The sequence below is a fragment of the Bradysia coprophila genome (assembly GCF_014529535.1).
Source record: "Bradysia coprophila strain Holo2 chromosome IV unlocalized genomic scaffold, BU_Bcop_v1 contig_106, whole genome shotgun sequence".
Taxonomy (NCBI): domain Eukaryota; kingdom Metazoa; phylum Arthropoda; class Insecta; order Diptera; family Sciaridae; genus Bradysia; species Bradysia coprophila.
The window spans coordinates 1,161,123-1,449,480 of NW_023503372.1; the positions used below are offsets into that span (position 1 = coordinate 1,161,123).

Sequence of the window (288,358 nt, forward strand, 5' to 3'; positions counted from 1 at the left end):
TTATTCTAGTCCGAATACAAACGAAAGATGTGGGAAATTCTCTTATGAATGCGGCAGTATTGACAGTTTCACTGAGTATATCGTTGAGTAAACATGCCACCAAAGACAAGCGGAAAAGCTGCAAAAGGCCGGCAAGGCACAAAAGAACATTTCGAAAGGCGACAAGAAGAAGAAACGCAAGCGTAAGGAATCTTATGCCATCTACATCTACAAAGTGTTGAAGCAAGTGCATCCAGACACTGGTATTTCGAGCAAAGCCATGAGTATCATGAACAGTTTCGTTAATGATATTTTCGAACGCATTGCTGCCGAAGCATCTCGTTTGGCTCACTACAACAAACGATCGACCATCACCAGTCGGGAAATTCAAACCGCTGTTCGTCTGTTGTTGCCTGGTGAATTGGCCAAGCACGCTGTCAGTGAAGGCACTAAAGCAGTCACCAAATATACCAGCTCCAAGTAAATTGATTTAAAAAAAAATGGTTTCACATTGAAATCTCCGACATCAAAACAAAACGGCTCTTTTCAGAGCCACCATTTCATTTACGAAAAACATTTGAAATCAATTCGAATTCAATAATAATACACACACAGAAAACCGAATAGAAATAGAACAACACCAGTCGCAATACTTTGTTTCTCCACCTTTTTTATCTAACTGTCAATGGGCTTTGGCATTGATTTTGATATTATTATGATTGTTGTAGCCGGTCGTTGAGTTTAGGCTATTGATTAGACAGTTTCTTTTATTCCGTAGTGATGGGACACAGACAAGTTTCGAATGCAATGTCGCTCATCCACACAATCCCCCGTTTATAGAAATAAATTTTAGATAAGATCACTCTCTCCGTTAGAGCTGCGATGCATGTTTATTTTTGAATTTATTTTCAGTCTCTCTCGTTCTGAACAGATCTTGAAATATATATAGGACAGTCAAGAAAAACGGGGCTTTTGCGAACGTCCCTTCTGGAACATGAAATTTCTATCGAATACTAACCGGAATTACGATCATTGATATATTGGGCATCCGTCAACAGGGTTAGTGAACAATGGTGTGTGCATGAGAAATTCAAAGCACTGTAACTCACATTCAATGTATGTTGTGTAGAAGCTATATGTGGCTTTGGCTGCATCACTTTCCGTTCGAATTTCATGGCGCACCATTATTGTTTGTGATCATTTTACTGATTACTCAATCAGGGTGAAAACATTTCCTAGACACACAGTTCTAAACAAAGGCGTTAACCGTCATAAAAATCGAACAAAACTTCTTGTAAGTGGTGGCTCGTGAATGTCTGGTGTGCTTGTGCTTTGTATGTCGGAATGAATATTTTCTATGGATCGAAAGTGGTGAAAAAGTTAAAATGACCATGGACGAGGATTAGAGAAATGTCCGGACGGCCACAGAGGGTCCAAATGAAAATAATTAATTAAATTGAAATTGAAAGAGTGTTGGGACAGCGCCATAAAATCTAGAGAATGTAGTACCCATTAAAACCATTAAATTTTTCCACACACAGCCAATTGCATGCGGATTTTGTTACTGCATTCGATGCATGTAACTCCAGGGCTGCCTAAAACTACTGTGGGCAATCGCTGGGTCTCGATAGGTCATTAATTTGACTTCTTTAAAAAATTAACATTCGAAGTTCCGATTGCACGTCTGCAATAACGCACTCAATTTCCATGCGACATTTACTAGCTTTCGACGATCGGAATGGCTTCACGATTAAGATTAGAATGTCGACTTTTCAAATCCATCACAAAATCCCGAAAGGCTTTCGGGTTTCCCTAAAATAATTAACAATTTCTGCAATGGTGTACGGTTGGACTACTTTGTACAAAGTTTTGTATCGTGTTATACGGACATGATGTTGTTTCCGTGAGGGACTAATGTTTTTGTCAGTACCACATTGGCAGTGCATTTTTCGAATGAATTATACGCAAATCGTGTACAAATTTACGCTTTCAAATCGAAATCAAACAAAACATTTATTAAAATGGCCGATACTGCTGTGACCGAAGCTGCTCCCCCAGCCACCTCATCTCCGGCTGCAAAGAAGAGCAAAGCTGCTTCTGCTGCATCGAAAAAACCACGAGTGAAACCAACTCATCCGCCAACAGCCGATATGGTTAATGCTGCTATCAAAAGCCTGAAGGAACGTGGTGGTTCATCGTTGCAGGCAATCAAGAAGTACATCACAGCCAATTACAAGATCGATGCCGAGAAACTATCGCCATTCATCAAGAAATACCTGAAGAGTGCCGTTACCGGTGGCAAATTGATTCAAACCAAAGGCAAGGGTGCATCTGGTTCATTCAAACTTTCTGCTACTGTTGCAAAAGCAAAGTCCGAATCGGCACCGAAGAAAGCCGCTGCCAAGCCCAAGAAAGCTAAAGCAGCAACCGGTGAAAAGAAACCGAAAGCCAAGAAAGCTGCATCTCCAGCTAAGAAGAAGCCTGCAGCCAAAAGTGCTGAAAAGAAGAAGAAAGCTGCAGCACCAGCTAAAGCAGCAAAGAAGGCTGGCTCCGTGAAGGCACCAAAAGCCCCAAAAGAAAAGTCAACGAAACCGAAAGCTGCCGCTAAAAGCCAAAAACACCAAAACCCAAGAAGGCAGCTCCAGCCAAGAAAGCAGCACCAAAGAAGGCAGCTGCACCAAAAAAGAAGTAAATTCACGGGAATTTTCGCCAATTATAAATTGCAATGATCCAATTGCATTGAAACACAGCCCTTATTAGGGCTACCAAATTTCTAACGAAAAACGTGCAATCCGTTTCGATTAATAATACACAATTTACCTCGTAACTATATATAACTTCCGCCGCACAGAATCTGTCATAAAATAACAATTTTTTTGTTGACTCGTTTGTTAACGAAAATTGAAAATGTTGAGAATCAGGAGGTTCTCATACAAATAACTCATTATGACGTAAGCTCGTCATGCAATTAATTTAGGACTAATCACTCCGCCTGCCTATCGACGAACATCACATAATTAAAATGTTGGGCTGATTTTCGAACACAAAGACCTATTATTTATTACGTAGCCTCGTCATGCAATTAATTTAGGACTATAATCACTGCATGTCTATCGAGCATCACATCGGCTAATTTCCTGATTTTCGAACACAAAGATTTTACTCCCTACGGTCATAGAATGAAATTTGAAATATCTGCACATAATTCCTATCCCTCCCTGACATAAAGAGGTTTGAATGGTTTTTGTATTATTGTTATACTGGAAATGAACGTATCGTTTTTCGTTACGAATTTGTTGGTCCTGAAAAGGACCGATTTTGATTGTAGGATGTCGTCGTGACTTTACATCTTAAGCACGTTCACCACGAATACGTCTGGCCAATTGGATATCCTTTGGCATGATGGTAACTCGCTTGGCATGGATTGCGCACAAATTGGTGTCTTCGAACAGACCGACCAAATAAGCTTCGCTTGCCTCCTGTAGAGCCATAACAGCCGAACTTTGGAAACGTAAATCGGTCTTGAAATCTTGAGCGATTTCACGAACGAGCCGTTGGAAAGGCAATTTACGAATCAACAATTCGGTGCTCTTTTGGTAGCGACGAATTTCTCGCAATGCAACGGTACCAGGACGATAACGATGTGGCTTCTTAACTCCACCAGTTGCTGGTGCACTTTTACGTGCAGCCTTGGTGGCCAATTGTTTACGTGGTGCTTTGCCACCGGTCGATTTACGTGCAGTTTGCTTTGTACGAGCCATTTTTTTTTTTAATTGTTGTTTACTTGTCAACGATCAGAAACAGAATGAAGGGAGCGCAACACATTCCCCTCTATTTATATCATTTCGTAGACTCGTTGTATGGCACAGAATGTTTGCATTTTCCCAACTTTGTCGACATGAATCGGAAAATTTTCTTTTTGATTTTCCTTAATTTGGTCGACAGCAAATAGAAAATCGAGAAAAATCGAAATTTGGGTGGAAATTGCACATTTTAGCCGAAAAACGGAAAATGCAAGTGGAGGGGAGAAGTGTATATAAAAGAGTGCGTACCGCTTGCAAAACATTCAGTATCGATTTGGTCGTTGTGTTGAACAGTTCGAATAAAAAATAAAATAGAAAAATGACTGGACGCGGTAAAGGTGGTAAAGGTTTGGGAAAAGGAGGCGCCAAGCGTCATCGCAAAGTTTTGCGTGATAACATCCAAGGTATTACGAAACCAGCCATTCGTCGATTGGCTCGTCGTGGTGGTGTCAAACGTATTTCTGGTTTGATCTACGAAGAAACCCGTGGTGTTCTGAAAGTTTTCTTGGAAAATGTTATCCGAGATGCAGTCACCTACACGGAACATGCTAAACGCAAGACCGTAACAGCCATGGATGTCGTTTATGCCTTGAAACGACAGGGACGTACATTGTACGGTTTCGGAGGTTAATTCTGCGTTAAAAGATCCCAAATGACGCTCTTAAAATGGCCCTTTTCAGGGCCGCCAAAATCATAAATAAAAACGATTCGATACTCACTTCCAAACATAATAATACAAAATTGTTTCGTGTAGTAAATGCACTGCTGACAGATGGATAAGATTGTGGGGAACATAATGTTGTAGCAAGAAATAGAATTTCGAATGACTCGCGAATGTTTTGTTTTCGATTGGGCTCTAATAATGGAACTAAAAGTAGGGAAATTAGTGTGTAAGAGAAATGCTCGTATTAACATCGAATAAACAACGATTGAAGAGACCCATTCAAAATTCAAAATTTGTACACAGAACAGCGCGTCTGACTTAATAAGGTGACAATAACAAATCTGAAATTTTCTAGGCCATGCGATTTGCGCCACATATTAACTTGAATGTCCTCATTATAGTATACCCTCCTCCTCCCTTTTCGCGTTATGCGGTCGTTGTCAGAAACTTATAGCTGAAAAGGAACACTGCAAACTGTTTTGTTTTCGTATTATTCTATCGAATGATTCAATTGTTTTTCGTCAATTTTTTGGTCGCCCTTAAAAGGGCGTTTTTTCGGGTATACTCGATGTTTCCAGTACACAGGGCATTTAAGCCTTCTTTTCGGTCTTTTTCGGCAACAAAACTGCCTGAATGTTGGGCAGAACACCACCTTGGGCAATGGTTACGCCCGACAACAACTTGTTCAATTCTTCGTCGTTGCGGATGGCCAACTGTAAATGACGTGGAATGATTCTGGTCTTTTTGTTGTCACGAGCTGCGTTACCAGCCAATTCCAATACTTCAGCAGCCAAATATTCCATCACAGCTGCCAAATAAACTGGAGCACCAGCACCGACACGTTCGGCATAGTTGCCTTTACGTAACAATCGATGAATACGACCGACTGGAAACTGTAATCCGGCACGGTTCGAACGAGACTTTGCCTTTCCCTTAACTTTTCCACCTTTACCACGGCCAGACATTTTTAGATTTCTTTTTATTTACTTGTTTACAGCACGAAACTGAACGACTGAATGATACTGAATGTACGCGTACGGCCGTTATATGCACGTTTATTCAACCATATGGATGAATGGGCGGAGCCATCTCGTTGAACAAAAGTGAATATAAAAGTGACGCACGAATGTGGCAGTATTGACAGTTTCACTGAGTATATCGTTGAGTAAACATGCCACCAAAGACAAGCGGAAAAGCTGCAAAGAAGGCCGGCAAGGCACAAAAGAACATTTCGAAAGGCGACAAGAAGAAGAAACGCAAGCGTAAGGAATCTTATGCCATCTACATCTACAAAGTGTTGAAGCAAGTGCATCCAGACACTGGTATTTCGAGCAAAGCCATGAGTATCATGAACAGTTTCGTTAATGATATTTTCGAACGCATTGCTGCCGAAGCATCTCGTTTGGCTCACTACAACAAACGATCGACCATCACCAGTCGGGAAATTCAAACCGCTGTTCGTCTGTTGTTGCCTGGTGAATTGGCCAAGCACGCTGTCAGTGAAGGCACAAAAGCCGTCACCAAATATACCAGCTCCAAGTAAATTGATTTAAAAAAAATGGTTTCACATTGAAATCTCCGACATCAAAACAAACGGCTCTTTTCAGAGCCACCATTTCATTTACGAAAAACATTTGAAATCAATTCGAATTCAATAATAATACACACACAGAAAACCGAATAGAAATAGAACAACACCAGTCGCAATACTTTGTTTCTCCACCTTTTTATCTAACTGTCATGGGGCCTTCGGCATTGATTTTGATATTATTATTATTGTTGTACGGTCGTTGAGTTTAGGCTATTGATTAGACAGTTTCTTTATTCCGTAGTGATGGGACACAGACAAAGCTCGAATGCAATGTCGCTCATCCACACAATCCCCCGTTTATAGAAATAAATTTTAGATAAGATCACTCTCTCCGTTAGAGCTGCGATGCATGTTTATTTTTGAATTTATTTTCAGTCTCTCTCGTTCTGAACAGATCTTGAAATATATATAGGACAGTCAAAACTAACCTGGAATTACGATCATTGATATATTGGGCATCCGTCAACAGGGTTAGTGAACAATGGTGTGTGCATGAGAAATTCAAAAGCACTGTAACTCACATTCAATGTATGTTGTGTGGAAGCTATATGTGGCTTTGGCTGCATCACTTTCCGTTCGAATTTCATGGCGCACCATTATTGTTTGTGGTCATTTTACTGATTACTCAATCAGGGTGAAAACATTTCCTAGACGAAGGCGTTAACCGTCATAAACATCGAACCAAACTTCTTGTAAGTGGTGGCTCGTGAATGTCTGGTGTGCTTGTGCTTTGTATGTCGGAATGAATATTTTCTATGGATCGAAAGTGGTGAAAAAGTTAAAATGACCATGGACGAGGATTAGAGAAATGTCCGGACGGCCACAGAGGGTCGAAATGAAAATAATTAATTAAATTGAAATTGGAAAGAGTGTTGGGACAGCGCCATAAAATCTAGAGAATGTAGTGCCCCTTAAAACCATTAAATTTTTCTACACACAGCCAATTGCATGCGGATTTTGTTACTGCATTCGATGCATGTAACTCCAGGGCTGCCTAAAACCACTGTGGGCAATCGCTGGGTCTCGATGGGTCATTAATTTGACTTCTTTAAAAAATTAACATTCGAAGTTCCGATTGCACGTCTGCAATAACGCACTCGATTTCCATGCGACATTGACTAGCTTTCGACGATCGGATGGCTTCACGATTAAGATTAGAATGTCGACTTTTCAAATCCATCACAAAATCCCGAAAGGCTTTCGGGTTTCCCTAAAATAATTAACAATTTCTGCAATCGTGTACGGTTGGACTACTTTGTACAAAGTTTTGTATCGTGTTATACGGACATGATGTTGTTTCCGTGAGGAACTAATGTTTTGTCAGTACCACATTGGCAGTGCATTTTTCGAATGAATTATACGCAAATCGTGTACAAATTTTACGCTTTCAAATCGAAATCAAACAAAACATTTATTAAAATGGCCGATACTGCTGTGACCGAAGCTGCTCCCCCAGCCACCTCATCTCCGGCTGCAAAGAAGAGCAAAGCTGCTTCTGCTGCATCGAAAAAACCACGAGTGAAACCAACTCATCCGCCAACAGCCGATATGGTTAATGCTGCTATCAAAAGCCTGAAGGAACGTGGTGGTTCATCGTTGCAGGCAATCAAGAAGTACATCACAGCCAATTACAAGATCGATGCCGAGAAACTATCGCCATTCATCAAGAAATACCTGAAGGGTGCCGTTACCGGTGGCAAATTGATTCAAACCAAAGGCAAGGGTGCATCTGGTTCATTCAAACTTTCTGCTACTGTTGCAAAAGCAAAGTCCGAATCGGCACCGAAGAAAGCCGCTGCCAAGCCCAAGAAAGCTAAAGCAGCAACCGGTGAAAAGAAACCGAAAGCCAAGAAAGCTGCATCTCCAGCTAAGAAGAAGCCTGCAGCCAAAAGTGCTGAAAAGAAGAAGAAAGCTGCAGCACCAGCTAAAGCAGCAAAGAAGGCTGGCTCCGTGAAGGCACCAAAAGCCCCAAAAGAAAAGTCAACGAAACCGAAAGCTGCCGCTAAAAAGCCAAAAACACCAAAACCCAAGAAGGCAGCTCCAGCCAAGAAAGCAGCACCAAAGAAGGCAGCTGCACCAAAAAAGAAGTAAATTCCTAAATTCACGGGAATTTTCGCCAATTATAAATTGCAATGATCCAATTGCATTGAAACACAGCCCTTATTAGGGCTACCAAATTTCTAACGAAAACGTGCAATCCGTTTCGATTAATAATACACAATTTACCTCGTAACTATTATATAACTACCGCCGCACAGAATCTGTCATAAAATAACAATTTTTTGTTGACTCGTTCGTTAACGAAATTGAAAATGTTGAGAATCAGGAGGTTCTCGTACAACTAACTCATTATGATGGGCTGATTTCCTGATTTTCGAACACAAAGACCTATTATTACGTAAGCTTGTCATGCAGTTAATTTAGGACTGTAATCACTGGATGTCTATCGAACATCACATCGGCTACTTTCCTGTTTTTCGAACACAAGGATTATGGTGATAGCATGAAATTTGAATCTTGATATACGCTGAAAATGAACGTAGTCCAGGAAAAGAATTAGACCCAAAACCCAAAATCAAGCGATCTGTTGTTAATATAACTCTTCATATGAATAAGATGTACTTTGTATTTTCGGGCAACTGTCCAATTTTCTGAAATGATTCCATTATTCTATTTCTCAATATTAAAAAAAACATTGAAATAAAAGCCTCGCAGCTCGTTGATTTCCCGCAGCTTCGTAATTTTTTTGATTTTGTATGAATGCACAGTGGGAGCAATATTTTTTTATCTAGCATCAACTATATATCGAAAAATATAATATATGCAAGAAAACTTTGTTCTACGAAGTATTATAGAAACAACAGATAAACATCCTGAGCTTATTGAAAATTCAAGATGGCCGCCATTTAGACCGGAAGTGACACCTAACTTCTAAACAAGAAGTCCAATCGATGCCGTTTCTTCTGCAAAGTTATAGCTGATGACTCCAGCAGAAATTTCCTCTAATTTAAAATTCAATATGGCCGCCATTTAGACCGGAAGTGACCCTTAACTTCTAAACAAGAAGTCCAATCGATGCCGTTTCTTCTACAAAGTTATAGCTGAGGACTTCAGCAAAAATTTCCGTAATTGAAAATTCAAGATGGCCGCCATTTAGACCGGAAGTGACCCTTAACTTCTAAACAAGAAGTTCAATCGGTGAGGTCTCTTCGGCAAAGTTATAACTGAGGACTCCAGCAGAAATTTACTCTAATTGAAAATTCAAAATGGCCGCCATTCAGACCGGAAGTGACCCCTAACTACTAAACGACAAGCCCAATCGATGTGATTTCTTTAGCAAAGTCGTAGCTGGTAACTTCAGTAAAATTTTGCTATAATTTAAAGTTCAATATGGCAGCCATTTACACCGGAAGTACCTCCTGACTTCTAAACGACAAGTCCAATCGATGTGATTTCTTCGGCAAAGTCATAGCTGGTAACTTCCAAAAAATTTTGCTATAATTTTAAATTAAATAGGGCCGCCATTTATACCGGAAGTAACTCTTAACTTATGTACAATTCCTTCGCCAAAGTAATACTAAAAGCTACAGTCGATAGTTGCTCATAACTTCACTCAGTTTCGCCTTTTCAACCGCAAAGTCATTTATAGAAATGTATTTCACTGAAAAAAAAAAAACAAACTGCTTATGTCGTTAGCTTTGTTACTAGTCATCAGTGCACCTCGACCTAGTAGTACAACTTTAAACTAAATCAAATCTAGCTGCACAGCAAACACACATCAGATAAACTTCATTTTTAATAAAACGTTACCGTCATCATAAAAGTTAAGTCTGCACTGAACAGTCAGAAATACTTTGTTTTAATCATTTGACGATAAAGTTAACTTGACTACCCACCCAAAATAAAATATTGAATTCAGTCAAACCCACCACCAAATAAAAAGTTAAAAAAACCATCACCAAAAAATAATATTAAAATCAGCTCATCGTCCTTCAGGGTGAAGTAGCAGATTTCACCTGACAGAAAAATATAAATAAAAAGTGAAGAAAAGAAACTACAAAAAAATAAAATTAAAATCAGTTCATCAGACCACAGGTGAAGTAGCAGATTTCACCTGAAAGAAGAATATAAATAAAAAGTGAAGAAAAGAAACTACAAAAAATTAAAATTAAAATCAGTTCATCAGCAAACAGGTACAGGTGAAGTAGCAGTTTTCACCTGAAAGAAAAAAAAAATTAATAAAAAATTCACGAAAAAGCAATTAAATAAAATCTTCGCTGTGTTCTTCTTCGATGCCAATGGTCTCCATGACCTCGTCGACCTCCATGTCCTCTTCGTATCCCATGCTCTCGTTGTTCTCCATGTTCTCGTAGAATGGGTCCTCCGGTAAATTCAGGTCGTTCAATTCTTGTGAAAATTCTTCCAAGAAATCTGTTTTCGAAGAATCCAAGTCGATTTCTTCGGGTTCTTGTATGGTAGGGGCCTCGTGCGACATAAGCAGACTTATGACTTCAGGTGGAAGGTTTTTTCGTGTTCTAAATTTTTGTCTGCTCTTCATTCCATGACTTGCCACGATTGGATCTGACCAGTCTAGGGCTCTGTTGTAGACGTCCATTAGATTATGACTTCGCGTGTCTTTCCTCGCGTGAAATTGACGATTATGGCGATAAAACTTGTTGCATGATTCTGCTGCATCTTCTGCGAGGACTCCCACTGGCAATTCGCTGGCAAGCAATATATCCCGGGAATGGATTAACACTTTGTGGATGGTGGGCGGCATCGGGAACCAACTATAGTGTTCCACGTAAAGTTCTGCTGTTTGCATACAGAACTCCTGAAACAGTTCTTCGTCAAGCGGAAGTTGACACGAAAGAGCGATGAGGATGACTCTCATCCTCTTTACGAAATTCTTCTCCTTCAACTGAAGAATATCCGCTAACTTGTCTGGATCAGAGAAAGCGACTCTGCAAACATTCCCGTTGTTTGAGTTTCCGGTGCCTTTTGTTGACGGAAAGGCCACTCTGATGTTCATTTTTTCCAAAAATGCAGTCTGCAGTTCACGTTTTCGTTGTAGCGCCTTTGCTTTTCGGTCGGTTCCACGTAGTTGCCACTCGCAGAAGTCTCTCCGATAGGACAGGTGCAGCAGGTGTTCAAAGGCACGTATCCACAAGTGCAACACGCTCATTCCATGCATTAACGAATCTGGTTCGGGTTTGAAGCGTCTTTCTATGTCTGTCAAATTATTGAACTGCTTCGACGTCGCTTTACAGATCCAGCATCTTAGTGTTGAGGCAGTGTTCGTAATGACAGACAAAACCTTGCCATCGATCATGGTCAGGTGCATTTCGTATACAACTGTTACTGTGACACCTGATAATGACGAACAAAAGTATTGATTACAATCATTTGCCAAATCACTGAACACACATGTTACAATTTACCTGAAATTGTGATTACGAACGGTTGGAGTAAGGCTATCTCTTGTTTAACGGACTCGATTACTTGTTTGGTGAACTTTTTAGTTTCCTTTGCAAAATTTAGGCGTATCGGTCTACAAAATCTGGCCGATTGTGGTGTTTGGTTTTTCCAAATTACTGTTTTTGAAACATCGACTGTTGAAATTTGAAGTGGTGCCATTGTTGTTGCGAACAGGTTTGCATCGCTAGGGCTGCCACTGTTCTCAGCGTTCTGAGTTTGATTGTATTTTTGGTTATAGCGGGAATGATCTGATGAGCCATCAGCTCCCCATTTCGCCTGCAGTTTCACGGTGATATTAGATCCTTGCCTTTTCAGCGAAGCTATCACCGGTTCTTGCAACGACAGTAAGCGACTTGCTGTATGATCCATCAATGCCTGCAAAGGTAAGGCAATGGAGACGTCATCGCTTACCTCCAGGCAGTGTGCAGGCGGACGACATTCATTTTTCGCCTCTCTGACGTTGTCGTATGAAGGAAAAATATCTGCGCCCTGTTCCTTCGCTAGCAATCTTGTGGCGATATACTGATGCTTCGAAAGCCCATTATCCAAAAGATGTGTCAGTGCTTTCAAAGGATTTAGCTTTTCAGGTTTGGCCAATTTATGTTTATCTTCGTTTAGAAGTCTGCAAATTTTCGTTGCCATTTCTCTGTTCTTAAACAGCAGTCTGAGCACACGCTCCAAGTCGTCTTCGTTCCTATTTTTGGCTGCTTTCGCTGATGCCAGCAGCAACGCTTCAATCTCATGTTGCCCCGCCAACTCTTCTGCTCGACGATTTTGTTGTCGCTCCCCCAGCTCGTCAAAATCTTTCTTTTCTTGATTTCGGGGTTTGCTTCCTTCAGTAACTGATGGTGAAAGCTATTAGAAGAGAACGATTCATTTATTACATTTATAATTGTTTGAAGGACTAGATTAGTGTAAAGTTGCTGCACAACGCATTATAGAAATGTAGAAGTTGCTTTTTAGACCCGTACAAAGTACTGAGATCTTATGCGTTTACGCATATGTTCGTAACACGTCGAGTTCGACTTTATGAGTAAGGAAAACCCTACTGCGGTTGTCAAGAGATGCCAAATCAATGAAAAAATGTCCGTCTGTCCGTCCTCTAACTTGTTTTCTCCGCTTGCGTTTGTCAAAAAAGAAGCTAGGTTCAAGGACAAGTGGTTTTGTGTCGATCCCTCCCGACTCGGGAGTCCCGAGCTGGGCGATGATTTTATGACATTTTTTTTGGTTGAAAGATGTTAATGACTGTAAAGCGGCAGTACTATTTACGACTCCTAACAAAATGGCTATACTGGATTTTAGTAAAAGTGAAATATCTAGGGAAAATGACACTTAGAGAGTTTCCGTTAACAGAGAATTAATAGGATATGTGTGTGGGGTGTTTCAGGAATCCCGTATATGGACATCTATATATAAAACTTTATTGAGCTACATTAAGGCATATATCTGTTTTGAAATAACAATATTATTTCCGTTTAGTTAAATATAGGTAAATACAGCGATATATATATATATAGATGCTTAAATAGGAATTTATTAAATTTGACTTCATGCGGGGCTGTCGATGTTGCTTCCTCCAGCAATTTCTTAGTACGTGATAACAAGGAAAGGAGTGGTTAATATAAGGCGTTTTAAAGGGCTATTATTACCTTTTCAGCACAAACAGAAGAGAATGAAGTGAGAGAGATGAATAGGCTTCTGAAACAAATTGGCGCTAGATTTTGTTTTCATTTCATATTGGTCAAATTCTAATTCATTTATAACAGAAACCAATTATTTATTGTTCGGATAGAATAGAGGTTAGATGTGTAGATGTCATTTGAGTATGTGCGTTCTTAAAACAAAACTTCTTAAAATAATTCTGAAAATTCTAAAAAAAAAAATAATTTGTGGTCTGATTTATGGTGTTTTTCATAGAAATACTTTGGAAAAAATGTACACACAGGATATAAATAAGAATTTTCATAATCCGAATTCCCAATACAAAATTTGTACAAAATGGACAAACTCGCATGAAATGACTACCTTAAGGATCGTATTGACCCAACTCTCATTTTCTTGAAAAAACACCTTCGGGTCCGAAAGCTTGGAATGTCGCCATTTCTTTAAAAAGGTGAGGTCCACTGAATTCACAAGTTTTTCAGTGGATGCGCGACCTCTTTCACTTAGAGGAGGTAGTCTTTCGGTCAGAAATCGCATGCTGTTTTCGATTCTGTTCTTGCGCATAGTGATCAAACTGTTGTTGTCATCAAAGAAGCATCGAATAACATCACAATACAGGAAATTGGTAATACTGCGTTCGGCCATTATTGAAAATTTTCTCACAGGAAAATTTAAAATGGAAATGGAAATTACACTGGATATTCGAATAAAAATTATTTTCTTCGTGCACTCGATTGCACAATTGTTTTTAGTATTGAAAAATACTTTTTTTTTAATTTGAATTTTATAGTTAGAAATTAATCACTTCTTATTTGATTTGGTTGGTTTGTTCGTTCGAACTTTTTCAGAAATTTTGAAAAGAGAACGATTTTTGTGTGTAGGCGACCGATGTCGAACAGCAAACTCAGGGCAGGGTTGAGAAAAACCCAATATCCAATTAAACTGGCAAATTAACTAATTTTATTTAAATTAATAAAAGCCTGTTGCATTTACCTATGGGTAGCTATAGCTATGTCTTATTGGGAGCATTTATCCATACACTATTTCGTTTCAAGACACTTAAAATCTTCAATAAAATCTTCTCGTAGAGCTCACTACTTCAACAACAACATATTGTATCATATTTCCCTGACCCTGCTTGTGAAAGTATATCGACCAATACGTACATAATAATCTCATAGAATTGCAAGAACTAGTTGAATTTAAACTGAAACTGTTGAATGTGAATAATAGAAAATTGTGATTTTTGATCAGAAATTGTTTTCCCTTCAAGCGTAGGCTTTTCCTAAAGTTCCAAATAATGCTACTCTTTCTGAATTTGAATTTTTTTTCCAATATGAATTCTTTCTATAGCCCATATTGATGGTGCACCAAGAAAATGGATCGTGTGGTAGTTTCATATAGGAAAGTGCGTTGGTTAGAAAGAGTTGAACATAACAACGCGTTTGGACATTATTCCATTTTTGTTGACGTTCGTTATCAGATTCTGTAGACGTTCTGGCCAAATTGGTACAGCTAGCTGTTTGTAGTTCGATTTTAAGGAAATGAAACAGTAGAAAAATGGTTGAACAGAGACTCTGCACACAGCTGTGAAATATGTCGTCTGATGAAATTGTCGATGAAAATTCAACTCAATTTGTCCAAAAAAAGAACCTCCATGTCAGTGCGGTAGGTAAGTTATCGTGGCCGAAACCGTTTTCAATTTGTTGTTCGACTATTTTATCCCATGTCATCATTTCAGCACCAGTCAGTAGTGCAACAACGCAAACAAATGTAAAAGTTCGAAACACTGACTGCACCTGCCAAATTATCTGGTCCGGTGTTTGCAGTGTATGACAGCTGATTATCAACTTTTTCCTATATTTTTTTTGAAACGTTTATGGGATGGAAATTCTTCTTTGAGTGAAATTCGACCGTAAATTTCGACGGTTACAGTAGACCAAACAAGCCGACACAAGTGGAAGTTTCTTGTTTATCAATTGAACCAATTCAATTCGGCCAAAGTTCCTACGAGGGATTCTTTTGAAAAACAGCCTACCGAAATCGGGCGTGTTTTCTAGTGGAACTTTTTATAGGTATCTAGAAAGGACTTCGACCCTAGAAGCCAAAACCACTCTCAAAAAAATTCTTCGAAGCTTTTATGGCTGGTGAAAGGTGAAAGGTGATCGAAAGCCGAAAATTTGAACTTTTCTTACCAACATTTCTTCGGGTACACGAGCCGTACATGGTCTTGTGGGATGTCATTAGAAAGGTAATCACATGTACTATTGAGCCGAATAGAGACTCATTGGTTTTAAAATTAATCCGCACTGAAATATGTGCAGTTGAAGTTTTCAACAGAAAACTTGCACTTTTCTTACCAATATTTCTCTAGTTACACGAGCCGTGTGGGGTATCATTTGAAAGGTAATTTTATGCGCTTTTGGGCCAAATAGGGTCTATGGGGTTTGGATATGCGACATATGCGATGAAATATGGGCACTTAAACATTTCAACTTCTCATATTTCATCGTAGATGCTTTCAAACCCCCATAAGATACACCACCATGTACGGTTCGTGTAACTGGAGAAATATTGGTTAGAACAGTGTAAGTCTTCGGTTGAAAACTTCAACTGCACATATTTCAGTGTCGATGAATTTTAAAACCAATGAGTCTCTATTCGGCTCAACAGTACATGTGATTACCTTTCTAATGACACCCACACGACCATGTATGGCTCGTGTACCCGGAGAAATTTTGGTAAGAAAAGTGCAAGTTTTCGGTTTTTGATCACCTTTTACCGGTCACAAAAGCTTCGAAGAATTTTTTTGAAAGTGGTTTTGTGTTCTAGGGTCGAAGTCCTTTCTAGGCACATAGAAAAAAGTCCACTGGAAAATGCGTCCGATTTCGGTAGGCTGTTTTTCAAAAGAATCACTCTACACAATTATGTAGTTAGATGTTTGCATTCAGTCAATGCCTAAATTTTCTGTGATATCTAGGTGAGCTTCAGGGTTATTAAAATACGAGTGGTCGGTGGATGTACACATTTACATGCGAGATAGGATTTGATATTCAAAGACCCTTCTTCTTGATATTAAAATGGTCAAGGAAATTACAGCAAATGTTGTGAATTTGGAATAGAATATGTCGTTGTACATGTCCAGGCTCGTTCATAAACTTTTGTTATCAGACATTTCAGGAACGCTCACCGACGAAAAATAAGTTTCAAACAAAAACCTATCGTCTACGACCACTAGTACTTCATTTATTTGTCGAAAAAAAATCATAAATTCATATATCTATGTACATGATGATGATTCCAGAGAAAACTGAAAACTGTCTTTGCATGAGCAGCACTCTCTTCCTTCAATTACGTGATACCGTTTTAAAATAAAGTTGAAACATATCTGAAACAACAAAGAATGATCATGTAATTCAGATATTGAAACCAAACCACTTAAGAGTGAGTGGAGGTGGAGGATTACAGCTGTTTAAAGTAAAAATGTCATGGTCCAATTAAAAATCTAAGGAAAGGAAGGTGAAGTAAAAGTTATACGTATTCGTCTCGAACGATTAATTAATTTTTTACGATTAAAACCCTAAGGCACTTAACAGCGCTCACCCCTTAGCAAATTTTTAGCCCACATTTGTGCGCAAAAATATTCGTTTTTTGATGATTTCTCCGAACCAAAATCTTTTTTGAAAAATTAAAACCATTAAAGCATTTGCAAAATGTGTAAAATACACATTTTGAAAAGGTTTCTCCAAGTGGGTAAGGTTATGACGAAACAAACCAAATTTTCCTTTAAAAGTAACATATTTTTGCATGCTTTAATGGTTTTACTTTTTCAAAAAAATATTTTGGTTCAGAGAAATCATCAAAAAACGAATATGTTTGTGCACAAATGTAGGCTAAAAATTTTCCAAGAGGTGAGCGCTCTTAACTACCAAACGATGTAAAAGAATTATCAAAATCGATTTCGGTTTACCCAAATTTAAGAGTTGACAGACACACGGACGCATTTTTTTTGCAGACTCGGCATCTCTGAGGAGCCTACAAAAGGTTTCCCTTTACTCGAAAATTTTGAATTTGACGTGAAAATATATCGTTTGGTTCGGTAACACTTACTTCGGAAGAGAAGATATGTAACTTTAATGCTGGTCGATTGTTGGATAAGTTTAAAATGTCGCTGAAAAATCGATCGTTGAAATGATGTAGTAGATCTGATGTATCATTTGTGCCAAAACAGACTACTTCGACAGTCGTCCACATTTTAAAGATACACCCAATTCTTCTCGAGTTGCACCAAGACAGAGGCCATTCCAACCTTAAATACTTGAGTCGCAATGCTGTACTTTCATATAAGGCCGTTGAGAGATCGTCCCAAGAAAAACGAACGTCCAACCATAATGATGTTAAATTGAACAATTTTAATTGGGAAAATGTTTTTGTGTCGAATTCGACGGATCCAATTATTCGTAATTTATCTAATTTCGTGTTTTTTGCTAAATAGTTTGCAAAGTCTTCCCATGTATCTGCATCCCAATTGTCATCAAGCATATAAATTGAAAATTCCTTCAGCTGATCCACTTTTAGATATTCTCGGACATCGTCCAGGACAGCAGTCTTTTGAGTAGTTAAGGAAAGACTATGTAGATTGTGAAGAACATGGAGAGATGATAGATCCAAAGCTAACTCAGCGTCATTTCCCATAACGAGTAAAAGATGTTCAATATTCGAATTTTTGTAAAAAAAATCGGTTGGCAATAGTTTATCAAAACTATCAAATGCAAATGAATTCAACCCAGTAATTCCATCCAGAATATCCTCCACACAATCTTCAAATCCTTGTCCCATAGAAAGACTATCGATATGTAGCTTTTTTATCCATGCATTTAATGTAATAGCGACATTCTTACTGATGATGATGGAACCGTCGATTTCCAGTGATTTGATGTTAAGACATTTTTTCACAAAAGTGGTATGAATAGCACTCTCATCAATTTTAGCTACTCGAATATGTGGGCCGATCTCAGACAAAACATTTTCGATTGGAACTGTGACTTTTTTCACACACTTCGCTAAGTCGAATTTTTGATTTTGTTTCTGCAGGTAATACTGAACACTTTTCATACGTTTACACGTGACCGCTAAGTTAATAGAATCAATCCAATTCAGATATTTGAATATGTGCAGTAACACATCATCACTTGCACTCAATAAATTCGCTTTATTTTTTTCAAAGTTCATTTTCGTTTATTTTTAGCCACCCTGGATAGGTAGTGTTGAAATTAGTGTTCAAAATTGATGTGGGATGAAACAATTTGCCTTTTTTTGATTTAGTGAGTGACAATTCCCACTTAGTCTCCTTCGGATAAGTTACATGTCTTGTATACCATGTCGAACATTACTCGTTACTCGCAATACAAAAATTGTTATTTATAACATGCAAAGAGTTTATACTTAGTACTTTAGGCGCTAGATGTGCAATTATGGCATGAGGCCGTACTGTCATCGTACACATCCTGATCACAATAAAGTACTTTGCACCAAATTTCATACAACACATCTGAAACACTTTATAAACTATAAATATACAATCCGACAAATGTTACACAAAATTTATACTAACTTCACATAAGCTATAAATTGAATGCATTGCAAACATGTATGTAAAAGTTGAATGTATGCGCAGGCCTCCCACGCAAAAATTGACTTCTAAATTTAGGAATTAGGAACTATACAAGTTGGCAATGCATTTAACTTATAGGGTATTTTTTTATTAAAAATAGCTGTGATAAAAAAATGCTGTTTCAGAACTGAAATTATGTTTGCTTACTTTAAGTTTACCGATACAAATTAAAAATAGAAACAACCCAAACCGGAATTGGTCCATAACTATTTAACGCTTTTTTCTAAATAAAGGTATAGAACTGAACTATCGATAAGTTTTCTAAGGAGCAAAATCTTAAAATAGTGGCTATTTAAATTACATGATAAATCGGCGTTATTTCTTCACTTAGACTTTCAAAATCCAAGATTTCCTTCACCCAAACCGGATGTAGCACATAGCTTGTAAACGACAGACCGAATCATTTCCGTTTCTTGGACAAAGTTACAATAGAGACCCCAGCTGAAGTTTTCGTCATTTGAAAATACAAAATAGTCTCTTGTTAAACCGGAAGTAGGCACTAACTTCTAACTTCAAGTTCAATTGGAGCTATTTCTTTAGCGAAGTTATAGCAGGGAGGCTTTACTATAACTTAGCAGAAGAAACGGCATCGTTTAGACTTCTTGTTTAGAAGTTAGGGGTCACTTCCGGTCTGAATGTCGGCCATCTTGAATTTTCAATTAGAGGAAATTTCTGTTGGAGTCATCAGCTATAACTTTGCAGAAGAAATGGCACCGATTGAACTTCTTGTTTAAAAGTTTCGGGTCACTTCCGGTCTGAATGGCGGCCATCTTGATTTTCTAATTAGACAAAAATTTTGCTGGGGTTTTTAGCTATAACTTTGCCTACGAAACGGCACTGATTCGACTTCTTATTTAAAAGTTAGGTGTCACTTCCGGTCTGAATGGCGGCCATTTTGAATTTTCAATTACGGAAATTTTTGCTGAAGTCCTCAACTATAACTTTGTAGAAGAAATGGCATCGATTGGACTTCTTGTTTAGAAGTTAAGGGTCACTTCCGGTCTAAATGGCGGCCATATTGAATTTTAAATTAGAGAAAATTTCTGCTGGAGTCATCAGCTATAACTTTGCAGAAGAAACGGCATAGATTGGGCTTGTCGTTTAGAAGTTAGGGGTCACTTCCGGTCTGAATGGCTGCCATTTTGAATTTTCAATTAGAGTAAATTTCTGCTGGAGTCCTCAGCTATAACTTTGCCGAAGAGACCTCACCGATTGAACTTCTTGTTTAGAAGTTAAGGGTCACTTCCGGTCTAAATGGCGGCCATCTTGAATTTTCAATTACGGAAATTTTTGCTGAAGTCCTCAGCTATAACTTTGTAGAAGAAACGGCATCGATTGGACTTCTTGTTTAGAAGTTAAGAGTCACTTCCGGTCTAAATGGCGGCCATATTGAATTTTAAATTAGAGGAAATTTCTGCTGGAGTCATCAGCTATAACTTTGCAGAAGAAACGACATCGATTTGACTTCTTGTTTAGAAGTTAGGTGTCACTTCCGGTCTAAATGGCGGCCATCTTGAATTTTCAATAAGCTCAGGATGTTTATCTGTTGTTTCTATAATACTTCGTAGAACAAAGTTTTCTTGCATATATTATATTTTTCGATATATAGTTGATGCTAGATAAAAAAATATTGCTCCCACTGTGGAATGGTTGAGTCATTTACAATAAATAGGTTAAAGATGGCTCGTTTGTGAAATGGTTTCAGAATTAACATGGTGTATTAAGGAAATCAAAAATAAATTTAAAAAAAGAAAACAAATTTTTTGTAAACAAAATGTGAACAAAATGAGATATGGGAAAAATCAATATTGATGTTCTTTGCATTCCTCACTGCGCAATTCCGTTTTTTGTTGTTAGTTGGCTCGTACGCCATCGACATAATTTCACACTATCAACAACAAAGAAGAATTCGAGGGCTCACTTTGTAAACATAAATACAAACATTTTGACCATAAAAAATAGTGAAACAACATGGATAACATCGTCGATAGTAAAGTTGAAAAAGTCGACTCGCCAGAAGAAGACAAATTGACGGAATTTTATAGAAAAGTGAGAAAATATGGTTGCTACGAGTGTGCGTTCGAGTATGAAAAAAAATCTGTCACAATTTTACGAATAAATATCAAAATAATGTTCTGAACATTCAATTGTAGCCCCGATCATTCATTGATACATGACTGTTTTGTCGTCGGTCTCGGATTGATGAGTTGGATAGCAGAACAAGATGCCCTACACTACCCATCAAGTTCACCAATGTATTCCGAGGAAAGTTTTGAAGGTCTTCATTTGTAAGGGATTTTTTGTTTGTCATTCGCTTTTATCAGATCAAAATTCAATTTGTTTTCCTGGTTGTATTATAGAAAGTCGATAGTTTTGGATACATTATACGAGAGACGTGTCAACAAACCGACTAAGATCCAGGTATTTATGGTTACTAGACTAAATCCCTTTCTCAACTAAAATGTCCACCACAAATCAATTGATAAAGGGTATAGCATTGCCAGCAATGCTTGCTGATCCACCACGGGATGTGCTCGTCCAAGGTCCATCGGGTGCAGGCAAAACAATTGCTCTGGTTATTGCAATGTTAAATCGCATCGATGAAAAGAAGAATGGGACGCAGATATTATGCTTGGTACCGACACTCCTCGCAGCGCAGAGATTATCGCGTACTATAGCACTGTACTTAAGCCATGCAAATTTCTACGCAATTCTCACTGGAGGTGAAATTGAGAGTAAGCTATCAATTGGCTTTTTCGGGCATCAAATGTAATATGTTTTTGTCTACTAACTTCTTAAGGTAACCACGGTAACCACGTTGAGAGCATAGCTGCCCATGTAGCGGTTGGTACGGTTGAGAGCATGCTCGACTGGTTAGATAAGTTGTCAATTGATTTGGCTAACATAAGTATGTTGATGATTGATGATGCTGATTATTTGATGAAATCAGAAGAATGTTGGGCAGATTGTAAAAAGCTTGCAAAGTAAGTTACAAGTTCCATACATCATACACATAGAGAACTATCCAGAAACAACGTCCAGTGAAAAAGAGAGATATATTTTGTATCCTGTTTTGATGTTTAGTCTCTCTCTCTTTCGGTGAACGTCGTTTAAGGATAGTCCGTAGTTTCTCAAGTTTATCTTCTACATAGATATCTGAAATTCAATTAAATTTTCAAACGGAAAATTCCATACAATCAGAGACAATGAAATTTCATCATGAATTTGGTTCAGCTGTTTTTCAGCTGATCCATTCAGAGGTCTGCAAGGTTAACTGTTTCACTGCTTTTTTCAGATTTGAAAATGGTTTTAAAATGTACTGCATGGATGCATAGTTCAATATATTACCGAATTTTGAAAATTAAAATTTAGTGATTGACATAACTAAAAATATTTTGCTTTAAGATAGTACTAACTACATTTTTAGTGTAATCGTCAACCACATTTTTATGGTAACCTTGGATACTACATCTTTTGTCGTGAAAGTTAAAACCAAAAAAAGATTGGTTTTATTCTTAACCAAATTTCATTCAATTTGACTCAAATTTTCAAAAAACAACGAAAAATTCCAGATTTTTCATTAAATTCATTATTATCAACATAAAAAATAGTTAAATTGTAGACCATTAAAAAATCGTAATAAGGAGAACCACGCTATTTACAGTTATTTTTAATACAAAAACAAACTTAGTTTTATTTATGACTACAAAAATATGGTATTAAAATTCACCAAAAAATATGCTAGTTTTCGTAAAAACTAATAATCTATGGTTCTGAGTTAAGTCAAATTAATATGGTTTTAGAGAAAACTACGAAAAATGCAGTGAAACAGTTAACCTTGCAGACCTCTGGATCCATACATACAATCAAACCTGTTTGTACTTGTTTGTACGGTTGAAGCAACACGCACGCGCGTTGTTGTGGTAAAATCGTATAAAGACGTACAAACAGTTTTGTTTGTGTGAGTCAGCTGAAAAACAGCTGAAGCAAATTCATGCTGAAATTTCACTGCCGTTAACTGTACTGAAAGACTTTTGACAGATTGGCTTGTGTTTTCTCGGTCAGTACTTTCAATGTTTTTCGCAGTAAATGATTATGGAGGGCTCTGTCTCGGAAATGTATTAATCCATTCGTCGTGTTTAACCATCATGTTCCACTTGTCTTTTTGCAAATGTATATAAAACAGAGATTAATTCTTCAGATTACTGCCGACAACATGCCAAATGGTGCTCTGTTCAACAACATTCGATCAATCGTCCATAGAACTGGCCAGCGATATGATGAAAGCCCCGGATATAATTCTATCGTCACCCACGTCTCAATGTTTGAAAACTGTCAAGCAGTACTACATCGAAAGTACAAGTAAAGAGGACAAATATCACGCAATTGGCAAACTATATGATTGCCTTTTACGTAAGCGAGATGACGGCAAGACTAATCGCAATAAAGTCATCATCTTCTGCAATGTAAGAGTTAAATGAAGAGTTCTTCTAGACAGATTCAATATATCAAAATATTATTCATGTTAGGAACGTGAAACAGCTGAGTGGTTATACAAAATGATGGAAACTGATGATCGATACTTCGTTACCGATCATAGATATAACGTTCAATATTTCAAAGTTTCTCTCGTAACGGAAGATTTGAAATATGAAACGGATTGTAATCATCTTTTGATTGGTATGGACGGAGGCAGCAAATACACAAAGTTACTGGGCCCATTCAATGAATTAAACGCATTTTGTTGTTCTAATAATACAAATGTGTTGATAACAACTGATATCTTATCGCGTGCTATTGAAACATATAATCATGATAGATGCACCGTAGTAAATTTCGAACTGGCGGTCAATCAATTCGGTGAAGCCGATTTCGAAACTTACGTTCATCGAATAGGTCGAACGGGCCGTTTTGGTTAGTATATATACATTCATTCTCGCATTGGACGAGTGGGTTTAATCTTGATTTTTCTCATTTAACTTGTCAATTTAGATAACGAAGGTAGAGCAATCAGCCTGGTTGACTCGGAGCAATCGAGGAGAGTTTGTACAGCGATCGAAGAATATTTTGGAAAAGAAATCCATCCCTTGGATGTAAACGATCCAAATGAAATTAATTTGAAGTTATGTTCGTAAAAACCTTTGAGGACTCATTTTGTAGTGATGAATGGAATTGAGTTCGTCATAAGCACATAGCATAATTTACAGTGCAGGTCGATTTGAACCGGAATATCGATTAGTCTAGAAACCTTTACAGGGTAAAGGTGACGCAGGTCATTGTGTTTTTAATTACAAAGTAAATGATATCGCTGAGGGTGACCTATTCTGCGCCTGAATATGTAACAACAAAAATTTCAGAATTTTGTTAAAAACCCAAAAGCGAAATTGCGTCACAAGTAGTAGATGGTTTGGCTCTCTTCAGGCAACACTCTTCAGTGCGTTGTTTCAGAACATGTTGTTCCCTATGTTAAAAATATTTTTAGCAGTAGTTTCCTCAACATCTGCCACTTGTGACGCAATTTTTTCTTTCGGGTGACATTTTTGTTGTTAATGCGTCACCCTTAACGTTATCAGTATTTTAAGACAGAAGGACTTGCGTCATCCTTACTTTTTGAGGGTTAGTTAAGTAAGTTAAGGCCCAAGAACTTGATTATGTTGACTTTATACAAAGCTATGTACTGATACTGACTTTATACAGACATACTTAGAGCAAAAGGAAAGTGACCATCGGCACGAACTCACCAGAATATTTGTAACAGAATTGGAATCAAAACTTTTCGAACATTAGTTATTTGCATCACTTGGATTGAAACCACGAAATTACAGTATACTGTGATTGAGTGGTTTCAATCCTGTGATGCACACAATTTTACACTCGTCACACAAACAATAAAACCAAATACAAAGCATTATTTCTATCGCATTTGCACACATCGTTCAATTCAAGGTTAAACTTAAATGTATAGAAGACGAATAAGAATAAAAACGAAACCGAAAATAATAAGCGAATATAAGCGATACAAAGCCGAACGAGTCGATCGTTCGATGTTCATTATAATACGGAGAGTAAGCTCCGCTTTTGTTTTCATTTAAAATCAAATTTCTCTCTTTAGCGAATAACATAAATAACCACAGGAAATGCCACTATTAAGTAAAACATTGCTCACATCTCTAGACCTGTTTACAAGGTCTGCTGAGAGAGTAGTAAAAAAGTGTGGTTTCCGATAACTTTTGGCGCATGGTGAGGCGAGTGTAAAATCATTTACATCACAAGAACAAAGTCCGAATAGTCATTTTTCCCTGTGATGTATTGAGTTTTGTATGCTTGCTAAGGAAACCGAAAATAAGAACTGTCAATTCGAGGGGCGATATTTTACCTTATATAAGTAACCTTATACGAAGTGTTCATAGTATAATTAATTCGTAGTAGTTGATAGAAAATTGTCACCGATGTAGTAAATAAAAGCTTTTTAAACAAAGCAACTTTATTTTTACTTCTTCTCCGTTGGATGTCTGAACGCGTGTGTCAATTTTTCCTGAACGGCAAACCGAATCTCAGAAGTCAGGACCAATTTAGTTTGACTCAGCTTGCTTCCTAGAAACATATTGGTGATAGAATTTCTTTCTTCCCAGAGTATTGGTTAGTGCTTGTTCAAGAGGATTTTTTTTGACTTGTCTTCAAGCTTTGAAAATAGATTTGACCAAGATCGACTCGTAACTTATTGTAGAAGTTACATTTGCAACTAAACTAGCTTGTTTTAGTTAGAAGAGACGATAGTCCCACAAAAGAATGGACTTTAAGCTGGAGCTCGCTACTTATCATTATTTAAAAAAAAATTGAGATTTCGCCAAATCAAAATTCTTGTCTTTATTCGTATGAGTATAAATGTGCTAATGACATTTCTCAAGGCTAGAGTTGCAACTGACCACATTCATTACCATTTCAGATAGCACTATATTTACCTTGGACACCACTGATTAGGTCATCGATATACCACACTTTTATTGCACTTAATCTTTTGCCATTTGATGCAAAACTTGCGTCATCGAAATCTGTCCCACCGTCTCCGCCATGTACTTTCGACTGAACACTTTGGTCACCTTCTGCACATTTGATCCCGAACGCATAAAGTACCGAAGATCCATTACCGTATATTGACTGTACGTACGAGCCCTTCGGACACTTATCATCAGCGCACGTACTGTCGTTTGCGCCACCAACTAGTCCAACCAATGTTTCGACGCCCTCCGGCGACGTGCAATAAAAGCCAAGCCGTTCCACTGCAAAGCTGCTTCGATACCGAATGCCAGTAATCTTGCCACCGTTCGGGCATTCCACTTCACTCAGAATGCCCCAATACAAACCATGTGTTGGGGCCCATTCACCTGAAGGTAGGTAGAAAGAAATGTTTGACATTCACAACTGAAAGTTATGCTATAAACATTAACATACCGGCATTACTGACTGGTTGACTGACTGCTGCGTCGGCAAAGAAAATGCAAAGGAAAATAATGGCGATCATGATATCTACGAGTTGCTTGTTAGATTTTCCCTAAAGAAACTGTGAGATCGATACTTCAAATTAATTCTGAAGAACAAGGTGAACTGATGGAAATAGTAACGGTAACCGAGTTTAAATAGTCACAAAGTTAATTTTATTTTCCAATTAACCAATTTAAATGCTGAAAATACTGTGGAAAAATTTTGGTTTTAGAAATTCTAATTTTAATATTCCAAAACACACCTGTTCATACAACCGATTTCAAGAGCACAATTTTTATTATCATCAATTACCTCACTTCAATAGTGAATCATCTCGTCGCCAAGCATAATTTCCATACCACATGAAGCCGACGTCATTAATTATATACCTCACTTTAACAGTGACTTTAACAGTACCTCGTCGTGAGGCGGAATATTGATGCAAAATTAAGTCGGCGTCAAATATTTAATTTTCCCTGACGCACAAAAACGATTTCAGTTTGTTCACATCTTAGATTAAATTTTTCGTACCCGTTGATCCAAACTCCAAACGTCTCAGTTTTCAGACAGTTTTATGTAGATTAACCCACTGAAATCTATAACTTCGAAGCAGTGACTATAGGTTCTGTGATGTAAGGAAGCTTTAGATGTACAGATGGAGGCAATTTCCTGCCCGAGAGATCTCGAAATTTGGAGAGGCAACTGTTACCTAAAAAGATTTTTCCACATTTCCTTCCTGGGCAATATTGAATCACTTGAACTCGAATTTATGCTTAGTTTCCTCTTACAAAAAAAGTAAGGTAAGTGAAGTGATGGAGAGTTGACCTAAATTGACAAAGCCAAACTTTGAACTTGAATTTCTCATCGATTTTGGAACTATGTTACATGGAACCACTTTTATTTTAAAGATTTATCTTTTGTTTACTTATTTTTTTTTTTTTTTATATTATATTAGAAGAATTGGTTGATCTCTTTATTTAAATATGCGAAAAAAAGGCTGCTCACTTAATTAACATAGATTTTATTAATTATTGAAGATTTCGTTTAACAAAGTTAATTAATTAATAAAAATGCAGAGTTAACCTACGTGAACCGTTAGTTGTCCGATTTCATATAAGTTCAATAAATCGTGAATTGTCCCATATACAAATGTCATAGGACAACTCGCGGTTTATTGTATGGCGAGTTGACCGATCATTTTTTCTTCATACAAATTTACTCGGACAACTTAAGATCACTTTTCCACTAGGTCAACTCTCCATCATTTACCTTATTCCGTGTGAGAGACAAAATTGATTTTTTTTAATTTTTTCTTTGTTTATTTGACAGCTTGCTCTCTCACGGCTCTCTCACGGAGTACTTTTTGTTGAGTGGAATGGACACTTTAATTATCTTAAAAGAAAATGGTTTCCTCTGACGCACATACACAAAAGTACACCATCCTGGAAGCTCTATCTCCAATACGAGGTCGAGAAACTCACTTTTTTTAAATACCATTTTTATCTAGGCTTTTTCTGTATAAATGTTTCTTAGTCCAAAATGTTTTTTGTAGTATCGGACTCGCACCATGCTAACGTGGCGGTGTGCTCTGTACTAAGTACTCTGTAAACACTGCAAAGTCATACACGGTAATTCTGATGCATGGAAAACTTTTTCGAATGTATATTGGCCAAAGCTTTTGATAGCTTTCGACAATGTATAGAGTTATTTGCTAAATAAATGAATGAACTTTCAACTGTAAGCTTTGTCCTTCATTTGTTGGTTTATTCACTAAAAAGATTTTGATGGAAAAAAAAGTTTTCATAAAACTGTTCTCAACCTGCTTGCAACAAACAGCTTTTTGTAATTTATATATAGGAAGCATTTGATAAAAAAAGTCGTTTGCGCGCACGATAATATTTCGGCCAAAATGTTCAAAGGGTTTTTTTTAATCACGAAATAACGTGCAAAAAACACTAATTGGATACTGGTCCATTGACCAGTAAGTTGGTCAAATTCGAACTTTAGTTTCCAAACATCATTTCCTCCATTTTCTTGTGAACCAACTTCTGTGTAGTGACATTTCATCGATATTTAATAGAGTGAAGTACAGAAAAAAATATGTAGCGCCTCTACCAGCCAACGGAGGTTTCCTATAGAAGTAGAAAATTGAATGATTATCAAGCAATACGTTTGTCGTTTTAAATTAAATTAAATCCGAAGAAGACTTGAATCTAAACCCGGATTTCTATCTGTGTGCGAGTCAAGGTTCCGAACGAAACCTTCAAAGTTTAAACAAAAAATTGATATTTTTCAAAAACAATGACATAACACTCAACTGACCCTAAGACCCACGATTTGATAAGTAAAAGAAATATCGCTATGATTGACCGAAATCTTCTTTAAACTTCTAATTTCAGAAAGAGTGAAAATTTGTTCGAATAGTTTGATTCAGTTGCTTTCCGAATACATTAGCTCTCGATACGCCATGAAACATTGCCTTGTTGTATTGTGTTGGATAGCCACAGTAAGATCTTTCGCCATACTTATTCAAATTAATATTTTAGTGTTTGCAATAAATCCATCAAAAAGGTATTGGCTGACGATACGTGGACCGTTAAACACTTTTCCGATCTAAAATTGGCTCGCAATAAATGCGCCACAACGCTAAACGTTCCCGATGATGCATTCTCTAATTATCAAAATCGAATTTTTTCCGATACCGATCCTTTGGCCAAGACGTACGTGAAGTGTGTCTTTGAAGAGCTGGGCGTTTTTGGTGACAATGGTTTTTATGTGGATCGTGTTGTGTCACAATTTGGTACCGAAGCGAGTGATGCGCCGAGATTAGAGAAATGTGCTGCGAAAACTGATACAGATACAACGGATGACATCTGGGCGTTCAGCGCATTTAGGTGTTTCACTAAAGTACATACGTCGGAGTTTTATACGCAATTGGATGTGAAGGACTAGGTTTATCTAGCGGTTAGTGAAAATACAATATATTTGAAGTAAAAACTCAACGGATTTAATTATTCGCCTCTGCTTGTGCTGTTTTGCATAGCTGCATGTAAGTGAAAGTCAAAGCGATTCTCAATGCCAAATTTTACAAATTTGTTTCTTTGTTGAACAAAAAAATCAAAATGTCATTTGCTACTCACGAGGGTGTAATTAAAGAAATTTGGTTTTTTTTTGATCAGTCAGCATCCATTTAAGTACACCTCATAATTACATAAATGTTAAGACAAATGAAATAAAAGATTTTACTGCAGAATGTCGAAAATACTTAGATCAAGTAGTAGATTCAATAACTGTTCTCAGTAAAAGATGAGCTTATCATCTGGTAAACACTAAACTTATTCTTCATCCAAATGCTTCCTTTTGTAATCAGTTAAGGCATTTCTCGGCCAAGGCTGAACTTACTAAAAACTATTACATACGGCTATTCATCTGTTATCGATAACAACGACAAAAATAATGACAAGCTCTGGGTAATATGGTCCTTTATATAGAAAAATACTTGCTAAAGAAATTGAAGTACAAGATTTGAAATCAACAGATTCAAAATACTTTCATCGATGTTATAGACCCGAAAATATGTGCTTGCCGTCTGTAACAGGTTAAGCCGGTCGTTGAAAGAATACATCATAGCAAGGCCTTTGATCAATCTAATCATAAAAGCGCTACAACGAAATTAATTTGAAAATTGAGAATTTTTTGTCTTATCAAAGTCTGCGCATAGAAGTTAATAATTGTACAACTGAGATATTATCTGTCTACATCCTAAATATTTCAACTTACTTCTTATAAATATAAACCTGCTGCAAGGAAACGTTTAATTCACAAACTATAAGAAGAACAACCTTCTGAGAATGTGCGTCATTTATATCAAAAACCCCATAACTGTGATCAAACATACGACTCAGTCATTTTATTTACAGAACTAAGCAAATACACTTTGCCATATAACATTCCTTCGTGAATATGTTGCGAGGAGACTGAACAAATAAATAAAAATCGTAAATATGAGAAATTCCCAATCACTGTACCTTCGTCTATCTCTAGATAATTTTGCGTTTATCATCGAATAGGATTTTATACCAGCACCAGCCATATAAGGTGTTGTTTTTCAACTGTTTTGTGCTGAAATCGCCGTTCCGATAAAACAAACAAGTCCATGACCTACATTAAAATGTTTTGTATGGAAAACGAGGTGCGATATAAGATTTAAAAAGGGTAGCGTAACCGTTTTTTCGTTGGTTTGTATACCGTCGGTTGCGTAATAAATATATTTATGGTAAGTGGCAGAGGTTTAATGAACACCATAAATAAGACAAAATTATAAATGAAGTTAGTTATATCTCTCGAATTCACTTTTATTACATTCATTAAGGGAAGAGTTCAAGGATAAAATAGGAATTTAGAATTTATTAAAACTTTTAGGCCGCAGAAATGTGAAACATTTTACAAATAATTATCGCAGTACAGGTGCAGAGTTGAAAATCACGTGTGAACAATTTCGTTGAACGTGTCTAGACGTGTGCGGTGATCGCTAAAGTGTAGATAGCCGACGATATTATTACATCCAAACGACTATAGATCACGTCCTTGTCTGGAACCCTTTGTTGTTCCGAAAGCAGAGTTTGGCAAACTCAGTTTGTAGCTCGAGCCGAAGGCGAGGAATGCAACCATATAGAAAACTCGTAACTTCAATTACTCACAGAGCAGTAGAACAATTTTCCTTAATAAGATCAAATTACGTGGCAAGAGTCAGTACTCCATTTTCTATGTATGCACTTAGGACAATTGTTCTGTACCCCGAGACTGTTTTTCATCGAAACTCAAACAAATAGCAAAGGGCTCTCAAGCAAAACGAATGATATTTTGTAGATCTGCCAATATTGCTTATACATCCGAATCTTTTGCCATAACACATGGTTAGGAGGGTACTTACAGGGACACGCCAGGGAACACCAAATTTTATAAAAATAAGTTTCGACGAATCGACTAACGTTTTTCATTTCTTGCTACGTTCCTCGAAAATTAGGCTGTCAATAAAAGGTGAATTATCCCCAAGGACAGCATTGTCAAGTTCTCTTTCCCGACTTGCACTAGATTTGAAAGATAAAGCACTACTGCCAGCATTAACATTACTCGGATGTCAGACGTCAAAAGGCCTCCGAATTTGTGTACACTTGCATGTGTTGTGAGTTTTGCCCATGAAGAAAACATAAATCTTGTTTTACCGAAAGAAATGCAAAACCTATTCTGCCATCACTCTCTTCCAATAATTTCAATTGCAATGCTAGGAGTAGTGCTATGGTATTGAAAAATCGCCATAAATTCGTATGGTTTGACAAAGTCATATTAAAACTGCAAAATGGCTCACTGTACGTTTCCACGTTTAAATGTGGCCGCGCACACATCTACAAGTGCACCACGGATTTTCTAAATTAAACCACAAAAACTTTTATTGCGAAATGCATGAATGCAACTCTAATTTAGTCGGATGATAACTGAATAGATAATAACTCGACACATTCCGGCTGAAAGGATTTTCTCTTATCAGAGTGGTACTTATTCATCGAATAAATCAAAATTTCTAAACTTATTCTGACATTTGCCAGTACGTTACCCTTAATGTTATGATAGAATGTACCATCTGGGAGCATTACATCTTTCATACTAAATGTTCATAGTCAGCTCCACAATAGCTGTAACGAGACCGACGACGAACATGGTGCAAATCTACTGTATTCACCTAATGCATATTATATGTTGTGCACGCTCGACGCGACGTCGTCGTGGTGTGATTTAATGTGCAAAGATGTTTTAAATGTAATTGGCATTTGCATGACATATATGGCTTGTGTAATTCATACATGGTTCTGGTTCATACAATGTGAGATCAGTAAATTAAATGTAAAGAATCCCTCTTCAACCGAGTATCATGCGATTCACGACAAAATATTGTTATACTCGCAGTGAAGGTCATATCGATCCTATCATCTAGTAGAGTCAAAATGTTCTTGCAAATGGTAGTGGCCTCTTTGGCAGCAAATTTGTGCCATTAGCAGCAAATTTATATTTTTCGAAGTACTTACCATGTTGACTCAACTTTTTATGTACACTGAGCCGTAAAAAATCGATATATGTGACGTGGACCGAAAACGACGAAATTTTCGAAAATCGATCTGGCGGCAGCTCAAAATTAAAGTTTGAAATTTTTTTTTCTTTCATAAAATGATCAGATGGACCAGCTGAGTGGATTTCCGGCTGAGCCTTAAAAGAACTAAGACATTTTGTAAAAACCGCTTCACCCTAATCGACAATTATGCTGCGTTTTCCATTGTAATTCGATATTCACCACAGGCTAAACAATGGAAAACGTAGCATAATTGTCCATCTCATCAAAGCAAAATTGTTCGTGTGCTTTCGGCCTTAAGTCTGAACTGCCGAAGCAAGTATCTTACATAGGAAACACAACTTACTGGGCGTACAGCACAAACGCAAAAAACATCTTGATTTCATTTAACTTGTTTCTTTCAGCATTAAAAGCTCTAAAATTGTCACGCTCCATTCAAATGTCTTATTTCATTGCCATTTATAATATTCAAATATAATTTCAGGCGAACCGAATAGGTTTCCAGCAAATACGAGCAAAAATATGTCTGTTCGAATAAAGTTGTTCAAGTGAACTGGAAATGCTCATATTAAGTGGTCCTACGTGTGTTATTGTATGTGTCGGAGATTTCTGCTCATGATTGCACAAAGGAAACTTATTTAATAATAATGGAATTATGACAACAGGCTTATCCATGTACTGGTTGTTTGTTAATTACTTTGTTGTGTCTTTGTTATCTTAATGATATTCATATATTGTTCGAAATAAAGTCCTTTACTTAAGACAGAGATGCTGATGCATGCCCCCCATATTATATACACAGCGACGAATTTACTTAGCTTTACATCTCATTGGGCAAAACGTGCCAAGGTTTTTCACTTGATATGAAAATGTTGTTGGAACATGTCATTATTGCCGCTAATCATCACGTATTATTTTCTCCGTTTTCCTTTTTGTTAAACATGAAAGACGTAATTATAAGGCAAAATCAAAGTGTATGTGTGTGTCGTCGTCGTTCTTTTAAGAGCACAGAGCCAGGAAACTTAAAGAATTATTTTGAGAAAGTAAGTCCAGAGCGTAATTGCAGTTATACCCAAACGATACAAATTTACACTATGCGTGAAAAAAAACGTGAAATACGAACAAAAGAACGTTGTTTCCAAGGCGGAAACAACCTAAAAGGGTTGCAATGAGATGCATGAAGAAAACACGAAATGCACTCAAAATAAGTTACAATAAGGTATGACTAGGATTGGATTCAAGTTGACCTGTTTAAATTCAGGTAAACGCGAACATGAACTAAAATTTTAGGCTCGACCCGAACTTGACCTGAAACTGAAATTTTCGATTTCGGGTTCAAACCGAATCTGAACTTCAACTTTCAAGTTTGACCCGAGCCTGAGGTTCAGGTCAGGATCGCGTCAAATTTGAAAATGAATGTTTAGTTTCAGGTCAGATTCAGGTTCGGATGCTGTTTGGGTTGAAACCGAAATCGAAAATATTCCAGGTTCATGTGAAGTTCGGGTTGAACCTGAAATCTTAGTTCAAACTCGGGCCGAAATCAGATTCAGGTTACAGCCAGACCGAGGAGGTGTGAGCGTTACAATAGAAGTACAGACAGAAAAAAAGATCTGTAAAAGAGTTCTAATAAATCTAGATGGTTTCCCCAATTGTTTCTAAGTAAGTTTTTACCCTTTGATGGCCCACGAATCGTGGGTTCCTTTTGGTCAATTCCTTCTATTTGTTCCATGTTTATTTCATCACAAAGACGTAGCGCTTCCCTTCACATAATGCCTGACAGCGAGTAAGTGCAACGATTTTCTTTACGTTTCTCCAGTTAAAAGCATAGAAAACGATGTAAAACGCATAAAACGTTAAGACGTTTGAGTTAAGTTTCAGATTTATTTCTTGGCTCAGATTTGTTGGATTACCCAATGTACGGATGCGTTATAAAGTCAAAAACACACGAGCGTTGCTGAGATTGACAATGATGCTAATTGTTTGTAATCTAAGACTAAATTAGTACTTAATTGGTCTTATAATACAAACCATTTTTTATATCATCAACTTGCTCGTGTTTTTCGTCATAATCAGCACACTAGCCGATTTAATTCTATGTTCCAGGCAGACCCTATTTTTTTGCGTTTGTAATCTTCGTATTCTATTCCAAAATGTAGTTAATAGGGTACTCGTTTCCATAATACAACTATTACCTACGAATTGTGTCCAGGTAGCTCAATCGGTAGAGCGATGGACTCAAGCCCTATATGTCACGGGTTCGACATAGTTCATAGGGTTTTTCCTAATCGTAAATGATTAGTCTCTGCTGTTAGTTATTACTATCCAGCTCTATCCAATGAAAGTCTAGAACAGGTATGGTCGATCAACGAATTCGTTTTAAACGCACTCACATTTTATGTCAAAATAATATGAAAATGAGTACGTTTAAGTACGAAAATCAAATTCTTATGACCTCCGGACGGACAATAGACCATACCTGTTTTAAACTTTCATTGGCTCTGTCGACCGTAATAGGTCTCTAAGAAAACACCAAAAAATGCTGAACACAGTTCTTTTATGTCATGCGTAAGTCACAATTGTGAAATGTCAACTACTAGCGACACCTTTGTTCTAAGATATGAATCATACGATTTATAATTCACAATTGTAAAATCTCTCGAAAATATGGGTAATGCACAACAGGCCCATTGGCGGCTTAGGTGCTTGGAAAGCATCAGCTTTCCTGCCCATCTTATGCTATCCTATCCTATTACCTACGAATTACAATCGAACAGACGCTTTCGCAGTATAACTTTTCCCCCGACTCCATCTCTTGAACACGTTTCGTTCCACTCAAATTCAATAATACGTTCATATCAGCAGAAGCATAATCAAACTTAAATTGCTTGATTGATGTCGTCGCCCATATTTTCATAAACTTAATATATTCAAAATACAGCACGATCTCCGATCACACCAACAAAATGCCATGCCATAAAATCCAACCACCCCATTTCCACATAAATATTATAATAACAATTCCTCCGTTGTCTTTCGTATCAATTCCATTTGATGAATCCTGCATGTGTTTAGCAAACTGAAATACAGATTCCAGATAGAAATTACGACGATTGCATGCAATATTCGCAAAATTGCAACATATTTATAGAACGTATGGGTGTACGAACTATGTGTGCATTATACACATAACTTTCACACAATACGTGCATGCCTGCACAAGCATTGTATATATTTGAAGGAAGAAAAACTTTAATAAATCTCAAAGGATTTTCCGAGTTGCTGTCCATTGTGTTGACATACACATAACGTATTCTGGAGCATATATTTTCTGTAATACAAATATTTTACTTATATAAATAGATTGTTGTGTGTATCATCATACTTGCATCGGGAAATCCAAATACATTTCTGTCTCTCACTACACTCCCACACAATTCAGTTTAACGTTCAGTCTAATAAGCCCGAGGCTGATTGGTTGTGATTGTTTCTTTTTGAATATTTTTTTGCCAACATAAAAATCAGTAAAAAAAAACTCTTTAATTTTTGAAGGTGACACAAGTCCTTGTGACTTAATTTACAAAATGTCTGATATCGCTAAGGGTGACTCATTCTGCTGCACAAATGACATATGAATAACTTTATTTCTATTTTCTAATCTTCCGGAAAATGGGTTGTTTCCTCAACATCTGCCACCAGATGTCTGTGACGCAATTTTTTTTGTGGGAATATTTCCTCTGATAAAATGATAGAGCTTAGACATTTAAGGGACAAGTATTTGCGTCACCTTCACCCCTTAAGTCTTGAAAGTTTACCAACAAACCTTTTCCAGAAAAGTTAAATCTCGATGTCTCGAATCTGCAATCAATTTTGTGTGGAGGAGCAAACTACCTTAAAAATCTTAAAAGTCGAGAAGAGAACCAAAAAAAAACTGAACATTCCCTAAAAATCCTGAAGACGGGAAGATTGAGGACCATGTGGTGTGATGGAATTGTAGGAACGTAGGCTCCTCACCTCATTAATATCAAAAATCCAGAGAGGAAAACTATTTTGTCCATTCTTCCTTATTTGACTTTAGGAATGCACGTTCTAACTGAAATACCAACATTTTCTTTTTGTCACTTATAACCCTGCTGTAGATGTAGCTCCTCAGGATGATGAGCTAGGAACCCACTACTTGACAAGTTTATTCTTCTGAATGAACTCTATAATCGCTCCTACCCGACCAAAGCTGTTGTATACATACCTGAGAAGTTATCCAGATGGGAAAAGTTTCAGCCTTCATTCCATGATAGTTGTGGATTTTCGAAACAAACTTGTTCCGGAGAAGTGATTTATTTTTCCGATTTTCATATAAATTTCAAAACTTTGAGGGGGTGAAGGTGGAAAGTCAAAAAGTGGTTGTAAATATGTTTCTTGTCCATAAACTTTTGTAGCAGTAGACCTGCTTCACACTCCTTTACTAACGTGCGAGCATGATCACTTCGGCCCTACATTTTTCTTTTTTAATTTTTTTTAGTAGTGGACTTGCGTCACGCTCGGTTACTGACATGCGAGCATGATAACACATAAATGAATGATTTCGTCTAATATTCGTCAATAACCTAAGACAATGTCAACGGTATAATTTTGTCATACTAAAAATAACTCGAACCATAATCACCATAACGAATATCTCGTGTATGAACCCATTAAAATCAATAACATGAAATCATGAAGTCATTTCATTCCATCGAAAAATGTGGTATATAAAATGAAACAAAACAAAAAGAGAATTATCCCCGTAGAACACGTCTATATAACTGAATGAAAATTCCCTACAGCACGCCTATGAATTTATCGAAAGTTTTAAATCCTGCGCACAAATTTCTAGCAATAGTTGTAACACGAAAATAAATCCCTTTTTCCTTTGTGGGGTATTTCATTTTTAGCTGACAACAAAACAGCGAAAAGTTCTAGTTCAGTCGACTCTTTACTGTCGATACGGTCGGTCAAGAAGTACTCATAAGTCTTCGGAAAGTTTCGAGCCAAACTTTAAATCAGTTTTGAAAGTACCAAGAACACACCACTCTCTCTGTATGTGATTTTTTTTGGTGTGTATCTAGATCCTTCTCATGGTTAAAATGGTTTTTTAATTGCATTTACTGTGGCGTATAATGATGACATTGAATCGAAATTGATTTTGAATATATTTTGATGATTATATCCGAAACGTGCTGCAGTGGCTAGAGTTTAAATTTCAGATAACGAGTTCTCTTTTATTGGATATATTATTCGAATATTACATACGTTCGTTCACGGGCTCATTCCCATTAAGGACATAAATATAACACAAAGTGAGTATACTATATACATGGTGGTTGAAACACACAATATATTCATCCATCTAGCTGCATTTTCCATTTATTTTGCTTGATAGTCATGGTTGTAATGTTTTAATAATTTGGTGCGCGCAAAGCAAAACCTAAAATTTAAATTTAAATGATTTATTTTCGGAAGAGATTTTTTTTTAGCCGGGATCTGTAACGTCCTTAATCCCGAAAATAATAGTCGTAGATATGAAGAACATTACGACAATTTTTAGCAATCATATTTTACTTTACTCACCCCCAGCTCGCTGCTATTCCATAGAATAAATCTAAAGAAAAATCGGATTCTGCCGTTACACACTTAATCTAAATTGATTAACCTTGTTTAAGGTTGTTGTTGCGAACGATGATATCGAAATAAAGTATTTAGATATAGATAGATATAAATATGTGTGTTTGGGCATGGATAATCGACGGTTGAGTCAATTTATGTTTTTGAATGGCATTTCTGACACTAATTTTTGGAAGGAAAAAAAACGCGGCGTAATTATTAAGACGCTTATATAATGTGTGAATGAGTATGGAAAATTTATTTTCATGCTTCGGGGCCGAAAATGAGGGCAATTTTTCGAATTTTCTCGGGTTTCCGGCCCTCTGCATGAAAACTCACATGTGCACCTGTTTGGGACGGTTGATTTAAGGCACTTTCGCTTGTAGACCTCACTTCGTTCGGCCTACAATCCGCGAAATTGCCTAAAATCAATCGTCCAAAACAGGTACACAAATGACTATTGGCTGAAAGACAGGGATTACATCGTAAATTGCTGACATTTTTTTAATGTTAAAAATTTCCTAATTTTCCATAGCCTTTTTCCATATAGTCAAATTGAAAGCCAGATAGGTGGACCATTACTGAATAGAGACCGATCATCAAAATCTATTGAATTAGAGTTTACAAATCAGTAGAGACCGAGTTCATTTTTTTCAGGGCCCCCACTACAGGCAAGTGGTTAGGTACAACATTTTAATTCCTTACAAGACTATTCAGAAAAGGCCTATTTTTGGATTTTTTTTTTTGGAAATTTTTTCCAAAATTTCCAAAAATTTCCAAAAACTGCGAACGTCCAAAAACCGAATTTTTCCATAATTTCGAACTGTTTTGGCAACTCCGGAGCCCAGCCTTATGTTTTAGCCGGCTCTCAATGATTTATGTTTGATTATTGACGCTCTCATCTTTCAAATTAATCATGCTCGTCTTCACTTGAAACCTGATAGTGTCAAGAAATAATCGAGAGTCAGTTAAAACGCAAGGCTGATTCAGCAGTTGCCAAAACCGTTTGAAATGGTGAAAAAATTTGGTTTTTGGTGGTTCGCAGTTTTGGCAATTCCAAAAAATTTCCAAAAATAGGCCCTGATTCAGGTCTTAGTTTATGTAATCTCTTACAGATGACAATCACATCACTTATATGACTATCGAGTCTACTACTTCTTTTGTTATAAATATAAATGCCTGTAGAAACTCTACACTTGTCGAAAAGACAGTTACCGAATATTTTATCACAAAACGGTTATCAATTACTCGGACAGCATCCAATGGATTCTGTGCCTGCCCCATGCGAAAGTATAATAGGCCAAAGGAATTCACGTAAAATTGACCGGAAATATTCTTCGTGTACGGATCATTTTTGCAGATGACAAGCTGCTATGTAATCGTCAACTTTCGCATGGGGCAGGAAATAAAAGCTTCAACTGTGTATTTTTCAATCATAAAGTCATGTTTTAGCCAGTTCTTACCATTTATGTAATCCGTCGCTGTCGATAATAGATGGTATAGTCGTTCGCAAAGAATCATATTGTTGAGTTATTACTTGTTTTTGTTCCATTCTCTTCTTGTTCCACGTATGCGTTGGTATTCTCGCTCATAATTAGATTTTTAGCGGGATCAGGATTGAAATATGCTTCCAGTTTAGAGCGCTGGAATCGAAGCAACAAAAGCTCTAGACTTTATTGGATGGAAAGATTTTAATTGTAATGGATAGGAGTTGGATCATGAACTTCTTGCGACGAAGTAGACTGCATCGATATGATGTTGATGCAAATCAGGCACTAGATGTAAATGAATTATCCTCCCTTGAGACCGTACAAAGTTTGAAAACAGACAAAGAAAGTTTTACTTTTTATCGACGAATTGAGAAAAATTTATTTTTGGTGTTTTGGAATCTACTACTTCTTAAGATCTATGCGATTCAGTTTACTTCATTCGTTTTACATACAAATTACTATAAAAGATCATATCAATCAATCGCTTACTTTTACCGTTGCTGTAGATAAGAATTGACTTTGCTACATAAGGAAACTGTGGAATTTCTTTTGAACATTTTATAAAAGTCAAACTAAGTTAGATTCCTCCCTCAACACCAAACCTACCAGCCGATAAATTATCGCATATAACTATGAGCCGTAAAACTGCACACTTAACTTTTCAGTGTTCCTTCTATTTTAAGTTTATCAAGACCATAACTATACATAACTTGTTAAAACAAATTGTACACTTTTCGAACATGTAACAACAACATATACACTGAACCATATATCGCATTATGTATAAAAAAACCGAAACTTTCAACTAAAGCATTATGAAAGTCATTTAAATTTCCACAACATAAATTCAAAATGTTACTGAAGCTTGTTTGGAAATTTTAATGTTTTAACTGAATGCTTGCTGTGCTTTAAAAACGAGCAACGATTGTAATGTGTAATGGGTTTATTTTGTTATACTTTCCACTTTTTTCTCTCCCATGTTGGTTTTTTTTTTAAATGAAAATCTCCTTACAATATGAACTTTTCTCTAATTATTTATTATTCATTCTGGTTGGTGCTTTTACATAAAGACATTTCATGCATTTAAGTTGATTAAATTAATTTTTTTCACTCGAATTTTCTCTGTTTTTTGTCATATTCTCCTGTATGTCTGTAGGCATGTATCTGCCGTACAAGTATACCACTTTCAGTCTTATGGAATTTTTTAATTAAATATTTTCGGAATATACAAAAATTTAGCAACAAACAAATTCCGAAGCATCTCAAAGAAGGGAAGGGAGCACGAAATTCAATTTCCATAGCTGCAAAGAAATACGAACATTCTCTGCTTAGCTTTGCTTAGCCTCTTTGAACTTGGTTATGGTTAAGAATTCAAATTTCATTGGACGGGATGGCTCAGTGGTTAAGTACTAGGCCTTCGCCAAAACGATCCTGATTTTATAAGCTTTATAATTTGGGTAGTTGCAGTGTGTTAGAAGGCTGCAATAAAATAACACACTCGATGACTCATATGAATTACAGCCTACATTTAGGCTAGATATCAGTTACGCGCCTAAATCTCTTCATTTGCATATTTCAAGGCTTGGCTCTAACTAAAGTCACGTAAAGGCGCTGAACTTGTTATCAGCCGTAAAAGGCTCTTAGAGTCTTCACAGCTCAGATCATCTATGTAGGATTCAATAATTCAATTTTTTGATGGAATTATTCACTGAGTAAATTTCACTGGAGTGCAGAATTTGCAACAGCTGGTCCTTAACCAGCTGTTCATGGTGCTCAAAAACATATTTCATATTTTCACAAAAACAGGCTCTAGTTGACTAGCATGTGTAACCATGTGAATTAAATCTAGTGCCATAGACACTTAGCTAGACACTCTAGAAGTATATGTTTATGCCAAAATTAATTTTATTGAAAGGTCGAAATAGCCGTACCTAATTGAGAATCAAAATAGAAAAACATTTTCCAACTCTCTGTGAAAAATTTAGCAAAGCTATGTCCCGAAAAAAGGGAAAAGCACGAAATTAAACGAAAAAAGAACGCGGCGCGAAAGAAATTGATCTTTTTGTAGAAAATTCGGATTGCGTGCTATGATATTAAGCAATTTACATTTTTCTTTTATTTTTATTGTCGCCAAGATATGGGGCCCAGAATTAGTATTATTTACTTTAACATTCTGTGTATGGAAGTTTTATTACTTTCGAAAAATGTTTTATGTCACTCGCAAGTCTTTGGCCTTTTAACAGAAGTCATGTTATTTGACTATTTTGAGGTATAACCGGCAGAGCAATATAATATCTAATTATAGCCATGCCACGTTTGTTTTTATTCGATTCATTTTATGTATGGCGGAAAGGCATATAATGATAATCATAGCTAAAGTGCCAAGAAAGTTGGATTGATTCACTGTATAAGTTATGCCTTATGTTATCGACAGGGATGATAAAATAAGCAAGAGTTCTACCTAATGTTTGTCTTATAGAAATGTGAGTGTTAAAACTGATGAAGTAAAAGATTTTGTATCGATCTGTTTCCAATTTTTCCAACGAAAGGTGAAAAAAATTGTCACAATATTGGACTTCCATTCAATTAATTCGAAAATTTATTATTATTTTTTTTACTTTGACTCTGAAAAATTAAAATTGGACAAATAGAAATGAAGCATAGAGCATAGATGAAGCATGTAATTATATGGGCTAAAGGCGTTATCTGTCAGTCTAGACATATCTATGTTATTAATTGTCAGAAGGAACATCTACAGATCCAATAAATTCATCAGAAAATATAAACTTAACCTTTTACAGACGGCATATCACAAGATTTACCATCAGATCAATTACTTCATTTGATCTACGTAGTTTTAAGATATAATTTTTGTCAAATCTTTTACTTCATTTTTTGAACTATTTCATTTGCTGTATAAGCGGACATAAATCAGACCTTGTCCTTTATTGCTCCAGTCGATATTGATAACAAATGATGTAACAGTATGCCTATACCTAACTCACTCTTTGTTTTATTTTAATAAGGAAGTTCGAAGTAAATTTGTTATTTCAGAGTCTTACTAATTTGTAAATTCTAATAAATCTGATACATCTTTTGTTCGAAGAAAGACATGTTGAATACAGATCTGAAGTCTAACTTTAGGCGAAGATATAATCAGCACCAGACGAAAAATCCTAAAGTATGTCGTCCACACTCACCAACAGGTGTGGTGTTTCATCTAAATACCACTCAATTGGAGCCCTACATCCAGTAGTGGATAATAAAAGGCTACAAATATATATAACGCATGTTGAAAATCTTTTACTTCATTGGACATCACACGTTTGCTTATGTTGACTATTCTGTTGAACCAACTCATTTCTTATTTCAGTGATCGGTGTCAATAACAGTCAACAGTAGTTTCTGAGTTTGTTGATTATTTAGCTCTACTTTTTCAGTTAAATGTAAATTAACATTTTATACCGTCCACTCCACCCTCCCAATTTACCCTAAAAAATTTCACAATCAATATCTCACTGCGGATATATATTAAAACGCCCACAGCATTTTCTCTTAAAAAAGCTTTAAAGCTCCCTTTGATGTTTCAATAACCCGATAAAAAATTTGAATTTTAGATGGAAATCTCTCAAAAACATTAGACAAAAATAGATATTAGATGGAACGATAAATTAAGTTTTCCACCCGATTTTCTCTGTTCTTTTCTGTGTGTGTTCGGTGTGGTCTGATACGTTTATCGTGTACATTGTACCTTTAACCCAAATTCACCTCAGAATATTGGAATACAGAAAACATCCGCATGTGGGAAAAGGTTATTTATTATTCTCTGCGAAAAGGATCAATACATCAAAATCTCTACGTGCCACAAAAAAAAAAAATTATGCAACGCAAAATCGTTCCTCAAAAATAATACAAATAAAAAAAAAGAAATGTCGAGTGCCGTCGGCATTGCTGTGCGAATATTAATGATAGAAAATAAATCTTTTATGTTTGTTGTCTGGATGCGAAAGTCTAGTTTTATCGTACATGTATCACAATATCATTGAGTACCGATTTGGCAAACGGGAAATGCGTGGTCGTTCGTAGTTTTTATGATAAATGTTTGCTACACGTTTATGTGCGATGTGCACGACTGTACGCTTTTCGATGGTGCCAGCACATCGTGTCGAATGTCTATCGGGAAACTATAAAACATTATACACCTGCTTGTCTTGATGGTAAAACATATAAAGTGGAACATATCAGTAAATCCGCATTAGGTTGGATTTCATCCCTTCACAAGGAAGTGAGAGAAACGATTCCAGTAAACTGTTGTGTTTACGAAAGGGTAACATAACTTAAGTGGCGTCTTTGTTACAAAGCGTATACTGTTCCAATTATAAAAAAAATATTCACCGACTGTCTGTCTGTACCGAAGAAAGCAAAATTTAATCTTCAATAAAATTTAAAGATCAAGACTGAAAGTATAATTTGAGATGGGAATGGCATTCAATACCATCCTCCCCGTCCGGACGCGTCCGCATAACAGTCGATGGATAATACTTTTAAACTCCTCCGAAAGCAATGCATAAAATACAACTTTCTTCAACGTAACCTCTCATGGATACCACGTACATGACTGGTTTAAGTACGAATCCTACGTGACAAAACTTTGTGACGGTGGTACGGTGAAATTTTTGCTGAATTTCAAAAGTTCAAAAAATTATCCACCTACACTCCACGTAAGCCAATGTAACATAGTCGACATGAGAACAACATGAAAATAATTGAAATATCAACCGAGAAAATTCGTGAAAATAGATAAAAGAAAGAAACGGTTCTGTTGTCGAGCAGTGGAAGTAAGGATACAATTTCATATTCAGTGGAAGTTTAAATAAAAATTCATTGCTTTTGTCTAGACATACGGTCTCCCTATAATTCTTATTTAATCTCAGCATTGCAGAAATGTAATGGATTTTTTTCGTTCGTTTTGTTCATGCTGCATATGGAGCCGTTCAGATATTTCTCGTCTCTCTATTGTTTTTGTTATACTCCGATAATCACAAGTGTCAAGATTTCCAAGCCATCATGAAATACATTTTTAGAAAATTTTCTCTGAATTTTCACGCATCGAGAACTTTTTGAGTGGGTTTGCTATTAAAACCAGACAAAGCTTGAATGCAAGTGAGTCACAAGTATCTATGCATGGGCTGAGAAAATGTGTTTTCGACCAATTTTAGAGTCAAAAGGACCGACTCGCCGGTAGCGCCTCCTCTGATACTCACAGTGGTCACAACTTATTGTGTGTTGTATAAATCTTCTTTCCAGTAGGCTTTTGAAGAGCTTTCGGCAGAAGCTTAAAACTCTTTGAAGCTAGAACAAATCACCTACGTTGCTTTGAGACTTGAGAGTATTCGATGCTTCTCTGAAAAGTCTACATTTGGGCACTATTAAATTTCTGTATTTTTATCGTTTTTGCTGATATTTTGTTACAAAAATCGTTTTTGAGAAATGTAAAACCACAATAACGATGACCAGTTGCAGTTTGATCAATTCTCAGAGAAGTCACCAATTTGCTTGTTCTCAAAACTGATCGTCGTTATTGTGGCTGTCCATTTTTCAATAACAATTTTTGTAAAAAGATATCAGCTAAAATGAAAAAGGTTCAAATGTAGGCAACGATTTCATCAAAGAATACTTAGCTGAATGGAAGTCTACATTTGGGCGTTTCGTATTTCATAGTCGAAGGTATATTTTTACAAAAATTATTTTTGTCAACAGTTTGCCAAAATTTGCATAAACTGCTGAGTTTTGTAACACATTTCTAGCGGTTATTGTCGTCTTACATTTTTCAACAAAGATTTGAGTACTTAAGAGGCATCGGTGCTTTGCTGAAAAGGATACATTAGGGTGATTTTTAAATAATAGATTTTAGTTTACTTTGATGGTATCTTTCCATTAGAATCCATTTTGAAAAATGTACGACTGCAATTCCGTCCACGAATGTGGTAGCTTTCAACAGAAAATACATTTGGTTGTAGAAGTTTTACCAGCTCTGAGAAACGTGAGCAGTTTATGAAAATTTCGTTAAACTGCTCACTTTTCTCAGAGCTGGTACAACGACTACAATCATATTATCAAATGTATTTTCTGTTGAAAGTTAACTTTCAACAAAAATTAGAATCGGTTGCATCAGTTTGAAATTTTCATAAATTGCTCAGTTTCCTCAGACTGCTAAAGCCGAATCTATTTTTTATTGAAAGCTAACACATTCGTGGTCACTATTTCGGTTGTACATTCTCCAGAAACGATTAGGGTGGAGGAATATCATCGAAAATAATCTAAAATGCAGCTTACGGCGAAGCATCTATGTCTCTTAATAGTGGAGCATATTATTGGTACTGCCGCATCTTTTACTAGAATACAATTCCATTGATATATGTTCTTGGCTCAGTGTAAATATTCATTATGATGAACTAAAATGCGTTACCAAGGTAAAATATACCATTTTTTGGTATATTATACAAAATCGGAGCATATAACTCAGATTACTTTTTTATCTGGTATGTCATTCGTACGGTAATCCTTCCATTGTTAAATTAAAACATTCCACAAATACAATTCACTCGAAAAAAAAATAGAACAGAAACATAGACACAAAGAACTTTGCTTATCTTTCAAATTAAATGCTTTATAAACCACCCCGTTTGCTTCGCTCTCGTTACATGAAAAATGTATAGGTAAAAAAACTACGCGGCTTTCATTTTATGTCACATTGCAAGCCCATTGGGATATACTTGTAAGTTTGACTTACCCACCTCAATCCAAACAAAAAGGAAAACAGGAAAAAAACAGAATGTAAAACGTATTATAATGCTTATGTAACATCCGTTGTAGTACACTGAAGCCAAGGGAAACGAATTCTTTTCTCTTTTTTTTTTAAATTATCTTTTACTATCTAACCGTAATTCATTTGGGAATTTCTTGTTCATGTTCTAACTCATTACAAATATTATGTGTAAATAAGGTATAAATTACAGCTACCAGTAAGCCGAAAACAAAATCTATTCCAAACTGAGCATTAGCCCATTCCTCCAAACATATATCCCTCTTGTAAATGCAGTTCAATACACGATACACAAGTGGGGCAACCCTCTAATTTAAAAAAAAAAGGAAAATGATGAAAACCGTATACAGAAAAAGCTTTATCAAAATAGAAAAGAGGAAAAAAAAAATTCGAAAAATAATATAAAACAAAATACGTTTAGCCAATTCAAATAAAAATCCTAAACTATACCGTAACGGATATTGCCAATAAATCTAAAGAGTCAGCAATATTCTATGGGTGTACCGAAAAAGCCTCTCTGTGAAAATACTTTTTTTTTGCCCGTCAGTATAAGCGTACCAAATTCTATAGGTATCGAAAATGCCTTCAATGACTAAGTAGACAATCATGTGTTCGGTTATACGTCGTTCAGTTTGGTGAATGAGGGTTGGGAATGAAGAAATGTGAATAAAGAAAAAATTGGTATTGAGGTCGCTTTGTATAATAGACTAGGTTTGGTAGGTGTATGCTATCATGCCAGTGAAAAAAAAAAATCAACAAAAAACGAACAATGGATATGCCAACATATGCCAACTAAAATGTGTTGTACTGTAGTGTTTCTATTGCTTTTATTAATGTCCTTTCATCGAATTAAATTTTTGCTGAAGTCATAAATATGACAAAAAAAACTTTATTTTATCTCACAAAAACTCCATTAAATGTTCAATTTTTAATGCCTTGCATTGGTTAGCGTACACAATTAATTTTAGCATTGTGGATAGTAGAGTATCTCTGAAACTTGAAGACACTCAAATCACACTCCATGACTCCACTTAGATGTATTTTCAAAGTACTATACTTCCTGCGAGTTTTGAACCATCTGTCGATATTTTCGGTTTCGTGGTTTGGAGTGCAAGACCGAAAACTCGGATTTAGCAAAAAGCATGTTCAAAACAAATGAAGTAAAAGATTTCTTAAATCAATCTAAGAAAATCTTAGATCAAATGAAGTAATAGATCTGATAGTAAAAACTGTTAATATGCTTGCCGTCTGTGACAGGTTATAACTAATGATGTAATAGATTTTGCATCAAAAATGTTACGATGCTAAAAGTAGAATAAGTAACAGAGACCGAACCCAAGATGGCTGTCGAACGGTTATCTGAAAACGAGACACAATGACGCATTACCTATTTTATATAATAAACGTTGTGTTGTATATGACTGCAGTCGAAGGCCTCATGCTCGAAATGAACTCACTTCGCCCTGGTCAGGGACTATTTTTGGGAAAACTAGTTCCCATATTTTCTTTGCATTATTTTTGCGAATTTTCCTAATTTTTCCCAACAAAAAATAAGGAAAACTATAAGAAAATTCTGGGAAATATAGACACAGTTTTCATAAAAATAGTCGCTGTTAAACTAGGGTTGAACTAGAGCGAAATACTGCAATATTCATATATTCACAAACACAAAGAGAACGAAGTGTTATTACAGAGTGGACAAAGAACTTTTATCTCATCGCTTATCTTTGCAGCTCTGAAAAGGAATTACTAGGCTGGCCACACATTGTTATACGATATTCAAAGCACACACAATGAAGAAAACGTTCCAAAATTATATGGTTACTTCCGGTCCCTTGCAGAACATTCAGCCGTCTTTTTATCAGCGTATGATTGAACGATTTGATTATAAATCAACGAAGTGAATTTCCTTTCTTTTCGTCGAATATTGTAAGCGACACAATCGAATCCAATTTAAGATAAGAAATCTTGGTTTAGGTTCGTTTGGATTGTTTTAAAAGAACTCTTTCATAAATGAGTGCGCTCATTAGAAGACATCGGAAATCCAAAGTAAAAGTTTATGCAAAAACAATAACATGAAATGAAAGCTTGATTTAAATTCCGTTGCTGCAAAGTTTAGACTTTCGACAAATTTTCATGTTCAGAAGATGAAATACCAGATTTTACTCATTATTCGAATTTAGTTTTGTTTTAATTGCGAATTGTTTAAAGTTTGTTTATGCAAAGCAGCAGAAGGGACCGCATGAATTGGTATAGGTATAGGTTGTGATATCTGTTTTTACCGATTCTTCTTTATGTTAAAACTGAAAAAACTTGAAGAAGCATCAATTACATTGTTAGTCACAATTAATTACAGTCAGAGGCAGATAATCCGACAAAATCCTCCAACGATAGTTAATGAAAAGCTGTAAGATACTCCCGTTCAACATACCGTAAATAATGGATTGTTATATCACTTTGGGTTGAAATGATGGAAATACAACGGTGATAATGGTTGTTTAATGTGGTTCCGTAGCTGCTGCATGCATATAATACTTCGGTTGCTACAGTAACAGTTACACATTAATAACTTTTTGAATATTGTTTCGGAAACTTTACCTTCGCAATTGAGTGTAGCCTTTTGTATTGCTTACTGAAGCCAGTAGTTATGACAAACTTTGTCGAATCCTTTGAACACAAATTTAATTTGCGGGAACTAGCTGGAAAACTTTTTCGCAATAATAAAATGATTCAAGGTACAGAGCGGACCTGCACGTAGATATTACTTTTTTACAGAAATGTGTTCAGCTATTGAGCAAAAAGTTCAAGGGAAATACTTAGAAATGAAACAAATTGTTTTTAATTTTAAATGTTCGTCTACTGTATGTGAAGGGAAGCTATGATATGCTTGGAATAGGTTGTGGTATAAGTTTAAGCTCAGCCTTTACATGTGTCTGCTTAAATATACAGAAATCGTTAATGGCTTGTTGACAGTTTGTAACATTTGGAAACTTACAGTTTTGAAAAACAACCTGCCAAAGGTCTATTTTTCCTGCAGTCGATAGATAGTGCATAGGAAAGTCTTGGTCTTAAGATGCCAAGACTTCAGATATATTTTCTATCGGCTTCAGTCCCTTCAGTAGGCAGGACTGCCATAGTCAAAACTATGTCTATTTTTGACATGTGTCACTGTCGCTGAAAGCAGCCGGTCAGGATAGGAATGGGTTCATTGGAAATCGAAAGTCAAGCAGCAATGGGTAATATTTAGTTTAGTCCAAGCTGTATGTTGTGTGTACGATGGCATCAACTTAATTTTCAATTCTTACCTGTCACATACGGCTATTCATCTGTTATCGATAACAATGACAAAAATAATGACAAGCTCTGGGTAATATGTTCGTTCATATAGTAAAATGTATGTTAAAAAATTGAAGTACTAGATTTGAAATCAACAGATTAAAAAATCTTTGATCGGTGGAAGTAATAAACTTGAAAATAATACTGGTCATATGCTTGCAGTCTGTAACAGGTTAATTCTACGCAGTTCATTATCAATTGTACGAAACAAGTATCTAAATAACCATTTTAAGGTGTGCCACTCTGAAGTAACAATGTTGAAAAGTCGACATGTCGGCACTAAACTGTGTTCATCAAATATGTTGCAGTGTTGCACCGATATATTCTCGTTCGCCGTAGTTTTGTGTGAAAACAAGATCTGATAGTTTTAGAATATGCTTTGGTTTCCACGGTTCGGAAAGTTTAGGATCAGCTAAGATTTCGAAATTTGTATTGCCTGTACGGTACAGGCTGTACCAGCCTAATTTTCAATTTGCTTTAATTCTTCCTCAAACTGGATGAAAAAGGATCTCATTTTTTTATTAAAACATTCGTTGGCTAATTACACTATTTGAATAGTAAATTAAATTGGATTGGATCCGAATAAATAAAAAAAAAATCAAAAAATATCTCATTACAGACATTGCAGACATTTGACTGACTGTTATCACATTTATCACCAAAGGCCTCACGAATTTTTAAAGCGTTTCCTCGCTGGATCGCAATCGAAATCCTTTGCAACATAAGATCGAAAGACCTTGGTTCTACTGAATTTTTCTTCATCAACTTGCACAGCTTTTTCAGAAAAAGTTGAGTTTCAAAGCCTATAGAAACGAGTGATTCGAAGGCTAACGGCGTGAAGTGGTATTGGCTTTTCAAGTCGATGTAATTGTTATGTTGTCAGGATTGTCAGGATGTCAAGTTTCGGCACATTTCAAGTGAATGCGTTATCACGTTCCGCTTGATCAACAGCAGCTCACGCCTCGATAGATGTCATGTGTACATGGCCTGGTGCAATAGTATCGACAACAGTGACATCACATATCTATGATTTTCCTTGACTCCACGGGTAGCTGGTGAGGCCGTCGGGTCTTTTGCTATCTCGTCAAGAAAGACCGTAGGGTTCCAACGAGCCTGGAAAACCGACTGCAGAGAAGGCCATTGAGAAAATTTGGTTTACTTCAGAATGTGTCGCGTATCTTCCCATCACATTTCTTCATGATAGTCCATGAATTCCTTTAGGGTTGACCATTTCACCGCAGATGCATGAGTGAGCCTCACACACTTTGCCTCAAACATTAGGAACGAAGGACGATCTGTCATCTGTTACCAATACTGTCGTCAAAAATAAGCGATGAGGTCTGACTGGTGTTCTTTTATATAGCAAAACGTACATTAAAACTTGTGAAGTAGAAGATTTCGCATCGAACACTATGCGATACTTTTAACAAAACGAAATTGCAGATTTAGTCACGATGACTTTTTTAAAAGTTTAATTGTAGCAAAGCACTTCTTCTAGCAAGAAAATAGAAAATCATCGGAGGTTGACGAAATCACAGTAGGCGATGCGTTTCTTTTGTTTAGATAGGTGATTCGTTTTCATTGAATAATACACGCAATCTTAAGTGATAGCCATCATCACAAAAGCCTCCAAATTTGATACTTGTGAATCTAGTGTTCAGCTCCTAGTGCTGTGATTATAGACAAATTTTATGATTCTAATCAGAAATGAACTTTATGAAACAGAAATGTAGAGAAAAAAAATCCATGGCGTGCCTGAACGGAAAGGATTAATTTAAAAGTCGACAATAAACTTTGTTCGTGTAATGTGGAATTATTTACGGTCTAGAAAATTATTTATTTTTCCTTTTCATATTTAACGTAGCACATAATTGTCATTTTAACCATCCACGCTCTCTACATTTTTTCATCACCATACAATATGGCAAATACAGTAAAATCAATATCAAAGAAAAATGTTTCTCCATAATATGCCGTATACTTGTGGACACCGCACCGTCTCTATATGTGCGTTCACAGGCTATACAATATTTGTAAAATATATACCTTAAAATATGCCACCCTCTTCGAATGAAAAAAAGAACCCGGGGAGGAAGGAAAAAAAATGTTTTTTTTTTCAAATTTAATCTAAGTTATGGTTTAAATATTTTATGCGTTAAAATGGAAAGTTCCGCGTGTGACGCGGTTCGAATTGTCCCATATTTAGGTATTTGTGGGGTTTCTTCCTCTTCCGCAAATATTCGAAAGGTTATACACTTATTGGTATAGCATTATACGTTCACGCAAAAGAATCGGGGTATTTATTTCCATAAAATTTATGAGAGAGAAAAAATGTTTCATATAGATAATGACTAATGATACACATTTATTCAGCGAGTATTACACTCGCTAAGAACTCTCACACACATCCAAGCCATACAACAACAACAAAATTACGATTGACAACTAGAATATGACAGATTGTGATGTTCATAGCGATGTTAAGTCGTATAAGCGCTAAATTGGAGTCGTATCAGCGCTACGTTGAAATCGTATAAGCGCTACATTGAAGTCGTATTAGCGCTGCATTGAAGTCGTATAAGCGCTACATTGAAGGCGTATTAGTGCTACATTGAAGGCGTATTAGTGCTACATTAGAGTCGTATAAGCGCTATACATTACAGTTTGGTGTATTTTTTTGAATTTGCAGCACTGTCATTTCACTACACAATCTTATTCTTCCGATAGCCGCATAAATATCTCCGAAATACACACATAAGTGTAAACAAGTGTGCAGTTAAATATGATGGAAGAACCCTAATACCTTCTGTGGTCAGATAGTGACAAAATCTAGCGCAGTTGTGTTGAAATGAATGACATTTCTATTAGATATGCATGTCTATTGCTGTTACAGTTGTCAATAGCAAATAAGTTTAAATATAGAGTTCAAATCTTGTACTTCAATTGTTTTTAACATGCATTTTACTATATATAAGACAATATTACACAAAGCTTGTTTTTGTCGTCGTTAACAGATGAATAGCCGTATGCGACAGGTTAAGGTGCTATACAGATTTGTTTATGAAGAATGATTAGTAATAATAGTTCTTCGTAAGGTGCTAAATCGATTTTTGTAGCACAGTAGCACATCCAAAACTTGGTGCTACAAAAATTGACTTTGTGCAACACCGCGCATAATATACTATTTTTTAGAAGAAATATGCAGGAAGGTATAGTCGATGTAATAATGAAGAAAAAAAAAGAAACGCATAATTCTCCCGGGAGTAATTTCTTTTCGGGGTGATGGTGAGGGAGGGAGAGATAAGTAAATAATAAATATATCCCGAAAATTTATCTATTTAACATCCATTCCAATACATGATTCATGTGCGACAGTCAAACATGCAATCCTCACATAAAAAAAAGGAACATGCCGATTATGTACACTGCATTATATGATATGTATACACCCCAATTATATCCAATTGCCCTTCCCTCGGCACACCATCGTCGCTATGTGTGTAGTATGCGGTGTTGGTGGTGAATTTTCACACAGGTCCGTTCGTTACATAGATATATAAATTCAAAGCACATCCTGCGCTTGATGATGACCACCCTGAACACCACAGAAAGCCCGTCGCATACACATATCTGTGTGTTGGATGTATTTATCGTGCGGAATATAATCGTAGCTATTACATGGAACATTCCAAAGTTAGCTGCATTACGCATTTCGTCATTTACGTGAAATAGTACTTCTCCTACCACATGCTAAGGCGCTTTTTAGCGAATGAGAGGTTACCAGCACAAGTTCTGGAATCGAATTCGCTAAAAAAATCCCTTTATCATAAGTTAGCAACAACGTTTTCTTTTTAGTGTGCCAGAAATGAGCGAAGAAGATAAACAAAAACTGTACTGTGTTGGCTAAGGAGTAGGAGGGTTAGCAAAGGGTTTACTTTCATTTCAACTTGTTTTGGAAGTGATTTACAGGGAAGTTGATTTTATGTGGTCGTCGAAGTAGCGGTTAGTTCTATTACAGATTTGTGACATCTTAGCATAGCTCAGTGGTATACCACAACCATGTTGCAAAAACTATTTTTTCTCCTAAAAGCTACCATGACACGCGGACTCCGAACCCTATATGAGGAGAGTTATGCACTAACCGTCACAAAAAGATATTTTCCAAAAAAAAAAAAAATTCGGCTCATGCATATCTCTCCCCATGAGGTCCTTATATTCAAGGATTCAAAGATATCTGACCTGAAATTTCGGGTCACACAGTCTTTTGACTGCGGTCGACCTCCGTTCACATTTGTTGAAAATATCTCAAAATGTTACAATTTAAATGGAATATCCCATATAACTCAATCTGGACATTGATGTATGTATATACAGCACACCTTAATACTCTCTATTTATTGCAGCAAAAATTTTATTTTACAAGAAGATAACGAAGTTTTAATTTCTTTTCTTTTTAAATTGTTATTTCTGTAAGAGTCTACGTTGTTAGCCAGGAATCAACTAAAACAACTCATATAATAATAGGGATAGGGAATGAGATAAAAACTTCTATTTAAAAAAATAATTGGAAATAAAAACTGTTGTGTTATTGCCTTGCTGTTGCTATTGTTTGACTTTGATGGACACAGAGTAAATTTCATATATTTCATATATCATTATATTGTTTGATTATAATATGAATAGTTAAATGTTAAATGTATAAACGTGTCACATTAGCGAATTATAGGAAAAATGAAATTTCGTTTCCAAACGTCGTTTATTTCCCAGCAATTTCTTTTGATGAACCTTAAAATTAAATATGCTTTCGCCGTGATGTAGTCTACGCGCTCATATGACTCAAAAATCCTTCATATTCAATTTCCGTTCAAGTTTCTTAGGGCCAACACACACTAGCATCTAGTGTCAGTTTCTACCGGTTTTTACCGATTTTAGCTTATTTAAACTATAGAAATATCGTATTCCCGATGACACTAGATACTAGTACGTGTAGGCCTTTGCCATCGATCGACAAAGTAATCCATCAACACTGGCCACTTAGTTCTATCACTATCGTAGCTAATATTGAAGCATTTTGTGACGTTTAAATGGAGCTAAATAAAAAAAATCATTTTTCTTATAATTCACTACTGTGACACGTCCACTTTCTGCATTTAACTTATATGTTGACCATGTTGATAAATTGCTTCTATCCAAACTTTTCGCATTCGGTTTAAAAATGGAAACGATGAAAAAAATCACGAAAACTTTCCTCATAAAAATTACCATTTACATTAAATAGAGGAGAAGCCATTGCGTTTTTTTTCCTTCGACATTGTAATAAAAAAAAGTTGGTTTTTTTCCTCCTCCTCCTTACACAAACTGCCATGAACTCCAATATAACAAGAGCCACTGAACCGTGAATTACTATATAATAGAATCAGTTAGCCATGTGTAAGGTGTGTTGTATGCAAGGAATATAAAATTGATTTTCTTTCTTTTCGGTCTACATTTTTTTCTTGTTCTTCGTACTCGGTTTTCTCTTCAGAAAGTTTCCATTGTGATAACAGAAAATATACCTCCTTATGTATATAAACAAACAAAAAAAATGTAACTTGATTGGGCGAAACAAGGAATTTTCGACAGCATTAATTTTATTGGCACAGAACTATATTATAGATCAAATATATATATAGATGTACAATGACAAGGCGACAATTGAATCATTAGGAGTCATCAACTCAGATTAACTTCAAAAAACTGAAAATGGGAAAATGAAATTTTCAACGAAAAATTACATGGTTGAGTAGTGAAATTGTATAGCGAAAAAGCTTTTTCAATGAACATTCGAAGTGGGGTCTGGGAGGCGACACAAGACCGGTTCGGTTTGAGTGTGCCGATTATAAAACTGGATGAAAATATTGTTGTTGTCGATGGGTTTTTTTCATATTCATTTAATTCGACCTCGACCGTATTATGCGATAACTTCATCGAACTAATTTTTCATTTCAGTAGAAACGATTAGTGGGATTAGTATAAGGGAGCTTTAATTATTTATTGAGTATCCATCAATAAGGAGCTTAGTGCAGAATTAAATGTTCATTATTCACAGACGTCAACCGGCAGTGTCGAATCTGCTACTTCGTTTGATCTAAGTTTTTTTATGGATGACTCAAAAATCTTTTACTTCATTAATTTTATGATCTATTTTGCTATGTAAGGCCAAATTAGACACGATTCTTCATTTATTGTTGTCATCGCTGTCGTCGATAATAGATGAATTTTATTAAATTTTATTAAATTTTATTTACAATAGTTATTTGAGGAATTTACTCAAGACATGTAAACTGAAAAGGAGCAGTGCTATGGTCATGCAACAATTTTTTACTCCTACTATGTTAATCTCGGAATATCCAGTCAAAATTCAGCTGACAGTATAGGTCAGGTAATTTTAGAAAACGAGTCTGATCTGAACTGAACCGTCGCCTGAACCTGATTTTTTTCGAACCTCACTTGTTTCGAGCTGTTGTCTAGCCCTTGGAATACCATTGGTACACTAAGATCCAACTTGCCAATAATTCTGGAAATATATTAGAATTTAGAGAATGAGAACAAACTGCTTCACCAAAAATAAACCCGGCATGTGTCACATAAATCTCAAATCCGTAATTTATTTTGTATATCAATGTGTGGGTGGTCATTAATATTGCAAATTCTGTCAAAAGGAAGCACTTGAAACGAACACATAATGTCTTTAAATCGATAACTCGATAAGCTTGTGACAAAACCGATAAAATTATTCGACGAGACGGGAGACGAGACAAGCTACTAAAAATTGCAACAGTTTTTCCGATAATGTTTCTCTGTTTTATTATTTTTGGTTTTTATCGTGAGCGTAGACTATGCTTGGTTACGCGTATCCAGACCTGCACTGCCTGGTAGAAGGACGTTTTGCTTGTAAACAGGACTTAATATTAATTGGAATTTTAATTGTGAGAAATTCACAATAATTCTGAAAAACGATTAGAATTTTTTCGGAATTTTGTCAGAATTATTCGGAATTTTTTTACAAATTTTCATAATCAAGATTCCCAATAATAAGCCTTATACAACACCAAAATATAAGTAAAGATCAAAATGTTAAAAAATGTTAAAATGTCTTCAAAATTCCATAAAATTCTTAAAAAATTAAAAATTTTAATTGAGGAATTTTTCAAAAATGGTTCTGATAACCAGCGATGCATTAATATTCGCACGGCCAGTCCATGCATGCCCTTGTAAAGACGAACGGTAGTCATAAAGAAAATTTACAATTTCCGGCAAGTTGCAAAGGGTTCTGTGAAACATAAGAAAATAACCGTTCTGCCCTGAAAAGTACTCAGAACTTATACACAATCAAGCAACCGTATCGCCACTGTTTTTATAGTAATTGCTTTTCTCATGAAATCAATTATTTATACGGCAATTAACATAAATTACGCCAAATTGACATTTTAAATAGCAATCAGTCGTCTACTGGCATTATATTCCGAAATACATCCCCAGTCCCCCTAATTGAGCAATCCCATTAAATATAATAAAACATCGTCGAACACCCCGAATATCAACAACAACAACAGAAAAAAGTGAGTGTAATGCAGACGCAGAACAGAAAAGAAAACGAGAAAATAACATTACATCTTCGGGAGAAAAAAAGGATTTCCTTTTCAACTTAATTTTCCGGTTTACTTGGTGCCGTTTTTCCAAAACAGAATACGTATCTACAAAGCGAAAAAAAAGTATGGCAATGATGATTAATTAGGCGTATAAACACCATCACATCATGTCGGTAGTATAATATTATAACAAAGAAAAGCACCGCAGTTTGTACGGTGTGTACGTAGTAATCTCTCATTAGACGGTTGAACTGTGTTTTCAAATAAGATGAATGAAGCAAATGTTACATCCAATCCGGATAATCCGAGACAATTTTCAAACTTTGGATAAAAGCTTCAGGAGCTTGCATACATACACTGTCACTTGCTGGAGAATGTCAGCAAGGAGAATGGCATAGTAGATAAAATAGTAAAATGCGAGGCGCATGCTTCGAAATGCTTTGAATTACATGAAAACATGGAAATAATATCTGCGGCTTCCATTTCCCTTGGTAATTATTGTTACGACTACGAGGAGAAAAGAGTCGAATCACGTGTTCAGGGTGAAGAATTTAGTAGTGTGTGTGTGCGAGTGTCTGTATGGGTGTGAGTGGATTATTTAACTTCATGTATTATTTAAAATGAAAGCATAGTGTTCGGTGGTTCGGTATGACGTAAATAGTGTGAAAATCTGATTCTCTCTCTTTTCCATTTTCCAAACTCAGGCACACTTCTTCTCAGTTTCATCATAGTCGCAAGCAATTTTTTTTCCTGTTGGTTCGAACCATTAGAAAAACAAAATGACAACAATCGAAAATACGTTCGTCCTTGTTCCGCCCGTAGCCAAGGAGCAGGTCAATTAAATATAAGAAAATATAGTCGTACCAACGTTTCAGTCAGAAAATAGCTCTCAAACATGTCATGTCAGTTTGCGCGTAACCCACGAACGGAAATATTTTACAGACTTCAGGAATTTGTTGAATTTTGTGTGACTATTAATCAGTGATTTTCCAGTGTGAATGAATGGACTTTTCAATTGGATTTTGGTTTCGGAAAATTTCATTCGAATTGAACATTAAACGATTTACATGAACTTGATTCCGTTGTGATAAAATTTGTATAGCGAAATTCCATCCAATATGAATTCGGGTGAGTGAATTGCATTTTTTTTGTACCTTTAATTTTACTCGTCGTTCGGATTTTCAAGTTCAATGCAGTTTCATTCCCTTTTCCGATAGACTCTGTGAACGATAAACGATAAAGGGACAAAAAATGTATATCTGCAACGAAAGCTCTTTTCCTGTATGTGATTGCGGTTGGTATTTATAGAGTCTTGTAATGTTATTCGGCATTTTTTGTTCTTCGTTGGCTGAGTAAATAAAATCAATAAAATTGACTGCTTCCGTAATTTTAAGAATATTTTTGGAAAGCCATAAATTATTCCGGTATACCTAAATGATCAGACACGATAGTCTGTTGGTGCACAGTATAATATACCGAAAATTGTGAAGATTAATGTTCATAGACTGAAATAGTTTCGATGCCATGTTTTAAGGTGCACCACTGAAATGTTTGGGAGCACTTGAATAATTGGGAAATTTTGGTTAGCACACGGTAGATGCCATCTACTTGATGGATATGATTGACATGTATGAAACATCAATTTTTGAATTGCATTGAGCAGTTGAACTGGCACGTAATCAGAAATTACGTGATGGTTAATTGACACTAGAGAAAGTTATCCGTTGCGTTACATGTCAGTGTATTTTTGGTGCATGAAGTAGGGGAGGGAAATAATTGCATTTTGTAGTTTCCTTTTTTAGTATTTCTGAAAGTAGTTTCCATTTTATATACCAGTTTCTCAAACACTCCACTACATTATTGGTAGATTCACCCTCTGAAACATTATTATGTTGAAAATAAAGGAAATTTAAACTTCGAGCGGATTGGAGCAGTTTAGATTCATGAAGAGATGGTTCCACATTTTCATATAGTATTTGCCCAAGATCCACTAGCCTGTTGGGGACCATGGGCTTTTTAAAAAGTCTTAATTGAACATCTTGTAAAATTTTTACTTGCTCGGCTGGAGCATGTTTTTTCTGTTGCAAGAATCGAAGGATTTGTTTCTAATTCTTTCTAATTTCATAAATCTCTTCTGGTGTTGACAGGGTATGTTATTGGGAATTTTATTTACTGAATTTGCTGAAAATCCCCACAAATTTAACCAAATTGACTGAAAATGTAACGAAAGAAAATATTTTTTGGTGAAATTCATTAAATTTCAAGCCATGGATGTTACAAAACAGTCGAGAGTTGCTTTTGCCATTTTTTTTTTCTTATTCTTCTTTTGAGACTTTGAACTTGTCTGCTTATTCATCATCACTACATGCAGACAGATTAGGATTAGGCTTATTAGGATTATAAAATCCACAATGCCGTTGAAATTTTTCGAATCAATTTTACTTTCAATTTCCAGATGATACCAAAAATTTGACAATTCCATTTAGCTTATTTAGCTTTTGAATTACATCCCCAAGTTCAATAATGAAATCTGGTACTTCTTTTGCCACTTCCTAACGTTTGATTTTTATCGAAAATGTACTATTTCATTAGTTTCAATGTAGTCCTTTATATATTAGACAACAGTAGAAGAAGTTAATTTTTAATTTTTGGTGTTTTTATCGATAACAGACGACTATTTTTTGATGAAAGAAGATTTTTTCATTACCAACTTCTTTGAACTTGTCTATGGTTGTAACAACATTGTTACAGCCTGACCTACAACGGTTTATTAATAAACCATTGTAGGTCAGGCTTAAAATGATGAGGCATTAGGTCATTAATAATCATTCCAGAGTAATCAATGCACTCAAAAGAAATTCATTAAACTCGATGAAAATTTAAAAAAATCCTTCAAATTTTAAGAAAATCTTTGATAACCTGGACTTATTTTGGAAAAACATTTTTCCACATTTTCTTGTATTTTCCAATGTTTTCTTTGATCTTTCAACATTTCCTAGATTTTCTTCTTAAAAAATTTATGAAAAATTGGAAAAATGCAGTAAAATTCGGGAAAATGTGGAAAGATTTTAAGAAAATTTAGTCAAATCTTGATATCCAAAATCAAAGAAAATCCTTGAGTAAAAATCACGTGCTTGAAAATCCTATTGCACTCAAAATACAGAATTAACTGCTACTCAAATGATTTATTGCATTAACAAAATATTTTACTTCATTTGTTCTGACACACATTTTTCCATATAAGACAGATAACAAAGGCTTATTATTTACTATTGTCGACGATGTTGTTAACAGATGAAATGGCCGTAAATGGAACACTGTTGGCTCATTCGAAATTTTTAAATAATTCATAATATTGCCAATAATCTAATTTCTGAGATAATTAACATATTACACCGGGTAGACGCAAACAAAAAACCCGCCCAACTGAGAAGGATATAATCTAAAAAAAAAACGATTCGAACCGCTTCCCTTTGCGGTTTCTTTCCACAGCAGAACAAATTTTATCACATAATCTCTTTCAATAAGGAAACCGGGATAAGAAAATGCATTGTGTTTGCCGTTTCGTTTTTTGTTTCACTGAAAAACGTTTGAATTGCTCAATTCAGCCAAAAGGGAAAAATTGAAATTTTTTTTAGCGCTCTGCATTTTGTGTGTGCTGTGATTTTCACACGTTTTTCCCATTAAAGCCATACAAAATATATTCAGATATGGCACAAAAAGCAACACATTCTAAAACAATGTAGAGCAAATAATTTCCTGTGTAAAAGCTTGCGAATGGTATGGGAATAGCGCCATCCATACATATATTGTATAGGGACTGTATGTTCAAAAACCATGTGTTGTTTCAACAAATTGATTTTTGTGTCAAGTTTTATATATACAAAGAACAGAAAAACAAAGTTTGGAACAAAGGTATCAAGTGTTTTGAATATGTATCGGTGGTACGAGCGAAAAAAAACCTCGTATACATGTCACGAACATGGGGTGAAACGGAATATAATACAATATTTAGTGGTGTGAAAATAATACTGTGTCTAATGGAGACTACGACTTTTAACTCAAATGACATGCATAAATTCTATTTTAATAACACGAAAGAAAAAAAAGATTTTGATAAATGAGTCACTTATTAAGTCGGTTCGTATTTTTATCTCTCTCTCTCACTGACCCGTCTCTAATGTGAAATTATGGCTCAATTTCGACAATAAATTTTCGGAATAATAGCAGCCGACAATTGTCCACCATTTACTGTAGGAATTTTCACACTTACCGCAAATAAACAGCTTGAAAAGTAATAATCACGAACGAAAAAAGCGCAACAATTACGGCAACTTAACCGAAAATACTCGCCCATAATTCGAAACGTTTATCATTTTTATATTTCCATTTCCCATGATGATCAAGTCAACAGCCAAATTCTTTCCGTATTATTACATAATCGTAATTCCTGCTCCGCCACCAAACACAACGGTTAATGTGATTTCTCTTTTCACATCTAACACATTAGATGAGGAGGCTCATCGTATGGTTCACGTACATATGGCTCCTTTTGTCAACTGTATATAGGCTTAACTTTGGCACCAAACAGCCAAACAGATGAAGGCAGATGAAAACGAAGAAAGAAAAAAAACGAAAAATACTCTCGTCTAAGCCCAGTATGACATAATATAGGTCACTAAATAAAATAGTGTACGTGACATAGCAATGTCATTACAGTACATGGTTGTTTGTGGGTTTTATATTTTTTTTTACATTTTCTGTATTTTATATGCGTTGAGACGGAAAATGTAGAAAAATAATAAATAAATATAAACGAAAACCCGGCATCTCGTACACACAATATGAGAAGATATTTGATAATATACGAAAAAAAATTGTATGGAAATTTTTATTGTGTTTTGGATGGGATGTTATTGAGCTTAAAATTTAAAGGAACGAGGAAAATGTAATATAAGAAAACCATAAGGTTATGATTGTTCGGAAATGAATATTATTACGATAATGGCCATTTCATTGCTCTCTCGGTATGAATAACGAAATTTTCGTTAAATTGTAATTGGGAGCACATTGCTTCAGAGCCTTCTGAGATGTATTTAAATGAACGTTAAATTAATGTCTGGAATGGAGAACTTAATTTCTTTTAAATTGTAGCTCATTTTCATCGTGTCCTACTTTTTATAATCTAAATTCAAGTTCTCTTTGCAACAACTTTACGTGTGTGTATCGAAATGATTCTACCATAGAAACGAAGTGATTTTGAAAAGCAAATAATCCTTTATAAGTCCTTTAATGTCCTTACATGTCCTTAGAAGTTCTCTTTACCTCTTATTTTTGACAAAACGGAAGATCTAACATGGTATTTAAATGTATGGACATTGAGTCTGCTACTTCAGTTGTTTTATGTTCTACACTTTTGCACAAAATCATTTGCTTCGTTAGGCCTAACATTGTGTTGCAATGGAAGCAGACTCTGGGCAGAGCATATCGCTTGGTCGATAACATCTGATTTGGGAGAGGTTGTGGTTTGTAAATAGGACCACACAAAATTTGTTTAGCAAATGGAAATATAGATTTTGTATTGTATTACATTCTTGTTGGAAGCGCGTGTCGGCGCGTGTATAACAAAAATTTAGAAAATGAAAATCTAGATTCCCATTTGTTCAACGAAATTCTTGTGTAAACAATTACAAACAACAACACCTCCCAAGTCAGAAAACATGTCGAATTTCACTTTTATCTTACTGTAAGAAAGGATTTTTATACAGAAAATCCTATCAAGATTTTCAATGATTTTCTGAACATTTTTTCCCTGAATTTTTAAGATCGATGGAAATCTCAAGATTTTCTTTTCAAGTCTTCTTTTATGTCCAAAGATTTTTCGTCGTTTTAGTGAATTTTCTTTAATTTTAAGAGGATTTTCTTTACTTTGTTGAATTTCAAGGATTTCCATCGATTTCCAAGGATTTTCTGAACATCGGAAATTGGCAGCTACCGAGCTTCAAGAACCGCTTTAGAATAATATGCGTTTTGAAGCTCTTAATACTGTTGAGCACTCGTAAATACTGTCTTTTGTATCTAAGCTTTTCTTGGTGCCATTCTTCATATCTCTGATTTTTCTCATTTGCCATTTCAAATTACACACAAAATGATAGACTGCAGCTTTGATTTTGTCCAGGGAGTGAAAAATTATTTTTCTGGATTACAACTAACCAAAATCAATGTCAGAAATCTGTTGTGGTCTCTACTCTACAATGAAATATTAAATTTGACCATTCATTTCATGGGGAGCATCGTCCCCACAAACTTCCCCATGTATGTTGTCTCTTTATTCGGCGCCACTGATGAGAGAATCCAGTGAAACGGAGAATAACAGCAAGAACAAACAGCTTATATGCGAAAGTGGTGGTATTTGAACACCTGGAGGAAATTGTATGAATAGCAGGTAACTAGACAGTCAAACAGTAGGTTAAATTTACCATTTAATCAAAAAGGAATAGTAGTTTTTACCATTGATTTACCACTGGAGGAGAGTTCTGGAATCGAATTCGCTAAAAAAAAACTGTTTTTTACATAAGTTAGGATTTCAGTGGGGACAGTGGTCGAATCAAGGGCAATCTGTAATTTTTCATTTCGTACTTCACTTAAATTCATGTTTCGAAGATCGTATATACGCTGGAAAGCAATTACTATTCGGTTTAAATGTGGCAAACAACGCAGGATTTCTAACTTAGGATTAACATTTTGTCTACACTGTACCGGAAATGAGCGACGAAGTTGCGACAATTCAGCTCTAGATAGATAAAAAAGATTTATCAATTGATGACATCGTCGGTAAATTATACGAAAACGGAAAACTTCGATAAATAGATCAAACCTTCGGCAAAGTGGATAAAATCAGAGGAAGGGAAAATGACAGTGTAATTCAATTAATGTAATTGCCATTTGACTTTAGAGTAATTGCCAATCGACATTGTTTTTCTCTTGCATAACGTTCAACTCGTAGCTTTTTCCCTTTGTCATTTAACAGAGATAGGATCTGGTATACGACAAAACCAATTTGATAAATGTGCAAATAAATGGAAAATTTAAAATAAATAAATCATTTCCAGTAGAACAAAGAAAAGCTTAATCAAATATTTAACTTTTCTTTCATACCAAATGAAGATTTTCAATGAGTTTTTCTGTTTTTCACATAAATATATATTTTCGGAATATGTTTTATCCTCACATGCCTTATGCTACAATTCAACCGAAATTGTTACGCCGTCATACACATGGATGATATAGAGGTACTATAATAAACATGGATTTTTGAATAATAAATGCTGGCAATCATTCTCAATCTTTGCATTCAAAGAATTTCTATTTGGCGATGATTTTTATATTCCACTTTTTTTTGTTCGCCAAACAATACACATTCATGTCGACCTAGAGGTGTGATTGAGGACTGACGAGTGTATGTATAACGTACCATTGTTTTCGTTCAATTTACTCGAGGCTGTTAATCAAGAATTCAGGTTAAAATTCTTTGGAATCCCATGAGAATTTACGATCATCTCCAGCTTTGGATTAATGTTCATGTTCGTGTTGTATGTTAAATATTCGATGTGAATGAAATTTCACAGAGGATTCTGAATTACTTTCAACATTTTATACGAGTGACGGATTCAGGCCGAGCGTTCTTAACACTGTTTTATCTCTCAGTAGCTTCAAACGTCTATTACAGGGGAGGGGACATTAAACATGAAATTGCTTCGGCTATTTCTCGGCTGGTCTACTCATAAAAACCAAAAACATTTGCCTTCGTACCGACAAGTACAAACACTTTTCTTTGTATTAGACAATACGAAAAGTAGCTGAAGCAAATGCATGTCTAAAATTCGTTGACATCCCCTGTATACACGCGTAAATTTCCGGATATCCGAACAATGATCGACTTCATTCTCATTGCCTATAGGCTCTAATGTCTAAAATTAAGGTAATCTAAGCGGGATAATCTTGACGTCCAATGGACCTTTATTGTAATCTCCGTCTAGATCTATACCTGTCATTCAAACAGAGAAATGATAATGGCAGCTCACACTCCGAGTCTACAATGGAATGACTGGTGGGCTGTATGATAGAGATTTCACTCGAAAATTGATGCAAACTGAACTGTTTTCCTCCCACACAACCGAGCTGTCAGTCACAAGCGTGTGGTTCTTCTTTACAGAGCCGGTGGGCAAGCTGCCATTATCGTTTCTCTGCAGACTTTATAGTTCTACATAGACATCGCAATGACGGCTCATGGAGGCCAAGGTGCGGGGTTGCATTTCTCTGCATTCAAGATGAGTTTTTATTCACAATGATGAGTTTACAATAGCTGATCGAGCGAGATGAACAATTGTTGTCTTCTTTGCTAACTGAGATCTACACCTCCAGCCTAAAGACTGACGCTTAACAGAAAATAGGCTTTATTATGACAATTGTACATAATTACGAAATCTGTTGCGAGAAAGTATTTGTTGCTAAATCTTGTACTTCATTAGTTTGAACAGACCTTTGCTTATAAAACGGAACACCTGCCAATGTTCATTGCTTATTTCCATCATCGTTGTAAATAACAGATGGCATAATGGCCCGCGGATGGTCGTTACAAGGCACACAAGATCACAACTGTTGGAAATGTATCGGATTTTTCTTTTGTAATTAAAACTTTAATCGAAAGCTAGTAGCAGGCGGAAAATCTCAAAAGCAAATTGAATATATGAGAGCGAAGCTGACACGCACAACGCTTAGATACTAAAAATCCGTATGTAGAATAGAACTACGCGAACAGAGTGACCATGACGAATGAAAACTGTAGGTATTTCTAGTAATATCAATCCTGTATGAATGGTCATAAATCATTACTTCTTACCGTTTACAACATTCCGGAACAACCAACGGAATAATTTCAAGAAAAAAACATTTTTTTTTTGTTATTATTTTCGTCGTGTACGTAGGCTATACTGCCCGACCCATATTCCTACGTTTAGATTCTGTAAGATTTTCTTTCTGCTGGTTTGTGTCAGTGTAAAAAGGGGCGGAAGGCCGAGAGAAAAAAAAAACTTTTGCGTCGATTTCCACGAAAATTTATTCAATTTGGTATGCTTTTCGCTTCAAAAACAGATTATTTTACTTAACCAAACGACCTAGTTCCCGAATTTTTAGCGATTTTAATTTTTTTTCTTCCATTTATATGGTTATGTCGAACACGGAAAGAAATGGCTCTTAACGAAAGAAAAAAGTTATTTTTCTTAAAAAAAAGAAATTTTAAGAGGGGATGTTCTTTGAGTGTTTGAAGCATTCTTATTGTACTCCACTTCTCGTAAAGTAGCGTTATAGTTCTATCGTGTCTATACAAAAAAAAAATTAAACTTTTTCTTTCTTTCGCTCAGCTTCAGAGTGCAATGTAAAACATCTAGCTGCTCTGAAAGTTTCAAAAAGATTTTCCTTTGCTAATGTTTAAGCACAAGTATACGTTTTGCACGGTCGATAAATATTTTTTTTTGTAACAGCAACACACACTCAAGAAGCATGTAAAATTGCACTCCATTCTTTCGGAAAAGATGTACATTTTTTGTTACATTTTCCCAACGAACACTTCTACGACAAGAATATTTGTGTATGGTTGGGATTAAGTTTATCAATGTTTGGTGGAAGAATTTTCGTGCTTTTGCATTTCGTTATGTAAAGAAGGAACATAAGCTGCACGATCAAAAAACAATTTTTATGCTTCCATTTCCGTGACTGAAATACGGTAAATAAGGTGTAGCAATTTTAAACTTGGATGTCGTATACCTCTTTGCTAATTAAATTAAAATTATGAAAGCCAAGCGTTCGTGTGCACGTTAGTCTCTTATAAGGTTACAGTTATTCCATTACACTAACTGAGACGAAAATTCATGGTTCTGGATTGATTCTCTTTAGCGATAGTAGAGCTCATTTCAACAGCTCTTACATCGTATAGAGCAACGAAAGTGTAAACCAGGTATGGTCTATTGTCCGCCCTGAGGACATAAAAATTTGATTTTCGTACTTAAACGCACTCATTTTCATATTATTTTGACATAAAATGTGAGTGTGTTTACGAAGAATTAGCCGATCGACCATACCTGTTCTAAACTTTCATTGATATAGAGAAATCAGATCTAATGAAGAACAAAAATTTAGAATTGGGTGATTTGCCACACCTTCAGTTTAACTTAATTTCTCTTGGGTGTGAACCAGATCCTATTTTAGGCAATTAAACTACAAACAATTCCAAAAATTCCTTAAAATACCTGAGTATTTCTGGTAAATCTGGTAAAATACAATCCAAACGTAATCAGTTGAACTCAAAAACATAGACACAGCTAAAATGGCAATAAAATCAAAGAAGGCACTTAAATCTATTATTAATATATAGGAACAGATAAAACGCAACAAGAAAATTTAAGAAATTCATTCTTCATGTTAAACTGGTGTAAACTAATGTGTGATAAACCAGGCGTCTCATTAGGAATCTTCTTTCGCTTTCGTCAACACTTTAGACGCATCTTCGCATCTGTTATCGACTACAACGTCAATGAATAATCGATGAGCTGCGACATTATTATTCTTATATAACAAAATGTTTGTTAAAACAAATGAAGTAACAGATTTTGTATCAAACGTTAGAGAGAACTTTAAACGAAAAAGGTAACAGAATTAAAGGCAATACACTCACACAATTCGTAGTGTCAATTGTCTCGAAAATTCCTATATTTTTCCAAATTTTCTCGAAAAGAAAATTAAGGAAAATTCGTAAAAATCTAGGAAAATTTTCCTATACTTTCCTATCGGAAAAATTTGAAAAAATGTTGGAGAATGAAGCAAATTTCATGAAAATATGATTAATTTTGTTTCAGTAAAAAGTCACTGCAAATTCTACAACACAACCTTCCCCGTCAACAAAATTGTGACTTTATTCCCACCTGAACTAACGAGTGAAGAAGCTATGTTTTCAGAGCTCAGAGTACAATATTTCGCTTCAATTACATACAATCAATTCAGTTAACATTTAAAACCGAAGAATTTTACAAACCGACAAAACAATTTTACTGCCAATCGCTGCCTTTTTTTAAATTATTTAAAATGTCTGGTCGCCTTCTACGGAATTGTCGATATCGTGTTGTTCAACCATGACACACATACTGAATGTATACCTCTGAACGAACACACATTTGAAATGTATAGTACATCAGGAATGCCAGTGTCATTGCACAGTGTTTGCTTTAAATAAGAAGTTAAATTAAAGTTGAATTTATTGATTGTGATACCGTTTATATCGACTGAAAACGTGCTCTCTTTCTCAACTAATGTAAGAGGAGAAAGCGAACATATTTTCTAACTTCAAAAAAATGTGCTACATCTATCTAGAGCTTCATTCACGGTTCATTTAGTTTATCGGTTAACGCTTTACACTTCAATGGGGGGCAGTATATTAACACCATAAGATTACCGTCTTATGTGCAGCAAACTTCCAACAAAATGCGAACAAATATAATCTGTATATCCGTTCTTCAGCCATTAATTCTGCATTTAAGATAACCCCAGCCCCATCCACCGACACACACACAAAGTATCCTAAAAAAAGAATTATCACTCCTCGCTGTCACAATTTATTTAATATAAAATGTGTACATAATGTGAAGTGTGCTATAATTATTTTATGTATCCATTCAGGTAATATAACTAACCTCTGCAATGAAATATCCATACAGTCATTCCCTATTTATCTTTCGCATATCGATTTTTCCATATATTTTCCATGGTATAAATATACCGGGACGAGAGTTTTACTTTTTTTTTCTTTTTCGCAACGTATACACCGACATATAGATATAACTGTAACGTGTGTATTGTTCGACGTCTTAACATTAAGCAAAAAAATGTTACCCTGGGTTAATATATCATGTACCATGGCCCGTGTGTACATATGTATATAGACACATAAAACACACACACATCATAATAATACAACATAAAGCTTTCGTATGCTACACTTGAGTGATAAATCAACATGAAAATTGAATGAAGAATTTTCTCACATGAATGATCTTTATTCGTTTTAAAGTTTTCTGTTAAATTAATGTTAAATGTGTAATGTGTAAACATATTTTCTACTTGTTGTAGAAAGCACCCAGAATTAATTTAGTGTGAAAAAGAAAGTTTTTAATTTATTCATGTATATAAAAGGTAGTCAGGATGACTTGCTCAGTGTTTTGGGGGGGTTGGGGAACAGGGTGATGGCATTTTTGTTTGTTTATTTTTCTTTTATGGAACCATTAAATTAAGGAAATGTGAGAACGGCTACCGAGGGATTTGTCGATACGAATCACATGGAATTTTGCTTTTATGAAAAATATTTTTATTTTGATGAGGGTAAATAAATATGGATTTAGGTTGCATAGTTGAATAACCGACAGAGTTCAGCAGGTGAGGCTTCTTCGCAAATGTACCCAAACTCGGGTTGCATTGATTGCTGAAAAAATTCCGATTTTAGTATGTCAGGATGGTCCTTGCTCAGTGCCATTCAAGTAGAACATAAATAACAACCAGAGCCTATTTTAGGGGAACTAAATTCCCGAAAATTATCTTTTATCACGTCGTATCTGTTTTTCTTAAATTAGAAGAGGCCGACGCGCCTTCGTTTTTTATGGGATTTTTATGTTTCTTGGCTAAATCTTCAGATGATATTTAAGAAAAACCAGAGTTCATGAATTTTTGGAATTTTCAGGAATTAAATTCCACCAAAATAGGATGGGCCCTGCCTGATAACAAACCATACATTTCACATAATATTATAAAACAAAACCAACTCAAAACGTGCCATACAATTGCGCTGCTCTCTTGACAATTGATTTCCTCGGTCTTAAATTAAACTTTTTGAAGGGAGCTGGTCAATTAGAATTTCATCTTGATCTTGAACCAACGAATTTTTGAGTCTTTCTAAATTAAGTTTTCGGTCGTCATTGAAGGCATTGAATCTGGTCAGGTTATATTTTAAAAAAAATCTGTTTATGACGCTGCGCTACATAATCATTATTAAATCTGTTACTTCATTTGCTTAAAGAATTGCCCAGTGTGTGATACAAAATCTTTTACTTCATTCATTTTAACATAATTCTTGATATATAACAGGAAACAATCCAGTCAACTTTATTAATTTTTTTAATATTATTTCGATATCAGATGACTAGCCGTTTAAGTAGCTATCTAATAAGTTGGTCACGATCATAATCAAACGACAAGATTTAATAAACAAGCTCAAATAACCGAATTTATTGAGAATTAATGTTGTACAGTCGGCTGTTTTATGTAGAATGAAAAAAATTAATCTCTACGCAGAGTAGTGAGTGCAAATGAGCGAATATGAACGTAATAGATCAGCTTCCAGTCGTTAAGTTTAGGATTTAAAGGCGGATAAATTCAATTATATTCGTAACACAATAGTTAGCAGTTAGCACTTCTTCCTTGAATAGACTACGCCAAAATAAATTTTTTTCTCAATTTTTTTACATAAAGCAGCTAAAAATTGAAAATAAAGATACCCGTGTCTCGTCTTTTGACGAAAAAACTTGAAACCGGAAAGATTTTTCACTTTATAAATTCCTGAAATATGTGATTTGCGCCATTTTCCACCCAAATTCCACATAAGGTCTTAAGTTTGCCACTTTGCAATTACAGTAGTATGAGTAGTATTGTTCACTCAGTTCATCCAGTTTTGACTGATTCACTGAATTTTGTTTTGATGAAATGTCAAATCGGGACAGTAAATTTTAAATCTCAAACAAGTTTGTGTCGAAAATTTGTAGTATTTCGCGTAAAACAAAGTGATTCAGTTTACATTTCGCACAGAAAATAGTTCCGAGTGTGCTCATGCTAGTGTCTTAAACAGAATTTAGGACAAATTCTCCGAAATAATTTTAAAGACAAATTAATTTGGTCAAACATTGTGGGTGTTGTGAAAATCTCATTTTAAAAGTAATTTGGTGTGAATTGTGCCATTCAGTGTTCAATTCCTTAATTTTATGTGCCTAGAAATTGCCTGCAATACGTTTCGTGCTAATTTAGTCGGTAAAATGTGAAGAAAACATACAAAAATATGTTGCCATTCAGGTAAACAAAATTCTTGACATATCTGTTGTGAAGATAGTCGTAAGTGACACCACAAAACTGATTTTTTTTTGTCCGTTAATTTAAAAAATAATTTTTTTGGCGGAAATGCTTTTATTTGAATGTGTGCATGATTCCGGTAAAATAAAATAGTGATAAAGTCACCACTATGGATGACCTTTAAAACGGCATCATTGGTTAAATATGATTGGCATAGTCTATTAAATATAATTTAGTTGGGTTCGAGTGTTCGGATTCAGAATATCTGCTTTCGTATCGAACCCAACTAAACGTCGAGAAATCATAATTCATTTGTCTTGAATTCCAATTCCTTTTCATTTCAATAGTGATTCGATTGAGTCTTTAGATAGCATTTATTAAACCGAGAGCCCCCATATGCAAATTACTAAAATTACTACCTCGGTTTGAAACATACGCCAAATTATTGTATTACATTACCAGATACAAAGAACATACGTTCTTCGACTTTTATTTTTAAGCGCTTGAAGAACTATAACCAAATTTTTTACTTGTCAGGCACACCTGACCTGCCAAAACGAAATCTGTATTTTGCACCTGCATAATGCAATAATTTGTCTTGTGTTTCAAACCTTATGACGGACTGATATGGCAGTTTCCACGCTCAGTGAGAATTCACAATTTGTACTAACACACAGGGACTGTCGTACTAGTGTTAAAAATATACATTTAGCGGTATTTTACAGAAATTTGTAGCGGATTTTTGGTTGCTACCGGTATTTGGCGTCATTAATCTTTTGTTTTCAATGTAAAATAGCGCGCAAAGCGCATATTTGTATACCAATTTAATGCACTTTAGTAGCGGTTTGTTCGAAAAATGTTTGCCTATCGGTATGATGTTTTGGATTTTTTTACTATGGAAACGTTCGGAACGGTGATATTTTTAATTATTTTATATTAATTTTTCAATCAAATTTAACTTAATCTGTGATTAAAATGAAGTTTTGCCCTTCTTCTTATTTTTAAATTAAGTAATGGTTCAAATTTAATTATGAAACTATAAGAAAACACCTTTGCCGTCGATGACTGCATACAATTTTTCTCACTTTAGAAACGTTCGGAACGACGATTGATTTTGTTGTACTTGGCAGATTTTGCATAAAAATTTAGATTTTTTTGTCTTAATATGAAGATTCATCCTCATTTATCATTAAGAAACAGTTTTCAAATCATTTCCAATGTTTGCAATATCTTTATTTTGTATTGAAAAAACACCATGCACGAAAATGTTACAAAAGAACATGCCATATACATATGGTCTCCTCCCCATTTTTTGTTGATCCGTGTAGAACAAATGGAAAAAATGGAAAATAGAAAAAATGTAGGTTCCACCGAGAATTGAACTCGGATCGCAGGATTCAAAGTCCTGAGTGCTAACCATTACACCATGGAACCATGTTACTGTAGCAATCTACTAAATAAATGATCAATTTACTACACCTTGAGAATTCCGTCACACTTAATCAAATAGCAACATTGTTAATGAGGTTGAAAGGTTGTTCAATTGAATTTGATTGGAACGGAATTGTTTACAATAACTGCTCTATCACATGTGTGGCTGAACTGTGTATTGAATATAAAACAATTAGATTGTATTATCGTCTTTGTACGCCTGTTCGGTTTCATTCATCATTATTAAGTGATCTGTGGATTCAAGTGTTCCACTTAGCTTGTGTTCTAAGTATTCAGTTTTTCGGCCATAATGTTCATAAAGTCGATTTTTATGCAAAAATTTAACAATGCCATAACATCGAAAACATTTAACGTAGAGCCAGCTTTAAAACGGTTTTAAATCTTTAAAGTATTTCCTGTCTGTAAAACATAACAAAGTTCTGCATTTTTGCTGAAAAATACCACATAACATACCGTTGTTGTTGCGTGTGTAACACACCGACAAACAAAATCCGACACAAAATGTTACGAACATAACAACCGAAATTCATGAATAAAACACATTTTTAAGCTCAATAAATTTTTATTCTTCGACAACATTGTCGGTGTTGAGTGTGGCTGCAAGTAGCTTTTCTTTTTATTCACTTCCTCGACTTTTATTGTTCCCGAGACATAACTAGAAGGGGAAATTCAGGTGTATCAAATTTATTAAGCACTGCAGTCTAATGAATATTTGAGAAATTTTCAAAACCACAAAACTTTTGAGTGCTTAGTGACTTTGTTCTGAACACTCGAGAAGCTGTGAATGTATTGCGATAAACATAATCATTAAAACTAATGGCTATTTTGTTCAAATTATTTTTGATGTACAATCTTTAACTTGTTCCGTTCTGCAAATTGTTTTGCCATATAATACGATATCAACCTTAGGTCATCGTTTATTGTTGACGATGCTGTCGATATAGGTCATAACATGTCCTATAGAATAGCACTCTACAAGAAGTAGACTGTTTAAAAATCTGAAGTTTTGAAGCTCTACATTAATTTATAACAAATAGAATATCTAGGGGGCCGTTCATTAATTACGTAAAGCAAAAATCAGGATTTTAATGACCCTTTCTGTCACGCTAAATGAATAGGCCGTTAAGCCATATAACCTCCTCACCTTTCTTGCGTTACGTAATCTACATATAAACGACACCTGAAAGTTTTTCGTTAAATTTCAGCACATTTTGACAGTTCTCCGTGATTTCCGGAGCATATTTTTCCCAAAATATTCGTTTTTTGATTATTTCTCTAAATCTTTTTTTTGTGAAAAAGTAAAACCGTTAAAGGACCCAAAAATGTCTTACTTTTAATGGAAAAATTGGTTTGTGGGTGATAGCCTATCCCACTTGTTGAAGAAACCTTTGCAGATTGTGTAAATTTATGTAATATGCACAGGTTTCTCCAAGTGGGTTAAGTTATGGCTCACAAACCAGTTTTTCCTTTAAAAGTAACAAATTGCGTGATTTACTTTTTCAAAAAAATATTTTGGGTCAGAGAAATCATCAAAAGACTAACATTTTTCCGCCTAAATGTAGGCTACAAATTTGCAAAGCGTCCATTGCTCATAAGACTCTTTCGTCAAAAATCGCACACAAACAACAGACATATTTCATTAAAATTCTTAAATGGTTATTGATTCAAAACGGATCATGTTGTTTGGACATTTTATTTCCAACCTCCTTATCATTTCGCCATTAACTTTCAATGCGACAGGCAACAGTTGCTAAAAACATAGAGCCATAAAATTTCGTTTTGTCTTTTTACATTCGTTAAATTCAATACAAACATGTTTCGTTTTACTATCCATAAATATAAAAATAATAAAATAAAATAAAAAAACACGAAACGTAACCCTCGGGGGAGATACAGCCTTTTTACGAAGTGTTTTTTGCTCGATTCCTGATAAAATATGTCTCTTTCATTTGAGAAACTTTTCTTTTTCTCTGAACTTCCCTTGCTCTTTCGACTGTAACGGTTTTCTATTTCTATTTTCATCTTCCGAGGATTTCATTTTCCAAATTCAAATAGGCTCATGGAAATGTAATATTGTTTGTTCCAATGGGAAATGCTACACGGATCGAGACGACTGAACATCAAAAGCAATTCCTATCTCTGGTTCCACTTGATGCAAGGAAATATGTTTATTTTTTCTTAAATTTTATGCGAGAATAACACTGACTTTTATTGCCGTTTCATGAATTCACAAAAACCAAATAAAATAAACAAATAGCCAAGAATATTGAAAATTTATTTTCCCAAAAATTTGCACATTTTAGCGATATACAAAGTGCACCATTTTCCAAATCCAAATGAAAATCAGTTTACGGGTGCTTCCCGTTTTATTGGTATAACTTAAGGCGATAAAAGGAATCGAAATCACATCTCAAAATGGAAATGTGTACGCCTGAATTGACCTGAAACTACCGCAAGCAGCAATACGTCTGGTTGTATTTTGTGTGTGTGTATACACATTTCGGTATTTACTCAAGATAAAATTAACTCCATAAATCTTAAAAAGGTCGTAAATTCCAATTTGCTTTTGGTCTTACGTGCAGTACTTCCCCGAATTTTCCTCATATTAAATATTTTCCTCGATTTTCCAGAGACAAACTCTATACAATGAAAACCAAACAGGATTTGTTTCACACATAAGTATAACATATTGGGCTCGGTTAGGGTGGTTCACATTTTTAGTGAACTAAATTTCGATGTGTGGTTACGTACTTGCTATTGTATTTGGATGGGTAAGGCATAGGGCTACAAAAAAAAAAAATTGTGAAAATTTTCAGGTTGAAAATCTTATCTGTAGCTGGTAATTTGGTCTCCAGGTGCTACAGGTGAGATTTTCAACTCTTTTTCCTCAGTGCTGAACCTGACTTGAACCTGAACCTGACTTGAACCTTAGCCTGACTTGAACCCGAACCTGACTTGAGCCTGAAACTTAGGCTAAGATCTTAACCTGTGGTTTAGATCAGGTTAAGGTCAACCCGAAGAGAGAGCAGACTTACGTCGAACAAGTTCTTCTTGCACCACCCTATCAAGAACCTCATATATGTGCTAGACATACATTCCCATAACAATACTGAATTGTATGCTATTCCACAGGATACCGCACGGTATTATATGATACGTTACAATATAATGAAAAAGATTACAAATTATGTAATTGGATCCAGTTGGGGGTGGGTTTAATAATAGGAAGAACGGTTTTGTGGAAAGTTTTAACCCAAAATCTCTTAATCTTTTGAAATTGTCAACACAAATTTGTCTGAAATTGACGTCAATGGTTAGAATGTAGCACTTTTCTTTTAATCAAAATCTTGTGTCATGTACTACACGGATGGTGTGTGCTTTCCTTGTGTAGTGTGTAATTATGTTACATTTTCAATCGTGTATAATTTGTTTGCAGCTAGCTTCTTTAACGAATGAATGAACACACAGAGCCAGGCAATTTAAACTTTGTGTGTAATTTAATTTGATTACATTGTCTATGAGATGATCATTGTACATAACCGTATAAATAACGTGCGGGGTGTGTATTTTATGTTTGGGTACTTCTTTCTTGCTGTCGTTTTTTTTATGGGGTTGATGGGGTTGATTGTAAAAATTTAAATATCTTAACATGCTACATGCGTCGAAAGCCGTACTTTTCATGTTTCAAGCACTACTTTCGACGCACTCAGCGTGGAAAATGCATTACATCACTCGGGATAAAAATGAAAAGTATCCTTTTAGTGTGTTTATTGACGCCTCAGATCAACAAAATTTACACGAAAACTCTCCCTTTTATCTATTCATCACTAGCACTAGTTATGTAAAATATAAATTTCGATTTCAATGAGCCTACATTCAGAGATTGCATCCGCTAAAACTGCAACAACAAAACAATTTCCGACTAAAAATTCGATTTTCAATCAATTTAAGAAGTCACCGCACTCGAAATAATAAAACTGGAGAACTTTTGGAGAAAATGTCTGACCACTTTATAAGCATAAGGGGCTCTTTGGATGCAAGGCAATTAGCCTTTTGCGTATCTGGATGTATCTGTTCCTTCTTATGTTCAATGTATCGCCTAGTGTAAATTTTTTTACTTCAGTTGTTTCAGCAAGAATTTGCCTATGTAATTCCAACTAATTTGAGACTTTTTGAAATATTTTCACCAAATGAAAACCGATTTCAGTAAACCACATATTAAGTTGGTGGCCGAAAATCTCGGAGGGCAAATTTTTTGAAAATTCTTGTTTATTTCACAAAACCTGAACCGATTTCACTAAACTTTTTTTTTGCTGAAAGCTATTGACAAGACGCGTAGTTTGATACCAATATGACGTCTCAGGGAGATATGACCATAAAGTGTTTGTTTGTATTCGACTTCCCAAAATAATCTCAATAAATCTCAAATGATTTTTGTAAACTTGTTTCCCTGTAGATCCGAACGATGCCAAAATTACATTTTTTCATATAAAAACTGAAGATCGGTGTCATTTGAAAGCTACAGCATATGGTTTCACCAGAAAAATAACTTTGGCTCGATCAGGTTAGTTGGGTGAGTGAAGTAGGTGAAATCAGTGGGGTGATAAGTGTCATCCTCGAATTTTGACTCGTCGAGGTTATCTCGAAAAATTTTGTAACCATTTTTTTAAACGGTTTTGAGCCAAAGCAAAATTTTCTGTGGGGCAACAACCACCAATTTGAAAAAAAATATTTCGGGCTATTAATGACCACCGAAAAATATCACTTTTATAGAAACATCTCGCACAAATTTTGGGCTACCAACCTTATATCGGGCTTAAGCTGCGCGTCTTGACCATAGCTTTCAGGGGAAAAAAAGTTTACAGATATCAGTTTACATTTGCTGATCGCAGGCTAAAAATTCCAATTCTTGTTGGCATGAAAGCACTGGGTCACCTGAGTATTAGAAAATTTATAGACTGATTTGTTACCGCAATACATAGCCAACACAACTAACCCTGGAGTTACCCATATAAAACTAATTTTCCGAGCTCAACATTTCTTTTTGCCACCGCTGTCTATGCCAGATGATTCAATTCATTCGCTCATATTTTTACTTCATTCGTTCCAGTGATTCGCTTATATTTCCCATCATATCCTCCAATGCCGAATACAGCCTGTCCCACTATTCGCTCTTGTTGTTTCGATACCTCGTTTGTTTTCACTCGTCAGAATAGGAATTTAGAAGGGCGTACGTACTGTGCTTTGTGTGAACAAGTACATTAGTAAAGTTCATTAATAACTGGCTCGTCTGTAAAGTCAGTATTAAAATTTTATCCATTCATTCTCACACGTATTGAGTATTCACACACGAATGAGAAGATTCGAACCTATATTCAATGTTTCCTGGTTATTCTCTCCTCGCAAAGAAGTTTCAATGTTTATTCATCTAAAAAAAACTCCTGTTTCCCAATGCCATTCCACTGATTAAAATCTGTCTGCGTTTCATTTTACAGAAGCATTTCCATTTTATGGAATAAAAAGGATTAAAACTTCACCAGAAAGTAAACCTGTAAAAGTGTCCAAAAGTTTCCATTCCTTTTATTACCATTATAAGTTTCGTATAATATTTACTTGGTCGATGACTAACTTGGTAGATCATTAAGCCAACATTATGAACATTAGTGTACAATCTTTAATCAAAACTTTCCCCGAAATATAAATTCAATGTTTTTCTATGTATATATGTATGGTATGGTGGCACATACCTAATGAAATTAAATGCTTATAATGGAAAACATTATTTTAATGTATTTACTGCGTACATACCTAATCTGTATCTCTATCTATGTTATATATGGGGAACACATCGGTTGGCATTTGAAAGTGAATTTATCTATCCATTTTACAAACAATATTAAGGAAGAGAAAGGTGAAATGTGTAACGATATTAAAAGGTTGTTGTTAAAATTTTAATGATTATTAATTTAAGCGGCAAAATGGTAGTTCCTTTTTCACATATTAGGACACTGAAGAGTGCTCGGGAGCATATAATTTGGAAATAATTGTAATTTGAATATTATACCCGGCATAACGAGTTGAATACTGGCAAAAACATAGAATTTCGAGTTCAGCTTACAAATTAATGTTTGGAATGCTTCAGCGAGGTAATGACTAGACCACAAATCAAACGTTATTTTGTATTATACTGGAGTATACTCTCTCTCTCTCTCTCTCTCTTATTACTCCAACTATCGTCTGACACATTTATATGGATAAACCAAATTAAACCAGCAAAATGACTAAAACTTTTCCGACATAAATTTTCTACAAAAGACATTTCACTTGCAGTACAGTTCCAATGTTCAAAGGATTTTGAGGAAAAAGCTCGATTCGTAAAATATTCAATTGGACATTTTGTGATGGGAATGACATCTCCATTTATCTTATAAAATGGCAACTGTATGTAGAACGTATATATATGCGGTCACCTGCATGAACATAACTCTATAATTTCTTATGCTTGTCGTATATATCGCAAGATTATTGTCACAATGCTACACGTAAATTTATGTACGTGACCTGTTATATGCGGTTATAATGTCTCTACATTTCAAAATTGTTTCTTTTACATGCTGAAGTATTGATTATGCTGAATGTAATGAACGAGGAATTTTATTCGGTTATGTTGAACCATAGTTGTTGGCTCAGACAAGAATAGAAATTGAAGAAATAGATGTGTGGTGATAGAGCAAGTAAAAGAAGCACATCCAAGAAAAAAACGGAAAATGAAGTGCAATCAATAAATCTTGTCCTTCTTTTGTTTAATCGTCTAGTTGCTTGATACAAGATCTATTACTTCATTCGCTGGAACATAAATTTTGCTATATAAATAGAACACTAACTAGATGACCCAGAATATCTGGTTTTTATCAGAAGATGCTCCCGTTCTGTCAATCTGTTGCAGACGGCAAGCACATAACCCGTGTTATTACCAGGTCTATTACTTCCATCGATCAAAGTATTTTTAATCTGTTGATTTTAAATCTTGTACTTCAATTTTTACTTTTTTTACATATGTTTTACAATATAAATGACCATATTACCCAGAGCTTGTCATTATTTTTGTCGTTGACATCGATAACAGATGAAAGCCGTATGTAACAGGTTATGAAGATGTTTTCAAATGTCAAAGGTCTATTAAGATGATAGTGCCCGCCTCTATAAAATATGCGATAACAAGATCCTTAACTCTATTGAAATGGGATGGCCACATAGAATTTTTCTAACGATTATAACGTCCTAAAAGTTCACTCAGGCATCAAGCACCGAATAACTTTTGTGACATAATCAAACTAAGCTCTTGACTCTTGGGGCTATTGTCGTCTTACATTTTTCAAATAGTATTTTTGTAAACGGACATCAGCGAAAATAACCAAAAGCAGGGTAATTTGAAAACGCCCCAATTTAGGCTCTTCAACAAAGCATCTTTTCCTCTTAAGCCGGTGGTGCGGACTGAACCTTTGAGTGAGGTCCTTAAACAAACAGACAAATCTTATATTCTCCAGCATTTCTACAGCAATGTGTTGTAATTAATCATACACTGCCCTTGCGTCGTTAGATAATGTTTTCTGCTATTCAGGGTATGCATTTGAAAAGTGTTCAACTTTAACTAACCATACGAAACGACTGCAACTCATATTTCTTTATTCACATCGTGCATCTAGATAGAAAGTTGATGCACATTTACCTCGAATGTAATGTTATGTAAATATCTCGGGGAGGTTTTTTGTTTGCAATCATTTGTTCCACTGTATCATATGGGAAAAAATGCGAAGTTTGCAAGGATCTTCCCTGAAGAAAATGAATCTGAATGAACAATATTTCATCCGAAAGTATGGAAATGTGACGGCGCTAATAAATAACATCAATTTTTATAAGAGTTTAATGTGTACACACTCAGAGTTTTAGTGTACACCACCGAACACATTTCACCTTCGCTAAAATTATGTGATGGCACAATGTGTAGACGAAGGAGATACTCTCTTTCTCTCTCTCTATCTCTCTGAAGTGCACAGCAATAAATTTGCTGTTGGCAAAAAAATAATAATTTAATGTTGTCTGCATGAACCTAATTTTATGCATTAAAAAATCCCAGCTAACATAAACTATAAGAGTGCACCGAACTTTTGCTGCTTTTTTTTCTCGCCCGATTCGTATAAGATATGGGAGTGCAATTTATTATTTGAATGAGACAAACTACAAGCAGGAGAAAATATTATTTTCGAAATGCCACCGGAATTTTTCCTTTATTACATCTCATTCATTCATTTACAATTCATATCACAAATCACATTTTCCAACGAATCATGTTCCATCAATAAATTATTTCTTTTCATCTCCGGTCTCTTTCTCTTACTTTTCCACATACAGAACGGCAAAATGCGCTTTCTTCAGCCGATTGGCATCTTGCATAACAATAACGACAATCCGAACAAAAGACATTCAACATATGCCACCACAAATGGTAACAGCCAGCAAATAGTGACGATCATTCAACCACACAACAATTTGTCGACGCAAAATGAAACAACCACTTCATACATTGATGATGACCATCCGAACGTAACGATACGGAATAATAGCGTCACATTTACGAAAAACCATTTCAATCAAAATAATCGACAAAAGTATAAAGTTCTGACCAACAACGGTCATTATGTTAATGAAGTGGACAATTTGATTCGAGAAACTACACAGACAAACAACGGATTCAATGGCAATGATGTGTCGCTGTTCGACGGTAATATTACGTACCAGAGTCAACGCGATAATATAAATGAGGTGAGTCAGATAAGAAAAATGATAATTTTCACGTTCGCACAATTAATCTTAGTGCTCCTCGTAGTCGTGAAACGGTTAACAACAATTATTGACGGTTTGACATACTTAGGAACAGAGCGTAATGTTAGCGAAAAATCTCACTTATTTTAGTGAAATTTTAGTGAAACTCAGCGAAATTTCGGTGAAACTCAGCGAAAATTCGGTGAAACTCAGCGAAATTTCAGTGACAGTTTTCTCTAACAACAGCCGCTGGTTAGGAATGGGAGTTTGTCTAAGAAATTCCTCCACCGAAAACGGGATATGGGATCAATGCCCATCCGAGAGACTTTTGATTCTTCTGTCCAAAGAAGACAACCAAATTATCTGATCTTCCAAACAACTCGATTTAATAACTCAATTTACACCTTCGCAATCGTAATCCTAAACACAGGTCACCCTCCTCGGAGGCGTTTTCTTCGACGACACAGACTTCAAAGCCAAAGTTTTGTACTTATCAGAAGCTTCAACCAGCTTCTTTGTAATTCCTGTTTCCTTAGCCGAGTGTCCAGCATCATCCACGAAAAAGAATTCAGCATCTGGTAGTTGTTTGTACAGGTCCCATGCCGTTTTTGCCGGACAGACAACATCGTAACGCCCATGCACAATCGTCACAGGTATCTTAGCGTTGCGAATGATGTAAGCGTTGTCAATTAACTGATTCGGTTCCATGAAACCTTTGTTGATGAAATAATGGCATTCGATTCGGGCAAAGGCCAGAGCTGATGTGTCATTTTCGGCAATCAACAAGTTAGCAGGATTGACCTTCAACGATGAAAATTGTTGACTGTTAAGCCCTGAAATTTGTGTACCTACCTTAAGTTGTATAGTTGCCATTTCCCAACTGCACCAAGCCTTAGCACATCGAAGCCTCTCTGCTTCATCACTACCAGTAAGCCGTTTGTAGTATGCAGAGACCAGGTCATCGTGTTCATTTTCGGGAATCGGTGCCACAAATTTTTCCCACAAGTCAGGGAATATGTAGGACGTTCCGCGTTGACAAAAGAATTGGATTTCCTCGTCGCGAATAGTAAATATTCCACGCAATATCATAGCGACAACGCGATCGATGTGTTTCTCAGCATAGGCTAATGACAGTGTTGAACCCCAACTGCCGCCAAACAATATCCATCGATCCGCTTCAAGATGGACTCTGAATAGAACGAAAAACTTACAGGAATCCTCTAGAAGAATGACTGAGAATGTTGAAATCTATACCTCAACTTCTCCATGTCAGCGACCAGAGACCACGTATCATTTTCCTCTAGACTAAATGCTGGTGTCGATTTTCCAGCACCTCGTTGATCAAAGAGTATAATGTGATATGCTGCCGGATCGAAATATCTTCGATCAAGCGGTGAAAATCCACCTCCAGGACCACTTCAACGAATAGTAATGTTAGAACCATATGAAAGAATCTACAACCTGTCTGTCTTACCCATGAACAAAGACGATTGGTAAACCACTCTTGTTTCCACACTGCTCAAAGTATATCTTGTGAACACTCGATACCTCCAAGTGTCCGACATTGAATGGTTGAATTGGCGGATACATTTTACACTCTTGCGGAAATTTCACACTCATACAGATGTGTCGAGTTGGTAATGCGAACTGTTTACTGTCCAGTATGTTTGATAAGACGATTAAATGCGTTCTACTTGTAGCTAATTTGCTTTTGGAATAAACCTGGCAACGTTGCTTTACTGAATTTAAAAAGATGATAAGCTGTTGGCCGATAAAAATGTTATAAAGCTACAATTATAAGTAATTTGAATTACTCATAGCCATCGATAAGCCCATACCATTCCCAACAATTGTGAGAGATGCTTTTGCTCTTTTCTAATTACAGCCATGTATACTAGGTGACGTAAATCCCACCTTCTATCATTCAAGCAGAAGAACATTCTAATTTTTACTTTTCTTGTCAGAAACCTTTCTCTAGATCCACTTTTGTGCAATAAAAGTCTGCCCCCTTTTCGATATCAATTTTTGTCATTTCAGGAACGTAGCCAGATAGTTTTTTCAGATGGCTCAGGGCCGGCCTAATAATTTTTGTATAAAGAAATTGAAGAAAAATGGTATTTTCACGATCCTCCCGTAGCTTCTGACCTGCCTCCTTTTCATTTTGCGGATTTGTTGGTCACTACTTTTGAACGGCTTGTTAAAAGAAAACAATCAAATTGTCTAATCTTCAAAAGACTCGCTTTAATGTCTCATTTAGAACGTTCTCACAATCATAAATAACTTTGGTAGGAAACGTCTACGGTGTCAAAGTCTTGTACTTATCACAAGCTTCCACCAACTTGTTAGCAGTTCCGGTCTCTTTGGAAGAGTGTCCAGCATCATCCATCAAAAAGAATTCCGCCTCTGGTAGTTGTTTGTACAGGTCCCATGCCGTTTTCACTTGACAAACAACATCATAACGCCCCTGCACAATCGTCACAGGTATTTTGGCGTTGCGAATGATGTAAGCATCATCAATCAACTGATTCGGCTTCAAGAAACCTTTGTTAATGAAATAATGGCATTCGATTCGAGCGAATGCCAGCGCCCAGGTATCATTTTGGATATTCAACAGATTTTCAGGATTGATCTGAAAACAAAATGACAGTAACCAAACTGAGTTACATGTCAGCCCGAAATTGGCTTACATACCTTTAGCTCTACCGTCGACATTTCCCAAGTAGCCCACGCTTTTGCACATCGTAGCCTTTCTGCCTCATCACTTCCAGTGAGTCGTTTGTAGTATGCATAGACGAGGTCATTGCGTTCGATTTTGGGAATCGGTGCCACAAATTTTTCAAACACGTCAGGGAATAGGTAAGACGCTCCGCTTTGATGGGAAAAGTGGACTTTCTCGTCGCTAACAGTAGATATTCCACACAATATCATAGCGCGAACTCGATCAATGTGTTTCTCAGCATAGGCTAATGACAGTGTTGTGCCCCAACTGCCGCCAAACAATATCCATCGGTCCACTTCAAGATGGACTCTGAATAGAAAGAAACATATTTTCAGGGATTCTCCTGAGTGAGTAAAATGGTTGCCGTCTGTATGATACCTCAACTTCTCCATGTCAGCGACCAAATACCACGTATCATTTTCCTCTAGACAAGATGCTGGTGTTGACTTTCCAGCACCTCGTTGATCAAAGAGTATGATGTGATATGCTTCCGGATCGAAATATTGCCGAGCAGAAGGTGTGGTACCACCTCCAGGGCCACTGTGACGGACGGTAATGTTAAAATCATCAAAGTGAATCGACATCCAGTCTCTCTTACCCATGAACAAAGACTATAGGTAAACCGTTCTTGTTTCCAGACTGCTCATAGTATAACGTGTGAATACTGGATACCTCCAAGTGACCGGTATTGAACGGTTCAATTGATGGATACATTTTGCCCTTTTCCACTAATGTGTATTGTTGGATATGTGTTATAAGACGGCCATCAATATATTCTTTGCGGCTAGATGTTTCAGCAGAAGTGTTACTGCTATGGGTAGACCGAGCTGACGATTGTAAGGCATGGGCATTTTGAAACAATGATAAGTAAATAGATAGAACAAACACGAACATAGTAGAAAACACGAATTTACAACACGGATTCCCTCAAGAAGTTGAATGTTTTGTACTTGAAAGCTTGGGAAAAAAAACAGAACTACCGTGGTTCAGCCACGTATCCAGTTTAATTCAAATTAAAATTATATTTTGTTCAACCGATAGATTATATTGCATTTGAACTTAATTGTTTTATCAGCAGCAACTAGCTCGCGTTTAGTGGGACATTAGTTTATACCAAAAATCGTTATGCGAAAACTCGTTGAATCGGAAAATTTGAATTTTTGTATGGGAATTCACGTTCGAAGTACGATATTTATATGTTCTTTTTAAACAGGTTTAATCAACGCACTTCAAGCAAAAGTGGTACTCTAAATAGGGCACTGAAACTTGACAGTGCTTCATACAAAATTTTACACTGTAAAAAGAGTGGTGATAAAATTGCATACAAAATAGTACTCTATTTGGCAGCTGTCGTAAATGGCACTTTTGCTTGAAGTGCGTTGGTTTAGTGCATAATGTGTAAGGCTACACATTTGGGGAGGTCACACATACACAGATACGCGGGTAGTTGAAGTTTCTGTGTATGAAAAGTCGTATGTTACCTGACCCACACTTTTAAAAGGCATGTAATTAAAGTGATAGCTATTTAATAAGAAATGATCACAAGAAAATAGGAAATGATCACTAGAAAAAGAGAAATGATCACAATTTTTTTATGATAGCAATAAAAATAGAATTTGATCACCAAAAAATAAGAATTTGATCACTAAATATATGCAATTTTACCACTAACATATGATCGTCTCGAAATAAGAAATGATCTACAATTATACGAATTTGATTACAAAAAATAAAGAAATGATCGTGCAAAATAAAAAATTTGATTGCAAGAAATAAGGATATGCTATCTATTATTCTGTTTGATTATTAGACGATGCAAGAGAAAAAAAAATTAACACCTAAGTTACCAACACCGTTCCGGCGCCCGGCTCGCATTGCGGCCCTCCGCTTCGCTACGGGGCAATGGGCCGGATCGCTCGGCGTGTTAAAACGCTTTTTATGTGCAATGAATTACACAGACTAATTATTAGACGATGCGAGAGAGAAAAAATTAACTCCTAAGTTACCAACACCGTTCCGGCGCCCGGCTCGCATTGCGGCCCTCCGCTTCGCTCCGGGGCAATGGGCCGGATCGCTCGGCGTGTTAAAACGCTTTTTATGTGTATTCGTTCGGACTTTTAGTGATCAAATTCTTTACTTTTAGTGATCAAATTCTTTATTTTTAGTGATCAAATTCTTTATTTTTAGTGATCACATTTGATTTAGCGGGTGGTAGGTACTACTTGTGATCACTTCTTATTTTAGGTTGATAGAATCTTATTTCGTAGTGTTATATTTGAAAAACTGGTTGTGATCACATTCTTATTTTCCTGCAATCATTTTAATTTTCAAGTGATCAATTCTTATTTTAGATTTATCGCTTTTATTTCTTCCCCTTTTAAAATGGCTATCTAAGTGATCTACGGTTTTCACTAAAAATCATTGGGTTTCTCGATACCGAAACGTCCTCTTATTCTTTGCGAATCTGCGATCACCACATTGAATTAAAACATAGCACGGCTTCTAGCATTCATTACAATAGAAAATATTTGGAGGCCTGAATCAGCCTGACTGATGGTATCAGAATCGGCGTTGCATTTCTTTCGTACAGACCAAAAGGTGTACTTTCGACCCAGTCTTTACATCTTTTTGCTCCGAGCAACATTATACTAGTATAGCTATGGCGCATCAAAAAATCACATTCCGAACAAAAGTTGACACAACTGGGAGAGAATGTGACGATTTTGGTCTGCCTGAATATAAAATCGATTCACGCAACGCACTTCCTTGACTCACGGCCTTTTAATAGAGCCCTCAAATTCACTAGACGGGAGTTTGTATTAACTTTGAGCATAGCCAACGGCTTTCCTATCAATATCCTCTCACTCTCTGTCCACTTTTCAGCAATAAAAGCCCGTTTTACTTCTTGCTTTACTTCTGTTTTATTGCCGTTTCAAAACAATAATAAATCCTTGTTGTGTAACTTCGATATTCGAAACAATTTTTGTTGATTTTTCAAATGAACATTTTATTAAACAATCAAATTGCCTGATCTTCAAAAGACTCGCTTTAATGTCTTAGTTAGAAGGTTCTCACAACCATAAATAACTTTGGTAAGAAACGTCTACGGTGCCAGAGTCTTGTACTTATCACAAGCTTCCACCAACTTGTTACCAACACCGGGCTCCTTAGAAGAGTGTCCAGCATCATCCACCAGAAAGAATTCAGCCTCTGGTAGTTGTTTGTACAGGTCCCATGCCGTTTTCGCTGGACAGACCATATCATACCGTCCCTGCACAATTGTCACAGGTATTTTAGCGTTCCGAATGATGCAAGCGTCGTCAATCAACTGATTCGGCTTCAAGAAACCTTTGTTGATGAAAAAGTGACATTCGATTCGAGCGAAAGCCAGCGCGGTATCATTTTCGACCCGCAACAAATCTTCAGGATTTACCTGAAAACAAGTAAATTAAATGTGTCATCGACAAGATAAAAACCAAACTCAGTTAACTTGATCGACTTATCAGCCCAACATTTGCTCACATACCTTAAGTTGTACAGTTGCTTTTTCCCAAGCTTGCCACGCTTTAGCACATCGAAGCCTTTCTTTTTTATCACTACCAGTAAGCCGTTTGTAGTATGCAGACACGAAGTCATCGCGTTCGTTTTCTGGAATCGGTGCCACAAATTTTTCCCACAAATCGGGGAATAAGTAAGACGTTCCGCTTTGATAGAAAAATTGGATTTCTTCGGCACGAGCAGTAAATATTCCACGCAATATCAGAGCTAGAACACGATCAATGTGCTTCTCAGCATAGGCTAATGATAGTGTTGAGCCCCAACTGCCGCCAAACAATATCCATCGGTCCACTCCTAGATATGCTCTAAATAGTAAGACAAAATCTCAGCATTGGGGTTGTCGGATTCGCTCAAATAAAGACAAATTTTTATTATTTGCCAATATAACATAAAATATTGAACAAATTCTCAGCGATCTTTTCGAGTGAGTAAAATAGTTGCCGTCTGTACGATACCTCAATTTCTCCATGTCAGCGACCAAATACCACGTATCATTTTCCTCTAGACAAGATGCTGGTGTTGATTTTCCAGCACCTCGTTGATCAAAGAGTATGATGTGATATGCTTCCGGATCAAAAAATTGCCGGGCAGAAGGTGTGGTACCAGCTCCAGGGCCACTGTGACGGACGGTAATGTTAAAATCATCAAAGTGAATCAACATCCAGTCCCTTTTACCCATGAACAAAGACGATAGGTAAACCGCTCTTGTTTCCACACTGCTCATAGTATATTGTGTGAATACTGGATACCTGCAAGTGCCCGACATTGAACGGTTCAATTGGTGGATACATTTTGCCCTTTTCCACTAATTTGTATTGTTGGATATGTGTTATAAGACGGCCATCAATATATTCTTTGCGGCTAGATGTTTCAGCAGAAGTGTTACTGCTATGGGTAGACCGAGCTGACGATTGTAAGGCATGGGCATTTTGAAACAATGATAAGTAAATATATAGAACAAACAAGACCATAGTAGAAAACACGAATTTACAACACGGACTCCCTCAAGAAGTTTACTGTTTTGTAATTGAAAGCTTGGAAATAAAAAAAGAGAGCCACCGCGGTTCATCCACGTATCCAGTTTAATTCAAATTGAAATTATAACTTGTTCAACCGATAGATATTTTGCATTTGAACTTAATTGTTTTATCAGCAGCAACTAGCTCGCGTTTAGTGGGACATTAGCTTATACCAAAAATCATTAATGCGAAAACTCGTTGAATCGGAAAATTTGAATTTTTGTATGGGAATTCACCTTCAAAGTACGATATTTATATGTTGTTTTTAAAGAAACAGGTTTAGTGCATAACGTGTAAGGCTACACATTTGGGGAGGTCACACATACACAGATACGCGGGTAGTTGAAGTTTCTGTGTATGAAAAGTCGTGTGTTACCTGACCCATACTTATTAAAATGGCTATCTAAGTGATCTACGGTTTATACTAAAAATCATTGGGTCTTTCGATACCGAAACTTCCTCTTTTTCTCTTTGCGAATCTGCGATCACCACATTGAATTAAAACATAGCACGGCTTCTAGCATTCATTACAATAGAAAATATTTGTAGGCCTGAATCAGCCTGACCAAAAGACCAAAAGGTGTACTTTCGACCCAGTCTTTACATCTTTTTGCTCCGAGCAACATTATGCTAGTATAGCTATGGCGCACCAAAAAATTACATGCCGAACAAAAGTTGACACAACTGGGTGAGAAAGTGACGATTTTGGTCCGCCTGACTATAAAATTGATTTAGAGCCTTTTGGAGACCTCAAATTCACCAGAGGTGTAATGACGGGGGTTAATATTAGCTTTGAGCATAGCCAAGGGCTCTTTTCCTATCAATATCCTCTTACACTCTGTCCACTTTTCAGCAAAAAAAGCCCGTTTTTTTCGATTTCTTATTAAGAGAAAACAATCAATTTGCTTTACTTCTGTTGCATTGCCGTTTCAACACAATAATAAATCCTTGTTGCGTAGCTTTGATATTCGAAACGGTTTTTGTTGATTTTTCAAATGAAGACTGGCTTTAATGTCTCAGTTAGAACGTTCTCACGATCATATATAACTTTAGCAAGGAAAGTTTACCGTGCCAAAGTCTTGTACTTATCACAAACTTCCACCAACTTGTTTCCAACTCCGGGCTCCTTAGAAGAGTGTCCAGCATCATCCACCAGAAAGAACTCAGCTTCTGGTAGTTGTTTGTAAAGGTCCCATGCCGTTTTCGCTGGACAGACCATATCATAACGTGACTGCACAATCGTCACAGGTATTTTAGCGTTCCGAATAATGCAAGCGTCGTCAATCAACTGATTCGGCTTAAAAAAACCTTTGTTAATGCAAAAATGGCATTCGATTCGAGCGAAAGCCAGCGTCTTGGTATCATTTTCAACCCGCGACAAATCTTTGGGATTAACCTGAAAGCAAGTAAATTAAATGTGTGATCGACCATCAGACTATAGTCAAACTTGATCGGCCTGTCAGCCCAACATTTGCTCACATACCTTAACTTGTACCGTTGCCTTTTCCCAAGCGTGCCACGCTTTAGCACATCGAAGCCGTTCTGCTTTATCACTACCAGTAAGCCGTTTGTAGTATGCAGACACGAAGTCATCGCGTTCGTTTTCTGGAATCGGTGCCTCAAATTTTTCCCACAAATCGGGGAATAAGAAGGACGTTCCGCTTTGATAGAAAAATTGGATTTCTTCGGCACGAGCAGTATATATTCCAAACAATATCATAGCGAGAACGCGATCAATGTGTTTCTCAGCATAGGCTAGTGACAGTGTTGAGCCCCAACTGCCACCGAACAATATCCATCGGTCCACTCCCAGATATGCTCTAAATAGTAAGACAAATTCTCAGCGATCTTTTCGTGTGAGTGAAGTAGTTGCAGTCTGTACCTCAACTTCTCCATGTCATCTACCAGAGACCACGTATCATTTTCCTCTAGACTAAATGCTGGTGTCGATTTTCCAGCACCTCGTTGATCAAAGAGTATGATGTGATATGCTTCCGGATCAAAATATTGTCTATTAGAAGGTGAGAGCCCACCTCCAGGACCACTTTAACGAATTACAATGTTAAAATCATCAAAGTGAATCAACAACCTGTCTCTCCTACCCATGAACAAAGACAATAGGTAAACCGTTCTTGTTTCCACACTGCTCATAGTATATCTTGTGAACACTGGATACCTCCAAGTGACCGGTATTGAAAGGTTCAATTGGTGGATACAGTTTGCCCTCTTTCAGTAATTTGTATTGTTGGATATGTGTTACAAGACGGCCATCAATATATTCTTTACGGCTAGATGATTCAACAGAACTGTTACTAGAGGCCGTCGAGAATCGTACGGCAAGAGCATTCAGAATAAATGATAAGAAAATATGTAGAAGAAACATGTAGTAGACGATATTTACGAATTTACGACACAGTCTTAGTTCTCTGAAGTAGTCTACCGTTCTGCAGTTGAAAGCTTGGAAATATAAAAATTAAAAGCAGAACCACCGTGGTTCAGCCACGTATCTATTTTAATTCAAATTGAAATGATAACTTGCTCAACCGGTTAAAAGTTGAACTTAATTTTTTTATCAAAAGCAGCTAGCTGCGCCAACAATCCACACGTTTATTTCGGAATAAGCTTATAGCGAACAGTATTATGCGAAAACTCGTCGAATCTAAAAATTTGAATTTTTGTAATGGAATTCACGTAATACTTACCTTGTTTTTAAAGAATAAGAAACAGATCTAATGAGTAACACGCAGGGCTGTAAACTTTGGGGAGCTCACGCAGATACAGATACGTGGGTCACTCACGACCTCATTCAAAAAACTTCACCTTCTTTAAAGGAGTCGTCTGTCACACACGTATCTAATAAAATAGCTTCCTCAGCTACGCCTCGATCGGCAAATTTCGCACCATTTCCATCATTTGTAATCATCATCACGTAACATACCATTGCCATGATTACAGTCATAGAATTACTTATCAATAATAGGCCAAATGATGGAAGTGGAACTTCTCATGTGAAGTTAACCGATTCAATGCAAAGCCGAATGCTATCGCTGACAATTGTTACAGATGTTTCTCCTTATATTACTGCTCTGAACTGAGGCCTTACTAATTAGAATCAATCAAAAATCTCCTCCTTTTCTCACTTTTCCTACCATTTGTCTTCCAGTTCATTTCGCGAATTGAGTTACTTGTTAAAAAAAAAAACAATCAAATTACATGATCTTCAAAAGGCTCGCTTTAATATTTCAGTGTAAGCGTCCTTACAACAACAGCTAACTTTTGTAGCAACAGTCTACTATGCCGAAGACTTAGGAGTCAAACTTTTGTACTTATCGCATGCTTCTACCAATTTCTTTGTTGTTCCGGCCTCCTTTGCCGAGTGTCCAGCATCATCCACGAAAAAGAATTCAGCCTCTGGTAGTTGTTTGTACAGGTCCCATGCCGTTTTCGCTGGACAAACCACATCATAACGTCCCTGCACTATCGTCACAGGTATTTTAGCGTCACGTATGATATGAGCGTCGTCAATCAACTGATTCGGTTTCATGAAACCTTTGTTGTTGAAAAAGTGGCATTCAATTCGAGCGAAAGCCAGAGCCCATGTATCATCTTCGGCGCGTAACAGATTTTCTGGATTCACCTGAAGGACAATAACCAAACTGAGTTAACTTGATCGACTTGTCAGCCCCAAAGCTCACAAACCTTCAGCTGTGACGTAGCCATTTCCCAAGTAGACCATGCTTTGGCACATCGTAGCCTCTCTGCTTCATCATTTCCAGTGAGTCGTTTGTAGTATGCAGACACGAAGTCATTGCGTTCGTTTTCGGGAATCGGTGCCACATATTTTTCCCACACGTCAGGGAATATGTAGGACGATCCGCTCTGATAGAAAAATTGAATTTCCTCGTCACGAAGAGTGAAAATGCCGCGCAATATCATAGCGACAACGCGATCGATGTGTTTCTCAGCATAGGCTAATGACAGTGTTGAACCCCAACTGCCGCCAAACAATATCCATCGATCCACTTCAAGATGGACTCTGAATAGAACGAAAAACTTACAGGAATCCTTTTGAAGAATGACTGAGAATGTTGAAATCTATACCTCAACTTCTCCATGTCAGCGACCAGAGACCACGTATCATTTTCCTCTAGACTAAATGCTGGTGTCGATTTTCCAGCACCTCGTTGATCAAAGAGTATAATGTGATATGCTTCCGGATCGAAATATTTTCGATCATAAGGTGAGATGCCACCCCCAGGGCCACTGTAACGAATAGTAGCGTTAAAACCATCAAAATGAATCGACAATCGGTCTGTTTTACCCATGAACAAAGACGATTGGTAAACCACTCTTGTTTCCACACTGCTCATAGTATATCTTGTGAACACTGGATACCTCCAAGTGACCGGTATTGAAAGGTTCAATTGGTGGATACATTTTGCACTTTTCCGGAAATTTCACACTCGAACAGATATGTCGAATCGGTAATGCGAATTGTCGAGTATGTTTTGTGTGACAGTTATCAATATGTGCTGTACGGCCAGCTGTTTGAATAGAAGTGATAATGGTATGTGTTAACCGAACCGACAAGCGTAGAGCAAGTGAATTTAGAAAAAATGATAAATTGTTCAACCGATAAAAATGTTGCATTTGAACGTATTTGTTTTATCAGTTTTGGCAGCTGCGACAACAATGTACTGAAATGGTTTCCATCACATGTTTCAATTGTTATGATTAAGATGAGTAATAGCCTGTTGATAAGTTTCTTTATCTTGTAGTGCGTTCGTCTGTATTAAAAACCAGAACTTACTCAACAATCGACTGTGCAATTACGAAAACTGCTAACAGAAAACAGATAATTATTGCACTATAAAGACCGGTAATATAGAATAACAGTTTGCACAGTTATATGTTTTGACATAAAAGTGACAGGACTTTGAACTGACAACTTAAGAAAAACGCAGAGCCGTATTATCGTTTTCAGCGGTTTGTTACAAGGTCATTTCGAAATGTCAAATTTCATCCACAGAAGGCAACTTAACCTCAACTTTCAGGTTGACAAAAATTTTAACGAAAAAATTTCAAAGAAATTGGTTGACGTTTAGGTTATGGTCATCTCTGTGGATGAAATCGCCGGCGTTCGTATTGTCAAAGTTCAAGTTTACAGTTTTTTGGAACAAACATACGGGCAATTAAAAAAAAGGAGAAACAACTACCTCTCTAGCCAAGGCAATAACTATTTTTAGGAATTAAGAAAAATTGTCAAAAATAGACCATGCCTCTAACATCTCTTCTAAGCCGATACTGAAAGATGATAAGCACTGTTAACCTATAGAAATGTTGCATTTGATTGTGTTGGATCACTCGAGATACTAGTATATGTACGAAATTCAACTACTCAGTAGTCTCTTTTTTCTTTTCCTATAAGTGGACAAACACTTCCGCGCAATGAAAGACTATTGAAATGTCCTACTGATGCTCTGATACTGCCGAAAATCCAGCACTGACAAATGGCTTTACTCTAAATACTATTAACAGATCGCAGTTTTCATATGATAGAGCACTTAGTGGCTTAGTACATTGCACTCACTCATACATAATACTAAAAATAGTAATTTACGCAACAAGTTTCGAAATGGCTCTGATTTTGCAATTAGATGTGAAGATAAACAAATTATGTGTCACAAAAACTCCTAATTTTAAAACGTGTTGCGGTTTACTATGCATTTTCCGTCCATAAAAAATCTCAAAGTAGATACCCGAATGTTTAGTAGAGTTGATAGTAAACCATTTGGTTTTGTCATAGCTTTAGTCAAGTCATTTAAATTAAGTGGTTAAAAATGAGTCATAACAATACCCTCTCTAGCAACCAAACTACTTTTATTAACACGTAGCGGATAATGCTCGAGCAGGCACTTTAGGCACGCCGGAAAGTGCTAATGGAGTTGAGGAATATCTCCAAATGAATTTCTAAAAATCAAAAGTCAAATTTTTGATTTTTAGAAATGAGGTATTCCTCGACTCCCTAAGCACTTTCCGGTGTGCCTAAAGTTGATGGTACTTATCAACGTAACCCCACTAAATGTTTCGTCCAGAAGTCCTTAACCTCAATTAATTGACGTTGACTGCGTTCAATTTACCGGTTTTTACATGAAAATCGTTCGTTCTATTCATTCGATATTTTTCGACATGTCTGACAGCTGGGATCGTGTCTGACGTTTACAAGGTCATGAAAATGATCTATTACAGCGTAGTCAGTCAAAATGTAGAATAGTGTTTCTAGAATACAAAGAAATAAGGTGTGAATTTAACGCAGAGAGCTGAGACTTTGTTTGCTAGAGAGTATTGGCCATAACCATTATACAGCGACCAAAAGCTTGCATGAAAAAGTTCACGTTTCGCAACGGAATTGCCTTTCTTTTGTCACAACCGTTTTTTCACTGTATTTATTTCGGGAAAATGATTATTTTGTCGCCAGTTTTCGTTTGCTGTGTATGGCTTGTTGGTTAATGGCTCTACGACAGTACGATGAAGTCATTTTGTGTTTTGTATCGCGTTCTCACAACATCGATACTCAACAATACTCAATTAAATAAACAGTTTAATGTTTATGAAATATGTTATCGCACTAATAGACAAACATCAGCCCAATTAAATAAAAATTTGTCCTCTCTTCCGATATCAATTTTTTCCTGCTTTCCATTTTGCGGATCATCACTTTGAATGGTTTGTTAAATGAAAACAGCCAAATTCTTTCATCCTCACAAGACATTCTTTAATATCACAGTCTAGGGAAAGTCTACGGAGTTAACGTTTTGTACTTATCACATGCTTCAAGCAACTTCATAAGAATTCCGGTCTCCTTAGGTGAATGACCAGCATCATCCACGAAAAAGAATTCAGCTTCCGGTAGTTGTTTGTAAAGGTCCCATGCCGTTTTTGCTGGACACACCATATCATAACGTCCCTGCACTATCGTCACAGGTATTTTAGCGTCACGAATGATGTAAGCTTCATCAATTAATTGATTCGGCTTCAAAAAACCTTTGTTGATGAAATAATGACATTCGATTCGAGCGAAAGCCAGAGCCCATGTATCATTTTCGGCTCGCAATATGTTTTCGGGATTAACCTAAACACAAAGAAATTAAATTGAGTCTACTCAATCAGCAACTAAATGAGCTTGCCTTTAGTTGTAAAGTTGCCATTTCCCAAGTGGACCACGCCTTCGCACATCGGAGCCTCTCTGTCTCATCACTTCCAATGAGCCTTTTGTAGTATGCAGAGACAAAATCATCGCGTTCGTTTTCTGGAATCGGGGCCACGTATTTTTCCCACACGTCAGGGAATATGTAGGACGTTCCGCTTTGAAATAAAAATGTAATTTCCTCGTCCCGGAGAGTGAAAATTCCTCTCAAAATCATTGCGAGAACATGATCAATGTGTTTCTCAGCATAGGCTAATGACAGTGTTGAACCCCAACTACCACCAAACAATATCCATCGGTCCACTCCTAGATGGACTCTAAATAGAAAGATAATTTTCAGCTATGAGTGACTGAGAATGTTGAAATCTATACCTTAACTTCTCCATGTCATCGACCAAAAACTCCGTATCATTTTCCTCTAGACAAAATGCTGGTGTCGATTTTCCAGCACCTCGTTGATCAAAGAGTATAATGTGATATGCTTCCGGATCAAAATATTGTCGATCTGTAGGCGCAAAACTACACCCCGGACCACTGTAACGAATGGTAATGTCAAAACCATCAAAGCAGAGACTACTTTTGAGAACAAATTTTCCATATTTCCTTGAATTTTCCCACGTTTTCCCTAATTTTTGAAAAAAACATTTTTGAGAAAATTGGTAAAAATATTGGAAAATACGAGAAAATTGCGGAAAATCTAGGAAAATTCTCGAAAATATTTTCACAAAAATATTCCCTGTGTGAATGGACAACCTGTCTCTCTTACCCATGAACAAAGACGATTGGTAAACCATTCTTGTTTCCACACTGCTCGTAATACATCGTGTGAATACTGGATACCTGCAAGTATCCCACGTTGAAAGGTTCAATTGGTGGATACATTTTCTGGAAATTCTACACTCGAACAGATATGTCGAATCGGTAATGCTCTACGGCTAGATGTTTCAATAGAAGTGGTAATTTTATGTGTTACCCGAACTTAAGAGAGTGATAATGTGTGTTGTACTGACGACTGTAGACAAATCAAAACTTACTCAACAGTCGACGTCCTTCCCAGTATGCCTATAATAACAATTGCACTATGAAAACCGGTATTATAGACTTGCAATGTGTAGTTTATAGACTAGGTGACATCATTTTTCATAAAAAATAATCTTTTATCTCAAAACAATTCTAACAACAAATCGAATTCGCCTGTGCAACTGCTGCTAATGAATGCGAAAATCAACGAAATTATACATTCGAAAAACCACAACATCATGGAGAGAAATATTAGAATTTTTACTGAACATGCTGTTAGTCCTGGACGTGTCTGTAAAACACACATTAATGAAACAATTTTCCTTGCACAGCAGCTTTTCTGACGTAAACTAAAGTTGATGTTGTAGTTAGAATCTCATTAGATAACTTTAAAATTCCTTTTCCTTCCTGGTGACGCTACTTAACGATATAAAGTAAATAATAGCTCATTAGGGTGTACCGTTTCTAAGACATATGTACACCGATGTACACAGACATACGAAAAAGATGGTACACCGGAATTCTTGAACTTTGTAATTGCCAGAATAGTTATTTATAGGGAAACTAGGAAATAAGAGCGAAGTTTTACGGCCAGAGCGAAATTGGAATTTCCCTTTTGCTTCCAGAGGTTTTTATATTGGCATTTGATTAACCCTGTTTCTCCACAAACCGAAAAAATCAATTTGTTACATCATTTTTCAAACCTAAAACAAGGATGACAGTTCGGTGGATAAAATGTTTATTTTCTCCACAGTCAAAACAAGAGGGGAGAAAAAAGTAATTTTCTACTCCGATCTGTCATCACACAAAGCGTCAGCAAAACATCACATTCTCATGGCCAGAAAATAAGATTAATTACGCCGCATATATGAAATATTGATTTGTTCACCGGTGTTTCGAAATTTCATTTCGAGGCTGTTGTCAAAAGATAAAATGAAATTTTCTACCTTTTTCAGAGGTTACACAACGTTTTTCACAAGAAAGGTTCGAGAAGTTTCAGCGGAGGTGTGAAAAGGACTTCTTGCCTGCGGTATTGTCTGTCATATAAATATTTCTCCTACTGTATATTGGTCGAAGTATCTAGCATAAATATAGCATAAATCCTGCTAAAAGTGGTACTTATCAACTATATTTTAATGGAAGAAGTACTAGATTTAGTCATAATCCCTGGATATTTCTTACTACGTTAATTGCCTATTAAACTATAATTCAATCAATTCCGTACGACAAATGCAGAGAAATTCGCTCACTCAAATTGCAAGCTCACCAAAACCACCACTTAATCTTCATCACTATTATGAAGAAAGCTTTAATTACTCATACCATTCCTGCTGACAATTATGAAAGACGTTTTTCCTTACAATTCTCGTTACTTAATTACAGCATTCACAAATAATAAATAACGCAAATCAAACGTACAACAGCCATCATCACAACGCCATTACCAACAATATCGTTCGTCGTGAAAATTTAACCAAACTGGATTTAGACACAAATATACAACATCACGTCATTACGAGAGTTGGAGATTGTGGTTCATCCATATGTTCCGAATCCAGCCCAGATGACAGTTTTATGGATGATGAAGGTATGTGTAGTGTAATACATAGATAGTGGAGTTGGTGGTTTCATTTTATTTTTCCGTTTCTTTTCGTGGCATGGGTTTTGGTTTAAGTTATTCGGATCAATATAACATATTTTTGCAAATGCCGGCACATATAAGTGTAAGCTGGATACTTAAGATTGTGCAGATAAGATATATATAAGAGCAAGACTTTTGATGGAAGTGGTTACGTATTACTCGTAATTGTTTTTATTTTTGTATTCGAACATTTGTGGTGGCATTTGTGGTGAATCAAAAATAAAATATTTTCACTGCATATGTCGACATCGACTCGGATAAATTATGAAATCGGAACCTAACGGAATTGAAATATTAATCCGATTTTTTCGTTGAACTGATAAATGTATTTGGTGAGTCTATGTATCGTCCAGGTTATAGTGTTACAGTTTCCAAAACTTTTCCTTCCTACCAGAATTACCACCCTTCGATTTAGAGATAGAATTGAAAGAACATCCATGAAGGATATCCGCAATTCAGTGTTGTCAAACAAGTCTTAATTCATTGATAACACAAATTGAGTTCGCGTTTTAGTCACCATAGCACTTGGTTCAGCCAGATTTTTCTAATGCAAAATCTGGCTCTTTTCTCATATGTATAAAATTGCGTCGCTTATACCAACCTTACAAACGTAATTTTGACTACTGCGTCGAGGAGGCCCGTTTTGAACATTCTGTCGTGCTTGGTTCAGTGCTATGCTATCACCAATAAAATGAGCGAATCTGTTACTTCTTTTGATCTATTTAACAAATTGATTGATTGATACAGTAGTAGATGATGAGATTCGCAGACTGCGAAAGGAACAATAAGACAACAATTTTGTGATAAAAGTAGGACAAGTGTAGAGTTTGTATATCCGAGCCGAAGGGGACTCTCAATGAAAAACAGTTACCGTAGAGGGAGTTGCTAAAAAACGTACGAGTAGTTTACGAGTATCACAAGGTTGTTTCCGGATTTATGAATTACGTTTGCGCATGCAACGAATTCTGGTTTTTTGTCAGTCCTGTGCAATAGATCAATTTTGCAGTGGGTAAACTGCTATGTAATGGTTTCCTTTCGCATGTGATGTGGTACTAGATGTGCATAAAAAAACGTATCGTATTTTGTCCAATAAAAATCCATGAAAAGTGAATTTCAGTATTAGTTGGATGTTAATTCCTCAAGCTTTCGTGTCCATAATCACGAATGTTATTCCCACATAAACTGTGAGAAAAATAGATATTGTGGGAGGGTAATTAATTTGGTTATTTCAATTTCAAGAGAAACGCAAACAATTCGCAGAAAATTTGAAAACGTAAAATTTTCCATCTTTATAGCCAAAAATATTTTCGTTCTGTTCACCAATTCCACAATCCACCATTCGAATTATACAACCGAATGCCATGTACTTCGTTCTATATTTTCGTGTACGATTTGCTTAATTCTCGTCTTTATTCCGTTCATTTCCCAATAGACATCCAAATGGAATTATAGTGGAGATACGAAAAAGCATATTTTAATTCGAGAATATTCATTCCATTTGCTGCGAAACAACAAAACATAAATTTGTATTTAGTGTATTCAAAATGGTCATATATTTCCCTCGGTGAATATCAAAAAGCAAAGCGATTTTATCACATAATTACACTACACTTCGCGTTCTTCACTGCGTTGTGATATGAAAGACATTCGAAATGTTCGTATAGCCGTTATTTTGTATTTTGTGGAGTTTGTACACTCTCTGCCGTTGTGAGAATATAATAAACGGAATAATTAAGTTCAATTCATTGACCCAAAATTTGTTGGTTCACTTTTAGGATAGATGTGAGAGGGGAAGCGAGTGTGAGAGAAATTAATTTCATTTCTACCAGAATCTGCGAAAGACGAGACCATTTCAATTAAACTTATTGTCGTAAAATGGCAGAGTATAAAAATGATAAATGACACCACTTCTCTCCTGACATGAGTATACACATCAGACAACAACAATATTCGGAACATCGAGATTGGACGTTAATTAAATTTCCTTTTTAAATTGAATAATGCAACCATGTCATAGTGACATATATACCATAAAATAATTCCTTCACAACCACTATACACCCTGTGCAAACTCATTTCGTTTTAATCAAAGTGCTTTTTAAAGTACAAAAATATATTACACATAATCATGACAGGGGTTTTCCTACTGTGGTATATATAAACGTATAACAACCGCCGAGTTATATATACAAAATGCTAGAGTAGCCGCTTCAATTTAGAAAATTGGTCATGGAAAATATGTAATTGCGGGAAAAATTTTACGTTTCTATGTTACTACAACTTCATAAAACGTAGTATATACACACAAAACAACAACGGGCATCATGTTTTAGCGTGCCAAAGAAATTAATTTCTGGCTATTTATTCAACGCATTATAATGTACAATTTAGTCTTAGGCTTGAGCTTGAGTAATTTTTCATACCGTTTCTTGCTTCTTTTATTTTTTTTTAATGTAAAAGTTATATGGCGATTGAGGTGGAATTCCATGTTACATGTATTTAGGTGAGCTTGGTACAAAAAGAATATTCCGATCAATACTAACGAACTTTGGAATCGAATACTGATGAAGATACTTCTGTGACAAACCTAAATATGTCACGGCTCACCTAAGACTAATGGGAATGATAACAGATGGCGCTGCGAAAGCAACGCCATCTGTCATCATTTCAATTCCCGTGAAGTATCGCCAAAGTCGAATCGCCAAAAAGAAAATATTGGCGTTTCTTCACATTTTGTCATTTCTTCACATTTTGGAGATTTTTCTTGGCGGTTCTTTACACTTTGGCGACTTATTTTGGCGATTCGCCTCTTTTTTAGAATTTTTTAAATCGTCAAAAAAAAATCGACAAAGTGTGAAGAAACGACAAAAAAAATCGCCAAAGTGAGAAGAAACGACAAAAAGAAAAAAGTCAAATAATTGGCGTTTCTTCACACTTTGGCGATTTTTCTTGGCGGTTCGTCACACTTTGGCGATTTTTTTTGGCGATTTAATTTTTTCTTGGCGATTTGACTTTGGCGATACTTCACGGGAATATCATTTCACTGATAAGACTGCATCATTTTCATGAACAAGAACATAGCACTACTCCTACTCTTAGCATCGACTCCCTTATGTCAAACGTCAAAGGCCGCCAATCTATTTTGTGTTTTTACAGTCTTGGTTATCCATTCTTGGTGGGACTAAAAACGTACATGACATGCATGTGTACTTGAATGAAAATTTGGAGGCCTTTAACGTCTGGCATACGAATGTTAATGCTAGGAGCAGTGCTATTGTATACGATTAGTTTCTGCTTAGTATACTTTACGCTGTCGAGGTGCTATGGCCAACAGAAACTTGTACGATTCTTTTCCTTACACAAAGTGTTTCTCAGAAAGCTTACGTAGGCCAATATGCATTATCCATTATTACTGAAACATTTGATTCCATTAGTTTCGTGAAGATGCTATGAGTTACCCTTTCACAGACTGTAAATGTATCACTAATGTTATAATCTTCTTTTTGATCTCAATATTTTCAAAAGTCTAAAACAAATATCTTTTTCTTCATTGATTCTACCGGTCTTGTTGCTATATAAAAACACTTTAGTAATAGTGCAATGCTCAACTTTTCCCTCAATGTAGTTAATAGCTGCAATTGTCGATAACAGATGCGAGTTCATTCAGATGTTCAAGTGACATAGTCACTGAACTTTCGTCCAAATTCATAAATCGAACCAGACACTTTCTCTGTTTTGACCAGAGTGTCGCTTACGACAAGACAATTTTCTGACTTCATTCACAAGCATCTAGTGTCGATTGGGACGCATATCTTATCTGAATTCCCTGCGGGAAAAGTGAAAGGATGGACATCTGACAACATTATAAATATATTTATGTTTATTATACTCCATTCAGGCATCACTATCTCCGGATTAGAATACATTTAAGCGAATGTCCCATTCTTGACAATGCCATTATCGAACCGAAAAAAAACCATTTCCACTACACATTTGGTACATTTCACACACATATGAATATCGTACACTTTTTCCATTCCGGTCGGTATCCATAGTGTTATCTTAAAGAACGACATGTATTGTGCAATGCTTTTAATGGGAGACAAGGATTATAAAGTACACCATATAGCAACACCACATAGGTTGGGTATATATAGGTATTCCGATACAGACAATCTAAAGAATAGAATTTTGGCAACGATATGTGACTGTTGGTGTTGCCCTTTTCACACAGAATGGTTGAAAAGTAACCATTATTCGGCTTTAGCCGTCAGATTTATTTAAATGTTTATAGCCTGACCCCTGTACACAGTTCGTTTTATGTTGTGTTGGACGCGAATATCGAAATCTGTTCAGTAAGTTGAGACTAAACTTTTCACATGCGGCAATTTCATCTCATTTCGACATTAGCAATTATGGAAATAATACCCTATGCTCCCCCGCTGAGTAGGACAAGATGATGAGATGATGATGAATAATAAAAAATTGTCAAAATATTCTTTGAAGTAATAGATTTCGCTTGGATCTGTCAAGATTAAATTGTATTGGTGATATGCTTGCCACCGGTGACTTATTAAACATTCAACTGAAAGTCTATAGTCTATGTACCACGACAAACGTATACGTTTTCTTTGATGCTGTGCTTTCAGTCAGTTAAATATTTCAATTATTCATGAAATTATTAAGAATCTGGCACACATACGAAGGTGCTTTAAATTGAGTGTATGGGGGTTTCGGATTGAATTAATTTTCTTGGAATGGTTCAAAGAATTCCTATGAGTCTGAGTATTTTCCATGTTGTTCCAGAAATTTTCTAAAAATTTACTATCGAATTACAAACGAATTACCACTCTCCGCTCTCGTTCGTTATTAATGCATCATTCAGTTTTCGTACATGGATCAGTTACAGTTTTCTTGCAGAGAACTTCTAATGTTGTTATGTTCCAGCATAGTTAATGCACCACAACAAGCCGGATGGGGTGTTCGGTTAATAAAATTTAAATGTGAGCTTAAGAGTTCTTTGCGTTTATGTGGTTAGCTCGGTTGCAATATTCAATATTAAAAATTCACTCCATTCGCCCGCAATTGAATAATAATTGTCTGTGTAGGATGGTAGAACATTTTGAACGGCGGTAAATATGAAATTTAAATTTTAAATTGAATTGTTCCATAGTCAGAGCGGTTTTACAATGCGAAAAGAGCTTATGGTAGCAGAGAGTTTCAAAGAATAAATTTGCAATAAATTCATTTTTCTATTTTTTCCCATTCTGCAGATGTGCGCTCGGTATCATCATCCTATTGTCCGTCGCTTGCATCGCCTGAACCGGAAGTGAAATATCCCCGTGGTATCATCAATCCGAATTATCCGGGCTTTCAACATCTTGCGCACACACTGGCGGAACATTTTGTCGATCATCAATTTGAACAATCGGACAGTGATGTATCGGAATTCGAAGTTGAACTGAAAACTTCAACCGATTCGGACAATGGCAACAACAACAACAATGATTCGGAATTAGATAAAATCGAAGAAATACTCAAAGGGGTGTTCAAATCGAAAGAATCGCCATCGGTTGAATCCAATGGAAGATTTGATAGTGGCGTGTTCTGTCATAATGATCTGCGTGAAATGAATGACCAGTGTGATGTGATTAACTTTACCAATGACATCCCATCGATGAAGGAAGACGTGCAAGTGAGAACATCCGGCGATCCGAAGCGAATGTATAGAACGCCGGACATACTGATCAAAAGTAATTCGTGTGAAGAGCATATCGATTTTACGACGGAAATAAATGAGAGGCCGGACATTTTAAAGAATGTGTTTGCTAGTGATGCTAGTGATGGTGATCAAATGGTAGCGAATGAAAAATGTGATGAAATCCATGACCAGATTGATAAATGTGAGCAAGGTCAATGGAGTATAACTCCGATCGATATAGTGGGCAATTTCGAACAGGAAGTGGAACGAGAATTCGGATTGATTGTGTCGGGGTACAAGAGTTCGTCGTCGGATGATGAAATGTGTGTTTCTGTGAAAAGTCAAGTGGATGAAATCAGTCGAGACAAAGCCAGCAGCATGCACGAGAAGGTAAGTGACCATCTGACCATTCTCTTTTGGTGAATTCACATTATTAGGTGCGTGCAGACTGTTTATTGAATCATTTGCATTTGAATCATCTGATAATCGTACGGAAAATCTTTACTCCCTTTGAAGTTGACAGCGCCCGGGTATACGGAGGCGAAGAGGGCAATTAGTACCCATGTGAAAGTTTTTGGGTGATAACGCTTCCTATGAAATGAGACAACAATTGAAACAATTTCGTTCGTTGAGGAGTAGCTACGAAAACAGATTTCTAACATGGACTTGAGTTATTTCCGAGAGTCAGAACTAATCATCTGTTATCGGCATCAATGACAAAAGTGAGGAATGATCCCTTGTTAAAAGAGTCCTATATAGCAGGATGAAAGTATAAACGAATGAGATTATAGATTTGGTGTCTAACACTGGGCAATGCTAAACAAAAGGTGTAATAGATTTCGTGATTTATATCGCGAGAAGCTTGCGGTCTCCAAAAGATTAATGATCATCATAGGTTTTCCATAAAGCATGCCTACAACAATTGCATGTAGAGCTTTTTCATCAGGTCGCTACGTCGTACTATAAACCATCATACACACACGGAATTCTGAAAACCGACATATTTTCTGTTTTTGTGTTTTATGCGAGTTCTTGATTTCTCCCTTTAATTATACATGCAAAAATCACAAAACACTGAAAAAACACAAAACTGAAAATGTGTCAGTTTTCAGAATTCCGCGAGTGTAGTTATATCGAAAGTCTTTTTCGAAAGTCAAGCCATGAACTTGATCTATGTTCACCCCGAACACCATTAACCTGTTACCGGCCCATAAAACTCATCAAAACAATCTTCGTTCGCATTGATTCCGATTATTTCCAAAACATTTCAGCTAAATTGCAAATCAAATGCCTTTTTCATGCTGTTTTCATGCGAACTAAATTACAATTTTCTCAATGTACGAAATACGAATTGTCGGGGTCAGTTAATTTATCTCCATTAAAGAGCAATTTCATTATCCTTTTGTGATGGTTACATAAACCAATTAATGTCAAAGCTTTAGCTCCAGCTTTATTATATTTAATTAATGATAACATTTTCCATATGACGGCACCGAATTTCCCGTTTCTATAATATGCTCACATAAATTTCAAATGATTGGATATAATAATTGGTAACATCCATATTGTGTTAGTCTGGTCGCAACTTCCAGGTTTTTGCGACCCCTCTGAAAATTATTACGATTGTTTGATTTTGTAGAGCATAAGGAGAAGAAGAAAGCATTTTCAATACAGATATTTATAGTTTTTGGTCATCTTCTGCTTCAATATAACAATGACATTCTATGCATAATCTTGTACTTCATCATTTTTAGCAAGTAATTTGCTATTTAACCTGTGACAGACGGCAAGCTTATGACCAGTTTTATTATCAGGTCAACTCAGTGCGTTGATCGGGTCTATTATTTCCATCGATCAAAGTATTTTTAATTGTTTGATTTCAAATCTTGTACTTCAATTCTTTTAGCATCTATTTTATTATATAACTGGGTAATATACCTGGAGCTTGTCATTATTTTTGGCATCGTTATCGGTAACAGATGAAAAGCTGTATGTGACAGATTTTTGTATAATTCTACCATATTTCTAGTACATTTTGTCAAAAAATTACTGATGTCAATAATCTCCGTTTATTGTGAACCAACTTCACTGCTATCACATTTTGTTGATATTACTACCAGTTACCGTAACCACGTTTCGTGTGAGTTAATTATCCAAAACTTGCACGCATGACAAGCAGACAAGCTTAACCATCTGAAAAATCACCAGCATTATTATTGAATCTATTACTTCTTTTGATCAAAGTTTTTCCAAGGCTGTATACTTTGGGGAGGTCACGCAGATACAGATACGCGGGTGACACACCACACTTGATGATAAAATGGCCGATTTCATACAAAAATTCACCTACTGTGATGATTCTCATCGCCGTGATGATGTGGTGAATTTTTTTTGTCCCCATAGTTTACAGCCTTGAGTTTTTCGGCAGACCGGAACCATATCTATTATTTCAATTGTTTTTAAATACATTGAACTATAAATCATAGCTGCAATACTACAGCTCATCGCTTATTTTCGTCGTCTCTATGTTGATACCATATGACATTTGAATTTGACATTTGAAGAAATGATTTTCTGTCGTAGGACCCTCATACGGTACGAAAACTTCTATTTTTACCGAGCGAGACCTGACTACATATTGTTGAAATGTATAACGAAATGAAGGAACAATATCAGATGAAAGCTGATTCTGAAAATTGCATTCAATTCGTCGGTTAAAACATTATTGGGATTTAAATGGATCAACCGTTTGATATAATGCAGTAGCAGATTTTCCATTTTATAAATTAGTTTCCACAGAACATCGACTGACCTCTTTAACATTTTGTCTAGTGTTTTTCAAGTGTCTCGATATTGATTTACTATCCGGATCGAATTGGAATTACTCCCTTAATATATGCGGTACAAACAGATTGGTACGTTCTTCACCAGACGACCCGACCGACGCCCACTTCAATAAATTAATAGTTAACAGACAGATATAAGTAATATCCGCGCACCAGAGAATATTTTTCCATTCTGACATAAACCTACACTCGACAACTAAAATCTTACGTTCTCATGCGTAATGAACTAATCGGAAAAATGTTGTACTACTTTCCGAATGCTGAATAAGACAGAGCCGATTTTGTTTGAATGGAATATATGTTACGCGGAGAATATTCTATTTTCGATGATATGCATCATACGCGAGAGCAATAAACGTTTTATTCGATGTATGGTTCGTTTAGTTTTGATTATATTACTGAATGTTTCCATGGACATTTTCGTTGATGGATACGACATCCATGGAGTATTTTTTCGCCGGGACATATCGTTTGGGAGAATTAATACTAAATGATAGTCACAATGGAGGGCCCACTGCGGCTGCATCATCTGTTATCGATAACGACGACTAAAATAAGGAGTGATCTCTGACTGATGAGGTCTTATATAGAAAAATGTATGTCGAAACAAATGAAGTAAAAGATTTTGCATTAGTCTACTCAAAATAGTTTGATCAAAGAAAGTAGCAGATTCAAAAATCATTTTAAAGAAGATGTTGCCTTCTAGTAAAGAGTATCAATGAAATGGCGAAATATATTTTTCCTAACTAATGTTGAAATATCGCAACTTCGTCGCTTATTTCCCACGTAGTTTAGGAAAAACGTTGTTCGATTTTTTAGCGAATTCGATTCCGGCTCGAGCTGGCAACCTCTCATTTGCTAAAAAACATGCGTTAGGACAATGACTATAATGAATGTCATGCGGAGCGTAAATTTTCAATTATGTCTCGAGTGGACGAGTTTCACATCGTGCCGTGTGCTGAAGATTTTATTGTTGAAAAGAGGGTCGGAAGAACCACAGAACCAATTCTTTCACTCTGTTTTTTCCCTTCAAATTTTTTCTCCTCATCTAACCTCATTCCCATGCATACTAACTAAGCTTCTAATCCATAACTGAAACGAATACCCAAAGTAAAAATTTTTTTAATTTTATTTTATCTAAACAAACAGATGACTGATGCCGTTCTCTCGAATGCCAAAGAAACAATTAATACAACCATCGGCGAGTGCGCACACGACCAATTAAAATTAAATTCAGAAAATTGTAGTGCAAAAGATGTTGCTGACGCACATCCACATGAGAAAATATCGTGCGCTGAACGGCAACGCATTGTGATCAAATCGTCAACACATTCCATTCCAACCGCAATTGTTAAGCCCAAATATCAACGGACATCGTACGACGATCGACAATTGCCAGCGGTGGTTAGCATTGACCGTGAAAAGCCGTGGTACGACAATTGCAATGTGAACAATAATGTGACTTTGACACCGAACCGGAAAATCCAACAATTGCCGCATTTCGAACGTAAGCATAAAAAGCATCGAACCGGTCATCGAACGAACGGTGGTTTGGTTAGTGATAAGGAGAAATTCAATTCGATAATGTTATGCGAAAAGGACATGGATAGTGCCAGTGTGGCCGTGGTGCCGCCACGTAAAAAGGACAAAATTGAACAAGTTGATGTGTATGGAAACGGTGATAAGGGGATCAAATGTTCGACAATGCAAAAGAACCATTCTAATATGAGCAATAACAATAATAGCATCAATTGTTCGAATAATAACAATAATAATGTTGTGTATCGGAAGGGTAACACGGATGGTGTGGTCAAGGATAATAGTGCTAAAGAATCCCTAGGTGAGTGTGGTTTTTATTACATTCGATATTTTTATGCGATTTCATTTCTGACGATATTTCAACTTTTTATTTAAAAATCTTTTTTCTTGGGTCGTTGATGGTTCTGTATTCGTTTGGGTTGAGCAAGGGAACACTTTGCTTTATTTTTTATTCCTTTTGAAAAATGAAACCCTAATGCCGAAACTTTTTTTTTTGTTGTTAATATTTCGTTTATTTTTCCTCCAATATCTATGAACCCGTGCAGCAAGCTTTGATGTATACAATATTGAAACAGCGCTACCAGTTATTGATTTGGAAGCTATTGAAAATCATTTGAAAGCAGCTAAAGAAGAGGAGCGAAGGGTGAGTGGTTTTTTTCTTTTTAATATTTGGTTATTTCAACGAGTTTGTTCGCCCAATATTTTTATATTCGTTCACACACTCCGTTCGGTTGTATCGTTTTTTATCTAAAGGAGACACATTATATTTGCATCAACGGTGCGGTGGTTATATAAATATTGATCTATATCAATAGCGATTTATTACATGAAAGAGATATTACATTTACCGTAGCACTGCTCCTAGCATTAACACTAGTACGCGTGTACACTTTCATGTGTTGTAAGTTTTAGCTCACACATGAAGAAAACATGATAGTCCAGGAGATTGTGTGTTTTCATTCAGTTTAAGAGCGCTCACCCCCTGGTAATTTTCTAGCCTACATTTGTGCGCAAAGATTTTGTTTTTTTTTTGATGATTTCTCTGAACCAATTTTTTTTTTTGAAAAAGTAAAACCAATAAAGCATGCAAAAATGTAGTACTTTTAAGGGAAAAATTGGTTTGTGCTTAACCCATTTGTAGAAACCTTTACAAAACACATAAATTTACACATTTGCAAAGGTTTCTCAAAGTGGAATAAGTTATCATCCACAAACCATTTTTTCTCTTAAAAGTAACACATTTTTGCATGCTTTAAAGGTTTTACTTTTTCAAAAAAAGATTTTGCTTCAGAGAAATCATCAAAAAACGAATATTTTTGCGCACAAATGTAGGCTAGAAAATTGTCAAGGGGTGAGCACTCTTAAGATTGTTCAAACCCGTCCGGAAAAGTAATTTGGAAGTATCTTGGAAGTCTGCCTCGATGCCGACATTTTTTTGGTGGGGTTGAACTGGGGTCGTGGTTAGTGTTTTACGAAAAAGTCTCCCGGAAAATTTATCAACTTCTATCTCATTTTTGCCGGCCATTTCCAGATCACTCTTCATAGATGAGTCGTTATTAGAAACCTACACTAACGGACTAGGTTAAGTACTAGCTTTCCACCAAAGCGATCCGAGTTCAATTTCCGTGTCAGACAAATTCACATGGAATTTTTATAGCGATTATATCGCATTGGTAAAGTCCTTAGGTTCACTCGAGCTTCATAATTTGGATAGTTGCGGTGTGTTTGGTGGCTGCAACAATGTACACACTGAATGACTCGTATGACGTAACCCAATTATGAATTTGTGTTCGTTATGTCTAGCCTACCTTTATGCGAAATAGCACCTAACTTTCTTCAGAGAGTATTCGAGGTGTGGTTCGAAAGTCACGGTAAACCAGACTACACTTGTTATTGGTCGTAAAAGGCTGTTAGTAAGCGCTAAACCAATCAAATTAAAGTAATTCATACCCCGAAAGAACATGCAATTACCTTTCTAATGACACCCCACACGACCATTATACGTTTCGTGTACCTCTAGAAACTTGCACTTCTGTAAGAAAAGTGTAAGCTTTCAGTCATTTTTCGGTTGTAAACTACAACTGCCATATCTCAGTTTGGATGAATTTTAAATCTAATAAGATTTGCCCCGAAAGTACATTATCTTTGCAATGACACCCCACACGGCCCTTTACGGCTCGTGTAACTGGAGAAATTTTTGTTTGCTTTAAATACTTCTTTTCTCTTCAATACAGTTTCTGTGACTCTTCAATTCCTTAAAATTAGATCTTAACCTGATATGACACTCCTGCGTCATCATGGACTTCTGTCTACCCTGGAATATTGAACTGTAAGAAATTTAACTCGTATTATCTATACTCTTCTACGGTCCGTGAAAAGCCTTTTCATGTATGCAGTTACAGTAAAAACGGTGAAGAACTAGTGCCAGCATCGCTTCAATAATTTGAAATTTAGTACACTACGGTTTGACCATGAACGAGGTAGGTCGCTATTGGCTCGCTAATTTATTTTCCATTAGCGAAATTGGATAGCGACTCCAATATCTTTTGATTTTAGCGTTGTATGGTAATGTTTGAAAGTTTGTGTAACCATATACGAAACATTACTTCGATGATATCAGGTTCACTCTCATCATATAGTACCGCACTACGTGTCTTCTTATTTATATTTCAATCGGTCACACTCGAGAATGACGTAATACCCGAATTGTGTACAGAAAATTTGAGATTGAAAACATTTTCTGTCAGGACAGAGTAACTTAACAGAGTAATACCAGCTGCAGATTTATGATGGTACTCACACATAGTACAACGTTTCCGTAAAAATTTCAATTTTTTAAATTGACTGGTTCAGACGCGTTCTGGCATATAAATATTGATGATGTGTTTACTTGAAAAGTACAGAGGTATAAGCCGTCAGGACTGGTGCTATTGACATTGTTATTGATATATCGGAAGGAAATATTACCAATTTTTTAACCTATCCGATTAATGTTTTATAACAATCATATCTTCACATATCGAATCTATTACTTCATTTTCAAGGTGTTGATTATAAAAACTCGTACTTCATTTGTTTCAACATACATTTTACTGTAATTATAAGACGATATTAGCTCATCGCTTATTTTTTGTCGTCGCTGTCGATAACAGATGACAGACATTATTGAATCTGGACGGTCGGATTTACCGTACGGATTAAACGCATGTAGCGTAGCATGCAATAAAACCCATAACATATCATCTCGGGATAACAATGAAAAGTCTCGTTTTATTGTGTTTAATGACCTCGGCATCGCCTCGGATCAACAAAATTCACATGAAAACTCTTCGTTTCACATCTTTATCGCCAGCTTTGTAAGACTATTTCATTGAATGATAGAACATCAAAAATTCAATAGAAAAGCACTGTAATGTCACCAAGCCAACTTCAACGTTTGAAATATCCCTTTTTTAAGTCAAACCCAGGTGGTCTGTCGTTTCAAATACCATAGAGCTATACTGGAGAAGAGCCATCCGAAAAGTTTTTACTGGAAGTGGTAAATAGTGTAGAGAAGATGATATGCTGACGATGGTAAAGTCGACATCCAAAAATTGAATGGGCAACCAGACATGTTTAAAAAGGACCGCGTCACCATTCCATCTATCCATTGTAAGTCAGCGTTAAATTCGGTTTTTTCGATATTTTTATCGAGAGTTTTACATGTTCATCATATCTTCAAGCAGAGAATGACTTCAATTATAAAACAAACGAAGAAAAAATGAGAAAAAAAACCTCGAAAAGGAACAAAAAATGTGAAAAGTTTTTCTAAAAAATGGTAAATTTTCATAATGAATTTTACTTGAAAAGCAAAAAAGTTTTTTTTATTATAAATATGACCGCCACTTATCACACAAGGTAACCCAAATAACAATTGTTTTCATTTTCATGAAAAGAATTCTTTGGAATGGTTTCAAAAGTATGTTTACCTTTAACAAGAGCGAGCTTTTTGAACAATTTCTTTTTCGTAGTCAGACATTATCAAGCATTGTGTGCTTCGTGTTTATATCGAATGTTTCAATGTAAATTAAAATTGTAAACAACCAATTTGATACCGGTTTTCTTCGCTGTTATCTGTACACGTTTATTACTGATTTGATAACGCAGTGTGTATCATTATGTTTGTGGCACATTAATTAAATACAACCAGAAATGTATGCGAGTTGTTGACCGATAAATACCCGCAAAGATTTTTTTCGTTTGAATAGAACATTGTGTGGAAATGAAAAATATTAACATACCGCTATTCATCTGTTATCGATAACGACGATCAAAATAATGATAAACTCTGGGTAGTATGGTCCTTTTAATAGTAAAATGAGCGTTAAAAAAATTGAAGTACAAGATTTGAAATCAACCGATTAAAAATACTTTGATCGATGGAAGTAATAGACTTGATAATAATACTGGTCTGTTAAAGGTTAAGCGAATTTCTTTGCAATCTTTCGCTGTTGTTTATCGTATATTGCCATATGAAACCTACAATCAAAACATATCACAGTGCAAAACCAAAAGCATTCAGACTGATATTTTGCGTCCACATTTCAACCAACTAACAAGTCATCCCAGTTTATTGACGGCTTCTTCATTTTTTAAACTACATCGTCAACAACACTAGCAGTCACTCTTAAGTACGGTTTCCACTCAACAAAAAGTCCTCCGTGAGAGAGCGAGCTGACAAAGAAACAAAACAAAAATTTAAAAAATCCAATTTTGTCTCCACATTGAGTCCTTTTTGCAAGTGGAAATCAAGCATTATAAGGCTTGATTTCCACTTACAAAAAACTACTTCGTGTTGCCTCCGTTTAGCTAGACCACGCCTCTTTTCTATTGTCTAAAGTGTAAACGGATAGAAAACGGAATGCTTGTTTCGCAAGTGGAAATCAAGAATAATTGTAAAATGATTTCGAGCATATCAACGTCGACGCATTAATCGTTCATATGGTGAATAGAGTTTGCGAAATTTTCCCCTTAATTACGCTACTGCACACATTTATCTATAATTCCAATGCGGCTTATTTTAACTTATACGCTCGGGAACCTTACCCGCGGCTTAGTCTCGCTAATCACCTTACAACTGTGATAAGAATTTTTGTTTCTTTTTGTTTGGTTTTCCCCCCTGTGCCAGTGCCAATTCAATATCATGTTCGTTCGCATTAAAATATTTATACGAGTTCTTATAAAGCGCTTATTCCGTTGATGGTTATAAATAAATTCGGTGGAACATCCCATTTATCCATTCAATAATATTTGCCATAAAGTCTTCAGACACATTTTAAATTTGAATTAAGTACTTTGCTGTACGTCATTTCGTTACAACAACAAAAAAATGATGGTTGAAACCATAATCGGTGAGGATGATCCATTTTATGAGAAATTACGACAAACAACAACAACAGCTACGGCAACAAATTTGCAACCGACTGAATTACAGGTTCGTTTTGTGTCCTTGATTGAAGTTTTAATTAAACATTTTCATGAATGCGAATCAAGTGCGAAATTTGGTGGGCGTAATATTTGCATCAGTAATTTTAATCGGACGGGATATTTGTCTGTTACCGATGACGACAACAAATGCAAACGATCTGACAAATGTTTATGTAGCAAACGTTGTGTTAAAACTAATGAAGTAGAAGATTTTACATCAATTTCTTGAAACTTGTTAGATCAAAATAGGTAAGATCCGATAGAAATTCTCCTGCTATAGCTCTGCAGTCTGATGCGAGTTTAAAAAAAAAACAGCCGAATAGTTCAGCCTTTCATAGATGACAAGCATGTCAGCAGTTTTACTATCGGATCTATTACTTCATTTGATATTTTCAAGCGATTGATGTAAAACCTTATACTTAGAAATTTATTTGGAGGTATTCCTCGACTCCATTAGCACTTTCCGGTGTGCCTAAAGTTGACAAGTCACAATAACCGGCAACGTGATAAAAGCGGGGCAGTAAGAGTTAGTAACAGGTTAGCAATAAATAACCCTCTTTCAATTCGATCGGAATAATTACAAAGTCATCTACAGAAATTTTCAGAACATTGAATATAAATCAAACATTGATTAGCGACTTTTATCATCATGAGGGGGATTATTTACTAATTTTGCATTACCATAGTCACCATTTCATTTCGCAATATGACATGAAACTTCGTTAAACTATGACGTAAAATTGAATTTATTGGAAAACTTTTATTTGGGGGAAGTTGCAAAAGATGATTTGTATTGTATCTAATGTCACCTAATTTTCTACATCAATAAATTCAAGTTTTCTGGATTGTTTTACAGACAACAGTAGCTTGTGTTCGTTTTCGTTTTTAATGTAATTAAGAGGATCAGACAAAAAGGGCATAGAAAATCTTCCTCATACCAAAGCAACAATAGATTCCAATTTAAAATATTTCTGGGAAGACTGGTCAGGTCATTAAAAAATGTGTGTCTCAGACATCATTCAATTGATGATAAAAGCTTTGTGATTGACTTACAGTGTTACAGTTTTCTCTGAATTCCCATAATTTAACTTATCTGTAAAACTGTTCAGCAAGACGCAACAATGTCATCTGTTTATCAACTACAATGACAAGAATAAGCGCTTTTAGGTCTGGATATCGATGTCCTATGCAGCAGAATGTACGTTAAAACAAATGAAGTAGCAGATCGTGTATCGATATGTTCAGAATATTTAGATGAAGAGAAGTAATGACCCCAATAATTTTATATTTTCACCGCCTCCGAAAGGTTGGCCTCACACTTACAAAAAAGTCTTGATCCTCATGGTCCTTTTTAGCCTTGCGCATGTATTGTGAATAATGTGTCCAAGGAGTGAAGGTTACGAAGAAATCGAATTGGGTGCCTAATAGGCCTGTTCAAATTTGAAAAATTATTTTAGATTCTATCGGCATGCTATCAGAGAGTTAAAATGGTTCAAAAAAAGAGACCCGTATTTTTTTATATAATTTTTTGAAGCGTTTTTGTTCTGGGGAGGTTCGTTCGAAGGAAAATTCTGAGTTTGGCTAGTTTTTAGACAGTTTTCGGCACTAAACTCAACCAAAACCTCAAACATAAACGCGCTAACTCAATTGTTGTCAAAGGAAATGCAAAATAGGAGTCTCGTTTTGAATATGAGCAAATTTAGTCAAGTGGTTGGAGAGAACGAGCCCGAGAAGCGCTTGCAATCGATGCCAACGTGAAAGGGTAATCTAGTTTTTAAGGGTTAAGCACATCATTAACATCAGTGACCTGGGCGTCAAAAGATGCGTCTTTAAACACACTTTCAGGGGAGTAAAATCGTGGAAGCGGTCCTGAGCACGCTCAAAAAGAACACTTTTCGGTCACTTACCCAGCATTCAACACGGGAAAAATAAGTGTGTACATATAAGCTCCGAATCACATGAGTTAGTTGATGAAAATTAACCATCGCTGTGCATGCGAGCTCGCCAAATAAGACCCACTCTTTTGACTATCACAACCGAACCACGAGACCGATTTTTAAAAACTTTTTCCCCTGAAAGTGTGTTTAAAGACGCATCTTTTGACGCCCAAGTCACTGATGTTAATGATGTGCTTAACCCTTAAAAACTAGATTACCCTTTCACGTTGGCTAAAATTGCAAACGCTTCTCAGGCTCGTTCTCTCAAACCACTTGACTAAATTCGCTCATATTCAAAACGAGACTCTAATTTTGCATATCCTTTGACAACAATTGAGTTAGCGCACTATGTTTGAGGTTTTGGTTGAGTTTAGTGACGAAAACTGTCTAAAAATCAACCAAACTTGGGATTTTCCTTCGAACGGACCTCCCCAGAACAAAAACGCTTCAAAAAATTATATTAAAAATACGGGTCTCTTTTTTTGAACCATTTTAACTCTCTGATAGCATGCCGATAGAATCTAAAATAATTTTTCAAATTTGAACAGGCCTAGTGCCTAAGGATGATGGCTCAGTCACAAAGTGATTAGATTTAAAACCAGGTAGCAATGTTTGCATCACATATCGAACCTGGAACCTCTTGGGTATAGATCCATTGCCCCACCGATTAGGGTGTAGCGTTTTGACGAAAGTATTTTGTTTTTTAAGGCCTGCAGGTAGCTTCGATGCAGAATGGTCCCCTGAACACGATAATAACAAAAAAAAAATGAAGTTCGAAGCTCCCATACGCACTTCTGAAAACCGACTTTTCGGTCCAGTTCTTCCGGCTGTGTTAAAAAAATTTGTTAAATGTATAGGATAATTACTCGTATAGACCGTGGCTTCAATTTGGCATACTTAAAAATTTTAAAAATTTTGACTCACCGATGAAAAATTACAAAAAGTGCTCCCGACCATGACTTTTTGAGAATTTAAAGCTTTCTGAAATCTGTGCAGATTCGTTGACCTTCTTTTGTGTAAAAAATCGTACGAGAAAAACCACATTTCTTTAATTTTTCACAGAATTTATGCAGCCTACCCCAGGGCCTATTTTTTAGAAAACGATTTCTAAAATTTTCTAAAAATTCTAGAATTTTCTAAAATTTTCTAAAATTTTCTAAAATTTTCTAAAAATTCTAGAAATTTCTAGAATTTTCTAAAGATTTCTAAAAATTCTATAAATTTCTAAATTTTTCTAAAATTTTCATTGACAGCAAATTAGTACTAACTCATGTTGCAAACACTTCTTTCGAAGCCCTCAGCATGTAAAATCCATTACATAACTCGGTATAAAAATGAAAAGTCTCGTTTTCGTGTGTTTATTGACCTCGGCTTCGCCTCGGATGAAAAAAATTCACACGAAAACTCTACTTTTTATCCCTAGTTATGTAATATATATTACTGCCATTTGAGGGGAACATCGAGGCTTACTGAGATTTCCCCTTAAATGTCAGTAAGATGTTTTATCGTGTAAGCGAAAACGAGACAAAAAAAATAGGGGAATGACATGTTTGACACATCACAGAAGAATAATTTTCGTTTACACATCCTAGTTGAATAATTTTGAGGGAAAACAAAGCGCGTACACGATAATAGTACATTACTATACCAGTGAAGTAATTTGATATCTCGTATCCAGATGAGTAAAAGTATCCGAGTGCTTCAGCCCGAGGTACGTTTACTCATCGTGATACGAGATATCAAATTATTTCACGTGTAAAGTATGACGTTTTACTTTACGAGCGAGGAAAAGGGTCTTCACTAGTGAGGGAATGGCCATATTACCTCACTAGTAAAGTAAAATACTATTATATGCTTTTGTTTTCTCTAGGGTCGAAAGTAAGTGGCTTATTAAAACAAGAAATTTGGTAAGTGCCTTCAAAAGCATGTAAAATCCATTACATAACCCGGGATAAAAGTTATCCCTTGTTTTGTAAATAACTATTTTTTGTTTTCACGTTAAAAATTTAATTATACAGTCAGAAACAGTCTGTATACGGCTTTATCACTATCACGCGTGTGCGTAGCTTCAATCGTGTAAACAAGTATTAACAGTTTCGATTGTATGTGTAAATCAGCTGAAAAAAAGCTGAAGCAAATTCATGCTGAAATTTCTCTGTCTTTGACTGTATTATTAATAATTTTCTTTTTCGCTGTTTGGCATCGGAAAAACTTCATTGTACCACTCCTGCTTTTCGACTTGGCTGCCTGAATGGGGACATCTCTCCTTTTCCCAATTCAAATTCTCAACATCGAGTAATGACCGTTATTCACTCACTACGATTTTTTCTTCCACTGATTTTATTAAGGTAAATATTGGAGATTTGACCTAATTTAACAAATCTCCACTTTGAACTTCAATTTCTCTGCGATTTTGGAACTATCTTATTATCAAGAAACCACTTTTATTTTAAAGATTTATCTTTTGTTTACTTAATTAACGATTTCGTCTAACAAAGTTAATTAGTTATTAAAAATACAGAGGTGTCCCATGTGAATCGTAAGTGGTCCAAATTTCATGTAAATTCAATGAATCGAGATTTATCCCATGTTTAAAAATATCATAGGACTATCATGGTTTATGGTATCGTGAGTTGACTGTTGATTTTTTCTTCATACATACGGTCAACTCAATATTCATTTTTGGGTAGGTATTCTCCATTATTTATATTTCATGTTGTTGTTGCACACTGCACAGAAGGATAAGAAACATTTTCAGTAAAATTTATTTCATTTAGTAAAATGTTTTTCAACGATTTCCGTCACTCAATTTCAATTTAAGTTTAGTGCTGTCGGGTGAAGCAACTGAAAATAGGCAGACCTATACTGTCCTGTGACCACCATCACACTCGTAATTCGAAACAGCAACTTCGCTTCAAGTCAAATCACTAAACGTGAGCCTTGTTGGGTAAGGGAAAAGCATACAAGCTCTGTCAGATTCGAAGTTTTTGCCTGCTCCAATTTTAGTTATTTTAGTTTGTAGGCATTTCACTAGCTAGAAGCGACATGAAAGTAAAATTAAAGACCGTGGCCGTCGTACCATTGCGTAGCATCCTTTCTATCTATTCTGTTCAAGAATATAAAAGTGATTCTTAAGAATATTTCTTATCAATATTTAAGAACAAGTCGGCCAAATTACAATAAAAATAAAATGCAAAATATAACCCACGTTATCAACCATTTGTTTTCAGACGTTTTCTCGAAATTTTCTTTAATTTTCTACATCTTTTCTAAAATTTCTAGAATTATCTACATTTTTCTAAAAATTCTAGAATTTTCTAAAATTTTCTAGAACTTTCTAAAATTTTCTAAAATTTTCTAGAATTTTCTAAAAATTCTAAAATTTTCTACAATTTTCTAAAAATTCTAGAAATTCTTTAAAATATTCTAAAAAATAGGCCCTGCCTACCCGCAGGCGTTAAAAAACAAAATAATTTCCTACTACACTACTACACCCTACTACTGATTGAGCTATGTTGACCCTTCAGTGCATGGGGTCGAATATGAACGTGACCGCAAAAGTAAAAAAATAAATAATTGATTGAGGTGGCTGAGACTGAAAATTGATTTTAATTTGGAAAATTATTTTCTACATTTCCTATAAAAGCTATTGTGTTGCATACATACCCCCATATGTCCTCCACATCATTACGTAACGTAATGCCAGATCAATCGGACATACAGTATGTCCTCCATATCGGAAGTAACATAACAAATGATTGTGGTAAATTTTCTTCAGTCATAACGTCACCAACATACCACTCACAGAGGATAAAAGAGGTAAAAAAAAGACATTTCTGACCATTCAACAGAAAAATTGTCTGCTTCAAGGGTTAGTATCCGGTATAACCAATATGTTCCCAACGTTGCTTTTTCTGCTATAGAAAGAGTTAAATGTACCGAATTCAATTCTTTTTCATTTGCACATTATAGATAGATGTATGTGCACACACAAGCTAATAACAATGAAACGACACAAATGCCACGGTTGGGTAATCATCCATTGAATGTTTTTTCTACGATTTTTTTTTCTCGCTATATTTAATCATTCATCAATTAGTTGGATACGAGACTTTTTAACGTTGATTTTGCAAACATTAAATTGGAAATTTCGAGCGAATTTTAGCATTCAATTCTGTGTACATAAATCGGATAATCGATTGTTTTAGTGACTGTCGAAATACCACCACCCCACCCGGTATTTACAATCGAAATAGTCAGTTTTATGAATGATTATCGGGAATAAACTATCGGCTATCAGAGTTCATAATTTGTCCATTTTAGGCGTTGCAATAATTAATTCTGAAATTTATTGTTAAAGTGGACGAAAATTTGATGATATCAACCTGTTCTAATGAACCGAATGAACCGTTTAATGTGTTTAATGTTACCGTTTTGAGTATAATTCAATTAAAACTCTTCATAAAATCTAATTGCCGTTTTACGAGCACTTCATCGAAGCACTGATTTTGCAGCAATATTTTCACAAAATAAAAAATCTATCGGACAGCTCTAATGGAAATTGCTTGATCGTTGCGCGACTTTCAATGAGAAATCATGGCTTTAATAAAAATTATTTTGTACTTTTTTGCAACAATTTTAGTCGAATTCATTCGATCGTGTAGTTAAGAAGCCGTGGAATTGGATTTGGAATTGTTATTTTCGAATTAGTGTGCTACACAGTTGACTGTATCGATCAAAACGTATCTATAAATTCTCTCGAAATATCTTTAAATCGGTTCCGGGATCTAGAACATTAACAAAATTGATACCCACAATGACCATCACCATGGACTCGATGAACTCGCTGTCAAATTTGTCGGGATTTCCGAAAAGACATTACAAAAAAGACTCAAGATTCGTGAACGATTTGTATACGCTGACTTATGACGACCATGAAAGTTTGGATACGGTTCAATTGTTCAGTGTTTTTAATTGTGAAAATGTGAGTACCAATTGCTCTAATTACTTTGGTTTGTTGGTTTTTTTACACTGACTGTGATTTAGTGAAAGTTTAGCCAAAATGTCCATGAGAGGCAGTGTCATGATTTTGCTGATCGACCTGGAATTCTGCTATATTTATTCCTTCTGATCAATACTGAATAGGTACTACCTCAGAAAACTTACTGTTATTTCCACTTGTAACAGTAGTTTACGTTCTTTGATTGGAAATTTAATGTTTTTACTATATGGGAGGTTTGTTGTAGCCCGAGCCGAAGGTAAGGGTTATGAGCCACTAGTCTTAGTCAAATCCAAGGTCAATAAACAAAACCCAACTTTCGGGAGAAATTCCTGTGATGCCAATGCATATGTTCACAACATGTGTATCGATATATAAATAATACAAAATTCAACACAAACTCACCTCAAACTAGGGTTCCGTGTATTCTTGTGGGTTGGCATCACATTCAGTGTTTAAATACTTTTAAAAAATAGTCTATTAGCGGACGCCTGAGTTTCTATGGTGAGCGAATAAAACTTGCGCGAATAAGACTTGCTGGAGACGAAAGAGCGTGAAAAACTATGGAACAAATCCGTTATTGGCGGAGAAAAAATTTTGATAGCGGAGATCGCCGTAGAATATGGGTTTGAAAATGCAGACCTCCGCCAATTGCAATAGTTTTGTATGACCAGTTACATTAGATCTCATTTTTAACACTTTGTGGCAATAGAGTCTAATGCCTGAAACTACGATTTTTTCTTGAAACTAGAGTATTCAGTCTGAAAAATTGTAACGCAACAGACCGTTATTGGCAGTATCTGCCCTTATTACAAAGTCTTGTACTTAATTGGTTTTGCCATACGTGTTTGTCATATAAGAACATAATAGCCTCAAAGACCAGTTGGATATTTTTATCGTCTTTGTCGCAGGGCGAGAATTTTAATCTAGAAAAATTCAGAATATTTTCGGGGTTTTCAGAATTTTTCAGAGTAAAATTTCTAAAAAATGGACCCCACGTTGTCAAATGACATAGAAGTAAAATTAGCAAAAATGTCCAGATAACCGGATTCCGGAATTGACTTTATTTTGTAAGCAAGACTAAAACACTACCAAATGTACACTATAATTTGGCTGTTAAGCCACGATAGGAACCATAGGAAGGTGTGGTCAATTTGACGAGTGACCTTTAATTCATATTCATACGTAGCCTTAGATTTTGGGAATGCTTTTACAAATAACAAATGTTTACAAAGTGGCTTTGAAAACCGTATTTGCGGCGAATTCACTCTCACTTGAAATTCATTGTGTTTATTCTGTAAAGTCAACTGCTCCTAACTAAGTCCCTAATTCGACCTCGGAAAATGAACTGCCAGGGTATTTTCTATGATTTGGTTAAACCCTCCGATAAAAACGAACATATCGATAAATTAAGTTGTATGCTTCTCGAGCACGACATGTATATATATATAGGTGATAGTTTATGTAAAGAATCACAGAAACAGCAATGAGAATACAATGCTCAAACGTTGTGTATCGAAACGTTATCTTATATCCGCGTCGCTGCGAAAGCATGTTACATTTATGCAAATTTCTTATTTCTATGTCTTTTTCCACTCTCTTTCTCAAAATTGCGCACATGGACACAGCCACACGGTTATTGGTTACTGTGAGAAGCAGATGGCTAGACGGTACACTCAAATAAAATTCAAATTGAAAATACTTACGTATTCGATGAGTACTCAACCACTTTATGGATTCCAATACACATAAAAGACATTTCGTTGCACACACTTTTCTTATTGTATTTTAAGACCTTAAGTCAGGGACTATTTTCGAAGGATAAATGGAATTGAATTCGATAGGTTTTTGGGGTTGTTTGACGGGGAACAGTTTTGTTTCTTGTATGATGATGACGAATTTGTATGTGTCAAGCAGAATTGAATTCAGTTGTCTTGAGCCCTATCGTCATTGCACAAATTAATAGTATTTTACACAACTAGGAAAGTGGAGTTTTCGAGTGAATTTGGTTGATCCGAGTCGAAGTCGAGTTATATAATGGATTTTACATGCTGAGAGCGTCGAAAGAAGTTCTTGAAACATGAAAAGTACGGTTTTTGACACATGTAGCCTCACATATAGCATGTTCTTTTTCATACGACGGGACCGAAAATTGCATGAAAAGTTGTATGTGTCATTCACTTGTAGCTTTCACTTCGCTCGGGTCACTCCTCGCGAAATTACCTAAAAACAATCGTCCAAAAAGGTTCGTAAATACCTAGTGGAAACTTATATATGAACATAAACAGATCACGACATTGACTCCATGTTCATATCAAAATCGAATGTCAGGCTCATTAAAGCAAAGTCTATTTGACTCAATTAAAACAAACTTTTCAAGAATTTACAAAGACATTCGATAATAATAAAATCAAAGTTCCTATACCCGTAGCACGTCGGTTACACAGTGCAAAATTCAAATAATTTCAACCTCGGGTCAACATTGTTAGTATGTGTGAACCGAGCACGTACTTAACGACAACCAGCCCCCATACCACAATGTAGCACACATACAACCAAAACTATAATTCAAATCGAAAATCACAACAGATTGAAATGGACACTATATGCATGCCGAGTTTAAATATTTGAAATCACTTTCGTCGACGTACTTTAGCCTGTAGGAATATAAAGCAGCATTTTTTATTGCATATTCAATTTTTGAATATTGTTTACATCTCATTTATAAACTGTTTACACAATATTGATAAGAGGAAGCGACTCTTTGTGTGCAGCTCGTTGCTCAGTCGAATAATCGAAAATATTTTAATGTTTTGATTCGTTTCGTTTCGATCGAAGATGTTGGAAAATTTCTTTGTCAATTTAAAATCGAAGATCAATTTAACGAAACGGAATGGCAATGGTGGTGATAGTGAAAAAGAAAACAGTGCACCGGCTACGGCCCGGCAGATGTTAGACGATTTGTTACCGAATCGCAAAATTCGTTACACTTCAGTCAATCAGAACGATGAATTTAGAGAATCGAGAATGTTGCCAAGGGTTACACACGGTGACGACAATGCCTGGGGACCGGTCGACTTAGCGCCAAAAGAGAAATTCGTTGAAGATATGGACAATGTTATCGATAAGTTTATTCGCGTTATTCGGGCTGATAGTAATGAGACCGCTGGAGCACTGCGTAATTCAAATGTAATATCTCATGCGCGGTTATACAATCTATACTCCATTCATAAAACATACATAGTCCAGTGTGTGCGTTTTTGCTCTAACTTTCCATTTTTCATTTCTTTCAGAAACGAAATGACCGAGAAGAAATTCGACGACGTCTTGCTATGGGATCGGATTACGATTATTTTGGTCGAACACATTCGGACAGACCTACGCGGAAGCCAAGTCTACATTCTAGATTACAAGGAGGTGAGTGAAAATCCATTTGTCGTTTTGTGGAACCTTAATTGCAGTAATTCTGTGCGAAAGGAGTTCGTTGATTTGTATCGAGGATTGAAGGCCACTCAAAAGTTACATAATTAATGACCACTTATGCCATCAGTCTTCGATACAATTTGAGACTTAGTTACTCAGTTCTCATTTAATAAGGCTAGGGACAGGTCAGGGTCAAGTCAGGTCAGGTCAGGTCATTCCAGTAATTTCTAAACCTGATCTGAATTTGACGTCACACTATTTACAGTTGACCTGACCTTACTTAACTCGATTTATCGTTGACCTTACCTTACCTGACTCAATTTATGGTTGACCTTACCTGATTTGATGTATCGTTGACGTAACTTGATCCGACCTAATTCACCTCTGACCCGACCAAACCTAACCTGACGACCCTGATTGTTTAAATTAGCTTTACGTTAGCCAATAAAGCAATGAAGCTCAGTCAGTCGGATCAGGTTTCTTCAGGTCAGATCAAAAACAAGTTCAGGTCAATGCAGGTCAGTTCATTTTATTGCGTTTCGAATCAGGTCGACAAGAATTTCAGATCAGCTATCAGATTCACATGACCTGTTCCGGGCTTTACCATTCAGCTTGAACCAGCACACTTACTCATCCTTACCATTTAATTGACGCATTGCAGGAATGAATCTTCAAATATGTTTTATGAACGAGACAGCGTCGGATAATGAGAGTCCCAGTTCTGACAGTGAATCCTGTCCGAAACTGTCGAAATCATTCACATTCTCCAATAATTCCACCACTGGAAATACGTATTCTAGATACAACAGTACCGATTCCCATCCATACAACACAAGACCGTTGTCGGTGCGCAAAAGTAGTTCCACAGAAAAAGGTATGAACGGACGAATATTGATTTCCTAAACGTTTTATGGTGAAGACGAAGATCCTTAACGCTGATATTTCCGTCAATCGTTTATTTTAGCGTCTCGTCCATCAAGTCTACCGATTGGACCGAAAATCGGTGACGACAGCTCCAAAGATGTGGATTTTTTCACCAAACAAGCTCGTTTACAAATCGAAGCTCGTATGGCATTGGCACAAGCAAAAGATATGGCACACATGCAAATGGAGGTAATTTTCGATATAATATGTTCATTTCACTGCTATCGCGGACATAATCGAAATTGGATTTTTTTCCTGCACCCCCGTCCATGCATCCTCACAGATTGATCGTCAGAAACAAAAGCAATCTCCCATAACCGAGATAATTCGCAATTCGTTGGAAAAGGTTGGCATCACATTTCCGGAAGAGAAACGACGTGTGTCCCGGCTAATGTTGACCGACATGAATATAGCTCAACTGCAAGTAATCGTAAACGAATTTCACACCCAAATCGAGAGGTTGAACGAAAATCTGGTACAATTTCTGATGGAACGGGACGATTTGCATATGAGCCAGGATTCGATGTTGGTGGATATCGAAGATTTGACGCGTTACTTGTAAGATATGACTGGATATAATCAGAGGGACTTGTTTGTAACCATTTTTTTCTCTTTCTCTCTCTCTTTCGGTCTTCAGATTAGCCAAAGAGCAAACAACTGACAAACAGAATAACCAACCTGCCATATTAACCACACCTACTCAAGAGATCGTCACTAAGGATCACATAGTTAAAACAACCAATCGACCACAGACGCAAAGTAAACTTTTAAGGATAACTAATCTAGTCAAAAAGTAAAAATTTTCGATTTTCGACGTTTCGTTTTTCAATTTTTTTTTATTTTTATTTAAAAACCAATTTTATTGTCAGCAAAGAGAGGCTTTTCATTGAGATATAATTGAAGTTGAATCTAATTGTATAAAGTAAACCTTACCATGTAGACTAAAAAAAAGACGTTTTTCTTTCCGGTTTTTTCTTTCTCGATAGAATCCTGTTGATGTATGTCATCTTACTTATTAGCATAAAAGAAAATTCCCCTAGCAGAAGGCTATTCCATTTTTAGATTTCAATTTTGCATATTTTGTGTAGCGATTGACTTGGTATATTAAGTGGAAAAGGCGAATTTTTAAAAATTTTTGTTCGATCAAATCAAAGGACTTAAAGAATAGACGAAACGCGTTAAATGAAAACAATAAACGAATTCAGCACGGAAACGATTTTCATTTGACTTATTCTGATTTTTTTTTTGGGACGGCACAAAGTGGTCCTAAAGACCTAGTCATACGTTTGAATAACATCATGATCGAATATGGCTTATTAAAAATTATACCCCTAGGGATGAAACAGTTATTTGTTAGCCAAGGGAATAAAGTAGATTTAATTTCGACGATGATGTTTGTGGCCAGAGCGTAGCGAGAGCAACAAGTCACCCAAGAAAATGACATTTTTTTACTTTTTTCGCGAGGTTGACACAACATTTTTGTGCACTGAACAACACCCTCGAAATGCAATTTTCAACTTTTTTTTCCCTCGTTGAACAAATAACTACTGGTGTACACATATAGCAACAGTTGGTTTTCTTTCAGCTGGGGTCTGCTTCATTGTTAGTATGATCCGCATATATCGTTTGTCGTACATACAAGCATATCGAGGACAACGTTACTAAAGGGCGTAACTGCCATATCGTTGGAACTAGTCAACCCTGAAAGCTGGAATCATTTATAGTTTTTTAGCCTCATATAATGTCGACCCGACTCGTAATTCGAAAAATATGGTCGAAGAATCCATTGTAACCGACGTGCAAGGACGCCTTTTATTTGGAAATTCAACTAATTAATTATATCAATTCTGAAAATTGTGGGAATTTTAAGAATTTGGACGAAATATTATTCAAAATTCTCCAAATTCTAAAAATTTCTGAAAAATTCCCTGAAATTCTTAGATTTATTTAGAAACCTAAAGATCGTTCCACTTACCAAGTCACTGCACTACACAAATGAATCAATCATCAGATCAATCAATACAAAAACCATACATAATCAATTCAATCAGTAATATTAATCATATCAACTTGAAATAACAAAACAGACAAATTGTGTAATAAATTCATTCTTAAACTATATTCCGATAACTCAGCGCTCCATGTCTGCGCCTCCTAAAGTTTAACATTGACCAAATCTGAGACCATGAAGCGTAAACGATAAAAGATTAGGTTGGGATTCAATGTGCTCTCATTTTAAACGTTGTGTAGAGAGTATTCCAGATTGCTTGAAGGAGTAAAAAAGATTGTTACATTCGCCTCATCGGAATCTAAGGAATTCCTAAAATACATTATAGGAAACATTTGAAAGTGATCGTGCGTTAGATTGGTTTCGGTTCCCTGAGAATGAAAAACAACTCCGGTACACCTAATCACCCATTCACGCGACAAAAAATATAAAAAAATGGGGTCGAGTTATGGATTTTTGTTCAGTAGGGCACATAAACATTGAACATAACCGAAAAACCTTGAAAATCGCAGAATCTTAAAAATTGTGAAAAAATTCCTGAAATTCCTTTGAAATTGACGAAGAAAATTTTTTAAATCCTAGAAAATCCTTCGAAGATTTTCTTTCATAAAATCCCTTTGCAATCAAAATATAGGATTATCTGCCCCTCGTGCAGTTGGGTACCGTTACTTCACAAAAATATCGCCATTGGTGTCCATCACCTAACGTTCTAGTTAATTGCCTAAAGGATGCAGAAGAGTAACAACTCATAGAATGAATTCCTTCACTTCCTTAGATCCTGAAGAAATTGGTGATGGATGAGATGACTGGTCTACGTCACACGTTCCCAAAAATCTATGATATCTCAATACTAACCACCATCACCCTTTTCGTTTTTTGTATAAATGACAGAGAATTTAGGGAGTTTTCCAATTATTGGCAGATTTTTTTTAAAATGCACCCTGACAGGACATTTTTCCCGATCTAACATTATGACCCTAAAGAATCGTTTTCGCAAAAAAAAAATCGCTGCAATGCGATGTAAATTTCACATCGCTGATTTCGATGTTAAACTTTAGAAAAAGAACCTCGTTGGACATATGACACAATTAGCATCAGATACAACAAAAAAAGTTATCTAAAAACAAAAGACAAGAAAAATAACAGAAATCTATATGTAGCAAAAATCATACGGGAACACATCAATGTTGAATGGTGAATATAAAATGTGATTGATAACAATATTCATATTCACAGAAGAACCTAATTAAATACCAAAACAAAGAACAAAATGTTAACATTATTAATTATAGTAAAAAAATGGGAGAAAATTACAAAAAATTAAACTCAAATTTGAACTTATGAATAAAAAAACGTAAAACAAAACCAAGTTAGAGGCAAAGATATTACTACATGAAAAGTAACGTAAATTATAAACCAAGAAATATTTAAATGATAATTATTAAAACACAGAAAAAAGGAAAAATGCTTTGCGGAAGACTTCGTCTTTCATTAAAAATAGACAAAAATGAAAGTTTTCCTACTTACGTAGTAGATTGAACCAGAATTATATATAGAATGTCCGAGAGAAAATTTATGTAAAAAGAATTATGAAATATTATATGAAATTGTGATTATTTTTTATTAAAAAAAGAAAAATGGAAACCATAAAAATTTACATAAATTGCAGTGAACATTAAAAATTGTAGTTAAAGAACAAGAAAAATGTTATAAAAATGATGCTTGTGCAATTTTATTAATCATCGTATTCATATTTATAATTAAAATTAAAATTATTCAACCAAATAAAATAAAAAAAATTAGTTAATTTATTTATTTAAATAAAAAAGAAAATGCACTAATTGAACACGGTGACTTTGGTTTTATTCAGCGAATCACAACTAGGGATTCTTTAAAAATACCGTTGCCGAAATCGGACATATTTCCTAGAGATTTTTTGGGGAAGAATTTGAACCGGTAATTCTAAAATAAGACGTGTCCCCAAAAAATTAAGAATTGATCACTATTAGAAATAAGCAAAGTGATCGGTAAGTAGGGCTTATTATTAGAAATTTCAATTCTTAAATTCTGATTTTTTTTAAAATAAAAATTCCTAAAAATTCTCAAAAATCTGAATTTTATGAACTTTAGTGAATTTTAAAAAAAATATTCCTAAAATTCCTCAAAATTCTTGAAAGCTGTTAAGCAAAAGTGGTTTTCATACGTATGACCCGAAAAGTGCGATTTCGTCGCACTTTTTCTCCAATATGAAAAATACTATTCGTACCACGGACTAAAAGTCTTTTCTAGCTTGTGAGAAGTTTCCAGACCTCGCCTTCGGCTCTGTCTGGAAACTTCTCACACGCTAAAAAAGACATTTAGTACGAAAAGGAAAATAAAATGATCGAGTCTGGTTTTTGACAATTGAATTTCAATTGTGCTTTCATTTTATTTGAGATTTTGTATAGTTTTAAAAGTCATTGATGTTCCCAGTCAACAAAGTGTATCCAGGTTATGATATTTTAGCACAAAAATTTTAAAATCACTCAGCGAATACGAATTTCACGCCAAAATATCATAGACTGTAAAGAACTTAATTGATTGATAACATCGATGACTTTAAAAAAATTAAAAATTTTAAAATTAATTCGAATAATAAACCCTACCTATCTTACTTTCAAAAATAACCTCTGTCGGTAAGTCACTTAGTGATCCCTTTTTTTATTTATCGCTATCAAATCAACTCTTTATTTTTTACAAACAATTCTTATTTTCCTTGCACAAATTTAACAGAGGGATTCTTTTCAAAAACAGCCTACCGAAATCGGACGCATTTTCTATTGGAATTTTTTATACATACCTAGAAAGGACTTCGACCCTAGAAGCCAAAACCACTTTCAAAAAAATTCTTCGAAGCTTGTGTGGCTGGTGAAAGGTGAGTAAAAACCGAAAACTTGCACTTTTCTTACAAAAATTTCTCCAGTTACATGAGCCGTACAGGGTCGTGTGGGTTGTCATTAGAAAGGCAATCACATGTACTATTGAGCCAAATAGGGACTTGATGGTTTTAAAATTCATCCACACTGCAATATGTGCAGTCGAAATTTTCAACCGAAGACTCGCACTGTTCTTACAGAAATTTCTCGAGGTACACAAAACGTACGTGGACGTGTGGGTTATCATTTGAAAGGTAATTGTATGTGCTTTAAGGCCAAATAGGGACTTATGGGGTTTAGATGCATATTCGATGAAATATGGGCACTTAAACATTTAACCTTCTATTTCATCGCATGTGCATCCAAACCACATAAAACCCTATTTGGCCCAAAAGCACATACAATTACCTTTCAAATGATACCCCACACGACCATGTACGTTTTGTGTACCGCGAGTAATTTCTGTAAGAGCAGTGTAAGTCTTCGGATGAAAACTTTATCTGCACATATTTCAGTGTGGATGAATGTTAAACCCAATAAAAACCTATTCGGCTCAATAGTACATGTGATTACCTTTCTAATGAGACCCCACACGACCCTGTACGGCTCGTGTAACTGGTGAAATTTTTGTAAGAAAATTGCAATTTTTCGGTTTTTGCTCACCTTCCACCAGCCACACAAGCTTCGAAGAATTTTTTTGAAAGTGATTCTGGCTTCTAGGGTCGAAGTCCTTTCTAGGTATATATAAAAATTCCATTAAAAAATGCGTCCGATTTCAGTACTGTTTTTCCCTTAGAGTAATTATACCCGTCATACTTAACACACTGACACCAGGGGTACAAGGAAAGAAAACGCAAATAAAATCAGCAGGGTTTCACACATCACCATGCACGTAGGAAAACGTACAAAAAATAATAAAAGAAAATCGAAAACCGTCATCAAAAAAGCACTCATCGCTGAGACTACCCTAATTTTCTCGTGAAGAGACAATATTTGAACAACGTTCGAACTGAGACACTGTTTCGTCGTAAGAGGGTCCTATTAGCTGTAACTCATCAGTCTAAGGCAAGCAGCTTTCTAGGAACACCTTTTACGTGCCAAAGATACAGTTAAAAGCATACAGATTGAATAAACGGTTAGTATACTCTGAGAATTGTTGGATTTCATCCGAAATGTCACTATGAGAACAGCGTTCCGATCTGAATACTATGATCGGATAAACCCTTGGCTGTGTTCCCCAACAGTCAGCTTTGGCCAACAGCACAGACAAAAAAATCAAATCAAAAAGCTTTTCATACCTTCGCGTCAACGTCCGCCTTTCCAACACCTACAGCATCACCAACTCTTCCGTCTCTCATCTTTACAAAAATTATATCCTCACGAGAACAAGAAACTTTTCTTTCTTGTCGACACAAACAAACGAACCAAAAAAACGAACGAATGAAAAAACAATTGAACGGAAAAACAAACAAGCACCTTGGCCTACTAAAAAAACGGGAACTCGACAACAGTGATTTGACCTATTTGAAGACAGTGATTCGACCTATTAAAAGACAGGGTTCGGAAACAGTGATTCGACCTTTTGCAAGACAGGGTCCGGAAAACAAGCGATTTAACCTATTATAAGACAGGGACTTTATCTATTACAAGACATGGTTCGGAAAACAGCCACTTTATCTATTACAAGACAGGGACTTTATCTATTACAAGACAGGGTACGGAAACAGTTGATTTTATCTATTACAAGACAGGGCACGGAAACAGTTGATTTAACCATTACAAGACAGGGTACGGAAACAGTTGATTTTATCTATTACAAGACAGGGCACGGAAACAGTCGATTTTATCTATTACAAGACAGGGCACGGAGAGTAATTATACCTAGAGAGGAAATTACGAACAGAATTACGTAAAATTTGTGGTCCCGACATGAAATACGTAATATTTGATAGTGTGGGTTTTTCCCTACTAAATTGGTGGGCAAATTAGCGCAAAAAAATTAAATGTGCCTGCGAGAAGGATTCTTTTTAAAATGTGAACCTTTTACATACCACTGATATGAACTGATATCAACAAACACATTGTGTTTAACAGGTTTAACACAACGAAAATAATAGAAATTGACCCGTGTTGTTTTATGCAGCAAATTATAGTTGGGCAATCGGTCTCTTAAAGGAAAACTACAAATCAACAAACAAATGTAACTCGCGCAATTTTTTATTAAGCGCATAAAATCACCGGAAAAATGAACAGGCATTGCCCTTGACTCCTTTACTTTGGCATCCCGTAATGAATCACATTTGCATCATATTTAATTATTATTATTGCGAATGATTTCAAACAAAATTTCAAAATAGAGGTACGCGATTTAGAAAATACAAAACTGACAACTATCAAAATTGTCAACGCCTACATGTGTTAGTAAAAGCTCTACGTAAAATTTTACGAAATGTGAATCTTATACAAACTGATGTCGGGACCACATTTTATCGTACGAAATACATCTCTAGGTATAATTACTCTAAGGTTTTTCCAAAGAATCCCTCACAACCAAAAGCATGTACATCGTATTGGATATTGGGTGTCATTAGAAAGATAATTACACGTACTGGCAAATAAATCCATCCTGAGTAAGAAATTAGTAGTGCAAAAAATAGGTACAAATGTGACTATTTCAGCAACATTTTGCAATACCCATGCTCAAAGACATTTTATAAATGGTAGAAACTTGGTTATTACAAAATGGTGTCCATTTGTGGAACAGATAGAAGGTTTCATCAAGAAACTGCTGGTCGCTAATGGCACTAAATATGCGTGGGTAGTGTCACGAATGTTCCCAATGTACGTTTGAAGTGCAAATTTGAGACTCAGTACATCTCTAGTAAGAATTTAAACAGAGCTAGAGAGTCACCCTGAATTAATCAAAAAACATTTTTTATGCAACTACTGCAAGCTTACGTTTTCGAAATCAGCACCATTTTTTCAACTTCTCATGTCGTACTCAGGATCAATGTTAGACCAAATTAGATCCTATTTGCCCCGCACGTATCTGCAATGGAGATACCCTGGAGAAATTTCCAAAACATATAAACAAAATATTTCTATAATATGCGTCCGATTTCGGCCTTTTTCAAAATTATCCCCAAATATCTCTTTATCTAAAATCTATAACTTCTTTTGCTAGGAGAACTATCTACAGTGATTGATACAAATCGTTTACTTCATTCGTTTCAGCACACGTCAGTATATATTTGCGAATACAAGCTTGTCGCTCATTGCTTACTTTTGTCATTGTTGACAATGGCAGATGAATCCTGCGTATCCGCAAAATACTTCCATCCCATTTTGATTAGATTGTTTGTACCATACTACGAAAATGTGGCACCCTAGCATTTATTTAACATGGCGTTTGGTTTTATGGGTCGCACGAAATCGTTTTGAAGAATAGGTAGACTAATTTCATCACTCATCAGTGATTATTTTGATCAACATTAGTAACTAAAAAAACGGAAACTCTCACAGTCTCACAGGCTGTAAAATGTTTTGCCCTTAGATCTATTACTTCACAAATGTTTTACATCATTCCATTGAACATTGTTTTTCTATCATTTAATGTTTCTATTCCCTTTTATTCCTCCTGCTTAAAGTGTGCCCAAGCCTATGAAAAAAACAATTTACTTCATTTGTTGTCACAAACATTTTACTATAAAGAAAAACATTTTGTTTGTGTTTATCGTTGTCGCAAAGAAGATGACTAGATAGCTCTACTGCGTACCATTGAATTAAGGTATTCTCACGGTCGAATGGCTCCTAATAAGAACTGACCACACAATTGTTAATTACTCACCTTACTCTACTATTTTTCGAGGTAAATAAACATTCCCGCCTCTGACGAAACGGTCACGTTCTTCGTGATCATGCTCTACATTGACGAAAAATCGTGTGAAATCCATAAATTCAAAACGATATTTCACTTCGATTATATAGTATAAATATGACCTGTAAATCCGCAATTAGTGCAGTAAGTTAGTCAAAGTGAAGTAAAACGCAAACAAAGTTTCTCATTCCCGGAATGCAATCCAAAGTTTTTATTTTTTTCATATTGGTGTGTCTAATGCTAGTATGTTTTGATGTCTGTGTCGGGCTCAGTGAGTTTGCAAAACAAAATGCTAGCAATTTCTGTAACAATTATAATATCCGATAATTTCTAGGATGTGAATCGGTCCCAGGATTTAAATGTCGCGACAACACTTGTGTGGTCATTCATAAGTCAGCTACCTGCGACGGTGGATTGAATTGTTGCCAGCTCGGTCATGACTATTAATGTAATTTCTGGCTATGTAATGTGCAGAGATGTGATTAAATTTAACATTCGGTAATAAAAACGATTGCATTCAGTCACTACACACCTAGCCTCTAGAACTAATCGTTAACATAGAGTCAACAACATTCAAGTGTGTTACATAAGCTTTTCGAGAATTTTGAAAAAATCAGGAATTTGAAGAATTTGGAGAATTTCACGAATTTTCAAGAAATTCAGGAATTGGAAAAATTTCTGGAAATTTCAAGAATCTCGGCAATTTTTAGAAATCCGAGAACTTTCGAGAAATACAAGAACTTTGAGAATTTTCAAGGAATTCAGGATTTCGACAAATAACAAGAATTTTCAGAATTTCGATAATTTTAGTTAAATTCTTCCCAATTTCCGAAATTCTAAATTCCAATAATTTTCATGAATTTCGACTAGTTACGACCCCTAAAGTCGTTCGCATCAAATTTCGCTGAAACTGTTGACTGAATAATGAACACCATGAATGTGGTTATGGATCCGATCATCTACAAAATAAAGGAAATTTCCTGTACTTGACGCTGACAAGGTATCTTCCCACTAAACTTACATCTTTCAAAGGAACAAAGTCCATCAAAAAGAATCCCTTCGCTTCGAGTATAATCGGCAGATGCTGCGTCTGGAGAATGAAATAGTGGGTCTGTGGTGTTGTTTCGGAACCAATTTTATTATCTTCAGTTTGCTAAAATTTACTTAACCTTACCAGCGTGGAAAGTGTGGAAGAATTTCCATTTTCCTTAATTTTGTGGACTTTGATTGTTACTTGGTGAGCCTACAAAACGACACACAATGTGAACTGTTCTCAATTTCACTTTACTGTTAGACTTTACCTTCTCCATACAATCTGTTGTCGTGTAAAAAACCAACCCAACGATTAGCATAGAAGGTAACATTGAAATCAGACATTCTGCAATGACATTCGCGGTTAGTTGGCTCAATGTTACATTAAACACTTGCACAATTACCGATGAAAAAGACGCCTAGACCATTCTCAACTAATTGGAACATCCAGAAAAAGTCTACGAAAATCTGGATGTAACTGTGCACCAAATTGATAATCAGAGACCATCCCAATGCGCTATTCACTATGATCGACATATCGTACAGTTGAGCATGAAGAGAGCTTGCTATTTTGAGTTTCTCAACGAGATCTAGTTCTATCTCAAGCTTTTCAATGTCACAAAATTTGTGGTCTGTCAGGGATGTTGAAAGTTTGATCATCCGATCCAATTCACATACCAAATTGTGGGCCTGCTGATGTATTAAGTCGACGTACATGATGTAATGCAGATACCTGTTGAACGCATAAAACGCTAGCATGGTGTACAAAGTACAAAAGAGACAGGATCGCCGAAGCGCCAAATATATTTGGACCAAGATGAACACAGCGGTGCTGGCATAAGTTTTCACCAAATTCTCTTTGTGTATCCGATTTTGCGTAGGCGCCGTCCATGGAGGTAAAGTTCTCCGAAAACTCTCTTGTACGTTCCACGACGTTTGCCAAAATAATGTTTGGTCGTCGACAGTCAAAATCGATTCGATTAAAATAGTCAAACACGTTACGGCTAAATAGCCATATTTGAACATGTCGACAACTCTTCCCAGTAGTATTGGTCGGTCAAATACGTCATCATAATCGTAGAAGACTAATATCGGCTGTGCCGTAACGGATATTAGATTGTAAAGAGTCACAGTCCAGATTACAATTCTGTTGACTGTAGAATGAACCGTTCGAACTATCTGGTATGGATAGAAACCGCAAAGTTGAAAGAATATTAAGTTGAATCGAAGAAGCTTGTAAAAATTCATTGAAATAAATTAGAATGAATCAATCCAATCAGTGGTCTTGGAAATTATGTGTCCAGCACGTTGAATAGTTCTGCATGGAACGGTAATATACATTGAAATTCAGGGCTTGAAATATGAAGTCAACATTAATAAAACTGCAATTCGTGCCACTTAACAAAAGCTAATTCCGTTTTACCTTGTCAGTTAAATCGAGTTTGTTAATGAGCTAATTAAATCATACAAAAAAACAAAACCTGGGAAGGCAAACACCTGGTGTTTGTAAGCTAGACTCGCACGAAATCGGATATAACGTTCTACATTCTGTTTGTCCACCCAATATCGAGGAACCTTTTATAGGCGTCTAATTTGGGGTTGATTGTACATTGTACAAAGGATCTTTTAATAATGAAAAAACTTAGAATTTAGGAATTTATCTTTTTATCGATTGATTTTTCAACACTCCTCCTCAAACGTAAAATATCTTTACTCCTCCTCCTCAAACTGAGAATCTTCTTCGTGACTCCACGAAAATAGCCATTTTTCTAACTAGTTAGTAAATAGGGTTGTTTTGTGCACATAAAAAATCCAATCTTCGAACTTGACCATATGATTAAGCTACTGGTCGGAAGTCGGATCCATCAGAAAACACTTTAAGGCATGTAAAACTATGCTTGAACTTACCTTCAAAACTCTCTTTTCTGATGTAAGACCGAATGAAATCGTTTTTAGGGCCAAACAAAACTTTTTTGTTTTGACACAAAATCTTTTATTGCCTATCCACCCGGAATATTGTTGTTACATGTACATTTGCCACCCGCGGAAAGCTATCGTTACATGTGGGAACTTTTTTATTACATCACTAGTGAAGGAAAATTCATTACATAACAGGAGATATTCATTACTTATCAGCAAAAATGTATCACATTAAATATCCTTTAGGTATTTATATCACTGATGTCCAAACAGTTACTCGCGATGTTATTTTAGTTTTGATACCACCAACTTTGTGACATTTTTTCAACTTCAACGAACACCAATGAGCAATGACAAAACAATTTTAATTTTTACATTTTTCACTTAATTTCAAAAACACTCAACACTTTTGTCCATATCATGTATTCACTTCACTTCACAGCAAAATTTATTGTAATACCACCAAAATCGACAAATATTACGCAAAATATGAATCTAGCACTTCACAAAAACAAAACAGTCGAAGTAGTTTGTCAACATGTTACCGAAACAGTAGTGTTGCCAGAGATGCTTTCGGGATTAACGTTAAGTGTGAGCCGATTTCATAGGAGGCTCGATTCGTTTATAAACGGTTCAATGCAACAACAGATTGTTTTGTTGTGTCTGTATTTTTTATGTTTATTATTAGTCTGGCAGTGAATGAAATAGCGCGACATAAATGTTGTGAAATTGCACATTAATTTAGAATAATCTTTTGGAATTCAAGAATCTGCTAGTGTGTTCTTGAACACTTTTGGTTTTGAACTGTCAGGTCCTTGGGTGGGAAAATGTACAGGTAACAACAATATTCCGGTTGAATAGGCAATAAAACAACATACATTACACTCGAAATCAATTTTGTGAACTCGCGAACTCACTCATGTGGCTTTAAGCAACTCGCTTTGGAAACTGTTATTTTGACAAGTGTAGAAATTGCATATCCGAGCCGAAGTGCTACTACACAAGTACTCAAACCTCGTTGCTTAAAAACACACTTGTGAGTTCGGCTCGTAGCACAAATTGATCCCTCATGAAATGAACTACCTCCGCAGCATCCAATGTAATCTACTATTTCCTTCCACACATTTTCAAAGAGTACTTAAAAGTGACGAAAAAATCGGTTAAGAATTACTCCTGCTATCGCGGCAATAAGTGTTAGGGTAACGCTCTTCAAGCATGAGTGGTACTTTAAATAGAGTGCTGTATCGGGACAGTGTATCAAACAAATCTTGGCACTGTGAAATATCTGGAGAATTTTTCATACAAAATAGTACTCTATTTGGCAGATGTCACTTGAAGCACTTTTGCTTAAAGTGCGTTGGTTACGGACGTATCCTTTTTATAACGTTTTTTTTGCCAATATAGAACATTTGCAAAATATCAAAGAGACCTTAGCGTTACGGACGTTTCAGGTTATTTTCTGCCATAAGACCCTAACTTTCAGTGAAGGTAATAACTAGAAATGTTATTGTTTACAAACAGGTAAAAACAAGAGGAGACCGTAATAGAATCAATTAAAATTTACTCGAATAACTAAAAAATCATGAAAAATTTTGCATACATAAAGCGAAGAGGAAGAAGAAGAAGACAACTAACATTATCTAATCTGGCATCTGGTATGTTACCGAATTATTTTATTCACCGGGCGATAATTATTGATTACATAAACATTTCAATTGCGTTTCAAATAAGATAAACCGTGTGATTCATTCACTTTGTGTTTTCCTGGAAATTGAAAAATCCCAAGTGGATTTTTTTGTTTAAATATAAATCGTGAGTGAACATGATAAACAAGAGATATTGTAGCAAAGCTTTCCACATAAATACCACATCTATGCGACCTCCCGAGTGCAATTCTTTTATAATAAAAATTAAAAAGTTCTGTTAGGTAGTTTATCGGTACCATCGGTACCTGTTATGAATTGAATTGGTTGCAATAATTGTTGTTTTAAAGTTATTTTCTACAAAAATGTCTAATTGATAGAGTTTCCCGTGCTACCCCTAAAGGCAGTGCCTATATTCGCGAAAATATTTTCACGAATTTTCTCAAATTTTCACGATTTTCTCAAATTTTCACAAAAAAACTTTTTGTGAAAATTCACGAAAATTTGAGAAATCTGTGAAAATTTAAGAAAATTCGTGAATATATTTTTGCGAATATAGGCACTGCCTAAAGCTCTGATAACAAAAATTTTCAGACTGCAAACATCTTTATTTACCAATATGTTTGTGGATTTCCGAATGAAAATTATAGAAAATTTTTTGTTTATTTTACACAGACAATATGAATATGAAGTTAAACTAGGGTTGCATTGCAATTCGCTTATCTATTTAAATGATATCCTCTGATGCGTAACCATTTCGACATTTCCACTCGGGTGAAAAAGACGTGCGCACTTTTGCATTGCTTTTCTCAATTGAATTTCATTGAATCCTCCAAACGAAATTCTGGACTGGTATTCGCCGTTTGATTTTCTTCAATATTACATCGAGCCAATATTAAAAATGGCATTGGATTGTCCAGACATTGAACAATTAATTAACGAAATACGAGCTGAACGACATTGGAGAGAGGACGGTGCCGGTAACATTGAGCAATTTTTAGATCATATCGCAAAACAGTTATCCAGCTGGGCGCAACGGATGATAAAACTATGTAAAGAGAAGAAGTACGATGATCACGAAAAAGTAATCAAAGAAATTGTGGAATTAAGGATTCATATTGACAATATTTTCCCGAAGGTTGGTACATCGTTGAATTGACTGGAATATTTATTTCGATAAATGAAAATGTGTTGAACCATTTCAGAGTGTTGATACATTCGTCATCGATGTGTTTGACGCGGAACCTTATAGAGTAATAACGGAACATTACTTTTCACCACAACCATTTTATCCCAACGACAATTTTACGTCGTTACGGAAGCATGTAAAATTTACGATTTTCGTGGGAAATCAAGTGATTCGGCGCTTCTTTCTTGAAAGTTCACAAAATGAGCGCTTGCATTATGTGTTGGGAAGTTCATCGGCTGATTACAGCTTTCACCGACAGCACATTCCTTACTTGGCTATTCGACCCACTTATATCCAGCTGAAAAATGATGTTATCGCGGATCTTACAGAATTTAGTTTCTGCCTGGTTTCATCCTATGCACATCGTGAAATTGTTCCCGTCGATAGGTACACATAAATGTAACAAATTCGAATTTGATAAAGCAAGATTTGTGAAAGAATGTGCCGGACGACAACTCCTTCATTAATTCCTAATAAAATTGGTAGATTTTAGATGTGTGAACGTAATAGTACATAAACAGCGCAGTATGAGAGCAGTAACGGTAAGTACCAGTGAATTTGACTAACATCGGTTTCCAGATAAGGATTGCTTCTTTCAGTTAAAGTTTCATTCTAGTAACTAGGGTAGCTATGTACTAACCGTCACAAAAAACATTTCCCAAATAAAATTTGTTTTGGTTCATCTCCTCAGTTGGTCTTCGTTTTCCTAATGAAAATTTCTTTTTAATATACGAAATATAAAGTCAAAACAACGCAAATTTTTCATGTTTAGAAATAAAAAAAAAAGTGTTATTCGGCGCCACCATTTAGAGACACGGCTATCCATCCGTTGGTGTTAACGAGCGACGACAAAATTATACGACGGGCTCTGAGTAATTTAGTCTTATAGCAAAATACATGTTTAACGCTTAGTTTCCTCTTACCAAGAAGTACTCCGTGTGAGAGACAAAATTGATTTTTTTTTTGCTTATTTGACAGCTCGCTCTCTCACGGAGTACTTTTTGTTGAGTGGAATAGACACTTAAGTATAGTTTCCACTCAACAAAAAGTACTGTGTGAGAGAACCGTAAGAGAGCGAGCTGTCAAATAAACAAAGAAAAAAATGAAAAAAAAAAGAATTTTGTCTCTCACGCAGAGGAATTTTTTGGTAAGTGGAAATCATGCATTAAGGAAGTGCAGTAGCTTCTTCAAATAGTTTTTATTAGCTTACTGGAGCCACATAGTAATAATACGAATTATGTGAAGAAATAAATGAAATAAATATAAAGAAATGACGTAAAAGATTTTAAATTATTAGATTTGAGCACAGCTCTGCTATGATTTGGGTCAATAATACAGCTGAAAATTAAAAATAAAAATAAATTGACAATGCACAAACAATGGCAGCGTTGACAAGACCATAGAATTAATTTGGTTTCATTCAACGATAAATCTTAAACGATTCGAAAGTATGTTAACGGTTTTGTGCATTAATTGATTATAAATTTGGAGATGTCGTTTGCATCGTATTTATTCACCAACAGCTTTTCGATTGCGTAAAACTGTTTGGTCAGACCGACGAATCGTGAAGGAAAAAATAAAGACAGGGAAGAGGAAGAAATGCGAATGCGGAACTGGGACTCATAATGAAGAAATTTTGTGGTATGTCCTCGGGTATGTCTAGGACTTAGCTTAATTCGCCCATTTCTCTTCTATTTTCTCAGTTGTTTTCCTGTTTGGTACGAATGAGTTCCTGATACCCAGAGAATATCATTTTTATCGGATTGAACTTTTTGGGTCAATAGTCTTCGTATCTTTCACCATATGCAACGGCTTTTATTCTGAGTATCATTTCGAAATAAATGTCTTCTGAGTCCAATATCCATCCTCTAATGGCTGCAGCAATGGTGAATAAAAACTTCTCTCCCTCTCTCTCTATGTCATCTTCGTCACTCTTGGCTTCGATCATGGTCGCCCCTTGAGTACCTGGTTTCCTAGCTTTCCTAGCTTCATCGTATGGCTTATTTTTAAGACCAGATCAGACTCGATCTCAACTCTTGGTCCCAAGCTTCAAGTACTGTTATGACATTGTCATATCTTGCAGCGACCCAAGAAGAATTGAACTGAATATTAAGTCTTCGGTGATGTCTTCTACCAGCGCCACCATTTTCTGGAACAATTCCTCAGTACCACCTTCTTCGAGTCTTTGATTCCCGACTTGCCGCAATTGGATTGGATCATCCTCTACATTTAATGCGATTGTGCAATGTGCACTTTTGTCGTTCTATCGCCATTTAGGGGCGATTGGATTCAGTACGACTATGGTTCGATCAACCACATTCCAGACTATTTTTTCGATGAAAATCATTTTCAACTTATATCTCCAGTTGAAGTAGTTGTCGCCGTTCAACTTCTTAATTGCATATTTTGATGTGGCAATCATGATTTTCTTCAATTCTTCTTGAAACATTGTTAAAAGCGGAAAATTCCATTTATAGTTTTTCTTTAATCGACGAATTGTACTTTTGTGTGATGGCTCTCCTATTGGAGAGGAGATATCGCTTTAGTGGAATTCAGGATCCTGGGATATTAATGGAACGACCCAGGTTTGAAGACAGGTAATTGCATGTACTTTCGGGGCAAATATGGTCTCAAGGGTGGAAGCATCTACGATGAATTATGAGTAGTTGAACTGTTTAAGTACTCATATGTTATCGTAGTTGCTACCAAACATCCGTAGGACTCTTCCTGCCTTGAAACAACATAAAATTGTTTTTCGTGTACCTCGAGAATTTCTGTAAGAAAATTGTAAGTTCTCAGTCTTTTTGGGTTAAAAACTTCAACTGCACATATCTCAGTATAAAGGAACTTTAAAACCAATAATAAGACCTTATTTTCTTCCGAAGTATATACAGCAATTACCTTTCTAATGACACGCCACACGACTCGTGTAACTGGAGAAATTTCTGGGATCATTTAAAAAAATTCCTCTGGAAAATGCTTCCGATTTCGGTCGGCTGTTTTCAGGGCCTATTATTTGGGAATTAATTCCCAAAGTTCACAAAATTCACAAATATTCCCAAATATTCCCAAAAATTCACAAATATTCCCAAATATTGAACTGAATCGAGGAAGTCGTCTGTAGAGACGCAGACGTCTTTTCACTCAGGAACTACCCTTTAAATATTTGAACGATCAGTGGATATTATCATTATAAAATGTTTAATACACAGAATGACCTGTTTTAAGCTGATGGAGGAACCCCAAAAAATTTAAGTGCAATGAAAATAACACTTCGCTCATAAGAAATATGCATTGACATTGCCTAATCACGTCAAGCACATTACGTCCGAGGTTCCAAATTGCTTTGACTTCAAAAACCTTGTCATCTAAGTCCCTAAATTGATTTCTGACAAATAAATCTAGTTTTAGTCGGACCTGATTCTAGAAAAGAGATGATCCAGTAGAGTTGAGTCCGTAGAACGGCAGTTATTTTCTATCATATTCTCTTCTTCAAGTCTGCCGATATAAATACGCTTTGCTACTTCGCGAATAGATGTCGTTCATGGCTTATTATTTGGTTATCGATTTTGGAAATATTTGAGAATTTTGGAAATATTTGGGAATATTTGAAGATATTTGGGAATATTTGGGAATTTTGGCAATATTTGGGAAGTAGAGGGTTGGAGAAGTGTAGACGATAGAAAATACCTGCTGTAATGTCGCTGGATATTCCTAAGTCAATAGTTAACAGCTAAGAGGGATTCTTTTGAATTTCGACTGACCGAAATCAGCCCCATTTTTTTCGGAACTTTCTTATATGTAGTGGTAGTATATAAGAAAGTCCCGGAAAAAATAGCGCTGATTTCGGTCAGTCGAAATTCAAAAGAATATTCTCTAAAATAAACTGCTGATGGATGACATTAAATGTCAGTGGCATTTAGACACGATTCATAAAGCCTGGTTGATAACAATACAAAAAAAGAAACCTAACATTTTGGCAGAATATATTCAAAAGGATCAATTTTTTGGAATTAATTCCTAAATATTCCCAAAAATTCCCGATATTCCCTAAATTCCCAAATATTCCCAAAATCAATTCCCAAATAATAGGCCCTGTCTGTTTTTCAAAAGTATCCCTCTTGATGGATTGATGAATTGATGGAGAATGGTCGGTTGATCAATTATGATGAGCTGACGGATAGACCGATTTGTTTTATCGATTCGGTGTCTCTAGGCATATATGCAAACACTTTGCCCTTGCGAATTTCAAGAAAGTTATAAACAGTCATTTAACCTATGAGCCTCCAATGCTCCGTATGGACTCAAAATTGTTTTGTGGAGATTCTTGAAATACCTTCGTCCTTCGCTTTTCCTTTTAACCCATTGTACCGTTGACGAAATCTGTAATAAAGTGGAAGCCATCGAATATGCTCGAATATATCAATCACTGTCAATCAATATATCAAGCACTGTGCCTAAAATCTATAAATCACAGCCTTAACACTCATGACGCAATTTCTTTTGGTCTTATAATTCGTCTTATTCAGGTCGGAATCTAGTATAAGGCTCGGAAGAAAGATTTCATGAATTGAAATTTCAGGTAATTTTGAACCTGACAGGTAGACCTAATTGGACCTAGTTACAATATTTCCAGTTTCCGGTCATTTCAGGTGTCAGGTCAAAAGCTATTAACTCAGGTTCAGGTTGGATAAGGTTTCAGGTAAAAATCAGGTTGACCTGCGGCTTACCAAAACTTTCGATGGACTGGAACTGGACGGTATTTTATTTAGCTAAATCTGACGAAAACGACCATTTTATTTACATGGTAACGGTAGCGCCCATTTTTATTGTCGCTCGACGAAACATCACAAATTATTATAAAAAAATTGCACGACACACCTCTCAAATCAATGCCATCATATCGTTAATGTTCAACTTGTAGCCGCTCAAAATATTCTTAGCGACACTCTTCTTGCGATCTTGCAGTTTCTGAATCCGTTCCTCGATAGTTCCTTCGCAAATAAACCTAAGAAACGACGGGGAAAATAAAAATTAAAATTTTCTCCTTCAATTCAGCACGTAAGTCTTAACATGACATATACCTGTAGATTGTGACCGGTCTTGTTTGTCCAATTCGATAAACGCGATCTTCTGCCTGACTCTCTAGTTGCGGATTCCAATGCGGATCGATGAAAAAGAGATTGTTCGCTCCGCATAAATTCAGACCGACTCCACCAGCAGTCAGCGAAAGCAGCAGGACCTGTTCGTCTGCATCCTCGTTGAAGGATTGGACAATGGTCTGCCGGTGAGAAACCTTTGTCGATCCCGTTAGCACCAAAAATTTGATGTCATGTCCGTTCAGGTGCTCTTGAAACAATTGTAGAACACTTGTAAATTGTGAAACCACAACCGCCTTTTCCCCACGATCAATGACCTTCGTCTGCATAATATGTAAAATGGACTCGAACTGCGAAAAGGAAGCCAGAAAATTTGTTGTTAGGTGATCGGAAAGAGAAGCGAGAAGCTTACCTTAGAGCTCGGTCGTTGTGCATCAAACACCGGATTTGTTCGAAGCAATTTCTGATCGACATTTGTTCTGTTGATTGTCATTTCGTTCATTTCATCCAATAGACCTTCCTGGCCCGAAATATCGCGTATGTCCTCCGCCATCAGCATCTAAATAGACGGTATTGCACATTACTTTAAGGTACACTTCGCTGCTAACGCAACTCTTACCGCATCAATCAGATTCGGATGGATGCATATCTGTCGCAGTCGCAAAATGACCAACAGAATATGGGATGTGGCTATGGATCCGGAGATCGTGAAGAAATCGAGTGCCTTTTGCAGATCTTTGGAGGGAGTATTTTGCGACGACCGACCACTGTCATCCGCATTCTGTTGTTGCCGAAATTGCTCGGATAATATTTTGGAGAATGAGGACACCGTTTCATACACCTTCAGTTCGTCAGCGGTCAATCGCACCGGAACGATTTCTAACGTTTTCTCGGGTAACGAGCTAATTTCCCCGATTTTGCCCAGCTCGGCTTTGGTTCGTCGAAGCAACAAGAATTTGAGAATGTAGCTGATCTTCTGTTCGGCCTTGTTTTTCGTCCAATTTTTCCACGTTGTGAAATCGTTCAGCGGATTGCAATCCAGGAATTTTATCAGCGCAAAAACGTCTGCATGCTTGTTTTGAATCGGTGTTCCGGTCAGGGCCCATTTTCGTTTCGCTTGTAATCGACAGCACGTTAACGATTGCTTGCTGGTGTAGTTGCGGATTGTGTGCGCTTCGTCCAGCACGATGCGATCCCATTTGATGCGATTGAGGACGTAATTCTAGGCGAAATTCGAAAGAAATAAAAATGTGAGGCGATGCTCGCCAGTGATGTTGGTAAACTGAGCGCACTTACTTTTTCCACTTCAGTTCGAACAATGCCGTAGGTCGTGATCACAACGTCATGCGAACAGAGGTCATTCACATTGTCAGACCGTTTATCACCGTGATGAACGCACACACTCAACGAAAAATTGGTGAATTTGTTGATCTCGTCTTCCCATTGTCGAATGACACTAGCAGGACATACAACTAGTGTTCCACCTCTGGATGCTAGAAGAAAAAGCCAAAAGTCAAATAAACCATTAGCCCGAACGTCACACACACTCTCACCTGCTTTGTCCTCTTTGTCATTCTCTGCCAAACGTTTCGTTTCGAAATGCCGTGCGATCAACGAAATTGTGGTCAGTGTCTTCCCTAACCCCATATCGTCGCCCAAAATGCCACCTTTCGGATACTGATCTTCTCGCCAAATCATCCAAGCCAATGCATGTCGTTGATGGGGCATCAGTTGACCCTTGATGAGACGAGGCTGATCGGCGAAGTCCTTTGCTTTTGGCATCGATTTTTCGGAATTTTTAATCTCTTGGAAAAGGTTCGCAATGGTATCGTTGTCATCGTAGGACAGTTCAGCCAGAGTTGATGACTTATTTTGACTTTCGTTGATCGACAAATTTTGGAAGTCAATTGTAATTTGACGAGTCTCTTTGACTCTCAATTTCTTCAAAATGGTCTGCTGTTCAGCCAGATCCGAGCTGAGATTGACCACAAACTGTTTCAGCTTTTGTCCTTTATCTGGCAACTGTGAACTGAGCTTCAGCAATTTTTCGTACTGATTGATGCGATTGGTGATGTCTTTAATTTTTGCAACGTGCACATTGTACACACCCTGAGTAACTTCCACGTAGGTAGATTCATCAACGCTGCTCGAAGAACTGCTATCTAAAGCGGCACTGGTTTCAACAGTTTTATTGCGTGTTGCATCGACTTCGTTCTGTGAGGTTGCTTCATCGTCAGAGCTCAAAACAATTGCATCCGCTTCTGACTCTGATTCGGAACTATCGCTGGAATCTTTCGGTTGCGATCTATAACATCGCTCAGCAATCGACACATTTTCTTTGTTGAACTGTGTCTTATGATTCGACGGCGTTGAAGATTCATTTCGTAATCCCTGGTCGCCGATGATCGATTCTTCAATTTCGAATGAACTGAATTCGTCCGAACCGTTGACTATGATCGAGTTTTCTGAAAAATGAATCGGATTTAACGAGCTGTCGAGCAAATTGTGTTACTGCCTTACCAATAAATGAATCCATGTGGTGAATTATGGTAGGCTCACGACACAAATATCCCACTGAAGCCTTAGGTGTGACTTCGAGAAATTTGAACACCCAGAAACCGTTGATCTATTTGAAAGTAAACAGAACGAGATATGAAAACCAGTTCATTCGTTGGTGTGTGTCACAAGAGTGTATTCGATGTTTTTCGTATGATTTCAATTTAATTTATTGACAAATTGAACCGATTGAACACTTTTAACGCTCGACTTACTTTATGTTATTGAAACAAATATGAAAATCGTCTCTGTACTCCTTTTTCGATCAAACTGACATCACGTTCATTTTTAAACTGGAAAAACAAAGCTGAAATTCATCTTCAAAAAGAAATGTCAAAAAGCGTTTAGAATCCATCTCCCTACCTTTGTTACCGAAGCCGCAACAAAATCAATGACATTTGGAATTGCAGAGCCAAACCAAGGTTCTGAAAGAACAGGTTAAGACACATCTGAGTTGATCACGAAGGCGGTGACACAAATTTTGACAAATAGATGCTATTTATTGAACATACTCATTACAGATTGTTTGAAATGTCAACCTGATAAAAACTATTTTTTTTTCTTCAAGTTGACATTTCAAACAATCTGTAATGAGTATGTTCAATAAATAGCATCTATTTGTCAAAATTTGTGTGTCAGCCGCCCTAGTGGGTGTCTTAACCTGTTCTTTCAGAACCTTGAGCCAAACCACATCGAAATTTTCTGTCGTGAAGTGATAGTTTTGACATTGACACTTTTGACGTTGGAATTTTTGACATCTGAAAAATTTCGTCATAACCTCAACTGAAAATGTGAACTGTACACAAAACTTGTCTCTACACAATAAATTTCGATTAACTTGAGAGTGTTACAGTAGCCTTACTGTAATACACTACACGCTTTCAATTGAGGTTATGAGTGGAACTTTTCATATGTCAAAAATGCCAACGTCAAAAATGTCAATGTCAAAACTGTCACTTCACTATAGAAATTTCGATGTGTTTTGGCTCTAACACGTATAGGGCGTTCCATTTCGGATATAGTTCACTTTTATGCCGTGGGACATCATACAAAAAATGAGTTACGTGTTCACTTTCGGTATTTTTTATATGAATATGCCGTGGGACAAACTTGAACCATCTCCGAAATGGAACACTTTATAGCAATACTTTATGATGCATGGTTCCATGGACCTGTGTAGGAAAGTGTACACTGATAGAAAAATTAACGTGCCGGACGTAGAGTATACGTTGAAAATTGGGATGGGAAAACATGGGAGAATCGTGGTAGAAAAAAAGGTTCATCTATATTTTACCGAATGACAGAATCTAGGAGCCACATCAGTGTTCGAACGAATCAATTCGATTTGTCGGCAGTCTCGAAGCTTGACAGTTAAAAAGAACAGTGTCATCACATAGTAACCGGCAAAGTGTTATCTGTGAATGCCTGAGTTTTGTTCAAATTGAACTTAATCCTGTTTCGTCTACCCCATTCCATGTTATGGAATCCGTAATAACTCCGATATCCAGGTTCGTAATAATATGCTTCAGGGGCTCTTCACTCTTGCTTTATCAGATCTCTTGGTGAACTCGTACGAGTGATAGCAAAAAATAACTGGGGTCTGGTCCACATATAATTATTTACGTATCTGTGGTGAACGGTAGATTTTAGGCAATTACGCGAGTTGCAGCCCGAACGATTTGAGAGAGGACGACAAGCGAAAGTGCCGAAACCATCCACAACATATGCGTATACAACTTTTCATGCTGAGGACATACATTTTTCTCGTAATTTCGCCTTGGGCGTAAATTTCAGAATTTTTCTAATAATTTATGTAATCAACTCGTGAAATTGTCTAAAATATACCGTCCACAACAGATACGTAAATAACAATTCCATGCTTGATGACTTTTGTTATCTTAGTCATTAAAATTCACTGAAATTCTTGGATTTATAAACTTTAAAGAATTTTCAGAATTTCTAGTAATTTTCTATTAGATTGTGGAAATTGTTATCGACACTACCGCAAAAATCAGCGATGGCTCTGCCTTCGAGTCGGTCTTTTGAGATACGAAATTTAAAAATAAAATCATTTGTTAGGAAATTAAATTTTCGATCACATTGTCCATGAAAATATTGTTCGGTGAAGTGACAGAATTGTCGACAGCGTCAATCATTGGGAGTCCTGTGAAATAGTGCTCAAATCCACAATCTATTTTAAGGAATTAATTCTTTAAATTCCTGAAAATTCGGAAATTTTTTAAAATTCCTATCAATTTCTAAAAATTTATAAATCAAAGGCGTTCGCATCAAATTTCGCTGAAACTGTTGACTGAATAATGAACACCATGAATGTGGTTATGGATCCGATCATCTTCAAAAAGAAGGGAATGTCCTGTACTTAACTCTGACAATGTATCTTCCCACAAAACTTACATCTTTTAAAGGAACAAAGTCCATCGAAAAGAATCCCTTCGCTTCGAGTATAATTGGCAGATGCTGCGTCTGAAGAATGAAGTAGTGGGTCTGTGGTGTTGTAGCGGAACCAATTTTATTATTTTAAGCTGCTAAAATTTACCTAACCTTACCAGAGTGGAAAGTGTTGAAGAATTTCCATTTTCCTTGATTTTGTGGACTTTGATTGTTATTTGGTGAGCCTACAAAACGACACACAATATGAACTGTTCTCAATTTTACTTCAGACTACCTTCTCCATACAATCTGTTGTAGTGTAAAAAACCAACACAACGATAAGCATAGAAGGTAACATTGAAATCAGACATTCTGCAATGACAATCGCGGTTAGTTGATTCAATGTTGCATTAAAGACTTGCACAATTCTTCTTCTTCTTCTCCGGCGCTACAGCCACTTGTGGGCCTTGGCCTGGTCGAGAATCCGGTTCCAGCGAACCCTGTCCCCTGCTACACTTCGCCAACTTCTTATTCCCAGCGTCCGTAGATCTGATTCGACGCCATCTATCCATCTCATCTTTGGACGACCTTTTCCTCGTCGCCCTTCTGGATCGTTTCGGAATAACATCGAGGGGGCTCTGTTCATATCCATGCGTGCTAGATGCCCCGCCCACCTCAACCGTTGGACTTTTACCACTGCCACAATATCCGGCTCACCGAAATCACGTTTCAGTTCAAAGTTGTACCGTCGCCGCCACCTTTCACCTTCGCGCATTGCTCCAAAAATGGTACGGAGGACTTTACGCTCGAACGTTAGAAGCAACTGTTCATCGCTTTTCTTCACCGTCCAAGACTCGCATCCGTAGGTTAGAACCGGGCGAATAAGCGTTTTGTAAACTTGGCACTTCGTTTTCTTTGATAGCAACTTTGATCGTAAATGTTTCATTAGCCCGTAATAGCACCTGCTTGCCGCCATGATTCGCCTTTGTATCTCCGGCGTGTTGTCGCCATCAGATCGAATCAGCGCACCAAGATAGACGAATTCGTCGACTACCTCGAGGTTCAACTCATCAATGCTCATCACGTCTCCTTGTTGAATGGCTACCGAATCGGGCTCGGCCTTCATGTACTTTGTTTTTGATTCGTTTATCATCAAACCCATTCTCTCCGCTTGGATTTTCAGATTTGTGAAAGTGTCCACTGCACAATTACCGACGAAAAAGACGCCTAGACCATTCTCAACTAATTGGAACATCCAGAAAAAGTCTACGAAAATCTGGATGTAACTGTGCACCAAATTGACAATCAGAGACCATCCCAATGCGCTATTCACTATGACCGACATATCGTACAGTTGAGCCTGTAGAGAGCTTGCTATTTTGAGTCTCTCAACGAGGATCCAATTCACATACCAAATTGTGGGCCTGCTGATGGATTAAGTCGACGTACATGATGTAATGAAGGTACCTGTTGAACGCATAAAACGCTAGCATGGTATACAAACTACAAAAGAGACAAGATCGCCGAAGTGCCAAATATATTTGTACCAAGATGAACACAGCGGTGCTGACATAAGTTTTCACCAAATTCTTTTTGTGTATCCGATTTTGTGTAGGCGCCGTCCATGGAGGCAAAGTTCTGCGAAAACTCTCTTGTACGTTCCACGACGTTTGCCAAAATAATGTTTGATCGCCAACAGTCAAAATCGATTCGATTAAAATGGTCAAACACGTTACGGCTAAATAGCCATATTTGAACATGTCGACAACTCTTCCCAGTAGTATTGGTCGGTCAAATACGTCATCATAATCGTAGAAGACTAATATCGGCTGTGCCGTAACGGATATTAGATTGTAAAGAGTCACAGCCCAGATTACAATTCTGTTGACTGTAGAATGAACCGTTCGAACTATCTGGTATGGATAGAAACCGCAAAGTTGAAAGAATATTAAGTTGAGTCGAAGGAGCTTGTAAAAATTCATTGAAATAAATTAGAATGAATCAATCCAATCAGTGGTCTTGGAAATTATGTGTCCAGCACGTTGAATAGTTCTGCATGGAACGGTAATATTCCTTGAAATTCAAGGCTTGAAATATGAAGTCAACATTAATAAAACTGCAATTCGTGCCACTTAACAAAAGCTAATTCCTTTTTATCTTGTATGTCAGTTAAATCGAGTTTGTAAATGAGCTAATCAAAGCACACAAAAAACAAAGCCCAGAAAAGGCAAATACCTGGTGTTTTAAAGGTAGACGAAATCAGATATGACGTCATAGTGTCATCCATTCTGTTCGTCTACTCAATATCAGTCAAAAACACTCAAAAGAGTAAAAGTGACGCAAGTCCCTGTGCATACTTCCAAAACAACTGATATCGCTGGAGGTGACGCATTCTCCGCTTGTACGCAAAAACTGTAACAGCAAAAATTTGACCAAAGAAATTCTAGAAACAAAATTTTACCAAAAAAAATTTTGAGTCACAAAGTGGCAGCTAATTTGAAGCTAATTGAAGCTAAATTGAAGCTAATTTGGACTCATTTGGATTTGAATTGTAGAACTTCAATATTTGCTGTATATATAGTTCTGCAGTCTACGACAAAAAAAATTTTTTTAAATTTTTTCTAGTAATAGGACTTGCGTCACGGGCGCTATGCTAACGCGCGCCCATGATCGAGAAACCTGTTAGAGTCGTCTAGTTTGGGGTTGATTGTACAAAGGATCGTTTAATAATGAAGAAATTTAGAATTTCAGTCAGTCGGATTACGCGTCTGTCTCTGGCTGTGGATATTGTCGATGAGTAGAAGGAGGATGTGTTCATAGTCAGTTGATACACAGCTTTCAACTGCTAAACATCTCTCCTAGCTATCAATGAACTATCAAGTCGATAATTAACTATCAAGTTTCTTCAGTTGACTATCAACTTTATACTTTGACTTTAATACTTGCATCAATGCATGGGCAGACTTTCCCCATATCTTCATTCGATCGTTCGAGTGAACACGGGTACTTTTAATCGCTCTTAATAAATTAACAGTAGCTAAAAATAATATTCAGCGAAATAATTTCACCAGGCCCCACCTCTTGGGTGGGTCAGATTCCTTGACTGACTAAATTTGTCAATGATTCCAGTTTTAGTTTTCTAACTATTTTTACCTCTTGAATAAATGAAACTTGTGTGAATTACGGCCCTCGCTTCGCTCTGGCAAAGTTCATAAGCCTTTTAAGCAAAGGAAAAATTCTTTTAAGAATACAATTTCACGCAAAAATTGTCTTAGATCCCAGATTACAAGTATAGTCCAATAAAAAAATCCAATCTTCCAACTTAACCACGAGAATTACTCGAGTGATCGTGTTATCAAGGACATGGTGAGAGGAACAACTTTATTTTGCGAAGTTTCTCAAAATCTTTTTCGTGGATCTGTTCGAGAAAAGTGATAAAAACGACGTCTTTCCCAATGAAAGTAAATAGATAGGTATGGCCAAACGTTCAAATTTGTTCTAGCCGGAGCACATACGGATTTGCATGGCGCCACCTCAAACGAACTCATTTCTAGTGGAAAATGTATGGACTGGCCATACCTACTTATCTACTTTCATTGGTATTTCCATACATTTTCATAGTAATCTTGAAAGTGAACGAAAAAATCGGTTAAGTATTACTCCAATTACTTCACTGAGTGGTACTCTAATGAGTCTTGTAACGGGACAATGTATCAAACAAATTTTGGCACTATAAAAAATCTGGAGAATTTTTCAGACAAAATAGTACTCTATTGGGCAGCTGTCACTCGAAGCACTTCTGCTTGAAGTGCGTTGGTTACGAATGTTTCCTCAATTTAACGTTTTTTGCCAATGTAGTAAATTTTCAAAATATCAAAGGGAACTAAGAGTTCCGGGCGTATCAGGTTATTTTCTGTCATAAGACCCTGACTTTTTCAGGCAAGTGAGTAACGAGCAAATGTTATTGTTTACAAAGAGGTAAAAACAAGAGGAGACAGTAGCAAAATCAGATGAAATTTCCTCGATTTCTATGCAAAAAACGCAAAAGAAGAATCACTTTACAGTAGAGAGAGAGATAAGTGTAAGAAACAAACGTCGGTCTTTTCAGGTCAAATTCAGGAAATTTTTTTCAGATATGTATTAATTGTATGCAAACATAAAGCAGGGAAGAAGAAGAAGCTGCATAATATTATCTAATCTGGCATCTGGTATGTTTCCAAATTATTTTATTCACCGGGCGATAATTACTGATTACATAAACATTTCAATTGCGTTTCAAATAAGATAAACCGTGTGATTTATTTAATTTGTTTTTTCCTGGAAACTGAAAAATCCCAAGTGGATTTTTTTTGTTAAAATATAAATCGTGAGTGAATATGATAAACAAGAGATGTTGGCAAAGCTCTCCATCTGAAAACTTCATCTATGCACCTCCCGAGTGCAATTCTTTTATACACGCATTAAACCTAAAGCTTGTGCAGAATCAGCAACAGCTGAACATCTCCAGTTGGTCGACAAAGACAATACCTTTTAATCGAAAATAGTTCAAAGGCAAGCTACATACAGTACATACGTACGTTAAGGTCATCTATGTGCACACATAACACGTATGACTATAGTACACTCGTTGTTTAGAATGTGTTTTGATTGTATATTATACAAGTAGAGTGTGTTTGCTGATCAGCTGGTGAAGTTCAGCTGTTGCTGATTCTGCACAAGCTTTAGGTTTAATGCGTGTAATGAAAATTTAAAAGTTTTATTAGTTTATCGATATCTGTTATGAATCGAATTGGTCATTTAACAACTTCCACTCGGGTGAAAAAGACGTGCGCACTTTTGCATTTCTTCTCTCAATGTAGTTTCATTGAATCATCCTCCCGAAATTCTGATATTCGCAGTTTGATTTTCTTCGATATTACATTATTACATCAAACCAATATTAAAAATGGCATTGGATGGTCCAGATATTGAACAATTAATTAACGAAATACGAGCCGAACGACGTTGGAGAGATGATGGTGCTGGTAACAATAAGGAATTTTGGGATCATATCGAAAAAGAGTTATCCAGCTGGACGCAACGGATGATTAAACTATGTAATGAGAAGAAATACGATGATCACGAGAAAGTAATCAAAGAAATTGTGGAATTAAGAAATCATATCGACAATATTTTCCCGAAGGTTGGTACATCGTTGAATTGACTGGAAGATTTATTTCGATAAATGAAAATGTGTTACACCATTTCAGAGTGTTGATACATTCGTCATCGATGCGTTTGACGTGGGACCTCATAGAGTAATTGCTGAACATTACTATTCACCACAACCATTTTATCCCAATGACAATTTTACGTCATTACGGAAGCATGTCAAATTTACGATTTTCGTGGGAAATCAAGTGATTCGGCGCTTCTTTCTTGAAAGTTCACATTATGAGCGCTTGAATTATGTGTTGGGAAGTTCATCGGTTGATTACAGACAACACCGACAGCACAGTCATTACATGGATATTCGACCCACTTATATCGAGATGAAAAATGATGTGATTAAGGATCTTACAGAAGGTAGTAGCTGCATAATTTCATCCTATGCACGTCGTGAAATTGTTCCCGTCGATAGGTACAATTAAATGTGCCAAAGTTGAAATGGGTAAAGCAAAATGTGTGAGAAAAAATGTGCAGGACAATAACTCCTTCATGATAAAATTATAAATACATTTTAGATGTGTGTACGTAATACGTGTATCAACAGCGCAGCACGAGAGCAGTAATGATAAGGACCAGGAAATTTGACTCATATCTATTTCCAGATAAGGATTGCTTCTTTCAGTTAAAGTTTCATTTTCCGATTAGATCTGGCCCGTGCATAGAAATAATGTTTTCTTCCCGGTAACCAAGTCAAAACTTCCCGGTATCCGAAAATTTTGACTAAAATTTCCCGGTGAGTCGCAATTAACTTCCCGGTGGCGCGAATATTATTTACCAAGCCCTTTCCAGTCGTTTTGTGCAGATTTTAGTCTAAGATTAGTTTTTACAGTGCTAAAACCTTTTCGTGACGTTCTTCTGTATGAATTTTCACTCATCAATTTGTAGGAGAGAATGTTTGTAAAGACGCTAAGTGCACCAGCCCATCCTTTCATAAAACTTATAAACTCATTGGAAAATTATCTTCTGTCCTAATCTGCCAGATATGTGGGCATTAAAATCTTTCGGAAATTCTGCATTAATCTTTTTAAATGTAAAAAATATTATCGCGAGCGAAGCGAGCGTAATTTTTTGAAGATTGACCTTTCGACGGTGCAAAAATAGTATCATTCTTTGAAACTGTACAAACTCAAAATTCTAAATGAAACTTCAATTTAAGCAGGCGAAATTTTTAAATTCTTAAGTTTGTGCTGCCTTTTAGGAACTGTTTCACCAGAAGTAGTAACTCATCAAAAGTTTAGTTCGTTGAAGGTGCAAAAGGAACGATTACTAGATTTTTCAAAGATGTTTGTAAGAAATTCAAAATTCAAAAAATTCCACGTGGCAGTTGTAAGATATATATTATATAATAATCATATTTACGACCCCATGAAGTAATTGAACCAAGTGAAATAACCTTCAATAACCACTTATGTATAGTATACTCTGTCAGCTGTGGCAACCATAATTGTATGGCAATTATTAATTTTAAAATAAATATGTATATTCATCTGGAAGCATGAGTCACAATAATAATAATAACATCATAACTTCCCAATAAGTACATACAAGTAACCTCTTCCCACCGATAGAGACTTTCTGATGGCAGAGACTTCCCAATGGTGGGGACCTGCCGATGGAAGAGACTTCCTGATGAAGTTTTACATGAAGAACTCACCGGGAAGTTTTCATCACTTTATCAGCGGGAAACTTTCTATCAGCATCTTCCCGCTGATAGTGACGATAACTTCTTGATTAGCTCTTACCGCGATAAAAACTTCCCGATGAGTACTTCCTGATGATAAAGACTTCCCGCTGAACACTGACAAGAAAAAAATTCATCGCTGATAGAATTCCCGCTAATAGAAACTTCTCGATAAGTTCTTCCCGCTGATAAAACGTCCTGGTGAGTTGGTCCTAGTGATAGCTATTTCCGATTTCCCGGTGACAGCTATTTCCCGGCTAGTTCTGAATTTCTCCTGCTTATAGATACTTCCCGGTGAGTACTTCCCGCTGTTATATATTTCCCGGTGAGTTCTAATTTTTACAATAAAAAAGGATAAATTTCCCGGTATCCAATTTTTCGTCCCGACGACTTCCCGGTATCTAGGATACCAGGATACCGCATTATTTCCATGCACGTTCTGGCCGGCCGTCGTTTTCCTAATGAAAATTTCATTTACGTTTTAAGAGTCACATCGCGAAAACTTTAGGTGATAGAGGAACAAGCGCTCTCCGATTCTGATGAGTGATAGTTCGTTTTAAGTTCGTCTTTCAATTCTAGAGAATACGGATCTTCCATTTTTTCGAATAATTTTTTTATTTTCGTTGTAAAGCGTTCAAAAGTGAAGGCAAGTTAGAGGCTCCCGAAAACAGTTTTTCGGCAATATCTCAAGAAATAATTATTACTGCAACGGCGTGCGAAAAGTTAACTTTCTCATGCCTGATTTGGGTGACGTTGACGTAAGCATGGTCTTTCTGTCACTGGTTTACTGGTGGATTTACTTTTTTTGTCACAAGTGACGAAAAGTAACTACTTTTCATCGCCAATATACATAATCTGCTGAACCGTTAGCATCGTTTTAAGAATTTCAACTAAACCGAACCGAATTGATTGAAAACAAAACAAATTTTTACCAAAACTGTGCGAATTATACACAAGTAACGCGATACTAAACTTTTCTATTTACACAATGACTGTGAATGATTACTTGAATTGCCGGGCTTCTATGATATTTCGCAGCTGGTTGCAGAAAACGTGGTATTCAACACGTTGCGAAACAAGGTAGCTTTCGTCACACGATGTTGTTATCAAACGAGCGAAGCGTTACATAAAATATGATATGCCCAAACGTTTATTTTGACGAGTTGGATTATGATCCGCGTTTTCGGCTTAGGATCACACTCACTAACTCGTCAAAATAAACATTTGGACACAGGTGCATAATATTTATAAAATCGGAGACCGCTTGTTCCTAACGTTAATAGAATCACCTGAAGTTTTGTCGATATGACTCTGAATAACAAATCCGAAATATAAAGTCAAATCGACAAATTTTTTATGTTTAGAATTATAAACAGGTATTTGAAGCCACCATTTAGAGAAACGGGTATCCATCCTGTTGTAATGTCACTTAATGTCTTATTGTAATAACCACAGATGTGTAGTGCTTTATAAACTTACTTACATTATCTTAAATCAATAAATTCAGTTTGTTCTTTACCAGCATTAAAACCGGTAGTTTTAATTACGCTCTGCTGTCCATTGGTGTTTAAGAGCGACGACAAAATTATACGACCGGCTTGGACTGACTTAGTCTTACAGCAAAATGCATGTTTGTTTAAAGAAATGAAGTAAAATATTTAAAATTATTCGATTGAAAATTGAGTCAATAAGACAGTGAAAATTCGAAATAAAGATTAATTGACAATGGATAACCAAATGCAGCGTTGACACGACTTTCGATGATTGACAAAGGAAATATTCGCAGGCCGATGATATGTTACGCTTGTTTGTTGAGCGTGTTGCTAGAAGCAGTTATATTACTCGACCTATTTGCGATATTGCAATTCATTTGCTTCATTTTCTGTGTGCGACAGGTTAGGTTAATCTACTCAAGGCTGTATACTTTGGGGAGGTCACGCAGATCGCCATTTTATTAGATACGCGGGATCACACCTTTTCCATACAAACAAATTTACCAAAATTAAATTTGTATGTCGTGGTGAATCTTTTGTAGGAAACGTGGTGTGTGACCTCCCCAAAGTATACAGCCTTGAATCTACTACTCCTTTTGTTTTAAATATCGAATTGAGTTTAGCACAAAATCTTTTACTTCATTTCTTCAACCATTCAGGTTATCATATAAGTCCGCACCAACCGTAGTTCATTGTTTCTGTCCATAGTTACTGTCGATAGCAGAAAGGTTAAAAGTCTGCTACGGGAAATAGGCTGTGAATGCGAATGGACCTGACAAGTTGACGTAATTAGACCTACTTCCAGTTCCAGGTCAGGCCAAAATTTATCAACTCAGGTTCAGGTCAGATAAGGTTTCAGGTAAAATTCAGATTGACCTGGCCTGTTCCGTGCCTAACCAAAAATTTTCGATGGACTCGACATTAATTTACTTAGCCAAAGTCAGACGAAAACGACGATTTTATTTACATGGTAACGGTCTCTGTACTCCTTTTTCGATCAAACTGACATCACGTTCATTTTTAAACTGAAAAAACAAAGCCGAAATTCATCTTCAAAAAGAAATGTCAAAAAGCGTTTAGAATCCATCTCCCTACCTTTGTTACCGAAGCCGCAAAAACTCAATGACATTTGGAATTGCAGGGCCAAACCACATCTTCTGTCGTGAAGTGACAGTTTTGACGATTTCATTTTTGACATCTGAAAAATTTCGTCATAACCTCAGCTGAAAATGTAGACTGTACACAAAACTTGTCTCTATACAATCAATTTCGATTAATTTTAGAGTACTTTCTGTAATATTTACGATAATACTGTAAAATTATTTAAAATTAATTGTTTACAGACAAGTTTTGCTTAAACTACACGCTTTCAATTGAGGTTATGAGTGGAACTTTTCATATGTCAAAAATGCCAACGTCAAAAATGTCACTTCACTGCAGAAATTTCGATGTGGTTTGGCGTTTGGCTCAAACACGTATAGCAATATTTTATGATGCATGGTTCCATGGACCTGTGTAGGAAAGTGTACACTGATAGAAAAATTAACGTGCCGGACGTAGAGTATACGTTGAAAATTGGGACGGGAAAAAGTGGGAGAATCGTGGAAGAAAAAAAGGTTCATCTATATTTACCGAATGACAGAATCTAGGAGCCACATCAATGTTCGAACGAATCAATTCGATTTGTCGGCAGTCTCGAAGCTTGACAGTTAAAAAGAACAGTGTCATCACATAGTAACCGGCAAAGTGTCTAACTCCAGCGAAATTGCGGCTCTATTTTCGTTCTGGCCGCAAACATAGCTCTTGTTAGAATTTCTCATTTTCTCCCATTAGTAAACAAATAACCATATTTGCAAGTATTATTATCGGCTATTATCAGTTTAGAGAAAAGTTGCAGAGTGAAGAAATGTTACAAAGCGATATGATCAAGACATTCAGTTTGTTATATCATCTACAGCTCGGTAAGAACGAAGGGAGTAACCAATAAACACTTTGTTTATATATTTTGAGTAAAACTTCTGCACGGCTTTGCATTATAAGACGGCTTCGCCATCGATGACACTTCATATGAAAATAAATAAATTTGTGTGTGGTGTGAACGGTGTGAATGAAAAAGAGAAACGTTCATTCTGGTCAACACAAAAAAACATTCATTTTTCGTTCATTTCCAAGTCGCCATACTTTTTTGGCTGCGTTTACAAAAAACTTTTTCTCGCGACTCATCAGCAGATCAGATTTGTGTAATAATCGACTATCTATCGTTTCTGGTGTTCCTCAAAAGTAATCGGAACTTATCAATTAGTCGACCATGGATGAGGAGTACGATGCAATTGTACTCGGTACGGGACTGAAAGAATGCATTTTGAGTGGTATGTTGTCAGTATCCGGAAAGAAGGTTTTACACATAGACCGAAACAAGTACTATGGCGGCGAATCTGCTTCAATTACGCCTCTCGAGGAATTGTTTGAACGGTTCGGTGCTGACAAACCCGGCGAGGTGTTTGGCCGCGGACGTGACTGGAATGTGGATTTGATTCCCAAATTTCTAATGGCCAATGGATTATTAGTGAAATTGTTGATTCATACGGGCGTTACCCGTTATTTGGAATTTAAGTCGATCGAAGGTAGTTACGTGTACAAGGGAAATAAAATATCGAAGGTTCCTGTCGATCAGAAAGAGGCACTTTCGTCGGATTTGATGGGTGAGTTGACCATTTTATTTATGACCATGCATGTCGCATAATCAATTTTTGTCTGAATTTTGGATGAACTGTTTTTACGATCATTTCAATCATGTTCCAACCCATCAATATGTCGTAAATAAATTATTTGCAAAAGAATATTAGCTTCGGCGCACTTCAAGTATTTGCCCTTAAGTTTCTCGTAAGTTCATTTTTTCCGAAAGCCTTTTTACACCTATATACCAGTTCTCACACTTCGATTGGTTTCTTTTGATTCATTATCTATCATTTTTAAGATTGACGTCCACTCTGTCAGCCTTGGGGGGGTATGCTATTCGTAAGCTCGAATTTCCACGAATTTCAAGCTCGCTATTTCATTTCCAAAAGGTGTCGTTCATTCTGTCTTTGTACAAACACACAACGACAATGGGAAAATGTCAAACCGTTTTTTATTGCAGCACAAGGGAAGTCGTAAATTATGCAATTAAACAATAAAGGGGTTAGTGGGGTTCCTATTAATTGATATAAATTTTCTAAACGAAAAAAAAGGCGGACGGGTGTGGCATAGAGAATGGTAGAATGCAGAGTGGTATAGAAACAAAAAAAAAACGTGTAATTTGCATTTAATGTGTTCATGGTCACACTTTACATGTCATCATTCAATTAATAAATGGACAAATTGGATAGAAAAACGCACCCGGCAATTTTGTCACTTCAATCGTTGAATTCGCGTTAATTTCCACGTAATCAGGTCAATATACCGTCAACAATACCCCCACATGGGCTGTACGGTTTCAAATGATTGAACATTTTCGTATTCATCATAGTTGTGACAGTGATAGTATCAACCACTGTTCTGCTCTATATGTTCCAGTTTGAATAGTTGGCACAGTTTTCGTACAGGTGATGGTGACGACCACAATTACGTTACACCAAACTGGATTTTACAGTAGAAAATGCAAATGAATCTTAGTTCAGTTTTCAACAAAACATTATTCTGGATAGCGCCGATATGTGATGGATGGTAACATCCTCAGACCTTTAACGCGTAAGTCGCTACAGTCATGAAACGCTCTTTGAGATAAATACTTTTGATTCCATCGCCTTGTCATCCTAAAGAACTGAAAAACTTATAACGAACAACACCAGGGATGTGTGAAAATTAAGGAAAATGTTTTCAGGTTCCCGTACATACGTAATGAAAATTCCGTCATCTGATTGGCTCAAACTTTCTCCTGTAAGGCACATGGCGTTGTTTGGTTGGATTTCTTATTCTCTTTTGCTTTTTGCACTCATCTTATTTCATGTTCCCGCACTGGGAACAACCCATTATGCTGCACTGTGTCGATATGCCTACAGGCTACTATCGCCATGCCCCATCAAACATCAAAACATTCTCGTTTCTGAGTGTTTGAAATCAATCAAAAAATGGTCATCGCTTGATGAGTCACTGCTGATCACTGAAAGTGATCCGAATTCATTCGCTATAGCAAAAAACATAAAAGAAATTTGACGATAAAAACTTTCGAGCGTAAATTACCCAAATTATACCTCGCGCACCATACGCGTCGGTTAATTGCTATTGCTATACACATCAAGTGAATGTGACGGCATTCAAATTTATATTGGTGAACAAAGAATTAACATTTAATTCACAAACGGCATTGCATTACATTTATTGATAAAGCGTGATAGTTGATGACACCTATGAACTTAATAAATGCTTCGCTAAGGCGATAAATATGTACATTTTTCGGGCTGAAATATTGCTTTTAGGCGACAAGAATTGCGTGCGTACATACTGGTTTCTGTAAATAGTTTATTTACGCTTTGACAAAGCAAATGCCACGTAAATCTAGAAGAAGTGGTTTTGGTAATAAAATAGATTGACGTGCTAACATGTCAGGAGCTAATGTAGGTGGATCCTTTGTCATTTTTGTCTTCTATCAACTGTGTAGACGCTGGAATGTTTTAGTAAAAAATATGAATTCAGGAACATCCATTGCTACAATGGATTGTAGGAGTGATCTTTCGTTTTGTCGAACTAAATCCACAAAAGGTAAAAACGGAGTTTGCTGATCATCTGATGAGGATATGTTCTTCACTGACTCAATGTGACAGAGAATCTGGTTGATCTCAGGAAAGCGAAATGGCTCGTGTGTTTTTGGCTTAATAAAATTAGTGCTGAGACGTTGTTTCAACAATCTCAGTCCACAGACCGGAAACATACGGGAAATTTCGCATTGATGAGATCAACAGTTATGCTTTGTTTTCCATTTTTTAACGCATGCTACAAATCGGATTACATTGGAAAATTGATGTCAGTAACGAAGAGTTACTCGTGTGTTTTCGGCCTTAAACTGGAAACAAACAGTCAATATCGAATAGCTTAAATCGACGATTACGCTACGTTTAGTCTGCAGCATAATTGTCGATTTCAGCCATTCAGCAATTGACAGTTTGTTTCTGGCAAAACTCCAAGACCTGCAATTTTTTGTTGCCACTATTGACAATGATGCTGCGTTCTTTTTCCATTGAAATTCGATTTATGCCGCACGTGGAAAACAATGGATCACGAGGCATAATTATCGCAAAACTGCTAGTCTGTTTTCAGCCTAAGATAAGAGTTGCAACTAAAGAGGCTAAAGAGCAACGCAAACAATCGTTGGTGGAAAGTTATGCTGTGTCACACAATCTAAATGCTGCTGCACTTTTGTCCGAAAATCTTGTCTCTGTTTTACCTTACAGATTGAATTTTGTGACTAAAGTCGATTGGTTATTTTTGGTCGCCTATAGAATGAATTGTCCACGTAATGATCTGAGGTAGAGATCAAGAAACTCCCTTCGCGAGTCTTTAGACATGTTACAAATGTTATAGGTGATCGTTTAGTCTGTAGGCGGACATTGACAATTGCAAAGCAAAATCAGATTGGAGATTGCCAATTGCCTACCGCAGGACCATGTTTCGATCGCTTCTCACTTTATTTATCATCTACAGAAAATACTTTCGAATTTCACGATTTTTTGTTGTAAAATTAAACATTGCACAGCAGTGTCACAGCATAAACTAATCAAATTCTAATATCGTTTTCCCCTCCGCAGGAATGTTCGAAAAACGTCGTTTCCGCAACTTCCTTGTATTCGTGCAAGACTTCAACGAAGAGAATTCATCCACTTGGAAAGATTTCGATCCGACAACGGGTACGGCTCAACAACTGTACGACATGTTTGGCCTGGACAAAAATACACAAGATTTTACCGGTCACGCATTAGCCCTATACCGTGACGACGAATATTTGAGTGAATTAGCAACGACAATGATCCGTCGCATCAAACTATATTCCGATTCGTTGGCACGATATGGAAAATCACCGTATTTGTATCCGTTGTACGGTTTAGGTGAACTTCCTCAAGGCTTTGCTCGGCTGTCGGCCATTTATGGTGGTACATACATGCTGGACAAGCCGATCGATGAAATTGTTGTGGGAGATAATGGAAAAATTGTCGGTGTACGTTCGGGCACTGAAATCGCCAAATGCAAACAAATATACTGTGATCCTAGCTACGTTCCCGATCGAGTGAGTGATGCAAATTGTCCCCGCGAATTTGTCGATTTTATTAACGCTAAACATTTCCGCTTTGTAGGTTCGCAAAAAGGCTCAAGTAATCCGTTGCATCTGTCTATTGGACCATCCAATAGCCAACACAAAGGACGCCCTATCAACTCAAATCATAATTCCACAAAAGCAGGTCGGCCGCAAATCCGACATCTACGTATCGGTCGTGAGCTACCACCACCAGGTGGCCGCCAAAGGTTGGTTCGTCGCAATGGTTTCGACGACCGTCGAGACCGACAATCCCGAAGGCGAAATAAATCCCGGCTTGGCATTGCTGGCACCAATAGCCAAGAAATTCGTCACCATTTCCGATTACTTCGAACCGACCGACAAAGGTTTGGACTCACAAATTTTCATATCGGAATCGTACGATGCGACCACTCATTTCGAGACGACCTGCTTGGACGTTTTGGATATATTCAAGCGTGGTACGGGTGAGGAATTTGATTTTTCCAAAATTAAATTAGAGACGGGCGATGAGGGTGAGGATAAGTAAAGAAGGAAAAATTTATGGAAAAGAAAAATGTTGAAATTATATGTCTCCCCCCACTACATTCACAAGATCGTGCAGAATGAGAGAGAAAAAAAAACAAAAAACTAAAATTTTGGTATTAGAATTCCCTGCGTGCTGTTTGCTTGTATTGACATTCTACCGCATCTACACATCAACTAGGGCATTTTCCAATTAAACAAATGAGAAGAAAAATAAAAATAGAAACAGAAGAAGATAGCCCATAACCTTTGTTGTTTCATCGCAACGAAAACCAGAGAGACTCAGTAAATTCAGAAAACATTAATTTTCATTTTCGGGATGAACGTTTTTAAATTGCCCGCCCTTTTTTTTAAACAAAGATTTGTTTTTTCGGTGTTTCCTTTAGAGATTTCACAATACATTAAAAAATCGAGCGCAGTGTGTTCGATTGTCTTTGTATTATTTTAAGTTGGTTGATATGTCGATGGAGAGATGGAAAGCTTTTTTATTCCCCGCCCCACCCCAGTTTTTGATTTCAGATGTTTTTTTTTCTATTTTTTTTTGTTTTTGAAAAAACATAAATTTCCTTTTTGCTTCAAACAAGTTGTACGATTTTTTTCCCTTTTTTTATGATTAAATTAATAAAGTCTAAGAATTACACAAGACACGCATATGAATATATAATTATAATCCACAATATTAAAAAGAAAAATGGAAAATTTAAATAAAAATTGAATTTAATTCAAAATTGGACCGATGTTTCAGTTCTTTGACAACTTTCGATTCCATATACTGACATCCTAAGACTTTGTGTAGACCATGGTTTGACACATATGTGAAATTGAGCCATTATCCAATAAGAATACTATTTGTTTACCGAGGAAATTCCAACAAGACCGCTGCTTCGTTCGAGTTAGAGTATCCTATTTCTCCCATAGAGGTACATAGAACGTTTTTTATGCCAGCATGTTGTGTTTTGCCGTTTTTCTCCACGAAACGAAAACATCGATTCGCTAGACCATTTTCGAAAACATAAACAAAGTGACAGTTCCAATGAGAAAAGTTCTATTTTCTCCACACGTGAGAGAAAGTGCTGCACTCTTCTCACTAGACTGTCATCCTACCAATCGTCAAGAAAACGAAATTTTCTCAAACCCTTTTGAGGGTAGAAAATAATGCAAAACACAACGCTCGAATGAAAAATCTTTTTTGAGCCAATCAAAGCAGGGTCTATTTTTGAAAAAATGTCAAAAATGTCTAAAATTCTCGAAATTCTTGAAAATTGGCACTGTTTGAAACCCTAAGAATGGGACTTGTCACAAGTCACTTGTGTGTATCTCGGCCGGCACACATAGTCGAAAACCCAAGTTGGTGTCAGCTGAAACTTCACGAGTCTTTGTTCTGAAATGCATTGTGGTGACCTCAGGAAAATAGTAATGGATTTCGTTTATTCGTGTCAAAATGAAATCTGCAACATTTTGGTCTCAGAGAGTCTTTTTATTGAAAGACTTGTCCTACCTTGCAATTCGAAAAGGTCAGTTGTCTGGCAAGACAGCTTCTTCATTTCTTTTTTAAATTCTATTTATCATTGTTCATCCGACAATGGCAAACCTTAAGGTTCTGATTCTGAGTAAGGCACTGAAACAGTCAAATTTCTATCGCGTGGAGTAAATTAAATCTAGTTAGTAAGTGCGAGACTGGGGAATACACAGTGTGGGCGAGTTTAAGTTAGTGGCGTTACATTAGATATGACTCTGTAGACTATACTATTGACCATTTAAAACTAAAAATAGTTTTATGGAAGATTGATCTCATGAAGTGTTGTTAAAGTATGGAATATCTCTGTCTGTTAGAAATCACACAAAGTTACTGATTCCTATTTAGACGCTTGGAATGCCAGGTCCTGTACTTTTTTCATCAGAGATATTCTGCCTTAGAACTACATATCGTTGTCATAAGTATATGGATTTAGGATCCTACTGTCCTTCTTATCCAATCCTTATACAATCGACAGCTGAGAAATTTTTTGGGTTCAAAAGCCTATTATGTTATTGCTGTAGCAGGAAAACAAAACCCAATGATGCTCATACGTTTGATACATATGATTAGATTAGATTAGATTAGATGGGAGGGTGTAAGCCCAGCACCTAAGCCTCAGATGGGCCTGTTGTGCTATTGTACAAGTCTCTTGATCATATGGACTGTGATTTTACATCATATCTCTCCCGACTTAGATTGTTCACAAATCGACCGTGTGTTAACGTCCCATACGTTGTGAATTCTCCAAGCCGTGGGTGGTATGCGAATACCACAACCATCACTAATTGACCTGTACATTTTCCCAAAGATGGCGCTATCAACATTGTCATGTTGTAGCTCTTTCTACTATTGACATTATGTCGATATGGTTTCTTTTATGGAGAAAGCGAATGTTGGGTTTTTTGATATTTCCGACTTTGTTACGGTTACGGCTATTAGTTTTAGGTAATAGCAAGTGTCTAATCACCATAGGCCATGAGTTGCCTCTTCGTATAAATCGCCATGCCACCATGTGACTGAACTCGTTCTGGCGTTGCAGGTTGTAGCGTCTGAATGATTCGTATTTCGTCATATCCCTTGACATCCATACAACGTATCAATCAATAGATCTGTTAAACCTCGCGGTCATTTTGGAGTACAAGATAGTTTCTGTATCTTGGGATTGTACCACAGCAAATTTGTAAAAATTTGCTATGTGGTTTTGGGGTGTCAAATGAGAACCCGAAGCGTTTGTACCTTACCTGCACTAAAATTGACTGCCAGATGCCATACGGCAATGTGTCATTTTCGTACATTAATCGAGCACGTAATTTAGCATTAGCTTCTGGTAGAGTCGATTGTTAATCCGTAAACCGACGCCACGAAGCACATGTTAAATAACAAAGGAAATAACACAATTGTTGATATCGCACAATGAGGCGAGAACGACTTTATTGATCAAAGAGAAAATGACCTACGAGAACAACACTTTGACTTCGTTAATAAAACCTTTAAAATAATTTCACCATTTAAACATTACAGCAAAATAAAAACACCAAAGCCGTAAAAGTTGGCACAGAAATTAGACAAAATCGAAAATGAATTCACACACAGCCACACAAAAGAAACACTTTTAGAGAGCAACGCATAAACACGTCCGTTCTCTGTGACTGCCGTTGTCCAACCATACATATAGTCCAATGTATTAACTCAAAAAATTTAGATTGTTGCGAGATCTGTTTATATTTCGAGAAAAATCTGAAACGAAAGAGGAGAGAGCCATCATCAACAGCGAATGTTTACTTTCGAATACGATGCGATTGTACTTTGACTGTCGGTCTCTGACTGAATCAATCATTTAACTGGAGGCTTTCAATCGATTTTCTCGATAAACATTTTGTCAATCGAATTAGCTTTGTTTCTCTCGGTGAGTCGAAGTCATTTTAGTAAAAATAATCGAGAGGATCCTTCGAAGCCAAAACTAAAACTTAAAATGTCCCTAGATCTTATTTTGTTTTTCAAAAGTTTTATTTACATCTCGACAAATGTGACAGTAGTGACAGTGGAATGTCATGGATCCGTTCACTTCATACAAATTCATTTCGCGTAATCCAGTTCATTTTTTTCTCGAAACATGACAGAGATGTGACAGAAAATATGTATTTTTGTTCGCCCAAGGTTAGAACAGTAGAAAGTTGTTCTTCTTGGATGACGCAACTTTCACTTTTATTCCCGATGTAAACTGCTTCTAGTATTAGTATACTCGTCAGACTCTAAATTGCGTTAGAAAGCATAATTCCATTACATTTCTTGTAGATTTCGTCATAAAATTACTGATGTCAGCGCTCTATTTTTCTTGGAACCAACTTCACTGTTATGACATTACATCCATATTTTTACCAGAGTGAAGTCATTTCATCAGAAAATAGAGCAAAGAATAAAGTACTGAATTAATTCTGGCGTCTCTACAGGCCAACCGATGTTTCCTGTATGTGAAATTCATTTTTCGATTATTTTTTGTTCATTCGTTCACTTAAAATTCAAATTCTGAATCGCGCACTGACGGAGCGAATTGACTAAAATAGCAAGGTTTTGAAAGAACGTTCTTTCCGAACCTTTGTAAAATAACTAGAAACTCTGGATAATCTTGGTTTATTGCGAAAAATAACTAAGCAACGTTGAATGGAATCCAAAAGAAACTCAAAGTTCTCAATAGCATATAAGCAACTATCGACTGAAAGAGCTTTGAGAAAAGACTTCTTAAAAATGTCACTTGAAATTGGAGGATGTAAAGGAAAATGAACGTGGACGCGGTGTGAAAAGAGTGTAGACGACTATATTCATTTGTTACGACTGCAAAAATAAAAAATCACGAGGATGATGCCGTCGTAACTCATATGTAAAAATGTAGGAAGTACAAGATTTTGTGTCCAGCAACGAAAAATGTTTTGACCGAAAGAAGTACAAGATTCGACAATTCTAAATAAGTGAAGGTGCAAATGTCTGTGAAAGGTTACGAAATGATTTACATACTTTCGACGACACTGTCCAGTGTCCATTCTACAATCAATGCTACTCTATGAGGACAGTAGATCTCGATCTATAATATCAATGTGACCCAATTAAATTTACGGTTCAGCATGTCTTTCGTATGCTAAATAGCGACTGATATTTACGATATATTACCATGCTCTTTACTTGCATGGGATTTCCGCGGTCATTACATTCACGAACGGCTGGAAGGAAAAAAAAGAAAAAAAGAAAAAGAAAATAATACCAACCATGTCCGCAGTCTACTGTAATTTTTATTATCCACATAAATTATAGGCAACATTGAAACCATAAATTTCAAAAAACCCTAAAGACCAGTCTAATAATTTCTTCACTTTTCGTTGTTCATAATTCTTTGTGCTCCGGAACGCTCGCGGGTGGATGAATTACGACCTCAACACCCTCACATATATAATGGAAATTGGTGAAAACTGTCTACAATCGTACGTATGTATTATGTAGAAATTCGTATTAGGAAGGACTTTTATATAGATGTGTGTGCGATGGTGGTGTGCAAAATGTGTATTTGGTACGGAACGTGCTTTTGATTGATTTATTGGACGGATTAAACGAACCCAAACAATAATGTAATAACGTGAATTGCTGTCTATGTTGTGGAGTTGTATTTTGAAAATTTTCGTCTTTAATTCAATTTATTTTCAACGTATGGTTACGTGTGTCGGTCGATACAAAACTGCTCAATTTGATGTAACATTTAAGTAAGACACTGGTTTGATGCCTGTCGATGTGCACGAATGTTATGCGTCCGTTTTATGGCAGAGACTATCGTAATTTGGTAATTACTTTGTCATAAGCTCAATCGGTTTTGACTCATCGGACGAGGGTGGTAGTGAGTGTCTTGAAAATGTGTGAACAATTGTAGGCTATTTTCGGTGAAATTTTAGAAAAATTTCAGAAACTTCTGGAGTGAAAGCCAACACAATCTGTCTCTGATTCCGTGCTTTATGTATAGAGATATTTTGATTTAGCAAACGAAGAACTAGATTTTTCTCGAATGTGCTTTCTAAATATTTTTTAATCGATATTGTGTGTGGTTGTGGAAGTCCGAACTTTTAGGATAACCACTTCCGTTGAACTGCGTTGGTGAAACCTAATCCTGAAGTTCACTCAATCGTTACAATTTAGGTAGTTGCAGTGTGTTTGGTGATTACAACGATGACAGTACACACTCTCAAAGACTCGCATGACGTAACCCAAATACGGTGAATTTATGTACAATTTTCTAGCCTACATTTAGGCGATATATCAGTGCTATGCGCCTAACTTTCCTCACAGAGTATTTGCATACTTCGAGGCGTGGTTCGAAAGTCACATTAAGCCGATGGTCCAAACTAAACTTGTTATCGGCCGAAAGACTGTGAGTGACATCTCTAAACAAACGAGCAAACGCTTCCAACATACAATGATAGAGAACATCATACTTTGGTGTGGACACAATTGAACGACCTCTCCAACCGATTAATTTAGTTCGATCAATTAATTACAGCAAAGCTTTCCAAATCGAGTGAAAGAAAAACAAGAAGGAAGTGGTATTAAAACAGAATCGACTCTCACGAACGAAACATTTGGTCATAAATTTTTCGTCCACGCACCGTCCAGCCATAAATCAGCAAACACATTGCCGGAATTTTTCTAAATTATACCCGGAACAATGAAGATTTAAAATTAATTTCGCTAATTTCGTATAAAGCTCCGATCCAAATGCAAACGGCACGACACATCAGATTATTATATATACCGAAACCCACTGAGTAATTAAGGAAAAGCTTTTCCTATTTTCTCGCCATATAAAATAATCATTTAAGCCGATGGTAGAAAATCCCCTCATTAATCACCCTCAATTTCAATTTCAACATTCATTTGAAAATCATTTGTCATCGAAATGCCAAAGTGCAAAAAGTTTACAGTTAAAGAAGATCGGGAGTAGTAGGAAAGGAAGAACAGAAAAAAAAATTCGGGGAAAAAAGAAAAGCGGAAAACAAAATGCTTTCTGTATAGTTTGCGTTTTTTTTTTTTGTTATAATTTGTGTCAAACGAATGAATCCGACAGATGCTACAACCTCGCCATCACTGATCTGCAAATCTACTGTAAACGAATAACATAAAACTGGTATAAGCATCTTGGGAATTGGGCTCTAAATAATGTTACCATAAATCACTTGCCGTGACGTTACGTATATACGAAAGAGGGTTGAGTAAAGAGATTGAACTGACTTTCGATGGCTCATGGAAGAAAAATTAAATTTTTTCTTAGTTCGAGTTTTTCATGTTACAATTTTCCAATTTCTTTCAATATTGGTGGATGGTTGCGCATACAATAAAAATGAAATGAAAATTATGCTGTTCCACTCACTGCGACACAACCCTTTGTAGCACGTAAATCAACACGCCTGAGTAAATAATGGTTCAGTGGTTCCACATTTCTGTATTAATATGAAATTGTATAAATGCATGCAAGCATAGACATGCGGACATGGAAATCATTCATCATTATGGTATGTTGAGGCTAAAGGCTTCGTAGACATCGTAGCGAAAGACATTAAGAGATAGCGACAAATCTTATGGTGAAATGGTGAATCATGAAATAAGACTTTTATAGGCAGACCAATTTCGTATGTTTCTGTCGTAGTGTAGGATTGAGAAGATTAGAACTTTGGTTTTTAAACTAGGAGCTTCGGTTATTATTCGTCTGTTTATGTAGAGACCCACTAACAGCCTATTACGGCCAATAACAAGTTCAGTCTGGACTATCTTGACTTTCGAATCACGCCTCGCAAATTCTCAAAGTATGCAAATTCTCAGGAGTTTAAATGATACATCGCCTAAATTTAGGCTAGCATAGCATATGCACACAAAAAAGAATCGTATTTGGATTACGTCATATGAGTCAGTGGATACATTATACATCATTGCAGCCGCCAAACCAACTGCACTTACCCAAATTATGAACGTTTAATTATGAGTGAATTTTTAGGGCTACCATACCACAGCAACGTTATCTCGCATCTTAATAATATAACTTTTAACTTAAGAGCGCATACGAGGCCACTACACTACCATCTAGCAATGGTTCACGTGCCGTATACATTTTATCATCAGCTCTCGTCGTGTACCGTTGTTTAAATGAGAAAATATAATAAAAATGCTTGCGTCACACGTGTGCTTTATAGTGTAATTCTCAATGTCCATAAAAGCAATAATGGTTAGTCGTCGGTCGTCGGTGGCCATAACTTGAAAGACCGTTTACAAAAATAGATATAAAATCCACATGCAACCATCGCAATTTCAAACGCACCACAACCATTAGGGCATTTTCTTCCATTTTTCTTGTGTTGTACGTTACACACACACCCTGAGACGGTGTTGTTTTTCTTCACATTTTTGCCAAGAATTCGCTTCAATATAAATTTTTTCGTAATAGCTGTCCCGAAGTAATTTTTTTTTCTTTTATTTTTATCAATAAATTGTCATTGGAAAAGCCGGTCCAAGTTAGAGACTTAGCAATAAGCCGTTTTAGTGGCGAAAATATATTTTAACAATTTGTAACACTAGACGGTATACATTTTGGAATTAAATGATCGAATAAATCGATGGGAAATTTTTATTGCTGTTCGTCGATGTTTCAAGTGCTGAGTGCAGGTCTCTTTATTATTTTTTGGGTTATTTTTCCTTTTTTTATTTAAATTGCAATAAAATCGACTGAAAAACGAAACGACAAATTTATTTTCATTTTTTCTTTTAGGTTTTCTTAGTCATGTGTGAATGCCTGTCTCTGCGGTTTTATCTAGTCCTTCAAGTTTTACACACAGTTTCTTAGCAAAAAATATTGTTACTGAAACATAATGTCGTATCATTTGCTGACTTTTGATTCAACTGATTTTTCCATTGTTTAACATAACCTACAGATCAGATAACAATGGACATCGCAGAATAATTGGCAATCTCAGCGTTGCGAAATTGCTCTAGTGTTTTCTGTCTCAACAAGCCTCTAATAACGTCATCAAAGGTCAAGTACTTACAATAGTTTGGGTATTATACTTGCGTCACTCCTCTGATGTTGTATGAAGAGGTGTACTTACTTCTATTAGAGAACTTCTTTTCTGAGAATTTCGGTAAAGCGATTAATTTTTTAATCAACCATGGCACTGCTTCTACCACGAACACTCATTTTTCCAACGTCAAAAAGCCTCAAAATTTTCAAACATGTATGCGTGTATCGAAATAGCGAGTCTTTTTGACGTCTTGCATATATGTGTCAATGCTTAGAACATTAATTAATTTTGATTCCTCGATATATCTGTCTTTATCCTTAACATTTGCCATTTCCGTTTGCGGCATCACGTCTACTACTTCTTTTGATCTATAAACTTTCAAGACATTGATGCGAAATCTTTTACTTCATTTTTTTGAACATGCATTTTGCTATATGAAACCACAGTAATCAGAGCCCATCGCTTATGTAGTTGATGTTGATAACCGATGAATAGTCGTCCGAAGAAGATCATTCGGAGAAAGCTACAATACAGTACCACGTAGTGTTAAAAGTCTTTTACCAAAGCACTTCAAACAAAAGTGATCATAGTGGTCAGCTGCAGAAAGTGCTCTATTTTTCATGAAAATATTTTTACAGTTGTGTGACACACGGTCAAGTTTCAGTGCCCTATTTAGAGTACCACTCATGCTTGAAGTGCGTTGCTTGTACTGAATCGAATACTAGCTAGGGCTTTTCGGTCATTTTTATGTTGTTGGAATGTATTTCAAGCAGAAGTGACAGCTGCCATAGAGTCCTATTTTGAATGAAATGGGTTTTTACAGTGTTTTACAGTTAGTCAAGTTTGCGTACCCTTAGAGTACCACTCATGGTTGAAATGTTTTGGTCGCTTTTATGAATGATAATAACAGATGACATTATGATGTTAACGTTCAAAAGCGTTCCCTTTAAAAGCATCCGACCAGTAAAACCACTAAATGCATTAAGTTGCATTTTCCGATTTATAATGCGATTCTTAAGACTCCAATTTCAAGAAAACGACCATCACGTACTATTCGCAATCGTTCATATTATTTACAATATTGATTCTCGGTATAGCCACTCAAAATAAAACATTTATGGTTGGGGGGGGCTATAAAAGTGACTTTTCCTCTTTAAGCTTCCACTTTTCTCCAATAAAAATTTTCACAAATGTTGGTGGCGTGTTAGACTCAGCCATTATATTGACGACCGTATTCTATTTTGAACACTGACTGGGAGAGAAGGCATAAACGTATATATCTTCGCTTGTGTTAAATCGAATTAAGTAGTCGATTCGTATTCACACGGAAGTGTACTTCAGCCATTATAACCCTATCGTAATCCGAACCAAAAAAAAAATTGTATTACGAAAATCGCCATCGCTTCAATATCCAATATGCAATGATAATGACAATACTATGGCTGGGATATAGATACATTTTAAGAGTAACCCATTGCTTTTGGAATCACCATATGATATGAGCTTAGCTCTTAACGTGTAACACAATTTCTACTCAAGAATTTATTTTAAAAAGACATGTTGCTTATGACACCGACTTTCATATAAAAATGATAAAGGAAAAAGTTATGTCGTTCGGTATCCTGGCGGTGGTTTCACTAAATTTTTATACTCTCCGCCAGCAGATTATATGCCACTTCCACTGAACCTTTTTTATTCGTCCTCAGACGCATATTACACCAATAAAGTCATGTGTACAGGATAGATGTGTTGGCCACGGTGTGTAATATTCACACTGACTGAAAAGTATTATGTTCCTATTTCCAACACACACATCTCTCTATATTATAAGCACTTTATGTCGTAATGGTGTTGCGAGGTAAAAGCACAACGATTTACGACTCCCTTTAAACCAGAAGTAATGTTTATTAACCGAAGTACTGTTATTGTGATTTTGAACTGCAAAACGCAGTAAAGAATGTTCGTTAACCGTGATTTATGAGTGTTTAGCGTGGAATATTGCATAGGTTTTAGATTGAGTAGTTTATTGAAATTGCAAAACGTGTAGTTGGTATTGCATTATATGGCCCGTTTATATGGTGGAATGTAGTGGAGATAATGTTTTCTCTGTTCAGGAGAAACAACTAGAATATCCTTTTCAATGTTAAGTGCTGCTATGATCACTACATTACAGTGAAGGTTAAATAGGGTAATTATTTGAAAAAAAAAAGGAAATGCGCGCATAAAACGGGTAGTTTCTTTATGCAAGTGTGGCGGAATGTGTAAATGCTACAACATACACCGTATGGTAATAAATCTACAAGATAAATGAGTTTCTCGCGGTATTACCAGTGGAAATTTCAAAATATTTTAGAAGCGGCAAATGCATCGCAACCGAATCATTGATTATGTTACTTCACAATGCTTGATACAAAATCTATTACTTCAACATTTTCATCATTTCGAATTACATGTTTTTGTCGCCGTTGTCGATAACAGATTACTGACTCTCGAATCACTCTCGGAAATATTTGGGAATATTTTGAGGCATGTTCTCTTTATGTGAGTTGAAAGGCATAGCAACAAAAGCATAGTGACATAGCAATTTAGTGTTCCAACCCTAGTGAGAATCAAACATCTCCAAAGATCGATAGTTCATAGTCTCACAGTCTCAAGTCTAATTGCCTATAGAGGCGTGAGACTAAATTTTTCGAGCTCTTAGGATTTTCATTTCTACCCGGGAAGAAGTCGCATAGACTCGTTTTTTTAAGAGCGGATAACTTTACATGATTTAAAACTTACAGTTTCGAGTGGTGGGACATATGGGGTCATTCACAAATTGCGAACGCTCAAAATTACGAATTTTTGCACTCCAAAATGCGAGAAGAAAACTTCGAAAATGTATGAAGCGCACGCCTTTGTCAGATCTCCCCTTTCGTCTGAAGAGCGTGCGTAATTTGTGAATGACCCCTAGCTCATATCACTAAGGCCTTGCAATCTGTCAACCCAGCAATGCTTGAAAGTTTGAAGTACAAAGTACAATGCTTGAACGGACTGTTCGCGTAAATGATCTATAACTACAACTAAATTTACTTGCTAGCTCCCACTACAACACGATAAAGTTAAGTGGTTATATTACTCAAAGGTAGTTAGTGAGAACAATATATTTAATAATTCGAAGAGTTTAGTAACTTGCAACTCGCTTATTTTATCTACACTTTTAGCAACATTGCAACACGGAGCAAATTTCATTTGTGTTCGAAAAGTAATTCAATGACCACATTACCTCAAAGATCAGTATAATTTGAAAAATTCTCATTTCGCTTGATCGAATTCTTGCATGTGTATTATCAATATACTTGTCACGTCTGTTACTTCTATTGATCTAAGTTTTCAACAAAATGATAGAAATTGTACTCATCGTCGTCGATAGAAGATGTCACTTTGTCCAGAGATCGACAATATAGTGTTAGTTGATCGTTTTTGAAAAATTTGTGAGTCTCCTTAAAATAGTAGATTACATTGAATGCTGCAAAAGCAATTCATAACATGAGGCAATTGATAGTTTGTATGTCAGTGGAGACGTGTTCCTCAGGTGTTGAGGAATTTCGCGCCGCATCATTCACAATAACCCACAAAGTGACATTTTCCTTATACAAAATGTGTCATTTTGTCAATTATTGTGAATGACGTGGCGCGAAATTCCTAGCAGCCAGTGGTTTCAAATAGATCAATTTCGCGGGGTACAAACTGCTATGTAATGATCAACTTTCTCGATCAACTTTCTCATGGGGCAGGTAATAATAGTAGATTACATACTTGTGCTCTCGCACACCTGTGCAAAAAACTAGTTGTTTTGAAGAGTGTGCTGAGCCGATGGAGAAGTATACAACCACATGAGTCAAAACCACGATTTCCGCACAATTATGTAGTTTATTTTACCTGCACAACAGTTAATTTTCGCAGCACATTGGAGGTAAAGATTTTCCACACACTTTTGAGCATGATTATTATGTGAACAGAATTAAACCTCGAAAATCAAATCTCTATTTTGAATTGTTTTAAACCTACTCTTTCAGCGTCGACACAAAAAATAGGACTGGCCAAATTTAATTTGAGGAAAAAAGTCATTTTTTCTCTTTCATATTTTTTTATTTAACGTAAAGTCAGTTCATCGTCATCTCATCTCATTTTTTTTCTCGTTACGTTTCCATAGTTGATATTCATTCAACGAAAGATATCAAGTTTTAAATAAAATTATTTTGACAGGATGAAGCTACCGTATGTCAGATATCATGTTGCTTTTAACAATCAAATGTGACATTTTCGGTTTTAGGTTTGATCATTGAAGTATGTCGAAACCATTTTTTTCCATTTTTTTGTCTTGTTCCTTTCTTTACAGTGGTTCAGATGCTTGTTCGTACAAATATTCCGAGAAGAAGAAGTTAATGTGTTTAGTGTCAAGGGTGCAATGTGTAAGTACAAATTGAAAAAGTTTTTACCGAATTGAATTAAGGAAAAGAGAGAAAATTATTATATTTCACTCGAAAAGAGTTGAGGTGGATTTATTCTTATTTTTATGCTGGCTGTAGGTTTTGATCGAGGATGACATCGGATGAAGTCATACAAAAAAAATGTATTTACTGACACTTTATAATGTGTATGTATGCCTTGAGTTTGAGTCTGTTGAACATATAAAAAGAATAAAAATTTTGTATTCAGATTCTTACTCAATGATGATTTTATAACAAGCATTTAAAAATGAAAGAGTATATTTGCGTGCGAACGGTGTATAAGATGCTATTAGCCCGCGCGGGCATCCGTAATCATATGTTATTGATGTAAAGAAGATGTGAGCTCTCGTAATAAAATGAAGTAACAGATTTTGCATCAATCGAACGCACTTCAAACAAAAGTGCTTCGAGTGACAACTGTCAAATAGAGCACTATTTTGTATGAAAACATTTTCCAGATTTTTTTGCAGTGCCAATTTAACACGCTATTTAGAGTGTCACTCATGCTTATGCTTAAGGTGTGTTGATCGATACAATAAAAACAGATCGAAAGAAATCACAGATTTAACTAATTTTAATGTTACGTTCGGTCAAAAGAGGCTACAATAATCTAAAGCAAGGTTTCATAAAGGTTTCTAAAAATCCTTAAGATCCCTAAGAGTGAATTCGCGAATTCTTCGACCAATTTGTCTGAAGATGAAATACAAAGGTTTTCGGATTTTCCAATGTTTGGTACCATTCGACAGCAGAATCAAGCCATTCTGAGAAAAGCATGGAACAACTTTTTCCCATCAGGTCTCCAATTTCGGTTATCGAAGATTGAGAATAAGGCATGCAATCTGTTCCACTTTAATCCACTCTATTATTTCAACCAACGTTTAATAACTTTTACCTTTACTTAGAGAAACGATCTTTGAGAGACCTTGACGAAGAGGGCTACAATAATAAACAACAAAATAGGTTAAGGCCACGGCAGGAGCGGTTCATTTTTGAAACGTCAAATAAGAGACCTAATACACTGTATGAAAGTGAACTCAAATGAACACTGACATAATAGATTATTCAGGTCCCTAGTCAAATCAGCGCTCTTACCTAGTTACCGTTACTCTGTCGTGGTTAAGGCGTAATGCATCGCTAAATGTTTGCAATGCAAGGCTAAAGGTCTACATTGCGATGGTAAAGTTCTCGGCGTAAGAGACGTTCAGGAAAAAAATCTAAACAATTTTCTTTGATCTATATAGACCGGGAGCAGCAACATTGCTGACAACCGCGTATGGTATCCTCTACCTAATAATATCAAAAAACTTTTTTTCGTCCGCTTCTTGTCTAAGTGGCCATCGTTTCGACTTTCGTCCAACTTCAGCTTATTTTCACATTCTTGGTAGATGCTATTCGCACATTGTGCCAATGGTCATATTATAATACTTTGACTATTCGCGTAAATTCTTTTGATATTTTCCCTTGAAAATGAGATATAAACCGTCCCAAACGACTCAAGCCACGTACAATAACCTCGTTTGTATGAATCTTTCGTTTTAGTGCTGTTTCATTAAGTACCCAACTTCCATTCTGATTTCGCTACCCTTCTGTAAAGCCCACACGTAGGTTTTATTTAAACAATTTCCAATTACATAATGATTTCCGTCTGTTAAAGTACCTCCTTTAAAATGAATTTTCAGATTTAGCAATTATATTAATAACTATGAATCGAAGAAGAGGCGTTTTCGTAACGCCCAAAACTTTTTCGATTTTTTTTCGAAGGTAGAAGTTAACGTCTGCATTGGCACATACAAATTTATGAGTGTGCTACTTGAAGAGTTTTTGAATTTCCATTTAATCGAAATTTGTCTCAAGTGCTCGAGTCGTGACATTACGTTATTTTATTCAAATTGACGCCATTAATTTTGATTTTTGAATGGCAAATGGGGAAATTTCTTTGGTAATAATTATGCACTGCTCGTCTTTGTTGGAATCAAATTTTTTGTATGCTAAACCTAAAGCTGTTCGCGAAATATGATTTTCGTCGGAACTCAACATTTTAATTGAAAAATTAAATTTTTTATTGGACAAAGCCTATTCTACATCAGAAAATGAAATTCACTTCTTACAATAAATTCCATCGACCACCGAATAGTCCGCCGCATTGAAGTCAAGCTCGTGATAGAGAGGAACATCAAACAATTTTCGATCGAAAGACGTTGACTCGATCCATGCACAGCTCAACGGATTGCCAGGATAAATAATAATTTCAAGCTTCGGAAATCTCTGTTCAATGGTCTCAATGCCATCAATCTGAGTAATATTATTGAATGCAATGTCTATGACACGAAGATCTTTGAAGGCTTCTAAGTGATCCAGAAAATTGGAACTGGAAATGTTGTTATTGGTGAGGAACAGGTCCCTCAATTTATTAGGGAAGGTTTCGGCCGGTTTTGCTGGATTTCTGAAGTCGAAATAAGTATCTTCCATGTCAATGCTTTCCAAGTCCGGATTGGCTTTCACGAAGTCGTAGAGATCGACGTCTTTCAAATGGCTGTGACGAAAAGCTACGTTGCGCAGACTTTTTATGTTGTAAAAGGCTCCGCCGATTTCTGTCATTCCATTCGAACTGAAGTAGGCATTTTCCAAACTGGGAGTGTTAACAAAAATGTTGTCAGGCAGTTGTTTGACTCGATTTGAGCTGAAGAAAATGTACTTTAAACTTTCACTATCAAAAGCCCCCTCTTCTACTACTTCGATTTGGTTTTCCTCTAAATCCAGTCGTTCCAAGCTGGTCGCCCCAGCGAAGGTTAATCTTCGGATTATTGTCAAATTATTTTTATTTAATAAAAGTTCGGTTAATGCAATCAAACCGGAAAAGGCATAATCTTCAACGTCGCGGATCACATTCGACTCCAAGTTTAGTACTCCCAATGCAACAGCACCAGCAAATGCTTCTTTCGGTACAATTTCCAAATGATTTTCCTTCAACTCCAGATAAAGTAAGCTTTTGGCATCGGTGAAATCACTTTGCGATATCGCCTTGACACCGGGCTTCATTTCAGCATGTAAAATTCCGGGAAATCGTTGGAAAAATGTTCTCGGAATGGCGTCTAATACGTTGAATAGGTGGATGTGCAGGATAGATTTATCATCCTGATCTGATGCGGTGATTATCGTTAGCGATTCATCGGTTCCATTGATCGGTTCGAACACCTCACACGTGTCGGTACCATTCATCACACATTTCACTTCCGAACCGGTAATTGTACCGAATTGTTGGCATATCAAGAGGAGGATGATGCTGATTGAACTGTAACAATGAAATTGCATTTGAAATCGACCAAATTTATAACAATCAATGAATGAGTGTGAGAAGGGCTGAACTTTACATTCGAATTGTCGGATTCGACGCTTCCTATGTGCAAATTTTGGTTCTTTGGCCTGGCTCTTATAATAAAAATTCGTTGCAATCCCCAAAACGATTTAGCATTCTCACCTCTTCAGCAGGAATTTATTGAAACCCATGTTGAGTCGATGCTTGTTGTGCGTTCGCTAACTTCAAAATGAATAATGTTTCTCTGCAGTTTCGAATTCATTGCTATCAATGTGAAATCGAGATCAAGGTTAATTTCTTCCCAAAAGACTTGCTTTGATGAAGATTAAAGAATGTTAAGAGATAATTGAGTTCAATTGCTAGGACTGGGTACAACAGGGTGTAACTCAAACTGATTTTTTGCTCTATTTCACTTGTGTTTCCTTCGTTTCCTTATTTCAAGTGAGATATAATCTGCACTGTAGTGGCTCACAATTTTGACCGCTGATGTACGATTACTACATGCACATACTTGATTTTATATAGATAGAGTATCTATAGTAACACATCCTGTTCATCAGAACTGTGCGTAATTCGAATTTGACACACATTTCCATATGATATTGATATAAGCATTTAAAAATCGAAATTTTATTGACATTCTTATCGATGATTTTAATTGAATTTAGCGAAGGTCGTCTTATTTGCAAATTCTCATTAAGTTCGGAGTCGGCATTATTACTGTTTGTTCAATTCCATCAAAACACTTCGCCAGACAGATTTTTGTTTGGGATTAGAATTTTATTTGCACTTATGCAATATGAATCGCCCAAAACCTTTTACAGTGGAGGTGTGACGCAAGTTCTGTTATCCACTTACAAAAGAACTGATATCGGTGTAAGTGACGTACAGGGCGCCAAGCAGTTTTTGCTTGTAGGGCGCCCAAATTTTCCCTTTGTTAGATAGGTACTGTACCAATCAGGGAAAAAAAGTTTATGAAATTAGGTTCACCGTAGCGTGAGCTAGGTCTCTTGGAGTGAGCTCATCCGGCTACTCGGCCGTACAGTGAAAGTGGAGTATTTTTTCAATATCTCGAGTAAATTTTGACCGAATTTCAAGATTTTTTTTTTTTAGACCCGTACGAAGTACTGGGGTCTTATAGGTTTACGCATACGTTTGTAACACGTCGAATTGGACTCCCTGAGTAAGGGGAAACCTATTGTGGTTGTCTAGAGATGCCAAATCCGCGAAAAAAAATGTCCGTCTGTCTGTCCGTCTGTCTGTCTGCACGATAAAACGCATCCGATTTTGAAAATTCTTTTTTTTCCCGTTTGGTAATGTCAAAAGACAGGCTAAGTTCAAATGAGTGATTTTGGATCGACCCCTCCCGAGCTGTGGCCCAATAAGTGCTTTACGGTTTTTCGAAGATATCTCCGGACATTTAAACGTTAAACTTGTAAGTGATACGTCAAATAAAAGGTATTTACAATACCGATCGACAAAAAAAAAGTTTATGGAAATCGGATGACCGACTCGTGAGTTAGAACCCTTGGTGTGAAACAGGCACAGGGCGGCAAGCAGTTTTTGCTTGTAGGTCGGCCACATTTGAACATATTTCGTCTGTTTTAGCTTTATTAGATAGGTATTGACCGTACCAATCAGGGAATTTTTTTTTTATGAAATTATGTTCTCCGGAGCGTGAGCTAGGTCTCTTGGAGTGAGCTCTTATCTGGCTACTCGGAAGTACAGTGAACGTGGTGTATTTTGACAATATCTCGAGTAAATTTTGACCGAATTTCATGATTTTTTTTTTGTTTGAAAGGTATTAACGAATGTAAAGCGTCGGTACTATTTCCGGTCTACTAACAAAATGGCTGCCGGCAGCCATATTGGATTTTATTAAAAGTGATATATCTTGGGAAAAATGGTACTTAGAGAGTTTCTGTTAACATGGAAATAATTTGTTATGTGTGTGGGGTTTCAGGGATTCCATATATGGACATCTATATATACCTATATACAGCTATATTGAGCTATATACAGGCATATAGAGCTATATAATAGCATATTCCTCTGTGAAATGTTTATTTATAGTGAAATATAGTTAAATATAGCGGTATGTAGCTGTTTAAATAGGAATTTTTGAAATTTGTCTTCGTACGGGGCTGTCTATATTGCCTCCGGCAATTTAGTTGTATATGATAACAAGGCAAAGAGTGGATAATGTAAGTGATTTTGAAGGGCGAATAGCTTTTCAGTAGAGAAGAGTATGAAGTAAGAGAAATAAAGAGTTTCACGTTAAAGGCCTTTGATACGAATAGGTGTTTCGTACGGGTCGGCGTAACACGTGTCGATAATAATGGACACAAAAATGGCTTATCGATCGCGTAGGAGAACATTTCTTGCTTCAATTATTGTCCAATCTGAAATTTTCCCTGCTGTGATTTCGGTTTTCTTTGAAAACTGCACAAGAAGTCAAAGGTTTTGTAGTCGAGTTTTTGATTAAAATCATCATGGCATATCAAACGAAACGAAGATTTTCAAAAGCATTCAACAAGAATCCTTTGCACCAATGTAAAACATTGGAAAGGATATTCGTTAAGCAAAATACAGCGAACCCACATCCTTCATCGTATAATAGTAGCTACCAATATCAAACTTGAGAAAATGTTTTAAGTTAAAATTATTAAAACGAAGTTGCACAAAGAAACACAAAGTTTAATCTGTTTGGGAATGTAAGTTCTTTGAAGCTATCTGTTCAATTCACTTGTGAAAACACACCAAAGAGAAATTATTTACACCCACATGCATTCAACTAACCGTACATTACATTTTGTGTGGAATATATAGTCCATCAACTCGATATGATATAAATTAAACATTTCACCACCAAACCAACTGCACCAATGGTACACAAACATAAATTTAAACACATTTAACTAAAAGGTATACAATACAAAGTTATAATGATGATCGTAAAGAGCATATATCCATCCTTAATCTTAAGCCACAAATTTTGTAAAGTTTAGCACCAGAGAAAATTCCATATTATAACATCCGAGGCATACAAGGCAAAATACTAAGAAAACCCTCAACATACATTTTGGGGTATGTTTTACAGAGTTATACCTATATGAACGAACTATACACCCCGAAACCACCCATTTCCAGTTACCGCGCTCCTTACCCAATAATACGGCAATTCTACAAAGCTGTTTTAACCACAAGAAGATTATATCATTGCCATGTTGTCGGATCGTTTATGCGGGAACCATAAAATCATATTGCCTGGAACGCCAGCTTCTGAGGTTATAGACTAGCAAGTTAATGAACCGAATAACATTTTGCGTTCTCGAAATGCATAGTATACTATAATATGTGGAAGTGGAAGAGATATTACGTTATAGGTACAGCCGTGTATCGCTTAATTTGATTATATGTGAGAACTCACATGCTACATACTCGCAATGTATGTATGTAATATATCTGTACAATGTTCGTTGTACTCCTTTCAATCAGGGACTATTTTTGGGAAAATGTTTTCACATATTTTCTTGAACTGTCCAAAATTTTTCCAGTTTTTCCTTAATTTTTTTTTAGATTTTCCTTTATTGTCCCACACTTTTCTAAATTGGTTGCTAGGAATCTCGCGCCGTGTCATTAACAATAATTCACATTTTGTATAAGGGAAGATGTCACTTTGTGAATTATTGTGAATGACGCGGCGCGAGATTCCTTACTACCTCCTACTAAATTTTCCTAGATTTTACTATATTTTCCAAAAACTGTTTAAATTTTCTTTGATTTTCCAATATTTTCATAGGCTTCCTAATTTATTCCAAGTTTTTCTAGACTTTACAATACTTTCCAATATTTTTCTAAAAAATTTAACGTTTTATTCCAGACTTTATTCCAAATTTTCCTGGATTTTTCCCAATTTAACATATTTCCAAATTTTCCAAAATTTTCATAAATTTTTTCAAATTTTGTTCAGATTTTTTTAATTATTCCAGGTTCACACAGAAAAAGAAAATTCAGACAATACCCCTGGTATATGTAAAATTCATTGGAGATGTGTTGGGTACTTCATTGACGTATATGATACATTGACAATGTTTTCTATACGTGGGGCAAGTATTTCCCCTGTTAGATTTGAATATACATGCGTTACTTATTGTGGTGATGTACGTGGAATGTAAATAATTTACGAGTGGGACGGAAGTTAAACGCACATCACGTGTATATATGAAGTAGTTCATTTCGTCATCATATCATAAAGTTGAAATTATCTATAACTGATCATCCAGTAGTTTGATAATTTAAGTCCATAACTACCAAGTCGTGGCTAAGTCCTCTTGCTTAAAGAACTTAAATACAGTTGTGTTAAAGAAACCAAATATCATTATTTATGTGCGTACATACGTTTACGGCTTTCAAAGTACACTTCAACAGTTAGAAATGTCAGCCAACACTACTATAATGCAACATTAGAAAGATTGTTACCTTATGATCCAGAGGTCTCCGGTTCAATTCCCTAGGTAGTCAATTTTTAATTTGAAATATCTGGTAGCAATAAAATGTATAATAACTACTATAAACTGTTTATATGGTGTGTATCGTAAGTGAATTCATATAAAATTCATATTTTAAAATCTCTATTAAAGCAGAATACGTCACGCATGTATTATATACGAGCCCGCTGTATAACCAAACCATCTTAACACAATTTTTACATGGGGGCACGAATGATATGCACGTTGCACGTAAGAAATTTCGCTGAGTGTTTTTCTATATTTCACAAATTTTCCAAGATTTTTCAGTATTTTACTAAAGTTCTTCAAAGATTTTCCAATATTTTCCTATGCTTCTTTCCTAATTTATTCCATACTTTTCCTACAAATTGTTCAAATTTTCTTAGGTTTTCATAGATTTTCCGAGACTTTTCTAAATTATTTCAAATTTTTCTAAATGTTCTCATATTTTCCAAATTTCCAGATTTTTCAATATTTTGCAAACTTACAATATTTTTCTAATTTTTTTAAAAATTTTTTTAGATTTTCCCATTCCTATATTTTTTTAGAATTTCCTATTTTATTCCAAATTTTCCTCGATTTTCACTGTCGTCTAAATTTGAGAAATTTGAGAAATTTAGGAATTTCCCAAAAAATAGTCCCTGCCTGTCATGTATGCATATATCTAGAGCTGTTAACAGCATCCGATATAATCGTTTGTAAATTCAATTAAACTTCCATGGAAAATGTTTTATCTTATTTTCATATTCGAAATTAATTTCCCACTTTGAGACAGAACATTCCTTCTCCATACATAACTAAATGAGATGTTTTAAAGTGTTGACAAATGATGTGAACATGTTAATAAATGTCTGAATCATGGCCACTGGAACGATTTATGAAAAGGTTGGAATAAAACACACGACGACGTCGTGTACACACAAGATCCAAAGCTTTTGTTTTGGTTCGTTTTTTTCGGGTTGAGTTCGAAAGTTTCCCATTTTGAGAAGTGACATTAAAAAGGCTTAACAAAATGGAAAGTGTCATCCCTTAACCGCACGTATGCTCCACATGTTGGTAATATTTATGTTTTATTATAAAAGCAAAAACAGTTTTGCTTGCGAGGATATATTCTACACAGTGGAAAGGGGATATATAAAATTTTGACCATAATAAAACGAATATCTCTGGAGTTTAAGTTTTGTTTTAACAACTAAATCAACAGCTACCCTGTATGTGTACGTCTGTGTGCTATGAATCGAGAAGATACTCTCTGCCATATTCATTCCCCACATCTTCCCAATTCATATACTGGTTATACAATAATTTACTGTCGACATTTTATGCAACGAAATGAAAAGTCTTTCTCTCTGGTTTGTTCATTACCGCAACTTTGTGATGATAAATGAAATTTAAGGGATTTGTTACGATGCTCTATGAACATTTAACATATTAAACGAAGCAATTAAATTGAAATTATGGCTTTTAAATGGAAATGAGAATGTTCATTTGAATAAAGTTTTTGGGAGTTTTAAGGCTAAGCTATAGGAGGAATTAGAACATTTTACATTTTACTATTTTCACTCGAGTTAAGTGAGGTGGGAATTGGATAGTTATGCCACTTACGGTGAATTGGTTTTATAAACATGTGAGAAAGAAGAAAAAAATTAGGGGAATGTCACATCTTTGATGTGATTTAAACAGACAAACATAAAAAAACATAGCTAACGCCGACCCGTACGAAACACCTATTCGTATCAAAAGCCTTTAATGTGAAACTCTTCATTTCTCTTACTTCATTTTCTTCTCTGCTGAAAAACTATTCTTCCTTTTAAATCACTTACATTATCCACTCTTTGCCTTGTTATCATATACAATTAAATTGCCGGAGGCAATATAGACAGCCCCGTACGAAGACAAATTTCATAAAACAGCTCATGCTTGAGTTTTAGGTCGAATGGGACAACAGCTCATCAGACTTTACACAGTCGTAGCTCTTTTGTTATAGTATTTAAAACAATAAGCCATGTTCGACATGTGTACTTCACTTTAAATTCAAAAAAACAAAACAAATAAATTGCGACAGATCAACGCACTTCCTTGAAGTTCGTTGCACAAATCGAAAACTCCAGTAAACTTCGTTGCCGAAAAGCATACATTAGGGCGATTTTTAATTACTGGATTTTAGTTTACTTTGGCGATATCTTTCCATCAGAATCCTTTTTGAAAAATGTACGACTACAGTTCCGACTACAAATGTGGTAGCTTTCAACAGAAAATACATTTGGTTGTAGCAGTTTTACTGGCTCTGAGAAACGTAAGCAGTTTATTAAAATTTCGTTAAACTGCTCACTTTTCTCAAAGTTGGTCAAGTGACTACTAATGTATTTTCTGTTGAAAGCTAACACATTCGTTTTAGGATTCTGACGCATGACGGAAAGATATCATCAAAAATGAAATATGAGGCACACAAATGTAGGCTACAATTTTAGCTAAGTACCGTTGCCTATTTCATGCTTTGGATAATTTCAGCATTTTTCCTCTTTAAACAGCTCTCATCGGCGTGGGGTAATTTGGCACACCATACAAAATGTTCGCGTGCCAAATTCACCCCTAAGGTGAATCTGGCACAGTGCCAATTTCACCTCGTTGGAGAGTGGTGGAAAGTGTTTTCCAGTATATTTTAAGTTAAGAAATTGTAATAGAACAAATCACTTTTTCGACACATTTCTTAGAAGGTTGAGCAAATCGTTTTTTCAATGCATTTTGTAAAAGTAAGAAAATTACTACGTTTTGGATGTTGACACACGGATCCCATTTTTGGCACATGAATTCAAATTTTTCCTATTCCCAGACCATCGAAGTACTCTCAAAAACACTTTCCACCACTTGTCAGACACATTTTAGAGGTTGGCACAAGGATTCCATTTTTGGCACACGAATTCTATTTTTTCCTATTCACAGACCCTCGAAATATTCTGGAAAATACTTTCGAACTTTGTGCGAATAGTCAAAAAAAGACTAATCACACTCTGTGCGAATATTGAAATAAAGACTAATGGCACTTTGTGCGAATAGTCTTTATTTCACTATTCGCACAAAGTGCCGTTAGTCTTTATTTGACTATTCGCACAGAGTGTGATTAGTCTTTTTTTTGACTATTCGCCCTTTTTCACTAGACTGAAAAGTTTTTTTTTTATGTTATTTATAAAATCCAGCATTGACTTAAAACATGAAAAATTACCTGTAATGTTTCGTATTACGTTTTGACATATTGTAAAAGGTAGCATCGTCATCTTATACAAACATTTTGTACAAGCACTGTGAAGAAGACAGTAATACTTCCTTTTACAAAGTGTTTGTAGAGGAGACTGATTGCTTCCTTTTACAATGTGTTTGTAGAAGATAGTGTTGCTTCCTTTTACAAAGTGTTTGTAGAAGAGATTGCTTCCTTTTACAATGTGTTTGTAGAAGATAGTGTTGCTTCCTTTCACAAAGTGTTTGTAGAATAGAGTGTTGCTTCCTTTCACAAAAAGTTTGTAGAAGATAGTGCTGCCATCTTTTACAAAGTGTTTGTAGAGTAGAGTGTTGTTTTCTTTTACAAAATTTTTGCAGAAGATAGAGTTGCTTTCTTTTACAAGAGGTTTGTAGAAGAGTGTTGCTTCCTTTTACAAAGTGTTTGTAGAGTAGAGTGTTGCTTCCTTTTACAATGTGTAATGTGTAGTAATCAATCACTTTTACAAAGTGTTTGTAGAAGATAGTGCTGCTTCCTTTTTAAAAGTGTTTGTAAAAGAGAGTGCTGCTGCCTTTTACAAAGTGTTTGAAGAAAAGAGTGTTGCTTCCTTTTACAAAAAGTTTGTAGAAGATATTGCTGTCATCTTTTACAAAGTGTTTGTAGAGTATAGTTCTGCTTCCTTTTACAAAGTTTTTGTAGAAGACAGTGTTGCGACTTTGTGCGATTAGTACACGAAGGATACAGAATCACTGAAAAGAGCGAATTTTGCGCGTGTGCCAAATTCCCCCGTAGGAGGACAATCTGGCACACGTTGGCGAGATTATCCGATGTCCTCTTATCTGTTCAGCTGTTTGAAAGAACCGTGGTCCAATATACAAAGGATTGATGTTAAATTACCGAAAAGTTTTGTTACTTTTGAGTCTCGCCGCTCGTGTTCTTGAGCTTCTTGAGTCTCGCCGCTCGCACAACTATTACTTTGTGCTACTTTTTTTTACAAAGAATTATGCCAAAAACATGATTTAAAAATCCGCTAGATTTGAATTTGTTTGATTCATAGATTACCTTATTGATCATCGATTTGTATACAAAAAGGACGACAGTGTAAAGTTAACCAGACAAAAACAGTCGATTTGACGAGTGACCTAAATACAAACGTAGACCTTTAATTTTGGTGAGAAACGCTTACTCATACAAAATGCATGAAATGAACGATTGTAACGGAATTTAGGTCCCTCCTTTGAATGGATTTGCGTCATCTGCTCCTGCCTGGTTTACTTTACTCTGCCGTGCAAATAGCCGCATACTCCTGATGCATCATCACTTCATTAGCGACAAATGGATAGGTCTTATTCAAGGTCTAATTCTTATCATATGAAACTGTATTAATCATCGATAATCGGTGCCGCATGTTGCATATACAATTCACTATATGGAGTAAATCAATATTATTTAAATTCTTTAGTTTACTTAGGCAAAAATATTTTCGTCCAACAACATGTTGTTGCCGTTTTGCATTTTATTTTATTTACTATATTTACTATATAAAGGGAATCTTTTCATATAAAATTTAAACAACTTCAAGATGTCAAAGACTTTACTTATTTTAATCATTATTGGTTTCGTAGCAACGCTACAGGTAAATAATAATTATTGTGGTGGCGTCGACGATTGCAATTTATCTGAGAAGTTTAAATAATTCTTTAATTTCATTGATCATAGATTGTGAATGCAGGTAGAGGTGCAGGTTCATGTATCGGAAAAGGATCATGTAAGGGATTAAATTCTGGTGCTGGTGGTGGTAGTTGCACTGGAGACGGATCTTGCAAGGGCAATAATTCAGGTGCAGGAGCAGGATCTTGCACGGGCAAAAACTCTTGTGCTGGCAAGGGAACTGGTCTTGTAGCTGGTTCTTGTACTGCTGCCAATTCATGCCCTTAAATGAAGAACAGTAATGCGTATACATTGCTTAACGCTGTAACCACAATCCATTCCGAATTTGTAACTTATTAAGAATTTCTGAAATAAATTTTTCTTGGAAAGTGAATTATTGAGCTTGTTTGTCCACACCCCTCATCCGCTGTCACATATTTAATTTTCTATTCAGCCAGATCTACTCACCTATCTACTCGTGATAATTATTTATAAGTTACTATGTAGAGTTGACCCCCCAACAAAATGTATAAGACATTGTGTGTGTGGACCTGCTGAAAAACTACTGAAGCAAATTGGATCACTTTTACCTGTAGTATCCTTAGATTAGGCACCAGACTAAAGTTTCATCTTCAAATTCTGTTATATCTTTCGTCAAATTTTAGGTCATGACATTTGATCATATTATTACGGAATCTAATCCTTCTTTTAAACTATTGGAATTTTCAAGCGATTTAAATCAAAATCTTTTACTTCACGAGCAATATCTCTAAATTTTGCTATATAAGGCTTCATTAGCCAGAGTTTGCCGTTTTCGTTGTTGTCGACAACAGATGACATTCGTAGAAACTTTGAGGCTCTTCCGTCTTCTTTTTTTCTCCATAAGTAATGATATGCACGTGGACAACTCAATTATTATTTCATCGAACTGCATTAAAAACACTTTATTACCAGTTTCAAGCGGAATCGCCCACAGTTTAATTGATTTTCTGTAAAATTGACTTTTGTGATTAGATTCTCGTTTCGTTATAAAAGACAAAAACGAAATTGAATTTCAACCAATTGTCGAAACAGTTTAGTTATAACAAGTGAATCCAAACGTACACGTAGACATGAAGTCAATTTTCGTTTTATTTTGCATTGTGTCCGTTGTTTATTCCCGACCGCCGCCTCCGCCAACACAAACTCAAGTGAAAATCAATGTACAGGGTAACGTCCCTGTACATGGAACCGGTGTAGTCGTAAACCACAGTGGACCTGCTCGATCAACTAACGTTCACGTTTCACACACACCGGAAGGTACTGAAGTCCATTTGAGTGGTCTGAGAAATTCCGGTATCGCCACCATTCATAGCCAACGCAGTAGTTCTGGAACAAATGAGCAGATTGTCGCTTATGGTACTGGACTGAATATTCCATCAAGGAGACAACTATCGGCGAGAATCAACTTATTTTAAATTTACAGTGGATACTGTCATAGCACTGCTCCCAGCATTAGCATAGAAAATTTTCGGATGCCTCTGCAATTCTTTCGTTATAAAAGGAATGACGTTTTCTTTGTAACACATGCAAGTATCTTAATTTGTAGACTTTTTGACGTCTGTCATACGAGTGTGAATGCTAGGAGCAGTGCTATGCTACTGTTTAAATGTTCGGTTACTTTTTTTTTTGTGGAATAAATCTGACGACCGTAATGATTTAAGTGTATAGCAATAAACTTACACTCATTAATTGAGCAACATTGATGGATTTCCTTCATAAAAATCATTTATCGTTTAACAGAAGCCAGTAATTCACATTATACATAAAGTAAAAACTCATACACCAACCACACGGCCGAATTATCAAGATTGTTCCGTTCGAAACACATCCAATTGCCAACAGTTCGTAAAACAACAATATTATTTTCCCTGATATGTGTGTCTAATTTCAGTGCTGAGTACTTTTCCATACACACATCACAAAAGAATCATTAATTTTCTGGTGTAAAAACCTATTTATATTATAAAAGAAGAATGACTTGACTATTATACAAGAAAACCATCAAATGGTCACGTCACGTTATGTCATTACTTTGAATGAATGTGTGTTTTTTTTCTACTTCTCCTCTCCTACCCTATACACTAAATTAATGACTGCCGGCGTCAGAAGATTGATTGAGTTTTTGTATGGTTTTTATGATAAATGATTCGCATCATGCAATCAATAAACACAATACACACAATTTTTCTCCGTACATGCCCAAACAATGGTCGGGGAGTCGGGATACTCGTTTTCTGTTTCGGTATGATATGGAAAAATGTTTGGTGTATCTGGTGATGTGAGAGACATGTAATATCACATCCATGCGTTTTATGGAACAAAGTGGTTGGTGGTGGAAATATATGTGTGTATACGCGTACAACGGAAAATAGACAAAAAAATGAGATTTCTGTGGCGTCAGAATAAATTATTAATTATTTGGGGATTATTTTGCACTTTTGAAAAATTGATTTTTCGATGAACAATCACGCTGAACGATTTCTTTTTTCTCTCGTCGGAAATAGAAAAAAAAAATGGAAAGGCTTTACGAGGAGATAAACGACTGGGTCAACGTTTACCACTCGCACAGCCTCTTTCGTTCAGATTCCCGACGAACTGTGAACACTCTTCGATTGCACTGAAAATTCGACGACATTAGTATCGACGATTTTCTGAAGAAATGACGAGTAGTAGACGCACTTACCATTTCTTCAGGAATTCTCATCGTTTCTTAACATTCAATTCATTTTACAAAATCTTGAAGAAACGGTGAGATGAAACTATGGCAAAGGAAAAGGCAGGATGCTTTCACTTTGAAACCATATAGAGGCATATAGAAGATGGAAGTGAAAGCGGTGGCATGGATACTCAGAAGACTTCGACTGCATCATATTCATCAGATTCAGTGCGTCTTTCGCTTTTCGGCACCGGCGCCATTTTTAAAAAATGCGGGACTTCAAATAAACAGGCGCCAAATATTAATTGTTTTAGAACCATTTTTGCGGTAGACTTTTTCAACTTGTCACTTACGGCTGTTCATCTGTTATCGATAACGACGACAAAAATAATGACGCAATATGGCGTAATATGGTCCTTTATAGTAAAATACAAGTTAAAGAAATTGAAGTACAAGATTTGAAATCAACCAATTAAAAATACTTTGATCGATGGAAGTAATAGTCCCGATAATAATGCTGGTCACATGCTTGCCGTCTGTAACAGGTTAATAACAATGAAGTTGCTGTGATATGGGTAGAGGTTCCCACAACTCGACAATGACACATGATTTACTATCTTCCCAGTTCTAGTTTTCAAGGAATTTGAAGAAAAACTGACCTTTGTTTTGGTCTATATTCTGGACTTTTGAGATGGTTGACGTGTGGTAGCACGGTGGTTCTTAAAGTTTCAGCAGGTTTTCCTACTGTCAATTTAAGGTAAGTGGATTTTACTAAATTTTGTTTAACAGAAAGGTATTTTCTACGTGCTACGCAAGGAATGAAGTTTGACTGAGAATTTAAAGAAGAAAGAAAGAGAAAATAAATTTCTTGATACCCTCTGGGACAGTTTCAGCGTTATATTGATTTAATGTACCGGTTTTCTTTCGGCATACATACAACGTCAACATCGGCTGTTCAATTTCTGTGAAAACAACTCTATCCCACAATACTATCTCAACGTCAACAAGTTCAGATAACTAATACAAAATGCATTTAAATCGGACACATCATTTTCAAACAATAAATTTTCAACTGTCTCCTTAAACAGCATGCAATGTGAATGCAATTTATCATTTAAATTGTTTCTACTATATTCTTCCATGAATGAACATTCCATTCGCTTTGGTTTCTAATTAACTGATAAATAGTCAAAACGCTTTTGTAGCTGCAAATAAATCATTAATTAAAAATCGTTAAAACGAGATGCAATCGTCACCAGATAAATGACCAATTGGTTTTTCCAGTAGACTCACCATATCAACACTGTAATACAGCTTAATAAATTCTTTTAAATGCTCTCCGACGTCCGACATTGATTGCATGTCCTAATGTTCGTATTCGCTGCACCAATGCAGCACACAAAATGCATAAATACTCAATCATCATTTTCTAATAAATTTTCAAATAATTTTATAAACTTGTTGCCATAATTTATCATCGCATATACACACACATCCATCCATTTTCGAATAGCATATAATTTGTACATCACAATCTACGTGCATCGATGCAACGATGTACGGTTCACTCATTTTTTACACCCAATGTTGGAAGGTGAAATTTTTGATGGAGATATATTTGTAATTTTTCAGGTTTAATTTATCGATGTTTTCAAAGATAATCACATGGTATAAAAGGAAAACTTTACGGGAAAAAAAAATAAAAACTTTTTTTTTAAGTGGAATATGAGCATAAAACATAATTTATGGGTGGGTGGGTTATTTATTGGGTGGGCCATAAACAGTTTGAACTCGAAAATATTAATCAAAATAATGTGTATGCAGACTGGGTTTCGGTTTTATATGCTGCTTAAAAATAAATATAGCGGTTCTTTGAACATTACATGGTTTGGAAAATTGTGTAAAATAAATCATAAAAATGTATTCCGAAGGGGGGAAGCAAGTGCGATAATGAGGCATTTTGCAGTGAATTTTTGGCCATGTAAGTGTAATTAATCCAGCACGTTAATTATAAATTAATGACCTTACCGTTAAATTATTGTCGGCAATTTGGATAATAAAGAAATTGCAAAATTATGGTGTCAGTTGGGAACGGAGCTGGTATTATTATGGTCTTTTAGCGAACATTTTTTGGTCTCCTTCAGGTCGCTGTATCATAAAAAATGTAACGTACGACAGTGTTTTAATGTAAATATATCCGTACACACACCAAGCTATTAAAATAATAGCGTAACTATCGCTGCAACGATATATCGACACTATGGATAATAAAGGATCGGAACCGGGCCAAGAAACCTGATATTGACCCGAACCGGTTTTGATTTTGATGTTTCTGGTTCGATATGAATGCAACCTGAAATCAGAAATGCTGAACTAGGTTGACCTCTTCAGGTTGGTTTCAGGCTGACCTGGTGGATTTGACATTTTTCTGACTTTTCATAGAAGAAGAAGCTGACCTGAAGTTGACTCCGTTAATCAGCTGTTTTCGCTATTATGTTTGGATAGATTGCTTCATCCAAACGTCCAGAAGGAAACTAAGAAAAACGAGCCGTCAGAACAGTCGGAGCGTTTGCTGCGACTGAGCCCCGTACAAACCCGTACATCTATTGCGTACCTGACCCTAGTTCGTCCGTCGCCCTACTCTTACCGTAAGCCTACTGCGCCCGTAAACGTCGGTAAAGTAAAATTCTTATGAAATGTGTACGTCTTAAAAATTGCGCATAGCGCAATTACGAAGCCCCGTACGACATTCCTTTCAAATGTAACACAAATTTCGAATTGACCTAAAATTAAGTAAGTATCATTTTCACCGATTTATATTGATTTTACAAAAATCCAAAATGGCGGCCGACGGCCATTTTGTTAGGAGGTGGAAAGTAGTACGGCTGCTTTACATTCGTTAGTACCTTTCAAACAAAAAAAAATTTGAAATTCGGTCAAAGTTTACTCGAGATATTAACAAAAAACACCACCTTCACTGTACGGCCGAGTAGCCACATATAAGCTCACTCCAAGAGACCTAGCTCACGCTCCGGTGAATCGAATTTCATAAACTTTTTTTCCCTGATTGGTACGGGCAATACCTATCTAATAAAGCAAAATCCATCTAAATACGTTCAAATTTGGCCAACCTACAAGCAAAAACGGCTTGCCGCCCTGTACCTAGTTCACACCAAGGGGTCTAACTCACGAGTCGGTCATCCAATTTCCATAAACTTTTTTTTCGTCGATCGGTATTGTAAATACCTTTCATTTGACGTATCACTTACAAGTGTAGTGCTTAAATGTCTGGAGATATCGTCGAAAAACAGTTAGGCACTTATTGGGCCCCAGCTCCGGAAGGGTCGACCCAAAATCGCCCATCTTCGAACTTAGCCTCACTATTTTGACTATCTTTCAGTGAAAAAAAAATTTTGAAATCGGATTTGATTTACTCAAGATATCGACGTGACAGACGGACGGACAGACGGACGGACGGACAAAATTTTTATTGCGGATTCGTTATCTATGAACATAGGCAAACACTTTGCCCTTACCGTCTGCTTCGAATTCCATCAATTACACAGGGCATCGTAATCCTATAAGCCCCTTCGTACTTCGTACGGGGCTAAAAACTGAGAAATCCGTCAAATTCCTTGATGTCTAGATCTGGAAAGACCAAAAGAAAACCATAAAAAACTCAGAAACCTTTCAAAATTCCTGTGATTCCTGGGAAGATGACGGACCATGAGGAGTGATGTAAGTTTCGAAACCAACATATGACCTCAATAATTCAAAATATGTTAAAATAAATTAATTCTTTCTTGCATGTTACCCAATCACCTATCATTCTAAAGCCGAGGAGCACGATTTACGTCCACTCTAAAGCCCTAGCTCATGGTCTATTGAATTGATTTTCATCGACCTCCTCGATTGGTGTGGTCAAATCCTCTCATTTGCTTAATAACACTTTTTCCACCATATCACCGAATCTGATCGACCATTAGCAACAGTTTTGCCTGCGCCAGCGTTATCGATCCAACATACCCAATTCTTGCCCGCTTCTTGAGGGTTATACCTACTAACCTTCCTTCAATTATGTTATAACCGCTTTCAGCTCATCACTATTGACAATACATCACCATAAATAGGCAATAGACATGATTAAGAGTTGTCGTATCTTGTGCCCAGCAGTTATCAAATTTTTGTCGTTTTTAAGCAAAGATGAATTTGCTGAGATTCTCTCTGAGATTTTTATTCGTTAAAACTATTTTATGATGAATCTGTTACTTCGTTTGTTCATGGATTTTCGAGCGTTTTACATGAATCTTTTACTTCATAAGTTAACCACTTCTACATAGTTCGTAAGCCAGACGTTATCGCTTACTTTTTTGTAGTTGTTAACAGATGACTCTGGTTTGCCACATTATTAGTTCATTGTTTGTATAGTTGAGAAAACAAACGAATAGATTATATACCATTGTACGAGATAATATAATAAACTCTGACATGTTCTCTCATTGTTCGTTTGCCGTAATCCAAACATCATATGATCGTCGTAACTTCCGCATTTAAAATTGCATACGAAACAAACAAAAAAATTTGTAAATAATCATGCTTACGAAATGTTGTCTCTATCCCTGTCGCATCAAATAAACAAAAACAGAACAAAAACAAATACTGACAGCTCATACAACATCCCTTGATAAGTAAATTTTCCGCTATACAGCCCCGAAGGCAAAAGTCTGAACGTGACAGAAGGACACATAAAGATGTCACATAACTCAACGTGATTAACGTCTGAACGTACAAAACATACCAGTTGTGTATTTCGTCTATAAGTACGAAATGTTATATATCATATAAAACGTTAGAAAACATGGAACTAATTCGCCATGGAGTTATAAAACATTGCACAAAACTCTTCAAATCAACATGCATATATGAGAGAGCTTAAATAATGTATATGCCTGTCTACATCTCTAAAATAAATAAGCTTGAGGGTAAATGCGTTCGCTTCAAGGCTTATTCATATTCAAATTTGCTAGCAATTTGGTTGCTTAAAATAAACATAACGTTGAATCACATTCGAGATAAATAAATCCGGAAAATACAATCGTTGGGTAACGAATTCGATCAACTGAACTGTACGAGAGGGAACGAAATTAGTCATTAGATTGTTTGCACAATCGATTGATTTTGCTTGCTACAACATGAATAGGTAAATGTAGAAAGGGGACATGTGTCTCTTTGGCGAATTATAAAAAAAGTGAAATTTCATTCATTTAAACTTAGCTTAGAAGCGTTTGTTTTATAGCCTATTAGGAACAGAGCTAAAAGAATTAAATTTCATTTTTCCTATAACTCACTAGTGTGAGACACGTCCCTTTTCTGCATTTAAATATTCACAAATGTTTTATTGAAAGCTTTGATAAAACGACCTTACATGTTCCTATTCCCGGCTATTCATTACTTATTTCCTAATTATTGGTGGAAAAATGATGGCACTTGTCGTGGTCTTATTGTATGTGACGATAAACGTAGTTTGAATCGTTACCTTCATATGATTTCCAAAAGCTTCTATCAATTTAACTTCTTCTTATTTGTAAAAAATCACATTCGAAAGCAATGAAATATTTGTCACTCAGAAACGATCGAACGTTTCACTCTATGCACAATACCATCGCATCCCAAATCCATTTATCCTAGAATGGTAGATATCATTCACGATATATATTCAAGTCAAATTTCAAAAATTCATCCGTAACGTGCAGAAGAGGTGAAAAGTTTGAAACATTTGTTCATTGCAAGTTCCTTTATTTTTACATTATGAGGATCTTGCATTTCAATAGCGAGTGTGCGTGTCGAGAAGATAGTATACATAGAAAAGGAAGTTTGAAGTGGTGACGATGTGAGACGGATTTAATCGCTTGTATGTTTAAGATTGGGTTGATTTTGGATGATTTCTTTGTTATTTGCAGATACAAGAAAGAATAGCATAAAAGTTTGAAAGTTTTAAAAGTAGAAATATTTCCATACGCTGAGCTTCTCTTCAAAACAAATCAGATTTCTAGTTTTAAAATGTTTCTAGTTAGTTAGTTTGAGGGGGAAGGGCTTGAGTTACTTACAAATGATTACCAACATTTTATAGGTTGGATTAATGTCATCCAAGGATTACTATGAAGCCCTAAACTAATATGGAATTTTGTGTGATTTTATTGCTATGTAAGCCCGTAATGTCTTTGCGTTGACTAATACGTCGAGAGGTCAACGTTTTAGAGTATCAGTGCAGACGGCGTTGGCTACAATTATGTCCACCTAAAAGGGCCCTCGCGCTATCAATTGCTTAATTTTAATAGTCAACTTTGTTCCACAAATTCACATGTGTGTGAGTTTACTATATATGAATGTGTAGACTGAACGAATAAGAGATTGATAACACGAAGGCATTTTTAGATTAAAATGTAGATTATCCCCAATGAAGTACTAGATTTTGTTACATTAAAATGTTTGAGAAGTAACATACGCAACAGGGTGCATACCCCAATATGAAACGTATTGATACCAGATTCGACAATCTGGGAACGTACGGGCTGCTTGCCGACTGTCTAAAGAGCAAATACCTTGAAGCAATCATTAAAATTTCATATTCCGTTTATTCGTGTTCACGTCGTTCACCCCAGCAGTGGTTATGCATTATGTTTCAATAGAAAATTTCTTCGCCAGATTTCCAAAAGCGTTTGAACAACAGTTGTCATTGGAAAATAAATGAACATCCAACCGAAATTTGCAGCATATTAAGCGAAACAATTTCATTCTCAGTTATTTTATATAATGTGTGTGCAGTGTACACTATAATACATATAAATACCCCTGCTGCTTGTTAACCTATTAATCATAACGTAAATGACATTTTGACAGAGTGATCACAATATAAATATGCTACAACTATACTGTGATATACTTCGGCGGTATATTACGGTTTCGGAAGAATTATGATTGTTATGAAATATATGGGGGAATACCGCGATACACATAATTTACCGTTGATGGTAATTACAACCGGGTGTGAATAACCAATAGTTACAATAGAGCCTTGCCGTGCACGCCAATTAGACGTTAACGGATCAGTTTTTCTGTTTAAAAGAAACATGAAAATTTAAGATTGGAAAATATCCAATCCAAACTTTGTGATTTTTTGAATAAGCAAATGAACCCTAGTAAAAATAAAAGTCTCAAAGGTTCGAAAAGAGACGTTTCACGTCTCACAATACAAAGGATTTGAGACCGTGAGACGTCTCTTTTCGAACTTTTGAGACTTTTATTTTTAATCGAGAATTTCTGTAAGATTTATTAAAGGTTTTGAAAAAACAGGTCAAGACACCCACGAATGCGGTGAGTTTCTAATTTTCATGAAAATTTATGAAATTTTAAACAATTCGTGAAAATTTCAGAAAATCAATAACAAATTTCGAATGCGGGCAGTGCAGTACAGATTAAGTATTAAGCAACTTTTGAGAGCTTTAAGCTTCTTGTGTATTCTACTGAAATACTTCACTTTTCCAATGGAATCCAAACGAAGCTCAGAGCTTTTGAAAGCTCTCCAAAGCCCACAAACAATCCTATGCATTTAAGTCCATGTTGAGCTTCAATTTTCTAAACATGCAAAAACCTTTGCCTGCTTCAAAATATGGTTGGGGTATTTGTTATTGCTAGTGATGAACAATCACCCATTGAATAAATTCAAAGAACAATTTTAATTGAAAAAGCCGTTGCAGTTATGCAATCAATTCTTCTTAAAAAATTTGCATAACAACCGTCCAACCATTTAATGTTTTCCGATAAAAAAAACACACACAGAGAGAAACATCACCACTACCGGCCCCGACATATTGGGGACAAATAAATTGATTAAAAGTTCTTCACACCGAAAAATCCAATTTTCGATTGCATCACACAATTTTATAAGCAAAATATTGCCGACATTCACATAACATTGCAATAAATTTGACTTTCATACCGCAAATCCATAGATATGCATTACACATTTTCCGTACTATATATATCTCGTCTCTCCTATATTGCTTTTTGTGTGCAACGTTGGCACTGGCATAGTTGACGACTCTATCAATTGAATGACTGCATGCGAGCGCATCAGGAAATGGAAATATATTTCATGTTATGGCGGATATTGATAAAATGGGATTGGTATGCTCTGTTTGAATATATGTTTCGATGATATGAACCATCAGAATTTGACAAATGTGATATTAAATCGTAAAATGATTGATAATAATCTGATTGGCATCTGGGGAAATTGAAATATATTTGGTATGGATTGAATTAACTGAATAATGTATGCGAGTACGAGTATTAGACATTCGTTTGCTGAAGAATGCCTTTGTGCTTTGAATGAATTCCGAGAAGGAATGAAGGTTGTGAGTGATGATGAACAGAATCTACTTATGACTAACATCTCATCTTGTCAAAATATAGTGGTAGGTGATGTGAAAGGTGGAGTGTCCAGTCCATGATATGACGAGGACTGTGTTTTTACCTTCTATAAATGCTACATTAGCTGTTGTTGTCAGGGACGACAAAAATAAGCTGTGAACTCTAGCTAGAGTGATCTTATATAACTAAATGTAAGACTAAGCTAATGAAGTAATAGATTTTGTACCAACTTTTTGAAAAGAGATAGTAAGAATAAGAAGTCACATACTAGGTTATAATATATCCATCCTAGACGAAATGGGTCCGATTTCAGGAAGTGGTTTTCCAAAAATCACTCTAAAGAGTTTTAAGAATTTTCAGGAATTTAAATTCTAAAAAAAATTCCTGAAAATAGGCTTTGCATATTGCATGTATAGTGTTATTTCAATACGCAAAATTTTCAGTTTCAAAAACCTTCAATTGTGGCAATGATAGATTGTTCTAACGAACAATGATAGTTTGGCTATCGGTGTGGGGGCTCGGACACACGGTGCTAAAACAACGCATTTTTCAACTACGTAAAAGGTGAACTCGCACCGATTTTTGGATACCAAAATTCTGTAAAAAGAGTAATTAAGTCGATGACAAGACGAAAAAGCATTAACTAGTATAACAAGGGCATGTGTTATCATCTGATTCTGTCGACGACCACAAAATAAAGCGCTAAGCTCTGCTTACGGTTCTCATATGCAGTAAATAGTTCAATAAAACCACTGAAGTAAAAGATTTTGTATCAAACTGTACAAAATAGATTGAACAATGGAAGTAACAGATTTGACAATTTTAAAACTATTTTCACTTTGTAACTGCCCACGAAACTCATGCTCAAAGAAATCGTAACACAGCTCGCCACTCTTATCTGATAACAAATCGAAACGGAATATTAGTTACAAACTATAATCTTTGATTATCTAATTAGCATCCATGTCATGTCTGTCTAACGAAACCCAAAATTATTAGAACATTTATTGTCCTAATCTACATCTCAAATCCATTACATTATTGAATCCAATTTTTCGATTTTAATCGAGATTTTAATGGTCTGATCAGAAAGCCTCCTCCGACACTAATAAGCCAATATCCATATCCGACTAGATGTGTTCATTAATCATGAAAATACTCAATCAAAATTCTAATAAACAACAAAACTATTACTTCTAGTACCTAGTACATAAATTACGAACAGCCAAGTGACATATTTAACCTAGGAAATAAATCTTTGGCACAAATCAGTGTCATTAAAGATTTGCACTTCCACAATCAATCATCATGACTCCAACCCTCTTCGAAACGTATAAATATGGAAGCAAAGTATGTGTGTGGGTATAAATGTAACGTCGAAAATGTATCCCTCTTTTCGGTCCATGTACCATGTATAAAATCTATATTATGACTTTGCTTGTGTGTCTAAAACTCTCCCATAATACCGAGTATGTTCAGCATAAATATTGCTTCACGTCTGAAACGTATAAGACGAGGGTTATATGAAGTGATGTGCACAAAATTAGATTGATAACAGAAGATTATAGCGTTTATTAGATTATTTATGCCGAGGTGTAATTTTAATCAAAAAATTAAGCTAATGTTACACCGTTACTGTTGGTGTAGATATTTATTATGGTGATTGGAAAATAGGTTACAACGTGCTATATATGTGTATGTACATGCACAGCACACAGGCAACAACGAGAAACGGAAATTTGCTCATCAATATTGCTTTTTATGTCTCTTTTTCTGGTTTCGATGGATCATTATATTTGACGTTGGATCTTGGGATGGATGGTTATTAATTTGCTTGAGTTATTTGGGGGGTATGAATGATGATTTCCATGTCGCTGTTTTTCTTTGCAGCATTTGCTTGTTGATGGAGCTGATGCCTGTTAATTTTAACGAAATTAGATTACCCTTGTCATTAGACGAAAAACGAAGCTTCAAGTGGCTTTACGGGCGTCTTAACACTCAAATCAGATCTTTATTTTGAGTATGTTTGTATGTGCTGTGGTTATGATGAAATGTTAATTGGAAACCACATATGAAATTAGATTTAGTTTTCTGATCCAGGATGGATACTATTTTATTTGTGAAATTTTTATGAATTGCGTGTGGAGTGGTGGAGTGAATTTATAAATGTATCTGACGACTTACATTTGACAGATTTTCCAGTTCATTTGTTGTCATTTCTGTCCCTTCTTTTGTTTAACGTATCGAGTGGTCGGTACCAAATCTTTTACTTCATTTGTTAATGAGAATATTAACCCAGTTTCATTGCATAGTTTCGTCGTCGATGTCGTAGACAGACGACTATTCGTCTAGCTAATATTTTATTTTACTTTGGAGGACACATCACGATCGGAATTTTTCTTGATCCTATAGGTCGAGTATGACCCACTGATGTCATAAATGAATGAATTAGGCTGCGGAAAGCAACTTCCATTTTTCCATTTTCCTTGTACAAAATAGAAGAGACATAACTTTTTGACTTGTTGAACTAAATTTTCCTTATACAAAATGACAAAATTAAAGTTGCTTTCCGCGGCCTAATTCTTTCATTTATGACATCAGTGGGTCATACTCGATCTATTGGAACAAAAGAAATACCGATCGCGAATTGTCCCCTAAAGTAAAATTTTGCCCGATGAACGAAAGAGAGGGAAGACATTTTTCCATATTTTACAGCATTTTACCAAAATTTCAAAAAAATCGCGTTTTTGAAAAAATTAAGGAAAATATTGGAAAATGTTTTTCTAAAAATAGTTCATGATAGAAGAACAACCGGAACCGGAACCTGATAATCGTTCTGTGACATTTTCAGAAAATTCTAAACTTTCTTCCATTATTAAACGGTTCTTTCTTGAGATAAGATCGAAATCGTTTCCACTGCGATGAAATACCTTACTGATATTATGAAGTATATAAGTGATCCTCGTGCAAACACTCGTATATGTACACTTCTCGTGAATGTTTCGTTACAGCAGGAATGTAATATTATATCTGCTGAGGGTGCTGAAAGATATTATTGAACCATAAAAAGTACTCTTTTTGACGCACGTACCATTGTTTTTATCAGAGAAATGTTTACATTCAAATTACAGTCGACGTTAGAGCACTGCGCCGTTCAGCCACGCCGAGACCGCCGCCGAAAAAGCACATCAGCCGGAACCGCCGCCGATACCGAAAAATCGGCGGCAGAAGATGGCTTGCGAAAGTTTTGGTTTTAATACAGTTTGGGAGAATTTTGCAGCAATTTTTTTCGTTGGCTTACAAAATTGTGTACGCACCTGTGGACTGGTAGAGGGCAGTACAATAAAGTCATGAATGTACTACATGTGAAATGGCAAAACGTGCGCGTGTTGTTGTTGTAGTACGAGTGAGATCAGCTTAAACAGCTAAAGCGTTTGTTGAATGTTTGATTCCTTTTTTGAATGGAAGCGGTTTCGCCTAATCCATATGAAACAAATATCTCTGTAACTGACTTCTGACTTGCGTACTTCTATGAGATTTGATTCGATTGTAGCAATACAGGAGAACAAAAGTGAATATCGTCAGGTATTTTGATTTGGGACTCATTGTGGATTTCAAATGATTCCACACAAAATTTGTTTAACCAATAAAGGACTAATATTTCATATTCGGAATTTTTGGTAGGCACGCGATCGCCAGCTGAAATGAAATTGATCTAGGTCCTCTTTTGTTAAACACATTTTGTGTGGAATCATTTGAAATCCAAAACTAGTCCCAAATCAGTAAACCTAACGGTATTCACTTTTCTTCTACTGTATTTTAATTTTGTTATTCAGCCGGCTGAGCCGGCTAGCCGCCATAAATATCATACTAGCCGGCCGCCAAAGGGTGTCGGCTACGTTTTAGCCGCCAACTGTCCATCGGCTGAACGGCGCAGTGCTTTAGTCGACGTCAGTGCAATTTACACATGAATGTGTTCCAGTTGTTTTTCAAACTCATACAAAGCAAAAATGCTTCTACGTCTTTAAACGGGTGAAATAGTTACAAGCCCGCGCATGGTATTGGTGAAACCGTATAAAAACGGATGAGCTGCTTTGTTTGGGTGAGTGAATCAGCTGAAAAACAGCTGAAACAAATTCATATCTTAATTTCACTTATGTTTACTGTAGTTATCTAAAATGATGGTCGAGTCGTAAATAATATTCTGAACTTGACTAGCATTATTTTACATTCCCCACGTGCTACAGATCAATTAACATTTGCAGCTTACTGTCAAGTAATCAATTTAAAAAAAAAGGTATCCAGTGTTCTCGACCTCGTCGTCAGTTATTAAATTCAGTATTACTGTTAATTACCTGAAAATGTGGTCTCGGTGTGTTGTATACGAGGCATGCATGCTTAATCAAAATATACTAAATTTAACTGTCGTGCCAGTTGCGAATAAATTATTTCGAATAAAACATAACGAAATAAATATAAAAAAAAAAAATCTGAAATGTGGGCGGTAAGTTCATAATTATTTTGAGAATATGATAAATGATAATTTTATTTATGAATCAAAACACTGCTGGTATAAATAATCGTACCTACTGCAACGAGTTTTTCGGCTTACAAATTATGTTGTATACATTTCGTTTCTTGTTGGTGATTTGTTGCCCGAAGGCTGCTTTTTTATATATTCATGTAAATTCTTGATTGCTTCGTGAATTGCATTTTGTGAAATTGAAAAAAAAATTTGATGTGAACGGAATTAAGGATTGAAGAATGTTCAATGATTTTTGAGAACAAAAACTTTTTATTTTTCTGCCGATGAAAATATTACCCGGGTAATTTATTTAAATTTAAATTATGTTCGTTATCTCGAAAGGGGGATAGGGGGAAAAGGAATTGACTTACCGACCGTATCCACAATAAGCGCAAATGTTCAAAGAGCGCAAATATTTCTACCTGAAAAATAAGACAAATTCAACCAGATCAATCATATGCGAGTTTCCATTTCGGCTCGGGATAATAAATCTATTTTTGTACAGACAAAAGTAAAAAAAAAATATTTCATTTCATCTGAGCGCAAACAATATTAAGAAAATGAAAAGGAAAAACAAATTTTCTTCAATTTGTCAGCGGGCGTAAAAAATCGTTTATCCATGCTGATGAAAAACTAGCACGACCAAGATGTCTTTTCGCAGTTTGTAAAAAGTGTTAAATAACCAATATAACTGTCTAAAAGTAGCTGAGTGAAATATGTGAGCAATTAATCTTTTCGAAACTAAACATTTGCTCTTCTTTATTATGGTGGAAAGGCATTAGGATGTGTATGTGTTCGCTGTGTTGTTAGTTCTTACACATATATTTATATACATTCACGGATGTTGGTTTGACTTTCTGTGCATTTTTTTTTTCATTTTATTTTATTTTTCGTTCACACTTTTCTTACAACATTCTCTGTCTGAATAAGGAATATATATCTCCAGCAACGGGCAAATAACACACCATAACAACTCACGTATTCTTTCCACATCTGCTGCGATCAATCACTTTTGACTGATAGAAAAGTAAAGTCATTTATAACACAATAAGCACAAATAGACGTGCTCATCTAAGAGAAGAACATTTATTATAGCTGGCAGCTTCATATTTTGATATCGTATTTCAACACCTAATAATTAACGGTAATTGTATATGCGGATATAATTCCATAAACGAGAGACTATGTCGTTAATTGATCGTCGTCGTCGCCGGGCAGCAAAAAAGCGAAACCAAATGCAATGTTGACATGCAATTCTGGGAAGAGGAAATTAACGCAAATTCTTGTTGGTTTATGCATCCATTAAACAATTACTGTCATAGTCAGGGACTGTTGGAGGGAATTTGCCTTCGTAAAGTTTACATACATTTTATGCCATCAGTTGAAGTTTTAACAGACTACGAACGTTTCATGACGTCAGAATTACGAAATCTATTACTTCTTATGTTTAAAGTTTCAAAATCTTTTAGCTTTCATTAAATTTGTTTGCTTAGATACCTCACTTACAGCCGTTTACTGCCAATAATTTGAAACCACGCCTCAAAGTATGTAATACTTCCTGCTGAGACAAGTTAAGTGTTAGTTGATATCTCGCCTAAATATAGGCTAGACAAATACAAACAAATGAGTGTAATTAGTGGGTACATCGTTGCAGACACCACAAACACTCAAATTATCCAAATTATATGAAGCTTGAGCAAAACCGTAGGGCGGTACCAAAGCGATATTCTTACTCGGAATCCGGGTTTCGGTGGAATGTGATTACGTAACCACTGAGTCCTCCCTTCCGTTAGTAGTAGCTTATTAGTTTAATCATATATTTTTCGAGATATACGGGTGAGATAGAATAATAAATTCTTCGGAACTACAAATTCGTAGGGGGTAAAGGTCCTGGTTCGTCTACCAATTTTTGAAAACAGAGAATCGATGAACTGATAATCCCTGTGCACTCGAAAGAAAATCCTTTGATAAGAAGATCCCCAGAAAAATTTCTGTGAAATTGCTTAAAAATCTTCTGAAATTGACTAAAAAATCCTTGAAAAGCAAAAGAAAATCGACTGAGGATATTATTGTCATCTGAAACTCGGATGAGTTACTTTGTGACTTAACCCTAAGAATTTCTAAGAATTTCAGTTACTGGGCTGTGAGCTATAGAATTACCATTTGACTGGATAGAGCATCGATCGATTTTTTTTTTTTCAACAAGCCGAAAATCGACATTTTCTACTGCACTGGTAGTTTTACAAATGCACTTACGTCTCGTTAAAATAACAAACAAATGAATTTTAAAAGTGGCATCTAATTGAACACGAAGTACCCGTCTCAATGATCACAAATAATTACTATCTTCGAGCATTCATATATGTTCTCATCTATATTTCACTACCTACCCGTAAAATGTAGACAGCGATATGTTGTAGAAAATTGAACATGCACAGATAGGTCAGGTTCGACAGTGGTTTTATTATACGCTCAACTGCACATTATAACACATCGACTGTATCTCTATCGTATTCATTATAATGTCAAATTCGAATAAACTAAATTAAAATACATTTTGTTACCTCCAACGACAAGTCATAAATTATAATTTACAGTTTTAATTGCTAATAACTTGTGACAAGCCTGTTAATTTTTTTTTTTATGAAATGATATGCAAATGAATTCAATTAAAAATATTGCTTGAAACTAATTCATCATAACAGAATGACGGTTTACACAAGAAACTGACTTTGATGGATGAAGTTGTTATTTTGCAATTTCACTTTCAATTAATATTACATTTTGGAATAATATTTATACAGCATTAGGCTACTATCATGCAGAGAATGAAGAATAATTAGGTGCTACAATGGTGCGTTTTTTTTCGCGTAAATACAACTCAACGCAAAGACTTGATGTGATACATTAAAATCTACAATTGAACACCATCCGAAGGACAAATATTTTACGAGTTGTATTTTTGAGTTAATTGGGGAATACGAAAAACGATTTTTATGAATGAGTGGTAACATTTCGTTTATGTGAAAATTGACTTCACTTTGTCTGTTCCTGTTGATTCGGAGACTTGCAGCATTCTTAGAACGGTTGGTCTTCAATTATTAAAAAAAATTATCAAGAAGACTACCATTTGTAAAATTTTTTAAATTGGAATTTCGTTAATATATTCACAAAATATCTGAATCATAAAACTTAGTGACATATTTCTGGCCAAGAAATTCGTCAAATCGATTTTTTACCATGAAGCCATGATGGCTCTTTTTTGGTCAAATGGAGAACAAGAATAGACCGGCTGAAGCCTGGTGAGGTCTTTTTTCATTTTTTTTTCAATTTCTGTTTACTACTAGCTTGGTACTCATTCAAGTACCACTTTGGTATTCAACTACCAAATTTTGGAATTATAAATAGGCAAGCAAGCCGATTAATTTCATCAGTCGGTGTGCAGCTATCAAACAGTAAACATATCTACAACATCCGTATTAGTCAACTACCATGTTGGTAGTCAACTACCACTTTGGTAGTCAACTACCACTTTGGTAGTCAACTACCACTTTGGTAGTCAGTCAACTACCACTTTGGTAGTCAGTCAACTACCACTTTGGTAGTCAGTCAACTACCACTTTGGTAGTCAGTCAACTACCACTTTGGTAGTCAGTCAACTACCACTTTGGTAGTCAGTCAACTACCACTTTGGTAGTCAGTCAACTACCACTTTGGTAGTCATTCAACTACCACTTTGGTAGTCAACTACCAAATACTCGATTTATAAATAGACCAGCAGGCCGAATAATTTCGTCAGTCGGTGTGCGTCTCTCGAGTAAGAAACATCTTTGCTGCTGTATAGTTTGGGGGTCTAACTACCAACAACTACCAAATTGCAATGTCTGCTATGAACGATCGGTTACCAGATAACAAATAATAATTGATTTGCCTGGTGTTGGTTTGCTCATAGTAGCATTGCAATTTACCAACGTGGTAGTCAACTACCAAATTGTTGAGTTATAAATAGGCAAGCAGGCAGAATAATTTCGTCATTCGGTGCGTAGCTCTCAAACGGTAAACATCTCTGCTGCTAAATATTTTGGGGGTCCAACTACCAACAACTACCAAACTTTCAAATTGCAATGTCTGCTATGAGCGATTGGTTACCAGATAACAAATAATAATTGATTTGCCTGGTGTTGGTTTGTTCATAGTAGCATTGCAATTTGAACTTTTATCAATCACATTTTATTTGTGACACAGACGGACGGACGGACAGACGGACGGACGGACGGACAGACGGACGGACGGACGGACGGACAGACGGACGGACGGACAGACGGACGGACGGACGGACGGACGGACAGACGGACGGACGGACAGACGGACGGACGGACAGATGAAGTGCCCACAATAGGTCTTTTTTTCCTATGGAAAAAAGACCTAAAAATGTAGAACACAACCAGATCTATATTTTTCTCCATTTGGCCAAAAATGAGCCGTCATGGCTTCATGGTAAAAAATCGATTTTAAGAGTGTCTTGGCCAGAAATATGTCACTAAGTTTCTTTCGCAAAATTTCGTTAAGTTACGTTAAATTTCGTTAAGTTACGTTAAATTTCGTTAAGTTACGTTAAATTTCGTTAAGTTACGTTGAATTTCGTTAAGTTACGTTAAATTTTGTTAAGTTACGTTAAATTTCGTTAAGATACGTTAAATTTCAGAAATTTCATTAAATTTTACAAATAATAGGCAGAGAGCTTTCTTAGGAGCGATTCATAAATTACGTGACGCAAAAGGGTAGTGGAAAGTTCAGGTAAACCTGAAACCTGACCAGTTACGTTTAAATAAGTCAGATTCAGGTTCGGTCAGGTTCAGATTTGTCTTTATGAAATTAAATGACATGTCTTCAATTTTTACACCTCAGTCAACATTTAACTAGCACTTAATTTAATATCTCAATGAGGTAAGATGTGATGCGCTTGTTCAATAGATTTTTAGGGTTTTTGACTTCCGTATGTACTAAGTACTGCAATCTGGTGGGAACCCAACACTATATTCTACTTCTGAAAACATTTACTTACTAAGTAGGCAAATGAACCGTTCGCAGAATATTATCAAATCTGTTACTTCATTTGATCTAAGTAAATTTTAGCAGATTCGCATCTACTTCTACTTCATTAGTTTGATTAAAACAACATCTACATAAGACCATATAACCTAGGCTGCGTCTCCGTTGCTAATTTTTATCTTCGGTGTCGATAACAGATGACTAAGGTTGTTTTCAGTTGTGTGGATGAAGTTAATCTCAATTCACGCCATAAGTGTGGTCGAAATTCAAAATGGAAAGTGCGGAGTTCTTTCTAACGTAGCGTTGTTTTCATACAATGAAGCGTTGAAACGTATTTTTCGGTTCACTTTTTCATCGAATCGTTCACTTAAAATTCAAATTTTAGGCACACTTACGGCGTGAATAAATGATGGAATTTGTTTATGTACTGTCCGTTTGACAAGAGGATCGCCACGGTTCAGCAGGGGGTTTTGAACATTTGTTTTTTACACGTTGGCACACGTGCTCTTGTCAGATTCAAGATTCTTTTTACGAAGGTTACGCTGATTATACTTTGTGAAAAAGGCCAATACCTTGCAAATATGTCACATCTTGGACAGAATTTGACACTGCAATATCTGCAACATGAAAAAACTAAATGTTCGAAACCCCGTGCTTCCACCTACGTAATATACACAAACTAGGTAAGCCAATCCTTATTTATTAAAAAGATATGTTGTGCCTACTTTGCATATTTAACTTTTAATTTACATTTTTGCACATTTTCATGGTATTTAGATTTTATTGCGAGAGAAAAGTCTTCCAATCACCATCGACGAACTTTGGTACTCAGTCACGAGCTAAAAAATATTTTGTGCCACCGAGAATTGAAATACGACGGATTTCAATATCGATAACTAGATTGAAATGTCCAAAATTACAACACCCGTTTTCATGGCTTATTACAACACTCAAACCAGTGTTGAAATGAAATTCGTATGAGTTATTACAGCATTCGTTTTAAAAAAATGCAAAGCAACGTGATCGATCAAATTCGAAGAGTGATTGTTTACAATGAAAATTCTGAATTTTTGTGCATTTGTCTATTTCAATTCTCGGTTGGCACAAAGCATGATGTGTTACACGTATTGTAATGAGATTTTTTCAGCACACGACCCAATTTTCCTAGTGCTGAAAACATCAACATTACAATACTTGTAACACAACATACTATTTTATATGTCTCTGTGTTGTATGTCTAACATTATGCATCAGCTCGGAGAGGAAGTTTGTGTTTATCTTAGCATCGACAAAAAGAAAATGATATGCACCTACGTCCAAATGTTTCTTTTGACGAATTGGATTATGATCCGCGCCTTCCGCTTAGGATCACAATCACCAACTGGTCAACATTTGGACACTGGTGAATAATATTTATTAGTTTTGATCTTTTCTTGTAAAAAATCTGGGAAGTCAAGTGATTATCATTTGGACCCAACTTTTTGTGGTTTTATGCTTTCTATGTTAACACTGAACTTGGACCGAAAACGGCGAAATTTTCAAAAAATTTTAGGGCAGCATGGCAATACTAAATTATAGTTTAAAATTTAAAAAAATCCATAAAATGATCAGACGGACCTGCTGAGTGGATTTACCTATCGAAGTCGAAGGTCAATTTATTTGAATGGGTCTAATGATTTACTCATTTCTATCAATTCAATCAAAAAAAGAAATGTTGCTCATACTAAATATGGTGTTTTTCCTGTTAAACGCTCTAAACGTCGTATTTAATATCGCCGTATAATTTATATTTAATTGCATGAGCCCGCCAAAACAATGGCAATAAAAATTTAAAATTATTTCAAAATGCCAGACAATCCTTTGAAACCATCAACAAAAAGAAATTAAATTAATCCAACGAGCATAAAAACACACCAAAAGCAATCAAAAAGCTTATCAAGCAGCTTCATTAAACTTAAATAACGCGAATATAAACCTCCCATAACCAGAAAAAAAATCTCTTACGCTACGCAGCCACAGTGTAATAAAGTATGAAAATAATTATCTGATTAAAAGCACGAAAAAATTGTGTTCGTTTACTGGTTTGCATGCATTTTGAAAACACTCTGTAGGAAGAGATTTATGTCGTATTTATCTCTTCTGTCTTAATTTTATAAAAGTCAGTGCTTTTTCATTTTGTGGTCGGTGCTCATAATATATTACAGCCATCCCCGCACACACAAAAACATTGTTCCCTTTTTTTTATAATAAAAGGCGAAAGATAATAAAGGAATATTGAGCTAAAAGCGTATTATATACGGTCAAAATACTTCACAGATTGTTGTTACATTCGACTGATGATGGTTGGATACACCTAATCGCGGTTCGTTCAAACGCCAGGTATTTCTATCAATTTATGAGTAATTGAAAGAGTTTGCCAATTTTGATTATATTGGCGCGAAACAGTGAAACTTTTACATCTTGTGAAGCTCAATCTTTTACTTCATTAGTTTTAACATATATCTTAAACTATATGATGTATGAACAGTACCTGACAAATTTTAGCGAATTATAAGAAAAATTAAAGTTCTTTAATTTGACTTTGTTTCGAATAGATTTACGATTTTAAGCTAAATCAATAAAATTCCATTTTTCGTATAAGTCGCTAATGTGACACGTCATCCAGTTCTTCACTTAATGATACGAAATTCCTTCTGATTATAGTATCGGTATTTGTTGTACAGAAGGATACAGATTTTACCGTCGCCAAACTTCATCCAGCATTAGCCAATCACATAATTGTCAGAGAACCACAAGATATAATATACAATAAAATAGGTTATCTCACGACTAAACGAGGCTCAGTTAGTCTTAAGTACCAGTATAAGTAATGAACAATCATAATTCCGCAAGGCAAAGATGATTTATTGTTGTTGAAGAGGTTTTTTTTGATGCATGTATAATGTATACTTACCGCTCATGTAATTATGATAAATTGCTTGGAAAAAGGAGAGCATCACGGCTTGGACTTGGGACGTTCGTTATTATTCTGTTGGTTTTTTTTCGCTCTTGCGTTCTTTCTTCTTTTAAAACAATTTTCATGAATATGCAATTACGAAATGTTGTTAAGCACATAATTGCGTGTTAGGTATCAAACCTACATAAAGAAGTCTGCAAAACGAATTAAAGTGATTATTTTTGCATGGATTATTTCTCTAGGTGGTTTTTGAACTTGTTGGTAGAGTTGCTGCAAGCCGAATGCAAAATTATGAAATATTTTTGCAATATTATTAAATTGACAGGTAACGTCAATATGTGGTTATTTGCAATTTTTATATCATCATTACAAACGTTGATGAGAATGCAACATATTATCAGCATCGTCATTTAAATAAGTAGAGTCGTTTTGTCTTAAATAAGCACACTGACTCGTGCTGGAAGTGTTTTTTGGGTGCAATTTTTTTTTTCATTTTCTTCTTTAACAGTTAATAGTACTATCACTCTTTAACAGTTAGTAGTACCACTACTTCTTTAACAATTGGTACTACCATTCCTACTACTACTACTACTACTTTCTTAACTGATCATAATACCACTACTTATTTTACAGTGAGTGGTACTACAGCTTCTTTAGCAGTTAGTGTTAACAATTAGCAGTACCACGTCTTCGTTACCACTATTTCCTTAACAGTTACTAGTATAATTACTTCTTTAGTTATTAGTATCTCTACTTCGTTAACAGTAGTGTTACCACTTCTGACAGCTAGTAGTACTACCACTTTCACTGTTTAAACTGAGAGACAAATGTCATATCTCATCAGAATATGGCGACAGTAGCAAAGACAACAAAATTTGAAAGATCTTTTTGCATGTCTAGTGGTAATGGGGAAGTGAGAACTACAGGATGCGGTGTTTACCCACACAAACCTATATACAATAAACGTGGATCGTTAGTGTCAATCGATTCGTTTCAACAAGTAACGAGTTTTGATATGACTTGGAACTAGTGGTGAATGAACGAATGAACCAGATTGATCGACATTTGGATCTAGTACCAACAATGGGTAAGTTTTTTTAGTTAGTTTAGTTTAGTTTATTTATATCATAATATGAGTAAGGCCTTTTAAAGGACATATTACAGTAGGATGTCAATCAACGCAAAATTAATAATTAAATATAAGGAAAAATTCAGATTGTAAGTTCATAACTACAGGCAGTAAATCTAGTCAAAGTACGATAACAAACCGCTTAAGTCAAATAAAAATAAAAACAGTTAATCTCCGAATTATATTCACGTGCAATCTGTTGCTTCTTTTGCTTGCACTGTATACATATTTGACACAAAATCTTTTACTTCATTTGTTGTCAGATTCATTTTACTTTATAACAGATGTCTGACTAATATCTGGCATTTTTATTGCGTCGTTGTTATCAACAACAGATGAGAGGTTATCATTATCTCTAGGCTTTACTACAGTCTAATGGTCAATTAGGTCAATCATGAGAGACTTTCAAGAAGTGGTAACAGTCAAGAATTGAGACATTATCTGAAGTAAACATGGTGCAAATGTGATACCATACACAAGTGAAACCTTGTAAATGTTTATTATATGTTTGCATGTGTTTTCATGCAGCAATGATCTTTTTGATTTAAATTTATGTGCTGATGCTTCGGAAGTAGGCCGTTCCTCCGTATAGTCTGTAAAACGGAACACACTGAACGATAACATCGTCAACCATGTCCATAACACATTTATCGCGCATTTAACACATAGCGGCTATGAATTTTAAAATTTTTTCCATCAACATCGCTCGCAGTCAAACATTGCAACGCTTTTGCTATTGAATCGATAATTATTGCCATCATTTTTATATTCCCGGCTTCTTACAGATTCATTTAGTGTACATATATATATGTGTAGCGCAACAATATTTTAACCATAAATCAATGTAATGACAGGAAATATCTGACGTACCTATTTTAAACGAGATTAATCTTTGCACATCCCTTTAATTACTCGTGTTCTCAAAACAATTCCAAATATATATCTGATTGAATATGCAAACGATATATTATGATATCATGACAGCGTGAAAATATCCCGCCCGATAATTATATTATATACTCATGAACAATATTAAAATGATCCACTGAAATGCAGTCACCCAGCAATTGTTTATATGGAAAAGTCTTGTGTAAAGATCTAATTCTTTGAAGTTATATCAGCCTCTAGCTCTTATTAGAAACATTCTAACAAAACTTAGAATTTTTTGTTCTTTATTCGTAAACTCATTCTTTTGTCGTTGTTACTTAGAATTATAAAATTTTTGAAAATAATATTTATAAACGAAACGGCTGCGTATGCTGATGATAGTAAAGGTTCGCGCTGATCCAAGTCAATTTCAAATTAATTCCACCAACTGACTACACATTATTTTACATCGCAGACACTCATATTTTTGCTTAAATGCGTTCTATAATTAATTTTTCAAGAATAAGAAGCGAAAAAAAATAACATTTCGTAATCAAATACGCATGATACGCACAACGCACAATGTGTGTATATCTTTTATGCTTGTTGTAATACACTCGCTTCGCTCTGGCCGCAAACTTCACCCTCGCTAATTTTTGTTCTATTTATTCGGTTTTGTTTATAAGGAAAAGTCACATAACAAGAAAAATACTATTGAAATAGATTCAAAAATTCTGTTAGCAACATCAGCTTGTTCGTTAGACCAACATAATCTATCTTAGAACCTAGCCTCAGGAATTAATTCCATTCTCCACCAAACATTTTTTTTAAATCGGTTGAACTTTGCTCCAGTTCAGTTGTTGTATTAACAAAAAGCAGAAAAAGCTTCTTTCGAGAACTACCACCAGATGGTTGAACCGATACCGCCTATTTTGGAACTTGACCTGAGGATTCCAATACTTCGTTGAATAAAAAAAAGTTTTTGAAAATCGGTTGAACTTTGCTCCAGTTATCGTGTTAACAAAGAACAGAAAAGGCTTCTTTCGAGAACTACCACCAGATGGTTGAACCGATACCGCCCATATTCTAATGTGACCTGAGGATTTCATAACTTCGTCGAAAAAAAAAAAAAGTTTTCGAAAATCGGTTGAGTGAGATTTACTCAAGTAATCGTGTTAACAAAGAGCACAAAATTGTTATATTTAACGTTTTTTCATCACATTTCCATACATTTTTAATCATAGTGAACTTGTTACCTACTACGGTGTATTTGTTTTTGTAAAACCCATGACTTACAGTCAAGGGAATTAATATCAGGGATATAAGATCCGTAGATGAAGCGACAACTCTCGAAATGTATGTTATGAATAGCGGATACTGATTAGATTAGATTAGATGGGAGGGTGTAAGCCCAGCACCTAAGCCTCAGATGGGCCTGTTGTGCTATTGTACAAGTCTCTTGATCATATGGACTGTGATTTTACATCATATCTCTCCCGACTTAGATTGTTCACAAATCGACCGTGTGTTAACGTCCCATACGTTGTGAATTCTCCAAGCCGTGGGTGGTATGCGAATACCACAACCATCACTAATTGACCTGTACATTTTCCCAAAGATGGCGCTATCAACATTGTCATGTTGTAGCTCTTTCTACTATTGACATTATGTCGATATGGTTTCTTTTATGGAGAAAGCGAATGTTGGGTTTTTTGATATTTCCGACTTTGTTACGGTTACGGCTATTAGTTTTAGGTAATAGCAAGTGTCTAATCACCATAGGCCATGAGTTGCCTCTTCGTATAAATCGCCATGCCACCATGTGACTGAACTCGTTCTGGCGTTGCAGGTTGTAGCGTTTGAATGATTCGTATTTCGTCATATCCCTTGACATCCATACAACGTATCAATCAATAGATCTGTTAAACCTCGCGGTCATTTTGGAGTACAAGATAGTTTCTGTATCTTGGGATTGTACCACAGCAAATTTGTAAAAATTTGCTATGTGGTTTTGGGGTGTCAAATGAGAACCCGAAGCGTTTGTACCTTACCTGCACTAAAATTGACTGCCAGATGCCATACGGCAATGTGTCATTTTCGTACATTAATCGAGCACGTAATTTAGCATTAGCTTCTGGTAGAGTCGATTGTTAATCCGTAAACCGACGCCACGAAGCACATGTTAAATAACAAAGGAAATAACACAATTGTTGATATCGCACAATGAGGCGAGAACGACTTTATTGATCAAAGAGAAAATGACCTACGAGAACAACACTTTGACTTCGTTAATAAAACCTTTAAAATAATTTCACCATTTAAACATTACAGCAAAATAAAAACACCAAAGCCGTAAAAGTTGGCACAGAAATTAGACAAAATCGAAAATGAATTCACACACAGCCACACAAAAGAAACACTTTTAGAGAGCAACGCATAAACACGTCCGTTCTCTGTGACTGCCGTTGTCCAACGGATACTATTCCGCACGGAAATATGTTGAACGAATTGATCGAATTGTTTGTAAACATTTCCTAGAAACGTCCTAAATCACTGTCAATACTTACTCGCTTACAGTCAGCCTAATCTTCATCTGCATCACGAATGAAGCCAACAATTGATTGACACAAAATTAGTTCATTTCTCTTCTAGGACAAGTTCATAAATTCAAAAATAAAATGAGTAAAGGGCAATGCGAATGCCACAACAGTCGTTGATGTACGTTCAGACCCAAGAGATCCGTTTCTCATAGAATTCGATCACAAGTTGTGGACATTTCTCCTTCGCCTCGTCCACAGTAACCAAATCACGTGTCTTGCATCCGTTCCATTCAATTTTGAACATAAGTGCATTGGTCTCACCCACTTCGTACATACCTGAAAGCAACTGTTTAGAATTTGGTCGAATTGGAACGAAATTGTACGCTTCTCATTACCAACAATGCGTTTCGGCTCCAGACCACGTTGAAAGCCAATCCTCGGTTTTTCTTTCGTTTCTGGAGGAGATTGTTCACCAGAAGCTGTTTTTCGTTTGTATTCGGCAACTTTGTCAGCATCCAGGTTTTTTTCCAATTCCCATGTGTGCAATTGTTGCCCTTCCCATTGCACCTTGTAATACGTCTGGGAAATTTGGCAAATTAACTTTTGATTTCCAGGACAAAATAAACTTTCGGTGATTGGCTTACCCTTTCGCCTCTTGTTCGATGGCCTATGATTTTCTTGAACTCCGAACAGCCCGCTGTTTTTGAGTGATTTCTCTTTCGCTTGTCACGCTGTAATCGAATGAAAATATCAGGAATGTTGGCCCCGGTGCAAAAGCTCGTTTGCCATTTAATAAAAACTGTTTTATTGGTTGACTAGACGTAGATTCTTAAGACAATTTGCAATTACCATGTTTCTATGATCAATTGAGGGAGTCGGAGTATGTGTGTAATTTCGTTTCACTTTTTTCAGCAGCACAAATTGAGGTTCTGTAATTCTATTCTGTCAACAAAGCTCCATCGAAATGACGTCAAGAATCTGTCGTCTCCGATTGTAAAGGACAAACTTAGATGGCGTTACTGGTACTATTTTTTTTCGATTTCAGAGGCAGAGAAATGACCACTAGATCTTCATTCGCTAATTTTTTATTGCTTCATTATCAAGTTTGAAATATTGATCGAACTGATCGGTTCGGCGTTAATCCAATGTGATTATTGTTGTTCGTTTATTCCAACTGGATGGAGCCAAGTTGTATCTGTGATATGGAATCAATGACATAATATTATGTCATTGTATGGAATACACTCGCACACGTTTTTCTCTCTCTACTTATAGCTTGTGTAGATGAAGAGATAACATAATCTGAAATTAATGTCAAAAGTGATTTACTACAGCGACCGCTTCCATTATATCATAACCTTATTTTCTGTCGACAGATTTATTGTTGATTTCTATTCAGCAGTGCAGCACTGGTTAGAAAGAGATTTAAAAAAATTCATACAAAAATCACAAAGTTCCTACATGAATCACCTGAATTCACGTTATGGCCAGGCCTTTTAAAAAGATATCGAAAATAATTTTCTGAAAGTAATGTTGAAAAATTACTCGACTGTGCGTGGAATAGTTAGCGCTGTATAATATTATTTTGTGGCTGTGTGTGTGCGCGCCTTAGTTTCATTCTACACACACAGAAAATGTTTGATGCCTGATCAAAGATATCATTAATTAATTTTTCGGTTATATAGTGAATAGTGAATAGTGAATATAGTGAATAATATGTCGTCGAACATTATATTTCCGATAAACAAAGTCTTATTGTAGTTAACTAGTTACAATCAAAAATGATTGCATCTCTCTGGATTCTAAATTTCTCTTCTAACATGTACATGTACTCAGCCAGTAGCGTTTGATTCGATTTCATAATCGAAATTATTGATGCAACCCTGCACTCTTCGAATGTTTTTTTAGCAACTTTTGTAGGTGACTCGGCCATTTCATATTGATTTGTCAAACATCAAAGAACATCATAGAACATCAAATACGATCGGAGGTTTGTATCAAGTTTTAATTTAATTTTTCTTTTCTTTTTCAGGTCTGGCGAACGAATTTTTGCAATAAATTCATTGAATTCAGTGAATTTATTGCAAAATTGTGAAAATATGAATCGAAGACAACGGTTTAAAAAAAAAGAAGAAATTTTTCGTTTCAATCGGCCATTTTCGACGCGTTCCAAAAAATTCTATTTGAGAATTTCTTCGATTTATATTTTCACATTTCGAATGGAAAATCAATTTTAATTCAAAAACTTTGTTCTCGTTGTCTTCAATTTTTCCTTACGGTAACTGATCACAACGAGAACAATGTTTTTGAATTAAGATTGATTTTCCCTTCCATGTGCATACCCGACATGATGAAGGTATGCGCCAACGGTGTTAGTCTAAGAGATTAACCGCCTCATTCCTTTTAGTTACCCCCCCAACTCTTTTTCATTCCCTTTTAAACTCATGGCCTAAATGTGCACCCGACCGATCTTTAGGGCGACCACTAGCTCCCCTCCACCTGCACCGGCGGAACAATGGTCAAGGTTTTTAACCTTGGCTACCGTTACGGTGGAGGCTGCCATATCTCAAATCATTGGTTTCAGGAAACCAATTCTGAAGTTTCCACCGCCTTTAGGTGGAAGCAGAGCAGGGCAGGGAAACATGCACATTACAGTTTTCCCCATTTAGCAAATTCCATGTATGCCATGCATACATTAGGGTATTAGGGATGTAAATTGCATTCGATTTGGTGATGTAAATATGTTTCATTAGTGTGTGGTAATGGAACATATTGACATTGCTAAATCAAATGCAATTTACCTGTAGGGTATGCTAGGCAAGGTAAAAGAAGTAGGAGGTACTGCCTTCAATTTTTTTTTTCCAATTTCTAAATTCAGTCTCAGTTTCAGTAGTTCATAGTGAACTGATTTCAAGTTTTAGCTTCACACTGAAACAAAAACGGAATACGAACGTGTGTAGCTTTCATTTGTAAATAATATTGAATTGAACATCGTACCTCCTACATTACCTTATAGTGATAGCGTTAGGCGTATCGCTAACAATAATAAGACAAAACCAAATCATTCCATAAATGAACAGTACACACATTTTGATCGAGTAAAATTTATTTCATTTAACGTTCCATTGACTGGATGGTTCATTTGTCACTTTATTGTTAGCGATTCAGGGAATTAGGATTGAATATGGTCAAAGAAGGTAAGCATAAATTTGATAAAATGCATTGATAAAAACAAAAACAAATCACGTCATCCAATACTTTTTGTCAAGTTACGAATTCTTAAAGTTTCAAGAATCGGCGTCCAAACATCTAATTCCATACAAAATGTGACAAAAATTTGTGGTGAATGTTGTAGCTAATTTCGCCATCTATATGGTTCGAGCGCGTAATCCACATTCATCCCAAATTTAACGCATTTTCTAGTGTGAAAAAGTATTCGTGACGCAATCGATTTCAGTTATAGGTCAGTCACTTATAAGTTATAAGTCACATGGCTATAAGTCATAAGTTATCAGTCGACTACTTATAAAGTAAAAGTTTATAGGTCGTAAGTTTATAAGTTAATACGTTCCAAAGTGTGATGCGTTTATAAGTGATTAGAGAGTTTGCGCACTGTGACATATCTCACTTATAACTTATAATTATAAGTCATGTTTACATGTGTTGTATATGGGAACATGACTTATAATTATAAGTTATAAGTGAGATATGTCACAGTGCGCAAACCTTCTATTAGTGAGACAAAAATCAAAATATAAATTTCGAATACATCTCTAAATTTTTAATTTTTGCGCGCTAATAGGTGAAATGAAATATCAAACTGTCATTCATATAATCATAACCTCAACACTATTAACAATGCAATTGTCAAAATAACAAAGAAAAATAAGTTGTGGTTATGGTTCTATGGATAGACATGTCATTTTGTTCGGCTTAACCGTTGCTTGGAGGAAGAAACCAATTAAAAACGTAACAGATTTTGGTAGGTAACTTTGCCAATGTACAATCATGTTAGTGTACTTCTGCCCAACAAACTACTTTCATTAAGGTGGTAAAAGAATCAAGTAATCTATGGAATTTACATGTAAACTACAGCGTAGTCAGTCAAAATGTAAAACTGTGTTTGTAAAATACAAAGAAATAATGTGTGTATTTGACACAGAGAATTGAGGGTTTGTTTGCTAGAGAGAGTATTGGTTGGAGTTGTATACCTTAAAGCTGTATACTTGGGATGTCACGTGGTATACTCAGTTTGTATGTCAGGTCCAGAATTTATTTTGACAACATGGCGTCAATCACATGTCTTCTGCGACAATTTTTTTTATTAACACTAACATTGGTCAAGTTACCTACCAAAATCTGTTACGTTTTCAATTAGCGCAAAAATTAAAATGATGTATTTGAACTTTAAATTTTGTCTTACTAATCACTTATAAATGCATCACACTTTGGGACATATAACTTATAAACTTACGACTTGTAAACTTTTGACCTATAAACTTATGAACTTATAACTTTTACTTTATAAGTAGTCGACTTATAACTTATGACTTATAACAATGTGACTTATAACTTATAAGTGACTGACTTATAACTTATAAATTCGGATTATTACAGTTAAAATCAAAAAAATATGAAATTCCGTATAATGTCACAGCATTTGAGTAGTGCATTAGCATGTAACAATAGTATGTTGTGTTCTACTGTTGACCAAAGTCTTTTGACGACCGAAAATTGGTTCGTGGACGTATAACACATCATGTTTTGTGTCAACCGAGAATTGAAGTAGGCAAATGCACAAAAATCTTAATTTTCATTATAAACAATCACTTATTGTGCACTTTTCAATCTAGTTATCGACGTGGAAATCCGTCGTATTTCAATTCTCGGTGACACAATAGTTATTTACCAAACTAGTGATGACTGGTTTCGTAAAAAAAACAATTATTACATGTTAAGGCAGTTGAAAGTCTCGACTAAGTGTGAAAAAGTGTTTGTGAAGTGATCATATTCAGTTTCTTACAGTCTTCAACTTTTACAAAGTATCTAAAACATTGTGCCATAGATTTTCTATTGGCTTTAAATTAACAATAATTGTCAATTTTTCGGCAAAAGTGAATTAAGTCATTGATCTAATTGATACTTTGTAAAAGTTTGGAAAATTTGAAACTGAATATTGAATATAACATCAATATAATGAAAAAACTAATAAAAAAGCAAAAAAAAAAAAAAAGAAGAAATTATCGGCAAAATACTGTAGCCGTATAAAAAAAGGCATAAAAAACAGCCAGCCAAAAATGTTAGGCAAAAAACTATAGCCTAAACAATAAACCTCAAATTCATCGCTTAATTTAATAATTGTGTCTATGTTTACAGAAATAAATTAACATGAAAAACACAAAGGAATTAAGTTCGGACTCGGACACAGACATTGAGAAACGGCAAAGAAAATGGCAACATCAACGCCAGCAAAAAGGCAATAAAAAACCGAAGAAACGAGGTAAGAAAATCTGTTCACAATGTGCAATTGAAATTGCTAAAAATTCGTAACTTTTTCTTATCAGGTCAAAGCAACGGTAACGGTAACGGCAAAGATTCAGACGATGATTTCGTGTCAACGAAAAAAGTTTACAGTAATTGGAAATAATCTTGATAATGCAAATCCGAAAACTAACAAAAACCATTTAACATTCTAGATTCGCCGCCAAAGCTTCCGAATGTGGCTGCAGTAGGCCGACGAAAGAACGTCATTCCGAAGAAACCACCCGTCAGTAGCAACGTTAACGTTAACGTTCTAGATTCGCCGCCGAAGCTTCCGAATGTGGCTGCAGCTCCGAAGAAACCACCCGTCAGTAGTGCTGCCATAAATGCCGCTCTCCTAATTGCAACGACAAAAGATCGCTCCTCATCGCCAAGTAATGCTACAGCTGCATCTAATCCAGCCATCAATATTACCTCTCACCGAAATACCACGTCCAGCATCATTGGTAGCGGTCGAACAGGTAGTACGCAAGAAGTGGCACATCCATTACCCATTCGACAGTCGCCTCCCCCTATGGAATACGGATCCGAATGGGACACGGATGGAGAAGCAACTATTGCGCAACTAAAACAGATGCAACGGAAACGACCGAGCAAAAAGGCTCACTCCACTTCAACGAAACCTGAAGTGAAGCAGACGCCAGTTCAGTCCAACCGTAAACGTGCTGCATCCACTGATGAGGCTAGTGATGCTGTTGAAGCAACTACGAAACGGTCAACGTCAACGAAACGGTCAAAGGCATCGAAACGGTCAAAGGCAACGAAAACGCAGCAAGACAGTGCAGATGAGGCTGGTGATGCTGATCAAGAAACTACGAAACGGTCAACGTCAACAAAACGGTCAAAGGCATCGAAGCGGTCAAAGGTAACGAAAACGCAGCAAGACAGTGCTGATGAGGCTGGTGATGCTGATGAAGCAACTACGAAACGGTCAACGTCAACGAAACGGTCAAAGGCATCGAAAGCTCAGCAAAGAAAAGACGACGATGAAAATGGAAACCGGGCCGTGATACAAACGCAACTCGAAGAAATCATTTTTCTCGGAAACGTTTTCGATAAATCGATACGCCGATTTACGTGTCCATTTGCCACTTGTAACGTCAATTATTCAACGTTCCTCAATCTAAAGAATCACGTCAAGAAGACTCACGAAGAAACTTTGCAAAAACCCATCGAGACGGACACGAACAATTGGCGACGAATACAGAATGCAAACAACAGATTCGACATCACTACGGTCAAGCAAAAACTGCGTCCTTTAATTATCGACGGTGAAACGATAATTAAGAAGCAAAGAGTACTGGAACCACTAGCGACGGAAAAGACGGAAGTTGCGACGAAAGTGTTCGATATAATGAACAAACAGGCTGTAGAATTGTCCAAACTGGCAATTTTGTTTTCCAGCCTCGTTTACTTCGACGTCTACAACACAATCAGCGACCCAGAAAACGGCAACGAAATCGATCGTATATTCGAAGAAGAGTTCAATTGGAAAGAAATGATTTTGGAATTTAAGCAATTTCAAAGAAATACTGCTAAAGCAAAGAAACCTCGACCGGCTAAACACAATACGTTCTTCGATCTCTGCAGAAAGTACGATGTGGAAACGTATTTCACGGAAACGTCCCAAAATGCGTGGAACTCGATTGTGGATACATTTGCGACCAATTTCAAAACGAATATAACCACTCATTTATATTCACGAATAAGGAAATGGTTAGCTTTCAAGCTACGAGATGGGAAAAAGAAGAAGGACGTATGTGGCAAAGAGAATCGAAAGGATATCAACAACAAAATCTACCACACGTGGGACGAAAAAGAAACGTGAAATCGATCCAGAGGCAACACATTATGCAAAGCTACCTAATTTCATAGTCGTGCCACAAAACAGCTTCCACACTATGCACTTTCCAATTGACACGAAAGCATTGTTCGACATCCTGAAAAACCTTCCACAATTCAAGGCTATCCTGAATCAGGCCGAATTTTTGGAACTCCAAATCGACGACGATCCAAATAGAAAAACCACGAATCCGTTCTGGTATTTCCTGTTCAACATTCAGAAAATGGAAACGGCAACGAAGAAATTTGGAGGAAGGATTACGACCAACGGCAGCGACGTGTCAATCCAATATTGCAAGCTACGGAAAGAAAAAGAACTCACCAAAGCTGAAATTCTCGAAATGGCAAGCAATAGGAAACGGAAACACGATGTGATTGATTCAGATTCAGAGTCTGAATCGGAAGACGATGATGATGATGATGATGATGATAACGCAAAGACCATAAAGTAAGTTTACCACATTTAGTCTATGAAATCGCCGAAATACTCACAAAATGATTTTCTGTTTCAACCAGAACCGATCCAGCAATTGTCTCCGCTTTGACGAACATCACCAATATGGAAGATTTGAGTGTTTCTGGTGTCGACTTAGGCGTCCGCAATGTTGCCGCGACAGTAATACGGAAATGGAGCAAATCATCCGACGGCTACGAAGTTCATGAGTCCAATGTGTTGCACAAATCGAAAGATTACCACTATAAAGCAGGTAAGCATCTTCAGACCTTCTCCTGATTTTTTGATTATCTTCAATTGGTTTTAACATTATGAAATTTGACTACAGGATTCGCTAGACGTCAACGAAAAGGCAAGAAACTGCATGGAGAATTCGATGAACGTTACCAGAAGGATAGACAAAGCCAACCCATAGAGCCATCGCAACGATCACCTGATTATATCAAATTTCTGAATTCCAGACTGAAATGGTTCAACGAGGGCACAGCCACATATATGCAACGAGTGGTAACAAACGTAAAGTTCGATAAGTTTCGTTCGACGCAAAAGCAAATGATGGCAATGGCAAAGGAGATTGTTGGCGACATAAACGTTCACGACAAAGCAACGACACAACCGAGCAAAATACGTGTAGTCTTCGTGGGCAACTGTTCAACACCGGCAAATTCAACAATCAAAGGTCATAGGCGGTCACCCGGAAATGCACCAATCGTCCGTTATTTGAAGCAGATCCCGCAAACGTATGTTGACGCCACCATCGATGAATATTGTACAACGAAGAAGTGTAGTCGATGCTACGAAACGCTCGACGATGTAGAGTTTTCTAAAGAACGGCTTAAATTATGCCATAATTGTAAGCTGGCTGAGAATTCCACGTCAACGAATCTAGTATCGACATACCAACGGAAACAAGTTATCGCAGAAGCAATGATTCCGATCACAGAAGATTATCCCAAACCGACACAGTTCGAGAGGGCGCAACGAGTTGCAATGGAACGAACAAAACGATGGTCGTTTGGCGATAAGATGAGAATGGCTGCGCGTATTAAACTAAAATCAACCACCTACACAGTTAATACAACGGCAACGCTAAAGCATTTGTATTGGAACCGAGACGGCAACGCAGCACGCAATATAATGCAGTTGGGTCTGTGCCAATACAACGATTGTCTCCCCATTGAATTCAACAAGGACGAGGCATTCCAGCGACCGAAAAAGAAAGATTAACTCAATAAAGAACACCGCGTTCTTCTTGTTCTACGGAACGGAAATGGCCGTAAACGAGGTCGAGAAAAATAATATACATTAGGGGTCTTTCATATGGAAAACCCTGTATACTCATGAACATGTAAAGTGATTAATTGTTTTCAAGCAATATTTCTTGCGCGAACATAGCGCAGAGGCACGCCATTATTATAAAATATACAAGACAGCCAAACGGGGCCCTGGCTTTTAAAAGCGATTTAGTTTATTATGTGGAGTCGGGTATGGTAATAAATTTTCGATATTTGGAATTCTTTTTTTTTAGAAAGTTGATTTACGAGGAAGTGATTTTCGATTAAATATTGACGATTTATGGGGAAAAAGAATAATTTTGTCGTTACGATCGGATGGTTAATTAATTGGAAAACGGTTGATACTTTTATGTTCCATAAACTGTATCGTAAAATGGAAATTATAGTCAGCCATTATTCACGTTTTGCATTGCCGTTTTCGAGGTGCTCCATTGTTGGTTCACGTAAAAAAAAAACGAGCACACACAACTGCCAATGCCAATACATTGAATGAGAAAAATAAATGATCTGATCCCCGAAATGTATTCAAATTATGACATCGGTTGCCGGAAAGCAAGTGTCACATGTAAATTTACAATATCATTAGAACAAACCACTGTCAAACTGGAAACAAGACCAGAAGTAGCCCCAAAGAAAATCAATTTTGCAGACAATTTTCGATAAACCATGAATCTAATATCATACCAATGTGTACATACACACAGTGCACACACACTCCCAACAAAAATCCACCCTTCTTTTGACATGACATGTTTATACTGTATGAATAGACGACAAAACTTTCCCTTTTTCCGCCCCATGTCACAAGCACCCAGAGAGACATCAATTTCACCTTGTCGACTGGACGACCCTTGATCATTAGTCTTTCGAAAGTTATACAAATCTACAGGAAACGGAAACCTGAAAGCAGGAAAAGATTGGGTGGAAACGGCTTAACGCGTATGTCATTTGTAACCATGTACATATAATGTGAGTGAAATAGTCGTTTGGTTTGGAATGGTGGGTGGTTTTCAGTCGACAATTGTATAAATAAAATACTTAGTGGGTACAAAAGGAAATAAAACGAATTAAGTGCTGATAACACGGTGGCCACGTCCAAGTAACAAACAAGTTTGATTTAATTTTCTTGTTAAATCGAAATTATTGTTGGCAGAATGATTAGAATTGTGTTGGATCGTATTAATTCGAATTGCAGTCATGTATGATGCATTTTGGAAGGAAGGGTGAGATATGTGTGCCCGGACATGTATAGCAAATTTAATCAGGAGAAAAGCAATAAGCTATTAGTAAAATATGATTCAGTCAGAAGTACGTTTACTTTATCGATATGAACTTTAAACCAGGACGCTTCAGAATTTTATGAAGAATTTTCAGGAATTTTCTAGAATTCATGAAATTTATGAACTTAAGAATCAATTTCACTTTCTCTACACTCTACAAAGTAAAGTGAAATCTAACGTATTCCCTGACTTGGGAGTTGTTGTTCTCATATAAATTTCGTCTCTAACAAGATTTTGTATTTTAGTATTTTGTTGCAAGACGCGTACGCGTCTCAAAATGTTCTGATCCATTCTACGCCTACAAAATTTCGTCGAAGTTTCATATGAGAATGCGGTTCCAAGAGACGAATGGAGATATATTTTTGCACTCTACCATGCTCTTCTGCTTCTGTGAAGCTTCCATGAGTTTTTGTAGGCGTAAAACGAATCGAAAAATGTTGAAACAAAATTGTTTCGAGTCTGCTACCATAGACGATATTTTGTGGCGCTATAAAAACTAGAATAACGAAATACCACAAGTGGAACCAACCAGCCAGAAACTGGAAATCTAGATTTTTATTTGTTAAACGAAATATTTGTGGAATCATTTAGAAACCTCAACGCAACCGCTCTGGAATGACAGAAAATGCAGGATTTGACCTTGGTAAATACACGTTATACTTTCCGGTCACTTCTATTTAGTTTTTTGGTGTTTGTCGATCTTTCTTTTCGAAAATTCAAATTTAAAAGAGTTTCAGATAAACTTGGCCAACTATTTCAAACGGTGTTTTTGGTTAAGCTTGGACAAATTGGTTCAGCGGGTTCTAATACTGTTTGACAAATTGATAATTGTCCGGAGAAATTTTAAATTTGTATGATGTGCCCACGGGTGCAAATTATTAACTGAAACGTTGTATTGTTTAATGCACATAATACTTCACTTTGTACATCTCGACATCTTGCAATGAAAGTTTTCGAAACGTTCCTGCTATGTCCAAATGTCATCTTCTCTCATCTTCTCTCATGTGCGTCACAATATCTGTATTTAATCAACATGCGCTTACACTCAATATTCCACACTACGTACTGTGTGTATCGATTAAAACATGTCTCTATAATAATTATAATAATGTATGACAGTCAGCAAAAAAAAATTATGAAAAACATGTCAGAGGTTCGGGAGCTGTTGCTTTTCTTTAGTTTATTACGTACATCTCTGATGGTAAATGCTCAAATATGGATGTACGATTCATCAAATAAAAGTTACCGCTGATTTTATGTAGAAAGTCTCGAAAAGCAGATTCACGGATCAGTAGCAGCTGTTGAAGCAGGAGTAAGCAAAGCAACTTTTTTTTTTCTTGAAAGCTTCTAACATACATTACCTGTAGATGTAATAATTGTTGTAAATAGTTTTGTTGATGTAAACGGTTTTTTGGTCGCCACTCTGGTGTTGCAACGACATTAAATATTTCCCTACACTTCTTTTTCTCTCGCACTTCATTCGAGATTTTTCAGATTTTAAAAGTTATCGATATTCCCAGTCAACAAATTGTTTCTAGGTTTCCTTTAAGAATTCAAATTTTGCGCCAAAATATCATATAAAATACCAAGAATTTAATTGACTGTGACATCCATCTGTGGTTACTTTTAAACTCTGATAAATCTAAAATTGCGTTTTCTAAAGGTAAACAAACTGTAATATTATCATTAAATCTACTACTTCCATAGTTTGCTTCGCAAAATGTTCAATACAAAATCTTTTTCTTCATAACCTTTAGCATACGTCTTGCTATATAACAATATACAAATCTAATTTGTGTCGTCGCTGTCGATAACAGATGAAGATGAAGATGACTAGTTGGTCTCATTGTTTTGCCCTTCGATAAATGATTCTACTCACTGTGTCTGACCGTTTACCACACCACGCATTCTCTATAATATTCTTAACTAACCGCATTGATCATCTCAAATTGTATAAATGATGCGTGGGTGAGCCAGGACTTCATTTTGTTAATGTTTTTTAAATCCGATGCGCGCAGGTTACAAATTCCCAACCATATCGAAGACGATATCGGTGTGTTTATCACATTTATTAACAGTCTCTGCATTTCTATCATCGCCGGGACAATAAAAACCACCATTATAAACAAGAAAATCAACGATTTACAGCAAACAGCATGAAATTGATTGTATAATGTTTAATTTAATATCTTAATACTTCAAAATGATTGCCAGTGAAAATTTATATTTCAGTAAAACGATATGTTGGCTTGATATCCCACTGTGCTGTGCCTCTTACAGTCAGTATTGAAAATCATGCCAATTTATATCAACTTACTAACCATAAATTTTAATATATTCAAACTCTGAAATCCATTTAGTTAAAAATAAATAAATAAAATTTATGTACCACAGTGTGTGTCTGTACGTTTGGTACCCACTTGCTGCGCTCGGTCGATCTTTTCGGTGTATGAAGCCATCGGTGAAAGAGAGGCACTAGAATTTACAACTAAAATGGCATATAAAACCGTGTCGCCGAATGGCCATTTGTTCTACATAAAGATCATACTGTCAGTACATTATTATTATTATAGAGACCTGTTTTAATCGAGACACACAGTACGTAGTATGGAATATTGAGTGTAAGCGCAGCAGAACAAACACAACACCCGTGTGTAACAGAACAATTGTATATTGCGTATAATATTAATGAATACGCTCGTCGTTGTCGTCGTCGTCTTTCCGTTTTGTTGTCATACCGCATGTCCATGTCCAACATTAAATTTAATTTCACTAGAACATTAAATGTGCTATTTACATGCATACAATTCGTGTGATATATTAACTTAGCGGATAATATTTTCCTTGTTTCGTACACGTTCTGCACTAAACCGCCCACATAGTGTTCATTCAAATGAAGGAATGTATAAGTATAAATTATTCATAAAAAATTTATTAAAAATAAAAATGAATTGCAAGAATTAAAAAAACCGACAACAAAATAATGAAATGTTTTGTGTACATTAACCGTGTTGTTATGTTAGATACAGGCGGGGCGGTTGTTTGTAATTTTTTTTTTTTTGATATGTGGATTATGCGGTGTTATTATTATGGTTTTGTGGTGTTTTTTCCGCTTTGTTCCATGTTATGCTTCAGACGATTTCTATTGTATTATTGCATGGTGGTTACTATTTTATGATCATTGTTTTACTTCACCTTAGAATTTCAGACAAGCAACGTTTGAAATTTTTATTTTTCAATGTTGTTGACCAATGAGCACTAGTCATCGCCAGAGTTTACCGCATGGAGCACTGTTATAGACTAACCCAAGTGTGCAAAAGCTCAGAGGGCAACATTCGGCAAACTTTCGGCGGATCACAAAAAATACGGAACCCTAGTTTCGGTTGAATTTGAGTGCAGCGTCATATAGTTTAGTGTGTTTCAATAGAGTTGATGGAATGTAGCAAATATCGTGGGCAACATCACTGAAGGGCGTATCTCCGATACCCTTGACTGTTGATGTGATCCATTTGTCTACATTTACGTATGCCCAAACCCTGATTTACTTTGTTCGCTTTGTGGTAGCTTTACCATTGGACTGGCAACGAGTTAGGAAGTTTGGTGTTGAGTTGAAATTACATTTCAACTATGATTCGCTAGACTTTTTCTTGAGCAAATCGGTATTTTGTTCGATAGAGCCTCTATCAACATGGCCTGATGAGAAATGGTATTTTTGAACTGCATATTAATGCAAAACGTCGAAAGACGTATCTCTCACAGATCGAAACAGTGGTTAAACGTCTTATCATTGATAGGTAGTAAACAGTAATGCATCAGTAATGTTCCTGAGATATCGGAGATACGACTTTAGTGATATTTTCCACGATACGATTAGTATAAATGCTGTAAAAGTAAGTTCTACTGTGAAGGAAACCTGCGCTGCACTCGAATTCACACATATTTGTGGAAGATCTCCTACATGATAAAAACAGAGAGATGCTAATATGGCGATAGAGGAAATATGTCGAATGACAGTTGGGTTTTTGAGAGAGAATTCAATACATTTTCTCTCAACCAATTTTAAAATCTTTCGAAATTTTCCCTCTATCCGTCGAATCGACTCAGTCGTCATATTAGCATCTCTCTGGATAAAAATACATTTAACAAATGGTACGCACGACTTGGGTAGTTTGTAAACTTACTGGGAATCACAATGCTTCAAATAGATCTCTTTGCGAAACTGATGTCAGCACAGCTCAGTGCAGTGGATTACTTTGACGATTTTGTGTGCAAACAAATCATAGCCAATCTCGCAAAAGCGGAAAATTCCTGCAAATGCAGCAACAAATTTTAGACAGTTTTTCGAGCAATTCAACGCTTTTATTTTCCTTGACTTCAAATATAAACATTTCACGGTTACTAAAAGTGTTTAATTCAATTTTCCATTAGCATATTCTATGGTAACTGTTTTCCTAAAAAAATATTTCAAAAACTTCCCCTCTTTGCGAAGTTGGCTGTGTTTAGTTTGCACACAATTTTTGGTATGCGATCGCACTGCCAGTCGTCAACCGAAGAGATCTATAAGACGTCTATTTCATTTATACTAAAACTGGAGTCGGTACTTTTTGAAAACGAACAACTATGTGAAGCGCGAATAACAGTGGAATTGCCTATCTACATCTAAAAAAGAGTATCGTTTTACAAACTCAAATTCGTACGCTCCAAAGAAACATGTTTCATTTCAAATTGAAATTTTCAATATAAGCTAAATTTGGAGAGTTAAGTTTGTCAATTATCTTTACATGCTACATGCGTCGAAAACCGTACTTTTCACGTTTTAAGCACTTCTTTCATCGCCCTCAGCATGTAAAATCCATTACATAACTCGGATAAAAATGAAAAGTCTAGTTTTCGTGTGTTAATTGACCTCGGCTTCGCCTCGGATCAACAAAATTCACACGAAAACTCTACTTTTCATCTTTTTATCCCTAGTCATATAAAATACTATTGTTCTTGCTATATATCTAACTCCTTGTATTTGTGCAAAAGCCTATCCAATAGACAATAGCTAACTAGGGTAGGAAACGTTCGCATGGAGCCTCTACCAGAGTATTCAAATAATAACTTAAACTTTTCCCAATCATATAAAATCCGATACCTTGAACTGTACGAGCATAATAAGAATGAGTGTCTTCTATGTTTAAGAGGAAATGGAAGTACTGTGTTCCTTTGGTTTTCCCATTTCCGTTTCAACAAATGAAGTAGTCGACAACAGTTTTTATAGAATAATATAATGTAACGAAGTCGTAATTTCAATGGATTAACATAAATTTATACACAAAAAGTTCACTGCAATAACGACTCTTAGACTACATTGTACAAAATATAATAAAGAAAAATAGACAAAACTGTCTAATAATTACAATTTATTGATTACTGCTTCGATGTCTGTATCATCTTTGCGTTCACGAAGCCCATATTGAGGCATTGATTTTATGAATGCCCATTCTTCAGTCAGTTTTAGCTTATCTTCGCGGTTCATTTTCTTCACTTTGTTCAAGTCATTTTTGAGCGAGTAATAACGGAATTCGAAATCAAGTTCCAGCATGTTCTTGTTATTTTGACGAAAGTCGAACATAGCGTTAACGTAGCGAATCCATTTAATGCCCGTTACCGCATCGCGTTTATTTTCTCTAAAACCTGGCAATGCAAGTCGAACCTCTCGTAACAGTTTGGCGTTTGACAATTTGCCCAAGCGTTTGTTCGTGCGCTTAAAGTACAGTTCTCGCAATTCTTCACCTTGGTATTTCACAGCTGGCCGTGGAATGCGCAAGATATCTGCGATGAGAATCGTTTTGTTCCGTCCGGCAGTTCCATATTTCAGACCTAAATTTCTCATTAGATCTGAAATCTCCGGCACTTTCAACGACCAAAGTTTTTGAGCTGTAAAGTGGAGTTTACTCTATACATACTGCAAAGACGCCAACCCAAACAAAAAACAAACTTACATAGGGCAAATCTCGCCTGTTCCAAATCATCACTTTTTGATCGCTTCGGATTCTCCGTTTCTTCCGTATTTTCATTGGCTTTGCGTTCTGGGCGGATGCCATAAAACAGATTTTATTAAACTTATTTTTCAAGCATAATTCCAATGATTCCAACAATTCGATTGGTCGTTCAATGTCCCACATACTTTCGATGTCCTTCTGATTCAGTTGTGTGAAAAGAAAATCGCGAACGAATTCAAACGATTTTTCGTTTCCGGATGATTTGTTTAATGCACCGACGACAGCTTTGAACGTGTTGGCAAGAGTTGATTTGTCTGGTGGGAATTCCTGTATGACCAGAAGATACTTTGTGAATTCAACTTGAACACCAGTTACATGTCCAACTTCTGAGATGGATGTTCATTTACGGATAAAGCTTACCGCTGTTAAAATAAGATCCTTGGTGCCAATATGTCGGGAAACGTTTGTTTAAAGTTTCTTAAATATGCAAAATCGTGGCAAATGCAAAATCGGATGTCGTGGCTTATTTTTATTGCTCTAGTCGATAACATATGTTAATGTTAAGCCGTCTTGAAAATGACACCGTTTCTTTATGACACCGTTTCTTTATGACCTGCTTTTCCATGTCGCATTTCGTCGAAACACTACTTCGTGAAGAAACCAACTGAAACTACACATTCTTTCTTCAAAAGACCCACCCAGACATTCTTTAAATCACTTTTCTATCATGAAATAGTTTCATAGTTTGTAAAGTAGCATTTTTTGCTGACCACTAGCCGGCTATTTATATCCATCATTGTAAAACATTGTAAAATCGTTTTCGCAACAAGTGCCGAAAAGTATGACTTTCTGTTGCCTTTATTGCGAAAAACGTTGTATACAACTCGATGATAAATGCATTTTTAGGCACACGATGTTTATAAGTCCTCTAGTAACAGTCTTCACATCCAGTGCCTAAAAAAGCATTCATCACTCTGTGATATAAATAACTATCTTTCAATAAACGAATTATGTGTATTTATGATGAACGAATGAAATATATAACTCGGTCGATGACAATTGAATAATTAAAGGTACTAGCGAATTATAAGAAAAATGAACGTTGTTTTTTTCATTCGATCAATAATTCCAAACACATTCTTACGTAATGTAGTTATGAGAAAAAAAACAACAATTTTTTCATTTTTCATTTTTCGTATAATTCGCTAATGCATCACGTCTCCATTCTGCATTTAACGTTTCACTTATTGCAGCAAAATTGATAAAACGCATGAGATGGAAATCGTATGACAATATTGAAAGTTATGATTCCTTTGCTGTGGTAGAGAAGTAAAATTCTTGAAAACTTTCAAAAATTTTCGATAATTTTCATGAATTTCAAGATCAGTTACAAACCAGTGGTCTTCAATCTCCGTCAGTTGAGCTCGAGTAAGCTTACAAAATTACTATACACCACACCAGACAAATCTACTGCATCGGTTCTATCTCTAAATCTATGTGCTGTGACGTATAACAAACTTCTGTAATTGCCAATTTGTAAAGTGAGTAATTAAAAGAAAGGAAAATAGCTGACAAAACAAAATACATCTTTGAACAACTGCCCGAACAACGAATTCTAATTCGCTACTTTATTTTGTTAATCCAAATCTTATAAATATTTTAATGAGCAAATTAAACAGCATTCAGCACAGTAAACTAAACCGAGAGAAGAAAACACCGCAATTTAAACGCTAGTAAATTAACGAAATGTTAAAAGTCAATTTTTCTTATAATAAATATCTGCTTTAAAAAAAACCCCAACCTAAAACTCATTGTATATTTTATGTGGCTAGGTATTCCACCTCGGAACAATAAATAAACTCAATGTACATCTATCTTGCGAAACAAAATGCGATTTTATCTCATAATAAAGCTGTATAAAATTCCTAAATTATTGCTTGAAAATAATTAAAACGTCTAAATGTCGGCATTTTGCAGCCTTTATCTCACTTTTTATGTAGCAGCTTGGCAGATTATTCCCTTTTACTGCAAATTAATGGCACCGAGATGTAATTAATTTTGACAATTGTATTTAAGCTGTTTTAAAATATACTACACCAGCTAGGCGAAGAGAGAATGTGAAGTGTATTATTTGGTGTTGGTATACTTAACTGAGTAGGGAATATTCTGTAGAAACGAGTGTATATAAGTACAACAGCCGACTTATATATTAACATGATGCCCACGTTTTTGTTGTCAGGAAGAGCGAAAATGGTAATAACACAACGGTACGGTCATATTTAATGTTTGATTATAAATTTTCCAGAAGGAATCTTGGGAATGTTGTATGAACAAACGGTATGCATGTTAAAATGAAAAATTGACAAAGTCTGTACAAGCTGCATGATTATAATGCATCATCGGCAAAGTCCTACAATATAACGAACAAAGTCGACTTAGAACATTTAAAATGTTGGATATCCGTCGTTCGGTTTAATTCATTTGAAATATATTCGAAATAGACGACACATTCTCCAAATCTCAAAATCGGTTAATTAACAAAAATTTAAATGTCGTGTCGAGCGCACATATATAAAACATGTCTCGGCACATTATATTTACTGGTTTTGTGTTATTACATACATACATCCTTTCAATGCATGTGCCATTTATCACGAATGTATGATAAAATTATATGCAAATTGACATTTGTACGCCCCAGAGAAGTCTTACATTTGTTGGCATGTTGACAGAGCTTGTCAGGCAACGGAACATTTTGATAAATTGCATGCATGAATGTGAAAACTTCATCCTATTCTATTGCGTTCGACGAGGAAGTATGAAATGCATTGCATATGATATATAGGTATGTGGTGTGCATGAACACATATTATATACGATGTGCGTGCCATTCATAACGTTTATATTTCGAGGAGTAAAAAAAAATCCGGACTAAAATAAAATTCTGTTCAAATGATTCGATTATGGCAGGAATTTAGAGAATTTCATAAATTTTCCAACATTTTACAATTAGATTGTGCCACACACACTTTGGTAACCTTTTAATTGCTTATTTCAAACTGGTTTGCCTGAGGACTGGCATTAATTGCAAATAGACAAAGACGCTTATTTAGGTCTTGGAAAGAAACCAACAAAGCTTCCTTTCGATAATTTTAATTCTATAAATTCTGTTTAGATTTTTTGTCTCATCCGATTTGAACTAATGTGTGTGGTTGTTCTGTATCGATAGACGGCAATAGCTTTGGCATGATTGCGGGTGACGTTAACGTCGACTTGATGAGTCCTGTGTCTTCTGCTTCTTCTAGTCGCAGTCGGTATGAGAATGTGATCCGAAAGTGCAATTACTTTGTAGGCAATGACAGAGTGACTAGGCCTGACAGCAATGCTTTGCTCGATCATGCCGTCTTCAGTTCTCGGAAGCTCGTTTCGGTTCGGAATGTTACGGTTAGGCATCTCTTGAGTGATCATAGCGTCGTGATTTCGTTTGTTCATCTTTCGGTTAGCGCTAAGTACTCGTACGTCGTTAGGTCTGTGACTGACTACAATGTAGTCAACCGAAAGCTCAATGAGCTCCTCTGCGACTCTGAGCGTCCTCCGACTAATGATGTGAATGATTTGTACTCCTATTTTTCGAGTTCTTTTAGGGATGTAATGACCTCGTGTACTGTGAGGAGGAGGGTGAGGATCAAAACCGTCCACCTGACTTGTCCGTATATGAACGGACATTTGGAGTATCTCGTCCGGAAGGTCGGTAATCTGAAGATGAAAATTAAGAGGAAAAGGAGGCTTGGCCTTGATTGTTCGTTTCTGAGCGATAAGCTTGGTGCTTTAAGTGTCGAGTTTAGAAGGTATCAGCTAAAGTATAAAACTGATTACTACGAGGATTTGTTCCGCGATTGTGACGACTCTAGGAAAATGTGGAAGAGTATTGGGCTCCTCTTAGGTAGACTTAAAGGAGGAAAGAAGACAGTCCTACTCAGGGAGCGCGGAACCGGCGTAGACGAAAGGCTAGTTTCCGAGAAGTTCAATGGATATTTTACTAATGTTGGGCGGGACCTAGCAAGTAAGATACCTGAGACTGCTCGCGATGACTTGAATGCGTTTGCTACGTTGGCTGTGAATCCTCTGTCAATATTTTTTTCGCCAGTCACGGTTGACGATGTCTTTTCGACGATTATGTCCATGGATGTCAACAAGTCTCCCGGCTACGATGATGTCACGGTGGAATCTTTGAAGTGCTGTGCTTCTGCTGTGTCCCCTTTCCTGTGCGATTTGTTTAATCTGTGCTTGTTCTATGGCGTGTATCCCGATGAGCTTAAGGTGGCGAAAGTGGTCCCGATTCATAAGAAAGACTCTGAATACGATGTCGGCAACTATCGCCCGATTTCCGTTCTGCCGGCTGTTAACAAGGTGCTCGAGACCATAGTGCAACGTGCGCTGAGTGGTTTCTTCGACAGCTGTGGTTTCCTGAGTGCGAGGCAGTATGGGTTCAGGGAGGGGAGTGGAACGCATACTGCACTGTTTGAATTGGTCAGCATGATTAATGAAAGGATTGATGAAAGGAAGGTGGTGACGGGTTTATTCCTAGACCTCTCAAAAGCGTTTGACACGGTGATTCACCGCTTGCTCTTGTACAAATTGGAGCGTGCTGGGATAAGGGGTGTTGCCTACGATCTGCTGAAGAGCTATCTGACGAACCGGAGGCAGTTTACTGAGTGTAATGGCGTCCGTAGCTCGATGACTGACGTCGAGGTTGGTGTGCCGCAAGGCGGAGTGCTGTCTCCGTTGTTGTTTCTGGTGTTCATTAATGACCTGTACAGTCTGCCGATTAAGTCATCTCCTTTTGGCTTTGCAGATGACACCAATATGTTTGTTTCTTCTGCCTTAGTGTCTGAAAACGTCTCTGAAATCTCGGATGATCTTGTCATCTTAGCGGAGTACTTTCGGCTGAATAAGTTGACTTTGAACCTCGGTAAGACAAAGCTTGTTCACTTCCGTAAGCCAGGCATGAAGGTTCTAGATATGCCTGTCCTGAAGTTTAATGGTGTTACGATCCAAACGTGTCCTAGTGCGAAGTGCCTAGGTCTGACTCTAGACGAATTTGTCCGTTGGGACGCTCATGTTGCTAGCGTGTCGAATGTTGTCTCTGGGCGTATAGGGATAATTAAGAGACTGCGTTTTCTCCCGAGGAAGGTCCTGAGGCTCATCTATTTTTCAACCGTTCACTGTCACTTGACCTATTGCGTGGGAGTCTGGGGTTCCGCTGCCAAGACTCTCATTGATGGACTCTGTGTACTACAGAGAGGGGCACTGAAAGCGTCCCATAAGCTACCAGCTCGGTATCCCACCGAGTTGCTCTATGGAAAAGAATTTCCTACCGTTCTCTCAGTGCCTCAGCTGTATAAGCAGGCAGTTTGCAGGTTTGTCTTTTGTTGTGTTAATCGTGTGAAGCACCGCTCTCTAGCTTTTCCCGACAATGTTAATTGCTACAGGACCAGGTACTCCCACTTGTTGAGGAAGCCGAAGGTCCAATCTGAATACGGAAGGCGATGTTTGCTCTTTTCTAGACCTTCGTTGTACAACTCACTGTCACTGTCGCTTAGAAACTTAAGACGCTATGAAGAATTCTGCCGTTCGTTAAAGGATTTACTGCTGAAAGAGAGCCGTTAGTGCTCGTCACTGTTAATTGATCGGATAATTGTTTGACGTACATGCGCTTTTCCTGTTTATTTAATTTTTATGATTTTTACGTTGCATCGTCCCTCACTATTTCCCCCTTATTTGACGCAGTTAATGTTGTTTAAATTTTTTGAAGAAAGAATTTTTTTTTTTAGTTTTGTTTTTCGTAGCTTCTTTGAATCGTTAAAATTGCGAATTGAAGCTACGCAGGCTAATTTTTCCTTTTTTGACTTATTCTTTTTGTTAACGTTTGCTTTAATGTTTTTTTTATGTAATAATTAGAGAAAGGAAACTGTGACCTTTATATTTTTTTCTTAAAATAAATGGATAATAATAATAATGAATTTAATTTTCATTTGAGTTATGATTCGCTAGAATTGTTGGTGTGCAAATTGGTATATTATATGGTACAATGTTCTTAGGGCATAGTGTGAGTATACCTTGGTCTGATATGGTATGATTGAACTGCATATTAATGCAAAACGTCGAAAGGCGTATTTAATTAATTTACTCTCAAATCGAAACACTGTTGAAAAGTCCTGCTACTCTAAATTCTCCAACAATTCTCGGATTTATCATCGGGAATTTTTTATGAAATAGATATACGACTTCCTTTCCTTCCGAGACATCTGATTTTTAAGTCGCTTGATGAGGGTCATACAAATTTTATTGCTTGTTTTTTTCCAAAAATAATGTAAGGACAAACAGTTGCCCTCCAGCTTCCAAGCAATTAAAGAGTCTCTGTGTTTCTTTCAACAAGCATGATATATACCTTAAGAGCGTTACAACAACAACTCATGTAATTTTGTATCCAAATTTGTGTCTGAGTGTCTGTCGACCGAGCAACACGCATTTTCTCGTCTGTCGCCGTTAATGGTCTTTCAAGCTTGTTTCTCCGATTTATTTACGGCTAATTTAGTGTGGTTAAATAAATCGTACAACTTGAAACATTTCTGGCGGCAGAAATGGGAAATTGTTTTCCGAAAATAAGTTTTTTTTTTTTGCAAATATCACTCCAGTAAAAGTAAATGTAAATGTGCATAGATCCGGACGAATCGTTTCGGGTGTAAATTCGTTTCAGTGTATAGTAATGCTAGCTCTCGCTCTTGTTTTGTCCGTATTGTGTTCCAATTTTGCTCGGCTTTCGAAAGAACTGTGCCTTTGTTTTTGTCACAGAGTCAAAGAGTGAAAAGAGACATCGTTTTTACATTTCTCGGCGATGACGAAATGTTCGTTCTTTTCAACTCGCAATCAACAAGTGCGCTTCGCCGCTATCGTTACAGTGTGGTTAAATGAAGTTTCTATTGTGTTTCACTTGATCGATTCGGTTCTGACTTAGTATAAAATAGTTAAATTAAGTGAATCACTGCGAAAGTGTACGCGTAGAAAATTTATCGCATTTGTTAGTGCACAAAAGGTTTGTTTCTCCAAAAGCTTCGTTCTTGTTATGCGTAACGTCCTTGTCAATCTGTTGTGCAGCTTTGTCGTTTTTCGTCCAACAGCTGTGTGCCCCATTTTAATGTGAACAATGTATACCGTAGCATTCTGCAACATCGTCCTTAAGAGACATGAGTAGCATGAACATAGATAGCCGAATTTAAATTGTTTAATTCAATTCATCTACGTTTCATAACCCTCATGTCTTTTGTGAAACCGATGGCCAAGCACATGCAAATCGGATCATACGATTTTTTCTCGGAAAGTGAGGGAACCAACGGTAAAAACCAGTCTTTTAGGACTGGGTTTGTGTGGTAAATGTATGTTGTGACTATCCATATAAGAGAGTGGAAAGAGAGAATTTTGACGAGTCGTGAAGAGACGATAATGAATATTCGAATTCAAAGTCTCACGCTAGATTCATGTTTTTCTCTCTCTTGTCTCTATGGAGTACACAGAGTTGCAAGGTGTGAACGTAGAAAAGAGAAGAAACGGTCTTATGGACGTAAAGAGTTTGTAAGCATGGTAGGGAAAAGGACAGAATGCTTCCCGCCTGTAGAGTCGAACACGATTGCACCTAACAAATCGAATTTAGATCTTCTTGGAGTCTATTGTGCGTGTCTAAGGTTTCTGTTCCTGTTTCATTGCAGGAAAATGAATCGAGCGACGCCACCAACGACTGAAAGTGACACATCGTCATTAAATAGCGACTTTATTGACATTGATATAGGTGCAAACGCAGCTGAGATGTCTGATGGTGAGATCCTATCGGAAATTAAAGCTTTGCATCCAGGAAAAGCTTTGGCGTATCATACAGATACAAAGTTCTCAGTTTCGAAGAGTATGAGTGACACGACACTGGCCACACCGAAGATTCCTTCGGCGGTGGTAATTCCAGAATCGTCGTTGTCCAACCGCTCAAAAGTCGCTGAACAGAGATCGTGGGGCGAGCTTGAATTTCAAACCAAGAAGCCCAGACGCTATCGTAGCGGTAAGGGCTCCGCAAATGACAAGACCTCGGACAACTCCTTGGCGGCCTTTTTGTCGAAAGTTACGATGTCGAGCGCCAGAAATGATTCCAAACCAGTTGAGGACCGAACAAGCAAATTTGAAGCAAGTACGCCGATAAATAGCAAACGAATTCACAGTGCTGGAACGACACCAGAAGATTTCAAGAGTCAACCGGGAAAGTTGGCCAAATTGGAAGACGGGATAAAATGGGAAACGTTAAACCTAAAAGTCTGCATGCCACAAAGAGTACCAACAGGGAAAGAACTGCAAACCATTAAACAGTTCCTGCAATATCAAATTGAAGCGGCGCTTACTCACCGGGAAAAATTCATTCCACTCTTCACCGAACCATGCAAAATTGAACGAGACGGAGTGTACGTGTATTGTTCCGACCTGGCCTGTACCAAATGGTTAAAGTGCATGGTAATACCAGGCATCCCGGATGTCTCGGGCGTTCTGACGGTTCTGCCACAAGACACACCACTGAAGCTTGACCCAAATTTTGTCATGGTCCGGATGGTAGTGTGCATCCCTACAAGAAAGCCCGGTGACCAGATCCTTAACAATTTAGCTCAACTAAACAAGGATTTGAACATGGGAAGATGGTGAATCAAGAGAATCCGCCCAAAGGGTTCAAACAAATCCATGGTCTTTATGCGGATCGACAAACGATCATACGACACCATCGCCTTGCGAAACGGAAAAGTAAACTGGATCTTAGGGCCCATTTATTTTGAAGTGGAAGGGCACAGATCACGGAAGAAGTCGAAACAAAATCCGACATCAGGATCCGACAAACCTGTGGACACAAGCAATCTCTTGCAGAAGAACCACGGTGTTGAACCACCTTCTAACAGAAGTGTGGATAAAACCCTCTCTAGAGATGGAGGCTCAAATCGGGAAGGGGTCAATAAAGCTGCCTCCGTAGGCGTACGTCAGCATGCTGAGAAGGGAAGAAACGGACGATCTTCAGCAACTGATGCAACACGGACGACAAAGTAGCCCGAATTGCACAAATTTTTCGCTCTGGACGATAGTAGTGGAAAAGAGTCTTCATTTTCAGCCGATTTTGTGCCTATTTACGTTTACTTTTGCATTACATTTCTCTCTTATAATCGTTGTCATTATTCCTTTGTAAGTTATCATCTTTGGATGTAATAAATGAAGGAAGGGGGTTGGTACAAAGGGTCGTAGATCCAGGTGCCTGTTCAACTCAATAGTTGGACCTCCCAACACTCCTAAATCTAATCTAAATACCTTGGTCTGATATGGTATGATTGAACTGCATATTAATGCAAAACGTCGAAAGGCGTATTTAATTAATTTACTCTCAAATCGAAACACTGTTGAAAAGTCCTGCTACTCTAAATTCTCCAACAATTCTCGGATTTATCATCGGGAATTTTTTATGAAATAGATATACGACTTCCTTTCCTTCCGAGACATCTGATTTTTAAGTCGCTTGATGAGGGTCATACAAATTTTAATGCTTGTTTTTTTCCAAAAATAATGTAAGGACAAACAGTTGCCCTCCAGCTTCCAAGCAATTAAAGAGTCTCTGTGTTTCTTTCAACAAGCATGATATATACCTTAAGAGCGTTACAACAACAACTCATGTAATTTTGTATCCAAATTTGACATCTCACCATCGGGTGTTCGTGCTCTTGCGGGCTAAGAGTTGGTCAATTTATTGTAAAGACGATTTTAACAGATTTAATGTAAATAAATAAGAATAAGAGTAAAGTTAACCTTCATTCGCTTTCTATGTAACACTTACTCGTAGATATTCTAATAGTCCGTTGCCAATTCGCAACGTTAAAAATATCGAATGTCCAATTTACTCTGCCATGATACGAATCCTTCAGTTTACTGTGGTGGGAATTTATTTCATCACATCGTAGTTGTCATGACCCAAATCTAAATTTTTACGGACTTTTGGAGGGATGTGAGTGATTTAAGATTTTTTAGTGTTACTGTTGTAGTCTGACCAAAACAGTTGTCATTTTTATACAGCTTATCACAAATCATTCTTATTTAAATTTGAAATTAATTGGTATACGTGTATGCTGCTCAATCAGCAGGGTTATCATGATAGGCAACACTATTCTGCATGATTTCAATTTTAACGCAAGAGGTTTGGTCATCAAGCGCAGAAAAAAAAACTGTTGTTTGGTTCTGCATCGATTGGAAATGGCATAGCGTGCATGCAGCGATGACCATGTTTAGATTTAACAAATTGATAAAACTCGCAAAAGTTGGTTTAATTTTATTTGTACAAATCGAATGACCTTTGTACAAATGAAATTCTTTTTTGTACACAAAAAATGACATTTTGTACATACCATTTCCATTTTGTACCATACATTTTGTACTAAAAGAAAACCATTTCGTACTTAAAAATTACTTTATGAACACAAAATGTAATTGTTTGTACACTGAAAAATTGGCTGAAAAGTGCCACAGTGTACATAAAAAATAACAGTGTATATGTATGGGCAAAATTGGCCACAGCTGAAAACATCAGAAAACAAATTCTATATCCAACTATATTTAAGTATGCCCGAGTATACTCGAGTACATCGCGTATATTCGACTATATCCGAGTATTTTCAACTATTTGACTATATCCAAGACTATTCGCCTGTATCCGACTATTCGATTGTATCCGAGTAAATTCGACTATTCGATTGTGTCCGAGTGTATTCGACTATTCGATTGTGTCCGAGTGTATTCGACTGCATCCGACTGTTCGATTGTATCCGAGTATATTCGACTGTATCCGATTATTCGATTGTTTCCGAGTATATTCGACTATCCGAGTGTTTTCGACTGTATCCGACTGTTCGACTGTATCCGAGTATATTCGACTGTATCCTATTATTCGATTGTATCCGAGTGTATTCGACTATTTGACAGTATCCGACTATTCGATTATATCCGAGTATATTCGACTGTATCAGAATATTCGATTGTATCCGAGGATATTCGACTATTCGATTGTATCCGAATATATTCGACTATTTGACTGTATCCGAGTATTTTCGATTATTCAATTGTATCCGAGTATATTCGACTATTCGACTATATCCGACTATTTTCAACTATTAGACTATACCCGAGACTATTCGACTGTATCCAACTAATCGACTGTATCCGAGCATATTTGACTGTTCAAATGTATCCGACTATATTCGACTGTATCCGAGTATGTTCGACATTCGACTGTATCCGAGTATGTTCGACTATTCGATTGTATCCGAGTATATTTGACTATTCGATTGTATCCGAGTTTATTCGACTATTCGACTGTATCAGAATATTCGATTGTATCCGAGTATATTCGACTGTATCCGACTGTTCGATTGTATCCGACTGTTCGATTGTATCTGACTGTTCGATTGTATCCGAGGATATTCGACTGTATCCGATTATTCGATTGTATCCGAGTGTATTCGACTATTCGACTGTATCAGAATATTCGATTGTATCCGAGTATATTCGATTGTATCAGAATATTCGATTGTATCCGAGTATATTCGACTATACCCGAGACTATTCGACTGTATCAAACTAACCGACTGTATCCGAGTATATTCGACTGTATCCGAGTATGTTCGACTATTCGATTGTATCCGAGTATATTTGACTATTCAATTATATCCAAGTATTTTCAACTATTCGACTATACCCGAGACTATTCAACTGTATCTAAGTATTTTCGACTATATCCGGGTATATTCGACTAAATCGAGTAGCTTAGATCATATCAAGTTCGATTGTAATTGGAAGATATAGAAATCGGTTGTAATTATAAATCACTTGATGCATATAAGTCCACCATCGCAAATGTGAATAATATTATTATTTTTATGGGAGAATCAGCGCCGCAGGCCGTGAAGAAATTGGAAAAATAAAAAAGCGGGGTCGAGGGGCGGCAGCCCCCGCAGAGGGGGGTCAAGGGGGGAGTATCCCCCTTGAATGTTCAAAGGATTATTCACACGCTTTATCAGTGTGCTACTTGAAGAAAGCTTGAAGGCAAAATATAAATTTGTTCCATTTAGACACAGCCATTATGACCGAGTTTTTTTATGTCCGGTTTATTTTGTCCGGAGTTATTTAGTCCGAGAGCCCAACCTTGGGTACAATGTTTTTTTTATGTACACTGTGGCACATTTCAGCCAGTTTTTCAGTGTACAAACAATTACATTTTGTATTCATAAAATAATTTTTAAGTACGAAATGGTTTTCTTTCAGTACAAAATGGATGGTACAAAATGGAAACTGTATGTACAAAATGTCATTTTTTGTGTACAAAAAAGAATTTAATTTGTACTAAAGTCATTCGATTTGTACAAAAGTAAATGAACCGCAAAAGTTTAGTTTTTCTCGTTCTTTTACGTGATTTTTGCTGTGTTTTAGTTTTAATTTACAACAAAAAATGGATTTGTTCGATATTAAAATTCGCATTGAAGGATTTAGACGTTTGATTTTGCTCAATGCATTTCAATTCGATGCATCACAAATTCAGTTGGAGCTGTAACTACATTGTGCTCACAATGTTTCTCACCAATAAATTTGTGCTGTGCCTACTTTGTCTGAACCAAGCTAGAGTTAAGTCCGAGTCAAAGCAGAAACTTTCTAAAAACGGAAATCATTTTTTTTCTTAATATTTCAGTTTCTCACAAGTCTCTCAGACTTTTACTTCGAATCATATGAGTTCATCAATGGACCAAAGAAAATACCACTATATGGCAACGCTAGCCTAAAACGAGTAGGAAATGACTATCGTCCAAAATTGTTCGCTGATTTGGAGATAACTGATGACCTGAGAAACTATGATGTATTGTGCCTAGAGGTGTGCACCGCCGATTTTACGCCGCCGCGCCGCCGATTTTTTGCTAAATTTTCGGCGCGCCGCCGCCGAAAAATAATAGCTCACGCCGCCGCCGCCGCCGATTGTATTTTCGTCGCGCCGAAATTTTGTACGTTTACTGCTTTCAACCATTTTAATAGGCGGTAATATAAAGTTAAATTGAAATATCTATACAAAAGTGTGTGCTTGAGTACAAGGTTTGAGCAAATGTTTATCTCTCTTAATTTATAAGTCAGGTTTCTTTACGCTGCTCAGCTAATACACTTATTACTTATAAATTTAAGTTTATCTAAATCTCTTATTTGCGAAAACCTTCTACTACGAACTCACTCCTACATAGAAGATGGACTAAAGACAACGGGAACGGTTATTGCATAAATCGAAAGATAATACTAGTGAGTTTGCGTAAATGACATATAAATTATAAGTTGGAAATAACAAACCTGCAGAACATCTAGTATGATGATGTGACTTAAAATTTCCAACTTGTAAGTTGACTTATAGCTTATAGGTTATGAAGGATGGCTTACACGGTTTATCTTGCAAAAAAGCGGACGATGGATTCCAGGACATGATGAAGTTAATAAAATCTTTTCTCATGCTCAATCTGTTACAACCTCCGGGCATTTCTAGAGATGACGGTAAAAGACCGGACGTTGGGATTTTGTGCGATGTAACCATTAGATAAATTAGATAAATCAATCATCCAAAAAATCTGGATCAATTGCAGATAATGCTGAAAGATTCAAGCATAATCATTACATACGTTTAAAAGAAAAAATTTTATTTACACCTATTGCTTTTGAATCACTAGGTTGCATGGGTCCCGAAACAAGTACATTAATTAAGAAATTTTGTTCATTAATGAGAAAAGCTTCTGGCGAACAACGCTCCATGGATTACCAAATACAAAAGATTTCTATTGCAATTCAACGGAGAAACGCTAGTTGCATTTTGGGGACTTTGGGGCGTAACAGAGTTGATGATTTTTATTTATTGTAAATACTTGTTTTTGAAAAGATCGTTTTTTACTGGTTGCGCTTTGCAGCCTTCTCGCTTATATGTCATTTACGCAAACTCACTAATCATTCGTGGATTCATTAAGTCAGATGTTTTTAAAATAAAAGGTCAGTGATTGTACATTCAAAATATAAAAGGTGAGATATGTCTCGGTTGATTCCCCTTGTATAAGTTGTTGATACTTCAGATCGCAAGATAGTAAGAATTCAGTGTTCGTAAAAAGGATTGCGCACGCTTTTTCAAATGTTTTTGCATTATTTTCGAAAATTTAGATTTTTTGTAAATTTATCGGCGCGCCGATCGGCGCACCGCCGCCGACTATAAATTTCTCTCGGCGCGCCACCGCCGATCCCTTACCAGTCGGCGCACCGCCGCCGATTATTTTAAGATCGGCGCACACCTCTAATTGTGCCAACAGCCAACATGCAAAGACATGATGCTGCCAATTATGTTTACTAATAATACTAATTCTTGGCATTATTTAACAGTTAGAAACTAAAGTTTACTACAGTCGCTTGGGTAACCAACAATTTGTTCTAATGGCGTTTAAGTTTCCTCGTCGACCCATGTGTGATCAGCTAAAAAATGAGTTTTGCGTAAAAATATTTCGCAGCTTGCAAAACTGTTCAAATATTCCATTCTCCGAGGATCCAAACGTAGAACTATGTGATTTAATGACATTGGTATTTTTGTCTCAATTCCACTTGATTTCAAATTAGATTAATCATTTCCTAATAATCAGGGTTACTACTATGAACGTAGCTGTTCAATCGATCCATCAATATTCTCGTACAAAATGCTTACGGGAAGATTTCGATTTGAGACCTACTTTTATAAACGAGGAGAGAATGAAGTGCTTCAGTCAATCGTAATACAGATAATGGCTACGTAAGCACAAAGCAATGCTTACAGTTGCAATGCACTTGCGAATCATTACCACACAATAATGGCACAAATTGCATGGTGTTTCTATTCATCCCAAATTTTGGCACCGAAAATGTTGACGAAATAATAAAGATGTTCTTCAGATCATTTAACGGGGTTTAGACTCAGCAATAGATCATTGGGAACTACGCGAAGAAATTCCTTACGTCCTGAGAACATCTCGAAATCATCAGTTCTGAAAAATATTCTTCGACACTAGAAGAAACAAGTTATGTACGTAAGTGGACTAAAACCTTAACACCAAGAGTTCTTTGACTAGAGTTGAAAGATATTCGAAACCTCACGGATGCTACATACTCCCTTATTTTGCTGATTTGCAAGACTGAAACCAAAAGGTGATGTGAGGTAATCTCTTGAACTTTTTTTTCGAAAGCCCTGTCGGTTTTGGTTCGAAGGGTTTTCTAGGAACACTAGGAACACTGTGAGTTTACTGCAAAATATGTTGACAAAAAAATCCCCCACCCCACAGTCACTGAAAACCATTAAGAACACATTGTTTGAGAGAAAGACAATCGACTTCAAAAATACACTTCTAATCAAGCCTGGTACTGATACAATGCTCTATGAACATTTTACCATTTTACATACGAACAACTCTAGCGAATCATAGTTGAAATGAAATTTCAACTTATCATCGAACTTGCTAATTCGTGGCCATTCTGTTAGATGTAGTATAGGGAAATGAGTGTCATGAGGTCATGAATTACGTGGATGAGAATACGTACTGGTTTCGAAATTTTTTATTGACGAGTATTATGTTTGCAGTTCTACCCGAAGGTGTTGGATGTAGTCACACAAGTCAAAGTAACAAACTGCGAATTAACAGGTAGTGAACTGACAAAAATATGCAATTAGTTCTCCAATAAAATTATTTCAATATTTCGTTACCGCATCAATTAAACGAAACAAAAAATTATATTCCTAAATTACATAATAATTAAACCGAGTCTGTTTCACACGCACTTACCAATGGTATGTTGTGTTTACATTTCACAAAATAAATGGTTCACAAAGTGATTCAGCAGATGAATAAAAAAAACTGCATGTTTGGCATTTCAACTTCAAGAGTTACAAAATAAAAATACTGAATGATGGACTGATGGACAGATGAATTGGTGGTACTAAATCTGCTTCAACTGACATTCAAACAGAGTCGGTTCGGTTTGATGTGCAAAAATAGCTGAATTAAATTTATTTAACGAAAAAAAAAAATTGGTTTCGTTTTTCCTTTCCATTTATCTTATGTGGTTGGAAAAGTAAAAAAAAAAATCTTTTTTTCAGCGATAGTTGAAAGGTTTAGTTTTGCATTTTTCATTGCATTCCAGAGATGGCTTATTGTTGTTCAACGTACCGACTGACAGACAATCGTCTGCTTGATATTTTTGGATTGACAATTTTTTCGGCGATTTTGATTTAGTTTTCGTTTTTTTTTTTAACTTTGTATCTGCATTGGCAATATCCATTCGTATTTAGATGAAATCATTTTTGACGGAGTTGGAATTCTTTCTTTAATTGAAACAATTGACAGATATTTGCAATTCAAAGTTTAGCGACAGTTGGAATGTGAATTTTAATGTGTTTCGGTTATGCATTCAGACATTTTTTCTTGTCTCTCCGCACAACATACCAACAAATCGTTGCTGCGGTACGATTATAAAATATGCATTACAGAGTAACATGGAATGCACTTTAAATAATTGCCGATCGATGTAGACTGACGATTTGGGATAGAATATTTGGGTTAGTTTTTTAAACATAAATTGTAATTAACAGCTCAGCTTTCGCTTAGTCGATTTTCCTGGTCTTATGGTTTAAACTTTTGATTTTAACATTAAACTTAAGAAAGAAGGCCGAGGTTATTCAATCATTGTCGTACAATGCGGAATAAGGCAAAAACCTTAATGAGGGAAATTACATGACAGGTGATCATTCTAGGTGTCAAGAATTGTGTCACAAACAGCAAAATCTGTTACTTCATTAGTTTTAACATATAGAAGAACAACGTCATACTCGAAGCTAAACCCATACACATGTCATCCGCAAAAGATGTTCGTGCTTTTTAGGCTAAATTGTCCGAAAATTGTATTGTTTTAATTGTTCGAATTCGATTGACGCTATTAAATATAAAACTTTGTTCTGAAATTCTTGCAATTGAAATTCAACAATTTCGTAGGGTAAAACATCTAAATACGAGCAGGGCTTATTTTTCAACTTCTTTTCTACCTATAAAATGTGGAATATGTCACGGGTGTGACACTGTTGACTTATATTTTTTGTCGAAGTGTGTAGGGGGTCGGTTGAATCTGTGGAATCTATTCGAATGAATTATTTATGTATGAGGTTCGGAAAGTCATGTTTTTTGGATAAATCGTATACTCTGTTGAACCATATACTGTTCTATGTATGTTTTTAAGTAATTTAGGTAATGACGAACAGCAACTCAAACTATACATAAAACATTTGACGTCATTTATGCGACTACATGTACTATGTGTGTTTGAACTTGATAAAATTTAAGCGTTTTGCTGTCTTTACAAACCGACAACAATAGAAACTTAATTTTACACATTTTTACAATTTGCATGAAAAATGTTTTATTCTTCTGCATGACTAATGTTTTCGAATAATTATCGCACCGCATTATTATCTCGTAATAAAAATGTCACATAAATTTTTGTGCAAATTTCCTTGATGACAGAGACGAGTGCCGTCAATTTCCAGGCGCCGTCAATATTGTAGGCTATATGTTTTTAGTTTTCTTTTTTTGTCTGTAGATTTAACACTTCCCAAACTAACCGTTGCCAAAGCATAAACCGTTGAAAATATCTGTAAATTTGATGTGGTAATTCTGAGAGTAAAGAAGAACTGTGAAATCATGAAATCGTTTAAAGGTGTCCTCTTATGGCAAGATCTCCTATTTTTCGGCTTTTTCACGATTTTGTCCTTTTCACGTTTTTAGCTTTTCGAGCTCATCCGAGAAAAAATTCACGAAACTTGTAAGATCTATGTCGGAAATAGGGATTAAAATTTAAAGATAATTGAGAACGAACTTCAAAAAAATCATTTCATAAAAGCTCAATTTGATCAAAAACATAGCACTGGTCCTAGCATTGACAATGAAAATATTCCAAGACTGATGAAATCACTGTGACTCTACTGTAAAGACAGGTGACTTGTTTTCGTTGTGTGAGTTAAAACATACAATACATACATACAATCTTAAAATTTGACACTTATTAAGCAGTGCTATGCCAAGGATCATTACAAATAATAAATTCGTCTTTTCATAAAATTCTTTTTGCTCTTTGATTTCTGTTTTCATTGCTGCTTTCATTGCTCATTCAGTCTATGAACACAAAATCTTCCGCTAAAGGCGCAAAATGATGTGAGATAGGCTAGGCGCAAATGTAGGAAAATTGCAATAGATAAAGCGAAGAGTCACAATCGGGTTTTCCAGATTTCACCATATGTCCAGTCCGGCAGTGTTCGCTTTCCTAAGTTGATTAGCTAAATATCGTTTTGGAATATTTCGAAATCCATAAAACTTTTCCCAGAAAAGCCTTCATGGAACTTCACCTCATCTACTAGCGAACCGATATCAAACAATCATTTTGAAGCTTCGAATGTCGTAGGACATTTCTACCGTTCCCACAGAATTAATCGGTCCGTTGACCCTATTCTGTTCTTGTGGTCTGGAACCTGAGACCGCTGTACATATCCTTAGGAATTGTTTACTTTACACAAATCTAAGGTTTCACACCTTCGGGTATTATGAACTCTAATGGTCCTTAACGACTTCTTATCGAAAACAGTGACATTTTCCTAATAGAAGTAGTTAGGAAAGGGAGTAGGGAACAAAGGATCTTTGATCTGGGTTCCTGCTTCTCATTTAAAGGAGCCTCCAAAACTCTTATCCATCCATCTATCTTGTCATTGATTGCTTCAAATAAAGGCTTTTTTCACCATAGCGGCTAGTTTTAAACGTCGTTATCGTTTTTAAAGTGAAAGCTGGTCTCGTCGCTGGAAGCCAGCGTTTTTTCTTTGGCTGGACACAACCAACGATTTTCTTTTTCGGCTCTCATCACTGCGGTTGATGATCGTTCAGAATTTACTTTTTTTCTCATCGCGACGCATTTATACATGTGCGTAACGCGCAATTTTAATTAATATCAATTGGGGTGGAAGTAACCGAAATAATTTTTAAAATGTTGTCACACTGTGTGAATATAAAAGCCGAATAATGGCACTACTGACTGTGTCTGAATACATATATTTTAAGAGAGAAAAGGCTGGTTGAATGGTTGGGAAAATTATGGGGAGCAATACAACAGTACGCGTCTATGCCTTATCGTATTAACATCGTTTATATTAGAGCGCAAGAAAAAAATAATTTTTTTTATGTTTTTTATAATATTTTTTCCTCGGTCTACATTCTGTGCCAAACGTACAGCTACTAATATATTACATACAACGTCGAAACGAGCACATATAACATATATAAAGAACTGGAAAGATATTTGAAATTTATGTCAATTACGTCATTTTGGAGAATTTACGACGGGGTCGTCTTTTATATTTTTGCATTATCCAATGTAATGGCATAACGAATATATGGAAATTGGAACCATTGAACGATCATTTTCAGTCGACCCAAATATAAGCATACAAACACACCGAAGTAGATAAATGTCATTTATTTTCCATTTTACACCGTGTTTATGGGGCACTAAAAACTGATAGTCTTCTTGCTCGTATATACTTCCTGTGCATAGTTGTACGTATTATTTCGTACAGCATATCTACGCCCCACTGATACCGCGTCTATCCCATGCCTCTGTCGGAAAAGATTGTTGTGTGTAGTAGGAAGATAGGTATAAAAATTCTGAACGGTTGAGCAGGAAAATTATTGAATACCCTGCATGGTATGAATATAAACTCTCTAAACACACTATGTCTTCCACTGAATCGCAAAACTGTTAAGCGATGCACGACACCATCAAAACTATCAAAAAATGTACTTTCGGCTGTAAGTCTTTCAATAAAAAATAATTTCGACAAAAAAACCTTCACAAATGTTGGATTAAAACCTGTGCGTCCTTCGATGTCTACCCGTTACACAGTTTGAGTGGAGGAAAAGAGAACAGCATTTTGTTTGAGTAGGCTTTAAGCATGGTGTATCATCGCACTTGATATTAAATCATATACACAAGAGGATCATATATTTATTATTATGTTTGTTCCTTATTGACAGGGGTCTGGCACATAAATTTCGATTATGTGCATTTTGATGGCACTGAAATGGGGGAGTAAAGTTAAAAGGTTGAGCTATTTTCATAAATTAGTGGTCATTCCCGTATTGGAGTGGAAGGGTGTATGGTGTGGGTGTATAAAAATGTATTACTGTTATTGCTGGAAAGTTGGAAAATTACGCTTGGGATCGTTTGCAGAAACTTTTTATATCGCAGCGAAAGGTTCATTGGATTATGATGTTCAATTAGGCGGCACTCACTTATGTTTCAATGGAACTCTAAAAGATTGAATTGAAAAAATAAAAAAATAAAAAACGCCGGCAGGCAACAGTTCTGTTTCATCACTTTCTGAAGAATCTTGAAAATGTATGGAAAATGTCTTTTTTTCACAAGTCGACTATGGGGAAGGATCTAGCCAAAGACTAACCAAAGCAGTTTTGAGCTCGTTTTAGGTCCTAGAACTCGAATCAGAAGTCATTTTTTGGTAACCTTCAGAAAAACTTTATTTTTGTTAAGGGACACCGTGTGTTTGCAAGATTGGATCAGCACCTTCGAGAATATTTTCTTGATCTTAAATTCGACTTTTACCATGAGGCGGCGGTCATACACTTAAAAAACGTCCGAGGTACTTAAACGGCGCACTCCTTGACAGGTGTCAAAATTCCGAACCAAAATAGTTCATTGCACCATGCTCCATTTCTTGCCTATTTGCAAGACTGAAACCAATGATAAATGCCAAAAAAATCGGATATGCAATCAGTTAGTCCCTTATTGAGTCAATATTGACCATTACAAAAAAAAAGAAGATAAAATGTTCGATAAGCACTCCATTCACAAAATATCTGATATTTCAATTGCCTTCTTCTTCAAACGTCTTATCTATCAAGTATAACACGCTTTTAAAATGAAGATAACAAACAAAGAGAAATATTGATGAACTGTCATTGGATGGCGTCAGTAGATAATTAAAACAATTCAGATCTTCGCCATAAAACACATTAAACTGCGGAAACGTAACGATTTTACATTAATCATGTTAATTACAGAACATTAAAAATAACAAATTTTCATCATCAATCATCGGCAAGATTGCTTTACATTCAAAGGTCAGGAGAGCTCTTTATGTCTCATATTGTTGGTGCGATTGTTAAATGTTGAAGTGAACAGGAAAAAATATGCACCGAAACAATGCCTTCAGATTTAAGATTTACGTTCATCAGTAATAAATCTTTGTAAACAAAAGACTAAAATTTGCTACAAATAAAAAAAACGAAACCATAAAGGGCAAAATTGTATGAAACCTCAATTCAGTGATTGCTGTTTCTATTAAGCTGTGGCATGCCGATAGAGAAACGTCGTTTGGCCGAAAACGAATGGAAGTCGTTGTGGTTTGTAATTATTGTGATCACAAAAGCTTAGTTAAACAAATGAAAATATAGATTCTTCTTAGCAACTTGCAAGGAAATATTAAAATACCAAATCTAGGTTTTCATTTGTTAGACTAAGGTTATCTACAAATAATTACAATCCCAATTCACAACCATTCTAAACTTAGACTGCAAGTCTCGAACAAAGTTCTACATTATAAGGGGATACATTGCCGGATACTAATAATCTATTATCTCTCATTTGAATGTTATAATACTTCGTGACATCGGCCGATCGAATCAGAGATCAAAACGTTCAACTTCAACCATTTATTTTTTAATCCGAGAATTTTCAACAAATTCAAAAATCTATTACTTCATTAGTTTCACCCCAAATTTTTTTTTCGTATAAGACCGCATAAGCTGGAGCGCGTCGTTTATTTATGTTGCCGTTGTCGATAACACATGATTACTCATGACTTGAAAATATATGAAAATCTTTATATAGAATTTGGTCCAAATTTGTTAGAACCGTCACGTTTTCCTGTATATTTACCTCATGGTGTGACGTCATTTAAGTGTGACCTTAAACATATTTTGTATCAACTCAAAAAACCACTTTTCAAAGTAAAATCACATCAGCTCATTGAAAACCAGTTCAAGTGCGTTGGCTTCAAGGCTTCACTTATATTCAATTTTTTGATCTTTTTTACCATAAAATCGACGGGAAGCGAACCTGGACCATTTTGTTTGAAAGGCTGTTAAGTAACCACTAAGACAGGTAATGCAATAGCCTTCCACCAAAATGATCCGGGTTCGATTCCCGTGTCAGATGACATGGAATTTTTAATTTTTTTAAATTTGGGTGTGTGCAGTGTGTTTGGTGGCTGCAACGATGTATACACTGAATGACTCGTATGACGTAGACGTAACCCAAATACGATTAATTTGTGTGCATATAACTAGTCTACATTTAGGCGAGTTATAAATTTGCATACTTTGAGGCGTTAGGGACGTCGGAAGTGACATTAAGGCGGAGGTCCAGACTGAACGTTTTAACCACCGTAAAGGCTGTTAGTGAGGTCTCTAAACAAACAACTTTAAACGGCGGCCAGACACCGTTCGACAGCGTACCCGCATCCGATCCGAAACAGACTGTTGAGTGTTATACAAAAATGAAAATGAAATGAAATAAATTGATATATTGATGCCTCTATAAAGCACAGTCAAGTTTTAGAAATTATACAATTTCATACAATAATAAAATGAAAAATGAAGCAATTACCAGTGGCTCTTATATAAATTGAATAAAATGTTTGATTTTGACGCAGACATCAATAAAATCATAACAAATTTGAATGAAGTTTTGATTGAGATTTATTGTTATGAGAAATTTAAATTGTATTCTTTGCGCAATGAATATAAATTATAATTTGTTGTTGTTGTTGATGATATACATATTTTGTATGCGGAGCATAGACAAACGCGTTGACCTTTTTCAATGGATCTGAATATCTCAATTAGTTGCCATTAAAGGAAAGAGTGGATTGAGCAACACTGGCTGTGGTAAGTTTGAACACAGAGTTTGTTATTCAAATTCGAAATAATATTCGCAACGCATAAAATAAACTCATTCCTGTTATTAGAATAGTTTTACGTTCATTGCGATCATCGATTTTGCAGAAAATGTTGCCGTTAGATTTTCTATTTCAATATTTAACTATTTACACTTATTCACTTTATCATAACTGGAAAATTTCTATTTTTCTATTTTTGAATCATGACGTAACCCTCTTATTAACCAAAAAATAGTCGCCAGTCATTTGTTTCCGGCAGCATCGAAACAAACAAGCAATGACTTAATGTGAATGTGGTCTTTTATAGAAAAAGTAATGTTAAAATAAATGAAGTAAAAGATTTTGTAAAAAACTCTAGACGATATTTTAGACAACAGAAGTAACAAATTTAAACAAGCAACAACAACAAAAGCACCGGTGATGGATCTAGAGATGAGCGGGCTGACGTTTTTTCAATACCCGACCCGACCCGGCCCGATCCAATTTTTTGAACCCGAGCCCAACCCGACCCGAGACTTTTCTCTTCGCGGCCCGACCCAACCCGACCCGAAAAAATCATTGGCCCGACGTGACCCGACTTTTTTTTACTATAAGAAATTTATTGAAAAATCATTTTCTACGCATAAAAGCTTTGCAATAATCTTATACGCGAAGTAAAATAATAAAATAAGTTAGTGTTTCATGCTTTATAGGCTTTTATTGGCTTACTTTAAATTTGTATTTCTAAGTCGGGCCGGCCCGAATTTTTGTTTTCAAGGCCCGACCCGACCCGGCCCGAATGAATTTTCAAAACCCGGACCCGAACCCGATCGGGCCGGGTCGGGTCGGGTCGGGCCGATGTATTTCGGGTGGCCCGCTCATCTCTAGATGGATCCAATGAAGTAGTGAGGGATGTCGATGAATCATTTGTTTTATGTTCCAACAGGGTCAATGCCGGAAAAATTTACTTGATAATTGAATAGGTTGACGTTTCCTACTTCTTTTCATGCAGTGTAGTAGTGTTAATAGAAAGAGTTCGGCTCAGGTGATCCTAAGAAGATGCACACACAAATTTCACACTTCGAAAGTTTGAACTTTGAATTTCGATTGATTTTCATTCATAGATTTTTGAGACCAGGTAAGTTAACACTACATGTGAAAATGTGCAATGACAAGTTTTATAAGGAAAGTTATAATTTGCTGGATCTTGGTCTTCTCTTTCTATACATAAAACACCGTTAAAGGATGGATCACCCATAATATGTTATTTGAACACAACAACTCGAATTAAATAGATTTTCGTACAATTCTAGTACATTTCGTCATAAAATTGCTAATGTCAGCGCTCTATCTTTTTGTGAACCAACTTCACTGCTATGATATTTCATAGTTATTTACCAGAGTGAAGTTATTTCACCAGAAAATAAACGGAAAGAATGAAGTACTTGAAGAAAATTGTGGCGCCTCTACAGGAGGGTTTCCTATAACTCGTGACATTTAAATTTCTAGTTTTGTTTCATGCTAATTTCAAATTCTGTTGAACCCTAAAGAACATTCTCACTCTTTCTTCCGAAAGGAAATATTTTTTAAATTATTATTTGCATTGAACTTGCACCTCCAGTGAGTCTCAACGCCATTTTTATTACGATTTAAAATGGTGAAGGTTGCTGATTCTAGATTATCATGCGAAAATTCTAAAATAAAATGTAGGTTATACTACCTACGAGCTGCGTGTGTGTCTGTGTGTGTGCGTTACACATTCGAAAAATAAAATAGAACACACAAAATCTAAATAACATTTAATGTAAATGCCATAATCATATACACAACAAAATGTTATGACTTGATATTATATAAATCCATCGAAACGTTATCTTATTTATACAAAATTGACAGACATTTTATATTAAATTGTCAAGTAAAATAAAACTCATTATAATGAATTATGATTGATGAATGATAGATTACAAAATATTAATTGTTTGATTAATCTACATATATATGGATGTATCGATGTGATGGATACGTTTTACGTTTTATACGTACATTTAATATCTGGATGTATAACATCGAATAAGTGGTTAATACTTTGCGCTTAGATTGATATTATATTGATCCGTAATTCTGCATGGGCATGGTTATATCTATTATATGGATTCTACTGTCTACTTGAAGGTGATACTTTTGTGTTTTGACTTTGCATTAATCACAGACAAAATGATTCGACATTTATTCGGCGAAAAATTGGTAATTGAATACATTAGGAAGTAATTTGAATCTCACGTCTTATAGTTCCAATTCGTTGTGATAATTGTAGGACGATGTAGGTGTTACTTTCAATTAATGCCACAATAATGTTCTCAAGGATGGAATAGATTACCGTAAAGTACAACCAATATCCATCAATTATCAATCAACCAATTATCGAATCTATTACTTCTCTTGATCAAAATGTTTGCAATATTTTACTTCTACTTTTTAAAACATTTTTCTAATTATTTTGTGTACATAAAACCATATTAGTCGAAGCAAATAATTTTTTATTGACATCACTGTCGACAACAGATGAAAATTCACGTTTTTACAGTGACCCTGCGATTACGATGTTGTCAAAGACATTTCTCTCCTTGAGAGAAATATTTAACTCCAATCAAGTAATTAAGTAAATTCGATGCAGCTCATACCTAAAGAACGAAAAATTTTCGCTGCGCGGAATTAACTAATAATCTTTTCTGTCAGAGAATCTCTGAACGGTAATACAACGAAATTTTCATCACACAAAAAAGTTCGCTCGCTCCGCTCGCATTCTTTACCACATGTTTTTTTAATACATTAAAATAAAAGTTAGTCATTTAACAAGAACAGCGTAGCGTTGTGTGAGATACCAAAGATCACGCAAGGATAAGGTAAAACGAAGTCTGTATTCAGGTAATATGGAGTGGATGTTATCACTTGTATCACTTGTAAGGAATCCAAAAGAATATCAGGAAGATTTCAAAGCATATTGTACAATTTTTTGTTTTTAGCATGAACTGGTGTAAATTACACAATAGTTGCACAAAGAGCTCTTTTTTGATGCCGAAATGTCCTCTTTTTCAAAATTGAAAAATGGGAACCCTAGTATTACACTTGGGTCTGTAGACACTCGTTGCACTCGTGTTTTGTGTTATACACGAGTGTATAACGCTGACAGTATTTCCCGGTATCATACTATACTATTAAAGTTTAACATAAAATTGAAATGTCCTTACGGATAACATTTCCGAAAATGTAAGTGTACCTGCACTTCTTTGCAGAAAACCGGTGGAAAAATGTTTGTAAAAAAATCTCTTAACTACATTTCTCTTCCCCATAACAAATTTGTGTTGAAACATGTCAGGCTATGTCATAAAAACTTATACACAAAAAAAGATGGTAATTGAAATGTCAAACCAGCTATGAATAAATAATATTAACACACAAAAACCGACATGGAAGTTATGAAAGCCATTTATTCAACGAAATAAATTTATGTGAATGGATATTGTGTGTAGGTATAGTATAATAACGTATAATATAGTGAAAATGTTAAATGTTTTGTACCAACTATACATACTAAAAGAATGCCACTGGCGCCATAAAGTGGCGCAGCAGAGAATTAAAACTGTCAAAACATCCAAAACATCAAATACACAAAGGGCAAATTGGCTTCAGTTTTCTATTGGTTAAATATGTTTTTTTTTCTCCTCCACTTTGATCATACCGAAATCTATCATCACTAAAAAAAAAGATGATTGTACACGGAAAAGTTTGAGTAAATAATTTTTTTGGTGTGTGTGTGTGTATAGCATGCATGCCTTAACTTCTATATAAATTTTACGAGTTACATCAACGTCAGAAAAATGAATTAAATTTTAAATTTTATTTTCGGGAATTTTGATTTTCTTTTTCTTTCATTTTAAAACATAACAGCTTTCACCAATGAAGATGGGAGACTGGGCTGGTAGCCGGTATTTTGTTCACATAAATATCTAAATCTCGAACAAAACAAACTTCATTTTGAAAGAATTGAATTTGGTAATAATTAGTCATCGTAATATGACACCATTGACCTCGCATTGCCCATCAAGAATTTTTAGTGTTTTTCGTTGAATAAGATTGAGTGAGAAAATTAGGTACGTCTTTTGACGTTTTGCATTTATATGGGGTTCAAAAATACCAACACTATACCATGTTGCACACGAACAAGTCTAGCGAATCCTAATTGATAAAAAATTTCAAATTATCACTAAAACCAACCAACTGGTGTACCAATGTGTAGTGAGCTACCACAAAGACATAAGTCAGGGCTACAGACAGACTAAGTGCCAGAACAAATCTTAAGAAATAATTCGATCTTTCGACGTTCTGCATTAATGTGGATTGTTGATTCTCTGAATCGAATTTTCTGTTGATAGAAATTATCAAAAAATGCTCATGAAATTGCTTATGTTTAAACTTTGTACAGAGTCTTTAGTACAAGCATCGAGTGTGACGATTAGTAGTCGGGGTCTAGATTTTAATTCTGGATAGCTTGAAACCACCAACACACCTTAACAATTTATTGAACCTGAAGCACAACAGGCCAAGTCTCGGCCTAGATAGATCCTACTTGAAGCGACCCACTTATCACAGCTTTGAAGACCTATTTTCCCACTCTATTACGATCACCAAGTCTGTCATTCTTTTGCTTAAAGCATTTCCTAGTTTTCGATTCTACTACTTCATTTGTTTCAACATTCACTTTACTATATAAGATGACTAAAAGATTACGTTAGATTCATTCATGATAGACATTGTGAATATGTCGTTTGATCGAATTCTTAATAAATTCCGTACGACAATTCCTAAGAAGTCATTTCTCTCTTTATGGTCGATTATGGGCACGTGTTGTAATTCTCAGTTTCCCATCCTAACTATACCTTTTGTAATAGGGATACATACCTGTTTGAAGGAGTTGAAATCATAAAGTACTTACAAAACAGACTATTTTTGCATTGAGTGAATTTCTCACTTGAATATCTCCTGGTATGGTTCGTGTACGTTATGAGACATCTAAAGATGTTCAAAATAATATTGGGTATCGAAATAAAATCAGGTCGGTGTCAATAATAATACTTATTACAAGATACCCCAAAGGGCAAGAAAACTAGAGTGTGTTTCTCAGAAATCCACGACGTTGTTTCACGACCAATGGCATTTTCGAAAGTTGCGTCTGAGAACGTTGAACAAATATAGTGAGTATTTACACGATTGTTTAATTTTTACATTTTTATACCTCAAATTGCTGGTATTATATTGACAGACTGCCTAATCAACATTCTAAAGTTAAAAATGTAAATTTAATGATGCTAATAGTGGATGAGTAGCTTTTGATAAAATTTTGTGTAACGAAAGAAACCAGATAAAAAGTCAACATCATTCGAAGGAGATACCTTTACGATGATGTGTTCCAAAATACAGTGAACATAAATATTCGTCGTTGCAGTGCCTTGTCAAGTAGAATTTGATAACAATAAATTTATGGTAAGTGTGTAATTAATGCTGTTTATTAATAGAAACAAACAAGTTCCATTATTTGAAGAAAAAAAAAATTATTTAAATTTTTTTGTTGAATTTTCTCTTTTTTTATTGCTCGTGCGTATGGGTAGGATTTAACATGTCTGTGGTGTTTATTGTTTGTTGTTGCTTACTTAGGCGATAGGAAGGTGCGTATATTGTTCTACAACATAATAGTTTTCATGGTTTTGTTGTAAAAATTCTGACGCGTCTAGGTCTGCGTAAGATCATGTGAGTTCGCTTTTAAGCGAAATTTTTAAAAGCCGATAATCAGACGAAAAAACATTACTTAACCTTTAAGAAACGGCAGACGTATCGCAACAAAATCATTAAATCTCTTACTTCATTCATAAAGAATGTACAACCGTTTGACACAAAATCTTGTACTTCATTTATTCTTACAAACATTTCACATTCGCTATATAAGTGATCCATCACCAGAGCTCTTCGCTGTTTCCTGACGCTGTTGTCGATTGCAGACGACTAGCAGTTTTCGATATTGCCTTCTTGAAAATTGCTTGTTGAAAATTCCAGAAAACCAAAAAACAATCATATCACGTCTTCTCAATCACATTGCACATGCGACATCAACGTCAACCATTACCCTTTTACAAATATAGTCATTTTTAAATCTGCTTCTTTACTTGAATTAAGTATCTTAGAGTTTGGTAAAAAAAGAGTCTTCGTTAGTTTTTTCATCTGAACAGCTAAAAGCAGAAAGGGGACGCGTCACATTAGTGAATTATACGAAAAATGAAACTTTGGTCGTTTAACCTCGTTTCGAATAGTCCGATATTGGACTATTAAAAACTTAAATCTTAATGTGACATGTTTCCTTTCTGCATTTAATTATGCAATATGTCAGAGGTAATTTTTGTTGTTATCGTTAACAGGTGGCCAGCCGTTCCAAAATGAAATTCTCACTAATAACGCGTTGATTAGCTTTAAGTCAACTAATTTCTTAACAGCAGGCTTAACCACTCTGGGCTTGGCTTCTAGCTACGACGCTATAACCACACTTTGAAAAACTCGTTTCACAATAAATGTAACTATTAATTGTTCTCAAGTTGCTTTGTAACTAAAAACCACAATTCGACTATCATTGCATTATTTGCGGTTCTCAACGCCCAACACGTAAACCACTTATTGTGCGGTTCGATTATTGGTTTTTTTCTATATCTCTCATTTCTATATATACAAATCAAATCGATTACCATTAACGAAATCCCACGAGACTTTGTTTTTGAAATGTGAAATTAATTAGTATAATTATGCACACACAATATTGTCTATTAAATGGACATAAATAAAATTGGGCATTGATCGATGCCAAGCAATCAATTCCACATAATTTATGGATTGAATTTATATTGTTAAATTATTGTCATTTGAATAAAAATCGAATAACACATGAGTGTCATCAATATCGATATCATCAAACAACAAAAAAATACCAGGGAAAAAAAACAAGAAGTAAAACGAAACACACAACAAAATGTTATAATCATTTTTCTCGCTGTCAACGGTAACGTAACAAACTGCAACCAATATATTCGCTGTAACATTTTGAAAGAAAAATTAATGTGTCCATGTATCACATGGGATAACATTGTTTTCTTTAATGGCAGTAGCAGACACTTCGCCAACCTCAGAGTACTAACTCATCCTGTTTGGTTTTTATTACTATTTCTGAATAAAATACAGTATACCAGTGAACATTTGTCAAACGTGCACAGCAGGCGTTTGCCATAACCCTGGTACCATAAAATATACATGTAGAAAGCATATATATACACGTATGCAAGACATGGTGGATTGAAATACCGGCACAAACTAGCGAACGACAGAGTGCACAGACACACGGAGCTATTTGCTCCACAAGAAAAATATATTTTATTTGAAACGTAAAAGTAGAAAAATTTATTTAAAGTTAAGATAAATGTCTGGCTGTATAATGCTGGCATATTTCATAAAAATGAAATTTATGGATTAATATTTCCCTTTAGCTTATTCGCATTTTATATTTCGCTTTTTTTCTGGACGGATTTATGCTAATTTCAATCGATTTTATATGGTTTGTTCATATGTATCGTTTCCCATTTCACTGGTATGTTACTCTTTGCATTTTCGTCTTGATTTCTTTCATTTCTTTCGTTTCCTTTATTTTCCTCTTACAATTTTATTTTTTCCCGGTGCCGATCCGGAGAAAGCTCACTTTGTTTTTCATTCCATTAACACCAAACTTGGCATCTTCTTGAAAAGTCATAAATTATTCCGCAAAGGCCTTGTTACAATGTAGATGTATACATTTGGATACGAACTCTGGCGGTGTTTGTCTTATAACTGAAATTTATTTTCTCTTCTTCAAAAAGAGGCAAACTCACAGAATATTCAAAGCAATTCATCTTGTGGTGCAAACTTATAAGTTTGCCGTCTGACCCCAAGCTCATATATCATGCTGCTTGAAATAGAGGGATATATTACAGTGAAGTGGTTCGGATATATGTTTATATATTGCTGAAACAGTGCAGGCCCGTTGCGCTACAGGTTGGGTATGGGGTAGTCTGAGCCCCAGACGAATTTTGTAAATTGATTATTTGATTACATTTCTTCGTTATACATTTGCATAGGAGCCATTATCTTTCGTCAGTCTTTCTCAAATTCTACTGACACACACGGAGCATTTTTCGGAGTTTTGGTTTAAACCGATGTCGAATAACACAAACCCTGAAATAGCCGAAAATTTTACTTGTGACAGGAAACTTTGTCTATTTGTCTCAGTACCTGTCACAGCTGTACTTTTCATATGAGTACTACAGGAGCGACAGTAGCGTTAATTTGTAGATTACTTGGAGATTACCTGCTGCAGGTTGAAAAGCTTTTTTGTGGATGAAGATTGTCATTCCTTTATGCCATCCAAACGGGTTAAGAAACTCCACTAATCACCATGTGGACCACATGATGTGGCTCGGCATTAGTTCTACTTTTACCGACCATTTCAAGACGACAGGAAAGTGGTGAAAGGATGCATCCCAGTTTTTCTAGTAATCGAATGCTGAGCTTCGAGCTTTCCACAACGAATTATTTGCTTTCTATGTGGAATATGTTCAGTTCAGAAGTCTACGTTGTGTATGCCACAGCTCGATAATATTTGCACATTCAGATATGCAATGTCTCATGCGATCCTATCGTCTTATCGAATCTTTTACTTCTTGTGTACCGTTTAGTGTTTGTAGTGTGCAATACTTCATTGGTTTTGACATACAGTTTACTATATAGGGCCGCGTGTGCAAATTATGTTTTCTTCCCAGTATCTGATTAAGATTTCCCGGATTTCCCGGTATCCAAAAATGTAAAAGTGACTCCCTCTACATACATTTCCCGCTGGTTTGTGCAGCTATAATTCGATTTCCCGGTATCCTAAAAAATTTTTCAGAAATTTCCCGGTATCCTGGATACCATCGATACACATAAATTGCACACGCGCATAGGGCGGCGGCACCAGTTTTCGGACATGTACCAGTAGTCGGACATCTATTGTTCTTTCATTCATAAAAATGGTTATCAACAACCGAAGTAAGGGTGGAAGAGTACTTTTAGTGGTCCGAAGTTACTAGGAAACCACTATCAAATATTCAACGTATGACCACGGCAGAGTAAAGTAGACCAGGCTATTTATGTCAGTGTTCATTTGAGTTCATTTTCAAAATTGCACTGCTCTTGCCTGGTTTATTTTACTATGCCGTGGTATGACTATCCACTTCAAAAAGATATTCGTTCTTTCGATTTTTAATCCACTCAGCATCCACGCCTGCGAAGCGGGCACTGGCCCAGAATCACATCATTTTATACACAAAACAGAAGATTCGTTTCCTCATTCTTTACCGTCATGTTTCCATTCGTTATTTTATTGTTCGAAACAGATTTGTGATTCCCCAACAAGATTATGTAAGCTCCTTAATTATTTCGATAAATTTATCGACTATTATTTAATTAAAATTCATTTTGGGGTTATATGCACGTATATAACATGTTCACCACTCCATGTACACCAAAAACTGAATAATACCCCCATTTCACTGAATGAGAAAATGAAATATTGCCCATTTTCTGTGCCATTTCATCATGCCATATAAAGCCCTGAACAAAAAAAAACGGCGAACACTAGAATGGAGATGAAAAATGTATTCCAAACATAATTGAGAAAAATTGCTAAAACCCCGGAGCAATAAATTTTAAATGTAAAATTCCTTATGCAAGAATTCCCTTCTAATAAGTAATTGAAAATGATTTGTTTTTGACTACATCGGACATAATTTAAACATGACAGCATATGCTTGCACCGCGCTTATAAGAAACAAAAGACCTTTTTTGTGTTGTGATCTTGGAAAAGATTTTTTTAAAAGAAGTCTTGCGCATAGCTGGTCTCAAAATGATTGCACTCGAACAGTGAAGTGGCTAAATTAAGTTTAAGAGATTTTGTTTTTAAAACAAACAACTTTCACAAGGATACCTTTTATACCTACGAGTGCCAAGTATGTTCCATAACGACTATGGAAGCAACACATTGTTTATGTTTTATGTTCATGAACGTACAAGGATGTTTGTTTGGATGTTTCAAAGTATCAGACTAATGAATAAATAAAGGTACCCGGGGTGCTATTTATCATAACTGCTTTGAACAAGTGACTATAAATTTAAACGCGATCCGATAAGACTACCACGAGAGTATGTTATAAGACAATTTGAGGTGTGATAAATTCTAACAAAATATTGTTTATGCGAAGAGAATTTACTGACGTTTCGGCATCAGGGCTTAGTTTGGATAATTTTAACTTGTCACATGAGTAGCCGTTCATATGTTGTCGATAACGACGAAAAACATAATGACAAGCTCTGGGTAATACGGTCATTTATATAGTAAAATGAATGTTAAGAAAATTGAAGTACAAGATTTGAAATCAAACGATTAAAAATACGTTGATCTGTGGAAGTAATAGACAAGATACTGGTCATTTGCTTGCCGTCTGAAAAATTCGGAAAAACAAACTTTGTCTTTTTTTTAGAATTAAAATTCTCTAAAATAGGTCCTGTCCTGCATTAGAACTGTGAAGAAATACTGCAGGATCTATTTGACTTATGACTTATCATGAATAAAATTACCAATCGGTGTTAGAATTCGATCTCAATATGTTAAAAGCCGACACAAAGATTCGTATAACACGATTTGTCTGTGTCGTTTTCTTTGTATACCGAATGTACCTATTGTATAATACCAATGTAACCAACACCTATAGCATTATATACTCAATAACCCTCTTTTTTGATTTAATAAGGCTATCAAAAGCATAAAACAAATGTGCAACATAAATTTTAAAAATAATGCCATTTATTATTGTTTCAAACGTGCGTGTTTTATCGCTGTAATTTATTTTTCAGTGAAGATGAAATCATTACAGTGTGGAATGGCTTATGATATGGTTCGTGGTACAAATATGTATATATCGCGTTTGATATAAATTATAAATGAATGAAATGGTTGTGTGTGGAGAAGAACCGAATTATGGTTTTGTTCGCAGAAAATATTTATCTTGTTTTTTAAAAATGCCATATGACTTCTGTATATAATGGAATTATGTACGGAAGGAAATTGCCGAGCCAAAAAATGATACAATTCCTTTTTGTCACATACGGGCTTCTCAGACTAGAACTATAGAAAACGTAAATAACACACACTGTTCACCATTACCATCCAGGCATCCGAAAAACGAAGAAAAGGCAAAAAAAAATCTTTAAAAACTGCTTTAGTACGATATGGGTACGAAAGAGTTCCAAAAACACGTTCCTGTGCCTGAGTAACATAATTTGCAGCTTTTCGTCACGGTAATTAAGATCGAAAAATTCAATATTTTTGTTCTGTCCATATTTCGTGAAAGTAACTTTCTTAGTTGATAAACACAGCCGACAATGGAATTTCATTAGTTATTTTCATGACTAGGGATAAAAACATGAAAATTGGACTTTTCGTACGAATTTAATTCAATAAGCACTTGAAAACGAGGATAAAAATTTGCGAGTGACTTTATCGCACTAGTGCGAAAAAAGATATGCTTTGCTGACGTCACACTACGAATATCTTCGATATTTATTCGATGTTCTTCATTGCATAAAACATTATAGGCAACACGAATCATATGTTTACTAGATGTCAGATTGCCAGTCCGAGGCGAAGCCGAGGTTGGAAAGACATCATGTGCGATAATATACCTTCATACGATTCTTGTTACATAAACAACTATTTTCGGATCGAGTGTGCATCGACGTCGTTTGTGTTTAAAGCGGATTTTTTTTGCCACGTCATAAGCTTGTCCTAATAAGACTGGTCCTAAAACATTCCACTTTTCATCACTCAAAACAAAAAATACTATTTTTCCCTACGGACTATTCGAACACTGTTGATAGACATTCTAGTCAACTTTTTTGTGTGTGTTTTGTTTCTTCGCCGTTCACGTAAATGTTGGGATTTTCTTGGATCCTGCGGTGTTGTATTGACGAAAGAAAACGACGACTTTCGCAATCTATTCAATATTCTAGTCAATCATCTGTTATGGATAATGCCGACAACAATAAGCGACGAGCTCACGTTTAGTAAGACGTATGCAAAGCTCAAGAAGTACTAGATTTGGTGTCAAATATGCATGGTTGCCATTTATGAACTATAGAGAGATAAAAATGAAATTCGGCATGTTATCAAATTCAATAACTCAAAGCTGTGGTTTGTAATTGATTCTACAAGAATTTCGTTGAAGGAATGAAAATCTAGATTTTTATTTTCTGAATTTTGATGAGGCACGCGCTCGCAACAGTAATGAAATACTACAATAAAAAATCTAGATTTTCATTTGTGTGGAATCATTTACAAACAACAATTCGCAGCACATAAAACATGTCGAGTAATTTTCTCTACATGTAGTTCTTGAAAATTATTAAAATTTGAAAGTTCCGTATTTGTAGAATTAAGAGCAAAAATTATTGGAATATCTGATAATCCAGGACAAAACAGTCGACAAAAAGTTAAACAGGTCTTACTAGTTTAGAACATTTAATTGGAATGAAAAATATCGTTGGTTTACAATCAAGGCATACTAAATAATTTTGTACAGGCGAACACTTCGATCCATAAAGAAGTTATTCAATCTTTGTAATTCAACACACCTCCTCAAAGATTGAATTTTCTAAAATTTTAGTGTAGCCACCTCAATGATCACATTTCAAATGAATTTTTACTCTTTTTGATGCTTTCCGACCTTGTAATGATTTGCGACTTTGGATATAGAGTGTCTGATCGGTGGTTTCCCTTTGTTCGGCCGTTCTGATCGACGATTTTTGTTTTCACCAATAACAGTTGTGGGAACGATGTCTCCTTCTTCAACGTTTTCCTCATCTATCGGATCAACTGCACCGATGTCATATCCTTGTTCATAATCTTCATCATCACTTGTCGGATTAGTGGGATCATCAATATCCACGTTCACGTTGGTGATTGTTTCATATAAATGGTCTTCGTTTTCATTGATTTCGTTGTCTGTTGGATCGCCCGTATCCTCGATGTCTTCATCTTCATTGAGTATTCCTCCTTCAAATTCGTTTTCATCGTTGCAGAAAAAGGAAATTTCGACTTCTGATGTTTGACAAAAACTGTTGAATTTGGTTGAGTCAAATTCTGGAAAATTCTTATCTGTTGTAGGTATTCTGAGTTCGTACTGACAGTTTAATTTATATAACTTCTTGTAGGAATATCCATTGGCGATTGTTTTACCGTTTCGTAAAATATAGCATTTATCCTCTTCGAATAAAACGGTGAATCCTCATTTTGTTAGTTTGCGAACTGATAAAAGACATGAGTCGAGATCCGGAACAAATAATACTTCCTTCATTACAACCTTACGTCTTTCACCGTATTCATTGAAACAAAATACAACTACTTCACCAATACCTTTGGACGTAGTCTTAGTTCCATTTGCGAGGGTAACTGGTTCATAATGATTTGGATTGAAATTCTTGAACAGTTCTAATCTATTCGCCATGTTTGAAGTAGCTGCCGAATCAATGTACCAATTGTTGTCATCGCCTTTGTTAGACACCTAGAATGCAATTGTATCTCCGTCGTCGTCAGAGTCCTCGGATTCGTAACTCTGTGACACTTTCTTCGATTTTTCAGATTCAAATTTCTTGTTTCCGTTATTTTCAGTACCTTTATCGGAATTCTTCATGTTTCTGCATTGTTGTACTAAATGGCCTGTTTTTCCAACCCCATAACAAATTCTCGATTCGTAAAATTGTTTCTTTGCCGTCATAGCAACATTTTGCACCATTGACAAATCTTTGACTTCTGTGTTAGATTCTCGTTTCCTCTTAAAATCGCTGATTAATTTTCTTTCTACCATTTCCAAAGTTAAGTCTTGTTCGGGTCTACTTTCCAATGCCGTAACAAGTGGATCATAACTGTTGGGGAGGCTTACTAACAGCAATGCCACAACTAGATTTTCCTTTAAATTTTCACCTAGCGCCGATAAATCGTTGACCAGGTCGAGCATCGTGTTGATGTGATCATCCATGTTGCCACCTTCTTTTAACTGCATTCTGCACAATCTTTTGAGAATGTAAATCTTGTTTGTAAGTGTTGGTTTCTCATGGCAATTCTTTAAGGCTTCCCATGCTTCCTTTGCGGTTTCCTTGTCCCTTATGTGACACAACTGACTGTCTTCTAATAAAAGACCAATACAAGCCATTGCTTTACCATCTCGTTTACACCAGGCTTGGTCTGGATTCGCCGGTAGTGGGTCTTTCACGACATCCCACACGTCTTCTTTAATTAGTGATAATTTTACCTTGAACTTCCAAATTTGATAATTTGATCCGCTCAATTTCGTGATCGCAATTTTATCCATTTTTCTGACCAATACAATACGTTTACACCACACAGCACACAGTTATTTCATACAGTACGCAGCTTTTCCACACAGCACACAGCTTTACCACACAGCTATTCCACACAGCTTTACCACACAGCTATTCCACACAGCAAGCACACAGCTATTCCACACAGCAAGCACACAGCTATTACACAAGATTCGCAATTAAATTCTTCACAGTTTGTTATGTTCGGATTGCTATACGTAGTCTGGGCCCATAACCTATTGGAATATCTGGGAATCCAGGACAAAACAGTCGACAAAAAGTTAAACAGGTCTTACTAGTTTAGTACATTTAATTGGAATGAAAAATATCGTTGGTTTACAATCAAGGCATACTAAATAATTTTGTACAGGCGAACACTTCGATCCATAACAAAGTTATTCAATCTTTGTAATTCAACAAAAATAAGCAATCGATGAACTCAGACTGACGTTCACTTGTATATCAAGTCTGTATGCAAAGTTAAGGTACAAAATTTGGTATTAAACATTAGGGAATACTTAAAATTAATCGACGCACAATAAAAATGCGGTCTATTTTTTCGCGTAAAATATTTACAATAATTGGAAATTATAATAATCCTGAGCGAACTGTTGAAGTAAAAGGATTAATAGATCTGTGTTTCGAGATCGGACTATACCTGATTGTCCCGAACTGATAATCTATATAATCTGCAGGAACCTAATTTCCTAAATATAATCTATTATCTCCCAAAAAAAACATGAGAGTGTATGCTAATAAACATGTTCGCTAAACCAACAATCCATTTTTGTCATTTTAGCTGGCATTATGTCATAAACAGTAGACAGCCCATGCATTCTTATGTGATTTCATGTTTATAACTCTTTTTTATGTTTCGAGCGAGAGCCATTGTTTCGATTTAATCGTGATCACGTCTCACTTGAATGCCATATCTTACGCACATTTATTTTGATAAAATTTCGCTAAAATTATCCATAAAAATGAATTTATATGTAAAAACCGAGTAAAAAATGTACTAATAATAATAATATCCTTTCAACAACATTACTTTTATCTGAAGCTATGCATAATGTTCTGTAATAAATGTGAACTTTGTGGGTATCGTCGTTTTTTCCTCTCCAACTTTTAGTCATTTATATTGTTCGAATGAAATATGTGCCAATTTCGTTGAATAATACATGGGCCATATTTCATATTCTTGTGTTATTCGTTTCCCCTACGATTGTCTGGTGTGTCTTATATGGCTTCAGATATTTTATGTTCGAAACTCTTTTGGATTGTAATGTCAAATTTACATTTTATTTTTTATTGTTATGAAACATAGACTTAGACTTGATTTTGTAACAGCCTCTCATAATATGAACTGACTTTTCCTTGGTTGTACTCATTTGAAATTTGTTAGATAAAAGAGGATTGCATACCTATGTGGCGTATATTCAGTAAAGGTAAAGGGAGACAAATCCTCATATTACCCGATTGATGTTTAAAGTTTAAACAAAATCAACACAAAAGGCTGCACACTGTTAGGTAAGAAGCGCCAATACAGGCGACGGATAATCTGGCGGATTTTCATACAAAAACCTGACCTATCGCGATGATTAGGGTGTAGATTTGAGCTTGCATAAGAATGTACTCATTTTTATGACAGCCATTTGTTACCAATAACGACGACAAAAAATAAGTAATTAGCAAATGAGCTCCGGCTAATGTTCTCTTATATAGCGAAGTGAATGTTGAAACAAGTGAAGTACAAGATTTTGCATCAAAGTTTCTTGAATAATTTTGAGAATATTTCCAATTTTCAAGAAGTTTATGGAATTTCGAGAAATGATTCTTGAAATTCTTACAATTGTAAAATCTTAAGAATTTTTGGAATATGGAAAGAATTATAAGAACTTTTTGGAATTTAAATCCATACCTTAGAATGTAAATAAATTTGTTTTTATTTCCATTTGTTACCAATAATGACGACAAAAATAAGCAATGCACTCTGGCAGATGTTCTCTTATGTCATAAAACTGGTGAAGTACAAGATTTTCCATGAAATCTTAGACACAACACTTTAAACAAAAGAAATAACAGATTCACTGATGATTTGGCAAATGTGAACTACATTTTTCTGTATAATTGGAAAAGATGGTAGCCTGTTGCGCCCATGTCACGCTGTACATCGCTCAAGGTATACTTAAGTTACTTATCAAGGAAGTCTATAAAAAATAGGTTTTTTCTTTACAAATGGTAAGGTCATAACTAAATAATTGAAATAAAGCAATCTGAACGACCTCATGCTGAGCTCATTCAATGCAATAAAATATTTCACATAAAACTTGTGTCCCCAGCACGCTTTTGGCTTTTGTACACGTATGTATATGCAATATTACGAATTTACTTTTAATTTTATGATTTATTGAGACTAATCCACTTATTGAACACAACGCAGAGCGGATATATTGATGAACAGAAAAACCAATATTCTGCTGCGGAATTGTTGCGGAACAACATTCTTTATTTCCCTGTCCCCCTACTCCCAAACAAAAATACATAAATTTACGTCGTACATTCAACGATTGTGTAAATTATATACGGGCAATTATTTTACTGTACTTAACAAATTACCAAGCCGCATATGGGGGATGATAATATAAATTACCTTGAAACATTAAACTTACAAGGTTTATTGTTGAGGGTGAAATATCATAAATAACATTGATGGTTCTATTTCTACAACTTAAGCACATTAAAAAGAAATTTATTTCTTTTACTCTATGGCAAAACAAAATGAAATAGAAAGTGGAAAAAGAGGAACCGAACAGTTGTCAGTGCTCAGTGAAATCTGTGTTTCTCTTAAATAGTTATATGTTTACCCAGGGACGAAAATGAGAAATTTCAACAAGAGCGAAGTTTTAAAACCAGAGCGAAGTTAGCACCCCAAGTAGCATTTCAGAAAAAAAAACTTATTCGTTAGAATAACGTTGTAGCAACGTTGCCACAACGGTTGTGCAACCGTTGTTGCCCGGTTATAGTTTAACCTAAGTCAATTAACCGTTGGATAACCGTTAAACAACGAAAAAGTTAAAAATTATAGTTGCTCTACCTTAAATTTTTAACTTTTTCGTTGTTTAACTGTTATCCAACGGTTAATTGACCTAGGTTAAACTATAACCGGGCAACAACGGTTGCAAAACCGTTGTGACAACGTTGCTACAACGTTATTCTAACGAATAAGTTTTTTTTTTCTGAAATGCTACTTGGGACCTCTAATCGCTCGAGTTGGAATTGTACTATTTTCTTCCAGATGTGAACACAACATCAATTTGTTATATCAAATTAAAAACAAAAGTGACAGTTCTCCCCTGTCACAACGAAAGAGAAGAAAATAAACATTTTTTGCCGCAAACTTCATCAGGCGAAGCGTCAATAAAACATCATTTTCATGCCTTTAATGGCGAAAATAAGGTTAATCACATCGTACACATAAAAACATCTTCTACCTTCGCCTTAAACTTCGAAAGCCTTTATTGTTAAAGTACGTTCTACTTACCTCGGGAAAAAGTTGAAAATTTAATTTTCTCTGGTGACTTGAGGCTCTCGCAAAATGCAATGCCTAACGTTTTCCCAGTGGTGAAAATATAACTATTTCACTAAGTTGAATACTTATATTGCCGTGGACCGATTTAATTAAAAAGTCGGAAGCTCAGCGCTTCAACATCCATATTTAATACCATGTGTCTTGTAACGAGAAGAAGTTCAAGATCAAGGTACAAGTCCAATTATATCTTTTATGCGTAAAAATGGGCTGTGCCTATAGCTGTCTTATACGCACGTTTAATGATAATCCACTTGAAAACAATTTCGCATTTAATCTACCTACTTACGTACTATAACCACGGCTCATTCAATATTTTTATTAATAACTTTATCAACTCAGATAGAATCAATGTATTGTCGCTGCTTCAAATTTCTCTATTTTTTACGCGGCTAAATCCAATAAGACTGGTAATTAATCCGATCGAAGTCACATTTTCCGTTTCAAATCAAAAAAAAGTTTAAAAATATCTTAGATTTCCAAGCCAACCCATCCGTGTAGATTATTTATATTTTAAAAATAAAAACCGGCAACGATTATTTTCATAATAATTTGTCATGATATGTCACAAAGCTCCTCCTAAATTTAGCATTATTCTCTCCGCAATCAATCAATTAAACGTGACACTCAGACTTATAGATAAAATGGAATGCATGTGAATACAATAAATCAAATGAATTTGAATTGAAGCTCTTATCTGCTGGAAATTCAAGTCGAATTTAAAGTTAAAATCTGCCGGCATTAAAACGATTACACTCGGTGGGTTTGTGAATTAATTTCTTTCTTTATTTTTGGGTGATTAGGACATGATGCTACTCTCAGACAGTGGCTGGACACACTAAATATTTACTTATTTTATGGCATTTGCTTGTCTGGAGCTTACTTAAATGATTAAATATGCGTTACTCATTCGGTTTCTTTTTTTTTGTCTGTTTACTATTTTTAATATCTTGAGACTGTCTCATACCAACGAATTAAGGTTTCAAATGAAATAGTGGACATCACTGAGTAAATTGCTCTCGAGAAACGTGTATTTTGTCCTATTACTACTCAAATCGAGACTTTGAACAAAAGAAGTAGCAGATTTTTCTAAATTATATTCCAACGCACTTGATGTTGTAAAACGTTAATATAGTGCAGTCGATAAGTCCAAACGTTTGCGAGACACCACCTAATTATAAACTTAATTATTCTACAGTAATTTGTTAGAAAATATTTAGAAGTGCTTCAGGGTGTGATTGAATCAATTGATACCTTGTCAACTGTCACTAATATACTTATAGCAAGAATGTTGAATGAAGGCACTGGAAGAATACAAATACTGAATAAGGCATGTGCAAATTACAGTAAATTTGTCTACTGTATGTAGGGTTCCCATTCGTCCTCTTTTTAGAGGACATGTCCTCTTTTTTCGTCTCGTTCTTCTTTTTTACAAAAGTTCTAAGAACATCACTTTTTTGATGAAAACGTCCTCTTTGTCCTCTTTTTTTCAGGTCTTCTTCTTTTTTAAGTAAATTTAATACCTAAAAAACGAAAAATTTTCGCTGCGCGGCATTAACTAATGATCTTCTCTGTCAGAGAATCTCTAAAAGGAAATACAACAAACTCTTCACATCAAAAAAAAATTTCGCTCGCTCCGCTCGCATTCTTTACCTAATCCTTTCCTTACATTAAAACAAAAGTTAGTAATTTTACAAGAAAGAAAATAGTGTAGCGTTGTGTGAAATACCAATGATCACGCAATGATAACGTAAAACGAATTCTGTATTCAGATAATATGGAGTGGATGTTATCACTGAGAAGGAATCCAAAAGAATATCAGGACTATTTCAGAGCATTTTTGAATTTTTTGTTTTCAGCATGAACTGTGGCGTAAATTACACAATAGTTGCACAAAGTGAATGTACAGTCGTTGTAATTCCGCGTCAGAAATTCACTTTTCGTCCTCTTTTTTGAATGTGAAGGCGTCCTCTTTTCGTCCTCTTTTTTGACGCCGAAATGTCCTCTTTTTCAAAATTGAAAAATGGGAACCCTAACTGTATGGCAAATACTATCATCTGTTGGCTCAAGCTCCCTCATGTAAGTCAAGTTACATTTTTTGATTGAATTGATTATTATTTAAGATTTCTACGGTTACCTTATTGAAATAGTTGCTGGCACATTGGTTCTATGACCTAAGAACTGCGTGGGCAATTGCTCAACAGCAAACGGCTACACCGGTTGTTTATCGACAGCTAGAAAAAAACCGATGATCTAATCTGTCAAAAATACTGAGACCAATTCAAGTAATAGATTCGATATTTGATAGATTCTGTGAAAGGGAAATTGCCTGGCGTCTTTGAATGGTAAAACATCTGAAAAAAATCGTGTAATAAACGTTTTGCGATAGATTTCAAACACCAGTTTCCGAACAATATCTGATTTTATGGAAAATTGTAACAAAAAAGTATGGTGACATTCAGATGGCGCCACCAGTCACACGTTGTTCTTTCATTATTTATAAACGTTTTTTATAACCGATTGGGGCCCTACTATTGGTAGACTGGTAGCGCCCACCCTATCAAGAGATTATGTGGATTCTCTTATAATTTCAAAAGATTTGTCGATGCAATGTGCTATCTTCACCTGGTGTGCACATCGAATCCTGGTAGCTGGTTTACTCATCGATAGTTCTAGTGATCTTGTCAAAGAATTTTCATTCAAATTGGAATTTTCCAATATAAACACGAAAAGTCGATCTATGTTCAGTTCATAGATTGTTTATTAATCGAAACTAATAGACTCGAATGGGAGGAATTATTCAGACGTTTATGTGCACAGAGCCGGATTAACCCATGGGCAAAGTGGGCCCGGCCCAGGGCGCTGGGAAAATAGAGGCGCTGAGAAATTAAATTTTTTCGACAGTGTAATCATTTCACGTTCAACATAAGTCATGCACAAATCAACGTCGATTAAAAAAAAATCGCGCTCGCTTCGCTTGCGTCTGTATATTACATTCTTGGGGTAAATGTGAGCTACAAGAAATGCATATATACATCTAACTTGATATTTTTGAATAATACACGCACATCGACTAACCCAAGGCTGTTCGTATTTGGTTATTTAAAGCGTTTTTATGATGGTCCTGCTTTAGAAAAGTTGAACTTTGAGGCTTCTGGCTGAAGACACTATAAATAATTTTCAATAACCATTCCATTGCTTCATTTTCGTCAGCCGCCGGTGATAGTCGGATGATGAAAAGCTTTTAGCTCATGAGGAATTTTCGAAAATTTTGTAAATTCCTCATGAGCTGAAACCTGCTCATGATCGCCGGACAACGGGAGTTTGGAACAAATAAAGCAGCTGGAAAAGCTGCAGAACAAATCCGTTTCCGCCCATTGAAAATTGTTCATGGCATATATTCGCGATTTTTTTTTGTCGAAATCCAAGGCCAATTACCTAAATTTCAAGATCTAACACTTTCAGAGTGAAGACAAAGGATCATTCTAGAGTGCCCTAAACTTCAATACTTTTGGGATCCCGAGTCCTAGATCCTTGAAATTGCTTCAACGCAAGTCGTTTTTTCCGAATCATGACCTTACCCAACGCACTGCTCCTAGCATGAACATAAGAAATATTTGGAGGCTGATGAAGTCACAGTAGGCGCTGCGTTTCTTTCGTGAAGATAGGTGACTTGTTTTAGTTGTGTGAGTTCAAACACACAATACAATCAATCTTAAGCGGTAGCTCTCATCACAAAAGCCTCCAAATTCGACGTTTGTCAAAGTAGTGTTCATGCTAGGAGCAGTGCGTTGCCTTACCAAGTAGAGTAAATCTCGCAATATAATGACACTGTAACAGTATCACAAATATTGTGTCAAAAATTCACGTTTTTTTCTTGGTTCCTCACAACGCGTTCATGTTCTAACGATCTTCCAAGGGAAGTGAAAAGTGAGAATAATGAGAGGACATTCGAGTGTAAATTGAAAGAACACCTGAATGAAACTATAGAATTGTGATGTAAATTTGAATTGTAGTGTTCATTTTTCAATGTCTGTGATTATGGAACTTTGTATTTGAAAATAGCTATTTGCTAAATAAATTTGTTTGATTTGATTTGTTCTTCAAGAAGAATTTCAAGAAAAAATTGTTTCGGATTCATTCTACAAACTTCAAACTTAAAATCCCGAAAAATACGAGCGAAACCTTTTTATAACTTTACTTGATTTTTGTTTGTGGGAAAGTTTTGCGAATTAATCACGAAAACTCTGGTTATATCATATATCTCTCATTCATATATGGTTATATGTTATCATAAGTTTGCCACCTCGCATCGCTCGCCGTTTCTAACTACACATTACTTAGAAAATAATATTCTTGAGGAAATGTTGAAAACATTTTATTTGATTTGGTTGACAATGTAGGAAACAATTTCTTTAATAAATTTTTCATGCGGCGCTGCAAGGCTCGTTGCCCAGGGCGCTGTAAATGCTAAACCGGCCCTGTATGTGCAATTAATCGTGATATGTGAATATGAATACGTAATTGCTACACACAGTTACGTTCGGAAGCACAATCATTTGCTGTGTTAATTTTCCTGACGAAAAAAAGAGACGAAGGAAAAACAGTGATACTAAACACAAAACAGTAACGACAATAACCGTTGGATATTTAATGACATATTAATATTAATAATTTCGAATTTGTCACCTCCCACCCGCTGTGTTGAAAATGATGACACATTTTATGATATCATAATGTTAAAACCTATGTAATTGGTGTCGCTAACGAAAGATATATATACTACTGCGTACAAATGAAAAATTACATTGCGGGAGCAAAACAACAAATGTTTTACTCGGAACATATATACGAATATCAGTATGCGATATTGTAAAATGACATCTAAAATTATTGCTTTGTGGTAGAATTATATGTGTTGTGTGTGAGGTTTTTTTTTCATTCCTCATTTTGTTGTTGTTGTTGTTGCCGTTGTTAATGTTATTTATTATGGTGTGGATTGACATGAATTATACAACGTTACGATCAAATTTGAAATGCGATGCGTGTGTTTTTTATGCTTTTTTATAGTTTTATTTTTCATTATTATATGTCTTGATTATCTCTTTAGATTTTATTTATTGGTGGAAATTATTTTTTATTCATTTTTTATGGTAATTATGTGTTTTCGAGACTTTTTTTTATTTGTTACAAAAATATCGCTGCAATTAACATGGCATATAGTATTACCAAATTAATATTTCTTTAATTTATGGCTTTGCAACCGACAGTATGGTATCATCTCTATCGCATATTCCAAGCAGAGATTATAATTATAGATACATTTGCTGTTGATTTATGTGGACCGAGATAACACCAACAAAAAAAACATTCTGACGAGTTCATCAACTCATGTAGTAAATCAAAGTATTAAAAAAAACAAAATTGTACCGAATAAAGTTTTAAACTTTAAAGACCTGCAATGACTGGACTGTACCTTGAAAGTTGTACCTTTATGGTATCTGAAATTAACTATTAGAAACTAACTAACTAACTAATTAACTATTTTTTCAATCTTGTACTTCATTTGTTTCATAGGCATCGCATGGTGTTCGAATCTTGTACACGATTCGTTTTACTAACGTTTGCCAATATAAGAAAACACTAGACAGAGCTTATCGCTGTCTGCGTTGATCAAATTTAGACAAGAATTTGCTCCAGCTGTTAAAGTAAACTCATGTCTGTATATCTATTATCTAGGAGTCACCCTTACATATTGTCTTTTATTTAGTTGTTCAGAGTCCCTCGCATTCCTGTACTCATATAACATTTAAGCATTTAATTCATTAAAAAGTCTTTTAGCGCAAAATTGTAAGAAAATTCTTTTAAAAATTGGACACCTATTTATGATAATAAGATTCAAAGGACAAACATATTAAACTTTTAGAGATTAAAGGTACGCAATCGAGTCTCTTTCGGAATTAAAATTTAATTCACTTGGGAATTACTTTAATTTAACCAGAAATCATAAGGTCACAGAAGGGGTTATGTTACAATCGTTCAAGACCTTACGATTATTAGGGAAAGTGGTTTTCAATCATTAGTATGTTATTTACCTGGCAAGATTTGAATGCGGAACCTACAGCACTCAAGTCGACACAACTACAATTCGTTCCTAATCACAGCTTCGCTTATTTTGAACAGTTGATACAAAGAAATTAATCTTTGAGTGAAAGCAAAGTTTGCACATATGTTTGAAGGTGGTGGCTTTTGGTAAAGAAACCACTCACTGACTGGCCACGAGTTAGCAAATTTGGTGATGAGTTGAAATTTCATTTCGACTATGATTCGCTAGACTTGTTCGTGCGCAAATCTGTATAGTGTTCTTAGAGCATTGTATCGAGTCGCCATGACCTGATGAGAAATGGTATTTTTCAACTGATTAATATGCAGTTCAAAAATACCATTTCTCATCAGGTCGGAAGACATATTTAAGTTTTCTCTCAGATTGAAACAGTGGTCGCATATCTTATGTTTGAGAGAAAGATAATTTTTTAACCTCGAAACGCTGATAACATTGTTTAGTTCCAATTTTAATCCTCGAAGGAATTACATTTCCTCGATTCCAAGCTGACACTAAAAATATAATCCTTAAAGAACTACTATTTGTAAGTAATCCCCCTGGGAGCGATATTGATATTATCGGTGACTATTGCCTGATTCAAACCGATGGGGGTCATCAATATCATTTGTATTGTTAACATATTTTTGCAAACTTATCAATTTATTAAAAAATGTAATCCAAAAATTCTTTGACGCATTCACAAATCCATTCTATTCGAACAATTGGAACGTTAAATAAACAATTTAACCCAAAGAAAATGCAGCCACCAAGGGTCACAAATCCAAATTAATTGAAATTGTCGATGTCACTACGAAAGTCATCATCCAGCATCTCTAGTGAATTTTATACAATTGGTTCCAAGACAGCCAAAGTGTAATAAATTACCTCATTTCAGCTATTTTATTGCAACCTCTCGAATCGAACAATGTCTTACGATGTCTCGAAATTTCTTTTTCATTCACCCTTAAAATCAACATTCGCCTCGTAGGTACACATTGAATATTCCCAAAACACTTATATATCGAAACGACAAAAAAAAAATATTTATTAGATAGTTCATCCCCTCATAACTTTTTCAGATTTATGTGACACCAACTCAGCATTAAAATATAAGTTAGAATGATGTACAAAATGCTGTAGGATAGTAAATTCGAAAACCCCAATGTGTATTGTTTGAATAGCGAAAGAGGAGGAAAAAAAAGAACCCAACAACAACAGTGAGGAACGGAATATAACAACGGATGCATCTTATATGTCTACACGGGATTGCAAACAAAATAATTGATTGTTAAATGATAATTTATTGTGGTTATTATTGAAATGATCTGGAAAGATGAAGACACAATTTTCAGCATAAATCAATATGAAATATGTGAGCTAAACAAAAACAATATTTTATTTGTGTGTGGATAATATAGAGAGTTTTGTGTGTTCGGTTCTTTTTTGATACATCACCTCGCTCTCTTTCTCCTTTCATATAAAATGTATCTAAAACCAGGATCATATAAATATTATATTTTCATCGTTTGTATAACTGAAACGATGTATAGATTCAAGAACGACTTTGTGTTTTCGGTTTTTAACTTTTGAACTGATGATTTATTGAAATGCTTTCGTTAGTGGGAAATTGACTGGAAAGAATTACAATTTATGTTATTTAACGTATACATAAAATGGATTTAATGCGAATTTATGATTTGTACAAGAAAAAAAGGGAGTTTTGTTCTTAAGAGAACTGATTGCAATTTTATGTTTGCAAGAAACGAAACGTTTGAAATGCCATAACAATACTGTTTTAACGAACACCTTTAGCTCAATTATTTGTGGTTCAAGTGACAAACACTTTTTATTTGTTAAAATTATTAACCAGTTACAGACAGCTGGCAAGTGACCTGTATTATTGTCGGGTCTATTACTTCCACCGATCAAAGTATTTGTAATCTGTTGATTTCAAATCTTGTACTTCAATTTTTTCAACATGCATTTTACTATATCAAAGACCATTATTAACCAGAGTTTGCCATTATTTTTGTCGTCGTTATCAATAACAGATAAATAGCCGTATGTTACAGTATGAACGGGTCACATATAGGTGTTCAAATGTCAAATGAATTAGGGTACTCTCAAAAGAATATTTTGCAAGTCTTCAAGATATCTTTTAACCAAATACTATTGATTATCATCGTACTAAAATGACATCATTGGAAGTCAAGTATTAAAGCAAATTAATTTTTTTACATGATGTATGCCTCGAAAACCGTACTTTTCATGTTTTAAGCACTTCTTTTGACTTCCTCAGCGTTAGCATATAAGATCCGTTACATAACGCGGAATAAAAATGAAAAGTCACCTTGAAAAATAGATTTTGCGTGTGAATTTTGTTGATTCGATGCGAAGCCGATGTCAATAAACACACAAAAACGAGACTTTTCATTTTTATCCCGAGCTATGTATATGCTTTTGCAATTTTTTTGTTTTCCCAAGGTGTGTAGTGTAATAAGCCACTTTCCACCCTAGGGACAACAAAAGCATGTAAATTACTATTGATGTTTTACTAAATTCAAATTGTAGATTATCCCGACTGATTGAGCGAAACGTATGTTGAAACGAATGAAGTAATAGATTTTGCATGTAACACTAGCCGATAATTTAAACAAAAGAAGTGATAGATTTAATGAAAGTTCAATCGTGATCCTATCCTCAAGTTTTCATGAAAAGTATCTTGAATGTATCGTTAATCCAGTTATGATAATTATGATTTAAAAAAATTCCTCAAACGATTCCTCATTGAAACGATTCGCTTACTTCTGATTCACCTTGGTACTTATATTTTTGTTTACATTGAATATATCGACTTTACTGCATGATCTGTCCAATCCAATTTATAGCTGGAAATAGGGTAAAAACAACAGTATTCGGCCATGCATCTAGAAAGCAAAAGAATGGGCGGATTAAGGTGCGTGGCTGAATACTTATGTTTTTACCCTACTCCCTTTTGGATTCAGATTTCTAAAAAAATTAAGAAGAAGAAGAAAACGTTAATGTTAGTCACAACTTTTAGTTTATAGCGAGGTATCCAGCCCGCTTCAATAACATAGGAAAAGCTCTCTCAGCCCCGTTTTAATCCATAAACTAGCTATATCCAGAAATACGCATTCCAATGAATATGGATGAGACGTCTCAAATCATTTACCATAATCCCCTAATTGCCAAAATGAGACAATAACCGTTTGCGAAACTTATAATGTGATATGTGGTGTATGCGTGATGATTATGCTGTTGAGATAATAATATTTAAATCATGAGCCATTGAAATTTGTATACATAAATTATCTTTCGTATCTAAACGACACACTGTTCTAATGAAGCATCATTCCATTTTTATTATATGAACAAGAAACTGACAAAAAAAAAAATAATTAAAAAGGCGTTTGTGTGTCTTCGCACATTTTATATCCATAAAAATATGATAAAATATAAAGCTGTGACGGTAACCACATCATTTCACATTTTAAATTGTGATTAGACACATGGTCACACCATTTCCGCACCCTTCTTAATCGTTTTTGATAAATTTTATGGCGTCATAAATTTGATTTTACGATGTCATAATCTGACACAGAAAATATAATAAAATCAAACTTTGCGTACTTTCCCGGAATCACCACAAGCCAGCCGTAATCTTAATATTCTGATAATTTTGATTTGTAACCAATATTTTTTTAAACAACAAATCAATGAATGAACACTGATTGGTTGAGCTATAATAAGATATTTTGTAATGTTTTCCTATTCATGGAAAATTGATTTGACCATTTGACATTGAAGAAAATCATTATCTCGGCTCGGTGTTTCCATAACTTTCAAATCGTCAAACTAAGCATTTTGGACTGCGTAGCATGTAGCATAATCTACTATTTATATGCTCGATGCTTGATCGGCAAGACTCGATGCTTCCTCGGCAAGACTCGATGCTTCCTCGGCAAGACTCGATGCTTCCTCGGCAAGACTCGATACGGCCCCTCATATGTCAATGATCTACTAATATTACATTGTTATTGTTCCGAAGTTTCTGCTAGCTGGGATAACCCCAAAGAAGTAACAGAGTTAATGAAGTTGTCGCCATAGAACGTATAATGTCAACGCACTTCAAGCAAAAGTGCTATTAATGACAGCTGCCAAATAGAGAAATTTTTGTATGAAATTTTATCCCCACTCTTTTTACAGTGTAAAATTTTGTATGGAGCACTGTCAAGTTTCAGTACCCTATTTAGAGTACAATTTTTGATTGCTGTGCGTTGATAATGTTTATGTATCCAAAAATAAACAGAAGAAGACTCATTTGTCGTTTGTTACAATTTTTGTTGTTAAATTTTTGAGTGAAATCTGGTGGAATTTTTGATACCACTTGCGTCAAGGGGTATTGAATATCGCAAAAATTGAGTTTCAATTTGAATCAATCTGTATCAGCCACGTTTGTTTATAAAAAATGCGTTGTGCTCCCAGACCAGTTGTGTTATATTGCCATGTTTCTCTTCTTGTTTTCAATTTTTTTTACTTATTACTTGAATTTCCGTTCGAACAAAGAAACTTTAAAGTCAAGCTTCAGATCAGGTTTGGGTTGACCTGTTTAGGTTCAGGTTGACCTGTACCTATTCTTGATCTGATCTGAATTTAAGATTTCAGGTTCGACTCGAATCTTATAAGAATTGTTAATTTCGGGTTGGACCCGAACCTGGTTAAGTCAAATTCATGGTAACCTACAGTTTTCGGCAGGCCCGTAGCTACTAACGGGCAAAGGTGGGCATTGCTCACCCTGACATGAGCGAAAAACCGGTTTTTCTTCAATTTTACCATATAAAAATTTTTTTGTGGTACTTTTGCCCACCCTGAGAATTCCTGCTAGCAGCGGCCCTGGTTTTCGGTGCAAATTTTTAGATTGAGATTGACCTTAGACTGAACTACCAAAACGAGATTCTTATCAGGTCAGTTTTAAGCTGAACCTGAAATCCTATATTAGAGTCGAGGTTAG

General features: G+C 35.9%; 21 protein-coding genes, 2 long non-coding RNA genes, 1 other non-coding gene and 1 pseudogene across 31 annotated transcripts; 13 read left to right on the forward strand and 12 right to left on the reverse strand.

Annotated features, from left to right (window-relative positions):
• Nucleotides 1–74: 74 nt before the first annotated feature.
• Nucleotides 75–531, forward strand: LOC119070776 (annotated as a pseudogene).
• A 1,434-nt stretch (nucleotides 532–1,965) lies between these two features.
• On the forward strand, nucleotides 1,966–2,734 carry LOC119070771 (histone H1C-like). Its single transcript, XM_037175254.1, has one exon. It carries the CDS (start codon nucleotides 2,001–2,003, stop codon nucleotides 2,706–2,708), a length of 708 nt encoding a protein of 235 aa, XP_037031149.1. The 5' UTR covers nucleotides 1,966–2,000; the 3' UTR covers nucleotides 2,709–2,734.
• Nucleotides 2,735–3,276: 542 nt separating this feature from the next.
• LOC119070773 (histone H3) lies at nucleotides 3,277–3,782 on the reverse strand. Its single transcript, XM_037175256.1, has one exon. It carries the CDS (start codon nucleotides 3,738–3,740, stop codon nucleotides 3,330–3,332), a length of 411 nt encoding a protein of 136 aa, XP_037031151.1. The 5' UTR covers nucleotides 3,741–3,782; the 3' UTR covers nucleotides 3,277–3,329.
• A 249-nt stretch (nucleotides 3,783–4,031) lies between these two features.
• On the forward strand, nucleotides 4,032–4,468 carry LOC119070778 (histone H4). The gene has a single exon (XM_037175257.1). It carries the CDS (start codon nucleotides 4,102–4,104, stop codon nucleotides 4,411–4,413), a length of 312 nt encoding a protein of 103 aa, XP_037031152.1. The 5' UTR covers nucleotides 4,032–4,101; the 3' UTR covers nucleotides 4,414–4,468.
• Nucleotides 4,469–4,982: 514 nt separating this feature from the next.
• LOC119070780 (histone H2A) lies at nucleotides 4,983–5,451 on the reverse strand. The gene has a single exon (XM_037175259.1). The coding sequence runs from the start codon at nucleotides 5,409–5,411 to the stop codon at nucleotides 5,037–5,039; it is 375 nt and encodes a 124-aa protein (XP_037031154.1). The 5' UTR covers nucleotides 5,412–5,451; the 3' UTR covers nucleotides 4,983–5,036.
• A 134-nt stretch (nucleotides 5,452–5,585) lies between these two features.
• LOC119070781 (histone H2B-like) lies at nucleotides 5,586–6,055 on the forward strand. The gene has a single exon (XM_037175260.1). The coding sequence runs from the start codon at nucleotides 5,618–5,620 to the stop codon at nucleotides 5,987–5,989; it is 372 nt and encodes a 123-aa protein (XP_037031155.1). The 5' UTR covers nucleotides 5,586–5,617; the 3' UTR covers nucleotides 5,990–6,055.
• A 1,348-nt stretch (nucleotides 6,056–7,403) lies between these two features.
• On the forward strand, nucleotides 7,404–8,204 carry LOC119070783 (histone H1-II-like). The gene has a single exon (XM_037175261.1). It carries the CDS (start codon nucleotides 7,457–7,459, stop codon nucleotides 8,126–8,128), a length of 672 nt encoding a protein of 223 aa, XP_037031156.1. The 5' UTR covers nucleotides 7,404–7,456; the 3' UTR covers nucleotides 8,129–8,204.
• Nucleotides 8,205–16,402: 8,198 nt separating this feature from the next.
• On the reverse strand, nucleotides 16,403–18,548 carry LOC119070784. The gene is made up of 2 exons (XM_037175262.1): nucleotides 17,288–18,548; nucleotides 16,403–16,565 (listed from the first exon to the last, which is right to left on the reverse strand). Exons 1-2 carry the CDS (start codon nucleotides 18,407–18,409, stop codon nucleotides 16,458–16,460), a joined length of 1,230 nt encoding a protein of 409 aa, XP_037031157.1. The 5' UTR covers nucleotides 18,410–18,548; the 3' UTR covers nucleotides 16,403–16,457.
• Nucleotides 18,549–20,723: 2,175 nt separating this feature from the next.
• Nucleotides 20,724–25,318, forward strand: LOC119070785 (DEAD-box helicase Dbp80-like). Its single transcript, XM_037175263.1, has 8 exons — nucleotides 20,724–20,935; nucleotides 21,005–21,139; nucleotides 21,212–21,272; nucleotides 21,340–21,586; nucleotides 21,652–21,835; nucleotides 23,053–23,317; nucleotides 23,381–23,765; nucleotides 23,844–25,318. The coding sequence occupies exons 1-8, from the start codon at nucleotides 20,823–20,825 to the stop codon at nucleotides 23,984–23,986; spliced, it is 1,533 nt and encodes a 510-aa protein (XP_037031158.1). The 5' UTR covers nucleotides 20,724–20,822; the 3' UTR covers nucleotides 23,987–25,318.
• A 383-nt stretch (nucleotides 25,319–25,701) lies between these two features.
• On the reverse strand, nucleotides 25,702–26,471 carry LOC119070786. The gene is made up of 2 exons (XM_037175264.1): nucleotides 26,304–26,471; nucleotides 25,702–26,236 (listed from the first exon to the last, which is right to left on the reverse strand). Exons 1-2 carry the CDS (start codon nucleotides 26,371–26,373, stop codon nucleotides 25,794–25,796), a joined length of 513 nt encoding a protein of 170 aa, XP_037031159.1. The 5' UTR covers nucleotides 26,374–26,471; the 3' UTR covers nucleotides 25,702–25,793.
• A 2,244-nt stretch (nucleotides 26,472–28,715) lies between these two features.
• Nucleotides 28,716–29,298, forward strand: LOC119070787. Its single transcript, XM_037175265.1, has 2 exons — nucleotides 28,716–28,839; nucleotides 28,905–29,298. The coding sequence occupies exons 1-2, from the start codon at nucleotides 28,801–28,803 to the stop codon at nucleotides 29,283–29,285; spliced, it is 420 nt and encodes a 139-aa protein (XP_037031160.1). The 5' UTR covers nucleotides 28,716–28,800; the 3' UTR covers nucleotides 29,286–29,298.
• Nucleotides 29,299–37,459: 8,161 nt separating this feature from the next.
• On the forward strand, nucleotides 37,460–126,728 carry LOC119070788 (schwannomin-interacting protein 1 homolog). 2 transcript variants are annotated; one of them, XM_037175266.1, is made up of 12 exons: nucleotides 58,273–58,505; nucleotides 81,405–81,815; nucleotides 98,722–98,926; nucleotides 104,254–105,071; nucleotides 108,677–109,367; nucleotides 109,612–109,709; nucleotides 124,762–124,885; nucleotides 125,553–125,765; nucleotides 125,856–126,004; nucleotides 126,099–126,373; nucleotides 126,453–126,623; nucleotides 126,656–126,728. In XM_037175266.1, exons 2-11 carry the CDS (start codon nucleotides 81,414–81,416, stop codon nucleotides 126,610–126,612), a joined length of 3,135 nt encoding a protein of 1,044 aa, XP_037031161.1. In that variant the 5' UTR covers nucleotides 58,273–58,505; nucleotides 81,405–81,413; the 3' UTR covers nucleotides 126,613–126,623; nucleotides 126,656–126,728. The 2 variants fall into 2 exon arrangements, with proteins under 2 accessions (XP_037031162.1, XP_037031161.1); XM_037175267.1 differs by lacking the exons at nucleotides 58,273–58,505; nucleotides 126,656–126,728 and adding an exon at nucleotides 37,460–37,790 and having other exon boundaries at nucleotides 126,453–126,621.
• Trnaq-uug lies at nucleotides 72,903–72,974 on the reverse strand. The gene has a single exon. It is a non-coding gene; the product is annotated as a tRNA-Gln (tRNA).
• Nucleotides 82,175–97,292, reverse strand: LOC119070792 (probable proline iminopeptidase). Of its 3 annotated transcripts, none has more exons than XM_037175272.1 (4): nucleotides 97,085–97,233; nucleotides 83,070–83,231; nucleotides 82,668–83,004; nucleotides 82,175–82,616 (listed from the first exon to the last, which is right to left on the reverse strand). In XM_037175272.1, exons 1-4 carry the CDS (start codon nucleotides 97,198–97,200, stop codon nucleotides 82,236–82,238), a joined length of 996 nt encoding a protein of 331 aa, XP_037031167.1. In that variant the 5' UTR covers nucleotides 97,201–97,233; the 3' UTR covers nucleotides 82,175–82,235. The 3 variants fall into 3 exon arrangements, with proteins under 3 accessions (XP_037031167.1, XP_037031166.1, XP_037031168.1); XM_037175271.1 differs by lacking the exon at nucleotides 97,085–97,233 and adding an exon at nucleotides 83,290–83,544; XM_037175273.1 differs by lacking the exons at nucleotides 82,175–82,616; nucleotides 82,668–83,004; nucleotides 83,070–83,231 and adding exons at nucleotides 95,862–96,243; nucleotides 96,299–96,635; nucleotides 96,691–96,852 and having other exon boundaries at nucleotides 97,085–97,292.
• Nucleotides 84,032–85,561, reverse strand: LOC119070791 (probable proline iminopeptidase). Its single transcript, XM_037175270.1, has 4 exons — nucleotides 85,133–85,561; nucleotides 84,913–85,074; nucleotides 84,507–84,843; nucleotides 84,032–84,444 (listed from the first exon to the last, which is right to left on the reverse strand). Exons 1-4 carry the CDS (start codon nucleotides 85,426–85,428, stop codon nucleotides 84,112–84,114), a joined length of 1,128 nt encoding a protein of 375 aa, XP_037031165.1. The 5' UTR covers nucleotides 85,429–85,561; the 3' UTR covers nucleotides 84,032–84,111.
• Nucleotides 92,321–94,033, reverse strand: LOC119070790 (probable proline iminopeptidase). 2 transcript variants are annotated; one of them, XM_037175269.1, is made up of 5 exons: nucleotides 93,922–94,033; nucleotides 93,433–93,655; nucleotides 93,213–93,374; nucleotides 92,811–93,147; nucleotides 92,321–92,748 (listed from the first exon to the last, which is right to left on the reverse strand). In XM_037175269.1, the coding sequence occupies exons 2-5, from the start codon at nucleotides 93,546–93,548 to the stop codon at nucleotides 92,404–92,406; spliced, it is 960 nt and encodes a 319-aa protein (XP_037031164.1). In that variant the 5' UTR covers nucleotides 93,549–93,655; nucleotides 93,922–94,033; the 3' UTR covers nucleotides 92,321–92,403. The 2 variants fall into 2 exon arrangements, with proteins under 2 accessions (XP_037031164.1, XP_037031163.1); XM_037175268.1 differs by lacking the exon at nucleotides 93,922–94,033 and having other exon boundaries at nucleotides 93,433–93,912.
• Nucleotides 126,729–134,736: 8,008 nt separating the features above from the next.
• LOC119070793 lies at nucleotides 134,737–135,144 on the forward strand. Its single transcript, XR_005086552.1, has 2 exons — nucleotides 134,737–134,886; nucleotides 134,950–135,144. It is a non-coding gene; the product is annotated as an uncharacterized LOC119070793 (long non-coding RNA).
• Nucleotides 135,145–139,976: 4,832 nt separating this feature from the next.
• On the forward strand, nucleotides 139,977–156,113 carry LOC119070796. 2 transcript variants are annotated; one of them, XM_037175276.1, is made up of 3 exons: nucleotides 139,977–140,348; nucleotides 140,416–140,716; nucleotides 155,996–156,113. In XM_037175276.1, exons 1-3 carry the CDS (start codon nucleotides 140,112–140,114, stop codon nucleotides 156,073–156,075), a joined length of 618 nt encoding a protein of 205 aa, XP_037031171.1. In that variant the 5' UTR covers nucleotides 139,977–140,111; the 3' UTR covers nucleotides 156,076–156,113. The 2 variants fall into 2 exon arrangements, with proteins under 2 accessions (XP_037031171.1, XP_037031172.1); XM_037175277.1 differs by lacking the exons at nucleotides 139,977–140,348; nucleotides 140,416–140,716 and adding an exon at nucleotides 155,250–155,627 and having other exon boundaries at nucleotides 155,695–156,113.
• Nucleotides 145,184–148,386, reverse strand: LOC119070794 (transcription termination factor 2-like). 2 transcript variants are annotated; one of them, XM_037175275.1, is made up of 8 exons: nucleotides 148,270–148,386; nucleotides 148,019–148,124; nucleotides 147,057–147,963; nucleotides 146,795–146,993; nucleotides 146,118–146,720; nucleotides 145,911–146,057; nucleotides 145,484–145,848; nucleotides 145,184–145,407 (listed from the first exon to the last, which is right to left on the reverse strand). In XM_037175275.1, exons 2-8 carry the CDS (start codon nucleotides 148,032–148,034, stop codon nucleotides 145,284–145,286), a joined length of 2,361 nt encoding a protein of 786 aa, XP_037031170.1. In that variant the 5' UTR covers nucleotides 148,035–148,124; nucleotides 148,270–148,386; the 3' UTR covers nucleotides 145,184–145,283. The 2 variants fall into 2 exon arrangements, with proteins under 2 accessions (XP_037031170.1, XP_037031169.1); XM_037175274.1 differs by having other exon boundaries at nucleotides 146,795–146,991; nucleotides 147,052–147,963.
• Nucleotides 156,114–160,981: 4,868 nt separating the features above from the next.
• Nucleotides 160,982–165,911, forward strand: LOC119070797 (rab GDP dissociation inhibitor alpha). The gene is made up of 3 exons (XM_037175278.1): nucleotides 160,982–161,529; nucleotides 164,611–165,086; nucleotides 165,154–165,911. The coding sequence occupies exons 1-3, from the start codon at nucleotides 161,136–161,138 to the stop codon at nucleotides 165,619–165,621; spliced, it is 1,338 nt and encodes a 445-aa protein (XP_037031173.1). The 5' UTR covers nucleotides 160,982–161,135; the 3' UTR covers nucleotides 165,622–165,911.
• A 14,767-nt stretch (nucleotides 165,912–180,678) lies between these two features.
• LOC119070798 (leucine-rich repeat-containing G-protein coupled receptor 5-like) lies at nucleotides 180,679–182,219 on the reverse strand. Of its 2 annotated transcripts, none has more exons than XM_037175280.1 (2): nucleotides 182,044–182,136; nucleotides 180,679–181,964 (listed from the first exon to the last, which is right to left on the reverse strand). In XM_037175280.1, the coding sequence occupies exon 2, from the start codon at nucleotides 181,889–181,891 to the stop codon at nucleotides 180,770–180,772; it is 1,122 nt and encodes a 373-aa protein (XP_037031175.1). In that variant the 5' UTR covers nucleotides 181,892–181,964; nucleotides 182,044–182,136; the 3' UTR covers nucleotides 180,679–180,769. The 2 variants fall into 2 exon arrangements, with proteins under 2 accessions (XP_037031175.1, XP_037031174.1); XM_037175279.1 differs by lacking the exon at nucleotides 182,044–182,136 and adding an exon at nucleotides 182,151–182,219 and having other exon boundaries at nucleotides 180,680–181,964.
• A 37,456-nt stretch (nucleotides 182,220–219,675) lies between these two features.
• Nucleotides 219,676–220,534, reverse strand: LOC119070799 (chromobox protein homolog 1-like). Its single transcript, XM_037175281.1, has 4 exons — nucleotides 220,413–220,534; nucleotides 220,208–220,294; nucleotides 219,959–220,142; nucleotides 219,676–219,899 (listed from the first exon to the last, which is right to left on the reverse strand). The coding sequence occupies exons 1-4, from the start codon at nucleotides 220,413–220,415 to the stop codon at nucleotides 219,748–219,750; spliced, it is 426 nt and encodes a 141-aa protein (XP_037031176.1). The 5' UTR covers nucleotides 220,416–220,534; the 3' UTR covers nucleotides 219,676–219,747.
• A 4,365-nt stretch (nucleotides 220,535–224,899) lies between these two features.
• LOC119070702 lies at nucleotides 224,900–226,932 on the forward strand. The gene is made up of 3 exons (XM_037175154.1): nucleotides 224,900–225,063; nucleotides 225,128–225,196; nucleotides 225,260–226,932. Exons 1-3 carry the CDS (start codon nucleotides 224,952–224,954, stop codon nucleotides 226,930–226,932), a joined length of 1,854 nt encoding a protein of 617 aa, XP_037031049.1. The 5' UTR covers nucleotides 224,900–224,951.
• Nucleotides 226,933–235,236: 8,304 nt separating this feature from the next.
• On the reverse strand, nucleotides 235,237–236,054 carry LOC119070800. The gene is made up of 2 exons (XM_037175282.1): nucleotides 235,963–236,054; nucleotides 235,237–235,897 (listed from the first exon to the last, which is right to left on the reverse strand). The coding sequence occupies exon 2, from the start codon at nucleotides 235,851–235,853 to the stop codon at nucleotides 235,374–235,376; it is 480 nt and encodes a 159-aa protein (XP_037031177.1). The 5' UTR covers nucleotides 235,854–235,897; nucleotides 235,963–236,054; the 3' UTR covers nucleotides 235,237–235,373.
• Nucleotides 236,055–248,880: 12,826 nt separating this feature from the next.
• Nucleotides 248,881–251,008, forward strand: LOC119070802. The gene is made up of 3 exons (XR_005086554.1): nucleotides 248,881–248,929; nucleotides 250,471–250,665; nucleotides 250,725–251,008. It is a non-coding gene; the product is annotated as an uncharacterized LOC119070802 (long non-coding RNA).
• Nucleotides 251,009–288,358: the final 37,350 nt, after the last annotated feature.

Bases quoted from the DNA above. Each gene is read 5' to 3' on its own strand.
- LOC119070771 (XM_037175254.1), top strand. From the start codon at position 2,001: ATGGCCGATACTGCTGTGACCGAAGCTGCTCCCCCAGCCACCTCATCT.
- LOC119070773 (XM_037175256.1), bottom strand. From the start codon at position 3,740: ATGGCTCGTACAAAGCAAACTGCACGTAAATCGACCGGTGGCAAAGCA.
- LOC119070778 (XM_037175257.1), top strand. From the start codon at position 4,102: ATGACTGGACGCGGTAAAGGTGGTAAAGGTTTGGGAAAAGGAGGCGCC.
- LOC119070780 (XM_037175259.1), bottom strand. From the start codon at position 5,411: ATGTCTGGCCGTGGTAAAGGTGGAAAAGTTAAGGGAAAGGCAAAGTCT.
- LOC119070781 (XM_037175260.1), top strand. From the start codon at position 5,618: ATGCCACCAAAGACAAGCGGAAAAGCTGCAAAGAAGGCCGGCAAGGCA.
- LOC119070783 (XM_037175261.1), top strand. From the start codon at position 7,457: ATGGCCGATACTGCTGTGACCGAAGCTGCTCCCCCAGCCACCTCATCT.
- LOC119070784 (XM_037175262.1), bottom strand. From the start codon at position 18,409: ATGAACTTTGAAAAAAATAAAGCGAATTTATTGAGTGCAAGTGATGAT. The intron at 16,566-17,287 runs GTAAGTGTTACC...TTGTTGTTTCAG, and splicing joins TACATATCTTCTCTTCCGAA to ATATGTTTCAACTTTATTTT.
- LOC119070785 (XM_037175263.1), top strand. From the start codon at position 20,823: ATGGATAACATCGTCGATAGTAAAGTTGAAAAAGTCGACTCGCCAGAA. The intron at 21,140-21,211 runs GTAAGGGATTTT...GTTGTATTATAG, and splicing joins AGTTTTGAAGGTCTTCATTT to AAAGTCGATAGTTTTGGATA. The intron at 23,318-23,380 runs GTAAGAGTTAAA...TATTCATGTTAG, and splicing joins AAGTCATCATCTTCTGCAAT to GAACGTGAAACAGCTGAGTG.
- LOC119070786 (XM_037175264.1), bottom strand. From the start codon at position 26,373: ATGATCGCCATTATTTTCCTTTGCATTTTCTTTGCCGACGCAGCAGTC. The intron at 26,237-26,303 runs GTATGTTAATGT...ACCTACCTTCAG, and splicing joins TCAACCAGTCAGTAATGCCG to GTGAATGGGCCCCAACACAT.
- LOC119070787 (XM_037175265.1), top strand. From the start codon at position 28,801: ATGAAACATTGCCTTGTTGTATTGTGTTGGATAGCCACA. The intron at 28,840-28,904 runs GTAAGATCTTTC...TCCATCAAAAAG, and splicing joins TATTGTGTTGGATAGCCACA to GTATTGGCTGACGATACGTG.
- LOC119070788 (XM_037175267.1), top strand. From the start codon at position 81,414: ATGCGCTTTCTTCAGCCGATTGGCATCTTGCATAACAATAACGACAAT. The intron at 109,368-109,611 runs GTGAGTGTGGTT...GAACCCGTGCAG, and splicing joins TAGTGCTAAAGAATCCCTAG to CAAGCTTTGATGTATACAAT. The intron at 109,710-124,761 runs GTGAGTGGTTTT...CATTTCTTTCAG, and splicing joins CTAAAGAAGAGGAGCGAAGG to AAACGAAATGACCGAGAAGA.
- LOC119070792 (XM_037175271.1), bottom strand. From the start codon at position 83,435: ATGAGTGTGAAATTTCCGCAAGAGTGTAAAATGTATCCGCCAATTCAA. The intron at 83,005-83,069 runs GTATAGATTTCA...CGTTCTATTCAG, and splicing joins GCTGACATGGAGAAGTTGAG to AGTCCATCTTGAAGCGGATC. The intron at 82,617-82,667 runs GTAGGTACACAA...TCATCGTTGAAG, and splicing joins TGGCAACTATACAACTTAAG to GTCAATCCTGCTAACTTGTT.
- LOC119070791 (XM_037175270.1), bottom strand. From the start codon at position 85,428: ATGTTCGTGTTTGTTCTATCTATTTACTTATCATTGTTTCAAAATGCC. The intron at 84,844-84,912 runs GTATCATACAGA...CTTTCTATTCAG, and splicing joins GCTGACATGGAGAAGTTGAG to AGTCCATCTTGAAGTGGACC. The intron at 84,445-84,506 runs GTATGTAAGCCA...TTTTGTTTTCAG, and splicing joins TGTCGACGGTAGAGCTAAAG to ATCAATCCTGAAAATCTGTT.
- LOC119070790 (XM_037175268.1), bottom strand. From the start codon at position 93,761: ATGCAACATTTTTATCGGTTGAACAATTTATCATTTTTTCTAAATTCA. The intron at 93,375-93,432 runs GTAAAACAGACC...TATTCGTTACAG, and splicing joins CCAATCGTCTTTGTTCATGG to TGGCCCTGGGGGTGGCATCT. The intron at 92,749-92,810 runs GTTTGTGAGCTT...ATTGTCCTTCAG, and splicing joins TGGCTACGTCACAGCTGAAG to GTGAATCCAGAAAATCTGTT.
- LOC119070796 (XM_037175276.1), top strand. From the start codon at position 140,112: ATGGCATTGGATTGTCCAGACATTGAACAATTAATTAACGAAATACGA. The intron at 140,349-140,415 runs GTTGGTACATCG...GAACCATTTCAG, and splicing joins TTGACAATATTTTCCCGAAG to AGTGTTGATACATTCGTCAT. The intron at 140,717-155,995 runs CGGATCTTACAG...ATGATGTGATTA, and splicing joins GCTGAAAAATGATGTTATCG to AGGATCTTACAGAAGGTAGT.
- LOC119070794 (XM_037175274.1), bottom strand. The intron at 146,992-147,051 runs GTGAGAGTGTGT...TTTTTCTTCTAG, and splicing joins TGACAAAGAGGACAAAGCAG to CATCCAGAGGTGGAACACTA. The intron at 145,408-145,483 runs GTATATGTCATG...GTCGTTTCTTAG, and splicing joins AGACCGGTCACAATCTACAG to GTTTATTTGCGAAGGAACTA.
- LOC119070797 (XM_037175278.1), top strand. From the start codon at position 161,136: ATGGATGAGGAGTACGATGCAATTGTACTCGGTACGGGACTGAAAGAA. The intron at 161,530-164,610 runs GTGAGTTGACCA...TCCCCTCCGCAG, and splicing joins ACTTTCGTCGGATTTGATGG to GAATGTTCGAAAAACGTCGT. The intron at 165,087-165,153 runs GTGAGTGATGCA...TCCGCTTTGTAG, and splicing joins CTAGCTACGTTCCCGATCGA to GTTCGCAAAAAGGCTCAAGT.
- LOC119070798 (XM_037175279.1), bottom strand. From the start codon at position 182,179: ATGGGTTTCAATAAATTCCTGCTGAAGAG. The intron at 181,965-182,150 runs GTGAGAATGCTA...TCATTGTTACAG, and splicing joins AATAAATTCCTGCTGAAGAG to TTCAATCAGCATCATCCTCC.
- LOC119070799 (XM_037175281.1), bottom strand. The intron at 220,143-220,207 runs GTAAGCCAATCA...CAAATTTCCCAG, and splicing joins ATCGAACAAGAGGCGAAAGG to ACGTATTACAAGGTGCAATG. The intron at 219,900-219,958 runs GTAATGAGAAGC...AGTTGCTTTCAG, and splicing joins GGAGCCGAAACGCATTGTTG to GTATGTACGAAGTGGGTGAG.
- LOC119070702 (XM_037175154.1), top strand. From the start codon at position 224,952: ATGAAAAACACAAAGGAATTAAGTTCGGACTCGGACACAGACATTGAG. The intron at 225,064-225,127 runs GTAAGAAAATCT...TTTTCTTATCAG, and splicing joins TAAAAAACCGAAGAAACGAG to GTCAAAGCAACGGTAACGGT. The intron at 225,197-225,259 runs GTAATTGGAAAT...TTAACATTCTAG, and splicing joins GTCAACGAAAAAAGTTTACA to ATTCGCCGCCAAAGCTTCCG.
- LOC119070800 (XM_037175282.1), bottom strand. From the start codon at position 235,853: ATGAGAAATTTAGGTCTGAAATATGGAACTGCCGGACGGAACAAAACG.